We start from the raw sequence: 288,358 nt of genomic DNA, 5'->3' as shown, positions 1-288,358 counted from the left end.
CAGTGCATGGGAGCACGGTGGGCACAGTTCCGCGCTAGAATGGTCACGCATGGGGAACATTTTGAGGTCAGTCATCGGCGGGAGAGATATGTTGTAGGGCCGGGACTATGGCCCCTGCTCAAACCTGAGCGTGCAGATGACCGAGGTTCCTATGTGGGCTGTCCGTGGTGTGGGATTTCTCGGATGAGCTCGAGGGGGCCTTGGTACTCGGAAGGCTTTAGTCTGTGTTGGTGGGGTCACGCTTGGCGGCCATTTTGGGACCAGGCGTCCTACCATAGTTGCTGCTCCGGAGCAGATTCAGAACGGGAATCCTTCTAGATGTATGACCAGCAGACCTCATCCAGGCATGGGGGTTCAATCGGACTGTGGTCTCGTCTGGTGGTTTCTCGAGCCGATCCTGGAGCGTTTGCGGTCGGGTTGTCTGGTTCTTCTGGCGGAGCGGTGTAGGAAGAGGAATTCTATCCGGCACTGCAGTTTGTTTCAAGGACGCCTTCTCATCGCATATTCATCAGTTTTCTTCGCATCGGAAAGCGGTCAGTAGCCTTTGGAGGTCAATGCTGGGCGAATTTGGTTTCGGGCGGGGGGATTCCGCTGGACAATCAGTACTGAAGGGAACCCGATGGCTGTCTTGGGATCCAGAGGCCCCACAATAGCAATGACCACTCTCTCGAATGGGGTACTTACAACAGGAAAGGGCTGTAGGGGGGCCTTAATCTTCCCCCCACTCTTCCAACTTGCCTGGCAAGTCTCACACATCCTGCAGGGAGCATCTGAGCTCCTGCGCATTTGGGGCCAATAGAAGTGGGTGACCAGCCTCTCAAAGGTCTTGGTCTGCCCCAGATGTCCGGCCAATGGCACATCATGAGCCAACCCCATTAGGAAGGTCCAGAAGCGCTGGGGTACCACCAGCACATGGGCTGACCCAGGCTCAGCAACCTTAGGCTTGCTGTACAGGAGGTCATTCATCTAAAAGATCCAATGTGACACTGTCTGATCATCTGCAGCCTGGGCGGTGGCCTGTCGCCTCACCCCCTCATGAGAAGGGCAGGTTCTTTGTTGCTCGCAAAACTCCTCCCCGGAGGACCCACTTCCTGCTGCCAATGGGTCAGCTCTGGTAGGTCCCCCAGTTCAGCCACCTGTTCCCCTGTGGGTTCCAGGACATCCCCCTCAGGGTCTGCTCCCTCTGGGACCGTGGGAACTGTGGGGGCTGGTTTCCCACGCCCCCTACCCCTTCTCTTTAAGGCCGGGGTCTGGGCCATGACTTCAGGCTCCAGGCTCTCCTGAGCACCCTTCTGAGCTGTCATGGACCGAGTGGTCGGACACGCCCACTAAGGCAGGCCCTCTCCACCGTAGCCCACAGGGAGTTCTCTAGATCATTGCCCAACAGACAGTCTACAGGCATGGCGGACACCAACCTGGAGCTGACAGCAGTCACACTAGCTCCGGTGTCCATGAGAGCCTCCACCCTATGGCCATTGATTGTCACCCACTGCCGGTACCTTTGAGTGTTATTAGGCAGTGTGGGGTTAGGGACCTTCTCAAAGTCTCTTAATGAGACAAGGGTTACCTCTACTGTATCCCACCCACCCTGGACCTCCATCTCCCCCCCCCCAGGGCTGCACTGGCAATCTGGCGGAATGGTGCACAGGGTGGTGCACAAGGGGATGCATTGGGGTCCCTCTGAGAACACTAGGGATCATAATACCGGTGGCCCACTTGACCACACTTGAAACAAGTTAGTGGCCCCTTCTGAACAGGCCTACCTGTCGGGAACACTGGCTTCTTCTCCGGGGCAGGCTGGGACACCACTGCTTAGTTCACTTGGGGATTACTCTGGCGCCCTCTCTGGAACTCCCTCGGCTTACCCTTGTCCCCCCACTTCTCTGCTGGCGACCCTGCCCACCACTTGCAAAGTCTCTCACAAAACCTTTGCGGACCTGGTTGCTCACCCAGCGGTCCGCCTCCTCAGCAAGCTTCTTAGGGTTAGTGAGCTTATTATCAATCAGGTGCTGGCATAGCTCTGGAAAACAGTTACTAGAAAAATGCTCCCAAGCCAACAAGCCATACAATTGCTCAAAAGTTTCCACTTTGCTACCTTTTACCCAGCGGTCGATTGCTATGCCGAAATAAGACACATATTCAACCCATGTGGTACCCTCCAACTTCTTACAGGTTCTAAACCTCTGCATTGTCATTTCTGGGGTCAAACCGTAACGGGTCATCAAAGCTTCCTTCACATGGGCACACGCCATGCTGCTCTCCTCAGGCAGGTCCAGCAGGGTATCCCTACTCTTCAGAGGTGTGGGTTCGAATCCCACCGCCGCCACCAATGTTAGAAATGGGGGTCTCTAGGTGGCAATGGCTGGCACCAATGTCCAAATAGGGACCCTTCCTCCCAAGTCAGGACCAGGGGGCTACCCTCTTTGACAACCCCTGCTCAACCCTGTGGTAACGTAGCATGAGCAGTTAGGTCAATCTCAGAGGCAGTGTGTGAAGCATTTATGACTATGCATAATAAGGCAGTAACGACACCACAAAAGGACACTAATCAGGTAGGTATAGAAAAATAATATCATAATCGGAAGTTTAACTCAAGACTCTCAACGCATTTTAACAAATTACAATGCACGTAAACCAATGGGGACTCAACAAGGCAATAACATATTCACCAGAACGTTACACTGACTGAGCTCAAGGCCGGGGTCTATGGGACCCAGTGAGCACCAGATACCTGCCGGTGAAAGGGGACACAGCACGCAGCTTCTTGAAGAAGCAGAGACGGTGACAGGCGGACTCCCAGCTACCACAAGTCTTGGCTGCAGGAGCCCGCAGCGTGCACCCACAATGATTTGGGCACTCGGGGACAGGTGGGCTCTCAGCGGCAGCAGCACGCGGCTGCGACGGCCTGGGCTGGTGGTGGTGATGGCTCTTGTCTTGCAACTCCGTGGTGGGCTCACAGCAGCAGTAGCTCTCTGTTAGCTGCGACGGCTCACGCAACGATAGCAACAATCCTTGATACTGGTGAACAAGATTCGGGCACTCAGCGGCTCTCTCTTAGCTGCCGCGGCCCACAGGTCAAATCACAATGATGCAAAGCTGGCAAAGTGCGGGCACTTAGCGGCAGCAGCTCTCTCTTAGCTCCGGTGACCCACAGGACAAATCACGATGATGCAAAGTTGACAAAGGTGCGGTCACTCAGCGGCAGCAGCTCTCTCTTAGCTGTGGCGGCCCACAGGACAAATCACGATGATGCAAAGTTGACAAAGGTGCGGGCACTCAGCGACAGCAGCTCTCTCTTAGCTGTGGCGGCCGCGGGACAAATGGCAATCTCGACCAGGCTGGCTCAATGGTGGGCACTCAGCGGCTACAGCTCTCTCTTAGCTGCAGCGGCTCACGCAGGTTCAGTGAAGGTTATAAAGGTTCAAATTGAGGCAGGCTCTCTGCGGCGGCAGCTCTCTCTTAGCTGCAGCGGCCCACACAGATTCAGCAAGGGTTTCGAAGGATCAAATTCCGGCGGGCTCTCAGTGGCGGTAGCTCTCCCTTAGCTGCAGCCGCCCACACAGATTCAGCAAGGGTTTTCAGTCCGCACGCCCCACAGTAGAACTAGAGTCTCCGGTTCACTCGACGGAGGCCTCTCCTGCAAGTAGCAGAATTCCGACGGTTAATGGGGTGAAGTATAATGTCCCTGAGACTTCAGCAGGAGGCGCTCTAAATTCAGGCCCTCGGGTAGTTTCTTCCGCAAGCTTGGTGAAAGTTTCAAAGTCCTTTTCTCTGTTCACTCGGACAGAGTTTCATCTTGACATCCAGAAGGAACACACATGGACAAAGTTCCGGTGCAGCGTTTTATACCTAAAAAGTCTGTGGGCCAGATGTAGGAGGCCAAATACCGGCGGGTAACGGCCAATTTCGGCCGTTACCGACTGGTATTTGGAGTTTCAGATGTAGGGGACCTTAAATTTACCGATTCTGTAAATTACCGAATCGGTAAATTTACCGAATCCCAGTTTTGTGATGTAGGTGGCACTGAAAACAGTGCCACAGGCCCTTCAGAATTCGTTATTTTTCAGGTTTTAAAGTCTTTATTTCGATATCAAAATCATAAAAGACAATATTTAAACACATTTCATTATAATTACATTGTTCCTTTAAAAACAGCAACACCATTATCTTAAAAAGTTATTAAACATGCAGAAATACAAGACAAACCTGACTATAGCATATTAAGATTTGTAAGACAGACAAAAGATACAGGAAACATACCTCATACTATATACAATTTTTCAGAATTTAGTTAGGGGTGGTATGGGTAAGCCTTTATGAAAGAATTAAGAGGCCCTAATAAGTTGTCTGCTTCTTGCCCTAATGGCCCAGGCCCACCCTAGGAATTTGGCTATACTCACCACAATCATCTCTGAGGTATTGGTTTTTAAAACCTGAATAGCCTCCGAGGACCTTCTGAAAGGGAAGTGCTGGAACAAGGGTTTTAGCCATTTTGTACGGGGCTCAGAGTAGACCGGGCAGGCGAACAGGAAATGACCCTCAGTTTCTTTATAACTTGTGCAACGACAACAAAATTCAGTTACTCCATTAGCCCATTTTTTTGTAAAGGAATTCAAAGGCAATGATCCTACCCGAAACTGATGGTAAAGTTTCTTGTCCAGCGGTTTGGTAATGATGTCCCAGTAGGTCTCACGGGAGGGGTCCAACTTAATAGTCAGGAACCTTCCCGTGAGACCAACAGAGCTGGAGGCCGTTATTAACAATAAACGGACCGAGGCCCAGTAAAATGCCTTGAAATCCTGTTTGGATGGAAAAGCGTTGGTGCTTGGGGAAGTCCACAGATGTTCTAGTCCCATTTCAATCAGGATGGTTTTTACGCTTTTTAACCAGGGGATTCTCCCAGATCCCCCAATTCACCTAACTTCGGCCAATTCCCTAGCAAAAAGGGTAAGGTCAGGGGATGTCCATAAGCGCCTCCAGAAGGCCACCAGTCTAAATCTAGCCATCTCATTGATAGGGTTGCAACCCATGTCCAAACATAGGGGTATAGAAGGTGATGATTGGGGTAACCCAATCAAGCCCCTTAGGAACTTACACTGGGTTCTGAATAGGCTGGAGAGATCAGTATAACCCCAGAGATCAGCACCATATAAAATTGCGGTGTTGATCTTGGTGTCATAGATTTTTAGCGCTGGGGAAACCCGTTTAGTAATTGATCTCCTTTGCTCACTCAGAAGGCAACCAGTGAGTCGGGCAAGTTTGAGCTGTTGGGCGCCAACCTGATCTTTCCAACCCAAGCGACGGTCCAAGGTGACCCCCAAGTACGTCATGGTTTCAACTTGTTCCAAGTTGACTCCACTCAAACTTACGGAGCTCCGGACAAGATGCCTCCTGTTAAGAACCATAAACTTGGTTTTACCAACGTTTACCTTAAGGTCATTGATGGCACAGAACTCCTCAAAGCGGTCCAGCGCCCGCTGCAGACCGCTGCGTGTTTTTGAGAGGAGCAGAGTGTCGTCGGCAAAGATAAGCATTGGAAACCTCGACCCTGCCAACAAAGGGGCGTCAGTGGGAGTGTCTGCACAAAATTTGACCACTTGATCGATGAATAGTAGGAAGAGTGTTGGGGCCAGGACAGATTTTGATACTTGTCCCTGGCCTCCCCACCTCACCCTAGCGTAATTATCCTCGTGCATTTTAACTATCAGATCAAGAAGTTCCCTTGGTAGACCCAAGTCCCTCAGGACGCACCACAGTTTAACCCTCGGCACGAGATCGAAAGCGGACTTCAGATCAATAAATGCGGCAAAGATGGTACCACCGCCGAGCAAAACCACCTTCCAGTAGATCAGACAGAATCTGAACACCTGATCGATGGTGCTCGTTCCAGATCTGAAGCCTGCTTGCATGGGAGATAGAATATCCTCTAGTTCAATCCAGCCTTGAACTCTGCTCAAAACCATGCGTGCAATAATTTTTTGGAGGGAGTCGATAAGGCTAATCGGGCGATAGTTGCCCGGATTAGACCTATCGCCTTTTTTGTGGATAGGGAGTATCTCCGCGCCCTTCCACGACCTAGGAATCCTTGCCCCATTAGCTATTGCATTAGCGATCTTTGTTATATAGGGCACCCAAAGAGCGGGGTTGGCTTTAAACAGGTCAACAGGGATTAAGTCCATACCTGGTGCTTTTCCCCGCTGAGACAGGCCAAGTGCTAGCTCTACCTCGGTTTCTGTGAATATGAGTTGCTCCCCTCGAATGGGTGGCAGAGGTACCTCATCCAATTTAAAGGGAGGTTCAGATGTTTCAGCACAGAATTGGGCCGAATAATGGGTCTCCCAAACTTCAGGGGATACGTGGTTCGTAGGGGTGCGTGAATCAGGATCCCTTCCCCATTTCACTAGATTCCAGAACTTAAGCTGGTTATTTGAGGTGGAGGCGTCCAGAAGATCGGACCAATACATATCCTCCCACTCCCGTTTGGCTTCCCACTGAGCTTTCTTATATTGCTCCCTAGCTGCCTTAACCGCACACATATTCCGGGACTTAACCTCTTTAACAAGATGTCAGTGGGCCTCCCTGCACTTTTTGTTATACCATTTCTGGCGGAATGCATTATGTTTAACAATACCCTTCTGACCTGGTAGAGAGAGAAGAAATTTGAGCTCATTAAAACAGCGCTCATGAAGGTCAATAACAGTGTTTACAGATCCGCCCCCCTGCAATTCCTCGCGCATAATTTCGCTAGACGTGTTAGAAACCACGATCTCAACGCTCTCCTGGAGGGTCTCATCCCCCACTAGCCTAGACCATTTTAACCTTCTACGATCATTGGTCAGAAGAACATCCCCTGTCCGGGTGATATCGGATTCTTTTAGTCTCTTCATACCTGGCAACCTTATTTTAAGTGCGAGGGGATTATGGTCGCTTTCTGGGCGAGGTACAACTTCCATATCTACCAGCTGCGGCCAGTATTCCAACTTCAACAAGAAATAATCAATCCTGCTTTTCCTCATACCGTTATCAAAGGTGTAGTTAGCATCCAAATCCGATCTTGACCGACCATTTATTGCCCTGAGCCCCCGGGTAAGACACAGAGCCATCAAGTTCAACGCGGCCTCAGTAGCTTTAACAGTTTTATTTAACAGTAAATCTGGGATATTCCAGGCTGCATCTTCTGCAGAGCCCCAGCTGTCTCCGGCTACATAGAGCGGCTCAAAGGTGCAGTTAAAATCGCCTGCCAGGAGGATAAAGTCTTCTCTGGCCTGTCCTGCGAGAAGGTGGTCCAATACATCCAACACAGCAGGGCAGCGGCCCCCTGGGAGCCCTCGTGCATATACATTAATAATAATCATGTCCCGATGGCCCTCTTTGCTCAGTTTTATTGCCAGGAGGTCCGGGTTGTCTACAAGTATCTCAGATGGGTGGTATCCTGATGACTGTTTCACCCAAGTCAGCAGACCCCCGGAGGCACGCCCTTTGGCACCCTTTATAGCTGGTTTGAAATATTTACAAAACCTACTCTATGGACTGGGTCGGGTGCCCAAGTTTCCTGTAGCAGGATGATATCAAAACTGTCCACAAACTCCAACCAATCTTCTGATTTCATGCTTCCCCTGACCCCTGCAACATTCCAGGACAGTATGTTAAGTGTATCCAATGAGGGAACTACCGGAGGCATCATTCGTACTGGCGCAGCAGGGGACAGTACTATACCTCCCCTTGGCCCAGCTGTGTTACAGGAAGCCACCTTTGGCGGACTCACTAGAGCTCTGAGAGGTATTACCTCTGATGAACCTGCCTCTACAGCTCTGGTCCCAATAAAGCCAATTACAGATTTTGAAACAAGTTGTGGGCCTTCCAAGGGTGTATCAATAACAACATGTGTTTCAAGTGGATTAGAGATGGAAAGCCTAATTGCAGGTCTTGGAACAGGACCTGCTACTTCAATGGAAACAACATTTTGTGCACAAACTTCTAGAGGGCTAGGGACAGGAAGCACAGGGATGGGGATGGATTCAGGATTGTGAGCTAGTACATTAGCCCTCCGAAGTCAATCGACCTCGTCGAGACAACCAAACCTATTCGAAGTGGGGACCCCTTCCCACCAGCCATTTTGACCCTGCCAACCTTCCCTTCGTCCACCCCACGTAGTATTATGGACTGTGGGCCAATTCCCTCCTAGGTTTGTGTGTGGTCGTGGGGGGTAAAAGAAGGTAAGTGGCTTAACAGTAATACCAGAGTTATCACCACATACATCCCATGAACATAGATGGTGAGCTGTCTTTGGATCTGCAAAGGAAATAACAATGCAATCACCCGGGATAGACTTGGATGAAGGGCCTACCCAAGGAACCCTGCGAACCATTAGGATGTTACTTCTAAGATTGTTCGGTAGTTGTCTATTTACATTGAGCCAATGAATGGCCTTGTTCTTTAGTGAACATTGATCCTCTTGGGACCATGGCTCCAGAACAGGCACACCTGCCAGCACTACTACATAAGACCTGGCTTCTGGTGGTAAGTCTATGTAGCCTCCACGAAAATTATGTCTATTTCCATTTCTAAATCCCTTGGAGTAAGTGCGTGGATTCACACTCTTATTTGTTTGTTGGACACTAGCCTGAAAGCCCATTTTTGTAGGTGCTTTATCTTGTAAAGGGCAGGGGATTGGGGCAATAGGAAGGGGGTTAATGGCTAAAGGGTTACAGTCCTTAGTGCGAGGTTTTGGTATGGGTTTGGGATTAGGCAAGGGTGGGGCCGATATAAGTGCAGCTGGGGCCTGTGGGATGCTCTCGACACCCAGTAGGGTATTTGCCTCCATCTGCTTTAGGCCAAGACTAGCTAGAGTGACAATTGTCTTGTCCATTTCTAATAGATTATTTTCAATTCGTGAGAGTCGGAGTTCCAGGGGGGATAGAAGCCTCTTCAATGTGTCCCATACAATTTTGAGAAAATCTTCATCACCCCCCTGTAACTTGCCAGACTCACCTAGCAGTACCTCAGGGACTCCCTCAACAAGATTCGGGAGTGATTCCCCCGTTTTTGTATCTAGGTCTATACTATCTAAACTGATACCAGTGTCCACACCAGTAGGGCAAGTATTGGCCAGCTGGACACTAGTGCCTGCTCTATTTAAAGCCAGGAGACGACGATTATTAAAGAAATGTGCCCTCGCAATTTTGGCCTTTTTCCGAGCATAAGCTGATCTGGCAAGACGTTTTCTTATATGTGCAGCATCACTTTTATTAACACTAGCTGGCTGCTTTAACATGTCAAATTGTTTGGAGATACCTAAATTTGAACTTTGGGTTTTTAACATTAAAGTCTGGGTGGGCTTAGGAGATAACGACAAAGGAATAGATTGTAACTCCGGTAGAGGGATTGGTGAGGGGTGATGGATGTCCGCCTGTACTATCAGAGGCCGGGGGCCTGACAGGCGTTCAGGAGTTTTAGCCGAGGCAATATTGCCTAAAGATGATTTTTTAGAAAATGCTAAATCCTGAGATAGTCTTCGCGCTGCCTCTAGCTCCAATGGCACTCTATGTTGCATTTTAGTGATTTCATTGTCAATGGCTATGTTGGTCTTGACAATGAAATCATCGAGTGTCCCATTAGATTTAAGCCCTCCCTTAGCAGTTTTGCTACGAGTACCCCATGAGCACATGTTAAATATAAAACAAATGAGAAATAGTTAAAACCTGTACATGTGATCACAATTTAGTCAAGAGGGGTGGCCCAGTCCAGCCCTTTCCGTCCTCGAACGGCCTCAAACGGCCCGCTCTTTGCCCGGTCTTCGCCCGTGCTGCGTCCCGCACTGCGGGTGAATGGGTCTTAGATGTAGTGGGCGTTATGGGCGGTGGCCGGGCCAACAGGGAGAGCGGACCGGAAGCTCTCACTCGGTCACGCAGGGACTCCTGGGTAATGGAGTCCCTGCAACGCTCGCAGCCCCGCTGCAGCCCTCAGCCCAATTCCAGCGCTCCTCGGCTCCCTGCAAGGTCCAGTGTCCAGCCCCACTCACAGTCCAGCGATGCGCGGCGAGGTACGTGGGCAGGTCAAGGAATATGCGCAGAGAGATGCGATGTGCCTCCAAGTAAAAGCTCCCGCCAGGTGCGTTCAAATGTCGTCCCACAGTAACAACAGGGGCAGGGGTTTTTAAAAGGCCTCATAGTGGGCGGTGGGCGGGCCAACAGGGAGAGCGGACCGGAAGCTCTCACTCGGTCACGCAGGGACTCCTGGGTAATGGAGTCCCTGCAACGCTCGCAACCCCGCTGCAGCCCTCAGCCCAATTCCAGCGCTCCTCGGCTCCCTGCAAGGTCCAGTGTCCAGCCCCACTCACAGTCCAGCGATGCAGCACCCGCGGAGCGGGTGCGGCGAGGTCCGTGGGCAGGTCAAGGAATATGCGCAGAGAGATGCGATGTGCCTCCAAGTAAAAGCTCCCGCCAGGTGCGTTCAAATGTCGTCCCACAGTAACAACAGGGGCAGGGGTTTTTAAAAGGCCTCCTAGTGGGCGGTGGGCGGGCCAACAGGGAGAGCGGACCGGAAGCTCTCACTCGGTCATGCAGGGACTCCTGGGTAATGGAGTCCCTGCAACGCTCGCAGCCCCGCTGCAGCCCTCAGCCCAATTCCAGCGCTCCTCGGCTCCCTGCAAGGTCCAGTGTCCAGCCCCACTCACAGTCCGGCGATGCGGCACCCGCGGAGCGGGTGCGGCGAGGTCCGTGGGCAGGTCAAGGAATATGCGCAGAGAGATGCGATGTGCCTCCAAGTAAAAGCTCCCGCCAGGTGCGTTCAAATGTCATGGTAAATAACGAATTCCTGTGTACATGCACATTTGTGCATGTACACCTGTGCCAAGTGGCACACATACATGCCCTAAGGGCATGTATGTGTGTCACATGATACACAAGCCAGAATCAGGGGTGCAACAGCGTGTCAAAGTGACACCCTGTCACCCTTGCAAAATCGGTAATTTTACCGAATCGGTATTTACCGATTCGGTAATTGCCATTGATTCCTATGGGCCTCAAGGCCCATAGGAATCAATGGCAATTACCGAATCGGTAAATACCGATTCGGTAATTACCGAATCATACAGATTCGGTAAAAATTGCCGATTTTTTACCTACATCTGATTTACCGAATCTAGAATACCGAATCGGTAAAATTCGGTATTCTAGAGTCGGTAAATCAGATTTACCTACATCGGGCCCCAAGTTCTTTAATGTCACAAATCACTTGATCCAGTCAGAACCAGTTCGGTGGGGTCGAGGAGCACTTGGTTTACGAGGCGACATCCTGCCCTTTCAGAATGAGAGGGTCTGCTATCAGACGCCATGTGGGAGGTAGCATCATTCACCTTGCCGGGCAAGGCCTTGCTCAGATCAAAAATATCCCGTCCCCATGCTCTGAATACCGATCTCTCTCTCCAGCCAGGTATGACCCAGCTGGCCCTGCTGCTCCAAAACCAGACGGCCAATATACATACTAGCAAAGCCTACAGGAAAGCTTAGGCAAGAAAATACCGCATTTTCAGAAGAGGCATTTTTGAACATTGGATATATAAACGGCTCTTACTAAAAGGTGTATCTCAATGTCCTGAGCATAAATATATCAAACTCGAAGTTCCTATCAGGTTCCTGGGGTCAAATAGGATTATAGAAGGTAGTCTTCAACCTGCCCATTCTAACCAATGAGAACGGGTAGCTTCTTAATAGAAACAGTGAAATAGAGGGTAACTTGCTATTAGAACATGCTACACAGAACAATGAAATGGAGAAGAACTTGCTACTAGAACATGCTACACAGAACTATGCATTCAGGCTATCCTAATCCATACAGTCATCCTTACACAGGGAGCATTCGCGCTGTGGCACTGATTAGCAGTGGCACGGCGCCCAGTGCATCTAAATCCAGCCAACATAAAATATAGGAAGAGAATAGAGGGAGGTAGACCCGTGCCAATGATGCCAAGTCTAACACAGGAACTTGTTGGTTGGTGATTATGTCAAAATCAAATTACCTTTTCATGTCAAAAAAGGTAATTCAAAATTTTCTTTAGAGTTGTGTTAAAGGTAAAACCTCTGCCAAACTTAACAATGGGTCTTGGTGGAGTCTTAATAGGCTGGCTAAGGATCAGAAACATGTTTTGGATAAAGTTAATCCTCAAAACTTGCATCTTGGATGTTCCTCCCAATTTTTCTCTTTTTTAGGTGGTTTGGCAAATTTTCCCTCATCCACCAATGAGGTTCATTATAAGCAAGATATCATACCTGGGAAACAAGTAATCCCTGAGACTGTCGATTCTTATGTGGATGATTTTGTTTCTTTGGATTTAGAAAGTTCTGTTGGGGATTCCAATGATGTGGCTCAAAAAACAAAAGAGATGGTCTCTTTGAAGGATGTTTCTATCCCTGAATGTCCTAGAAGGGAAATTACTTTACCGCAAGAGTTTAGTGATTTTGTTATGTTTTAAAGTTGTCTGGCTCGACTGCTTTATTGCTTAATGCCCTTCAAACCTTGAAGGTTCTAGTCATAATGATAGTGTAGAAAAGATGTTATTTTCAAGGCACCTTCTCGTTGGTTTCAGAAGGGAACCACTTCGGGTTTGTAAAATACCCCTCACACACTGAAAGCTAATTCAGTGTTATGCTTCATTATTGGGGTCTTCCCGTCTCTCTACGGGGCGGGGCGGGCGGCGACCTACGTATTGAGAAATTGTATTTAGAGGAGGACGATTCTACCATTATCCCTCTTCACTCCCCCTTTGTTTCTTGAGTAGGCTGCTTTATTATCTACAGCAGCATATTGTCTGTCTTTGTTTACTCTTTCTTTTCCAATTTATCAGAGGTGTTCTACTTTTGCTGTTATTTTTGGTTCATTAGAGGGAGGAGGTGTGTAGTGTTCCTTCCATCTCTTGGCGCGAGATGGATTCTTTTCCACCTCGTGCTAAGGCATGCTCTTGGGAACGAACGTTTGTTCCGTTTTAATTTGTAAAGGCATTTGCTGTTCCTGCCTGCCTTTGTTGGGACGTGTGGTTGCTGGGGACCCGCAATTTCGATTAAACCAGTTCATGTTCACTTTACCTGTGTGGCTTGATCATTTCATTATGCAACAACTTTTCCATCTCCATTGTATGCTTCTGTAAGGACCTATGTTGGTAGCATATTGTAACTGCAGCTTTCTCTCTTCATTGTACTTGTCTGTGAGAATGTATTTTGGTAGTATTGTTCATCTTCAGCTTTCAAGCACCCTTGTATACTCCCCAGAGGAAAACTGTTTGCAGTACAGTGCAACAAGCTTTCTGTCTCAATTGTACAATCTTGTGAGGACATCTGTGGCTTGTAGGCTGTATAGTGATACTTCAGCGTATTAGCACTTGTCAGCGACTGTGGAAAACTTTGAGTTAGGTGCTGTATGCTTTTACTTAAGATGGCAACTTTGCCAGTGCGCACTCATGCCTTTGTTTTGTATGGTGCAAGTATGGTTTCACATTTACATAGAATAAATATGGATGATTCATAATGTATTCTTCTTTAGCCTTTGTATGAATAGGGTAACAAGGCCAGAATTATTTTCTTTTTGTTCTGGTACTGCTATTCCAGCATATAGTTATTATTAAAAGATTGCAAATAACAGAATGCAGGATAAAGATGAACTGGGCGGACCTTAATGTGCTCAACAAGGAAAAACTGACACACTCAGAAATTACCAACATCCACTGTTTAGCGCTAATCTAGTTCTCTTTCCCCCCACATTATAATTTTATTTGAGCATACCTGTCTTCCCTTTATTACAAATTCAGCCCTCCATTTTCTGTGAGGGCTTCAGTTGGTAGTATAGTGCAACTGCAACTTTCCATCTCCATTATATTTTTCTGTCGGGACATCTTATAACTATACAGTGCAACTTCAGCTTTGAAGCAATTATATTCTCTGCTGAGGACATCTGTTGACTTTATAATGCAACTGCAGTTTTCCTGGCCCTAACCTAGTTGGACCTCAGGGTAAAAGGATGACCAGCTTTTTACATCTCTAGGTTGTGCAGAGACTCATACCTCCTAGTCTGCAGATGACAAAATCAAATTTAAAAAATCCTGCTGCAGTGCAAAACAAAAGCATTTGAATATACAGTCCATGAATGAGATAAGTAATTAAATGTGTGATGACAGAGGCTGCTTTTCAGATTGAAAATGGTTCTTTATGCATTCTACAAAAAGGAAAAGGACACAGCTAAACTAACAGAAAGACATGAGGATAATATATGAATGTGTAGAGATCTAAGATGTGTTTAATAATGTTTTAAGTCAATAGCGGAAGCTGGGTGAATTGAAGTTCCCTTCTATATGCTTGGAGTATGTATTGAATAAAATATGTTTGCCAAAATTGTCCAAGCAACTTTACATGCCAAACTCAATACTGATGCAAGCACCATCACCTGAAGCCTAAAAACATGCATACATTCTCATTCGTCATTAAATTCATAATGCATTCAACATTGCCAAATAAAAGACACAGTTGAGGCCAGACCTATTGGCTTTACCTATGTTTTTTTTTCTTTGTGCATAGTATACTGAATGCCAATGACTTTGTGTAAGAAATTGGATCATTTGTTGAAGGGGATCAGTGTTGACTTTAAAGAATAATCACAATTCTAGTCAGGATTAAGCATGGGCGGATTTTGCGAATTGGCAATTTCGAACTTGCGTATTTACGGATTCGCAATTTGCAGATTTTTTTTTTGTGTTCGCAAGGATTTCTGCCAGTTCGCGAGGGTTCTGTACCAGTTCGCAATTGCGAACTTACTTGTCGGCTCGCAACGGCCGCGACTATGTTGTTTCTACATCTGGTTCATCATCACAGGTTCACAGCACCCTCTGTTTCACCACTGCCACCCTCTGGTACACCCATGCCACCCTCAGGTACATCACTGCCACCCTCTGGTTGGTTTATCACTGTAGATTATGGGGGTGAAAAAAACCAAGCACACCTGCCCTGTTTCAACTGACATGAATTAATTTGGGGTTGATTAATGTGTTACTGAATTTAAACTTCCAGTCTGGCTGGCACCTGCTTCCTTATCTGTAATTTGCTTTCTGTTGCAGTGCACTTTTTTTTCACAGGACCTTTGTGGCCTATAGTTGCAAGTAGGCAACTGAACTCTGAAGGGGCCCCTCAGGAAGCACTACAGGGAATGGTTACTAATGATAAGATTGAACTTTTGCACCTGCTGAGTGCTTTCAGTTTGGTCTGTAATTGCTTTCTGTTGCAGTGTAATTTTTTTAACAGGACCTTTGTTGTATACTTGTAGCTATTCTCTGAGCCTGCTGTGAGGGTCAGAGCAGGGTCATAGAATAGTTGCAAGTAGGCAAATGACCTCTGAAGGGGCCCCTCAGGAAGCACTACAGGGAATGGTTACTAATGATAAGATGGACAGGAACAGGAAGTTGGAGACTGTGGGGCACTTCCTTCCTCCCACCCCCAACCCCCAAAATGGACTCCTTGCAAAGAAAAAGTGCAGGCAAATGTCAACCTGAGGAGTTATTCTGATAAAAATCATAATTTTCAAGGTTTATGCTGCCTGCTGGTGGATTTCTTGTGCGAAATTGCAAATTTTGCAATCTCGCAATTGCGAGATTGTCGCTGCCCGCCGCATCTACGTGTTCGCAAGTGTTTACTCCCGCAAAATTGTATAGTATTCTAGTTGGCAAGTGCGACCAAGAAAAAATCCGCTTCGCACGGATTTTACGAATTTTCGGCAAGTTCGCAAGAGTTCGCGGATTGCGAATTTACCGAAAATCCGCAAAATCCGCGAGCGGAACGGATTTTACGCCCATGCTTAGTCAGGATTAACCATGCGTATCTGGTTGCACTGTATCGGGACAAAGCCACAAGTTCAGGCTGACCATGATGGAGTACGGGCCAATTACAGGACCAGGTTCTTCCCACTAGAAGTTTTGCCTTCTGATTTCGATGCAAGGGCTATATGATGCGACTCTGCGGGGCTCTGCTTTGCTTTGCATTGTTTGTTCTGAAGAGAGGGAGGGCTGGGTGCAGTCCCCAAGCTACTCTCTGAAGTGCACTCAGAGCAGAGCCACAGCTCCTCCCCAGCCATCCTGTCAGGAAGCCCCTCCCCACACGTAGGCCCTTTGTTCACTGTCTGGGATAAATACCCACCTCACCACAGCAGAGCCATTAATAGTCAGGTGACCCTAGACACTGGCAGAAAGGCACATTTGGCTTAGGCAGGAAATGGCTACTTTCTAAAAGTGCATATGGAATATTGTGTTGCACTCTAGTATTAAATAGATAATATTCAAGTGTAAACAAAAGTAAACTAATTTGCTAAGTTTCATGTGTACTCTGTGGGGGACTTCACCCACGTCCCCGTTCCAAAATAGAAGAAGTACCTAGAACAATTACTCCAGACACAGTGTGCACTACTGTTTCCGAAACTGGGGACAAACAATAATTATAACATACATCAATATGCCCAAATCAATGGTAGTATCTCGACCACTCATAAATATAATTGTCCATACACAAAAAATCATATGTAGTTTAACAAACGTAGACATAGTCTTTGGTCAAGTCGCTTTAATTTCAAGGATGTGATCCTTATCAAATGGTTTCCATCAATCATCTAGTCTTGTCAGTCTTCATAGACTAGCTGTAGAGTGTGTCCCAATGCATTTCTGGCTTTCACAAATGCCCTTCGTCAGGGATATCTCTAAACTGAAACATATATGGAGTCCTGATTACTATAGGAAATTCAACTTTGAGTTGTTGACAAAGTGACTAAACAACCTCATTACAAGATGACCATACTTAGCCGAGCCATAGAAATGGAATGGATTACTGATATGACAAAATGGCTTCTGTACATTGAACACCCTAGACGGTCATCGTTGTACATGCTACCCAAGATCTATATGATTTTGACCGACCCCCCGTTCAGACCCATTGTCTCCGGGTGTGGGTAGATTCATGAACCATTGGGGCATGACTTAGACTTCTTTCTTCAGCCATTGGTGCAAGCAAGTGCATCATATTTACAAGACACAACTCATTTATTGAAATTACTCACAAATGTTCATCTCACAAACACACAATCTGTATGGTTATGTACAACAGACATGGTAGCCCTTTCCAAGTCCATCCCACATACGGGAGGTTTAGAGGCAATTGAATGGTCGCTCCTCAAAGAAGGTGAAATGCAAGCCAACAAGATATTTTTACTTGAATTACTCGACTTCTGTCTTTATCACAATTATTTCTCATGGAAACAGAGATATTATCTTCAAGTCACCAGAACTTCCATTCAGTGGGTGGCACAATGAGTGCTTCAGCTCATTTGTAACATTTAATTTACAGGCCCTGGATAAACATACTATCATATACTAGGGACCTATAAGTAAATTAATGTGCAGATTAGGTGCATGCCGATCTAATCATGTTTAGAGGAAAGAGCACAAGCACGTTACCACTGATTAGCAGGAGTATAGTGCACAAAGTCCCATGGCCAACAAATATGGACTCAGCAAAAATAGGTTAGTGAAGGCAAAATTCTGGGGGGATGCCAAACAAGAGATAGTAATTTCCACAACGTTGGGTTATTATTAATTGGACTTTCGGGAGGATATAGTCCAGTGGCTATGATGCAGACAACAGAACTAAAGGTTTAAATTGTAAATTGGTGAAATTGTGTCAGCCTTTGTCAATCACCATGTGCTCATATGTCTCGTCACTTTCCAGTGTGGCATATGCAGTGAAATTCCATAGCGTAAATTTACACACAACCTGAATGTTTCTTGCTCTCTCGAAATAGCACTCTGGACTCTCAACTTCGTAAGTTAAGCGTTTCTTACTGGAACATCTTCATAAACATAATATCTCTGCTATGTGAACTCACTAGTGGGTGTTTAAGAAAGCAGCTCTCTATGCCACCCACTGTATTGGGCTTTAACACCTTGCCTGCTAAGGCAATTCCCGCTGGGCGCTGACCTCCTATGAATCCCATAATTCATGACAAAGCCAGCTCGTCAAGTGCAGGTAACGCCCATGATGAGCTGGCTTTGTCATCAGCGCTAAAGGGGTTAAGAAACAACAAAAGTTGCCAATACCTGCAATTCTCCTTTTTCACCTCAAGGAAAAAAGTGAAGGATGGGGAGAGATGGAGGTGTATAGTAAGGGAGAGGAAAGGGCAAGAGAGAGCACAGCGTAAGAGATGTGACAGGAAAGAGAGTGATAAGGATAATGTTGGAAGAGAGAATGAAGAATAGACAGAGTGGACAGCGATATAGGTAATATTCAAGAAGAGGCCGAAAGAAGGAGCAGAAAACAGACAGCAAAAGAGTAAATTGGATCAAAAATAAATGTTCAAATGAGGACGAGGTTTAAAAAAAATGTGGTTGTTTAACAAAAGAGGAGCCTGGAGTGTGCATGTAGCACTTGTTATTTCTTTGCGGCACTTAAGGCATGTGGTGTGTATCCCAGTAAACTGCTCATAGCCTCGATGATATGGCTACTTACATGATCTATACCACACCAGAAGTTGTTATGTAAGCATGACTCCAATGGACAGACCACCATTATAGGGGACAGGATAGATGTCTGAGAGGGACAAAGCACTCTGACAGGAGCAAGGCAGATTGAGTGAAAACATGGTCCATGGAGGAAGGTGGCAATGTAAAATTCAACGGTCACTAGCCTCTCTCTAGTCTGTGCTCAGAATCTTGATCTCGGCCGGTTGGAAGGATGTTACAGCCCCCTCTTTTCAGATGTGGATCTCCAGATTTTTGGGTATCTATAATATTGAGTCTTGCCTCTATGAACTTAAAGGTGCTAAAAAACGAGAGATGGGAAGACGATCATCGGCCCCGGTTAAAAAATGGCTGGAGGACAGAATAAGAACTTGAAATGTACTGTATTGTTATATTTATTGATAGATCTTCTGCATCCTTTTTATCCCCACGTCAAATAATGTTTTTAGCTGTTTATATTCGAGTGATCATGTAATTGTATCAGATGTTCATATACCTTGCTTGTGATTAATTATGTTTTTTGTCAATGCACCATGAACTCCAATTAAAAAATATATTAAAAAAAAAAGCCTCTATCTAGTCTGGAGTGTTTCTGTGATAAAGATAGAAGCCACGTCATTGTTGGGCCTAAGGTATGTAGGGTCAGAAGTACAAACATTAGGAATATTGATTTTTCTTATTGGGAATGTAGGCCTGTGCATTAGGTCAACACAACTTTCCAATATATAGACTGATTCTACTCATATCATCAGTAATTGTTAGATTGGCTAGCTAACAGTACCACATCTAAACCCCAAAACATTCATGAGTCATAGATGTTGTTGGTAAACTTGAGCATGACCACTCTGACTGCATGTCAAAGGTGTCACCAGGAAGATATACCGGAATACATTTTCAAATATTTATTGAAAAGATCTAATTCTTGTAAATAAAACATGAACTACAATTATTAAGCTGCTAAAATACATCTTTGTTATAAGTATTATTAGAATGGTGTAAAACACAAATAATTCAACCATGTTAAATGTTCTGAATGCTACTCACTCCTATCTATCACGAATACCTCTACACTAGTGAGAGCATATTAGGAGTACCCTTCTGTCGAACCTGTTGGAATGATCTAACCCCATACCTTGGTATAATGTCTCAGGAAGCCGGCCTAAGTGCCTGAACCAATGCACCCTGTCTGAGTGTGCAGGCCTGCACACATCTCTTGCATGGGTATCATCCTTCTCAGGAGGAAGGTCGGGGCTTTCAGAGCTGCATCTAAGTCACAGCTCACAGAAGCTTCCATGATGACTTCGGTATGAAGTGCCTGTCACTGAATTTAGCATAGATGCTGTTTAAATATTAAAGCACTAACCTTCTAGAACTGTGCCGTAGTCATAGCGCAACATCTTTATTAGTCTGGAGAGACAAAACTAAAACAAGGGCATTGCGTTCTAATAAGCGTGACCTGGAACTAATTGTGCAGACTACAAACCAACAATATCTACCAGGAATAACTATTTGTGTGGCATTTCCTCGTATTAGGGAAAGACATGTTCAAATCATCATCAGAAAAAAATGCTAAGCTAAAAAGAAAAGCTAAAATGGAGAGTAAAAGAAGTCCCTACAACACCCTCTCCTTTGTCAGATGAGATGACTGTATAAAAATAAGCAATAGCAGTGAATACATGTAAACATCCTTGCATTTCATATAAACATTTTAACAGCATATGACGACGCAAAAAAGCCATAAAAAATGCCAAATTAAAAAACCACACAAATCAATGAAAAATTAAAAAAACAATTAAAAAATAAACAATAAGCCAATTAAAGAGTGTAGGAGGCATCAGAATCGAAGGAAGGAAGGAAGGAATCTCCAATATGTCCACCACATCAATTTCCAGAGTGTCATCGGGGCCCAGGAAGCAATCAAACAACACATCAATCGAGGCCTGAAGAGCAATATCCAAGTGACCACCAGCCTATTCAGCAGAACCCAAAGGCAACAGTGCCAGGAGTGCGGCCTCAGAAGAGGACCCAGAAGGAGCATCTGGCATAGGCAAAACATGGTTCATATTAGGCATTTTGCAGCAAAAGAAGCAGCACCACAGGACAATACAGCTGGGGCAACCACAAAGGGCACACAAGCAGATCCATATTGAGAGACTGCGACAACTGCGTAGCATGGCAAAAGTCAAGTTCACACTTAAAGGGCACCACAGGCAGTGGAACACAGGCTGCATTCTCTGAAAACCCATGGACAGAGACCGGTTCTTGTTCAGTTCCGATAACGTGTTGCACTTCCATTACCTTTAGGCCTTGTTGTGGGACATCCATTGTGGTGCAACAAAAATAGAACCAATATAGCAACAAGAAGGAATAACACAATCGGAAAGCCTCCAAAAACACTTGAAAATAACTAATGTAAAAATGACGGGATGGCTCCAAGTGCTGTCTGAAATGTAGAAACAAATCAAGACCCAATCACTTTAAAAAAGTGTGCCACTCCAGCAGTGTTAGAAGCATTGAAAATAAGGTGTACCAGCTCACCAAAATGCTGTGAAATTTGAGCTATAAATAGTATTTGAACCACAGGTGAGGAATGTGCTACTTGGAGACAAAAGGTTTTCAGGCAGATGTAAGAGCCCCATCTTTTTGAAAATAATAAAGCTTTCTGTGTGCTTAATAGTCAATTTGAGCAACACTGACCTTTGGCCACAAAGTAACGTCCCCGGTAGTATGTGTGGGAGGATAAAAGAGATTCCTACAGCACCTGGTTTAATCCTGCAGCAACTCTGATCAGTCAAAATCAAGTAACCCTCATTAGAAAGTAATGAAAATTCATATTTTATTAATGGTAAGTGTTGTTTCTTTACAGACAAAGGAGTGACCCACAGACGTTCCTCATGTAAACTAACAAAATCCTCTTTGTTCTTGTGCATGCATCTGTATTGAAAAAGGAGAAACCAAGCTTTGTGTAAAAAATGTGCAACTATCTCCTCAAAAGACATTATGTGAACTGAAACGTTGAAATGGGAAGCAAAATGAAAATGTGAATTTGCCAGATGGCAGATGGGGTCTCAGTACGTGAAAAAGGCAGCTTTTCTAAATGTTCAATATTAACCATAGTGTAGGTTCCTTCTTTTTTTGCCTTTATTTTTTGCATGCGTATCGAATTATAATGCAGAAATAATTCAGCTGCATTCAAATAATTCCATGGCACACGATTTGATTTTAAACTGTCCAACTTAATTGCAAAATCAATCTTAACTGACTCTGGCCATGTTGAAACATAGACATGTCATTCTGTATGATTTTAAATGCTGATGAAACAACATTATTCAATTAATAAATACGTGTTGAGAATGTGGTCATACCATTATCGACAACTGACAAAGCTTTTTCCAAATTTTCCTAATAAATATTTTGTAACCGTTCAGCAGATACTTGCTGAGACATCTTCCAAATCTAATTATAAGTGGCATATATAAAATGTTTAGAACAAGAAGCTCTAGGACCCCCCAAAAAGAACCAGTAAATCTGTATTATCTGAAAGGAGGGATTAGTGGTCTTTAACTACTAACAAGGTGAAATGCTCTAACCATTACTGACACAACCTCCAAAAGCTAATGGTAGTAAATACCCACGAGTTTTGTGATTGAATATACCAGCCTGTTTGCCTTAAAACCTGCGGAAGAAGTTTATGTACCATTCTGTGCCATTTCATTAAGCTGTTGTTCCATGAAATTAAATACCTGTTGCAAGTTATCAAATTTTACCATAGAGGGAATGCTTGGTGTATTTAAATGCTTGGTGTTGCCCAAGCCAAAACATGTAGTCTGTTAGACTGTTTTGTTTAAAAAATATCATTTGTCGAGGGATCAGACATGCCCTAAATAAAGCATCAGTGCCCTAGACCTGCCAGTGTTGTGTTCCCCATGCAGTTTGAAGCTCAATATTGTCCTTCCAATACTCATGAGCCTTTAGGGCTATTTGTGAAATGAACAAATCAGAATAAATCAATTTGGTTTGTGTGAGCATATTTTTTTGGAAGGCGAAACCTTATAATAATATGAAACCAAGTTTATAGGAATATGTCCAGAGAAATAAGAGAACTTCTTTAAATATGTTTTAGAACAGGTTGTGTTGTCAGGCAGTGTTTTAACTGTGTAAAATTAAAAATCGCATGCAGAGTACTAGCTCTGTGTAAAAAGTGATGAGCATAATTTCTGTTAGCAAACATGGTCAAATGCTGTGTAGAATTCTAATTCACATAGCATATTAGTAACAGTCATAACATCCCATTCATCAGAGATGGAACCTGGGGTAACCTCATCCAAAGCAACTTTAAACACATACAGAATTTTCCTTAAGACCCAATATGTCATAGGGGACTTTATCCCAAACGATACCATCATGGACAGGAAATGCAGTAATGTTCACAAGGGACAAGTCTCTTCGGACCTTATGTAAAGAAAATGGGGTGGGGTGCAATCACCTCAGCTACCAGTTCGGAGAAGAGCAATCTGGGAGATAGTGTCAATTCAACAGCAGAGAGAAAACTGTAACAAATCCAATCCAGGGTAAGACAAAAATTAATGAAAGAAAAAGCCAACAGCAGGACCAAGGAGGAACCGGGTAAGTTTGTTTCAGCCACAGGAACAGTGCACACGCACCACACAAGGAGGTATGTGAAGAGTCTGAAGACAAATCATCAATGTTGACAAAATAACCAGACGCAGTCTGAGTAAAAACAGAGACCTCATCAGGGACAGGAGAGCAAGTAGGTACCTCCAAAGGCGTTTGATAATATCTAATTTCTTTGAAGGAGTAGCAGTGGAAAATAGCAAATTCATGTTAGAAACACATCTTGTGTTTTTATCATGACTGGTATGAGTGAAAGTTCAGCATCTGAAGAACTCACCCGGGGTGTAGAAAGATCAGGACTACTTATTGCATGTAGAGGGATTTCATTTCATGCAGGCTAGGAAGAGGTGACAAGGAAGTACCCAGAACCCCCTGTGGCCCACTATGGAGAACTGGCCACATGGTGTAACTTGATCAAATCAATGGAGACTTGTTGTTTCTATTTGCAACTAGCAAGTGGTGGCAGAATCACAGTTTGAGTACCTTGGATGACAAAGACGGGCACCAGTACACGGTAGGATGGGCAAAACTCTTTTTTTCTGCAATCTTCTCTCGGACTAGATCCTCAACTTTAGGAATCCAGCCAGAAACCGCTGGTTGCTCCTTTACTTCGTCAGTGGCAAAACATTTAGAATGTAAATTGTAAATTTGAGTGCTCATTTTGTATGTTTTGTAGTTCCTGCAAGACAGTGAAACCTTCTAGGCACATTATTTAAGGCTCTCTGTACACCATACAGGTGATGAATCTAACTTCAACCTGTACCTGATATTCAAGCTGTAAAGGACTGCTTTAAGTCACAGTTCTTCTGTTCCACTACTGAATTCCCCTCTGGATGATAGGGCCAGAATAATGCACAGCAACGACCAGTGCGCCATAGTATCCTGGTTTGCCTTAGAGGCGTAATCCAGTCCCTGGCCTAAGTGGAAGGTTGCCACTGCATATGTACCGATAAAGACTTGCAAATCTTCAATAACAGTTTGACCGTCAACCGATCGCTGTGCCCACACCCATAGCACAATCAAGAAGAAGAATCAACAGCCACTAATATATATGTAAAGGCCCCATACATATGGAGTGGTCTGTAATGATCTAAATAGACACATTGCAATGGCTTATTTGAAACTAAATGTGGTGTCCGCGGTGGATGTGCAACAGTGGAACTTTTAATTGTTAACAAATGTTGCAGCAAAGAACAAATTCCTTTGTCTGTTTATAAAGACCCTGCTACCAGTAGTGTTTCTGTAATAAACTAACTGTGGCCGCCACACCAGCATGGGCAGACACAATCCCTGCAGCCATTATTAACTCTAACCTGCTGTACCAGTTGGGTATCACTCAATCTTCCACCTGGGGAATGCTGACAAAGGGAATATTTTGAGAACTCAATTGATAGGAGTTTTTTGATGAATAGCCTTTAGGTAAGGGCTAGCGGAAGCAGTGACTGCAGCCATGAAGTCATCAACTATCCTTGTATGTGAATGAGTAATCGCAGCTATAAATACAGTCTTAACCCCTTCGCTACTAGGCCTTTTCCCCTCCAGTGCTAAGCCTTTTTTGGCGATTTGGGGTAGTGCGCGCTTAGGCCCCTGTAACTTTTTGACCACATAAGGTATCCACGCCAAATTTGCGTCCTTTTCTTCCAAGATCATGTGGATTCTAAAGGTTCCCAGGGTTTGTGGATTCCCTTGGAGGGGTCCCAGAAATTAAGCAAAATCAGTGAGAATTTAGTTTTTCTCAGAAAAATGGGAAAAACGGGCTGCAAATGAAAGCCTCTGGGTTTTTCCCTGCAAATGTTATCAAAAAAGGGGTTGTGGGGCTGGAATCTCCATTTTCTCAGCTTTTAGGGAATGACAGTCTTTTGTCAGAAAACCAACATTTTTCACACAGTTTTGGCATTTTTCTGGGACATAGCCTATTTTTGCTATTTTTAGAGCTTTCAACCTCCTTCCAGTTAATGGTAGAAATTAGTTTGAAAGCAATAATGGATCCTGGAAAGCTATACATTTTCGAAAAGTAGACAAAATTCTGAATTCAGAAAGGGGTCATTTGTCTAAATCTATGAAGGTTTCTTTATAGAAACTAACAGTTAAATATTGGAATAATTGAAAATTAGTTGAAAAAAACAGCCTTTTGTCTCACCGTTTTCACCTATAACTTCTTGTAATTTTGACAGCTCTTTGAAAGCAATATACCGTTACATCCTTTCGACCTTGCTGGTTGTGGGGATATATAGGACTTGTAGTTTCACCAAGAACCAGACGAACCCAGAGCCAAAGACTGAGCAGCAACTTGCAATGGTATTTTATTATTTACTGGGTATAAAGCACTTATTCTTGGAAAATTTATACATGGAAAAATCGGTATGAAAGACACCTATGTATTTCTGAATTGGGTACAAATTATAGAGTTTAGAAACAGTATATATTTGCACATTTTCAAAATTGGGAATACTCATACTAGCATGAGAATTAATGGTCATTTTTCAAAAAGATTTTTTTTTTACACAATTTCTTTCATTGGGAAGGGAGAAATGCATGAAAACTCAATAGGTAATAACAGTTGATTTACAAATCTGAATTACCCTAAGTCTCCCGATAAAAACGGTACCTCACTTGTGTGGGTCGGCCTTGTGCCTGCGACAAGAAACGGCGCAAAATGCAACGTGGTCACACCTCAATTTTGCAGTTAAAAATTGACCCTTTTATGGAAAAGTGCCTAGCTGCAGTTTTTGCACCCTAGCTCTGCCGGCACCTAGGGAAACCTAGCAAACCTATACAATGTTTTCCTACCCAGAATTCCTTGTAAACCTAAAATGTAGGTAAAAAATTCACTTTTCCAAACTTTTTTGCGTGGGATCTCTGTGCCGGCACAAATGTCCTACCACCCAGCGTTCCCCTTGTTCTCCCGAGTAAAATGATACCTCACTTGTGTGGGTGGGCCAAAGCAGAACAGGCCAAACATTTATTTTTAAGAAATTGTAGCATTCAGGATTGACAAATTAAGCACAGAGAATCCAACTGTTTTGGGGTCATCCTAGTCTCAGGCCTTTGGCCCACCCACACAAGTGAGGTATCATTTTACTCGGGAGACCAAGGGGAACGCTGGGTGGTAGGACATTTGTGCCGGCACGGAGATCCCATGCAAAAAAGTTTGGAAAAGTGGTTTTGTTAGCTAAATTTTAGGTTTGCAAGGAATTCTGGGTAGGAAAACATTGGGGGACCCATGCATGCCATACCTCCTTGGACTCCCCCAGGTGTCTAGTTTTCAGAACTGTTTGGGTTTGGTAGTTTCACAAGTTTGCCGCCGAGCCCCGGGCAAAAAACTGAGGTGCCCCCCCAAAAAAGAAGGTAATTTTGCTATAGGTTATTTTAAATTCACCACCGTACGATTTGGGCCTTTTCCTGTTGCAGCCACTATGCCTACCCACGCAAGTGAGGTACCATTTTTTTCGGGAGACCTGGGGGAACGCGGGTGGATGGAAATTTGTTGATCCATGCAGATTTCAGAACTCTCCACCACAGAAATGTGAGGAAAATGCGTTTTTTTGGTCAATTTTTTAGCTTTGCAAGGGATTCTGGGGTAACAGAACCTGGTGGGAGGCAGTTGAGTCACCCCATCCTGAATTCTCCTGGGTGTCTAGTTTTAAAAAATGTATAGCTTTGCTAGGTTTCTCTAGGTGCCGGCAGAGCTAGAATTCAAAAACGAAAGGTAGACCCTTTGCCACAAAAGTGTCCATTTTCTCTGCGAAAATTCCGGTGCGTCCACGTTGCGTTTTGCGCTGTTTCCTGTTGCAGGCACTAGGCAGACCCAGGAAAGTGAGGTACCATTTTTTTCAGGCGACCTGGGGGAACGGGGGGTGGGTGAAAATTTGTGAGCCAAGTGATGCCACACTTTTAAACACAGAAATGTTAGAAAAAAATTAAGTATTTCAGCTACATTTAAAGTTTGCTAGGGATTCTGAGAAAAGGAACGTTGGAGGATCCATGCAAGCCATACCCCCTGTAAAGCCCCCGGATGTCTACTTTCCAAAAATGTGTGGGTATGCTAGGTTTCCCTAGATGGCAACCGAGGAAGGAGTGAAAAACCCATGTGACCCCCCTAGCTAAACCAATTAGTTTTGACAAAATTAGTTGTTTACTTGTGCAGCGTGACAATGTGGGCGCAATATTGCAAGGAAAATATGACGGACATTGTGAGTTTTGCAGGATATTGTGGATACAATTAATTGTTAGATTTCACCAGAGAGACATCACCATGTAGTCTAATGGGTTTTCAAGAATATCTACAATTGGCAGATTATTCGTAAGCGGAATGTACACCTTGGCACAGAGACTAAGAAAAACAAGATCCCTACACAGCCATCTATTCCTCAAACACACACACATACTGGTTGGATTTGGCAGGAGGGCGAGTGATGATTCAGTATATTCAATTTTATTAACAAGAGACTTCACAAAAATGAAATGCACTGTCAATTACATGGACAAAAAAACTGAACCAGGGGGGGCGTGGCTGGCAGCCGAGCATGGCGGCAGCGTAACGTAGGAGCTCCGGAGAAGAGGCGACATCCATTCTAAATCCGGCACATTTATCCGTCCTGAAACGTTCCCTGACGGGGCACGCCGGGTCTGGGTCTGGGCGGTGACCAGCGGAGCGAATTGGGAGGCTGACGGACACCGGAATCAGCGGCGGCGGCACTCGGCGCAGTGAGGCCTGTGGTGCGAGACTGGCAGCGGCCTATCCTGAACCAGTGGCCCGACCGGAAGTGAGGGGTCGGCGGGGACCCTACACCAGAAACGGTCGCCAGCGGAGAAAGACTGAAACTCGTCGGAGTTAGTGGGTGCGGCGACCTGCGCAAAGCCGGCGGATCCTACACCGGTGTGAGTACTCCCGCTGAGGGAACCGGTAAGGAAGTGGACGGCTGCAGCGGAGGCAACGTGAATCCGCCGGGCGGAGGGGGAGGCGCAGCACACGCGAGAACCGGTGGGGGACTGAGGCCAGATCTGGTGACTGCAGGCAGCGGCGTACAGAGTTGGTTAACTCCGTACGCCCCATTCTTTGGATTCGGAGCCCGGGTGGAAGGTTGCGCTGAGGCTCGCGGCGCACAACGGTAACCGGGAGCGCTTTTGGGGCAAGACACGTCCGGGTGGCGGCAACCCGTCCCTGCGCCTGCCTCTGGAAGCGCCGGAATTAGACCCCCACACGACACCCGAAGAACTACACGGACCGTCCCCCCCCCCCTGCGGTGCAGAATATAGATCACGCGGACCCCGCGCAGCAGCCGAGAAGGTCACTGAGGCCAGTGGTGGGGCAAGCGGGAGGGGAGGCCTGGACTTGGCGTGCTGCCTGACCATCAGCGGGCGCCGGTGCACCCCCCCCCCATACGCGAGGGCGAACTGTTAGTAAAGTGGACACCTATGTCCTCGTCAACCCACTCCACCTGTGGCCTGCTACGAATCCTGTAACGGAGGTCAGCAGCACATCCCGCGCTGGCGGAAGACGGTCGGCAAGAGGATCGGAGGCTCAGATCGGAACGCAGAAACCGCGACTCGCGGAAAACGACGATCACGGACGCAGCCATGGCTGGTAGGGGCCCTAGACAGACAGCAACGCAGGCCAGACTTGAAAAATTTGCCTACGACAAAGCTAATCCACAAACGGATTCGCGTCACTCCCCTGGAAAGGCGCAAGATGGTGACGGGACGAAGAAAGCGACATTGGAGGACGTAATGCACGCTCTGGCACAGGTTCAAACAACGGTGGGCTCTACAGCAACAGAAGTCACACTGATCAGAGCGGATCTGCAAAAAATGAACGAAAGGGTAAAGCAGGTGGAAGTGGTGACGAAATCCTTGGTGGAAGATGTCTCGGAACTACAGACGGCGATGGAGAAAATGGTGGCCGAGAACAAATCCCTCAGAGACAAGCTGGACGACCAAGAAGGACGCTCGAGGAGGAACAACGTACGAATCCTGGGGGTCCCGGAATCGGATGGTAAAGGGGCGATGGACCTCTATGTGGAAGACCTGGTTAAAACCCACCTGCAACCCAAGGGGCTCTCCCATTTCTTTTCGGTGGAAAGGGCTCACCGCCTGCCAGGCGGGACACCAAAACCGGAGGCCACTCCGCGACCGATCCTGGCACGATTGTTCAATTTTCGCGACCGGGACGTCATCCTGCAGGCGGCGAGGACGTCTCCAGCTCTCCGTATCCAGAACTCGACTGTTGCCTTTTTTCCGGACTATACGGCTGAAGTGGCGCGCCGGCGGAAAACCTTCCTGGATGTTAAAAAGACGCTGCGGGCGAAGGAGTTGCAATATTCCATGCTTTTCCCGGCGCGTCTTAGAGTGGTGGCTGAGGGCAAAGTCTGGTTTTTCGACACACAGGAGATGGCCCGGGAGTGGCTGGAGGGATGGCGACCCGCTGGCCGCCCTCGGCAAGCGAATAGACAGGAACGGAATCATCGAGACAGTGCATGCGAAGACTCCAGTGCATCCGGAAGAGCGGAGATGAACAAGTCACTGACATCAGAAAGCCGAGGAGCGGAAGGAGGAATTGAATGATGAATCAGAGGTGTCACTTACGTCATTGACTACCGAAAGACTCTGCTGGGTGGACTTGCCTGGACGTTGGACCTGGGGGGACCAGAGGGGGGCAGAGATGTCGCCTGCTCCGGAGGTTACTCCACCCCAGCGCGCAAGTACATGTTTCAGGGAAGGGCTAAGCACTCTGCTAAGTTGGGGTGGCGGGCAGTTGAATGTCCGTTATGCAGGGAGGCAGGGAGGGGGGAGTTGGGGGGGGATTGTTTACTAGTTCTCACAGTTTTATGGTTGGGGTCTACACACGTAACAGAACGCATTGATGGTCTAGGCCAGGATCGGGGGAGGTATGCCCCGGATTGCACGCCCCTTAGATGCTGTCGAAGCGCCACACTACAGTATGCAGGGCACGCGAACACACACACCTGAGGAGGTGATGCCGAAAAAGCAAGTGGTTCCACTCCGCCTCATTTCATGGAATGTGAGAGGGCTGGGGGATAAGATTAAGAGGGGGTTGGTGATGAATGCGGTTAGACGACAGGGGCCAGCTCTGGTGTTACTCCAAGAAACACACCTCACGGGAAACACAACCAAGGCACTTGATAGGAAGGGGTATAAAATGGCGGTACACTCGGAGTTTACTGCAGGTTCCATGGGCACGGGCATCTTAATAAAGAAGTCAACTTCATTCATCACACTGAGCACTAAGACAGACACGCAGGGCTGCTTCGCAGCAATCCAGGGACAGTGGGAGGGGAAGCTTATGAACGTGGTGTCTGTGTATGCTCCTCCGGCGCTACATTCAGTTACACTTCCGGCGTTGGGGGACTTCCTGTTGACCCTGCCCGAGGGAGACATTATCATCGGAGGAGACTTTAACGCAGCAATAGATCCTCCCAAGTATAGGTTCCCAATAGTCACCCCAACGGGAGGCCCCTCACGGATCCAGAGATTCATGACCGCCATGGGATTGACTGACCTCTGGCGTTATACGCACCCCGCCACAAAACAGTATACCTACCATTCCACAGTACACAATAGCTTATCGAGAATTGATTACTTCTTAGCTATGGGTACCGGTGTACAACATATAGATGCAGTGGAAATCCACCCTAGAGGAATATCGGACCACTCCCCGGTCACGCTCGCACCCACCACACAGGAGAAATCGCGTAGGAGAGTCTTCCCACTACACGCATCATATCTCAAAATCTCCAAGTTCCGCAAAACACTTCGCACTACGACATCACACTACTTTACAGAAAATACCGAGTCAGTGCAGTCATCAGTCACACTGTGGGAAGCATATAAGACGGTGCTGAGGGGGCAGGCCATTGCCTCCATAGCAGGCCATAAGAAAGATAAGCAGCGTGAGATTTCGGAGCTGGAACTAGCGCTGCGCACTGCTACAGTGGATCACGAGGCAAACCCTACACCTGAAACGGCGCTGGCCTTGCTCCTAAAGCAGCAGCTACTTAGGGAACACGTACACCAACAGACGGTGTCTCAGGTGAGGGATACGGCATACAGAGTCTACGATGTCGGAGATAAGGCGGGGAAAATGCTGGCATGGCTGGACAGGAGGGGAGATAGCGCCAGGGGAATTCAACGTATTCAAAACAGCCGAGGAGAGGTGTTCACTAGTCCAGAAGAGATAGTGGAGACACTGGCAGATCACTTTGAAGGGGTATATACTCCTGACAGTACTGTGTCAGCGGAATCGGTACGAGGGGCGCTGGGCGGCATCCCCCTCCAGATGCTTTCGCCGGAAGCGGCTGAGGAGCTGGAGGCGGATCTCACAGAAGAAGAAATACAACGGGCGATCCATGACATCAAGCCGGGAAAGGCGTCTGGACCGAATGGTATTCCGATAGAGTGGTACCAGGCAGCGGCGGAGGCGCTTAGCGGTCCCCTGTTGTCCATGTACGTGGAGAGCCTTCACCAGGGCGTCCTTCCGAGTGACCAGAGGGAAGCGACCATTGTTGCAATCCCCAAGCCTGAGAAAGACCCGGGAGACTGTGCGTCGTATCGACCTATCTCTCTCCTCAATGCAGAGGTTAAAATATTAGCCAAACTCCTCGCCACTCGGCTAATGGCCTGCCTGCCGAACATTATTCACCCTGATCAGTCTGGCTTCATGCCACACAGAAACACCGCCCTCAATCTACGTAGGGTGCATAGCGTGTTGGCCAGAGCGGACAAATTGAAGGAAAAGGCGGTGATACTGGCTCTCGACGCCAAAATGGCGTTCGACATGGTAGAGTGGCAGTACTTGTTCGAAGTCCTCGCGCGCATGGGGGTTGGCCCGAAATTCGTGGCCTGGGTCCGGCTACTATATACGGAGCCAGTGGCACGGGTGGTGGCCAATGGCCACATATCCCGAGCGTTCCGGCTGGGGAGGGGTACCCGTCAAGGATGCCCCCTGTCGCCATTGCTATTTGCGATCGCGCTGGAACCACTGGCGACCCGAATACGCTCCACCCCGCTGCTGAAGGGAATCACCTGGTCGGAAGGATGGGAGGACCGCCTGTCGCTGTACGCAGACGACATGCTGGTGTACTTGACGGAACCAGAGCGGAGTGTGCCTGCTCTGCTGGCACTATGTGACGAACAGGGGTGCATATCAGGGTATACCTTAAACTGGAGCAAATCTGAAATGTATGTTCTGCACGGCCCGGATCCCATGCTGGGAGCCGACTGCCCTCTTAAACTAGCGGGATCCACTTTTCGATACCTGGGGATACACGTCACAAGAAACCCAGTGGAATTCTTTCAGAAAAACCTACTGCCGCTACTTGACCGCCTAAAACAAGACGTCAAGTTCTGGGCGGCGCTACCGCTGACACTTTTGGGCAGAGCGGCTCTCTATAAGATGGTGTCCCTGCCCCGGTTTTTGTATGTTCTGGAAAATACACCATACCCGGTGGACACGAGATACTTTGGTAAAGTATCCGCCCTGCTGGCAGGTCTCATGTGGAATAACCGACCAGCACGGATAGCGCAGGCCAAGTTGCAGAGAGGATGGTATGATGGCGGGATTGCATTGCCGAACCTGGAACTTTATTACTGGGCCGCCCAGCTAAAACCCATCAATCACTGGCTGCACGTACACAGGGAGATCCAGCCTATAGGGCGGACAGGGACCAATTGGGCGCCACTACGCTACTGGCGCCCTTATACGATCAGGGGAAGCTGCGTTCACTAGTGGGACCCACAAAACTTACCGTGTCGTTGTGGCACAGGCCACAGGCAAAACTGGGGTGGAAGGGGAAGCTCACACGACTCACCCCTCTGTGGGACACAAAGGCCCTGGGTAATCTGCGTTGCAGCAAAGGGTTTACATCATGGGACAACATAGGTCTGTCCACGGTGGGAGACCTGTGGGACAGAGACACGGTGATCCCATTCACACGGCTGCAACAGCAATACGAACTCAGGCCCACAGAGCTATACAGGTATATACAAATACGGCACGCCCTGCTATCGGCCATCCCTGGCGGCACGACCGTCCCGGAGGCGTCACCCATGGAAGACCGCCTCCTCACAGAATATATGCAGGAGAAGGCGATATCGCTTACGTATCGCAAACTCTTGAATAATTTGATAGATCCCACCCTGAAACTGAAAGCCAAATGGGAGGAGAATGTCGGAGACTTAGATGACTCAGAATGGAATGAGGCCCTGGCCTCGCCTAGAGAGGTGGGAATATCATCAAGAATCCGGCTTGTGCAATTAAAAATCCTGCATAGGGTGTACTATACGAGACATATGCTTCACACAATACACAAGATACAAAACCCGTATTGTTTGAGGGGGTGCGGGGAAGTGGGGACCCTGTTTCACACACTCTGGGACTGTGCACGTATTCAGGAGTACTGGAGGCGGGTCCTGCGCACTGTATCACAAACACTAGGGTTGTCCGTGGTACCTGACCCACGACAATGCTTACTTAACGTATGGGGGCCTAACGACCTCTCCAGACACGGTAGGCAATGGGCAGTGATAGGGATGGCTATAGCTAAACGCGACATAGCACAGAAGTGGGGAGCGCCGTCTCTCCCGACGCTGACACAATGGTGCACAAATATGGACAAGATCATGGTAACAGAAAGGTCAGTGTACACTGTTAGGGCATGCCCACGCAAATGGAACAAAATATGGACCCCATGGAATACATTTAGGGGGACATCTGTGAACCGCTAGAGGAGGAAGAGCAATTGACGTCAGATGATGAGGAGGAGGAAGACTGAAGCAACGTAGAGGGGGGAGGCGGTGGAGGTTCTAGATTGCGTACTGGTGCTGATAGGGGGGTGGGCGACGATGGAGTGATGGTTCAGCGCCGGTATCCACGGTGAGGGACTATACTAATGTAGATGAATACAGGGGCAGCAATACCGAAGGGCAAGGTAGAGTCACGCACGCACTAACCGTAAAGTACCCCACGTCGGGCTAGACATATCACGACCGTTGTAAGTAATATCACTAATCGTGTGAAATGACTCCATGTTTAAGTTGTTCTTAGTTGTTCATCATAAAAGTGGACCTGTTTGATTCTATACTCTGATGATGTAGTATCTGCAACAATATACAATAACGCCGCCGCACCTCCGGGTTGGCGGCTTTTAGGCTGTGTCAAGTCCACCCGTTGACAACACGAGAGTTATGATGGCGGCCGGCCCCAGAGGTTGTAGGCCAGAAGCTGTGTGAATATGCAGAAACAGAATAAAGGTCTTTAAAAAAAAAAAAAAAAACTGAACCAATGACTCGCAGCTCGTGAGCTGTAAAGCCACTTCAAGGCACCAACCGCTTTACAGGCCATTCACACACCTTTCATACCTGACACACAGAAGACCATTCACACCACCAGGCACAAAAGCAACACATCACAACATTTACAAAAAAAGTGACAAGGTGCGTCCTGCTTCAAAAAAAAAAAAACTACACTGACATCAAGTTTTCAAACACACACACATGCTGGTTGGAGTTGGCACGAGGGTGAGTGGTGGTTCAGTATATACCATTGTATTAGCAAGTGATTTCACAAAAAATGAAATACACTGTTAATAATGGAAAGGACAAGAAACTGAACCATTGACTCACAGCTCGTGAGCTGTAAAGCCACGACAAGGCACCAACCGCTTTACAGGCCATTCATACACCTTTCATACATGTGACACATACAAAACATTCACACCGCCAGCCGCGGACCCATCACATTACTACACTTCCACCATCAGACAACGCCAATCAAGGGCTCATCACTTTCACACGCCCACATTCCTGACACAGCAACAACACAAACTCATGGATTACATGGAGTGGCCCTCAACTAGCACTGTGTGTAGTAACCAGCATTAAGTCACTTCCCACACACCGCCAGCAAAGCACCAGTCCACACACACCACCAGCCAAGCACCAGACCACACACCCCGCCAGTCAAGCACCAGACAACGCACACCGCCAGCCAAGTACCAATCCACACACACACAGCCAGAAAGCACTAGTCCACAGACACCGCCAGACAAGCACCAGTCCAGGCACACCACCAGCCAAGCACCAGACCACACACCCCGCCAGTCAAGCACCAGACAACGCACACCGCCAGCCAAGTACCAATCCACACACACACCGCCAGAAAGCACCAGTCCACAGACACCGCCAGCCAAGCACCAGTCCAGGCACACCACCAGCCAAGCACCAATCCAAACACAACACCAGGCAAGCGCAAGAGCACGCACACCGCCAACCAAACACCAGACCATGCACACTGCCAGGCAAGCACCAGTCCGCACACACCGCCAGGACAGCACCACTCAACACACACAGCCAGCCAAGCACCAGTCCAGGCACACCACCAGCCAAGCACCAATCCAAACACACCAACAGGCAAGCGCAAGACCATGCACACCACCAACCAAACACCAGACGACACACACCGCCAGCCAAACACCAGTCCACACACAGCACCAGGCAAGCGCCACACCACACACACCGCCAGCCAAGCTCCAGCCCAGGCACACCACCAGCCAAGCACCAATCCCAACACACCACCAGGCAAGCGCAAGACCACGCACGCCACCAAACAAACAACAGACCACGCACACCGCCAGCCAAGCACCAGTCCACAGACACCGCTAGACAAGCACCAGTCCACAGACACCGCCAGCCAAGCGCCAAACCATGCACACCGTCAGACAATGGACACTACATGCAAACCAAGATCAAACTTTAGTTTTTTTTCAAAAAAAATAAAAAAAATAAACAAATTGCAAATTGATACAAATCTACTAACACAACAACTAAATCTAAAAACACTACACAAATTCCAACTTTGAAAATGAACAATAAGTTTGAAAGATTAAAGAACAACCAGTTCACTTTAACACACATGGATGCTCCCAAAAATTATTTTGCGTGTGGTACAATCTAAAACAAGCAGGTACACACAGGCCAGGGTTTGAAGGGCAGTCGAGGCAGTACATACGAACCTCCTTCCTCAAACCTCTTCGCCAACAGATTCTACATCTCCGACTGGGAAAGTCTTTTGAGGTTGTAGGAGGAATTTGATCAGGAAAGTGGCGATCTTTCAATCTGGCAACATCCTCCACCACTCCAACTCTAGTAACACTTGCCTGTTCCACTAAAACAAGGCTGCCTATTACAGACTCCTGAAACTTTACAAAAGTCATCTTTGACTGAGGACAAGATTGCTGGAACACAACAAAAGCATTAAAGGTTGCCAAGTGGAAAAGATGGATAGCCAACTTCTTGTACCAAATGTAAGCCTTACGAAGAGCAGCATACGGTTCCAACCTCTGATCTACTCTGTCAACACCACCCATGTGCCTATTATAGTCCATTATGCACACAGGTTTGCGCGCTTCTGCAACCTGAACCCAAACAGTCACCGGTTCAGTGCTTTCATCATGTATGGAAGTCAACATGTAGACATCTCTCCTGTCTGAAAACTTCACAGCTAGAAGCTCCTCACAACGCAATGCACTGCACTGTCCCCGAGCAAGCTTTTGACAAACAAGTTCTTTTGGGAAACCTTTACGGTTTGAGCGGATTGTGCCACAAGCAACAGTGTCCACTTTGGCCAATTCCCTAAACAACCGCACACCAGTGTAGAAGTTATCTACATATAAATGATGGCTTTGTTAAACAATCCACGACCAAGTTCCCACACAATTTTCTCAGTCACTCCAAAAGTCGACGGACAACCAGGGGGGTTAATCCCGGATTCCTTACCAGTGTACACCCTGAAATTAGAGACATATCCAGTCCGACTGTCACACAGCATATAAAGCTTAATTCCATAGCGTGCCCTCTTACTAGGAATGTATTGCCGAAATACCAAGCGGCCCTTGAACAACAGCAAAGACTCATCCACTGCAATTTCTTTCCCAGGATAAAAGATCTCGAGAAATCGATCAACAAAATGATCAATGACAGGCCGAATCTTGAAAAGACGGTCACAATCAGGGTGATCTCGTGCCAAAGCAGAACTATTGTCAACAAAATGCATCATCCGAAGCAGAAGCAAATACCTATCACGACTCATGACTGCCGGAAATATAGCTGTTGCCATCAAGGGACTAGTAGACCAATATGAAGCCATTGATGGTTTCCTAAGCAAGCCCATCAAAAAAGTTAAACCCAAAAACTTTTTCATCTCCTCCAAATTGGTGGGAGTCCACCGGGTAGCTCTAGCGTGGGGCTTAAGGCTGGCACTGTTCACCCTCAAAAAAAATTCAGGATACAAATTAGTCTGCTCTACAATCTCAGACAAAAACACATCATCCATAAACAACTTGAAAAAATCAATTGGCAAAAAGTTTTCAGTGTTCACCCTACACCCTGGAACACCAGTAAATTCGGGCAATGCCGGCTGCACCATGCCTGGTGCAACCCAGAGGTCAGAACTTTCAACGTCAAGTCTTGCAGCCGCAGGCTGCCGATCAGCTGCCTCTTGTCTCACTACACCAACTGGAAGTCTAGCAGCCCCAGGCTGCAGCCCAGATGCCTCTTGCCGCACTATTGGCACATCAATGTCCTCCGCAACCACAGGCACTTCATCCACACCAAAAGTAGCTTCATCAGCACTCAGAGTATCTTCATCATCAGATGAAGCCATGTGCAGAGAAAACTCACTACCTGAATCTTCACCTCCCACCTCTGGCTCAGAATCAGAGTCAGTCTCTGGACCATGGTCAGAGGAAGAATCAAAAAGCATTCCAACAACTTGCTGAGCAGTAATCCGGCGGCTAGCCATTATCCTTACAAATAAAGGAGTCTGCACAAACAACTCAACTACCCCAACACTGGGCAAAGTAAGTAAAAAAATGTAAGCCTTTATCACAAATATCTATATATTGAAAAAATATACAATTCGCATACAAGAGACAGCTACACTCACCAGTACCTACTCTGCAAAGACACAGCAAATAGGCAACGATATCCCACTAGAAAGAAGAAAACAAAAACTTGCATCTACAGAAATACACATCAAGAACAAATGCAAAACATGTTTTACAATCACAAAAAACAGAAACTAAACATGCTTGTATTATTACACACTTTGCAAAAAAACCAATTACATTACAATTGAACAAAAAAAGGTCTCTTACCAAACACATGCAACTACACAAACAGCAGAATAACAGAACCAACAGTAACGGAAACCGCACACTGCAACAATCTAAAGAGAAAATAAAACAATACACATTAGAAGAAACAAAAATAACACACATTACAACAGGCTATGTCACAGGGTATGTCACAAATAGGGTGTCTGTAATCATGGGGGGCAGAATATAAATCATTATAAACGTGGGCCCCCTGAAAGTGACCCTACGGAGGGTAGAGAGGCCAAATAAAGACACTAATCTGCCCCCAGAATGGGGCAGAACATATTTTTGAAAACAAATGGGCCCAAGGAAGCGACCCTTGCCCAAGGGGTCGTTTCCTTTATAAAAAAAGAACAGTCCCTGGTGTCTAGTGGGCTTTTCTACCCCCCCATGGTCCAGATTAGGCCCAAAAAACGGCCGAGAAAAGTCTAAAAAAAGTGTTGGCCCCTAGGAAACCACCCTTACCCGAGGGATTGCTTCCTTCCTTTTCTGCCCCCCCGGGTCCAGATTCGGCCCAAAAAACGCCAGATCTGCCCTCAGGGTGGGCAGAAAAGTCTAAAAAAAATTGTGGGCCCCTAGGAAGTGACCCTTACCCAAGGGGTCGCTTCCTTTATAAATTAAATACAATCTCTGGTGTCTAGTGGGCTTTTCTGCCCCCCCCCTGGGTGCAGATCGGCCAAAAAAACGGCCGATCTGTCCCCAGGGGGGTGCAGAAAAGTCTAAAAAAATGTGTGGGCCCCTAGGAAGCAACCCTTACCCAAGGGGTCGCTTCCTTTAAAAATTAAATACAATCCCTGGTGTCTAGTGGGCTTTTCTCCCCCCCCCCCCATCGGTGCAGATCGGCCAAAAATCGACCGATCTGCCCCAGGGGGGGCAGAAAAGTCTGTAAAAATGTATGCCACCCAAAGGAAGCGACCCTTGCCCAAGGGGTCGCTTCCTACACACAATTTAGGTCACAAAAACAATCCCTGGTGTCTAGTGAGGCATTCCTGAGCACGATCGCGACGCTGTGCGCGATCGTGCACCAGGAATGCCCTGCATTAGGACATCAGGGGAGAGGAAACACTGTTTCCTCCCCCCCGATGCCTCAAGGCAACGAGAAACGGGCCCCCCACCCCACCAGAGCAACAAAACTCACTCTTCCCGCTGGACGTGCTGGAAACAAATGGCTTCCAGCGCGTCCAGCGCTTCCTGATGACGTCGGCGCGCGCTGTGCGCGCTGACGTCACCAGGAAGCGTGGGGGGGCCAGGGGGTGGCAGCGGAAAGTCTTCCGCTGCCACCCTGCTAAAAAGAGGAAAATCGATGCCCCAGGGGGGGAGCGCCAGCGCTCCCCCCGAGGGCTGTGCTGATGACGGAGCGGTTCCGTCATCAGCACAGCCCAACCGACGCTGATGACGGAACCGCTCCGTCATCAGCGTCGAAGGGGTTAACAGCCGCCTTGGCAGCTTCTTCAGCCAACGAAGTCCCTGCAACCAACCAACATGTTGATGACTCAATGCATGTATCACATGAGCCCGTGGCAAAGCATCTTTCAGTGCCACCACCTTCCCTCAAAAAACGTACGCTTGATAGTGTTACCTTTAGAATCTCTGAATCCATTTAAGCACCAATAAGGTTAATTATCATTAAAGGAATAGATGCAGTAATAGGAATCACACACTATAAATGTAGAGAATTCTGAATCTGTATTCTGAAAAGCTAGAACCAAAGCTTTCAATTCAACCAGGTGAGGGGTACAGTCACCCAAAGTTTCTGTATAGGTTTTTGTGCCTGAAATGCACATGCAACTGAGTATTTGTACTTTGTAGCAGCCACAGGCTGGTCTGAGCCATTAGGGTAGATTATGAAAGCAAACTCATCTAGAGGCACAATTTCACTAGACATGGGGTATTCTGGTTCATACTGGGGATATTGCTGTGTCCTCAACGTAGGGTCAAAAACAAAATCTACATCAGTAGCTGTTAAAGAAGTGGCCCACTAAATCCATCTTGTATATAAGGCTTTCATATTAGGAACTCTGGCCTTGCTGACAGCCTCTAAGGCCGGAACTGGAGACACCACAAAAATGGGCTATGCCTATGTACTTTCCTTTAGCACAGCAGTATGAACAGCAGTCAAAATTTGTTTAGTGGAAGCAAAACGCATTTCCGCATTGGAGTATAAATGTGATTTATAAGCAATCAGCACTGTTTCCCCTTCATTGAATAAAACATATGTGTAACCAGTGGAACCTGCAATTATGCAGATAATTAAATTAGTAGTGATAACAACAATATGTAAGTGTTAGATGCAAGGAGGTCTGACTGAAAATTTCTGCGAAATCTAGTGTATTCAGTTGTTCAATGTTTATTAGAAAAGTCAGGACAAATTAAATCGTTCAAAGGCTTAACTGTTGTGCATATTCTGGTAAATATGTTCTACCAAAATGTAAAAAGCACAAAAGCGATTGAAGCTTTTTAAGGTATTTGGTGGTTATAAAAGAGGATATTTCTTTAAGAAAGTGGTGCTAGTCGTTTGCCTTCATTTGATAATTCATATCCTGAAAACAGGACACTGAGAAAGGCGATTTTAGATTTTGGAAAATGTAATTTGTAGATGTGGTCAGTGGATCCTAGAATAATATGGCCCACTCTGACCAAATGTACGTTTAAATCATCATCTGTGATGTAAATGTCATCAAGATAAGACAATGCTTCTCAGTTAATTTCTTTTCAAATTGACGTCACTCAGGCAGCAAACAGACCTGGACTGTTCTTATACCCCTGTGGCGGGTGACAGAACCGCCAGTGTGCAGCTAACGCTGAGAACGCTGTTAAATTGTGCCTTTCAATTACTATATTTTGACAAAAAATGCCACTGGAAATGTCCAATGTATTTTTGTATTTTTTACGCACTATGGACCAGATGTAGGTAAATCTCATTTACCGATTCATAAATACTGAATTTTACCGATTCGGTATTTATGAATCTGTAAATGAGATGTAGGTAAAAATTCGGTATTTTTTACCGAATCAGTATTTGCTATTGAATCCTATGGGCCTTGAAGCCCATAGGATTCAATAGCAAATACCGATTCGGTATTTACCGAATCGGTAAAAATACCGAATTGCTAAGGGGGACAGGGTGTCACTTTGACACGCTGTTGCACCCCTGTAACTGGCTTTTGCGCCATGTGGCACACAGACATGCCCTTGGGGCATGTCTGTGTGCCACATGGCACAGGTGTACATGCACAGATGTGCATGTACACAAGAATTCGTAATTTACCATGCAATTGTATTGCATGGTAAATACCGAATTCTTAAGGCCCTGTAGCACTGTTAGAAGTGCTACCTACATCTTGAAATACATATTCGGTAATTTTACCGAATGGTAATTTTACCGAATCGGTAAACTTTACAGAACCTTCTCCCAGTATCCCAGAATGCATAGCAGGTCCAACTTACTTTCAGTTCTTTTTTCCGGCTCCTCCAAGCAGGACCCTGGAGCATTGAGCTCTCCCTTTTCAAGGGTTTTGTTGGTGTTTTTTCACTAATTTCGATTTTGTGTACTTTTAAAGTACTTTGGTGACTTTCTTCTTGGGTTTCTGCTCTCTTTGGCAGTCCATAATGCCTGCATTATTTGATAAATGCCCAGAGTGCTCCAGGAAGAAGGCCAAGTCAGACCCCCATGAGGTGTGTATCCTCTGCCTTCCCTCTTCCCACATCCCAGAGGAGTGTGTGATCTGTAGAGGCTTCTCTGGCAGGACCCTGAAGGACAGGAGAAAAATCAGACTTCAGGGGCTTGAAGAAAGAAGACTGAAGGCTCAAGGTGGGTCTGGAAGGGCTTCTGTTGCCCATGCTGAGGCCTCTGGGGGGCTCCCCAGGGGCAGGAAGTCCAGCAAACGTCCAAGGTCTCCGTCTGGTTCAGTTGCTATGACCACGACGTCGAGAGGAAGGTCCACGGCCAGTTCCCGGTCTCCCCAGGGCTCTGGGTCGAGAAAACGTCGCCCGTCGACGTCGAGGGACGTTTACAGGCCGCCGTCGAACCCGGTGTCGATCTCCTCATCGTCGCCGTCGAGTGGACGGCATCGGAGGGCCCGGCGTCGGCGCTCGCCGTCGAGGCGACACCGTCGTTCGCCGTCGAAGACACGGACATCGTCGTCGTCGAGGTGATCCTCGTCGTCGAGGTCGCCGTCGAGACGGAGGAGGTCTCCGGCGCCAAAGAAGTCGACGTCGAGGCGATCGAAGAGGTCGACGTCGAGGCGATCGAAGAGGTCGACGTCGAGGCGGTCGAAGACATCGACGTCGAGGCGATCGAAGAGGTCGTCGTCGAGGCGGTCGAGGTCGCCGTCGAGGCGTCATCGCCCGTCGTCGAGATTCAGAGGTTCGTCCATCTAGTCGGGGTCGACGTCGAGGCGGAGAAGCCGGTCGACGCCGAGGAGTGTGAAACGGTCGACGCCGAAGGGCCGCTCGCCGTCAAAAGAACCACGATCGACGTCTGAGCACCGATCGTCCACGTCAGGAGGTCGTAAAGACAGGCCCAGGACTGTGGGGGGCTCCCTAATCTACCCTAATGGTCTCACACCCAGAAACTATTGAAGAATCTGGTTAATTATTGTGACCTCTTTTGCTCTGTCGAGAAGAGTTCTCGCCCACATCTTGGCATATTTAGTGTAAATCCCTGCCACTATCTTCTTTTTAAATTGTGCTTTTTGTTGTGGAATTTTCTCTTCCTTTTCATGATGATATCAGAGGAGCGCTATGAGTCCATTTTTGGTTTACACACTCCTGCTGTCTGTGATCGCCTCGTCCCTTCTCTCTGAATGATGTTGTCTGCAAGGAACGAGCAGGATGTGTATCAGAATACTGTTACCTATAACGCTGTTTAATTGTATCACAGCAATGTAAATTGTAACATTTTTTGGAAGACTCCAGTTGCGTAGATCCAGTCCGTGTTTTAGTTTTAGCTCTGTCTTTATTTTTATCCCAGCGCTTTTTAGAAGACTCAGGTGTCTATTTGGCAGTATCGTCATCAGCCTTTAAGTTGTGGCTTATTGGGCCTGGTTCCCAAGCTATCACGACCTATTGATGTATAGGTTGCATACATTATTTTTGGCAACTTGCGTTCCTGATCTACAGCGGGAATTAAAGTGAGCCTTTGGCATATCACCAAAGAAGCTGCTTCCCCTTTGATATTAACTAAAATAATTGAGAACAAAGTGGCAATGGGGCCAATGATTTCAATCCCCAAACCCCAGGCATGGGCTGCTCCATGTTTAGCCTGAATCTGTTTAAGGGCTTCAGGTAAACTGCAATTGAAGGAGTGCCATGAGTAGTGGTTTAAATGGCAGCAAATACAGTACTCCATGTATTATACTCCTCAAAACGAGGAACCATACCTAGTGGAAGACACATAGTGAGGATTCTAATTGTCTAAATTTATTCTGGGGTCCAGTATGGGGAAACACAGCCTCAAGCCGATTTTTTTTTTGTGCCATCCAAATGGAATTTCATCATGTTTGGTAGGGATTTTACTCTTAATGGTATTAATGGTAACTGGACTAATTGAAGGCACAGCTGCAGAACTTTATCAGCTTGAAGAGCCCTTGCTGGGGCAAGAGGAACGTGCTACTTAGAGACCAAAAGGTTTTCAGGCAGATGTAAGAGCCCCATCTTTTTGAAATAATAAAGCTTTCTGTGTGCTTAATAGTCAATTTGAGCAACTTGGACCTTTGGCCACAAAGTAACGTCCCCGGTAGTATGTGTGGGAGGATAAAAGAGATTCCTACAGCACCTGGTTTAATACTGCAGCAACTCTGATCAGTCAAAATCAAGTAACCCTCATTAGAAAGTAATAAAAATTCATATTTTATTAATGGTAAGTGTTGTTTCTTTACAGACAAAGGAGTGACCCACAGAAGTTCCTCATGTAGACTAACAAAATCCTCTTTGTTCTTGTGCATGCATCTGTATTGAAAAAGGAGAAACCAAGCTTTGTGTAAAAAAATTGCAACTATCTCCTCAAAAGACATTATGTGAACTGAAACGTTGAAATGGGAAGCAAAATGAAACTGTGAATTTGCCAGATGGCAGATGGGGTCTGACTACATGAAAAAGTCAGCTTTTCTAAATGTTCAATATTAACCATTGTGTAGGTTCCTTCTTTTTTAGCCTTTATTTCTTGCATGCGTATCAAATTATAAGGCAGAAATAATTCAGCTGCATTCAAATAACTCCATGGCACCCGATTTGATTTTAAAACCTGCAATGTCCAACTTAATTGCAAAATCAATCTTAACTGACTCTGGCCATGTTGAAACATAGACATGTCATTCTGTATGATTGTAAATGCTGATGAAACAACATTATTCAGTTAATAAATACGTGTTGACAATGTGGTCATACCATTATCGACAACTGACAAAGCTTTTTCCAAATAAATATTTTTTAACCGTTCAGCAGATACTTGCTGAGACATCTTCCAAATCTCATTATAAGTGGCATATATAAAATGTTTAGAACAAGAAGCTCTAGGACCCCCCAAAAAGAACCAGTAAATCTGTATTATCTGAAAGGAGGGATTAGTGGTCTTTAACTACTAACAAGGTGGAATGCTCTAACAATTGCTGACACAACCTCCAAAAGCTATTGGTAGTAAATATCCACGAGTTTTGTGATTGAATATACCCGCCTGCTTGCCTTAAAACCTGTGGAAGAAGTTTATGTACCATTCTGTGCCTTTTCATTAAGCTGTTGTTCCATGAAATTAAATAACTGTTGCAAGTTATCAAATTTTACCATAGAGGGAATGCTTGGTGTATTTAAATGCTTGGTGTTGCCCAAGCCAAAACAGTTAGTCTGTTAGACTGTTTTGTTTAAAAATATCATTTGGCGAGGGTTCAGACATGCCCTAAATAAAGCATCAGTGCCCTAGACCTGCCAGTGTTGTGTTACCCACGCAGTTTTAAGCTCAATATTGTCCTTCCAATACTCACGAGCCTTTAGGGCTATTTGTGAAATGAACAAATCAGAATAAATCAATTTTGTTTGTGTGAGCATATTTTTTTTTGGTGTGGAAGGCGAAATCTTATAATAATATGAAACCAAGTTTATAGGAACATGGCCAGAGAAATAAGAGAACTTCTTAAATATGTTTTAGAACAGGTTGTGTTGTCAGGCAGTGTTTTAACTGTGTAAAATTAAAAAACGCATGCAGAGTACTAGCGCTGTGTAAAAAGTGATGAGCATAATTTTTGGTAGCAAACATGGTCAAATGCTGTGTACAATTCCAATTCACATAGCATATTAGTAACAGTCATAACATCCCATTCATCAGAGATGGAACCTGGGGTAACCTCATCCAAAGCAACTTTAAACACATACAGAATTTTCTGTAAGACCCAATATGTCATAGGGGACTTTATCCCAAATGATACCATCATGGACAGGAAATGCAGTAATGTTCACAAGGGACAAGTCTCTTCGGACCTTATGTTAAGAAAATGGGGTGCAAGCACCTCAGCTACCTGTTCGGAGAAGAGCAATCTGGTAGATAGTGTCAATTCAACAGCAGAGAGAAAACTGTAACAAATCCAATCCAGGGAAAGTCAAAAATTAATGAAAGAAAAAGCCAACAGCAGGACCAAGGAGGAATCGGGTAAGTTTGCTTCAGCCTAGTCCTAACCAGTTCTGGTCAGTCCTGGAGTACTCTGTTTACATGACTCCTTCTTTCCTTTCACATAGCATAGCAGGGCAGAGACATCAGACAAACCACAAGAGGTGGAGCCAGCATTGTGGAGGGAAGGCACAGTCCTATTCAGGTCCCAGGTGCAACTCCTCCCTTCCATCTAGATGCAGATCTCTCTATTCACCACTGGTCTGACTCACCCTGTCTCCTGCCTGGAATCCCCCAGCCCCAGCCCCTGTCACTCAAACTCCAGACAAGGAAAACACAACCTAGCAGAGGCAGGCTTGGATAGTTACACACGAAATTGCCCTTGGGCCTACCATAGGGGTGCCTGACTTGAAGAAAAGGGAAGGTTTATGGACTGGCAAGTGGGTGCATGTGCCCAGTCAACATGGCAGTACCAGACTGCACACAGGCTCTGCAATGGTAGACCTGAGACAGACTTTTACAGACTGCTTCTGTGGGTGGCACAATCAGTGCTGCAAGCCCTCTAGCAACATTTGGTTTACAAGCCCTGTGCACACTCAGTGCACTGTACTAGGGTCTGACCAGTAAACCAAATCAGCCTATCATGGAATCACTAATCCATACATTAATTTACAATAGGGAGCACTTGCACTGTGGCACTGGACAGCAGTGGCACAATGTCCATAGCATCTAACACCAGCAAACACACACGAGGCAACAGTAAAAATGGAAGGGAGACCCACACCAAGGTGCCAAGTCTAACATGGTCAAATATTTTCAATCTTCTCACATTAACAGTACCCACTGAGGATCTTCCAAAATAGAGATAAATTGGTTCACCAGTTCAGCTTAGAATTAAAACAGTGTTCCAGTTATTTGTTAGAAGACACCTGTTCAAATGGTTGTATAAATTGCTGAGACCAATGTTTTAGTTTTGTCCACATTGATGCTCAGATTGTTCTTTCTACAATAATCTACCAAAACTAAGATCTTTCTTTGCAGACCAACTGATGTGTAATATAACAAAATTAGATAGTCAGCATATATTAAGCATGCAACGTAGTAATTGCCATTTTTAGGTGAAAAAGAATGTTTGGTTTTAATTGCTTCTGGAAAATCTGCTAAAAATAGACTGAGGAAAATAGGGGCAAGAATGCATTTTCAATAAGGAAATTTCTGGTCAATGTGTTCTCCCCTTTTAACTTTACCTGCTCCTAATTATGGGAATATAACTGCTGGATAATATACAACAGACCAGCAGGTATGTTCAAGGACCGAAGTTTACTCCCAAGATGGCAAATGTCAACCGCGTCAAAAGAGGAACAAATGTACACAAACATCAACAAAGTCTACCACTAGACTCTATTGCTGTTTTCACAACGATAGGAAACATAGTATAATAGGACCAAACAATGGCCAATCATCCCTCCACTTTCAGCCATATCTATTCTCCAAATGAATGATGCAAAATTAATACTGGTAACAATTTAGGTTAGGACATGGATTGGAACTAACTGACGGGGAAGTCTGTAAGCCTTGGTCTCTTTATTTGCAATGCTTATGGGTCAAATTCCATTCAAAAGACAAATTTGTTGGGAGCTAGTGAGAATACTTTTGGCTCCTTACTACTCCAAGATACCTGGCGTATGGTGAACCCCCTCATTCGAGGCAACACTGGGTTTCGTAAAGGTGTAGTTACCAAACAACAGCGGCAGCCATCTTGGTGCCTAATAACTCTGGTTGATGTTACTATAGGCAAAAAGGGGGTTCTAGGGGGTAGTCATCAACACTGACTGTTCATGGATATCTGCCATTTTGGGGGAATTTGTTTGAGGATAACTGAAGGATCAGTTTATTTAATGTATCAACACATACATTTCTCCATCAGTAAACTATTTCGAAATGGAATTAAATAACTTGGACCATGATCTGGAAAAATGAAGATCAATCTACTCATTTTAAATTGTTATGTTTGGAGGAGATTTAAAGTTAAAGCTACCCCTCATAAAGCTAGACAATGTCTTTTCGAACATGCTTATTCTTAATTAAATTTCTGAATCTACTACTCAATCGTATTGTGGGGAAAGGGCATAATACTTAATGTCTACCCTGAGCCTTGATTAACTCAAAGGGTTGTTTATTGGATAACATTAACCTACAAGACCTACCTTCCAGCTTGCCCATTGCCCTCTTCCTATTCATTATATACTCATGGCAATAAATATTTTTAAAATGGCAAACTTTTAAGAGTAATAGATTCACGAAATACTGATCATGATGCATTAGAAACTTGGTTTAAAGAAATCTACGTAAAATATTCTCAGGCTTTTGTTAGAAGTAAACTATGTATATTGGAGGAGGATTTGCCCAAACAAGTCCAATCTTGAGTCTTTTAAGAGCACCAAGTTTTAAAATGGGCAAAGTCGATATCAGTGTGATCCGGATATTTTGTGATAAGCAGATGTTGTTTCTTGACTTTTAGTGCTTTAAAAATAATATTTCTCGGCCAGACAAATGTGTGTTGCCACCTCTTCTCAGTGTTTCTGAGGCGTGCATTGGGAGGCGCCCGTTTTCAATTTTGCCTACTTCCCTTCAGCCTCTAGTCCTCTCCCGTCCTCTCTTCATGGAGGTCCTGTCTCCTCTCCTGGATCTACTTCCTATGGAGGGGTATTCCTTCATCATTCTTGGTTGACCTCTTGCTACATGCAGGTGACGGGTCTCTTTTTCGGGGCAGCCTTGGTGGTTCTGCCGGGGCGCAGCTTTTTGGTGTACTGGGAGTTTCTTCTTTGTCCCCCTCTCGAGTCATAGTGTTCATCGGGGCTCATTTCCGGTCTCTGGTCGGCCTGGTTACTTGTCCATCCAGCGCCTAGTCTCTCTTAAGTCGCTGGTTCTGGCCTTGATGTCTCTGGGGGCTGTGGCTGTGGGTGCGGGGGCTTTTGACTTCTGTGATGTTTCTGGTTCCCTGGGCTCATTTTCACCTTCTTCTTCTGGCCAGCTGGATCCTGTGGTTTTGGTCTACGGGGTCTTGGAGTCTTTTGTCTCCACTGCCTGTGCATGTTCTGTTCCGTGTGGGGCTCCCCTGGTGGCTCTGCCGGCGTTTTCTTCTGGCAGAGATTTCCTTGGCTCCCCCGGCTCCGCTTGTTGTGTCTTCTGCTGCCAGCCGGTCCGGGTCGGTGCTGGTACGGGGGGGGCTGGTCCCTGCTGGACTCCGGCGGCTTCAAACTAGTGGGAAGTGGTGCCAGTTTGGCTGGCCCTGGTTCACTTTCAGGTCTCTCTGCGGGGCAGTTGGGTGTTGGTTCATACTGACATTCTGGTGGCGAAGTCCTAAGTCTACCATCAAGGAGGGACCTGGTCCAGGTCCTTGACTTTGACTGCCAGCGACATCTTCCTGTGGGTTCAAGTCTGGGTGCTGGGTCTGTCCGCTCTTAACATTCAGGGGTGGATGATGTGTGGGTGGCTCAGTTAGGCAGGGGCGTTCCATCGTCACAGGACTTCTCCCACCTTCCCAGTTTGTTTGACCGATTGGTAGGTCGTTGGGGCCTTCCTCTGGTGATGGACCTGTTTGCGGACCCGGTCAGTGCCACCCTAGGCCTGTTTTGTTCTCTGGGCCGGTGTCCTGGGGCTCTGGGGGTCGACGGCCTGGCCTCTCCTTGGCCTTGGGGTCTTCTGTATGCCTTCCCTCCCTTTCCTCTGCTCCGGCACTCCGCTGATCGGGTTGTGTTGCGACCGAGAGTGGGTCCTTCTGATTGTTCCGTCCCCTTTGGTGTTTCCAGCCCTTCCCCCCTGCTCCGTGCAGGGGTTACACCTGTCGACCTGGCGGTTGTGCGGCAGCGCTTAACTGTGTTAGGGTTCCTGTCCATTTGGCTGTTACTTTACGGGCTTCCCTTAGGTCCTCTGCTCTGATGTCCTCTGCTGGGTATTTGGCAGGCCTTTGCGGCCTGGTGTGCTGCTACAGAAATGGATCCCACAGTTGCTGCCCTCTTTTTGATGATGCAGTTCCTTCAGGATGGGGCTCATCTGGCGTTGTCGGTGGCTTCTCTGCGGGTGCAGTGGGCGGCTCTTCAGGCTTTTTGGAGCTCCTGGTGTGATTGAGGGATGACAGGGGTCTGATGCCTTCTTTTTTTTCAGGGTCTGTTGAATTTGTTTCCTCGCCCTGTCAAGTCCTTTCCTTCGTGGAATTTGTTGCTGGTTTTGGATGTCTTGTCCGGTACTCCCTTTGAACCCCTTGGGGGTTGAGACTCTTGTCGTTTTGGGACTTGTTTTTTGGTGACCGTCACCTAAGCGTGTCGCTTGGGTGTGTTTGGGGCTTTGTCTTGTAAATATCATTTCTGCAAGATCTTTTTGGATCGGTGGTTTTGGTGCCGGTGCCGTCCTTTGTCCCTAAGGTCTATTCAGCGTTTCATCTCAGTCAGGTGGTGATTTTGCCTGCATTTTTTCCTGCTCGTTTGCACTGTCTGGATATGCAGCGGGCTTTGCTGTGGTACCTGCAGGTTGTGGAGACCTTCCTGAAGTGGGGCTCTTTGTTTGTTGACTTTGGTCCTGCTAAAAAGGGTGTTGAGGCTTCCACTGCTACGCTAGGTCGTTGGATTTGGTCCCCGGTCTTGATGGCTTCCCAACTTCGAGGGGTGGATCCTCCTGTGGGGGTTCAGAGGCGTTCTACTCGCAGTATGGCAGCTACGGTTTCTGAGTTGCAGGCTACCTCTGTGGTGGAGGTCTGTAGGGCTGTGACCTGGTCTTCTCCCTCTTCGTTTTTCTGTTGCTTTCAGATTGCTAGTCTGGGAAGTTTGGATACTGTTCTGGGCCACAGGGTCTTGTCCTCTATGAGGGGCCAGGGATATTGATCTGCTGGGTTTGGGGTAGTAATAGTAGTAGGACTACGAGTAATGCCATTATCAATAGTAATGCATCCATTAATATTGATATTGGCATTACTCCTTGTCCAACTGCCTCGCCTCCCTTCAAGGACCCTCCCTCCCTCCCGGTGCGGTACATCTGAGTGCTATCTTGGCTTGTTTATGTACAGTTGGAGGTGGCGACCGGCAGAGTTTTTAGGGGTTGAAGGTGGAACTAGAGAGAGGCGGGCCTCACTTGTAATGAAGGAAGGCGAGGGAGTAGGACTAGGAGTAATGCCATTATCAATAGTGATGGACACATTATTGTTCAGCAGGCATATAGAGCAGATATCTATATCCTTGCAGTCGCACTCAGCTCTGGGTACCAGGAGCACCATTGTAGACCTGTGCACTTCTGGTACAGACCATTCTGGTTACCCATTTTAACATGCCTCTTAATGTATGTACCTACTAAATGAATTGAATGTAGTTTTGTAGAGTATGCTGTTACTCGTAAATGACATCCTGGTGCTAAGAATTTTCAACCGGAAGGGGTACAAGACTGGCTATGGAAACCGCTACTGATAGAGTTATAATTTTATCTTCAATAAGGTATATAAGTAAAAATACTGTCTGAGATCAGAAGGGAGAGAGCTCCAGTTTTTGTATGCTAGATAAAAGAAGGAGCGACTGCCCAAGTTGCAGCAAATGATGTGTGGAATGAAGCCAGATTAAGATTTGCAGAATGTAGTGAGCACATTCAGTGGTAGGCATACTTTTGTGTGGATGTGGAAGGGGCCAGTGTCAAACAGAGTCTGAGTGTCAAGCAGAAATATTTGAATATGTACTTATTTCCTAAGGGGAGCTTGTGGCGCATTTTAAAGTAAAGATACACAGAGAGCTGGGGAGATGTGAGGTAAGACATCTGTACTACCTCGAGATAGCAGGTATCCAGTAAGTCCAATTTAGTGTGTATTGCCATTATCCAGGTGAGAACCGATTATAGTCTTAACCACAGTCTTAAGGGTAAAGTCAGGAAACGCAGGTAGTCATAACTTGGAAGATTTGCTTGGCAAAGGTCAGAATTTGATCGATTTGAAAGTGAAGGCTTTTTGCTGTGTCTACAGGAACTGGTGGAGGTCCAAGATGTATCTTATGCCCACCAGGCAGTGGACCAGATGGATAAGTGTTTACCATGCTATGATTGATTGATTGAACATCATCGCGCTTCTCCCTATTTAGCAGTTAAGTTCCATCCTGTTACTGATGACAATTAGTAAGCATGGGCGGATTTTGCGGATTGGCAATCCGCGAATTTGCGTATTTACGGATTCGCAATCCGCGAAGATCCGCGAACTCTAGCGGATTTGCGGATTTTTCCGTTTTTTGTGTTGGCGCGTGTTCGCGCCGATTTTGGGACAAGTTCGCAATTGCGAACTTACTTTTCGGCTTGCAACGGCCGCGACTATGTTGTTTCTACGTCTGGTTTATCATCACAGGTTCACAGCACCCTCTGTTTCACCACTGCCACCCTCTGGGACACCCATGCCACCCTCTAGTACATCCTCACTGGCACCTATTAGGTTTATTTATCACTGTAGATTATGGTGGTTGAAAAAAGCAAGCACACCTGCCCTTCTTCAACTGCCATCAATTAATTTGTGTTTCATTAATGTGTCAGTAATTTTGAAAGTTCCAGTCTGGCTGGCACCTGCTTCCTTCCTTATCTGTAATTTGCTTTTTGTTGCAGTGAAATTTTTTTTTCACAGGACCTTTATGGTGCTATTCTATGAGCCTGCTGTTTGGGTCATAGCAGGGTCATAGAATAGTTGCAAACTCTGGAGGGGCCCATCAGGAAGCACTACCTTGAATGTTACTAATGTTAAGTTTGAACTTTTGCACCTGCTCATTGCTTTCAGTTTAGCTAAAATCGTTTTTTCTGCAATTTCGCGCGTTTTTTGGGGCGCGAATCCGTGCGAGATCGATTTCGGAAGCCGCGAATACGTGCGAATACAAAATTGTTTTTGTTGCGACGTGTATGTTCGCGTGATCTTGCGCGTGTTCGCGAGGCGCTTCTAGCTATACGTTTGCCAAGTTACCCTATCGGTCGTACACGGGCGCGGCCATCTTGTTGGCGTGACGTAATTCCGTTTCCGCCCGCTATGTGTAATCTCGCAAAGTGTGCTGCTCGCTAGTACAATTTCGCGCGTACTCGCAAGGAAAATCTCGCGCGAACTTACCCACGCGGTCGTGAACGGGCGCGGCCATCTTGTTTCTCATTCATTGCTATGGTTCTGGGCATGCTTTCTCTATCCTCTCTCAATCTCTGCCATCCTTTGCTTGTTTGAAGTTTTTTTGATCTAATTTTACTTATTATCTAACCCTCTATTTTTCTAGCTCTATATTTTTGTGTTTTCTGCAGCTTTTAGTTACTTTTAAACTACTTTTTTAAACTCTTTTCTTTTCTTCTTCACTATTCTATTTCTTCTTTATGATTTAAGTTTATTTCTGCCCAGACCATGGTAAAGGGAGCCGGGAAGCACCCTGAGAAGGGGAAGGGTCCCGCACCCCGTGCCCGGCTCCCGTGCGGGCGTTTAAGGGGGGAGCAAGTGGTCCCGAGGGAGATCTTCAGCGCGGAGGAAGTGGCGGCACTGATCTTCCACGTCCAGCGCCGCCTCCCCAAGACGATCCTGGGAGGCGGCAAGATTGCGACCGGCTATGGCATCCGGGAGCGCCGCCAGCGGTGGGAGAAGGTGTGCCGGGCCATGTACAAGATCTCTGGGGTCCGGCGCACATATAACCAGGCCACCCACCGCTGGACCGATGTCATGGACCGGGAGCGGGACTTGCTGGACGCGCTCGGCGTAGAGGTCCCCGGGCTTGGTGAGTAGTAGTAGTAGTACATTTACTACTCTGTTTTATCCTGCTCTGTTATTTGCAAATCTTTGTTCTTTACCAAGAGCAATAATGCTGCCGATTACATTGAGGTAAATTATATTTCAAAATCTTCTATGCATTTCATTTTCAGGTGCACTGCTCTCCTTCTCAGTAGCCTTGCTTGCTACTATGCTTCTTTGTTTTGTATGTTGTGTTCAGAAGCATTTCATTGGCCTGAGAAATTATGTATGAGTGTACTGTAAAGAAAAGAACTGCGTAATGCTAGACAGTAAGGGTCATATTTTCAATTACCGGCGCATCCCTGCAAAGTAGCAGGGATGCGGCAGTAATTGTGTGCCATGCCACCACCACCCATTGGCCCAAAACGTCACAGAAGCCTTACGCATCTGTGCCGTAAAGGCAGCGCATTGCTGGAGTTGCGTGCCAACGATGGCGCAGCTCCAGCAATGCTCTGGGGTACCCTATCTCCCCAATGCTGCATCAAGCCGTACGTCGGCTTCAAGCGCGCAGGGTTTGAGTCATGCATCATTGTCCTAAAAGTGACTGATTGACATCTTGTAGATTTCCCTCAGCCACTTTTAGGATTCGTTCCTGCGCAGGTACGCCCTCCCTTGCGCCGGAACGCCCCCTGATGGCGCAGGGCTTTACAACGTGATGCATCGCCCATATGCCCATATGTGTTTTTTTTTTTAATATATACGCCGCACCAACACCATGGCGAGTCTTTTGTTCTGCCGCTGCGTCAGAAAAGGCACGCAACAATGGAGGAAAATCAGCCGCAACTTCCGCAAGGGACTTATAAATCAGCCCCAACAGACTGAAGTCCAGTCCTTCCTTTAGACAGTCACATGGCTATCAGAAGAAATAGTGGCGGTGGTGGCGGGTGGATTGATAGTTTGAGTATTCACTGATCTGCAAGCAGGATGGACTTTGTCTGTCACGTGTTGCGCACTGCTGCCTGCAGTGCCAGGCCTAGGCAAACCTCTTTAGTAGTCTGTTTTTTGAGTTACATAGGAACTTTCTAAGTCAACGTTCCGCAAATCAGGCAATACGAATAACGTAGTATACCACATGAGATAGATCCCGTGGAATAGTTGTCTATCTATTTGCTATTTTTCCAAAATATGTTGTTATTGTTCTTTTCAAATGTTTGATTTGGTTGAAAAATCTCATCCATGTTTTCTGGTTTTTCTTTCTTTCATGTTGTACATCAGCTCCCCCCAAGGGCAAGAGGACACAGGAGGAGGGTGCTGAGGATGCAGGCCAGGATCGGGCAGGCGAGGGCTCCTTTGCTGGCCCCAGTAAGTTTACATTTTAATAAACAGTACCTATTTTTTCCTAGCGTTCCTCATTCGATTTTTTCTAAATCGTCTTTGATCTTCTTGTAGACTGGATATAAATTCTTATCCTGCCTCGAATATGACTCCCTGTGGTATTACTAGACTATTCTTATTAGTCTGTCTGTGTAGCTAACTAAGATTGGACATTTGGCAATTCCATTGGACTCCCATTATATTCAGCAATACCTCTATGCACTGTCTCCTTACTGACTAGATAGTGTGGCAGAGTCATTCAGCTCCCGAAGTCACCGATTATAGATCCCCAATGATCTCTAGATTATCGTACGCAGGACAAGAGAGTAGTACGGAGTCACAGCACAGTCAAGAAGTGTCAGAGGCACTCATGCTTGCAAAAATTCCAAAACCTTTAGCTCATCCACTCTAGTCTAGAGGAACAAAAACCACAGAGTCTATTTAAGTGTAAAAGCTTTATTAAAAGTAAACACATTTATTAAAATCTACTTTGTCATAAAACTATTTAACTGTAAACGGAAAAGTGGTTAGTGCTGACGATTAATTGGACACATTTCTTGTGGTCGAGCGGAACTCTCACCTAGTTTGAACTTGATCCTGGTTGTGTTCTTAGGACTCAGGAGTCAAGCTTCTGTCTGTTAGGAGAAAAAGTGGTGCGTGTTAAAAATCAAAAGCAAGCATTCATCAGTTGTGCATAAAAGTGCAGCAAGACAACAGCCTTCCCTGGAAAATGGGACATTTTTACTATGGAGTAGACAGTCACAAATTATTACATTGTATTCTGTTTTTTTAACATTTCTCCTAGACCAAATATTATATAGTAGTGAGTGGTGTATTCTAACATTCTTAAATGTACTTTGTAGGTGTAACATCTGGTGACGGGGCCAGCGCGGAGGTGGCTGTGTTGGACTTGGACTCGGAGGCCTCTGGGGAGGAGGCGGCGGTAGAAGAGCTGGTGGCCGTTCCTGTGGGGGATCAAACGGTGGTGGCGGAAACAGGTACGCTATATATTCCTTACTTATTGAGATTGAAGACTGCATAGTGTGCTTTCTTCACGGGTGTATTACAATTACAAATCAACCAGGTAGTAGCCTCCTCAAAATGTACTTCGACTTAGCTGTGAAGTTTTTGGTGAGAAGAATCCCAATAAGTTCTTAGACGAACGTGATGGATGGGATGAACGAAAAGCGAAAGAAGGGTGTAAGTAAGTGGGACGCAAACTTGTATGATGGCTGGCAAAGAAGAACGATATGTGTTTGCTTGGACCCAGAGGTGGCTGGGAAGGAAAGAATATGGTATGGTGCATGGCTGGGTCAATGATGAAGCAAGGATGGGTGGAAGGACAGCAGCCTGGGTGGGTGAAACAGAAACTGTATGTGTGCGTATACTTTGACTGAATGGATGCCTGGAGCATGGTATTCTCTGACTCTTACATAGCACATGTGTATCTAGAGAGAGTAGATGGTCGCCAGGTGAAGTAAGTGTTACCTTGAAGAGCATGTACCACCGCACCCGCACGTCCGTCCCAGTGCAGGGAAGGCAAGGAAAAGAAATTGTAAATGTGTCCAATACTACCATGAATAGTAGCAGTACTTTGTATTGCGTTTGCATTCACAGCATATATCTGGTTATTACGGTGGACACTCCGTACCTCTCTTAATAACTTTAGTTTACTTGTAGTACGTCATTCATGTGTGGGTGTATCACTGTTCACTCAATATTAAGCAAAGCACCTAAAGTCATCTCATCTGTCATTAAATACGTCCCATGTGAAGTGATAGATAATCAAATTAGTTAGCTTCTTCAGTTTCCTTTTCTAGTACTCATTTGCACTGTAGGGTGAAAGGTAAATTAATTAAGCAGTAGCCCTTGTAACAGAGTATTCTCAGTGCCACCCGTAATAGAAAAGTAATAGCTTCACCACCTGCATGTACTGGACCGGTACAGTAACGCAAGTCTGTCTCCATCATCATGGTGTGCAACTTTTTTTCTCGGGTGCAACTTCACTGTGCTGTGTCCATGTCATTCTGCCGGCTTGCATAAGATAACGTACCCATTTCCCTAAACAAGAGAGAAGAAGAAGAATAAGACTGGTGTACTGTCATAGTCGACTGTAATGGAAGTCCATAGTGGTCGTAGAATTAGTTCATTAAACTACCACTACTGTTAGAGCAAGGATGCAGAAGTGGGAGGTTACATAGATACTGTCCTCAATAGTTATGTACTGTGCTTTCAATTTGCTACTTGTACTCTGTGACCCAACTTTCGGCTCAATCACTTTGTGTTATTAATAAGGAGCATTGGTTACAGACTATGTCTTTCTTTCTTCATATAGTTGCTCCTTCCAAATCAACAACAAGGAGGGAGCAGGCTAGATTGGCCCGGCAACGGAGGCTGGAGGCCACAGTCGCCGAGTATCGGCGGCTGGTGGCCCTGGAGGAGGAGGAGGACACGCAGTCGAGCGGGGCAACATCTTCGACTGTGACCACTGCATCCTCATCCGTGACTAAGCCAGCGGGACCGAGCCGGGCTAAGAAAGCCGACCGCCACCGCCAAGCAACCGAAATACCAGCTGCCCCCCACAGGAGCTGCAAGGAACGTCAACGCCGCCTACGAGTCCGCATGTCCAACCTGGAGCAGGAGGTCCTGAGGTATAAGAACTTGGTTAAGGGCCTCCGCTCCGAGCTTGCCACCCTCCGCAAGGAGTATGATGCCCATGCCGCATCATGCACCAGCACCAGCACCCTCCAGTAGTGGAGTGTCCCTTGCCCTTTTTTTATAGACTTTTGGGGGTGGGATTTGGGAGTTGGGATCGTTTTGGGACGTTTTAGAGACAATCGTTGGGGTTAGGGTGGGTGAGGGAGATTATTTTGTTAGGGCTAAATAAATATATTTTTCAACTTTATCTGACCATACCTGTTTTTTACTGCTTTTCAGTCTGGTGGGTGGGGGGCGGGGGTGTAACAGTAACTTTGTTTTCCTGAACAGTCGTAGGACTTTAGTAGTACAACCGTCAATCTCTTGTCTACTCCGAAATAATACTCCATTATACTACCTCCCACCAAACGCTTATCTTACCTGTAATTTGTGTTAGAAATTAGGGCTAGGCCCAGGGCTGGCTCCAGGTGAAATGGGGATTAACGTTGTCAATCCTGGGCGGGTGACATTTCCTCATTGCGGTGGTACTAGTGGTGTGACACAGTGGCAGTTGCATGCCTATGGAAAAAAAGAAAACGAAACCTTGTTTGTCCTCCTTACTGTAGCATTACAACGGTTACGGTACGATCGAGAAAATAGCAGGTGACAGTACACTAGAACAGTGCCATAATGTAGCCTAACAAATGGTAAAGTATTTGCTTGCAAGTATAACTAGTACTTGCGTTGAATTTATTTGACATTGGCTACTACTACTAGAAGATATAGTACTGAAGCTGAGTAAGTCTAGAAGATATCCTCGTATTCCTTCACCAGCCTGTTGCTGCTATCACCTTATCCTCCCCAGCAAGTGTGTGGAATTATTGATGTCATTTTAGTCAGACATCAAGCAAAACAACACAGCCCGGGGGAAGAGGGTTAGGGTTTGTAAAATGGATGGGAATGGGGGTTTCTTTTTGGGTAGGTTTTGTTGAGAGAAGAAAAAAAAAGCAGAGCATGGACAAACAATAATTGAAGATACAGAGTTTACAGACAATCTTTGGTTACAAACTAAAGGTAAGCACATGCAGTCACACTCATAGAATAAAAGACAACAATGGATACTGTATCTGTATTGCGTATGTTGTTGGAGTTGTCCTGTTGAAATTGGTAAGTAAGTTGCATGCAGCAAACAATTCCTCTTATTGGCGGCACTCCTCCATTCCAGCTGACGCTTCGTCCATCAATGTGGTGGTGACCACTGACAGAAGAGACACCCTGTCCACTGCCTGCCTGGCGGATGTTGACTGAAACCCGGCCTGTAATTATTGAACGGAAAACAGGAAGTGCTATTACAATACCACTGATAAATAAATAAAAGGTATGTACGCTGTGTGGTTCAAAAAGTGACACTTTGATTTCCCTAATAGACAGTACAATATTTTTGAAATTGCGTGCTCTGTCTGAGTCACCTTTTTAAGGATCAATAAGTATGGCCAAAATATTATAGCGGATCTTTCCCCTCAAGGTGGGTGTACTACTGTGTTTTAGAACAAAATTTGACCTTCCCAGCAATGCTCCCACCAAGACCCTTACTAAAGCCAGTCGCAAAAATGTAGAAGAACCCAATCATATCTCCAAAAACGATGCCTAGCAGAAAAATGGTTACAAAACGTACTTTGAAAGTAACAGTAGGCCCAAATACAGACCGTGGATTGTATTCAAACCACTTGCCTGCAAGCAAAAGTATCCATAGCCAGCATCGCTCCAACAGTGCTCTACAACAACAGAACCGCGTTGCAATAGAACCCCCCTAAACACATGCAATCCTGCTGCTAGGGCTAACCCTAACGAACCCTAACTTACAAAAAGTGCCAAAACTGGTGTTTCCTTATGGATTTTGTCCAACAAACTTCTAGCCGGTATTAGACCTTCCCAGGAATGCCCCAGGCAAGACCCGCCAACCCACCCGCAAAAAAACACCCGACACAACACCACCAAACAGCGAAAAAGCTACATATCATACTTACAATGTCTCTCGGCCTTCGGTCCAAACGCGGCGCTGTGCAGCTAGGTCGTCATCATCATCAATCATCATAACTCCTGTTTTCCACCACGGATTTCCTGAAAAGCAAATGCAATCAAGATTAGACTGTCGCAGCAGTGCTTCGACAGAGACCCCGGCCGCAACCCACCCACGAACAGCAGGAAGCCCCCCAAAACGCTACATTGAGCAAGATGTCTGAAGAAATGGCAAAAAAAAGGCTTTTCCTTAAGGATTTTGTCCAAAACACTTCTATCCGGCATTAGACCTTCCCAGGAATGCCCCAGCCAAGACCCGCCAACCCACCCGCAAAAAAACACGCGACAACACCCCCAAACAGCGAAAAAGCTAAATCTCATACTTACAATATCTCTCGGCCTTCGGTCCAAAGTAACGCGCTGTGCAGCTAGGTCATCATCAATCATCATAACTCCTGTTTTCCACCACGGATTTCCTGAAAAGCAAATGCAATCAAGATTAGACTGTCGCAGCAGTGCTTCGACAGAGACCCCGGCCGCAACCCACCCACGAACAGCAGGAAGCCCCCCAAAACGCTACATTGAGCAAGATGTCTGAAGAAATGGCAAAAAAAAGGCTGTTCCTTATGGATTTTGTCCAAAACACTTGTATCCGGTATTAGACCTTCCCAGGAATGCCCCAGGCAAGACCCGCCAACCCACCCGCAAAAAAACACCCGACACAACACCCCCAAACAGCGAAAAAGCTAAATCTCATACTTACAATGTCTCTCGGCCTTCGGTCCAAATGCGGCGCTGTGCAGCTAGGTCGTCATCATCATCAATCATCATAACTCCTGTTTTCCACCACGGATGTCCTGAAAAGCAAATGCAATCAAGATTAGACTGTCGCAGCAGTGCTTCGACAGAGACCCCGGCCGCAACCCACCCACGAACAGCAGGAAGCCCCCCAAAACGCTACATTGAGCAAGATGTCTGAAGAAATGGCAAAAAAAAGGCTGTTCCTTATGGATTTTGTCCAAAACACTTCTATCCGGTATTAGACCTTCCCAGGAATGCCCCAGGCAAGACCCGCCGGCGCCAACCCACCCGCAAAAAAACACCCGACAACACCCCCAAACAGCGAAAAAGCTAAATCTCATACTTACAATATCTCTCGGCCTTCGTTCCAAATGCGGCGCTGTTCAGCTAGGTCATCATCATCAATCATCATAACTCCTGTTTTCCTCCACGGATTTCCTGAAAAGCAAATGCAATCAAGATTAGACTGTCGCAGCAGTGCTTCGACAGACACCAAAAATTACACACAAACCCCCGGAACCCCGCCAAAGAGCACCTCAAAGGCAAGCAAGTCAGCAAAAACGGCAAGAAATTTCCACCTCATATTTGGTCCAAAACACTTTTGTCCATTATTAGAGCTTCACAGCAATGGGCCCAAAACCGTCAACTCACCCGCAAAGAAGTACAACACCCCCACAAGTGCTGAGTCTTTCTTCATTGTGCGTAATCCAGCACTCTGCTTGGAGGGAAATCGCAGTCTGGAGGAGGAGGATAGAGGAGCATGTTCTTCAGAACTTGTGAACCTGAGGAATGTAGACTGCGGCACCTTCAAATCAATAAGCAAACAAGTGAAGACAGTTCTGATGATGGTCTTGTTTTTGGGATTAGGTGATTAAAGTTTGAATTAAATTAACTGTGCAAAACAAAGAAAGAGAGACACAAAGCACACAGGAATAAAAGTGAATAAGGACGAAAAAGAAAGTTCTTGATTGATTGTCTCATTTTCAGGGCTCGGTGTCAGGGAATAAGAACAAGATTTCGTCATCATACTCTGCGAATTCAGGCTGGATGAGGTCAGTGGCACCGAACAGAGAAAAAATCCCCTCATCTACGTTGCTGTCCTCCTCGTCTTCATGCGGCGTGCTTTCTCGTACTTTGTAATCTGGTGGTATGAGGTGCTGATTCATCTTGATCATTGTCAGCCGCTCCACATTTTTGGGCGAGAGGCGGCTCCGTTTGGGAGTTACAATGCCACCAGCAGCACTGAAAACACGTTCAGAAGACACACTTGCGAGTGGGCAAGACAAATAGTTTATAGCCAGGTTGAAGAGCTGTGGCCACAATTGTTTTTTGCCATGCCAATACTGCAATGGCTCATCATTAAGGAAGACCTCTGTTGAGTCATTCAGATAGTCCTGCACCTTCGACTCAAGGTCATCAACTGTTCCTCCACTTTGCTTACTTTTTGCTGTGCCTGTGACATTTTTTCGAGAACCATACCCCATCAAACTTAGCCAATCCTCCTCCCCAGCCACTGTTAGTGTTGTCATTGTGTGTGGTGCAGATGATCCAGTTGCCGGTGTCTTTAATAGCTGAGAGGTCACTTGTGCCCCAGCCACAGGTGCAGAAGTGGATTCTTGTGACTGCGGATGGCCTGCTGATGCTGATGCTGATGTACTGGCTTCTCCTTCAATAACCTGCCGTTCTTTTTCAAACCTCTTGGCTGACCAGGCTAACCAATGTTTGTACTTTTGAACATCTGCATCAGCGAAAGGAAAGAATGCGTTGTCTGCCAGCGCCTTTTTGTAGCGTGGATCCAGAATAGTAGCACAAATGTAATGCTGATCTGAGTTGATGTTTTGAAGACGTTCATCACCACGTAGGCGATGTAATAATTTCTCAGACAAAATGAAATGTTTTTTTTTTTTCATCTTTTGCAAACTCAGAAGAAACCGCCATCAGTTGGTGCTCCAGTATGCACAACAATGGGATAGCTTTTCCCAAATTACAGTCCTCCTGGCTGACTGCACGCGTGAAGAACTCAAAAGGACGAAGCATGTCTGTCAGGCTTTTAACTATGTCCCATTGCGCCTTACTCATCCGCAGGTCCTCCTTCTGAGATGTAGCCTCTGTCAAGAAATAGTGATCGAGTACCGTATACTGCTCATGCAGACGCTCAAGCATGTAGAAGGTTGAGTTCCAACGTGTTGCCACCTCCTGGATGAGTGCTTTCACTGGCATTCCACGTTGAAGTAGCAGTCTCCGCAGATGCTTCCGGGCCTTAAAAGAATGGCTGAAATGGTTGCACATTTTGCGGCAGGTGGCCATTACCTCGAACGCTGGACTCTCTTTATCACTCAAGAATTTTTGAACTACCAGGTTGATACAGTGCGCCAAACACGGCACTCTAACATGGCCTTAACTACATTGGCGCCATTATCCGTGGAAACATAACCAATCTTGCGTTTTAGGGGGGATAGCATTGTCAAGACCTTTTTGTCAAACTCTTCCAAAAGGTTTTCTGCTGTGTGACTTTTCTCCAAGCCAAACATGGCTAGTGTTGCATGTTTCCGAGCAGCTTTGAAAACTTGGTCCGGGTCAACACCTGCGTTTAGCTTTGCTATAACACCTGAAAAAGAGACCCAGTGTGCAGTGATGCACATGTAATCATCGCCTGGGCCACTGGTCCACATGTCTGTTGTCAGATGTATTGTGTGAACAGCACTCTTCTGCAAAGCTGCCCCAATCGCCTGCAGCACATCTTCATGTAGTGCTGGAACCGCAACTCTGGCAAAATAGAACCGGCTCGGAACCTTCCATTTAGGGCAGAGCGTTGCAACTAATTCAAGAAAACCTACCGCTTCTACAAAAGAAAAAGGTAGAAGGTCCACAGCTAGCATTTTAGCCAGCTTAGTGTTATACAGACGCGTCAGTGGGTGGTTGCGTTCATATGGCACGTCTGAAGTAAGCATTGTTCTAATGTTGGCCTGGACCAAGCATTTACGGGCTGATAATGACTTCGTTGACCCAATTTTGCTCGCTGGTGAACTTTTGTGCGTTGGTGTCTCACTCGCTCCAACACTCTTAGTGTGCCTCACATTGGGTGTGCTGCTGACAGGGGTACTGGGTGTAAGGGAAGTGTTTGACACGTCTTCTTCCTGCTCGTCAACATCAGATGAAACATCAACGTTTCCTTGATTTTGGCCTTTCTTGATCGCAGCTAGGTGCGCAAACCATTTGACAGCGTGCTTTCTCTCAAGATGACCACTCTGGCCGCCGGTACCATAGTTGGTACCTGACTTACCACGACTAACTGCAAGCTTACAAAGGGTACAAATGGCAAACTTTGGATTTTTGGGACAAACAGTAAAGAAGTCCCAAACTGGGGACTTGAAGTGTCTGTGGGACCTGGAGGAGGCGGCGATACTGGTGGTGGTGGTCATGAAGCTAATGCCAGATGAAGTGGAGGATCTGGATTGCCCAACTTTTGTACGTTTTCCACTTTCACCGCCACTAATTAAGGTCGAGGTTGACGCAGGTCTCTTCTTGCCAGAAAGAAATATGGAAGCGGGACGAGTTGGTGTACTACTTAACTCCAATGATTGTGGTGTTTCCACTGCCTCCTCATCGACAACATCATCATCATCATCATCACGCGCAGCAGCTCTTCGGGCTAGGGTCAAAATGTCTGTTTGCTGCATGCCCGCTGGGGCTGCAGTGACCTTTATGATGACTGGGTCGTCGTTGGCAGAGTCTTCATCAGCAGCAGTATCCGCCACTTCTTGTTGAGCCTCATCACACTCCATAAGTCTGAGACTTTGGACGAGCTTCCTTTTACGCTTAAGTACCTTTGTTGGATCATGGTGTGCCTCACTCTCAGACGGCTGTGGTGCTGGTTCCCAAGTTTGATCCGTATCATCAGAAGGAGGTGTGCTTGAAGAGGATGTAGACACCACCCTTGATCTCTTCCTTGCTAGGGTTGTGGAAGACAATGAAGGATCAGCAGGAGGAGTGGCTTCCTCAAATGATACCTCGCCTTGATTGTCGATTTCCTGATGTGCCCCTACTTCGGGAGGAACAACTATTGTGGGCACTTGTGACCCTCCATGCACCTCTGCTTGCGCATCTCCTTGCGCTGCCTCTCCTTCCACATGTACTTGGGCTTGTACTTGCACATGTGATTGTTGTTGCGGCTGTGGTTGTTTAACACTCGTCAGATGAGCTACAACAACCTGTGTTGATTGAGGGACATTGCTGCTGCTTTCTTGCGATGAGCCAACATCACTGGTCGATGGTGATTGAAGAACTATACTGGCTGCCTCTGCAGCACTCAAGGGCTTGGACTTAAGTTGGCGTGGTGGTGGTGGTGGCACTGAGCCCAATGGAGCGGGGGGGGGTGCTGCCAGCTTGGTCCCCAGCAGATCCCGCTGCTGCTGCTGCAGGCATACTTTTTTTTTTACTCCCAAAAAAAGGGGCGGGCGGCACACCAGTCTCCTTGGTAACTTGCTTCTTCTGCTCCTTACTGGCACCTTTCTTGCTAGAGGAGCTACGGGTTACTTTTTTTGGGGCCATCCTCTTCAGAGCAGGTCAGCAGGCAGCAGTTGCACGAGTTGCAGAGGGTTCTGTGTCCAGACGTGACGTCGCGTGACGTTATGCTGCACACACCGCTGCAGGACTTCTTCCTGGCACTGGTGGTTCTCTTGAGTCTTCTTGTGCACCTAAAAGCAATGGAAGACAGAGGAACATCAGTTCAGTTATACACCCCAAAAATTCGACAAAACACAGAAAAATGAGCACAATCCCATGCCATCCTTGATGTTTACATTGAAGACACCCCACAGAAAGACTACGGACATGCAAGTATGCAACACTCACTACCCCTGGGCATAATGGATGAAAAGTAGGCAAAATAAGTGCAGGCCTCAGACACTGCCTCTCCTCAAAATGGCCCCTTACACCCCAGGCACATGTTGCCTGTACCAGCCAGCACTCAAGATGGCCACCACCACCACCCACATGGCCAGTCCACATCAACAGTACACCCCCAAAAAACAGAAAAACAGCCAGAAATCACCACAATCCAACGCCATCCATGATGTTTACATTAAAGAGAGTGAGACCACACCACAGGCACACTCAGTCCATGCACCACTCACCACCCCTGGGCAAAGGGCCCCACCAGCAGCCCCCCAAAAACGACAAAAAACAATAAAATAAGCACAATCCCAGCCCATCCATGGCCTCAATTATGTTTAAATTCAAGAAGACACCCCACAGAAAGACTAGGCCCATGCAACACTCACCACCCCTGGGCAAAGGGCCCCACCAGCAGGCCCAAAAAAACGACAAAAAACAATAAAATCAGCACAATCCCAGCCCATCCATGGCCTCAATGGTGTTTAAATTCAAGAAGACACCCCTCAGAAACACTAGGCCCATGCAACACTCACTACCCCTGGGCATAATGGATGAAAAGTAGGCAAAATAAGTGCAGGCCTCAGACACTGCCTCTCCTCAAAATGGCCCCTTACACCCCAGGCACATGTTGCCTGTACCAGCCAGCACTCAAGATGGCCACCACCACCACCCACATGGCCAGTCCACATCAACAGTACACCCCCAAAAAACAGAAAAACAGCCAGAAATCACCACAATCCAACGCCATCCATGATGTTTACATTAAAGAGAGTGAGACCACACCACAGGCACACTCAGTCCATGCACCACCCACCACCCCTGGGCAAAAGGCCACACCAGCAGCCCCCCAAAAACGACAAAAAACAATAAAATAAGCCCAATCCCAGCCCATCCATGGCCTCAATTATGTTTAAATTCAAGAAGACACCCCACAGAAAGACTAGGCCCATGCAACACTCACCACCCCTGGGCAAAGGGCCCCACCAGCAGGCCCAAAAAAACGACAACAAACAATAAAATCAGCACAATCCCAGCCCATCCATGGCCTCAATGGTGTTTAAATTCAAGAAGACACCCCTCAGAAACACTAGGCCCATGCAACACTCACTACCCCTGGGCATAATGGATGAAAAGTAGGCAAAATAAGTGCAGGCCTCAGACACTGCCTCTCCTCAAAATGGCCCCTTACACCCCAAGCACATGTTGCCTGTAGCAGCCAGCACTCAAAATGGCCACCACCACCACCCACATGGCCAGTCCACATCAACAGTACACCCCCAAAAAACAGAAAAACAGCCAGGAATCACCACAATCCAATGCCATCCATGATGTTTACATTAAAGAGAGTGAGACCACACCACAGGCACACTCAGTCCATGCACCACCCACCACCCCTGGGCAAAAGGCCACACCAGCAGCCCCCCAAAAACGACAAAAAACAATAAAATAAGCCCAATCCCAGCCCATCCATGGCCTCAATTATGTTTAAATTCAAGAATACACCCCACAGAAAGACTAGGCCCATGCAACACTCACCACCCCTGGGCAAAGGGCCCCACCAGCAGGCCCAAAAAACGACAAAAAACAATAAAATCAGCACAATCCCAGCCCATCCATGGCCTCAATGGTGTTTAAATTCAAGAAGACACCCCTCAGAAACACTAGGCCCATGCAACACTCACTACCCCTGGGCATAATGGATGAAAAGTAGGCAAAATAAGTGCAGGCCTCAGACACTGCCTCTCCTCAAAATGGCCCCTTACACCCCAGGCACATGTTGCCTGTACCAGCCAGCACTCAAGATGGCCACCACCACCACCCACATGACCAGTCCACATCAACAGTACACCCCCAAAAAACAGAAAAACAGCCAGAAATCACCACAATCCAATGCCATCCATGATGTTTACATTAAAGAGAGTGAGACCACACCACAGGCACACTCAGTCCATGCACCACCACCCCTGGGCAAAAGGCCACACCAGCAGCCCCCCAAAAACGACAAAAAACAATAAAATAAGCACAATCCCAGCCCATCCATGGCCTCTATTATGTTTAAATTCAAGAAGACACCCCACAGAAAGACTAGGCCCATGCAACACTCACCACCCCTGGGCAAAGGGCCCCACCAGCAGGCCCAAAAAAACGACAAAAAACAATAAAATCAGCACAATCCCAGCCCATCCATGGCCTCAATGGTGTTTAAATTCAAGAAGACACCCCTCAAAAACACACTAGGCCCATGCAACACTCACTACCCCTGGGCATAATGGATGAAAAGTAGGCAAAATAAGTGCAGGCCTCAGACACTGCCTCTCCTCAAAATGGCCCCTTACACCCCAAGCACATGTTGCCTGTAGCAGCCAGCACTCAAGATGGCCACCACCACCACCCACATGGCCAGTCCACATCAACAGTACACCCCCAAAAAACAGAAAAACAGCCAGAAATCACCACAATCCAATGCCATCCATGATGTTTACATTAAAGAGAGTGAGACCACACCACAGGCACACTCAGTCCATGCACCACCCACCACCCCTGGGCAAAAGGCCACACCAGCAGCCCCCCAAAAACGACAAAAAACAATAAAATAAGCACAATCCCAGCCCATCCATGGCCGCAATTATGTTTAAATTTAAGAAGACACCCCACAGAAAGACTAGGCCCATGCAACACTCACCACCCCTGGGCAAAGGGCCCCACCAGCAGTCCCAAAAAAAAGACAAAAATCAGCACAATCCCAGCCCATCCATGGCCTACATGGTGTTTAAATTCAACAAAACAGTTGTATCATGCACCCCTAACCAACCCTGGTCCTACTGGATACTGTGGCTACCCACAATATAATTTATTTAATGTTCTGAAAAAGTTCCAAAATTTTACTTGCAGCAACTGTAATGCCCCAAACAAACTTACTTGTGAAAGTTGATTTCTAATCCAAAAGTGATCCAAAGACAGTCAAAAAGGCCTCAAATCCAAATATCCAGCAGCACCCACAAAAAGTAATCCTTCCAGCTCCAGATCCAAATGAAAGTGACCAGGAGATGGACAAAGCACTGGGAGGAGCCTGCTGGACAGGAACAGGAAGTTGGAGACTGTGGGGCACTTCCTTCCTCCCCCCCCCAAAATGGACTCCTTGCAAAAAAAAAAGGCCATGCAAATGTCAACCTGAGGAGTGATTCTGATAAAAATCATAATTTTCTGAAGGTTTATCCTGTTTGCTGGTGATTTTCTTGTGCGAAATTGCAAAATCTCTATTTCGCAAGTGCGAGATTGTTCCTTTCCGCCGCAACTACGTGTTCGCAATTGCGAACTCTCGCGAGGTGTGCTGTGCAAGGTGGCAAGCCGCGAGTACGTATTCGCGGGCGACAAACTCCCTCGGGAACACGCAGCAAGATCTAAAATGGCGCGTCACTCGCAAAGAAAAACAACTCGGCAAACGCTAAAATGACGGAAAGTGAACGCCGTGCACCACGCCGCGCGCCGCAACCAAGCAAAAAATCCGCCGCGAGCGGATTCACGGATTTTCGACAAATTTGCCGAAAATCCGAAAAATCCGCGAGCGGAGCGGATTTTACGCCCATGCTTAACAATTAGTCACATAATCATTCTTCAATCAATCAATGAGGGGTTATGAAGCGCGCTACTCACCCGTGAGGGTATCAAGGCGCTGAGGGGGGCGTTTGCATATTCGTTAGCCGAAGAGCCAGGTCTTAAGGGCCTTCCTGAAGGTGTTCAGGGAGGGGGCAAGTCTGATGTCTACTGGGAGCTTGTTCCAGGTTTTGGCCGCAGTGTGAGAGAAGGATCTTCCTCCTGCTCTGGCTCTGTGGATGCTTGGGATTTCGGCCAGTGGGAGGTTGGAAGATCAGAGGTTTCTTTTAGGTACGTGGAAGTTGATTCTGTCGTTGAGGTATTTGGGTCCGGTGTTGTGTAAGCATATGTAGGCGTGGGTGATAATTTTGAAGGTGACCCTTTTCTCCACAAGGAGGCAGTGGAGTCTTCGTAGGTGCTGGCTGATGTGTTCCTGCCGGGGACGCCGAGGACGAGTCTGGCAGCGGTGTTCTGTATCATCTGGAGTTTTCAGAGTAGGGACTTGTTTATGCTGGCATAGAGAGCGTTTCCATAGTCTAGTCTGCTGGTGATGAGTGCATGGGTGACTGTCTTCCTTGACTCCGGGGGGATCCGTTTGAAGGTCTTGTGGAGGATGCGGAGGGTGTTGAAGCAGCTGGAGGTGACGGCGTTGACCTGTTGGTTCATGGTGAGGTATGAGTCGAGTATGATGCTGAGGTTTTTGGGTTGGTCCGAGGGGGTCGGTGGGCTTCTGAGGGCGGTCGGCCACCAGAATAGTGGGTGAGACTGAGTCAAATGATGCACACAGACTCAGTGAGGCCTAGATGACAGAACTTCCTTAGTCTAGGCTACACCTAAGATCTTCTGTGATGATAAGTAGGGCAGACTCCGTGGCAGACTCCGTGTTATGTTGTAGGTGGAACCAGACTGAGACTGATCTAGTGAGTAGTTGGACTCAAGGTAAGTAGAGGGTTTACATGCTTGTCCAGGGTTTCAGAAGTAGCAGTAGAGAGAAATAAGGTGGGAATTGCTTAGATGGAAGTGTCTACCACTAATGCATATTTCCAGATATCCAGAACTATAGCAGATTTCAATGAGAGTTTCAGATGTCCAAAAGAAAAAGAGGGATCGTATCACTACTAAGCAAGAAGAGATGAGGTGGACATGGGCCAAGTGGAAAGTGGGGCTTGATACCAGCCAGAAATGAGGAGATGCCGTTGTAAGAGGGGACAATTCTGCTAAAATGGAGTTGCCTGCAGAAGGCTTGGATTCCAAATTAAACGTGTCAGTGCAGAATGTGATGAGAAAGTCAGTTTATATTTCAGAGATTTTGCCATAAAAGAACTTGGAAAGAATATCATTATTGTGGATAGGTAATACCATTCCTCACAGTAGAGTAGTGGGGTAAGAAATTGGTATTAGAAAAAACAATAACTGGGAGAGCTACTAGATAATTCAATAGACTTGGCATAGAAAGGGATCTGTGTCTTGCAAATAATGCCAATGATAGTCTTTGATGGCTATTCAGGAAGTATTTTTGGATTGAGCATCCTAGATTTTTCACCGGATTCTCTCTAAGGATTTACAATGTTGCCTGGCCTTGTACAGGTTGCATGTATATTATGGAGGGGATAGGGTATTACATTGAGAGTGACAGACTTTCTACAGAGCTACTGTTGGACTTGGTCCTTTTTGCAGGGTCATCCCTGAACTTTTTGCCTTCCTCCTATATTTTTTCTGAGCTATTGTTGGCTATTTTATGACTCTGGGCACTTTACCACTGCTGATCAGTGCTAAAGTGCATATGCTCTCCCTATTGTAAATTGATGTATGGATTAGTGATTCCATGATTGGATGTTTGGTTTACTTGTCAGACCCTAGTACAGTGCACTGAATGTGCCCAGGGCGTGTAATCCAAATGCTGCTGGTGGGCCTGCAGCACTGGTTGTGCCACCCACAGAAGCAGCCTTGTAAAATGAGTCTAAGGTCTGCCATTGCAGAGCCTGCGTGCAGTCTGGTACTATCATGCTGACTGGGCAAGTACAACCACTTGCCAGGCTCTAAACCTTCCCTTTTATTCAAATCTGTCACCCCTATGGTAGGCCCAAGGGCAGGGCGCATTGTAAGTATAAGGTAGGACAAGCCCTAGTGTGTGTGGCATGTCCTCGTAGTGAATTACAGCCATTTTCGTTTTTCACTATTGTAAGGCTACCTGTTCTCCATAGGCCAGAATGGGCTGTTAGAATTATTACATTTTATAATCCTAACTGACTCAGAGAACATGGTAGAAATTCGAGTTTAGTATGCCTGGATAAAATACATCTTTTAGTGAAATTGGATTTAACATTCTGGTGTCGATTCCGATCCGGTAAAATCCCCGTCCGTACGATTCGTATCCGGAGCCGTTTCCGTACGACTCGTACGGACGCCGTACGACCGGACTATTCCGATCCCGATCGGCCGACCCGGACGCGATTCGTACGGTACACGTCGATTCGTACGAAAAAGCGCACGATCACCTACACACCGTACGGCGCGTACCCCCCATGATCGCAGGGGTACGCGCCGTACCCCTGTGATCATGCGGGGTACGTGCCGTACACCCAGCGTACATGGGGTACGTGCCGTACACCCACCGTACATGGGGTACGGTGCGTACCCCATGTACGCTGGGTGTACGGCACGTACCCCGCATGATCACAGGGGTACGGCGCGTACCCCTGCGATCATGGGGGGTACGTGCCGTACCCGGGGGGCGGCGTTCCGTACCTGTTTCGGCGCGAACTCTGCGTTTACGACTGTTTTCGGCTCCCGTAGGAAAAGGGTCGTACGGTGCGTACCCGACACGAATCGTACTTGCTGGGTCGTAAAAACCAGCCGCGAACAGTAGTGATGTTGTGTACAGCGGGTTCCGAGTGAGACTCGTACGGAGATTTGAGTCGTACGGAGTCCTGTACGACTCGTACGGAGTTCGGCTCCTGGTACGGATCGCACTTCGTCGTACGTACGGGACGTTTACGGGTACGATTCGTACGGGGAAAAAACGCTCCGTACGACGATTCGGAGTGCATTTTACCGGATCGGAATCGACCCCTCTGTGTTTGAAAATACCACTTTTAGAAAGTAGGTATTTTCTTACCTAATCTTTCAAGCCTGCCTCTGCTAGGTTGTGTATTCCTTGTCTGGAGTTTGAGTGACAGGGCTGGGGGATTCCACGAGACAGAGTGGCTCCGCCCAGTGGTGAATAGAGAGATCTGCATCTAGATGGGAGGGAGGAGTTGCACCTGGGACCTGAATAGGACTGTGCCTGCCCCCCACAGTGCTGGCTCCACCCCTTGTGGTGCGTCTGATGTCTCTGCCCTGCACTGTGAAAGAAAAGAAGGAATCATGTAAACAAAGTGCTCCAGGGCTGTGCTTTACCTCTACAAAGCTGGCTCCACCTCCTGTGGGGTGTCTGATGTTTCTGCCCTGCACTGTGAACGGAAAGAAGGAGTCATGTAAACAGAGTGCTCCAGAACTGGTTTGGACTGGGCAAAGGCCCCTCTGCCCTCAGAGGACAAAGGATTTTGGGGTATAAATATTGGGACCCTGATCCCAAGAAATTAGATCACTTTGGACTACAAGAAGAAACCTTTACTGAGGAGAGGAACCTGAAGAAACTGAGGAGAGACTATTCCCAAGCTGAAGTGCTGCTTGGGGGATTGGCCTGCAGTGGTTGCCTTACTGCCAAAGGAAGGAAAAAGGAACTTTGTGTACTTTGCTTTCAACTTGTGAAGGATCTCCAAGGCTTGGAAAAGAGCTTGCCTCCTGCTGAAGTCTCAGGGACAACAGACTTCAACCCCCAGCTCCCCAGAGTTCTTTGGAAGTACCTGCTGCTGTTTTGGGCCTTCTGAGGGACTGCGTGTCGCAAGGAGCAGGAAGCGCGACTCAACAAGAAGACGCGTGTTGCTGTCGCTGGGCCTGCCATCGCAACTCCGAAGGAGGATGTCGCCGCTGGAACTGTCGCACTGCACTGCATCGGAGAGAAGCGAGCGGCAACGAAGAGGAAGCATGTCGCCGTCACTACTGCTGCCGTCACAACTCCGAAGGAGGGTGTCGCCGCTGTAGTTGTCGCACTGCACCACATCAGGAGAAGAATCTCGCAATGAGGTCGGAGCGTGTCGCCGTCGCTGTGCCTGCCGTCGCAACTCTGAAGGAGTGTGTCGCCGCTGGAACTGTTGCATTGCACCGCATCGACCAAGAGTACCTCACATTCCCGAGAAGCGCGCCGCCATCGGAGCAGCTGCCGTCGCATCTTGAATGTCGTCACTGTAGCTGTCGCATCGAGCGGAAGCTTCACGCATCGTGGGAGAAGAGCGTCACCGCTGGAGCTGCTGCCGTCGCATCTCGGATGTCGCCGCTGTAGTCCACGCATCGAACTGAGAACCTGTCGCATCCCCGAGAAGCATGCCGCATCTGGAAGATCTTCACGTCTTTATTTCTTTGCACCTGAACTTTGCCGCATTCCCATCGCTGCGACATTGCTTGTCATGGAAGCGCAACGCAACTTAAGGTACACGGACGCAGAGTGTCGCATCTAAGAACTGAACTGAACTAAGCTTAAATCTACCATCTTAAAGTAATCATAGTGCGTATTTTTGTTGTTTACGGTCTTGTGGTAACTCTATATAAAGTATACTTATTATTTATATAAAACCTGTGTGCTGTCCATTTGTAGTGTTGTCACTGGGCTACTGTATGTGATCACAACTGCTTAACTTACAACGCCTCTGAAGTAAAGCCCTTTTGCTTGTGCCAAGCTACCGAGGGGGTGAGCAGGGGTTATTTTAGGAGTGTAATCCCCTTATCCTGACTAGAGGAGAGGGTCCCTATTTGTCACAAGTACCTACCTGTGCCAACTAGAGACCCCCCAAATCTAACAGTTACCATGTCAAGGACAAAGGTAATGAAGTTGGCAACTCCTATTGAAAAACTGTTGGAGTGAGAGGGAATCGAGTGGCAGTCATCCAAAGGGCTTTGTTAAGATTTTGGACATCAGTTTTGGATTTGACCAGTATAGCCCACAATGCCTAGCATGTTAATGTGGATGAATTCAGGGTGGATATGAAGATTGAGAAAGGTACTGCAAAGTATTCTAACTAGGTGGGCGGAAGGGGGTGGAAACAGAGAGAGATTTCAGGTTAGAAAAGATTGATGAGCCTGATGTGTAGTAGAGAATACCAATTGAAGTAGTCCTAGTGTTGGAGCCCAATAATTAGATGTGATGAGTCACTGAAGGATTTATTTCCGAGGTGGAAGTTTTAATCGCCAAGAATGGTGAAACTGGAGTATTTGAGAATGCTTGGGACCATCCAGTCCATAAGGTTTGTTACTAAAGTAGTTCTTGGGCCCAGCGGACCTTAGATCAAAACACCAGAGAAGGAGAAGATGGAACTATATTTAGATAAGAAGAGCCTGCATTCTCCTTCTAAATGCTAAATTGAGTTCAATAAGGGTGCATGGGATATCCAAGCAGTGGGCATTCACAAATCCGCCCTTTGATCTTTGGGGTTGGTCGTCGAATAATGGAGTTGTGCTTGGGAATCGCAGTCGCAATATCAGAACTGCCAATTTTTTTAGCCATGTTTCAATCGGAAACAACGCATCCAACTGGTAGAAGAGCATGGCGATGAAGATATCTAGCTAATGCTTAGGAAGTGATTGTGTATTTTTTAGAAAGCATTTCACTATAGTATTCTTGGTAATGTTGGGAACCTTTACACTATAAAAATCAACATTAGTTCGGGGAGGCAGGCCTGGATTAAATGGACTGACAAGGGTTTTAGTGCTAGGTGTGGTCCAGATGTGAACAAGTGTGACCTTGCCTTTGGCACCCCATCAGAAAGCTCAAAACACAGACACAGCAGCATCTATAAAATAAGCAGTAATCCAAGAGGCAGCTTGGCTGTCAAGAAAACTAGAGTACTAACCTTGTCTGCGACTAACACTTTAGGGAAACTAATCGGCAAAGTAAATTACCAGATTGGAGCCTGGTCTCCCGAGTCCACTGGTAAGCCCCTTGCTACTGGTTGATGATGGAAAAAGAAAAAGATTAGAGGAAGTAAGGGGAAATAAAAATAAGAAAGGCAATTAAAGATTTATATATTACAACTGGGACGCAATGAGGGTGATGTGACCCTCACATCACCAGAGGATGGGACAGCGTGAGAGTGAGAGAAGCCAGCACCCTCAAAGAATTGCTCCACTTCTAAGTTATCAGTTCTTCATTAATAGTTAGGGTCCCAGCATTCTTCTTTTCTTTTTCTGTCAGAGAGATGGTTATCTCCACAAGTAATGGATGGGACAAAGACTGGAGTGACCTGGGAGTAATAGTTCACACTTCACCTTGACTCAACCCAAAGCAACATTGTCCACTCAAATGATTGGGTGTGCTTTATTTAGGTTCCCTTTATTTTAAACAACACAAGTCATTTACAAGCACGCGTTAGCATATATTTAGTAGGCCACTAACCCTTTTAAATATTTTGTTTCGGTGGGCCCACTATCTTTCTGTTATGGGGATCTTGAAAAGGCAGTATTTGTGAAGCTTCTTGACGTTCTCTTGAAGTGTTATCTAACCCCATTCACTTTTCCCTCTCAAAAATTAACTTAGCTGTTGTCCCTCATAAAACACAGCTTCGCACACCTACAGATATCCATTTGCGAGACGGCCATCTATCTTCGTCAGGGCACTCCTTCTTAGGTGATCTCATACACCTAGGGGCAGATTTATGTTAACTGGCGCATCCCCAGGGATGCGCCAGTTAATGTGCGCCACAGTGCGCCACAGCTCCGCCACTCATGGTGCGCCGCATTTACAATGCGGCGCACCATGGGGCAAAAACGGCACAGATGCGTGACGCATCTGTGCCGTTAAGGTGGCGCATTGCTGGAGTTGCGTCGCAAGCGCGACGCAGCTCCAGCAAGGCTCGGGGGTGCCCCATCTTAACAATGCTGCGTCAAGACCTACGCCTGCTTCAAGCAGGCGCAGGCTTTTGACGCAGCATTGGCCTGAAAGTGACTGAGTGAAATCTTATAGATTTCACTCAGCCACTTTTGCGAGGCGCACCTGCCCCGGAACGCCCACCCTGCGCCGGAACACCCACAAGCTGCGCAGGGCTTTACAACGTGACGCATCTGCCTAGATGCGTCACGTTGTAAATCGTTCGTAGGGATGTGCCACGTTTACGCCGCCTTGCGTGACGCAACAGCGGCGTAAACGTGGCGCAAGGGCCTCATAAATCTGCCCCCTAGTGTCCCAATGAAACCGTTGCAATAATCCACCAATGAAATCGCTTCAATATTCCAGAGCAGTTTCAATCAACCAACGGCTGATCTATGGGGGCTGACCTTATCGGATTGTCATTTACAACAGACAGTGGCTGAAAGGGGTTAACCTTTTACCCCCTCTACATATGCCCTGCATAAGCACTAGGAGACAATTAAGAGTGACTGTTCGAATGAAAAGAGTAACAAATATTGGCAAAGAAAATTATTCAGGCGGTGGCAAGCTGGTGCGATTGTTATGTATTTTCTTATTTCAAGTATATCCCATGAAAATAAACAAACTAAAAATGGAAAACATGTTGCTGTCTTATGCTTTCATTAGCATTTAAAATTCAAAAATAAGCTGACCATTGCATATCATTTTAATTCAACAGTAAGAATGCTTTGTAACAACCTGGTGAACTCAGATCAGGTATTGAAACCCTTTTGATTGTTAATGTGCATTGCAGGAAAGTATTTGCTGCAAAGAAAAGGCATTACTGGCTTTCCAGTTTCTGCAAAGATATTGTTCAAACACAAAGGGATGACAAAAAAAGTTTAAAGGGATAAGTAATGAAACGAAAAAGCATTGGCAAAGTAAAGCGTTGGAAGAAAAGCCCTGGCATCAAAATGCTTTTCATTTTTAGAAGGATGTGCACATGTGATCAAGAAAAATGCTGTCAATCAAAGAGCTAGTGAGCTAATGCCTGAAGGAGACTGACCCATGGCTCATGCTTTATTCCATGGTGGGTGGAAGCAAAATATGATTGAAAATTGAAATTTCGAATTGATGGAAAGAGCTGACCCAAAGCCCCATTATGTATGTATATATGCATGTATTTTTACTTATCACTTTACTTACATTACATGAGGCTGGTGAGACAGCTAAAGCTAGACCTAAAATATGGTTCGCCATTTTTGCAACAGTTTGTAACCATGCAAAATAATGTAAATTAATTGAATGCCTCACCAAACCCACTATTCTCCTGCTCTACTGCTGGGTTACCGCTGTCAACCTTGACCCAGCGGTCCATCCACCACAGAACTGAAGGGTTTCAGCTGCAGTCATCCAGTCTATTGAGAGGGGAATGACCATCACATATTTTCCCTTCCATGGTAAGTGGACCCCAAGTGAAGGGAAAAAGCTCCTTGTATGTGGGGGCCATTTACTGTTTGTTCAGAAAAAACAAACTCTTGCTATGAGAGATTGGGAGCGGGAGCTTTCAGCGTGACATGCACAGAGCAGCAAGCTTCACTGCTATGAATATTGAGTCACTGTGACAGCATCTCTCTTTTTAGAAGAGAGATCCCCACAAGGCAGGGGAATCTCAAAATATGGCTGGCAACCACTGACAAAGGCAGCAGAGAACATCCCTCCGCTGAACTTCTGGATGGCTAGATGCTCAACCAGAGGTAAATTAGGCCATTTAACATTTCACAGAACATAAAACTGGGTCAGTTTCATGCCACAGTTCCTATCAGCCACAGCCTTTAACTTGGTTTGAAATTCAGCCGATGTTAAATATATGCAGTTTCAACTGACCCCCAAAAATGCTGGCCTTGTCTTGTCCCTAAAATGTGTTTTCAAAATATGTGCCAGAATATGTAATACTCCCCTCTCCATCGAGTTGGAAAATTTAAATTTCTATTGGTACACTTTTAAAATGAACTTGTTATATTTATTGAGTAATTGAATAAGTAGAAATCTAACTGGTACTGTTTTATGAATTCCTGTAAGTACTCCTTGCTCAAATTTTTAAGGTAGTCTTTCGTGATTTTTTCATTGGTTAGCGCTTCACCAGGATATTGCTGGGCACTGGAGAAGTATAGATTTTTGGGAGCCCTGATGATCTTCAGGACATTGCTGGCATCTTCATGCAGAGTGCTCAGCTTTCCTATTACATCATACTGAATGTTGCAAGGGTCACACAGTTTATTCATTTGTCGCCAATGGGAGTCAGATTCCTCTGGATCCTCTTGCAATACATAGTGAACAAATTCCAGAAATGTGACATGTGTTGTATGTGTTCTAGATATTCTGAAGTGTTTTCTAATTTTACGTGCAACATAGCCTGAATAGTAGTGATTCAAATGTGAGTGGAGAAACTTATTCCTGTAAGCTGAGACAAGTCTCTCTAGAGGATCCCTTGTAAATATCACTTTTGTGTAGCTGTTAAGATACTTCATCCATTGGTCTTGAGGGTAGCTGGTTAATGTTCTCACAGGTGATCTAGAATGAACAGCTTCATGGTCAATCTCTTCAGGCTCCCGGCTTAGATTCATATGAAGGAGGATAAGGATCCGCTTCCAGTTAGAACAACCAGCTTTCGGCACTTCACAATAAATGATTTTATGGCTGTGCTCCACATATAATTGCTTTGCTACATTTGTAAAATCCTTAGTTGATCTAGTAAGGTTGTACTTCAAGCAAATGTTGTTTAAAGTGGTTTTTCGATCGAGTTGAATCGCTGACCAGTTTTTTGCTGCATCTGCAAGAGATGATGTTAAGAAAATAAACAAATTGCAATTACATAGTTTAATAAATTCTAAAACAAACAAAATAGTTTTTATTTGTTTCATTCAGATAAATGATAGTGGCCTTTATCCAAAAAGCTAACACTTTATAACAAGAGGTGGTGTTCAAGGTAATAGACTACATAGATGGACAGGCGAGTAGTGAATTTTCCTTCCATCCAAATTACATAATGCTGCAATTTGGGACCAAGATGGCAGTCATTCATTTTCACTTGTAGTCCTTGAAGGTGTTGAGAGTAGGTGCCTTACCAAAGTAGAGAGGCAAGAAGTTGAACAGTTTAGATGCGGCTCTGGAGGAAGGCTAATTCAGGGTCTTGTATTTCATTGATCTCTAGAATTCTAAGTTTATACACATGTTGCTTCTGGAAAAGCAGGTACTTCCTGGTTTCCTAAACTTTGTACCAGGCATTTTGGTGTTTGGTGTGGAATGCCTTGCATGTGATTAATGCAAGTTTGTGATAAAGGGGATATTTAAGGAGGATGTTGCTTCCAGTGTTAGGCAGCTGAGCGTTTAAGCACTGCAGTGAGGTGATACTTATGGCTGGTGCCTTCGACTTCTAAGGGAATAACATGAATTGTTTCCTTTAGCAGTGCAAACCTTGATCTCAGGCGACCAATTAGGAAATTGCTACTATAATCATTTCTGCTTTGTGATAGGGATTGTATTGCTTGCTTTGAGGCTTAATTGTGAAAATAAGATTTTGTTTTTCTTAGCATCCCTAGTTGATGATCTGTAAATGTGTCTATATTTTCAAAGTGTTCTTCAAGGTGGAGACTATAATAAATGATGAATTCCAGAGAATTAGGCTCTTTTACGAATATAGGTGTAATGAATGGAGTGTTGAACATAAACCAGCTTTGTTCAGGTAAATATCAAGAGAAGGAGATATCGATAACAACTTTATTTTAGAAATACCAATCCTGTTTTGTAACATAGATAGCATAGGTGTCTTCTGCAGAAATGCACAAAATCTATGTTAAGACATTACTATCCCTTTTTGAAAAAGAATTACCTTGTTCCTACAGATAATTGCAAGTCTGTCTTCGTTCACCACGAGTGATGCCGCACAGTGTAATGAACTCTCCCCCCCCACCCCGGACCAAGAGAGGAGGGTATTTGTTTGGCCCCTTGATACATTGTTATTTCTGGGCTTGCATCTAAGGATGGAAGTATTTAAATGAATGCACAACGTTAGTAAAAATGTGAATTGAGCATAGGAAATTCACATACACGTGGTACAGGACTCTTACACACTTGGGGTCACACCAAACATTTCCCATTCCCTTATCTCTAGGCATAGTCTCAGGTGCTGTCATGTTCAGAGGAAAGGGGGTCCCTTTCTCACTATAGTGGGAATCCGAGATCTCAATCCTTGTAGGAGGATACTCAGCTTCCGGGGCACTAGCGCCAGACGCTGCAAATCCCGTTGTAGATGTGTATATTACCCATCCTGGTGACACATTTATTTTAAGTGATCTAATTGGGTGCCTAGTTTCTACTGCCTTACGTGTAAGTTAGTAGGAATATTAATATTTCACACTGCTTCTTGATTACACCCATTAGAACAATATTCACTCAAATGAATGGGTGTACTCTTTTTTAATTTACAACTGACCATGCGGTGTATGCCTTGAAATGTCTGTGTGATAAATACTACATTGATCGTACTATCCATAAGGCGTAGAAACGGATTCTGGAACATCTCTGTGCCATTAAAAACAACGACAAACAGTATCCGATAGCACAACATTTTAAGGCTGCCCATAATCAAAACAGTAATCATCTCTCGTTCTGTGTATTTGACACAGTGTCAATTCGGGAGCGGGGGGTGACAGTGTCGTAGAACTCAGACGGTTAGAGTCCAGGCTGGATACAGTACCACATTATGACACCTTCAGGCCACAATGTGGACGAGGAGCTGTCGGTTCATTTAGGGTAGTTTAATAACTCATTTATAAATGCAAATTATTTATCTGCCCGATATTTGCTCACTGAGGGCCAGATGTAGGTAGCCCAATACCTGTCGGTAACGGCCGAAAATAATGAATTTCGTCCGGTATTGGGCAATTGAGATGTAGGACACCAAATACCAATCGGTAACTTACCGATTTGGAATTTACCGAATCAGAATTTACCGATTCGGAATTTACCGAACTGGTAAATGAGAAATGGCAAATAATGACAATCGAGTTGTAGGTAACTTCTAAAATACCGAATTTCATGAAATTCGGTATTTACCATGGATTGAAAGCAGGTGGTAACCAGGTGCAGGCTATAAAAAAGGCCCCAAAATGCAACAGTGTGACCAGAATGGCGGCATTCTACGTGATAGGAAGGCGGCTACGGCTACAGGCAGCAGGAGAGAGGGTCTGGAGACTGGAGGAGCAAGTCTACAGACAGCGGATAACGCTCTTCCAACTCACTGAGGCAAGGATCTTGCAAAGGTACAGGCTACACCCCCAAACCATCCCGGACTTAATCAGGGATCTGCACCCACTCCTGGAGCACCCAACACCAAGGACGCACGCCATCACACCCCATATGCAGGTGCTCTGTAGCCTACACCTGCTTGAATCTGTGAGTTACCAGGGGGTGATTGCTGCGGTAGGTGGGGTGTCTCAGAGCTGCCTATCCCGTTTCTTCCTGAAGTTCCTAGAGGCCATGAAGCAGAGAATGCATCATTACATGAGCTTCCTTGACACACATGCAGAACTGCTAAAGACCAAGACTGACTTCTATCAACTGGCACAGTTCTTACACGTTATCGACTGTATTGATGGCACCCACATCCCAATCTGCCCACCTGCTGCCACAGAGTACATTTACAGAAACAGTAAGTCAACCCACTCTATCAATGTGCAGGTAATCTGTGATGCTAACAACATCATCACAGACATTGTGGCCAAATTCCCGTGAAGCACCCACGACTCCTACATCTTTCAGAACAGTGGGATCTACACACGCCTGACAGCGGGGGAATTCGGAGAAGGATACCTGCTAGGTAAAACACTGTGACATACCCTGATAGATATTGCAGATGTATGTGTTGTTGCGTATGTGATCAATGGCTCTATCATTTTCAAACAGGTGACAGCGCATATGCCGTCTGCTTGTTCATCCAAACACCCTACCTGAACCCATCAACTCCAAGCCAGAGACGATACAACGTGGCAAACAAATCCACTAGGAACGTTGTGGAGCGCACCTTTGGGCTGTTGAAAAGCAGGTTCCGCTGCCTCCACAAAAGTGGAGGCGCTCGGCAGTACTCACCACTCATCTGCTGTAAGATCATTGCAACATGCGCAATGTTGCACAACCTTGCTACAAAGAAGGGCACAGAGGTGGAATTGTGCGATTATCAGGAGCATGATGATGAACATGCATGGCCTGACCCCACGTAGCAGGAGTAGCGCCAGCAACAGATGGCAGACAGAGACGGACAGAGATCACGCACAACTATTTTTGAGTAAGTAAAGAGACACAGGCAGGTGGAGTATGTACCCAACGTAGTTTAATTATTGGCACTACGCAGGTATTCAAAGGCACATATGTGCAACACAAATGGTATCCATTAATAATGTTAGTCGTGGCTCACTTCCCCATTAAAGGTCATGGAGTGTGGGCAGCATTACTCATTTTCAGCCACGCCTAACCAGTGCCAGATGAAATTGGCTGGCTGTCCTCACTAGGTGTGTGGGCAGATGTAGCACCATGGAGCCTGCTGCTCCTCCGTGTCTTAGCAACAGGGGGGCTTGTCATGCTGCTCCTACTGGTGCTTTCCTCGCTCTCAGGTACATCCAGAGCAGCAGTATGTGCTGACTGAGCATTAAGCAGCACCTCTACAGCACTCGTCACCCTTGCAAGGCCCCTGGACACCTCATTGCTGCTGTGTGCTAGTCCTTCTTGCATGTTGACACATCGCCTGCACAGAAGGGAAGTTGCTATGGCCTGGCGGTTAACAGCCTTAGCGTGTCGCTGTGATTCCTGCCTATCCTTCCTCCTTGGAGTTCTGTCCTGATCCAGTTTTGTGCACAAGTGAAGCACGGATTGAGACATGTCCCACATCCCTGCAGCCATCTCCCTCATACCTGATGCCATCTCTTTGTTCTCATCCACCAATGCACTGATGCCCTTCCCTATGTTTTCCATGTTTGCATTCAGGTGCCTCATCTGCCATTGCACAGACTGGATGGCCTGCCCCTGCATACTTTGTATCTTCACCATGCTACATTCCAGCCCACAGAAGACACTGGGACCCTCCACATGTTGTGCAGCACTGCTGTCTCGGGGCTTGCAGCGTCTGGTTCCTGTGCGGGCACCCTCTGCGCTGGACTGCTGTATGGCAGTGCTTCCTTCCCCAGCCAAGGTTGGTGTCTCATCCCCGTCCATGTCACGTGCTGATGTCTCCATTTGGACTAGTGGGACAACTACATGCCTCTTGCTCTTTTGAGCTGCAAGTGTTGTTTCAGACAGTGACGAAGGCAGTTCAGGTGAGGACACTAGCAGAGGGGATCCAGAACGCTCTGGGGAGGCCTGCAGCTGTGGAGACATTTCAAGGTCTTAAGAGGCTGGCTGTGTTGTTGGTGCACCAGTGTCCACTGTGTCATTCCCTGCACTTGTGCCTGCCTTCCTTCTCCCTGGTACGCCTGCATGATGTCTCGCCTGTGGACATAAAAGCGTACATTAGCTCTGTGCTCCTGCAGCCCTGCTTATACAATTAAATTCTTATCACTGAAACACTGTAGCTATTGCCTCAGCTTGCTTATCACTGATGTGTGTTGCATAACTTGTTGCTTGGTGTGCTGTATGACATGGTAGGTGTTTCAATGACTACATCTCCCATAATGCATTGCTGGTGTATGTTGCTACCTCTACTGGAGTGGGGTTAACACTGCCGCATATGGGAAAGGGAAGGTGATGGGGTGGGGGTGATTGCTGTGCATGCTTCTTACCTTTTCTGGTGGCAGCTCTGGCTGAGCTGTCTGCATCTCCCAGTCCACAGACGCTCTCTGGTTCTATGGTCGACTCCACCAGCTCTTCCAGCTCAGTCAGGGCAGGTGCACGGTACCTCCCTCCTCCAGTACGGTTAGCCTCTTTGTGGAGCTCTGCAATTTTTTTCTTAGTTAAGCTCTGGAGGTCGTACCACCTCTTTTTCAGATCATCTATCTCCCGTGGAGTCACTCCTACAGCATTCACCTTAGACTGTATTTCCAGCCAAAACTTTCTTTTGGCAGATTCTGCCACCGTCAGGGACTGCTTCCCAAACAATTTCTGGTGTTCTTTCACCACCTCCTTCACGAGGACCTGCAGCTCCATGGTGCTGAATTTTATTTATTTCTTCCTCTCTGGAACTTCCTTTTCACTGGTGTTTGCCATTCTTCTCTTTCAGATGCAAAAATAGTTTTTCTGTGGCTCAGGGACTCAGCTCTGCTCTCACAGCCTCTCCAGAAGCTTCTAATTGCTTCCACCTGCCTGGGTGTAGCCACTTCCTGGTTGGGAGGGGGGTAGTTGCACCTGATTGGCTGACTCCTTAGTTTTTCTTTTTTTTCAATAGCCGATTCGGGATTTACCGATTCGGTATTTACCGAATCGTTATTTACCGAATCAGTAATTCCCATTCATTCCTATGGGCCTCCAGCCCATTGGAATAAATGGGAATTACTGATTCAGTAAATACCGATTCGGTAAATACCGAATCGGTAAATACAGAATGACTGATACCGAATTTTACCGATTTGATAAAAATTAATACATTTTTACCTACATCCCATTTTCCGATTCTAAAATACCGAATCGGTAAAATTTGGTATTTTAGAATCGGTAAATCTGGATTACCTACATCCGGCCCTGATGTTTTAAATGTACCATGACAATAATAGAAACCAGTTTTTAACCTCACTGTTGAGCTTAAAGGTTAAATATGTGGTGTTTATGCACTTTGTAATTTTGTATTAATCAGACTTTTTCTATTTTTCAGATTAAACAACATGTATAATGATGAGTGGAAGGCAAGAGAGCTAAAACATCTAAATGCAAAACAATGATGTTTTCTCAAGAGTGGGTGTGTGATATTACACTTTTGAATAATGAAGGCACTTAAGGACATTTAGCATCCTGGAAAGCCGATTTGGGCTGGATTTCGGAACATGTGGACACATATTAGATTATTAGGCCCACTGGGGCATGATTGTTTTGACCTGGGTATTCGCTGGTAGGAATACTATGACAAGTAATAGTGCGCCAATTGGGGCGCTATTGGTTCCATTTCTATTTGGATATTTGCCCACGAAGGCATGATTCAAAATAGTTTTTGTGCCCACTGGGGCACAATTGGTTCTGATTTATTTAGATTTTGGCCCACTGGGGCAATATAGTTGTGATAACAGGCAATACTCAGGGTACGTGATTGAATGTGGATCAGCAACATAGTAACTAAGCCCTTAGCGGAATAAGCAAACACATTCACAAAGAAATGGAGTGTCTGTTGTTCATGTCACATAAGAACCAATAAAGTGTGTTCAAAACTTTATTTAATTCAACACTCACAGCGACAGCACTGCTATCATTATTTTATGTTGCATTAGAAATCACAAACAAACGTGCCAGTAGAGACCCACACGCCGCCGTAGTTCAATCAATGCTAAAAGAATGATCTATGTGAATTGAAATCGTGTTTGTTAGGAGACGAACTTTTAACCTAACATTGAGTTTGAAAGTCTGTTCTCACTGTTTATGTGAGCAAGGAGCGTGGGCTCCGAAACACGTAGAGTGTTGTGCCACCTTTTGGAATAAACAAAATTCTTCGCTAAGTCTTTTGGTCCGCGGTCTTTGCTGTTGGGAGAACTATGTGCAGCATGTTTTAATGATTTGACAGGAACAGCCATCCCGCTGTGTGACCGCCGTCATCAAGAAGGCTCTCTTATGTTGATAATGCTATACATATGTATATTTAAAAAATACTTACCTTTATTTGCCGATTTTCTATTCCACAATATTGTTTTTTGTTATATTTTCATAGTTTACATGCAGAGTATGTAAATTGGATGTTTTTGTTGACAACATTTTTTAATAGATTTTCCTATGTGACAATATTTTTGTAGAAGATATTTTTGTGCTCTATTGGCCTGATTACGCATTTGGCAGTGCGGGAGCAGACCGCTATGCCGGCAGCCTGCTCCAGCACCACCAAACCCATGGTCGGGACACCCGCCATATTATGGGGTCGATTAGGATCGCGGACGGACTTGAGTCCGTCCGCGACCCCTGAGGAGGAGGGAACGTCCGCATGGGCTGCGGCGTTCCCTCCGATCAAATTAGGATGTGACCGCCAGGGTGGCGGTCAAATCCTCCATCTCTAACATTGCGGCGGGTGCAGCTTCAAGCTGCATCCGCCGCAATGTAAAAAATCCATGCACAGCATTTGCGTGCACAAAGCGGCAGGCACCGCGCGGTGCCTGCTGTATTGTGCACGCAAATGCAGCGGGGTACCATAGGTACCCCCCATGTGCACCCCCCACCCCACCTTCACCCAGGGGGCCCGCAACGGGCCCCCGAAGTGAAGGTCCGTATGCTTTTCCACGGCGGTAAAGTCGCCGCGGAAAAGCATATATTTTCAGACATCCTAATATGCCTGGCGGTGTCTGATAGACACCGCCAGACATGTTAGTGCTTTTCCGCCGCGGTCGCCTTCCAACCGCGGCGGAAAAGCGGCGGACAGATTATCAGACCCACCAGCCATCCTAATTTGGCGGTGGGTCTTTGGAGTCTCCGCCGCGGTTTTTCCGCATCCTCCAGGCCGGCGGACACTTCCGCCGGCCCGGAGGATGCGGAAAAACCGCCATCCTAATCGGCCCCTTTGTGTGTTAGCTCTAGAGTCAAGTGATGGCAGTAAAATAACACCAAAAAGTACTTTTACTTGAGATCTGGGGCCAGACCACACCCATACTGTACCCCTGCTATGTGTTGCTTATGTCCTCATGTATAACATCACGCATGATATGTTAAATGACATCACTGCTGGCCTCTCAAATGACTTAATTGATGACATAACCCATTTAGGTCAGTAAACCATAACTGGCGAATTTCTGTTTTTTAATTTTTTTAAATGTTAGTTTTTGTATTATTACGTCATTTAAGTATAACATCACTTTAACCTTTGCTATTTTTCAGTGTTTTTTTTTTTTAAACAATTTTATTTGGCTTTTTGTAGCATTATCACAATACATTTAGAAATTGACATCAATTACTTAATCATTTACATTGGAGTGTGTTCACTGCTCATATTGATAGTGTACAGTCTCATTCAATAACACATTTTCTGGTCAACAAAGGCTCGCTAAGACAGTTCGTAACGTATTATATAACATTGTATATCACTGGTCTGAGAGTTATTCGTATATTTGTTCTTTAAATCATCCAAGCATTATGTATATTCCTCACGGTTTTTCCATTGTTACTCAGCGTGTCCTTCTCACATACCCAATGTATTCCCATCCTCATTCTACGGACTTGTGTCTGGGTTTGGCAGGTCTTGTGGGGGTTCGCATATGTTACCGCGGTATATATTCCATTTCTCCCATATCCGGGACCACTTTTTCGGGCATCCCCTATTCACATATACTGCCTTCTCCGCTACCATTGCTGCGTCCATATCATTCCCCCACTGTGTCCCTGAGGGCGTGGAGGTAGCTCCCCATGTCCTAGCTATGTTTCGTTTTGCTAAGGTCATACCTTTTCAGTGCTTTTTGAAGGAAGTTCCACAGTATGAGGGGGCACTTACTGTTGTGTCTTTTAATAGATGTTTTTGTTTTGTAAAGCACTGGTTTGTGCATGGAGCTACTTGTTAGCATTGTTTAGGAATAAAAGGTAGTTCTTAGATGATGCTAACCCTTATCCAACTGTGAGGATTCATGATTATAGAGGAACTAAAACCAAATGCTGGTTACTGAATTACAGGCTTAAACCCTGTTCTTTTACATTGTATGGGGTCCTGCCACTGCAAGACATGCAAGGGGTATTTTTAGGCGCTTCTAGGAGACTAGGAAAGCATCTTTTTACTTCAACACCGCTAGACTAGGATGATCCCTCGAGCCGAGGCACAGTGTGTTCATGCCTCACGTGCAGTGTTCCCTTTAGAGTGCAAGCCTGGGAAGCCACGCACATTGTCATTAATTGCCATGCTGGGGGTCCTCCAGAACGCGCTTTACAAAGGGTCATTCTGCTGATCAGCAGGAGAGCTCTTTATCTGGGCTAATTAAGTTGTGAAAGCTCATCTGAAAGTGAAATGATACGGGTGGCAGAAAAATAAAAAACAACACAGGACAGGTGTGGATGCCATCTCTTTAGTTAAAGTACAGCATAATGGATGGTATTTGACATTGGGGGGCAATTTACTGTGGGAAGCTGCAGTTGTGGCATTTGTCTGTTGTGCTACAGATAAGACTATAATTGAATGAGCATAAACACGTTACAAAGAGTGACATGTTTTCTTTTTCAGCATAGTCTAGTTTCTGTGTCCAAAATTTGCAGTTTACAAACATTCCTTTAATTTTAACTCTAGAGTCAAGTGATGGCAGTAAAACAACACCAAAAAGTACTTTTACTTGAGATCTGGGGCCAGATGAGCGAAGCTCTGGTCACAATTTGCAACCAGTATTTTTGCTCCCCACTAATAGGTTGGTTCACAAATTACCAAATTGTAGTGGGTAGCAATTCGACCTACCTCATGTATACCAATAAGGTAGGTTGCAAAATGGGATCCAGTATGATTCGCCGCCATCACAGGGACGATTGTCTTCCAGGCACCAGGACTGTCAGTGCTTTTAAATAAAGCAATCATTTTTTGAATTCAACCTATTTTAATTCATTAAAGGAATATGGGAAGCGTTTTAAAAAAAAAAGAAAAATGTCAGTTACATTTTTTTAAGATTTGGGATGGGACCATTCCACACACTCAAAAAAGGATTTTTTCAACATCCTCAAAGGGGAAAACGTTACCATGACATTTGTGTAGTCTGGACTGGATTTTGGTCGCATAAAACATTAATGCATCCCAGTCCAAATCAGTTTTTGGAAGGTGTGCCCTAAACACACCTCTTACAAATGCCAATTAGGTATTTAGTCGCAAACCAAATTGTGATTCGGTAAGGTGTTAACGTATTGCAATTTGAGTTTGTTACATTCCAAACAGCATTTTTTAAGGTTGCACACTGTCCAATATTGGAAATCAGATCTTCTGCGAACACAAAATGCCTTTGTATATCTGGCCCTTGTTCTTGTTAGAAATCCATAATAATATTATAAAGAGAGAGCCCAAACCTTTGAGGCGGGTAATCTCAGTAACCACAGCACCAATCACAACACCCAATACAGCGTTGGAAAGGGCAGTTGCAGCAGAAGGACATAGGCTATGCAGACGGCCACCATATATGTTTAAAAGGTAAAAGAACCGTGCCAACAAAGTAGTCCCTTGTGGGCGTGTCTGTGTTGTGCTGTGGGCGTGGGCTGGGGGGCATGACTAACGCTGGGGGCGTGTAGTACGGCCATCACATTGTGGGCTGGGGGCGTGACAAACGCTGGGGGCGTGTGTCCGCCCTTCATGCCATGTGAGTCGTACATACAAGCGCCAATTACATTGCTGCGCAGCATCAAGGGGCACGCTGGGGGCGTGACATGCTGGGTGCGTGAGAAACGCTGGGGGCGTGTGTCCGGCCTTCATGCCATGTGAACGCAATTGCGCCGCATCAAGGGGCACACTGGGGGCGGGAGAAACGCTGGGGGGTTGTGCTACGTTCCGCCCTTCATGCCATGTGGGTTGTACATTAATCCGAAGATCGTCTGCTGTGGCGTGACAAACGCGTTCAGCTGGAGGCCTGGTAAGTAACGCTACTGCAGCCTCTCCTGCGTGCTGTTACTGAACTCACTCATTCAACGAAATTACTGCAGCCTCTCCTACTCGCTGTCACTCAACCCTCTCATTAAATGGATTTACCCGCGGCTGATAACTCTCTCATTCAACGACATTACACGCGCCTGCTAACATCAACCAGGGCTGTAGCTGGGCTCAGGTGGCAGATCACTACACCAATTACACGCGCCTGCTAACATCAACCAGGGCTGCAGCTGGGCATTCTCCGTCCCTATTCTAATGAAACAAAAAATGTTGTGCACCGCGAGATTTTAAAATAAATGGCCTTTTCCAAATACACACATTACACACATTCTATTTCATACCTGGACAACGTCGGGACGGGCTGCTAGTTTCTAGATAAAATGACCACTATTTTCAAATCCTGTAGATCCCATTAATATGCTGAAAGTTGGATTTTTATGTAACAATGCTGGGCAGTCTAGGTTTTTATGATACTGGAACACATGGGTTAATGCATTTGAGCTAACACACCTGTTTTATATAGCGCAAACCTGGCCCAAAGGCCTTGGAGCACTTTCCATGAGCACAAGAAAATGCTACCCTTTTTAGGTTTTGCCTAAGACAGCACGTGCTCTGTTGCATATGAGATCTTTAGTTTAATATACAGTGGGCTTGGAGGCTGGCCAATATTTATAATTGTAGGAGGAGTGACTGTCTATTAGGAACCATGTGCACAAGACCCCTGTACTGGTGGGGTTCCAAAGGAGTAGAATGGAAGAGAGTGATCTGCATGACCCAGATATCAGTGGTAGTGGACTCTCTAGGTGGGAACAACTGGAACCGCTGCTTGACCTGCACCATTATCAACAGAATGTAATTTCAGCTGACCATGCTGCTGTGCTGCTTGACCTGTGCCGTTGTGTTTTAGAAGAGTGTAACCCACCCACTACTCTCAAGTAGTGGGGCTTGTGAGAAGCCTTACTACCCCTGAAGTTGGCCTGTGCATGGCTACAATAAAATTGGCTGTGGGGGGCCACTGTGACTGCAGATCATTTGCACACCAGCTCTTGTATTGCGCCGATGTCTGCCCCAACCAATGCTCCTACTCACGAGACCACCACTTGACAGCCACAAATTTGCTTAAGACTAGACTTAAGTGTGGGTGCCCTGAAATTGCAAAAGTGGAAAGGCTGTGCGCTGATGAAGAAGGACTGTTTTAGAAGAGTGCCTGCAAGGGATTTTGTTTCAACAGATAAATCTCAAGTGACAGACTCTCTATATCCTGCTTATATGTCTGTCTCAATTTAATTGATATTTGTATTTAATCGTTTGCAGGTTATTTGTGCAAATAACTATGACATGTAAAATATATCAACAAATGGAGAAGAAGGCAACACGGGAACCTTATAATATTCACAGAATTTTTATATAAATGCAGTAAAAATAATTCAAAGGGTACATATATCATAAACAGTGCTTCTGACAAAATGAACAAGAAAAATATCGAGATCGATTAAACAGGATCATTTACAACAGTTCACAAACCACAAAGGATCGAGTTGTACCATAAAGAACTGTGAAGGGGTCACAGCGCTAAAAGAATTTTCACTGTTCTGAAGATGGTCTGACGGAATAATAACATACAAGACGGAAACGTCGACGACTATACCCATTTCCCCATTATTGTTTATCATACAAGTGATCTTTATTTAAGAAAAATAAGTGTCATTTGTTGTTTACATGTATTTGGTTTGGGTAGATGCAAAATGAGATATAGGAACAAGTTATATTTTCCTTGTTTATTTTGTCAGAAGCACTGTTTATGATATATGTACCCTTTGAATTATTTTTACTGCATTTATATAAAAATTCTGTGAATATCATAAGGTTCCCGTGTTGCCTTCTTCTCCATTTGTTGATATATTTTACATGTCATAGTTATTTGCACAAATAACCTGCAAACGATTGAATACAAATATCAATTAAATTGAGACAGACATATAAGCAGAATATAGAGAGTCTGTCACTTGAGATTTATCTGTTGAAACAAAATCCCTTGCAGGCACTCTTCTAAAACAACACTATCTGCCCAAGCCCGCAAGGGTATATGGGGTAACCTACCCTTCTTATTATAGATGAAGAAGGACAGCTGCCTGATCACTGGAAGCACCACAGAACAGCCTCCCTCAGTGAGGTCAGACTTTTTGAACAGTGAGAATCTGAGTGCACTGTTGTATAAAATGAGTTAATATGCACCCCCTGAGCCTAAATCACGCTATCATGGTTATTCCTGAATGGGAACCATATAGACCAGAAGGGCAAAGACCAAGAGCCGACCTTGCGAAAGAAGAGCAGCCAGCCCTAGTGCCCAGTTTTCTAGATTACATGTTGCCATGTTGAGTGTGTAGTATTTTGTTTTGGTGTACATTAAAGTGCTTTTTGTCTTAAAGTTAAACCACTCAGTTGACTAAATCAATTATTGTGCTGCTGTCTGATTTTTGGGTCCTGAGCTAAAGCACCCCCTCGCACAATTTCCTTAGAAGTCTGTAACTTCTCGCCATCACATTTAGTGAGAGTCAAGTGGTGAGGGGGTTGTCCCTGGCCTAGTCTGAAGACCCATAGTAGGATGAAAGCTGGGACATCAGAGGTAAACAACCTCAACCTCTGCTGTTGAGGCCCAGTAGCACCTACTTGGCTTGTTGCCCGGCCGAGTGGAACCTGGCAACTCTCCACTGAGCAGGTTTATTTGCATGGTATTGAAGGCTTGCTTCCAAACTAATCACACAAGTCTGAATTTAATCTCAAGATTTTCCAATGTTTATGTAACAGTTTGACATCCTGTCTGATGCTGACTAATCAGCCATTTATCTCTATTGTGTGTCGCAGCTTTTATAATTGCGAAGGAAACTTTTTATTTTAAATATGTTCTTGCTACAAAGTGTTGCCCCAGAAGTTTACTTTCCTTTTCAAAATCTTAAATTCTCTGAATTCTTTTTCACTCTCAGTATTTGCTCATAATGGATACTGTGTATACGTTTTTTCGAGATGAACACTTCTTCCATCTAAGACTGGGTTAGTGAGGGGTGTGACTTGACTTGATGGCTGCTCACTAGGGAGGCTCCGTGGCGGCTTGGCAGGAGCAGCGGCTTTTCCTGCACATCTCCGCCCCTTTGCCGCTTCTAAATGGAATCCTCAGTGAGATAAAAGACCCTGGATGCTCTTTTTCTTATTTCCGCATTGCTGGTGAGCATATTTGCCCTTCAGCGGTGGCGAGAGCGTTTCCCTCATGGGACTCGCACCCATCATTTTGTTTTCTTCCATAACGGCACACATTTTGTAAATGACTGAAACGGTAGCGTTTATGACCTGTTTTCAACACCTGAATATATTTTAGGGCCTAATATTCCTTCTACTAATGGTCAATATGTATAAATCTATGGAGGACAATGGAACATGAAAAATATATTTTTAATAATAGACTTTCCACTCAGTCAGTCTTGCATTGACTTAAATGCTCACAGAGCTGCTGTGTATGATGTAAGATGGACCTTTTACCACAGTAAATCTCTGGTTTTGTTTTAACAAGAAGCTGAAACTAGAATTAACCGTTTGAAAAGGAGCAATTTGCTGCACACAATGCGCTTTTCCCCACATGGTTTTTGACGCTTGCCATTATGTTTCATTCGGACCTCATGTCAAGCAGGAATGGACTATAATTAAGTTGATTTAAGATTCTTGTCTAGTTTATTGATCTTAATCCCTTTCTTTCCAGGGGAGTTCTTGTTGTTATTGTTGCATGCTGTCTTGCTATTTCCAGTGTTTCCAACTCTCACTCAGCATTTTATGGTGTGAACAAAATTTTCTTGTCGTGTTACTGGTTTTTCATTGCCATTCACATCTTTGGCAGACCTTAATCCTTATTCTGTTCTTTCAACGAATATGGAGAACTCTATAAGTACTTCATCACTTTCCAATAAGGAAACATTGGTAGCTTCATCTAATATTCCACTCCCCACCAATAAGCTTACTCCTAAATTGACCACTTCATCTATATTATCTTCTGGAAAACGCATAAAAAACAACTTGAACATTTATGGTCTGGTACAAGGTTTGGAAGGTTCGGATGCCATTTAATTTTTCAAATCTTTCCTTCCACAAGTTTTTGGTATACCTAATTCCTCTGTTTTAAACATTCAAAGAGCGCATCGTCTGGGCCGTATTCCAACAATGGCAGCCTCTTCAGCCAAACCTCAAGGAGTTGTTATATACTTCCTGGATTACACAGATTTATTGAAGATCTTGCAAGCAGCTAAACTCAAATGCCGTATTTCATGGCAAGGCTCTTCTTTGCACAGAGAAAGAAACAGCAGATCGAAGAAAGACATTCCTAGAAATGAGGCCGGCACTTCGGTCTCTTCCATCTTTGTCTTTTCAAAGTGACATGCAAAAGTAGAACTACAAATTATTAAAATCCTGCTTTACTGCAGTGGTTCTTGCAGAGAAGAAGATATGGATGTGTCCAGACATGCTACTGTTTACTCTTGTGCTGTTATTTGGTCTAAAATGCTCTGTTGTTCAGATTATGCTGTTTTTGTTTCCGTCTAGTTACGTTTCCTGGATTCCCCTATGTTATACTTACCTGTTATGTTTGTCTCTTTTCTTAGGTGCAGTATTCCCTTCATACATATTTTTGTTATTCCTGGTCTGCTCGGATGGGGAAACATAATTTACAACGCACGCGTTATAACACGTGTCATTAAAACAGATTTTTTTACATCGTATAATCCATTACAACGCACTCCACAAAGTAACGCCCCAGCAGAGTTAGAATAGTAAATGCGTTGTAATGGATTATGCGTTGTAACGACATGCGTTGTAACAACATGCATTGTAATGGATTTTGCAATGTAAAAAATGTGTTGTAATGACACGCGTTGTAATGTGTCATATTCGCTTGGATGATGTCCTCCCTCCCCGGTCTGACCTGAGTTGCCTGGTTAGTTGTGCCATTTTCCCATATCGTTTTACCACCCTCATCTTGTTCATGTCTTTTGTAGTCGGTTATTATATTTTTGAAATCCATGGTTTATGTTGTTTGTTTGTTGTATTTGTTTCTTCTGCTTTTCTCCACTCTACATGTCTATTTCAGACATCTTTCTTCCTTTACTAACTATTTTTCCTTTTACGTTTTCTCTCTTTACACTTTCTCCTCCTTCCCTGCTTATACCCTTGTCTCTTACTTTCTCCTTTTTCATAACCACTAATTTCCTCCTCTATGCTATTCATCTTTGCTGGTCTGGTTTTGCAAATTGTTTGTTGAACATTATTATGTATATCATATTGTTAAGTTTTAGTTGTTTTAGTTATTGTTACATAAACTTTATGTCTCATTGATTAATGTAGATGGCTTTAAAAGTTGTTTCATGGAGTGTTAAGGGTTTAGGTCTCCTATAAAGTGTCAACAGGCATTCTCTCATTTATCTAATTTAAAGTGTGAAATAGCTTTATTACAGGAAATTCATGTGTTAGAAAAAGAAATCCCTAAACATAAACGACAATGAGCTGGTCATGTTTTTGCCTCTCCGGGTACAGGTAATCATTATGGTGTAGCCATTTTATGTCATAAATTACTTACAAATTCTCTCTCAAGATACCGATGTTGTGGGTAGATATGTTTCTGTTTCACTGTTATCGAATAATATCCCTTTGACACTTTTTAATCTGTGTGCACCTACTGCCCCAGATATTGGTTTTTGGCCTACAATATTATCTAAATCAATGTATTTTCATAATGAATACCTGTTAGTTGTGGGGATTGTAATTTTGTTATGGACCCTGGTATTGACTGCAATTCTCAATCCAAATTCATTTTCTCTCCCATGCACTCTCAATTCACATCCACTATTCAACAAAGATTTCTAGGGGATGCTTGGCGATTATGCAATCCTACACTTCAAGAATACTCTTTCTTCTCTCCAGTACACTCTTCCCAATCTCGCTTAGATTATTAATTCACTTCAAAAGCGCTCACACAAGATATCACTCATTCAGATATTGGTTCTACATTAATATACGAACATGCCCCTGTTACCTTAGATTTAGACCTTCTTCCTCCTATTCAGGGATTAGGCAAATGGAGATTCAACAACTTCCTCCTCTTAGTCTCCAAGTTTACCCAACAATTTGAATCCTTTGTCACTACTTTTTTTTCTTGAGGATGAAACTCCACACATGTCTCCACAGATTATCTGGGATGCCTTCAAACAGCCTCTAGAGATTTTATTATTTCCTTTGTGTCCCAATGAAAGAAATCTTCTTTACTTATTTTGCAATCACTTACGGCATGTGTTAAACAATTAGAACATTCCTTTTTCCAAACAAACTCTAAAACCTGCTCGGATGAGCTAGTCAGATCCAAATTCAAATTCAACAAAATAACTACTGAAAATGAGAACTCATTTTTGCTCAAATCCTCAGCCAAATATTATGGGGGTCAAAACAAAGCGGGGAAACCTTTAGCCAATTATCTTATAAAGTTAAAAAAAAACTCACCAAGATTAGGTCTATCCTTTCTTCTAACAGTCACATAGTTTACAGGAATGAGGATATTCTATCAGAATTCACTTCATTTTTTCAAATCTCTTTACACTCCTGAGTCCTCGGTATCTCAGGATGATATACTTCAATACTTATCCTCAATTAATCCTCCTTCCTCTTCCGATCTAGATTTTTCAGTGTTAGAGGATGATGTCCGAGAATTAGATATCCTTTCTGCTATTCGCTCCATTAAACGCGATAAAGCTCCGGACCTGATGGTTTGACGATTGAATTCTATTCTTATTTTTATTGAACTCTTATTCCTAATTTACATCAATTATCTCACTTTTTTATTTCTTCCAAAAAGTCCAGTGGCTCTTTTTAAGAAGCTTTGATATGCCTTCTCCCCAAGGAAGGTAAATATCATACTCTCTGTAAAAATAAAAGATCCATTTCTTTAATTAATTTGGACTATAACATTTTTGCAAAAATTCTAGCTTTACGCTTAAAGGGATTTTTACCCCTATTAATTGGATGAGAACATTGTGGTTTTATTGAAGGTAAACATCTCTCAGACAACACTAGACTATTCTTTAATGTCCTTGCTAAAGCCAAATCATGTAAAGATTCCTTAGCGGCCATCTCTTTGGTTGCTGAGAAAGCTTTTGATAGAGTTGGTTGTTCATTTATTTTTTCCAGTTTGTCCTGGTTTGGTTTTGGTCACAAGTTTATAAATTATATTTCCTTACTGTACTCTTCTCCTGTTTCCTCCATTTTAGCTAACGGTCTTATCTCCTCTTCCTTTCTTTCCTTTATATTGTGAGGTAAGGCAGGGTTGTCCTCTTTCTCCTCTTCTTTTTATACTAGCTCTTGAACCCTTCTTAAGATCCATTCGAATTCTCAGATTACTGGCTTTAAATTTGGCTTCAATCAATTAAAACTCTCTGTTTATACAGATGATATTTTGCTCTTTCTATCACATCCACAAACTTCTCTGCCAGTACAGTCTTTTGCCTCTGTGTCTGGTTATAAACTAAATGGCGACAAGTGTGAAATCCTCCCATTAAACAAGTATGCTTTTCTGTGGATTACATTTCTTCTGGTATTCATTTGGCCTCGGATAAAATCAAGCACTTGGGTTTATGGTTCAAGTTTTCCATTAAAGAATCGATGTTAATAAAGTTAAGGAAACAATAGACACTATTGAAATATTCTACATCCAGGTGGAATCCCATGTTTTCATCTTGGTGGGTCCGTCTCGACACGATCAAAATGATGTTGGTACCTACAGTACTTTTTTATATTTCTAATCTTCCTGTAAAAAATTAAACAATTTACCCTATTTGATTGAAATTTCTATGGAATAATAAGAAACCTTGTATGTCTTTACACAAACTTAAAAGCCCAAAACAATTAGGTGGTGTCAATTTCCCAGCTTTTCAAACCTATCATACAGTGTTCTCTCTTAAACAAGCCTCTCTACTATTCGAAGAGGACAACAAGGATTCAACATCACTGTTAAGGACTATTATTGAAAAAAAGTTCTACAACCTTTCTCCTTCCAAGAATTTTTATCCTTTACTCATCGTCCTTTGTCTCTTTCTCTTCCCATTTTTAACAACAGCTGCAGAATTCTCCAACCTGTACTTACTAACCACCTTTCTCCTAAAGATTGCTTTTAGCAATCTTCAATATGGTGCAATAAACATCTTATAATCAATAATAGAACTACTTTTTGGAAACATTGGTATGTTAAAGGGTTTCACTGGGTACATCGACTTTAACCAAGATGATGCATGCATAACTTTTCCGGTTGCTCAAGCACTTTTTCTTTACCTACTTCATGTGCGTCTAAATATGCATCCCTAATTTCATGAATTCAGTCAACGTACAATAGCTTAGTACTCAGTAGTTCCTTGTCATCTTTGCCTCCTACTATCCTTTCTGTCTTATCTCTTTCCCCATACGCGTCTCAAATTTATAAACATTTATCCTATCCAGTTACACAAGATAAACCAGAGGTGGAACTTTAATGGGAGACTACTCTCCAATTGTCCCTTTCTATTCCTACCTGGAATAAGGTCTGGATTAAGATTAGAAAAATTTCCAGGGCTGCTAATACTACCCAAACTTTATTTTATATTTATAACAGACTGTTATTGACTCCTGTTTCAGTACATAAAATAAATCCTACTAACTCTCCCTCTTGCTGGTCCTGTAATACAGCCCCAGCTGATTTACAACACATGTTATTTTTTTGCCCCCATGTTCATAATTTCTGGAAACAAGTTTGTGGACAAATCAATGATATCATTCATACACAAATCCCCTTCACTTTTGTTGATATATTTTTAAGTAGTGTGTCTTCTGATTGGGAATCACACTCAAAAACTTTCATATTATAGACCTACTCCTTGAAGTTGCTTTCCAACAAATCACTTGGGCATGGAAGAGCGCAGCCACTATCTCTTATCAAGCTTGGTGGTATGGGATTTGTTATAACCACTGGCCAGATAGAGCGTATGTTCACCCCATTTCCCTTGCTATAAAATGAGAGTACCTATGCTCACCTATTACTCATTTTCTAGATGTGTCCGCAAATATAGCACAAATCCATAATCTCCCAGTTGAAGAAGTGCCTAAACCTCCATGATTTCATTTTAGTTGTTTATTCATCTATTGTTTACATTTATATTATGTATTTTTTGCACATCTTCCGTTTAATATGCAATTCAGTAGTTGTTAATAGTTATATAAGCGGTTATGTTTAACATTAATATCTCATACGTGTTATTATCCTCCCTCTTCCCTTCCCCTCTTTTTCTCTTCCCCTGCCCTTCCCATATTACCTTAACAGATTATACAGTTAGGATTGTATTTCCTATTTCTGTATTTATTGATCTGTTTTATATGATATCAATACATTTCCTTTTCAACTAAAAGACTGAGATAGTGGCAGTTTTCTTCCTGGACAACATTATATTTGCCTGATTAATCAGTGTTAAGATATCAATATCCCCCAAAAATCCAGGTGTGACTATTCTACTTTCCAAGTAAATGTTAGAATAAAAGAAATGCTGTTGTGAATATATCAATAGTCTTCCAACTCAGGCAAATTACTGCCATCTTTCTTAAACAGATAGTCTATGTACTGTTTCCATACATTTGCTTGGGAGTGCCACCAAACCTCTGGTCTATTGCTCCAGACAGCAAACCACTTCTAATAAACCATCAGCAGATTTGCATATATGAGTGCCAGAAATGGGCACATGCCTACTGCTCCTTTTAGAAAATAAAAAACCTCACTAAAAAGTTGAATATTTATTATGCAGACTTATTGCGCCATCTTGTAATTTTTTGTAATGAGGCTGATCTACCTTGAGAAAACTTGTCATAACTCTCACGTCATCTACATGTCTGATATTTGAATTGAGGGAAGAGATGTATAATGTGACCAAAAATAGTCTACATAGAATGGCCAGTCATGGAACCTGCTCGAAGCAACTTTGGAATATTTCGCTTTTGACAGCAAACTTGTGTCAAATTCGTAAAGACAATGATTCAATATTATCTATGTTTCTCACAATTGGACTTCAATACGGATTTACAAGAGGCTTATGGACTCCAGGTAAAGTAAGCCTCTAATGTTAGCTGAAATCCATTATTAGGCATGACTGGAAATTTACCTTTCAAGAATAAGCCTTCTTGCGGAAAGATGTCTCATTTCAATGATTTGTTTAGTAGGATTTCCAATCTTAACATAATGCTATTTATAGAAATTGTAGGCTATTTCCTACTGCACGTATCATGATGTACCTGCCTTTCTGCCTCTCTGATATATTTCTGAATACTTCAAATAATAATATTACCAGCATTATACCTAGGTTTTTGACTACTTCAGATTCTCTACTTAGCCCTTGATGGCTTGGGAATTGCGATGTTGTAATATCCTAATACTTAAACAACCTCCTACTTGTTCTAAGCAGGTAACTTTATCAGTATTTAGTATATATATATATATATATATTGCATCACAAAAGAGACGGCACAACCGGATACTTTGCTGAAGCCTTTTAATTAGCGCTTCACCCCACCGACGCGTTTCAGCCACAGGCGGAGGAAGGGGAAGAAGACCATACCAAAGCGGAGGGAGGGGAAAAGTAACACAAAACCAAAAAACTCCCTCGTCAGCACCCGAAAAACCCGCAGGTCCAAACAACATAAGAAGACAATATCCCCTCCGCAACAGGAAATAACCAACCTGATCGTCAACCTCTCGAATTACCAGCTAACTGAAAAAGAAAAAATTGTACTGAACAAAGGCTTGTCATTCTGCCCGGACTCACATTTTGACTACACTCAAGTAAGAATAGACTTGTATAAATTCGTCAGGAAACTGAAATTGGCTAAAATACATGCCAACAAGTCAATCGACCATAGTGTTATGTGCACAAGAGACACTAGTGAAGAGGGTGAGACATTCACTACTATTGAACAACTACCTGATCTAAGACGAACTTTTGAAACTCTTTTTGATCATGATGGCACAACTATGTCAGACACACAAATACTAGAACAAACGGACATCAGAACAAACGAAAAACCTGATACAGGACTAAAAAGAAAGTCCCGATACTATCCAATCCTGTCACCTGGCAACAAGATTGATCTCTTCTCAGATGCAATGAATGAGGAATTGGATAAATTGATGAAAGTAAGAAATAATACAAGGGAAAACCTGACAACAGAAGAGCGCAAAGCAATCAAAACTCTCATGTCATTATCCATGAAAAAAATTACAATAAAACCCGCAGACAAAGGGGGAAATATTGTAATAATGGAAACAACTGATTATATCAATGAAGCTATGAGACAGTTGAATATGGAACAGAACTATTCTAAATTGAAAAACAACCCGAGTACAAGAATGATAAATTAATTGAAAGAAAATCTGAATGATTGGCATGCGAAAGGATTGCTAAATGACGATGAGGCAGAATTCCTAAACACCGATTTTCCAACTACACCTTGTATATATTTCCTGCCCAAAATACATAAGACTCTAATAAACCCGCCAGGCAGACCAATTGTCTCCTCATGCAGCTCCTTCTATGAAAATGTCTCAAAATATGTAGATACATTTCTTGCACCGATTGCTCAAAGCATTCCCTCCTACATTAAGGACACAGGGGATTTTCTGAGGACCCTCATGGATGTAACTTGGAACCCGGAATATCTATTAGTCACGATAGATGTAGTATCGTTATACACATCTATAAGACATGACATAGGAATAGAAGCTTGCCAATATTTCTTAAGACAACGCAGCATTACGACATTGGACCATACAAAGATGCTTTTAAAAATGATCAACATATGCTTGACAAACAATGTCTTTTTCTTCAATAAAGAACTCTATAAACAGGAATGCGGAACTGCCATGGGGATTTCATTTTCCCCAAATTATGCAAATATCACCATGGGCTGGTGGGAAAAGACAATTGCATGGAACATCAACAACCAATCAGACCTGGATCGAATAATTCTATGGGTACGCTACATAGACGATTTATTTATAATCTGGAATGGGTCAGACATACAATTCCAAGAGTATTTCTCCAGACCAAATAACAATGATATTGGAGTGCAATATACATGTTCCACGAGCAAAAAACAAATTGACTTTTTGGACACCAAGATCTATATTTTGGAAGGGAAAATTGAATCTACTCTCTTTCGGAAAAAGACATCCACCAATAGTGTGCTTCATGGCACCACCCTAAAGCCCTGCTAAACAGCATACCGTATGGAGAATTCATAAGACTAAAGAGAAACTGTTCAAAAACAGATGATGCTGAAATTAAAATTGGAGAAAGTAAGGCTAGATTTGCATCCTGAGGATACGAAGACCGTGTTCTAAAGAATTGCAAAAAGAAGGCAGACAAAAAGACAAGAGCAAAAATCCTAATGGAAAAACCTAAAACAACTAAGGAGAATGACCCTCCAAGATTTGTAACTACATACAGTAAAGAGAGTGGCAACATCTCAAATAAAATGAAAAAATACTGGCATCTGATATCAGGAGACCCTGACATAGGAGAACTCGCAAGCAACCCTCAATAACATATAGAAAGAACATCTCTATCCAAGATCTCCTTGTGAAAAGCCACTTTCAAACTAAACCACAAACTAATTGGCTGATAGACCAACGAAAAGGATTCCAAGCGTGCACAACTTGTAAAGCATGAAAGATCGGAAAAAGCATGAAGAGCATTGAAGAACCGGACAGCAAAAAAATGCAAATCGAACAACAAATTACCTGTACCTCGAGGAATGTAGTATATGTAATTGAATGCAGACGTGGTGTCAAATACATAGGCAGCACAACGTGCATGCTGAAAAAGAGAATCCTTGAGCATATCCGTGCAGTGCAGAACAAGAACATGCTGTATGCAACTGCCAAACACATAAGTGCCTGTCAGAACTGAGACTGGAGAGCAATGAAATTCTATGGTTTGAAAATGCTGTCAAAAATGGAAAGAGGAGGTGACACTGTCCGCAAACTACGGCAAATAGAGTCCCGCCTTATTATCCGACTTCGAACCAAAATCCCGAGCGGCATGAACTTTGGAGAAGACCTTCACATACATCTAGAGTGAATGTACACATAACCTGCAGAAGCTTAATTAAAAGGGGTACTAAACCCGATACCAATACAAAATGTAATATGGCACTAATCCTGTACTAATTAACAAACTAAAAACTTTGCCCATGTGGATGAACATGTGACGCAATGTACTAGACAATGCAAATGTAAAAATCACACCAGTCTTTCTTTTTACGTAATTTTAAATCAATTTTTGTTCCAAACTACGTATCCCATAATGCCACCTAGGGCTAATATGGGCTAGTATTTAAATGGAAATGGTAGAAGGACTTACTGACCGTGACCAAAGCCGTGTGTGGCTGAAACGCGTCGGTGGGGTGAAGCGCTAATTAAAAGGCTTCAGCAAAGTATCCGGTTGTGCCGCATCTTTTGTGATGCAAAATTAATATTGGGTCAGGATCCGACCCCTGGGCTGAGCACACACTGTCGAGCGCACTCGTTAACTGCAGGATCACATTGTGGAGAAATATATATATATATATATATATATATATATATATATATATATATATATATATTACCTACTGGCGGTCGTTAGGTAGTTATAGTTAGGAGGAAGACTTAAACTACAATGACCATCATGCTTAGTGAGGCTCAGCGCGAGCCGACGCCCGCTGAGAGAGGTGGGACCAAGTATAAAACGATTGCTGATGCTAAATGCAGGTGAATGACTTTTTGCCTCTGAGGAAATGCTTTTGTTAGCATGAAACGCGTCAGGCAGCTATGGATTAATTTTGGTGTTTGTTTCATCGACTTTGCTGCAACTTCACAGATTAAACAGGATTTGTACTTCCCTACCTGTGTGGCTCTCCTTAATGGGAAAAAACTTTGTTGGTATATATATATATATATATATATATATATATATATATATATATATATATATATATATATATTACCTACTGGCGGTCACCAGTAGGTAGTTATAGATAGGATTAATTTCCATAGGGAAATCGCAACATTCTATTGGGAATAACTTTGGCGCCGGTTGAGGAATCTGCCTGATGTTTTCCTCAACTTTGCCTCGCGGCTCTCCGCTCCTTCCCTGAAAGTTTGGGGGGGATTCGTCAAGCGGGGTCTGAGATAAAAGGAGGGTCCCAAAACGTGTTTTCCCCATGTTAATTTCCATAGGGCGGTCGAACTCACTTTCAGCTCGAACGGCTGAATGGATTTTCACCAAACTTGGCAAAATTGTAGGGACTGGTAGCCCGATGTGCCTTTGCTATGTCTCAAGATATGTGCTCCAGAGGATTTTGAGGAATTTGAGTTTAAAAAATGTATATATCTGTAAGCGCGCCCCAGTACGCGTACCGGGGAGCGCACCGGGCGCGCTACGCGACTTGAGCACGGAAAGCTGATTGGCTCTCGGGTGTCTGTAAACATTCGAAACAGTCCGCAGTGGCCGCCATCTTGTGTCTCGGTAGGATCGAGACACAAGAGGTGGCAAAAAACAAAGGGGGAAATGACCAAAAGGGGGCAGGGTACACCCCCCATGACCCCCTAGGTTTGATGTGGGGGCCATAAAAGGGTCCCGCGGGGCAAAAAACCCTTTTTTTTTTTCGATTTTGGTGGGGGGAGCGCCCGGTACGCGTACCGGGAAGCGTACCGGTACGCGTACCCTGCAGAAAAAAGATTGACAGAGATTTTTTAAACTATAGGTTTATTTTTATAAATTAAAGGTAGTTCTAAAAAGAACTGTTTTTTTATTCTTTTTGTTGTTTTAAATGTTTTTATTGTTTTTTGGAACATTTTTTATTTTTTGGGCTTTTCTGAAGTTTTATATTTTTTTTGTATTTTTTAAGGGGAGAAACAAAAAATAGGGAATTCTAAAGGGCTCAACAGGAGCAAAAAAAAAGGCGGAAAAAATCAATGTTTCTTTGGGCACTTGTGGTTATCCCAAGCAAGGTTAATAAGTGTGATGCTTTGCTCTCCATAGCATATTGTTTTGCCACAAAAAATACAAACCATTTTAAAAGTGGAAAACTTTGTTTGTATGGTGGAGCATATCTCCCTAACTTCCGGTCCCAATGGGGTTGGAACATTAGTTTGGGAGGTGCTGGCAAAAGATTGGACAGGGTTTCTGGCCAGTTCCCTGACCTCTGTCCTAGCATAGTTATTTGGATGCCTGCGTAGCATATGCCTGATCATGGTGTGGTTGCCAAAGGAGTACTTTTTGTTGGGATTCCCCCTTGACAGCTCCTGATGACATATTAAGCAGGTTGCCTTAGGCGCATTTACTTTTTTCTTGTCATTGGGGATTGAAAAAAACTGCCAGATGATGTGCTCTTTAGGTTTGTAGGTAATATTGTCCTCTCGGACGAATCTCCTCTCCTCCTCCTCCTCATCCTCCTCCTCTTCTTGATCTCCACCACTGTGAAGTTGTGGTGGTCCTTGTGGTGGTGGTGGTGGTGGTGGACCAGAAGCTCCAGCAGCTGCAGCTAATGAAGCCATTTTCTACTGAAATAACTGCAGGTTTTCCTCTCTCAAAGCACAAGGGTAGACTGAGGAAAAAAGGTGGGGTCTTTTATCATTTGGAAAAGAAAACTGTTCTGAACCAATGAAAAGTGTTATTTTTAGGTCACATGACCTGGCCTTACATCATTAGGAAACCAAAAGTGAAATGAACCAATAAAAAGTTTTATTTTCAGGTCACATGACCCGACGCGCCTGGGGGCACGTAGCGTAAGCGCGTCAGGACATTGCGCGATCGTATGCGCTCGCTTGCTTCCGGGTGCGTTTACGCAGTGCGTCATATGACGCATCACGCGGTTACGCGAACCGTCACAATGTTGTTTTTGTTCGCGAGAATAGCGCTAATGGGACGCTCACCGGTACGCACCCCGGGGCGTGCCAATGCACTGCGCTTACCCGTGCGTTCACCGGTACGCGCCCCGGGAGCGCTCCGGGGCCAAAAAAAAAATAAATAAATTGGGGGGGGACTTTTTATACTTATAGAGATTTGCTATTAAAAAACCATTGAAATTCACTGAAAAAAACATAGGTTTCACACCAGTTATAGTTAGGAATTAGCATTTAAAAAACCTATTAAATTCACTGAAAAAACCATAGGTTTCACACCAGTTATAGTTAGCTGGAAATTTTACTCGCATAAAACCATTGAAATTCCCACGTTATAGTTAGTTGGACTCACTATAACTTGCGCGTGCAGTGCACTGCTGATGACGTCACATAATACATCACTCATGACATGGTCAGTGACATCACTCATGACATCACTGTAGCATTAATTTCAAGGTCAGACATATACAGTTAAGAACAGCACTGCACAGATTGTAATGACAACCACATGGAACTTGGTGCAACAAACGTGAATAAAAAGTGCAAGTGGCGACGCAAGTGAAAGGAAAAGAGCGGTGTTGGCGCACTGTGCATAAGGTGCAAACTATTTACAGTGAGTGGCTTAACGGCGCATGTGACATTGTGATATCACAGTGGGCACAGTTGATTTGATTTGAATCTAGAGCCACGGAAAGGAAGTGCGCCTATTGGTCAGGCTCTTAGGTCGACGGCGTTTCGATCCGGAGCATTTCGGATCATCATCAGGACTGGTTGTCTGAATGAGGGAGTGCTTAGAGGATCCTCGATGAGGGGGACCTTGTAACCAACAATTGGAGGGTGACTTAAGGCAGCTTGCGAAGTCTCAGTATGGGTAGAGTTTGGACTGCTGGGAGGAGCTGGCTGGAAATCTCAGCGTTCTCACCGGCCGTAGGGATCAGGCGTGCTACGTGTGCACTGATTTAATCAGCGCGTCTCGGCGGTCACGGATAGACTGCTTCTATCCGTGACCGCCGAGACGCGCTGATTAAATAAGTGCACACGCAGCACGGCTGATCCCTACGGCCGGCGAAGAAAGCTGAGTTCCCCAACAGGTGCGAACCATACACGGCTGGTCCCTACTATATATATATATATATTACCTACTGGCAATAGCCAGTAGGTATATATAGTTAGGACCTAGCTACCATAGGAAATCCGCAACATTCTATTGGGAATAACTTTGGCGCCGGTTGAGGAATTTGCGTGTAATTTTCGAATTTCCAAAACGTGTTTTCCCCATGTTAATTTCTATAGGACGTTCTGACAAGGCTACAGCCCGAACCGCTGAACGGAATTACACCAAACTTGGCAAAATTGTAGGGACTGTTACGCAGAAGTGCCTTTGCTATATTTGGTGAAAATTGCTCCAGTGGTTTTTATGAAAATTAACTTCAAAAGCACATATATATCTGGGCGGAGCCTAACCACACATCTCATCGTGAGATCTGATTGGCTGTCAGCACTTCATCCAAGAAGTGTTGGCAGCCATCTTGGGACCAATATACATGATAGCACCTCATTAAAAAGCATTGTAGTTAATAGAGGGTTTTAGGACTTTAGTTAAATTATAAATCATTTGTTGATGGTACCATACTCATTTTAGGAATTGTGGTGTGTTCTAAGGTGATTTTACAATGTGAAAAAGCCTTCTGCTGGGATATCATGAATCATGTTTGAAAGAAAACTATTATCTCATGCTTTTCCCACAGTGGTTTGGAAGGGGATCTATAAGCTAAACTGAAAGCATATTTTCTGTAAATTCACATTATCTTTCTCAGTCATGTGAGAATGAAGTCTGACATTCTCAGTAAAACATGTACATCCACCAAACAAGGACAGAGACTGTCAGTTGATTCCTTTGTGTTCTACTGCAGAGTGTTCTAAAGAACAACTAGAGCGCTAACAGTCCTACTTATTACAAAGGTATGGCACACCTGAAGCCATCTTCAGGGACTTCATCTCCTCACGGACTGAGTGGTCGCTCCCTGTGTCCCTGGCTGACACCTGGTATCGTAGCGCTGCTCTGCTTAAGAATCACTTTTAAACCTGCATTTGTTTTCGCCTGCTGTGTGCCTTGTTTAGCGCTTTGTCTAATTAGCGCTCTAGCTATTCAATTTTGCTGTTTCCTAACATAGTTTGCGCGTTTGCCAATAGCGCTCCTCTCTGCTCCTCCCCCCGCCTCCATTTTGTTTGTTTGTTGTCGTCCTCGTGTGCCCGACCCGCCTCCCAGCTGAGCCGCCCTCGCCCCTCCCCCTCCACTATCCATATATGACAGTTCTTCCCGCGCGCAGCGTTCACGCGCAGCGACCGCGCCCAATCCGCGCCGAAGGTGCGCCAAAGGTAAGCCCGTCTACGCCCGTCCGCGCCTGGACCACGCCCAGCGCCAGACCCCCTGCCCCTCGCGCTGCCCAGCCCTCCCGCATCACCTACGATGCCGCCACCCTCCTAGCCCTTAACCCCGGCCGCGCCCCCAACTGCGTCCAAGCCGCTCCTGGACACACCCATGGTCCTTTCTCTTGCTACTCCTGCAAATTCATCGGCACCGACAACATCTCCGCTACAACCACACCACAGATTCCCGACCCCAACCACCTACAATGCATCCTGCTCAACACCCGATCGGTCCATAGGCATGCCATTGACCTCTGGAATCTACTAGACACCATCTCTCCAGACATCGCCTTCCTTACAGAAACATGGATGAACGCTTCCTCCGCCCCAGACATCACCATTGCCATCCCTGAAGACTATAAGATCACACACAAGGACCGTACCAGCCACACAGGAGGAGGAATCGCTATCGTCCATAAAAAAATCAATCCACATCTCAACCAGCTCTGACGTCAACCTCGCCAACTCTGAACACCTTCACTTCCAGATCCACATCGACCCCAAGACCACACTCAGAGGCACCCTCCTTTACAGACCACCAGGACCCCGCGCAAAGTTCAGTGAAGACATCACGGACTTCATCACTCCACACGCGCTCCCCTCCAAAGATTACATCCTTCTGGGAGACCTCAACTTTCACCTTGAAAATAACAACGACCGCAACACCACCACCCTCTTGGACAACCTCGCCAACCTCGGACTTAAACAACTGGTCACTTCCCCCACCCACATAGCAGGTCACACACTCGACCCCATCTTCACCTCCAGCAATCATGTCTCCTTCAGCCACACCACGGATCTCCTCTGGACTGACCACAGCTGCGTTCACTTCACCTACAACAAGCCGAAACCCACCAACCACCTCCAACCAACTCTGCAAAGAAACTGGAACAAAATCACCATCGACCAGATCTCCTCATCACTCCTTCTAAACACCCCAGCCCACTCTTCTAACCCAGACCAAGCCGCCGCCAACTTCACCCTATGGTTATCCAACACCGCCGACATCCTAGCACCACTGAAAAAACGTCAACGCAAACCTAGCAGCAAGAAGGCCTCATGGTTCAACGATGATCTTAAGAAGTCCAAGAAACTCTGCCGCTCCCTTGAAAAGGCCTGGAAAAAAGACCCAACCACTAGCACCAAGGACGCCTTCAAAAACGCCACCCGCACACACCACCAACTAATCCGAAAGGCCAAGAAAACAGCATTCAAGGATCGACTAGACAACAACGCCCACAACAGCAAGGAACTTTTCAACATCGTCAAGGAATTCACCAACCCCTCGGCCAACTCCAACGACATCACCCCGTCTCAAGCCCTCTGCGACTCCCTAGCTCTATTCTTCCACAACAAAATTGCGGACATCCACAACAGCTTCGACAACCAACCCGGAGACCAACCCACCCAACCTCATGCTGAACATTCCCCCCCCTCGAACACTCTTAACGACTGGAACCCAATCTCCACTGAGGACACCATCCGCCTGATGAACTCTATCCACTCAGGATCCCCCACAGACCCATGTCCTCACCACATCTTCAACAAAGCAGACTCCGTCATAGCACCGCACCTCCGAGACGTCATCAACTGCTCCTTCAACTCCGCCACCTTCCCGGAAAGCTGGAAACACGCTGAACTCACCGCCCTTCTGAAAAAACCCACAGCGGACCCCACCGAACTCAAAAACTACCGCCCCATATCGCTCCTTCCTTTCCCAGCCAAAGTCATCGAGAAAGCTGTCAACAACCAACTCGCCGCTTTCCTCGAAGCCAACAAATCCCTCGACTCCTCACAATCTGGCTTCCGAGCAAAACACAGCACTGAGACCGCCCTCATCGCAGCAACAGACGACATTCGAACCCTACTGGACAATGGAGACACAGTCGCCCTCATCCTCCTCGACCTCTCTGCAGCCTTCGACACAGTCTGCCACAGCACCCTTTTACAACGCCTCAGAAACATCGGAATACAAGGAAAAGCACTCGAATGGATCACCTCGTTCCTCACCGGAAGAACCCAGAGAGTCCGCCTTCCACCATTCAAGTCCGAAGCCACTGAAGTCATCTGTGGCGTACCACAAGGATCCTCACTCAGTCCCACCCTCTTCAACGTATACATGAGCCCCCTCGCGGCCATCGCTCGCCAACACAACCTCAACATCATCTCCTACGCGGATGACACTCAACTGATCCTTTCTCTCACCAATGACCCCAGCACCGCCAAAACAAACCTACACGAAGGAATGAAAGAAGTTGCCGAATGGATGAAACAAAGCCGTCTGAAACTGAACTCAGATAAAACAGAAGTCCTCATCTTAGGTACATCCCCCTCTGCATGGGACGACTCTTGGTGGCCGGAAGCCCTTGGAAAAGCACCCACCCCGACAGACCACGCACGGAACCTAGGCGTTATCCTGGACTCTTCTCTCTCAATGAACAGACAAGTCAACGCCGTATCCTCATCCTGCTTCAACATTCTTCGCATGCTCAAAAAAACATTTCGCTGGATCCCCACCGAAACCAGAAAAACAGTCACCCATGCTCTGGTCACGAGCCGACTGGACTACGGAAACACCCTCTACGCAGGTACTACCGCTAAACTCCAGAAGAAACTCCAACGAATCCAAAACGCCTCAGCCAGGATCATATTAGACATCCCGCGTAACGAACACATCTCTGGCCACCTGAAAGACCTCCACTGGCTACCCGTCAATAAGAGGATCACTTTCCGACTGTTAACCCACGCACACAAATCACTCTACAACATCGGACCAGAATGCCTCAACTCACGACTGTCCTTCTACACCCCCTCCCGCCAACTACGTTCTTCCAGCCAAGCCCTCGCCACTGTACCCCGCATCAACAAGACCACCATGGGAGGCAGATCCTTCTCATACCTGGCAGCTAAAACATGGAACTCACTCCCCACCTACCTTCGCCTTACCCAGAACCACCTAGCATTTAGAAAGCAACTTAAAACGTGGATATTTGACAAGTAATCCTCCTCCCCTCCCTAAGCGCCTTGAGACCCTCTGGGTATGTAGTGCGCTATATAAATTCTCTGACTTGACTTGACTTGACATCTTGATTGGAATAAAGTGGTAACTCTTAAAACATTTAATTTAAAAAGGAACAAAATGAGGGGGTATATTTTGCCATAGAAAGTATGATTAGTGCTGCAGAAAGAACAATTAGGGCACATTTTGAGTGACTTCCCAAATCCTCTTCTATTTCATTAAAAAATTCTGACATGCAGTCTCCCAAGATGGCCACTACAGACAAAAGAGCCCAAATGTAGCCCAAATATCACCCAGATGTAGCCCAACTATAGCCCAATGACAGAATGTCCCAGAGTGTTCTAAAGAACAACTAGAGCGCTAACAGTCTTACTTGGAATGAAGTGGTAAGTCTGAAAACATTTAATTTAAAAAGGCACAAAATGAGGGGGTTCATTTTGCCATAGAAATAGAAAGTATGATTTGCAGCAGACTTCCCTGGTGAGCAGTAGCTTTACTACAGTTATCTAATGAGCAACTAGAGTGCTAACATTCAGAATTTATGGCAAATGTGTGACACATCTGAATGCCTTCTTGATGGAACCAAAGTAAACAAGCATTGAAAATGCAATAGATCTCGCCCTCGTTTAAGTTAAAGCCATTCTGTTTGTAATGAGGTGGCTTTTTAGCTTTGCTTTTATTAGTGTTTTTAAAACTTTCATGTAAATAACATGCATATGTAGGCATATATGTATATGTATGCATGCATTTATATTTGTATTTATATAGATATGCAGATTATATATGTTTATATATGTATGTATATATATATATATATATACATACACATAAATGCATATGCATATATATATATGCATATATATATGTGTATATGTGTGCGTGTAGAGAGAGGTAGAGAGGTAGAGGTGTAGAGGTAGAGAGGTAGAGGTAGAGAGGTAGAGGTAGAGAGGTAGAGATTAGTAGATAAAGAAGTAGAGAGAGGTAGAGAGGTAGAGAGAAGAGAGTGAGTAATAGAGTAGAGAGTGAGTAGTAGAGAGTAGTAGAGACCAGTAGAGAGAGTAGCCAAGAGTGAGTAGTAGAGAGTAGTAGAGTGAATAGTAGAGTGAGTAGTAGAGAGTAGTAGAGAGTGAGTAGTAGAGAGTGAGTAGTAGAGAGTAAGTAGTAGAGTGAGTAGTAGAGAGCAGTAGAGAGTGAGTAGTAGAGAGTAGTAAAGAGTGAGTAGTAGAGAGTAGTAGAGAGTGAGTAGCAGAGAGAGAGAATAGTAGAGAGTAGTAGAGAGTGAGTAGTAGAGTGAGTAGTAGAGAGAGAGTAGTAGAGAGTGAGTAGTAGAGAGTAGTAGAGAGTGAGTAGTAGAGAGTGAGTAATAGAGAGTAGTAGAGAGATTAGTAGAGAGTGAGTAGTAGAGAGTAGTAGAAAGTGAGAAGTAGAGAGTGAGTAGTAGAGAGTAGTAGATAGTGAGTAGTAAAGAGTGAGTAGTAGAGAGAGTAGTAGAGAGTGAATAGTAGAGAGTAGAGAGTAGTAGAGAGTGAGTAGTAGAGAGTAGTAGATAGTGAGTAGTAGGGAGTGAATAGTAGAGAGAGAGTAGTAGAGAGTAGTAGAGTAGTAGAGAATGAGTAGTAGAGAGTGAGTATTAGAGAGTAGTGGAGTAGTAGAGAGTAAGTAGTAGAGAGTAGTGGAGAATATTCCAAAGTTTGGCACAGCACCACTTGCACAATAAGTCCAATCAAATCATATCACTTAGAGTCCCTATTGAAGCGCTGAATCTTGGTGTATATTCAAATGCTTTTATTTTCCTTAAGTTTATGTACCACAGCCAGCTGACGCGTTTCGTTCTGTACAACAGAACTTCTTCAGGGCGTTCTTATTTCCTTCAAGTTATGTCGGTATCCTGTTGTCATATAACTAGATATTTCTTCCAAATGTTAGACGAGACGTAAGTACATTCTTATTCAAAGTGACTAGGTATCAATTTTACCCACACAATTCGGGCAGACTTGAGTAATTTATAGCATCCTCAAAGTCAGTCTTTCAAAAATTCCAAAGTATAGGACATGATAATCCAAATCCAAATGTTTCTCAAGAAAAGTAATTTTCAATCGTTCGGAATTTCGGCGTTTGGGCAGATATGACCCAGGGACCCCCAGTATGCAAGGGGTATTAGTCCCCCCTCTGCAAACGCGCCAGTAGCCTGCGTTGCAGAGAGGTGTAAAAAGAGGCATAGCCTCATTACACCTCTGTGCAATGCAGCCCCCTGGCGCATACTGGAGGTTCCAGGTGGGCTAGTTGGCCCCCAGGGACCCCCAGTATGCAAGGGGAAATAGTTCCCCCTCTTCAAACATGCACGGGGGCTGCGTTGCAGAGAGGTGTAAAAAAGGGTGTGGCCTCATTACACCTCTCTGCAATGCAGCCCCCTGGTGCATACTGGAGGCTCCTGGTGGGCTTGTTGGCCCCCAGGGACGCCCAGTATGTAAGGGGAATTAGTTCCCCCTCTGCAAGCGCGCCAGGGGGCTGCGTTGCAGAGAGGTGTAACAAGGGGCATAGTCTCATTACACCTCTGCAATGCAGCCCCCTGGCGCATACTGGAGGTTCAAGGTGGGCTAGTTGGCCCCCAGGGGCCCCCAGTATGCAAGGGGAATTAATTCCCCCTCTTCAAACATGCACGGGGGCTGCGTTGCAGAGAGGTGTAAAAAGGGGCGAAGCTTCATTACACCTCTCTGCAATGCAGTCCCCTGGCGCATACTGGAGATTCCTGGTGGGCTTTCAGGTCTTACATAGTTATGAATTAGCATTAAAAAAAACTTTGAAATTCACTGAAAAAAACATAGGTTTCAGGCCTTATATAGTTAGGAATTAGCATTTAAAAAACCTTGCAAATTCACTGAAAAAACCATAGGTTTCAGGCCTTATATAGTTAGGAATTAGCATTTAAAAAACCTTTGAAATTCACTGAAAAAACCATAGGTTTCAGGCCTTATATAGTTAGGAATTAGCATTTAAAAAACCTTTAAAATTCACCCAAAAAACAATACGTTTTAGGGGTGTTATAGTTAGCTGGACATTTCACTCATACAAAACCATTGAAATTGCTCCTATATAGTTAGTTGTACTAACTATATTTCGCGCACCCGCAATCCACTGCTGATGATGTCACATATTACATCATTCATGACATGGTCAGTGACATCACTGATGACATCTCAAATGACATCACTGATGACATCACTGATGACATCATCCAGTGAATGTGGTTTGCTTCGTTATTTAAATATGCATTATATATATACCAATTTGCATTGAAGAATGAGTGGATATATAAAAATAAATATTTGGATGGAGGATTTAGTGGCAGTGTAATTGACTGTTTACTTGACCAATTTATAGTGTCTCACTAAATATAGTGGATAGTGACTAAACTGTTTGAATATCTGTATCACTTTGTCAGTTGTTGTGTATACCTGTGTAAAGGCCTGAAACCTATGTTTTTTCCAGTGAATATATATATATATATATATGATTGCCACACACTCGTGATAATAATTTTTCAGCCTCATGAAAAAGCGGCGTGGTGCCACGAAACGCGTCGAGGAGTATGCTGAAGACGAGCTGTTTAAGAATAAACCAAAGCGATGTAACTGAAAACTGAGTCGTCCTTGTAATTGCTGGGAGTGCGAGAGACATTCTGCCTTGGCGGAAAACGGATTCATTTATTAGCAGCAGGGCCCTGCTGCACTTGTAAACGCACCGCCACAGAGCGCATGGAAGCCCCCACCTGGGCCATTACACTTAGATCATATATATTTATATATATATATATATATATCTCACAACTCTTCTCCGCTTGGAAAGAATAGCCGCACTCCCAACGGTGATAATTAAGGTTTGTTTAATCAATGGCGCTAACAATCCTGACACGTTTCAAAGCTCCTGCTTCTTTCTCAAAGGAGCGCCCAGGCATCATCTGAAACAATCCAGCTTCCACAGACACCTCCATGGACGAAGGCACGGACACGAGGTAGTAAAGATGAGCCAAATATTTATTGCTCAGGTCCACCCTCAACCCCTGAGGTAAGTAAGACGCGTTTCGGATTTCAAGAATATATATATTCACTGAAAAAAACCTAGGTTTCATGCAAGTAATAGTTAGGAATTATCATTTAAAAAACCTTAGAAATTCACTGAAAAAAACATGTGTTCAGGGGTGTTATAGTTAGCTGGAAATTTCACTCATACAAAACCTCCGTTATAGTTAGTTGTACTAACTCTAACAGTAATTCTTGCGCCCACAATCCACTGTTGATGATTTCACATATTACATCATTCATGACATGGTCAGTGACATCACTGATGACATCACTGATGACATCTCAAATGACATCACTGATGACATCATCCAGTGAATGTGGTTTGGTTCGATATTTAAAAATGTATTATATATATATATAGCAATCTGCATTGAAGAATGAGTGGATGTATACGTGTCTGGATGGAGGATTTAGTAGCAGTGTGATTGACTGTTTACTTGACTGCCCAAAGATGTGTCAATAGTAGATTCAGTAGGTATATGACATTAAGACTACATGTTATAATAGTTGTTTGGGTGAGTGAATATGTTTATGGGTGTGCTGATGAGCAAATATATATCTCAATAGTACATGTCCAACAAACTAGAATAATTAAAGGCAGTGTATGTGACATTTGTTGTATAAAAATAAGTATACATAAGACTCAGTGATTGCATGAGTGACTGTATGGATAACTGTATATTTGTAATAGTGATTTTATAACACTCTAAGTATGAGTTACTGTCTATATGAATACATGAAGTGGTGTTTGTATAAGTGTGTAGCTGAGTAAATGTAAATATGATAAATTATTTGCATAAGTGAGTAGGATGACTGCATAAGTAAATAGGATGAGTGCTGATGTGTAATGTGAATATAGGTGTATAAGTATATTTGATAGTGTTCTATTGATTATTGACAGCATGTATGAGTGAATCTATAGGTAATTGATTAGATGTGTGTAGATCTAGGAATCACTGAGTGGGTTTTTAGATACTTGTATTGGTGTGTAAATGGATTCAAATATGGTACTCTGTTTTTTACAGTGAGTGATGAAAGGTTATACTAGTGTATGATGAGGTGTATCTGATGGTCATGTGAATGATGTCAACAGTGATGTAATTTGAGATGTCATCAGTGATGTCACTGACCATGTCATGAATGATGTGATATGTGACATCATCACCAGTGGATTGCCGGCGCGAGAGTTACAGTTAGTACAACTACCTATAACGGAGGAATTTGTATGGTTTTGTATGAGTGAAATGTCCAGCTAACTATAACACCCCTGAAACCTATGGTTTTTTCAGTGAATTTCTAAGGTTTTTTAAATGATAATTCCCAACTATAACTTGTCTGAAACCTATGGTTTTTTCAGTGAATTTCAAAGGTTTTTTAAATGATAGTTCCTAATTATAATGTTCATTACGCATATCTGTTTTTTCTATCTTTTTTAATTATCATCCCATTCTCAACCTAGTAAAAACTGCAAATATTACCACTCTTCAATTGATTCCTTCCGACAACAAAATCGCTACAAACCAGAACCACAACTAACGTTAATAATATACAAACTAGGTGTTCCCGTAGAAAGAAAAACACCACTTCCCCATACTTCCAACAACAAGGTAAATCTGCAATGCTTCCTAAAAAACAGGCGATAGTTCAATTTATTACCACTAACAAATTAACATCAATTAACTAGTGTAATGACGTCGACTATGTACTGTGTGAATTACATCCAACTCACACCCATATTTAAAGACGAATATGTGATAGAAGTACTAAATATGCACTTCCAACACACAACAAAATCACAACACCCAGCGCCACCACCACTACAAGCACCCCTCCTGACCCCTCCCCCTCTACTACCTCAAAGGCAGCACAAAACAGGACAACGGTCCTTCCCAAAATAATATATCTACTCAACAGCACACTAGCTGAATGTTCAGAGATGTGGCAACCAACTATGTATAAGGGAGGAAACACGCACATCAACAATAATTTACACAAGACTACTGATGAAATGCTATACAAAACTCACTATAGAAACCAAAAACTTTTCCGTGTGTAGATATACTATTGATACGTGTAGTGTACTGCACAGTGAACGCAACCATATAATCTCAGACACTGGGGAATATCTCGGTCATGTAGCTGTGTTGTCTCCCCCCCCTTGAAACAGAAGCGGAGTGGGCTGGTCCAACGTACGCAACTCCAGCGTAAGAGTATAAATAATTAGGCTATGCCTTGGGTGTGGTTCATTTGTGCAAAGACAAAAGACTCTGCCACAACGAAGGTCCTCACCCTGCCACATGGCTGACGCCATGACCACGTGCCTCCTCGATACTGGCGCCACAGCACCGCAGACGTGTATCTGTATCGACTACTGCCTTCGATCTACACTGCCGACAGCAGGGTTCACAACTTGAATTCAGCTTTGGATCTACACTACGGACAGCATTACATTTAGCCTTGTTTTATGTTTTATGTAAGGCAGAGACAATTGTACTATATGTCTTCAGATTTTGTTAAAGGATGTGACAAATGCATTCCTCGATGTCTGTCCTGACTACTGCCTTCGATCTACACTGCGGACAGCAGGGTTCACAACTTGAATTCAGTTTTGAATCTACACTACAGACAGCATTGAATTTAGCCTTGATTTATGTAAGGCAGAGACAACTGTAATGTATGTGTTCAGATTTTCTTAAAGGATGTGACAAAAAGCATTCCTTGATGTTTGTGTCAACTACTGTCTTCGATCTACACTGCGGACAGCAGGATTCACAACTTGAATTCAGCTTTGCACATACACTACCAACAGTAGGAAATTCAGCCTTGATTTATTTAATGCAGAGAACATTGTACTGTATATGTTCAGATTTTCTTAAAGGATGTGACAAAAAGCATTCCTTGATGTTTGTGTCCACTACTGCCTTCGATCTACACTGCAGACAGCAGGGTTCACAACTTGAATTCAGCTTTGCATCTACACTACGGACAAGAGGGAATTCAGCCATGATTTCTTTAATGCAGAGACAATTGTACTGTAAGTGTTCAGATTTCGTTAAAATAAGTGACAAAAATCATTTGTCGATATGTATGCTGACTACTGCCTTCGATCTACAGTTCGGACAGCAGGGTTCGCAACTTGAATTCAGCTTTGGATCTACACTACGGATAGCATGAAATTCAGCCTTGATTTATTTAAGGCAGAGACAATTGTACTCTAAGTCCTCAGATTTTGTTAAAGGATGCGACAAAAAAGTAAGTAAGAAAGAGACGTTGTACCAGTGCGACCCGCCCAAACCACGAATCATCACAGAGTGCGTACACGCTGAGTTCTTTAGGTACCACTAACTCACTGTACCACAATTCATCTCCTCGTGGCCTTAGTAAGACAGACTTCCCTAGGCAAAAAACATTGCTCCCAGTGCAGCCTGCCCGGACCACGCGTCATCGCAGGTTATGTACACGTTCAGTGCCAAAGGTACTACTAACTCAGTGACCCATAATTCATCACCATATGGCCGTATTCAGGCAGAATTCAACAGACAAAAGACATTGGTCCTAATGCGGTCCCCCTGGACCACGCATTATCGCAGGGTAAGTACAAGCTCAGCGGCAAAGATACTAACTCAGTGCACCATAAGTCATCACAAAAAAGAGTGAACAGTTTTATGTCAGTAATGAGGTATACTATCACTTTTAAATAGAATTGATGCAGAATTCAATTGACAAAAGACATTACTTCAATTACTGTGTCTTCCCCCATCACACATCATCGCAGGGTATGTACACGCTAAACGCTAAAGGTACTACCAACTCAGTGCACCATAAATCATCGCCATGTGACCTTATTAAGCTAGAATTCACAAGACAAAAAACATTGCTATCAGTACAGCCTGCCCGGACCACAAATCATTGCAGGCTCCACAGAACCTTGTTGTTACAGGTGCCACTAACTCAGTGCACAACTTATCATCGCTGGCTGCACACACGCTAAATTACTAATACTGTGCAGCTCTACTCAACGCCACGTGGCCGTGTGCTCTTACTAACCGCTGCCTCCTGCCTACACTGCGGTCATCAGAGCTCACAATTAAATAGACTCTTGATTTATTATTTGCAGAGTAGAGTACCAAAATAAGTATAATATCTATAAAACCTACACAATATTCCTTTAGTATGCTTCCTTCAAGAACTTCTTTTATATCAGTTATAGATTTAGTTGAATAATAAAATTCATGCTGCAGGTGCAAAGGCACACCCAATGGCAGTCTACACTGCGGACAGCACAGGTCACAATTTGAACTATAATGTCCCTGAAACATACATATTTCGACAATGTATTCCATACATGTTTCATCTTTTATTTCAATCGTGATTACAGATGATGCAGTCCAGTAGGCAACAGACAATGCTTCCAGTGCAGCCTGCTCGGACCAAGCATCATCGCAGGGTGCGCACACGCTGAGCATCAGACGTACCACTAACTCAGTGCACCATAAATAATCGCCACGTGGCCTTCTTAAGGCAAAATTCAGTAGTCAAAAGACAATATTACCAGTGCGGTCTCCCTGGACCACGCATCATCGCAGGCTCCACACAAACTGACCCTACCTTAGTGCACCACAACTCATGAACCCTTTACGATAGAATCTTCTGTGTATTATTTCACATATAGTGCTCCTACCTTTGTACAGCAGGAGTCATAAACCGTTTATGATGGAATATCTGTGAATGATATCATGATTACTATTCTACTTGTTACCAACAGCAACGTAATAAAATGGAGTCGAGCAGCGCATGTGCCCGTACCCACTTCAACTATCTATCTGTGAGTGTGTATTCATTATGTTTTTAAAATGCTGCTCCTGGGCCCTACCAAATTATATTGTGCTGTAAACAGTGTAGGCAACCATCTTACCTCCGGCAGTAACAAAAACTTAGATTTTATAACTTTCTCTCGCTCATTCTACAAATACGAATGTAGAAACTGGATCATTACAATACTGCAAGCAAAGTGTATATTAAATTTATAAGTGTGTGCTATTGCTCGAGTTTTTTAATTTCTTTTTAGCATATTTATATAGCGTGAACCCCGACCCAAAGCTATGTCAGCAATTTACATGAGCACCGTATTTAAAGTACATTTTCAGGCACGCATAGATTACGTTGTTTTTCTACAATAACAGGATGTGGACACGACTCCGAGGCTCGAACACTGATTTCCAGCACCAAGTTCGACAGTACACCCGAATGACCACATATGTATATATATTAGCTGCCCTTCATGTGCCAAAAACTGCAACCTAAAGCTCTCATAGCCCTGTATTACTACAGCTACAATACTCCACTGAATGTACAACAAACATTTAAATTCGCAGAAATGCGTCATGTCCACCATCTTTTATGTGTGCAACTTTGGATGAATGGAGGATCAGTAATTCCCCGTACCTTCCATGTTGGCCATGTTGTGGGACTTTACAGACATAATGACACATTTACATGTAAGACCCGGTTGACGGCAGCACTACAACACAGACACCCAAATCAGTTGATTTCTCATATAGCTCACAACGGCACCACGCCCATAGCTCCGGAGTCATCGTTCACAGCCTCGCGCAGCACTGGCATACGTCAGGCCAGCCCACTCCATTTACACTTCCAGGAAAATACAACAACGCTACATGGCCCAGATTTCCATTGTAGTGATTTCTTAGTTGCAGGTCTAGTTGTCAGAACGGCACAAACACACACACTCCCTCATGGCTGGTATACACCCACACCACACCCATCCAACACAGGCGTCACAACACACGTGACCCTACCAATAAAAAAGACGGGGCGCACGCGCTCTACGTCATTTTAAAGTTGCTCCCATCGCAAGCGCTGTGATGGCCCATCCTGGTGGTTCGAACCCCTCATGTAGGCCCGAACTACCGAACAGGGGGGCCCACTACCACGTGCATGGCCTCTTTGGTCACTGAGTTAGTGATACTGCAAGGACTGAGCGGGGGAGGTACCTGCGATGATGATGGGTACACAAATATGTCCTTACCCATAGCGATATCAAGACTCAGCACCAAATGTGAGACTTCTTGGTGGCAGAGCGGGACTGCATGATGTAGAACATGCCCTGTCTGCGACAAGGTGAGCAGTGAGGCCTGGGTGCGCAGCGGATGGAGTCGATGGGGTACAGCAGACTGGATACAAAAAGGCGGCATATCGATTTAGGCGTACGCAGTCCTATATACCTTATCTTACTGCATTTGTATTTTTTTTCCTATAGCAGGAAAGTTTTTGTAGTCGGTCAAATGTCCGTCGCCCGTGATGATTGAAACCACGTGTATCACTGCGCACCGATTGGTTTCTATAACCGGATGGAAAACATTACTACTCTACTACTTGTTCATAAATCGAAGCCCCTTAAACAAGTTGGAGCCGTACAAATAGTTGTATTTTTAATGCGGGAGAGAAGGTGTGTGAAAGGGCGATGTTATTCTACTCCACATTAAGATAGTGGCAATTACCAATCATAACATCTTTCTTTTACTATCTTTTAGATGTGGAGCTTCAGGGTGCAGTATGTCCCGACAGGTGGTGGAAGACACACCGGTGACAGAAAGGTGAGCTGCGAATATTCTTTTCAGTCACTTTCTCACTTCCTCTCTCCTTTGATGAACAAATGACGCACAAGCTTATCTTCCTTTTCAGCTAACAGGTTGTGTTTCACAAATTGGCGTCCCCCCAACACCTCCAAAGCTCAACGTTTAAGGATTCTGCGATGAAGCGTGGCCATCGTAACAGCTCGTAGGAAGGTTGCTTCGACAAGTGGTGGACCCTCTTTGAAACACGCCTATGGCACAAGGTGAGCAGAGAAGCTTGTTTCCGAAGCAGCGAGAAGTCACCTGTGGTGGAGAAAGTGGATAGTGTGCAGCAGCTTCAGTGCACAGGAATATACAATCACCTCCGAGCAGTGGGAGTGGATAGATTACAACAGTCTGAGTGCGCAGGAAAGGTCACTCACCTCCGGACACTAGGAGTCAATGGGGTGCAGAAGTCTAGGTACGCAGTAATGAGAACTAACCGCAATGCAGTGGGAGTGCATGGGGTATAGCACCCTGGGCGGAAAAGAGCGCACAGATACCTCCTTGCAGTGGGAGTTGATGTAATTAAGTAGCCTGGGTGTGCAAATGCGCAACGCAGAAATATATATGTGCAGTTGTATGTACTCTGCAAATACTCATTTTATACTATCTTTCAGATCACTAAACTCGAGGGTGCACTATGAACCGGCTTGTGTTTGGACACACACTGGAGGCAAAATGGTGAGCTATGAAGATTTTCTCCAGTACCTCTCCTGCTCCATCTATTACTTTCTCTCTCTCACACTTTCAATGTATTTCTTTCTCTCTCTCTCTCTCTCTTTCTCTCTCTCTCTCTCTCTCTCACACTGTTTCTCTTTTCAAGTTTTGAACGCTGCTGTCCACACTGCAGATAAATAAATCAAGGATGAATTTAACACTGTCTGCATTATAGATCTAAACCAGAATCCAAGTTGTAACCTCTGCTAGATACAGTGTTTGCAAAAGGTAAGCAGAGCGGCTTATATACACAATGCCTTCAATTAAACGTGGTGCAAACAAACAATATTATCCTGCATAATGACGTGATCTCTCACCTCATTCTGTCTCATCTCTGAATCATTTTAAAGACATGCTGGACCATACAGTAGATCTGAGCCAGCAGGAACTTCCCTACAAACACCTCCTCAGCGCGGACCTACAAGAGGGGTGGGATATATAAAGCACACTGCACATGTGCGAATAAGCAATCTTGCCAAGTGTTATGTTAATTTGTGATCTTTGACTTCATTCAGGCACATCTCTGTCTCATTTTAAATACCATCTATACCATAAGATAGGCCTAAGCCTACAAGCAGTGCTGCCCTGCAAACTCCTGTTGAGGGTGATTCCACGGGAGGGGTGTGGTGCACTACCCTGAGAATGCATGTGAAAAAAACGATTTTGCCTTTCGTAATGATGTAATCTCGCACCTCATTCAATCACATTGATCTAACTTTAAGGACTTATGTTTCATTTTTGTTTTGCAGGTTACTTACGTTACTACCACTGCAGTCCATCTCACGTTTTGTTCATTCTACTGTGTTATTAAAGTTACGCTTTTATTTATTTATGTTTCAATAAAAGTTCATTTAAAAAAAAAACTGAGTGTATGTCTTCTTTTTCTGACAACATTTGACTATTATTCCGTGTGATACCGAGGCTAAGTCTTTATCAGCTCTTTACCAGAGACTGTAGCTGCGATTAACGGGTCCTATACATTTTTTTACATTGCAGCACACCAGCTGTTTGGATTAGCAACATTGTGTGCTCAATTAAGTGTTCCATGAACTGTTACCATCGTAACAGGCAGTAAGCAGTTTGGGAGTAGGGTTCAAAGGTGCTGGCTGTACAGAAGCTGTTATATTTACCCAGGATCCTCTACATGACAGAGGGAAAAGCAAACTGAGACGACAGAAAACTGTGTACATTAAGAGCAAAAGAAGTACACAACTCTTCGAATCAACCTCAAGAGAGGGCTCGAGCCATAACGACTGGTGTTATAAAACCCCATGTACAATTTGCCTACTCTGTACTCAACAATGGACAATTCTTTATCGATCCCAATCAGACACTGCTGCTTCACGATTCACAGTGTGCACGTCACTAAATACTTTGTGGCTATTTAAATGGAAGACAGGATTGTCGACATTCCAAAACTTAGGGTCATATTTACAAGGACGGCATTAAAATTATCGCCGCTTTAGCAGCAGCAAACTGCCGCTAAAACGGCGATAATAGACTTAAAAATCCTTTGTTGTCTTACCGGAAGATTTTTTCTCCACTGCTGTTTGCTATGACAGGGTGGGAGCCGAGGCTCCCACCATGCCATAGCAAACTTGGTTTGCATTTTGAAAGAGAAAACACGAAAACCTGCTCTCTCTTTTAAAATGCAAAGCAGAGTGCTTTTCCCCACAGGGACCTGCATATTAGCAGGTCCCCCTGTGAAAAAGTAATGTCGGCTTCCGAAGGACGCAGGGAGCTGGATGGGACCGTAGGGACATTGGGGCTCCACCCACAGTCCCCAATGTTGTATATATGCCCATGGGATGGGATCCGGAGGAAGAATAAAAATTAGTAGTAGGTGATAATTTTTTTTAACGGTAAACATAGGAGTCTGTATTGGGCAAATTTATAAGGACAACGTTAAAATGTTCTGGTGTAAACCTGGGTTTCTATTGGAATTCTCAGGAATTCTCAAAAGCCTATTATTAAGCCTATTATTGCCGCTTTAGCAGCACTTTTCTAACGCTAAAGCGACAATGATTTTAAAGCTGTCCTTGTAAATATGCTCCCAATATCGCGGGAAATACAGCAAAAATTCATGTTCACAAGTGAAAACCTTGTTAATATAAGACTGTGGACTTAACATATCAATTCACATCGCATATTAAACATGCTTAAGTCTACTTCAGAAGAGATGTTACGATCCAGCATAAACCGCAATTAGCGAGAGTTTTGCTATCGGTCCTCAAATCCAGGGCCTCCTTGTAAATACAACGCTGTTGTCCTACCTCCCTCTTCCATGTTATATTGTCATAGGAACACCTACCTTGCCTCTGTGAACACATACATTGCAACTTATTGGAGATGCAAGGCGACCCGCTAGCAACAGGCTGCTAACATGCGGTATTGCATCTTAGCGTCGCCTAGTAAAAAGGGCGATATAATTTTTAACACATTTTATTTTTAAATGCCGTGAAATAGTCCTTGTCAATATGCCCTTAAGTTTTCTATGACAGAGCGGGAACCTCGACTCCTGCCCTGCCATAGCAAACAGGTTCACTTTTTAACATTTAATCACACCCAGCGCTACAGTTCTGGGTAGTCAACTATTTTATTTTAGTCTTTTTGTCTTTTTTTTATAGAAAAGATTTTTTCATAGAATTGTTAAATGTCATCAAAAGAACAATTGTCAAACAATAAAGAATACATTCAGAAAAATGTGCAATATATACAAGTGTTCAATATGTACAAAATCAATACTGTGAATTTGAAAAACACCAAAAACACATTAATACAATGCCTAAAAGTAATTTTTAACTAGGCACCAGTCCTTCATATTCTGTACAAAAAAGACAGGCGGACAACGCAGTTTATAGGTACTGCCTGCCTGTCTTATTGACCCAGAAACTAGATGAATACTTCTATTTTAAATGTGAACATAATACTGACACCAAATCCCCCTATGATTATTGTTTACAGTATTGGCTTCCTCCAGTCTGTGTCCTGAGGAGAACCCATAACCAAACTGGGGTTCAAAACGTGTTGACTCTGAGCCTGAAAAAAGAAGAAGGGTGCAGCTAGGGTTATCAAATAGCATCACATTTTTCCATCCCTAGGTGTGCAACCCCAGAAGTATTCATCTAGTTTCCGGCTCAATAAGACAGGCAGGCAGTACCTATGAACTGCGTTGTCCGCCTGTCTTTTTTGTACAGAATATGAAGGACTGGTGCCTAGTTAAAAATTACTTTTAGGCATTGTATTAATGTGTTTTTGGTGTTTTTCAAATTCACAGTATTGATTTTGTACATATTGAACACTTGTATATATTGCACATTTTTCTGAATGTATTCTTTATTGTTTGACAATTGTTCTTTTGATGACATATAACAATTCTATGAAAAAAGCTTTTCTATAAAAAAAAGACAAAAAGACTAAAATAAAATAGTTGACTACCCAGAACTATAGGGCTGGGTGTGATTAAATGATAAAAAGTGAACCTGTCTGGCTATCGGTTCTGTTTAGTATATTGGAGTGGTCCAAGCCAGTCAGAGACAGGACCCAAACCTTCTTATCGCCCTGCCATAGCAAACAGCAGTGTCCCGGGGGTGGTGTTCCCCTGGGCACTCGACTGCTCCAGAACGGGAGCCACGCGGCCCCCCTCCCAGAACATAAAAAGACCCAGAGGGTGGTAATCCCCGGGGCTTAGATGGACCTTTGAGCCCCCCCACCCATTTTTTTAAAAGCCCCGGAGAGTAGCACTCCCCGGGGCTGGAGGAGACCGTAATTTCACCCCGGGCTTTGGTCAACCCAGGAGCTAGTTTTTATACAAGCACAGGAGCCAATGCTTTGTTTTTATTTTTTTAACGGCGGATCCATGCAGATTGCGCACATTTCTCCATTTTTTCAACAACAAAAAAATATTTTTTTGCGCCCTGGGGGTCCTTGTAGGACCCCTAAGCATGTCTAGAGGGTCGAGATATTTCTACCCTGCCCCCTTTTTATGTTTTGAACACTTGTTCCACTAATTTCATGACCCTCGCTTCTACTGAGGCACAAAATGGCTGCCAACACTTCCTGGTTTCGAATGTTGACAACCACTTGACAGCCAATTAGCATTCAGCACGTGATCGGGACGGTGCGCTGAGGGTGCGCTCAGGATGCGCAGATCCAACACAGCCCTAGATATATATGTACTTTTATTGGTGATTTTCTCAGGAACTACTGAACGCATTTACACCATTTAAGCAAAAGGCATGAGTGTGAACCAAGGACTACCTCTTTGCCAAATTTGGTGTAATTCCGTTCAGCAGTCCTATGGAAAATTGCATGGGGAAAACACGTTTTGGGACCCCCCTTTTTTCCTGGCCCCCACTACACGAATCACCCCGAGACTTTCAGGATAGGAGTGGACAGGAGCAACCCACTAGTTTTGAAAATTTCGCGAAGATTCGTCAACCGGCGCCAAAGTTATCCTAAATAGAATGTTGTGGATTTCCTATGGAAAATAGGTCCTAACTATAACTACCTACTGGCGACTGCCAGTAGGTAATATATATATATATATATATATATATATATATATATATATTTCCTGAAATGCGTCTGTCATTTTTGAACTCTGGGTGTAGGCTCTGGATCAGGGGACTTCCAGCAAGATGAAATAAAGAGATGAGCATATTTAACAAACTCCTGTGATGGCTTCATTCAAATGGGTTTCCTGTTGTGTGATGATTTTAAGACGGCCTGCCCGGGTCGTGAATGAAGCCCGCCGCTGTGGCGGATCGGTGCAGACACCATCCGGTGTTTGCACAAGGACGGGAGACAAGCTGATGCCTTGCAGGGGGTGTCAGCCTGACGCTCGATTTCCATCTACAAAGCAAGGAGGGCACCCTACCAGCGTCACACATCAACCCACTGCTCCTTCCCTGAAAGTTTGGGGGGGATTCGTCAAGCGGGGGCCGATATAAAAGGGGAGTCCCAAAACGTGTTTTCCCCATGTTAATTTCCAAAGGGCTGTTGGACTCACTTTTAGCCCGAACGGCTAAATGGATTCCTACCAAACTTGGCAAAATTGTAGGGATTGGTAGCCCGATGTGCCTTTGCTATGTCTCAAGATATGTGCTCCAGTGGATTTTGAGTAATTTAGATTAAAAAAATATATATATCTATAAGCGCGCCCCGGTACGCGCACCGGGGCGCGTACCAGTGCGCTATGCGAGTTCGCGCGCGGAAAGCTGATTGGCTCTCAGGTGTCAGTCAACATTCCAAACAGTCCGGAGCGGCCGCCATCTTGTGTCTCAGTAGGATCGAGACACAAGAGGTGGCAAAAGCAAAGGTGGAAATGATCAAAAGGGGGCAGGGTAGACCCCCCCTGACCCCCTAGGTTTCATGTGGGGGCCATAAAAGGGCCCCGCGGGGCAAAACATTTTTTTTTTTTTTTTTTTTTTCGCGGGGGGAGCGCCCGGTACGCGCACCGGGGAGCGTACCGGGGAGCGTACCATGGGGAAAAAAGAATGACAGTTTTTTAAAAATGTAGCATTTTTTTATAAATTGGAGGTAGTTCTAAAAAGAACTGTTTTTTTATTCTTTTTGTTGTTTTATATATATATATATATATATATTTTTTTTTTACTTTTTTTGGCTTTTATGAACAGTTTTATATTTTTTTTGTATTTTTTATGGGGACAAACAAAAAACAGGGAATTGTAAATGGCTCAACTGGAGCAAAAAAAACAGGAAAAAATTAAGTTTTTTTGGGGCACTTGTGGTTGTCACCAGCACGGTTTATACGTTTAATGCTTTGCACTCCATAGCTAATTGTCCCTCCACAAAATATGCAAACAATTTTAAATTCGGAAAACTTGGGTTGAATGCTTGGGATCATCTCCCTTGCCTCTGGACCCGATGGAGTGGGATGTTTACTTTGGGAGGTGCTGGGAGATGATTGGGGAAGGTTTCTGGCCAGTTCCCTGACCTCTGCCCTAGCATAGTTGTTAGGGTGCCGGCGTTGCATGTGGCGAATCATGGTGTTGTTGCCAAAAGAGTATTTTTTGTTAGGGTTCCCCCTTGAAAGTTGAGTGCCACAGATTAAACAAGTCACCTTTGGCGCATTGACTTTCTTTTGGTCCTTTGGGATGGAAAAAAACTCCCAGATAATGTGCTCCTTTGGCTTATATGGGATAGTTTGTTCAGGCAGGAAAGTCCTCCTCTCCTCCTCCTCCTCCTCCTCCTCCTCTTCTTCATCTCCACCACTGTGGTGTTGAGGTGGTCCTTGTGGTGGTGGTGGTGGTGGTGGTGGTGGTGGTTGGGATGCTCCTGCTGCTGCTGCTACTGAAGCCATTTTTAGTCCAAAAAGATACAGAGAGGTCTTTCAACAGGTCTTCTTCACTCAAAGTACAAAGTGAGAATGAGGAAAATAGGTGGGGCTTTCATTATTTGGAAAACAAAACTGTCCTGAACCAATGAAAAGTGTTATTTTCAGGTCACATGACTCGGGCCTTCATCATTTGGAAACTAAAACTGTTCTGAACCAATGAAAAGTGTTATTTTCAGGTCACATGACCCGACGCGCTTACGCTACGCGACCCGGGGCGCTTACGTAGCTCGTTCGTATACGCGTGGGTGCTTCCGGGCGCGCTCACGCCATGTGTATCACGCGTACGCGGCTACGCGATACGTTACGATGATGTTTTCGTTCGCGGCAATAGCGCTAACGGGACGCTCCCCGGTACGCGCTCCGGGAGCGCACCGGGAGAAAAAAAAATAAAAAAATGAAGAATATACATATAAAAAATAGTATTACATAAATATACAGTATAGGATTCATTAAAACAAATATTATATTTGATAGCAAAAGAAATTTGCTATTAAAAAACCTATGAAATTCACTGAAAAAACCATAGGTTTCACACCAGTTATAGTTAGGAATTAGCATTTAAAAAACCTATGAAATTCACTGAAAAAACCATAGGTTTCACACCAGTTATAGTTAGGAATTAGTATTTAAAAACCTATGAAATTCACTGAAAAAACCATAGGTTTCACACCAGTTATAGTTACGAATTAGCATTTAAAAAACCTATTAAATTCACTGAAAAAACCATAGGTTTCACACCAGTTATAGTCAGCTGGAAATTTTACTCGCATAAAACCATTGAAATTCCCATGTTATAGTTAGTTGGACTCACTATAACTTGCGCGTGCAATGCACTGCTGATGACGTCACATATTACATCACTCATGACATGGTCAGGGACATCACTCATGACATCACTGATGACAACATCTTTGTGACAGAGTGACAGACCTGCTTTCACTGAAATGTAACCCTTGAAACACATATTAAAAAAATGGAGATAGCCATACCAGTTACAACAACCAATTCAATTATTCCACAATCTATATACTCATGCACTCATTCACTAACAGTTCAATAAACTCACTCATACATGTACTCACTCATCATATGTAGTGATACACCTATACATCCTGTTATACACCGTCAGTCACCCAAAAGTTACTCACACACATACTCACACATAGAAATAAACTATTGAACATCCATTTATTTGCATATACAGCTATACACACACTACCACTTTACTTCTAAATAAACTTACACATACTTACTCTCTTGAAAAATCACTTATAGAAACACATATTAATTTAAACAGGAACTCTTACAATCCCTCACTCTCACATATACTCACTTATATACATCAATATTCACATATACTACATTAAAACATATTTAGTTACTGATAGAGACACGAGTGAGACAGTCATTCACTCACTAACACACACATATACACACTCATCCACCCATACAGTCCTGAACATATGCTGTCTTCAAAACACATACAAAGAGAGAGTCAGTCATTCATGCATCTATGTGCTAAGTAATACCCCCACCAAACCATACAAACACTCATACTGATACTAAGAAAAACATCTAATAACCCATATACATACACATGTAGGTACTCTCCAAAGCATGCAGCCACTTATACACAAATTGAAACACTAATGCATATATTTAAATATTTGAACATTACTCTCTAATATATGTATTCACTAAGATACACTTAATAAACCAGTTAACCAATCAATTTTTTTTATAAAAAAACATCCATGTAAACACTTATTTAAACATGTATTCTTCCATCAACTTTTACATTTTCATATATAACACATATTTATTTTTTAAAAAGACACACATTCACTGGATGGTGTCATCAGTGATGTCATGAGTGATGTCACTGACCATGTCATGAGTGATGTAATATGTGACGTCATCAGCAGTGCATTGCACGCGCAAGTTATAGTGAGTCCAACTAACTATAACGTGGGAATTTCAATGGTTTTATGCGAGTAAAATTTCCAGCTGACTATAACTGGTGTGAAACCTATGGTTTTTTCAGTGAATTTAATAGGTTTTTTAAATGCTAATTCGTAACTATAACTGGTGTGAAACCTATGGTTTTTTCAGTGAATTTCATAGGTTTTTTAAATGCTAATTCCTAACTATAACTGGTGTGAAACCTATGGTTTTTTCAGTGAATTTCATAGGTTTTTTAAATGCTAATTCCTAACTATAACTGGTGTGAAACCTATGGTTTTTTCAGTGAATATATATATATATATATATATATATATATATATATATATATTCACTGAAAAAACCATAGGTTTCACACCAGTTATAGTTAGCTGGAAATTTTACTGACATAAAACCATTGAAATTCCCACGTTATAGTTAGTTGGACTCACTATAACTTGCGCGTGCAATGCACTGCTGATGACGTCACATATTACATCACTCATGACATGGTCAGTGACATCACTCATGACATCACTGATGACACCATCCAGTGAATGTGTGTCTTTCTGAAAAATAAATATGTTTTATATATGTATATGTAAAGGTCGATGGAAGAATAAATGTTTAAATAAGTGTCTAAATGGATGTTTTTTTTATAAAAAATTGATTGGTTAACTGGCTTATTAAGTGTATCTTAGTGAATACATATATTAGCGAGTAATGATTAAATATTTAAATATATGTATCAGTGTTTCACTTTGTGTATAAGTGGCTGCATGGGTTGGTGAGTAGCTACATGTGTGTGTATATGGGTTATTAGATGTTTTTTTTAGTATCAGTATGAGTGTCTGTATGGTTTGGTCGGGGTATTACTTAGCACATAGATGCATCAATGACTGACTCACTGTTTGTATGTGTTTTGAAGACAGCATATGTGCAGGACTGTATGGGTGGATGAGTGTGTATATGTGTGTGTTAGTGAATGAATGACTGTCCCACTAGTGTCTTTATCAGTAACTACATATGTTTTAATCTAGTATATGTGAGTATTGATGTATATAAGTGAGTATATATGAGAGTGAGAGATTGTAAGAGTTCCTGTTTAAATAAGTATGTTTTTCTATAAGTGATTGTTTAAAAGATTAAGTATGTGTAAGTTTCCTTAGAAGTAAGGTGGTAGTGTGGGTATGTGTATATAGATGGTGGAATTAATTAATTGGTTGTTGTAACTGGTATGGGTATCTCCATTTGTTTGAAAATTTTAGTTTCTATTTTTGAATATGTGTTTCAAGGGTTATATTACACTGAAAGGAGGTCTGTCACTCTGTCACAAGGATGGTGTCATCAGTGATGTCATGAGTGATGTCACTGACCATGTCATGAGTGATGTAATATGTGAGGTCATCAGCAGTGCATTGCAGGCGCACAAGTTATAGTGAGTCCAACTAACTATAACGTGGGAAGTTCAATGGTTTTATGTCAGTAAAATTTCCAGCTAACTATAACTGGTGTGAAACCTATGGTTTTTTCAGTGAATTTAATAGGTTTTTTAAATGCTAATTCCTAACTATATCTGGTGTGAAACCTATGGTTTTTTCAGTGAATTTCAAAGGTTTTTTAATAGCAAATTTCTATAGCTATGAAATTTAATATTTTTTATAATGAATCCTATATTGTATATTTATGTAATACTATTTTTTGTATGTATATTGTTCATGTTTATGTATTTATTTTTTTGCCCTGGAGCACTCCCGGTGCACGTACCGGTGAGCGTACCGGTAAGCGCAGTCTTGCGGCGCGCCCCTGTGCGCGTACCGGTGAGCGCCCCGTTAGCGCTATTGCCGCAAACGAAAACATCATCGTGACGTATCGCGTAGCAGCGAGATGCGTCTTATGACGCACAGCGTAAGCGCACCCGGAAGCGCCCGAGCGCATATGATCGTGCTACGTAAGCGCCCCCGGACGCGCACCCGGGCGTGCCCCGGGGCGCGTAGCGTAAGCGCCTCGGGTCATGTGACCTGAAAATAACACTTTTCATTGGTTCAGAGCATTGTTTTTTTTCCAAATGATGAAAGCCCCCACCATTTTTCCAAATTTGGTGGAATTCCATTGAGCCATTTGGGCTGTAGCCCTGTCTAAATATCCTGCGGTAAATTACATGACAAAAACATATATGAAAGTGTTAGAATTTACAACCAATTAAAATGTTACTTTCGTTTTGTATTTTTATGTGCTGACATTTGATTGGTTATGTACATGAATATATATGAAAAATGAGAGGGAAACACGGCCATTTTGACTAGTACTACCTGAGGTACATTTATAAAGGATTTTCTCTCAAAACTTCAACTGCTTTCTGAAAGGTAAGTTGTTAATTTGTAAGGGGAACTATGTTGTGCACTTTAAGTTAATTTGGAAAAACGTTTTCTGTTAGTTATTTACTGTCCCTCTGTAATAGTTATAGATTGAGATAGGCTTCTCTGTTATAGTTATGGATTGAGTTAGGCTTCTCTGGTATAATTATGAATTTACTTAGGCTTCATCACATGCACTTTTTTATATTTCTACTTCCTGCCTGATACCATAGACTGCCCAAAGATAACTTCACTGTTAAAAACTCAGAAGTACCTCTCTGAACTTAAACCCAACAGTGCCCTAACTCTACTGATATAGTTATTTTTTATGCAATTTACAGCAAGAAAATGGAAGGTAAAGAAGAGACCATTAATATTTCTTTTGAAATTACGGATGAGGACATTCTTGAAGAAGATTTCCTTGACTTGGATTTCATGGATGAGTCTCTGGACCAAGAATTAATTGACTGTTTAGAAACAATTGAATCATGCAATCAAAATTTTGAGGAGATTCCAGATGATCAGATGTTGGAAGTTGTATTAAATTATGAAAATTCTGAACAATAAATTTATATTTAATAATTAAAAATTGTTTGAGATATTATTCATTTTTATATGTAATTCATGAAGTAGTACCAAAATGATTATAATATAAAGTGAGACTTACAGTATACTGTGCAACTTTTTTGTGTTACATAGTAAGTTTGCTCATAGTTTCTTCCTTTCTCCCACTATATTATCTCCAATGTGTATTTGACATCTCTTTTTCATCTCCTGCCTCCTTTCTCTCACTGTCTGTCTCTAATGCACCATATCACCGCCAATTTTGTGTAGATTCAGAAGAGAGTAAAATGTAATACTTGAAAACATCATAAGGGAGCAGGGTAGACTACCCATGATCCCCTAGGCCTTCTCAGGGAGTGCTTAAAGGATCTGTTTCTGCTTTCCTGACAGACTATGGTATGGTTTCCATTTACCACAATAACTTCTGTAACAACATGCAAGATATCTACAGAGGAGACGCTGTACATTGAATTTAAGACTCTGCATTGGTACCTACATGTTGGTACTTAAATCACCCACACAACACAACAACTCTATTCAGAGCTACCCTACCTCTAAGCACTTTAAATTATTATTTCACTGTTTCACTGGGTTTTCCCCATGGTACGCTCCCCGGTACGCTCCCCGGTGCGCGTACCGGGCGCTCCCCTGCGAAAATTGAAAAAAAAAACAAAAACTGTTGCCCCGCGGCGCCCTTTTATAGCCCCCACATCAAACCTAGGGGGTCAGGGGGGTCTACCCTGCCCCCTTTTGGTCATTTCCCCCTTTGTTTTTGCCACCTCTTGTGTCTCGATCCTACCGAGACACAAGATGGCGGCCGCTCCGGACTGTTTGGAATGTTGACAGACACCCGAGAGCCAATCAGCTTTCCACTCGCGAACTCGCGTAGCGCGCTGGAGCGCGCCCCGGTGCGCGTACCGGGGATCGCATGTAGATATATATATTTTTTCTAACCTAAATTACTCAAAATCCACTGGAGCACATATCTTGAGACATAGCAAAGGCACATCGGGCTACCAGTCCCTACAATTTTGCCAAGTTTGGTGGAAATCCATTCAGCCGTTCGGGCTAAAAGTGAGTCCAACCGCCCTATGGAAATTAACATGGGGAAAACACGTTTTGGGATCCCCCTTTTATCTCGGCCCCCGCTTAACGGATCCCCCCCAAACTTTCAGGGAAGGAGCGGAGCGGAGCTGGCCATTTTCTTGGAGAAATTCAGCCAATTCCGTCGATCAATGCTAAAGTTATTCCCAATAGAATGTTGCGGATTTCCTATGGAAACTAGGTCCTAACTATAGCTACCTACTGGCGACCGCCAGTAGGTAATATATATATATATATATATATATGTATATATATATATATATATATATATATATATATATATATATATATATATATATATATATATATATATATACTTGGTTCACTTTGCTTGCTGCTGTTCTGTGTGTACGCCAGTGATCAAGGGCTGCCACGCCCGAAACGCGTCTGGCACAACGATTGGTGTTTTTAGCGCTGGTGAAAGGCTGCTGCAATCCTCAAATAAATGGTTCAAGCTCGCCGTGTTTGTGGCTTCTTCTTCTTGGGCAACCTTGTTTTCTTCATGTTAGCGGCCTGCCTACGCCGCGAAGAAGCCCCACTGCCTACCAAGCGGGTCCGTGGTGCCATGAACATTAAGACACTAACGGTACGACGAGTCTAATTTGAGGATGTAATATTGGGAGAGTCGCTTTCTGGCTTACTTCAAACACCCCACTTGGGTAAGAATTGTCAGCGCAGCGGCGCCCACTGGGGTTTGGATTTAAAAAGTGAACTACGATAACCATGGTGCAATCTTGGAAACGCCCACTGGGGTCTGATACTTAACATGGGGACTTGGTTCACTTTGCTTGCTGCTGTTCTGTGTGTACGCCAGTGATCAAGGGCTGCCACGCCCGAAACGCGTCTGGCACAACGATTGGTGTTTTTAGCGCTGGTGAAAGGCTGCTGCAATCCTCAAATAAATGGTTCAAGCTCGCCGTGTTTGTGGCTTCTTCTTCTTGGGCAACCTTGTTTTCTTCATGTTAGCGGCCTGCCTACGCCGCGAAGAAGCCCCACTGCCTACCAAGCGGGTCCGTGGTGCCATGAACATTAAGACACTAACGGTACGACGAGTCTAATTTGAGGATGTAATATTGGCAGAGTCGCTTTCTGGCTTACTTCAAACACCCCACTTGGGTAAGAATTGTCAGCGCAGCGGCGCCCACTGGGGTTTGGATTTAAAAAGTGAACTACGATAACCATGGTGCTATCTTGGAAACGCCCACTGGGGTCTGATACTTAACATGGGGACTTGGTTCACTTTGCTTGCTGCTGTTCTGTGTGTACGCCAGTGATCAAGGGCTGCCACGCCCGAAACGCGTCTGGCACAACGATTGGTGTTTTTAGCGCTGGTGAAAGGCTGCTGCAATCCTCAAATAAATGGTTCAAGCTCGCCGTGTTTGTGGCTTCTTCTTCTTGGGCAACCTTGTTTTCTTCATGTTAGCGGCCTGCCTACGCCGCGAAGAAGCCCCACTGCCTACCAAGCGGGTCCGTGGTGCCATGAACATTAAGACACTAACGGTACGACGAGTCTAATTTGAGGATGTAATATTGGCAGAGTCGCTTTCTGGCTTACTTCAAACACCCCACTTGGATAAGAATTGTCAGCGCAGCGGCGCCCACTGGGGTTTGGATTTAAAAAGTGAACTACGATAACCATGGTGCAATCTTGGAAACGCCCACTGGGGTCTGATACTTAACATGGGGACTTGGTTCACTTTGCTTGCTGCTGTTCTGTGTGTACGCCAGTGATCAAGGGCTGTCACGCCCGAAACGCGTCTGGCACAACGATTGGTGTTTTTAGCGCTGGTGAAAGGCTGCTGCAATCCTCAAATAAATGGTTCAAGCTCGCCGTGTTTGTGGCTTCTTCTTCTTGGGCAACCTTGTTTTCTTCATGTTAGCGGCCTGCCTACGCCGCGAAGAAGCCCCACTGCCTACCAAGCGGGTCCGTGGTGCCATGAACATTAAGACACTAACGGTACGTCGAGTCTAATTTGAGGATGTAATATTGGCAGAGTCGCTTTCTGGCTTACTTCAAACACCCCACTTGGGTAAGAATTGTCAGCGCAGCGGCGCCCACTGGGGTTTGGATTTAAAAAGTGAACTACGATAACCATGGTGCAATCTTGGAAACGCCCACTGGGGTCTGATACTTAACATGGGGACTTGGTTCACTTTGCTTGCTGCTGTTCTGTGTGTACGCCAGTGATCAAGGGCTGCCACGCCCGAAACGCGTCTGGCACAACGATTGGTGTTTTTAGCGCTGGTGAAAGGCTGCTGCAATCCTCAAATAAATGGTTCAAGCTCGCCGTGTTTGTGGCTTCTTCTTCTTGGGCAACCTTGTTTTCTTCATGTTAGCGGCCTGCCTACGCCGCGAAGAAGCCCCACTGCCTACCAAGCGGGTCCGTGGTGCCATGAACATTAAGACACTAACGGTACGACGAGTCTAATTTGAGGATGTAATATTGGCAGAGTCGCTTTCTGGCTTACTTCAAACACCCCACTTGGGTAAGAATTGTCAGCGCAGCGGCGCCCACTGGGGTTTGGATTTAAAAAGTGAACTACGATAACCATGGTGCAATCTTGGAAACGCCCACTGGGGTCTGATACTTAACATGGGGACTTGGTTCACTTTGCTTGCTGCTGTTCTGTGTGTACGCCAGTGATCAAGGGCTGCCACGCCCGAAACGCGTCTGGCACAACGATTGGTGTTTTTAGCGCTGGTGAAAGGCTGCTGCAATCCTCAAATAAATGGTTCAAGCTCGCCGTGTTTGTGGCTTCTTCTTCTTGGGCAACCTTGTTTTCTTCATGTTAGCGGCCTGCCTACGCCGCGAAGAAGCCCCACTGCCTACCAAGCGGGTCCGTGGTGCCATGAACATTAAGACACTAACGGTACGACGAGTCTAATTTGAGGATGTAATATTGGCAGAGTCGCTTTCTGGCTTACTTCAAACACCCCACTTGGGTAAGAATTGTCAGCGCAGCGGCGCCCACTGGGGTTTGGATTTAAAAAGTGAACTACGATAACCATGGTGCAATCTTGGAAACGCCCACTGGGGTCTGATACTTAACATGGGGACTTGGTTCACTTTGCTTGCTGCTGTTCTGTGTGTACGCCAGTGATCAAGGGCTGCCACGCCCGAAACGCGTCTGGCACAACGATTGGTGTTTTTAGCGCTGGTGAAAGGCTGCTGCAATCCTCAAATAAATGGTTCAAGCTCGCCGTGTTTGTGGCTTCTTCTTCTTGGGCAACCTTGTTTTCTTCATATATACATATATATATATATATATATATATATATATATATATATATATATATATATATATATATATATATAAATATCATTTTATAATAGGTTTTTATTAAGTTGATATCAAGAAAAGTAAAACATAAGTAAACATGGTATTACAGTGCAGTGTTAAGGAAAAACAAACAAAAATTACATAGTCACATGTCCATGTACATACATATCTAGACCTGTACAATATTAAATACAAAGTCTGTACTGTAGTAGATCAGGCATGTGATCAAGGCACACCGGTGCCAAAACGCGTAATGGCCGGCAGAGTTTGGAACCAATAAAGAAGATTCTGTGCACTGAACTGTGGTCCGTGCTCCATTTTGTGGTATTGCAAAAGCCGTTTGGCAGTGAAGTGTTCGGGATATATATATATATATATATATATATATATATATATATATATATATATATATATATATATAATTTTTAATAGGTTTTTATTAAGTTTACTTTCAGAAATAAGTAAACAAGGCATTACAGTGCAGTGTTAAGCAAAAACAAACAAAAATTACATAGTCACATGTCCATGTACATACATATCTAGACCTGTACAATATTAAATACAAAGTCTGTACTGTAGTAGATCAGGCACGGCATCCAGTTATATACACAGCAATCTCTACAATGGAACATTTATCCCAGATATCCCAGATATGTCCCTATTTACTTTGGTTCCAATGGATGTAATCTGCCCCTGTGTAGAGGCATGGTTAAATTGCTCCCAAGTTATGTAAAAGATACCGGGGATTTTCTTACAAAAATCAGACATGTGGATTGGTCGGATGATCTATGTCTAATGACCTTAGACATAGAATCCTTGTACACTAGTATCCACCATACACAAGGTTTAGCGGCAGTTAAACATTTCTTGGCCACAAGACCCATTGAAATGTATGCGCACAACAAAGTGATTGTAGAGCTTATCGAGTGGTGCCTACACAACAATTTTTTCCTGTTTAATAACATCTTATAACAAACAGAGGAGGGGAGTTGCTATGGGGGCCTGCTTTTCTCCCAGCTATGCGTGTTTACACGTAGGCTGGTGGGAGGAGCAGGTCCTCAGACAGGAATACAGGCAAGCCATAGATCAACACATGATGTTGTATCTCCGATACATCGACGATGTTTTCATCATCTGGCGCCGTACTACAGCATCCGCACAATGTTTCGTCGATAGCATCAATAAAAATAACCTTAACCTGACTTCCCACATCCATACTTCCGAAATAGAATTTTTGGATGTAAAGTTAAGGATTGTCAACAACTCCCTACAGAGCACCCTATACAGGAAAAGCACGGCTGGCAATATTACTTTGCATGCGAACAGTTCCCATCCTAAACACCTCATCGCTAGCATACCGTACGGAGAGGTCCTAAGACTCAAACGTATTTGCAGCGATGAAGATGACTTTAGGAAGTGTGTTGACAACATGCGCACAAGACTCATGGTAAGAGGCTATAGCAATGAAATCATCAATACAGCCATTACTAGAGCAGAAGATCGACCTAGAAGTAGTCTGTTCAAAGATAATTCGGTCCAATCCACTGCTGAAAATACCAACTGTGACAATCCCAGACTGATCATGACCTATTCACATCAGGAGAGAAAAATCAGGTCTATTATCCAAAAACATTGGCCAATTGTCCTCACTGACAGTATTTTAGGTGAGAGGCTATCTATCCCCCCTGCTGTAACCTTTAGAAAGGGAAGATCTATGGGCAATGATCTGGATAAAAGTTCACCAGAAACCAGAAAACCGACAATATGGCTTCAACCCATGAGGGGGTTCAAAATTTTTTCCACGTGTCGGGCTTGCAAATTTGGCTGCAACAAATCCACATATGTGACCCCTTTTAACACATCCCCTGTGTCCATCAAGGGGAATTTTAATTGCAAAACGGACTTTGCTGTCTACATCCTGACATGCACCTGTGGCTTAAATTATGTGGGAAGCACAAAGCAACAGGTGCATGTCAGGATCCTGCAACATCTGAGGGCCATTCTTCATAATGATGCCTCCTACCCAGTGGCTAGGCATTTTGCTAAATGCCACAACAAAGACATCAATTGTCTCTCTTACTTTGTTATCGCTGCGGTTCCCAAATCTAAACGCGGCGGAAACAGAGAGAGAAAGCTCAGACAGCTAGAGACAAAGTTTATATTGGAACTAGACAGCAAGTGGCCTAGGGGTCTCAACAACTCGGAGGATATGTACACATACCTATAGAAAATCTTTGTGTCTACAAGTTCAGCACAATATGTAGCTACCATTGCATTGAACCTTCAGCCCAGCCACAAATCTTTTCATTTTCTCTGCCAGGTCAACTCCTATGACTCTCTCATGTCCTCAAAAATAGTCTACATTTACTGTTTATAAAACATAACATATAATATATGACTTCATTCCAGATGTATATATACACTGACAAAATTTTGATTGTAATAATGGATCTTATGAAATTATATGTTTATGTATATATATAGAAATGTATGTCTATAGAATTTTAATTGACCAGTTTGGTTATCATTAATTTGCACGTCAAACACAATTTTTATTAATTTCCTTTTGCACCATTATCACTAAAAGCACTTTATGTAGGAATTTGTTGAAAAATTAGTCATTGGTCATGGTTTAACAGTATTCACATGTTTTTCTCATTTTAATACATGATCACAGGATTCAATTCTGATATGGTACATGTTAGTTGGTCTAAGCAAACATCTCTTTAAGGCTGTGTATAAAATGACCCATAGCGGGCAACAATTTCATCAATGGATTTAACCTGTTATTTTCAATCTGATGTCATATACATCGGATAGCCTTACAATTGTGAGTTAAAAAACCACTATACCATAGAATTGTTTAAACATGCATTTAAGCAGTTAGTACAATGAGAATTTTACTTAAAGTTTTTTGTATATTACCTTAAGAAAGACGTGTATCCGTGTGATAGTCTTTTTATCATGTTCATTAATCATGTGACCTACTGACCATGTGGTGTAGGGGGGTGTGTACTTTTGATGTAGAAAAAACATATAAAACTTTAACGGTCGCGATATTTGCTGAATGTGATCAAGGGCTCTTGAAGCCCGAAACGCGTCGTTGCAGGCTGGAGAAGAAACGCAAATAAAATCTGCATCTTGCCTGACTCGCTGTGGTGGTCTGAGTTCCTTCCTCGCCGCACGCCGGAAGTGGTGGGAATTGTTTGGTGCATATATATATATATATATATATATATATATATATATATATAATTCAAACAGAGTTACCCCATGTGGAAGGAACCGCACAAAGGAAATTTTTTATCCAACTTTATTCACGAAGGTTGGGTTGCATGCAGGATTCAAAAGGGCAGCATCTCTTTTACGCCAGACGCGTTTCGGGTTCTCGTGACCCTTAATCATTGGCAGCTGAAAGCGAACTGCAAAGCCAGCAGCAGAACAACTTATACTCTTGCACTTCTCCCAAGTGGGCGAGGCCCGAATTTCCTATGGCCTTATGGTGCTTGTAGTTGTCCGCAATAACACTCCAGTGAGTCTGTATGCAGTCCGCAAAGTTTATCAATAATAAAACCACAGTGGGGTGATGACAATCCCATTAGAAAACTTGCTGCATTCTCAGTCCCTCATGACGGATTTCCTTTCCCAAACCGATGAGCGCCTAGAGTGGCCTCACCACGGGAACGCCGTGTTATCAGCTGGGTTCCTTCCGCGGCCGGGGTTCGACCGCAAATATCCAATTCAAACAGAGTTACCCCATGTGGAAGGAACCGCACAAAGGAAATTTTTTATCCAACTTTATTCACGAAGGTTGCATGCAGGATTCAAAAGGGCAGCATCTCTTTTACGCCAGACGCGTTTCGGATTCTCGTGACCCTTAATCATTGGCAGCTGAAAGCGAACTGCAAAGCCAGCAGCAGAACAACTTATACTCTTGCACTTCTCCCAAGTGGGCGAGGCCCGAATTTCCTATGGCCTTATGGTGCTTGTAGTTGTCCGCAATAACACTCCAGTGAGTCTGTATGCAGTCCGCAAAGTTTATCAATAATAAAACCACAGTGGGGTGATGACAATCCCATTAGAAAACTTGCTGCATTCTCAGTCCCTCATGACGGATTTCCTTTCCCAAACCGATGAGCGCCTAGAGTGGCCTCACCACGGGAACGCCGTGTTATCAGCTGGGTTCCTTCCGCGGCCGGGGTTCGACCGCAAATATCCAATTCAAACAGAGTTACCCCATGTGGAAGGAACCGCACAAAGGAAATTTTTTATCCAACTTTATTCACGAAGGTTGCATGCAGGATTCAAAAGGGCAGCATCTCTTTTACGCCAGACGCGTTTCGGGTTCTCGTGACCCTTAATCATTGGCAGCTGAAAGCGAACTGCAAAGCCAGCAGCAGAACAACTTATACTCTTGCACTTCTCCCAAGTGGGCGAGGCCCGAATTTCCTATGGCCTTATGGTGCTTGTAGTTGTCCGCAATAACACTCCAGTGAGTCTGTATGCAGTCCGCAAAGTTTATCAATAATAAAACCACAGTGGGGTGATGACAATCCCATTAGAAAACTTGCTGCATTCTCAGTCCCTCATGACGGATTTCCTTTCCCAAACCGATGAGCGCCTAGAGTGGCCTCACCACGGGAACGCCGTGTTATCAGCTGGGTTCCTTCCGCGGCCGGGGTTCGACCGCAAATATCCAATTCAAACAGAGTTACCCCATGTGGAAGGAACCGCACAAAGGAAATTTTTTATCCAACTTTATTCACGAAGTTTGCATGCAGGATTCAAAAGGGCAGCATCTCTTTTACGCCAGACGCGTTTCGGGTTCTCGTGACCCTTAATCATTGGCAGCTGAAAGCGAACTGCAAAGCCAGCAGCAGAACAACTTATACTCTTGCACTTCTCCCAAGTGGGCGAGGCCCGAATTTCCTATGGCCTTATGGTGCTTGTAGTTGTCCGCAATAACACTCCAGTGAGTCTGTATGCAGTCCGCAAAGTTTATCAATAATAAAACCACAGTGGGGTGATGAAAATCCCATTAGAAAACTTGCTGCATTCTCAGTCCCTCATGACGGATTTCCTTTCCCAAACCGATGAGCGCCTAGAGTGGCCTCACCACGGGAACGCCGTGTTATCAGCTGGGTTCCTTCCGCGGCCGGGGTTCGACCGCAAATATCCAATTCAAACAGAGTTACCCCATGTGGAAGGAACCGCACAAAGGAAATTTTTTATCCAACTTTATTCACGAAGGTTGCATGCAGGATTCAAAAGGGCAGCATCTCTTTTACGCCAGACGCGTTTCGGGTTCTCGTGACCCTTAATCATTGGCAGCTGAAAGCGAACTGCAAAGCCAGCAGCAGAACAACTTATACTCTTGCACTTCTCCCAAGTGGGCGAGGCCCGAATTTCCTATGGCCTTATGGTGCTTGTAGTTGTCCGCAATAACACTCCAGTGAGTCTGTATGCAGTCCGCAAAGTTTATCAATAATAAAACCACAGTGGGGTGATGACAATCCCATTAGAAAACTTGCTGCATTCTCAGTCCCTCATGACGGATTTCCTTTCCCAAACCGATGAGCGCCTAGAGTGGCCTCACCACGGGAACGCCGTGTTATCAGCTGGGTTCCTTCCGCGGCCGGGGTTCGACCGCAAATATCCAATTCAAACAGAGTTACCCCATGTGGAAGGAACCGCACAAAGGAAATTTTTTATCCAACTTTATTCACGAAGGTTGCATGCAGGATTCAAAAGGGCAGCATCTCTTTTACGCCAGACGCGTTTCGGGTTCTCGTGACCCTTAATCATTGGCAGCTGAAAGCGAACTGCAAAGCCAGCAGCAGAACAACTTATACTCTTGCACTTCTCCCAAGTGGGCGAGGCCCGAATTTCCTATGGCCTTATGGTGCTTGTAGTTGTCCGCAATAACACTCCAGTGAGTCTGTATGCAGTCCGCAAAGTTTATCAATAATAAAACCACAGTGGGGTGATGACAATCCCATTAGAAAACTTGCTGCATTCTCAGTCCCTCATGACGGATTTCCTTTCCCAAACCGATGAGCGCCTAGAGTGGCCTCACCACGGGAACGCCGTGTTATCAGCTGGGTTCCTTCCGCGGCCGGGGTTCGACCGCAAATATCCAATTCAAACAGAGTTACCCTATGTGGAAGGAACCGCACAAAGGAAATTTTTTATCCAACTTTATTCACGAAGGTTGCATGCAGGATTCAAAAGGGCAGCATCTCTTTTACGCCAGACGCGTTTCGGGTTCTCGTGACCCTTAATCATTGGCAGCTGAAAGCGAACTGCAAAGCCAGCAGCAGAACAACTTATACTCTTGCACTTCTCCCAAGTGGGCGAGGCCCGAATTTCCTATGGCCTTATGGTGCTTGTAGTTGTCCGCAATAACACTCCAGTGAGTCTGTATGCAGTCCGCAAAGTTTATCAATAATAAAACCACAGTGGGGTGATGACAATCCCATTAGAAAACTTGCTGCATTCTCAGTCCCTCATGACGGATTTCCTTTCCCAAACCGATGAGCGCCTAGAGTGGCCTCACCACGGGAACGCCGTGTTATCAGCTGGGTTCCTTCCGCGGCCGGGGTTCGACCGCAAATATCCAATTCAAACAGAGTTACCCCATGTGGAAGGAACCGCACAAAGGAAATTTTTTATCCAACTTTATTCACGAAGGTTGCATGCAGGATTCAAAAGGGCAGCATCTCTTTTACGCCAGACGCGTTTCGGGTTCTCGTGACCCTTAATCATTGGCAGCTGAAAGCGAACTGCAAAGCCAGCAGCAGAACAACTTATACTCTTGCACTTCTCCCAAGTGGGCGAGGCCCGAATTTCCTATGGCCTTATGGTGCTTGTAGTTGTCCGCAATAACACTCCAGTGAGTCTGTATGCAGTCCGCAAAGTTTATCAATAATAAAACCACAGTGGGGTGATGACAATCCCATTAGAAAACTTGCTGCATTCTCAGTCCCTCATGACGGATTTCCTTTCCCAAACCGATGAGCGCCTAGAGTGGCCTCACCACGGGAACGCCGTGTTATCAGCTGGGTTCCTTCCGCGGCCGGGGTTCGACCGCAAATATCCAATTCAAACAGAGTTACCCCATGTGGAAGGAACCGCACAAAGGAAATTTTTTATCCAACTTTATTCACGAAGGTTGCATGCAGGATTCAAAAGGGCAGCATCTCTTTTACGCCAGACGCGTTTCGGGTTCTCGTGACCCTTAATTTCCTTTAATTTCCCGTGGTGAGGCCACTCTAGGCGCTCATCGGTTTGGGAAAGGAAATCCGTCATGAGGGACTGAGAATGCAGCAAGTTTTCTAATGGGATTGTCATCACCCCACTGTGGTTTTATTATTGATAAACTTTGCGGACTGCATACAGACTCACTGGAGTGTTATTGCGGACAACTACAAGCACCATAAGGCCATAGGAAATTCGGGCCTCGCCCACTTGGGAGAAGTGCAAGAGTATAAGTTGTTCTGCTGCTGGCTTTGCAGTTCGCTTTCAGCTGCCAATGATTAAGGGTCACGAGAACCCGAAACGCGTCTGGCGTAAAAGAGATGCTGCCCTTTTGAATCCTGCGTGCAACCTTCGTGAATAAAGTTGGATAAAAAATTTCCTTTGTGCGGTTCCTTCCACATGGGGTAACTCTGTTTGAATTGGATATTTGCGGTCGAACCCCGGCCGCGGAAGGAACCCAGCTGATAACACGGCGTTCCCGTGGTGAGGCCACTCTAGGCGCTCATCGGTTTGGGAAAGGAAATCCGTCATGAGGGACTGAGAATGCAGCAAGTTTTCTAATGGGATTGTCATCACCCCACTGTGGTTTTATTATTGATAAACTTTGCGGACTGCATACAGACTCACTGGAGTGTTATTGCGGACAACTACAAGCACCATAAGGCCATAGGAAATTCGGGCCTCGCCCACTTGGGAGAAGTGCAAGAGTATAAGTTGTTCTGCTGCTGGCTTTGCAGTTCGCCTTCAGCTGCCAATGATTAAAGGTCACGAGAACCCGAAACGCGTCTGGCGTAAAAGAGATGCTGCCCTTTTGAATCCTGCATGCAACCTTCGTGAATAAAGTTGGATAAAAAATTTCCTTTGTGCGGTTCCTTCCACATGGGGTAACTCTGTTTGAATTGGATATTTGCGGTCGAACCCCGGCCGCGGAAGGAACCCAGCTGATAACACGGCGTTCCCGTGGTGAGGCCACTCTAGGCGCTCATCGGTTTGGGAAAGGAAATCCGTCATGAGGGACTGAGAATGCAGCAAGTTTTCTAATGGGATTGTCATCACCCCACTGTGGTTTTATTATTGATAAACTTTGCGGACTGCATACAGACTCACTGGAGTGTTATTGCGGACAACTACAAGCACCATAAGGCCATAGGAAATTCGGGCCTCGCCCACTTGGGAGAAGTGCAAGAGTATAAGTTGTTCTGCTGCTGGCTTTGCAGTTCGCTTTCAGCTGCCAATGATTAAGGGTCACGAGAACCCGAAACGCGTCTGGCGTAAAAGAGATGCTGCCCTTTTGAATCCTGCATGCAACCTTCGTGAATAAAGTTGGATAAAAAATTTCCTTTGTGCGGTTCCTTCCACATGGGGTAACTCTGTTTGAATTGGATATTTGCTGTCGAACCCCGGCCGCGGAAGGAACCCAGCTGATAACACGGCGTTCCCGTGGTGAGGCCACTCTAGGCGCTCATCGGTTTGGGAAAGGAAATCCGTCATGAGGGACTGAGAATGCAGCAAGTTTTCTAATGGGATTGTCATCACCCCACTGTGGTTTTATTATTGATAAACTTTGCGGACTGCATACAGACTCACTGGAGTGTTATTGCGGACAACTACAAGCACCATAAGGCCATAGGAAATTCGGACCTCGCCCACTTGGGAGAAGTGCAAGAGTATAAGTTGTTCTGCTGCTGGCTTTGCAGTTCGCTTTCAGCTGCCAATGATTAAGGGTCACGAGAACCCGAAACGCGTCTGGCGTAAAAGAGATGCTGCCCTTTTGAATCCTGCATGCAACCTTCGTGAATAAAGTTGGATAAAAAAATTCCTTTGTGCGGTTCCTTCCACATGGGGTAACTCTGTTTGAATTGGATATTTGCGGTCGAACCCCGGCCGCGGAAGGAACCCAGCTGATAACACGGCGTTCCCGTGGTGAGGCCACTCTAGGCGCTCATCGGTTTGGGAAAGGAAATCCGTCATGAGGGACTGAGAATGCAGCAAGTTTTCTAATGGGATTGTCATCACCCCACTGTGGTTTTATTATTGATAAACTTTGCGGACTGCATACAGACTCACTGGAGTGTTATTGCGGACAACTACAAGCACCATAAGGCCATAGGAAATTCGGGCCTCGCCCACTTGGGAGAAGTGCAAGAGTATAAGTTGTTCTGCTGCTGGCTTTGCAGTTCGCTTTCAGCTGCCAATGATTAAGGGTCACGAGAACCCGAAACGCGTCTGGCGTAAAAGAGATGCTGCCCTTTTGAATCCTGCATGCAACCTTCGTGAATAAAGTTGGATAAAAAATGTCCTTTGTGCGGTTCCTTCCACATGGGGTAACTCTGTTTGAATTGGTATATATATATATATATATATATATATATATATATATATATATATATATATATATATATATATATATATATATATATATATATATATATATATATATAATTTTTAATAGGTTTTTATTAAGTTTACTTTCAGAAAAGAAAAACATAAGTAAACAAGGCATTACAGTGCAGTGTTAAGCAAAAACAAACAAAAATTACATAGTCACATGTCCATGTACATACATATCTAGACCTGTACAATATTAAATACAAAGTCTGTACTGTAGTAGATCAGGCACGGCATCCAGTTATATACACAGCAATCTCTACAATGGAACATTTATCCCAGATATGTCCCTATTTACTTTGGTTCCAATGGATGTAATCTGCCCCTGTGTAGAGGCATCATTGCCATCCTGCGTTGTTAGGAGGTAGGATTGGAATGGCTGCCAAATATCTACAGGCCTAGCAGCAGGTGGCTGCATTTGTGCATCAGTGTCACTAGTGGTATTGCAATATGTCATACTGTGAAGCCATGCATCCAGTGTGGGGGCATACTTACAAGCCCATTTGATAGCCACTTTGCGTTTCGCGATGAGTGCTATTGCAACAAATCGAAGCTTGGATTTGGGGAGATCTTGCATGTACCCCAGCAGTGCCATCAGCGGCGAGGATGTAACCTCCATTTTAACCATATGAGAGATTTCTCCAAAGACCGATCTCCAATAGTACTCTATCTTGATACAGGTCCATGTCATATGGGCAAAATCGGCCTCAGGGGAGTGGCACCTCGGACATTCGTGTGAATGCAAGGGTTCCACACGATGCAGTTTGTTAGGTGTCATGTATGCCCTCCACACAAATTTTACATGCAGCATCTTGTGCCGGTGATTAGGGGAGACCTGGCGTATTTTCGTAGAGCACCGACCCCACTGCGCATCTGTAATTGGGTAACCAAGGTCGCGTTCCCAAGCTGTCCGCACACCTGTATCATGGCAAGGAAGCATTGCCACTGCTGCCTTATATGTCCGAGCCATCAAATGACTCCCATGCCCATCCTTAATTACCCCTGTCAGGATTGGAAGTTCAGGGTGTCCCAAAGGGTAACTATACATACTGGCATGCAATGCCCTCTGCACCCTCTGCAAGACAAAGTGATCCATTATAGTGGCGTCTCAGAAACGGGGATCCTCCATGCGTGAGAAAATATGTCCGCCGGGGAACAAGTTGCCAATGTGTTCTTTACTAAGGTCTCCTGCAAAATGGGAACCCAGCCATCCCCCGCGAGTGGCAGCGCAGATGAGTATAATATACGGGATCCCGTTACCAGCAGTAACTTATGCCATGCCCAGCTGGTCTTGGACAGTGTCTGAATGTCATGCGGGATTTGCGGAACCCAACTGGCAGTAGGGTGTTGAGTGGTGCCGGAAGCACCAGACCGTCCTCTAGTCTATGATATGGGATCCTGACATCTGCATGATACCAGTGTCGGGCAAAGATCGCGCTCGCTACCAGATGGTAAATCTGAAAGTTCGGTATCCCAAACCCACCCTTTTCATACGGCAGCATAGGGTATCTCAATCAATGCAGGGTTGCTTAACACCCCACGCAAGTTGTATCAGTAATGTATGTATGTCCGTGGATAAACTGTTATATAATAGTATAGGAATGTTTAGGAAGAGATATAGAAACGATGGAAGGACCACCATTTTAATTATAGCTATTCTACCTGCCATTGACTGGGGCAGTTTCAACCAACGTTCTATATTGCGTTCCAGTTTCTCAATCTCTGGCCATAATTCAGCTGGAGAATACAATCCTTTTCTCTGTGGATGTAGACTCCAAGGTACCTCACAGAGTTGTCACACCAAACTAATGGGTAGTCCACCGTTCTATCGCAGGTCGCCTCCGTCAACTGAAAAACCTCCAACTTCTCGCAGTCGGTACACAAGCCCGACATGGTACCATATCTCGTCACTTCCGGAGAAGAGGTGTTAAATTATCGTCCGGGTGCTCTATATATAATATAATATCATCGACACACAGTGTAAGTAATAGGGGACCAGTGTTAAATTGCAACCCCGATGACTATGCCTTTCTAGTAGATACTCCGTCCATCACCACCCCCTTTTGTACCGCTTTGGCCGCCTAAGTGTGGCAGGGTATGCTCAGACGTGAGTCCCTTGCTCACTTTGCCACTGGATTCAAGCAATCCGGGCTGAAGACGGCTGCAATGCCAGAAACCGGTCCTCGGAAGCTTGTTTCCGGTCCAGGGAAGGCATGGCTTGGCAGTTCGGGCTGGACTGTTCCCATGAGGCACAGGGTCAGACTGATTTGCATATAGCCATGTCTGAACTGGGGTAGCAGAGTGGGCTAAAGAACGGTGATGGATCAAACCCAGATCTTTTGACTGGGTGTGAGTGTTGATTGGTTCAGATGCTCCGTCCATCACCACCCCCTTTTGTACCGCTTTGGCCGCCTAAGTATGGCAGGGTATGCTCAGATGTGAGTCCCTTGCTCACTTTGCCACTGGATTTAAGCAAGCCGGGCTGAAGACGGCTGCAATGCCAGAAACCGGTCCTCAGAAGCTTGTTTCCGGTCCAGGGAAGGCATGGCTTGGAAGTTCGGGCTGGACTGTTCCCATGAGGCACAGGGTCAGACTGATTTGCATATAGCCATGTCTGAACTGGGGTAGCAGAGTGGGCTAAAGAACGGTGATGGATCAAACCCAGATCTTTTGACTGGGTGTGAGTGTTTGATTGGTTCAGATGCTCCGTCCATCACCACCCACTTTTGTACCGCTTTGGCCACCTAGGTGTGGCAGGGTATGCTCAGACGTGAGTCCCTTGCTCACTTTGCCACTGGATTCAAGCAAGCCGAGCTGAAGACGGCTGCAATGCCAGAAACCGGTCCTCGGAAACTTGTTTCCGGTCCAGGGAAGGCATGGCTTGGAAGTTTGGCTGGACTGTTCCCATGAGGCACAGGGTCAGACTGATTTGCATATAGCCATGTCTGAACTGGGGTAGCAGAGTGGGCTAAAGAACGGTGATGGATCAAACCCAGATCTTTTGACTGGGTGTGAGTGTTTGATTGGTTCAGATGCTCCGTCCATCACCACCCCCTTTTGTACCGCTTTGGCCGACTAAGTGTGGCAGGGTATGCTCAGACGTGAGTCCCTTGCTCACTTTGCCACTGGATTCAAGCAAGCCGGGCTGAAGACGGCTGCAATGCCAGAAACCGGTCCTCGGAAGGTTGTTTCCGGTCCAGGGAAGGCACGGCTTGGGAGTTCGGGCTGGACTGTTCCCATGAGGCACAGGGTCAGACTGATTTGCATATAGCCATGTCTGAACTGGGGTAGCAGAGTGGGCTAAAGAACGGTGATGGATCAAACCCATATCTTTTGACTGGGTGTGAGTGTTTGATTGGTTCAGATGCTCCGTCCATCACCACCCCTTTTTGTACCACTTTGGCCGCCTAAGTGTGGCAGGGTATGCTCAGACGAGAGTCCCTTGCTCACTTTGCCACTGGATTCAAGCAAGCGGGGCTGAACACTGCTGCAATGCCAGAAACCGGTCCTCGGAAGCTTGTTTCCGGTCCAGGGAAGGCATGGCTTGGCAGTTCGGGCTGGACTGTTCCCATGAGGCACAGGGTCAGACTGATTTGCATATAGCCATGTCTGAACTGGGGTAGCAGAGTGGGCTAAAGAACGGTGATGGATCAAACCCAGATCTTTTGACTGAGTGTGAGTGTTTGATTGGTTCAGATGCTCCGTCCATCACCACCCCCTTTTGTACCGCTAACCCTTTCTAGTAGATACAGCACCAATGGATCAAGGGGCACAACAAATAACAGGGGAGAAAGTGGGCACTTCTCCCGTGTTCCAAGAGTGAGTTGAAACACGTTAGTCAAAGTGCCATTGAGTCGAATACATGCTGTGGGCAACGGGTACAATAACCTGACAACCGCCAAGAACTGTTCTGGCACCCCCAGTCATCCCATTGTAGCATATAAAAAAGGCCCCTCAAGCGAGTCAAAAGCTTTCTCCGCATCGAGGAGGATGGCGGCTGCCAGAACTGTTGGCAATATTCTGTGCAGAGTGGCAAATACCGTACGAAGATTAAGAGCAGTTGACTTGTGAGGAATAAAACCTGATTGTGCTGGAGAGATCAATTTCTCCACAATTAATGCAAGCCTTGTTGCCAAGATTTTAGCTAGGACCTTATTGTCGAAGTTTAAGAGAGAAAGTGGTGGGTATGAGCTACAATTCCGCATATCCTTCCCAGGATTTGGAAGCAAGATTATAACCGCTTCTCTCAAAGTGGTACCCCTGCCTCAACTGCCTCCTGAAACATGTCTATAAGATGGGGTGTATTGAGAGTCTTATACTTTTTGTAAAAGCAGCCCGTAGACCCGTCAAGTCCTGGTGCTTTAGAACCGCCCAGAGCACTGATAGTCTTAGTTACTTCATTCTCTGAAAAAGGCTCGGCCAGAAACTCCTGATGCGCCTTTTCCATCCAGACCAGTGAGACCTCATCAAGGTAGTCACTGTTGTCTGCGGGGAGTCGGTAACTCTTGAGGTGTATAATGCTGTATGATACTTAAGTACCTCTTCTGGGATCCCAACATTACCCATTATCGGCTCATCATTATGTCCTGTTAGTTCGGCTATATAGGTCGGCCTGCAGGACTGTTGCAGCAGTCTAGCTAATGTTCCACCGCGCCTCTCACCCTTCCCATACCACCTAACTACTGCATATTTCCCTTGGATGTGTGCCTCGTGTTCTACTGCTTCCCGAAATTCAGTCATCAACGATTGCGCGTCGTAGCATATCGGGGGGACCGATGGTGTTTATTTCTATGTGGTCTAGTTCAGTCAGCTGAGACGTATCTGTGCCAACGTTTGTCGCAAATCCCTGAGTACCCCAGTACTTTTTGAGATACACACCCCCTTGTATATGCCTTAAAGGCTTCCCATAAAGTAGCCTTGGATTCCACTGATCCTACATTTATTGCAAAGTACTCGGTGATAACTTCCCCCAATTCAGTTGCAAAAACAGCATCTCTCAGGGCCATATCAGGAAATCTCCATGGACGCTCTACCCACATGCTCTAGGGACCTTCAGTTTTACCAACACGGAAGAATGATTGGATAATGTGGGTGGCAGTTGGATAACTATTATCCATATTCTTAATCCAGCAGACAAGCACCAGTAATCGAAAGTGTCCAGGTGTTGTGGGGTGCAGAGTAATGTGTTTACCCCTCACGATCTCTACAGTGTTACCTCCATGCGTCCACTAGCCCAAAGTTTTCTATAGTGTCCAACACCACCCGCCTTGCCCTGGGTTTTGTGGCTATCGAGCATGCTGTGCTATCACGCTCCGGAGCAAGTAATAAATTAAACTCCCCCCCCACGTATATGTGGTCTGCCGCCATGAGCTCTATGTGGGTATGAATAGAGTCGAAGAAGTCGGGGTCATCAACATTTGGTGCATACACATTAACGAACAAGGCAGAGTGTTCAAGCAGACATCCCTTCACCAATAAATAACTCCCCCTGCATCCCGAAAGACCTTCACCTCCTGGAACTGCACCCGCCTATGTATCAACACTGCAACACCCCAGCATATGAACCATACCCTGCAAAATATTTATGTGCCCCCCAGCTTGAAGCCACGATGTCCTGGCATTTGTTGCCAAATAAGTCTCTTGAAAAAAGGCAATGTCCACCTGATGGCATTGCATGTAGTTGGTCACTTGTTTACATTTACGGGCATTATTGAGGCCTCTGACATTCCAGGACATCATTACCACTTTGGCCTCCGCCATTACCTTGTTAACCATGATCTATATGTAACATTTCCAACTTACTGGCACCTGGACCATTATTGCTGCACTGCAAATTACGACTGTAATAAAACCATACTACTGACTTTTGCCAACAAACCCAGTACCCCCCCTCCCACCACCCATCCCCCATACCTAACTCTAGGGGGAAATCCTCACCCCTTATAACTGTGTTTGAATAGAAACTAAAAAGCATTATACTGTAAACCTGCACAAACTTAAACAAGTGCATCCGCACTTGAGGGGTGGCAACACCCCACCACTTCCCCTTAATCTTGGCACCAAGTGCCTGCATATGTGTATCTTATATGTCCCAGCCCGTGCTCCAGCTTGCCACTAGCACAGACACACGTCAATGCAGTTTAAGTGTCATATAAAATGCATCATCACCGGCCCACTGCTCTTGCAGGCTGCCGGAAACTAGAGAAGAAATGGCAGAGTGCACAAACTCCAGACAGCCACGCAGCACACAAGGACACCATCCGCAACCACCTCATCAGGACGGCCAAGAGGACCTCCTTCAAAGACCGCCTCGACAACAACGCACACAATAGCAAGGAGCTCTTCAACATCGTGAAGGAACTCTCCAACCCCAGCTCCAACACCAACGACGTCCCGCCGTCGCAAGCCCTGCGCGACTCCCTCGCCACCGTCTTCCACCGCAAGATAGCAGAAATCCACGATAGATTCAACACCCCGGCATACTTTCTGCGTGTTTCCTGTACCATGGCAGTGAAATCCGGGTACATGGATATGGTCGAACCCTGCCATATAAGTTGGCCCTTCTCATGCGCCATCCATAGGGCTGTATCCCTGTCTCTAAAGTTCAATAACCGGGCTATGATCAGTCTTGGCCGGCAATGTGCACACTCAACTACAAATGTAGTAGTAAAATACTCACCACCAAAAAGATCTGTGAGAAGTGTTTCCATCAAACGGTCCAGCCACCCTGTATTGGTAGATTCGGGTGCCCCCATAATTCAAATGTTATTTCGGCGCCCACGTGCTTCTAAATCCTCATTCTTAATAGCTACGGCTTTAAGGAGATTCTCTATTCTTGCATACTTTTTGGTGTTCTGGGCAGCGCCATCTTCCAGGCCAGAGATTCTGCCCTCTTCCATGGTCAGACGCCCTTCCTGTTGATCCAGCCTGGCCCCCATAGATTCCAACCTCTTGTTCAGGGCATCAAAGCGGTTGTCCCATGCCCTGAAGCCCACTCTCAGGGCCAACAACAAATTGTCAGACCCAGTTGCCTCAGTTGTGGGAGTCACTCCGCCCTCAGCCATGCTGATCTGTTGCGCCTCAGCACTGGTGCCAGCCACTTTAAATGACAGGGTGCTTTGCTTAGGGTCCTTACGCCCCATACCCCAAGCGTATGAATTGCGATGGTCTAGGTCGCGAGGACAGCCCCTTTACATTCGACTACAAGGCGGTGTTAGGCGAGCCCCCATTGTGAGACGGGTTTGCTCCACTGTGTGGTTCTGCACAGGCTCGCCGTCCACCCACTTCACCAATGCCCCACTGCGGTGGGATCAATCTGGCATAATTACAGCACCAGGTGTCCGCACCGTTGGGATTGCCACCTGCATGCCCTTGATGTGATTCAATCTAAGCGGGCCCTGCCACCAGCACGGTGAATGCACAAAGCTGGGGGGAGCAACCATCCGCTCTGTCCCCGTAGCACTCAGACCCCTCCGGCAATCTACACCAGGCCACAGGGATCCACCGTAATGCTGTGCGGGGCGTGCCCGATTGGCCCATGCGCCTGCATCACTGCCGCTCATGCACCACCGCAGTGTGGCTCACCACAGCCCGGATGGGCCCTGCTGCTATCTTCAGCCAGTAAAGAGGGGGGGCACATCTAATGGAGGGCCGCGGCACGGGGTAGCAGCATGTGTGGGTACAACAGCTCCCGGCTGGGCAGCCGGTCCCCAGGCTCCCTGCAGCCCCTGACACTGCGGGGCCTCCGGGGAGCGTTTGTGTCCCGTTATCAGAGTCTTGGCAGTTCCTTTCCCCCAGCGCAATCACTCACCTCAAATGCTGCTGCACGTTCTGGCTTGCAGCAGTCGCAGGCTTCACTTGAGGCTACAGGCTGCACCACGCCCAGCCTCAGTAGTTCGGCGCAGATTCGCGCCACGACCTTCAATCTGGCAAAACTCCATGTCGGCAGGCACACCACCTCCTCCTATATCTCCTGCAGCATTTTTAGGTCGAGGACTGCGTCGCACTGCGTAGCAGTGTGGGCGGAGACCGAGATTTAATGTTTCTTAGAGGGGGCTTGGAACCCGCCCCTCTTCTCCAAATCTGGCCAGCCATTGGAGAAGAGGGGCATCACTCCCTTTAAGCCCCGTCTTTTTAGGATTCGGAGGCGTGTTTTTGCGTTCTTTCTATCTGTGACGTCATCCGTCACTCAGCAAAAAACACGCCCCCGATTCCGAAAATTTCGGAGCTTTGCGGCAGCCATTTTTTGTTGTTGTTGTTGTTGTCAGGAACAGCCCTGGCTGCCACTCCAGGTAAGTTTTGATGTCCGGTTTCTTACGGCCCCTTCCTGCTCCAGCGGCGATGATGGATTCAACCCAGATCTGTGACTGGGGCTGAGTGTCTGAAAAGTTTCAGCACTCCGTCCATCATCTCCTTGTATTTGCTTCCTCCAGGTCTGAAGGCAGCGCTCTAGCATGCAACCCACTGAGAAAAATGCCGGAGTGCCCAGTGCGACCTTAAGAGACCCACAGCTTCCCTTCATCTTGTCTCCTCACTCTGCCCCTTCTGATTCTAATACAGAATTACCGCTGAAATTAAATTAATTATATGAGAGTAAGACGTATTCTTCGGTTCAGAAATGTGCGGTAAAGATGCCAACGAGATTATTCTCTTTCCTCAAAAGTTAATCCCCCCCTCAAAAAAAAAAAATCACCGCAGCGCTCTGGGCTTACAGCAGGCCATGCCTGCAACGGTATGTCGGCTCACACCATATGCCTGTGGAATACAATCAAGCGCCCAAAGCGCTGCTTGGAAAGCTGTTAAAAAAAACAAAAAACAAAACGGCGTAAAAAACAAATAAAAAGAATCTCTTCTTCTCCGTCAACGGTTTGTAAACCGTTACAGAAACACAGATGCCTTTTCGGGGCGCCGCCCCCATGCTCCCCTGGCGCACAGGCCTGCCTGTCAGAGGGCTCTGAGCATCACCCACACTCAGCCGCCTCCAGCCCTGGGAGCGGCAGGGGATGATAAATGACCTGCCGGGCTTTGAAGAGCCATGGCAGTTCGGATGGGTCTGCAGTGCTGACAGAGAGATACACACTGCAGAGTAACCAATAATGAGAGCATTAAGCATTGCTGCCCCGTGACAGGCTGACAGAGCAGGCCGGCCTCGCATCAATCATCTCCCCACACATAACCTTGACAATCAGCCCCTCCTCTGGCAGCAGCACTCACAGTCACCCCAGCTCCTTTCTCCGCCGAACCCCCCCCGCTGCCTCCCCGCCCTGTCCTGCATTCAGCTTGTCTGATGTGATCTTGTATCTGCTCGGTAGGCCCAGGGGGAATTACAAAACAGGAACGGAAACATAACAACTTCAAGACTTTCTCCCCGTCTGTGCCCTCATGCCCGCTGTCTGTGCCCTCTGTCCCCCGTCTGTGCCCTCTGCCCCCTGTCTGTGCCCTCTGCTTCCTGTCTGTGCCCTCATGCTTCCTGTCTGTGCCTTCATGCCTCCTGTCTGTGCCCTCATGCCTCCTGTCTGTGCCCTCATGTTTCCTGTCTGTGCCCTCATGCCTCCTGTCTGTGCCCTCATGCCTCCTGCCTGTGCCCTCATGCCTCCTGTCTGTGCCCTCATGCCTCCAGTCTGTGCCGCCATGCCTCCTGTTTGGGCGCTCATGCCTCCTGTCTGTGCCCTCAATGCTCTTGTTGACTTCATTCCTCCAGTCTTTGCCCTCATGCCTCCTGTCTCTTCCCTCATCCTTGAAGCCTCATGTGTGGGCACTCAAGCCTGATGTTACTGCTGTCACTCATTGTCTATGCCGTCTATGAATCTTCTGTCTGCTCCCTCCTGCACCCCCCTCGTGTTTTAGTCCATGAGCTCCCTGACTGTTCCTCCTCCCTCGTCCTGACCTTGTGTTAACCAGCCCCCCCATGTGTGTCACCTGCCCCCCCACCCACCATGTGTGCATCTAGTGTCTCCTGTCTGCATGTCTCGGTACCAGGGTGCATTGGGACACATGGCACTGCTGCAGCAGGGAGCGGCGCCGCTGCACGTCTTAGGCGGACCTTGGCCCCCGAGCGGAGTGTGTGTGTGGGTAGAGCCTGGTACCAGCCAGGACAGCCATGGTCTCCCTTTAATGGTGCCGCTCCCAGTTGCCAATAATGCCCTCTCCGCATCTTCCTGGGGTCTGAGGTGGCGGCAGTGACTGCCCGCGCAGCTCCGAGATGACAATGACATCAGCGCTGTGCCAGCCCCTCCCGGGCTCCCAGATGCTCCCCTCCCATGTCTCTTCCACCACACTTGCTGCCTTTACCAATGTTTCAGCAGTCACCTTTGTTTGGGAACATTTTTGGATTTTGATTCTTTCGGTTTGGGCCTCCCACGTTCTATTTTATCTGTGGTATAAGTTTATGTTCATTTGTCCTGACCTTTGACCTATGTTTTTACCCTTTAGGCTCCGACCTTTAAATTTGACTTTGAACTTGTGCTTCTAACCAACCAATGCCATTTGCTTTCTGTTATCTGGTTCTGATTTGTGACAGGCGTCTGCGTTGTCCTAGTCGCGACCGCTGTGTGTGTGTGTGTGTGGATCTGTGTGTGTGTGGGGCTCTGTGTGTGTGTGGGGGGCTCTCTGTGTGTGTGGGGCTCTCTGTGTGTGTGGGGGGGGCTCTGTGTGTGTGTGTGTGGGGGGGGGGGGGCTCTGTGTGTGTGTGGGGGGCTCTGTGTGTGTGTGGGGGCTCTGTGTGTTTGTTGGGCTCTGTGTGTGTGTGAGGCTCGGTGTGTGTGTGGGGCTCGCTGTGTGTGTGTGGCTCACTGTGTGTGGCTCGCTGTGTGTGTGTGGCTCGCTGTGTGTGTGGCTCGCTGTGTGTGTGGCTCGCTGTGTGTGTGTGGCTCGCTGTGTGTGTGTGGCTCGCTGTGTGTGTGTGGCTCGCTGTGTGTGTGTGGCTCACTGTGTGTGTGGGGCTCTGGCTGTGTGTGGGGCTCTGGGTGTGTGTGGGGCTCTGTGTGTGTGTGTGGGGCTCTGTGTGTGTGGGGGGATCTGTGTGTGTGGGGGGGGCTCTGTGTGTGTGTATGGGGCTCTGTGTGTGTGGGGCTCTGTGTGTGTGTGTGTGGGGCTCTGTGTGTGTGGGGCTCTGTGTGTGTGTGGGGGGGCTCTGTGTGTATGTGTGTGGGGCTCTGTGTGTGTGTGGGGCTCGCTGTGTGTGTGTGTGTGGGGGGCTCTGTGTGTGTGTGTGTGGCTCTGTGTGTGTGTGTGGCTCTGTGTCCGCGAATACTCTCTACTACTCTCTATTGCTCACCTATTGCCATTGTAAATGACAATGGGCCAGATGTAGGTGGACATTTACCGACCGGTAACGGCCGATTTCGGCCGTTACCGACCGGTAAATGGGTTTTTGGTATGTAGGGGGCTACATTTACCGAATCGGTAAATTAACCGATTCAGTAATTTCGGGATGTAGGTGGGACTCTTCAGAGTCCCTAAGGGCTTACAGATTCTGTATTTTACCACCCAATCCAATTGGGTGGTAAAATACCGAATCCAGGTGTGCATGTACATGTGTGCATGCACCCTATGCCATGTGACAGACAGACATGCCCTTAGGGCATGTCTGTCTGCCACATGGCACACATGCCAGTATTTGGGGTGCTAGAGGGTGTCAAAGTGACACCCCCTGCACCCTTGCTGGAATCGGTATTTACCGAATTGGTAAATACCGATTCGGTAATGCCCATTGATTCCTATGGGCTTCAATGCCCATAGGAATCAATGGGCATTACCGAATCGGTATTTACCGATTCGGTAAATACCGATTGTTACAGAATCGGTAATTCAATTACCGATTCTACCTACATCTCCCCCTTCTATATTACCGATTCATAAATACCGAATCGGTAAAATTCGGTATTTATGAATCGGTAATATAGAATTACCTACATCTGGCCCAATACCATTTATTTATGTTTAAAAAAAAAAAATAATAAATAAAATGTCATGAGCAATGCCAATAGCTCTACCATTAATAATGCCGAGACCATTGCATTGTAAATGCTTGTTCAAAACTACATCGCCGCCACAGCCGCCAGGACAAGCGGTTCGCAGGGAGTCAGAGGCTGAGCTACAAGCCTCGTGACAATTGCGGTCAGCGGCTTGGCGATGCATAACCATATTGAGTATATTTAGTTAGCTGGTGACAGTAGAGCGACGTAAGGTTGCAGATTCTTGAATTGCATTTAGATTTTTGGTCAAATGAAACGTATTAATATTAATTTTTTTGTAAACGTAACTAAGGGCCCAATGTAGGTAAATTAGATTTACCGATTCATAAATACCGATTTTTACCGATTCGGTATTCATGAATCGGTAAATCTAATGTAGGTAATTTTCGGTAAAAAATACCAAATCGGTAGGATTCGGTATTTACCGATTCTGTAATTACAGAATCGGTATTTGTCATTGATTCCTATGGGCCTTGAAGCCCATAGGATTCAATGGCAAATACCGATTCGGTAATTACAGAATCGGTAAAATTACCGAATTGCCAAGGGGGACAGGGTGTCACTTTGACACCCTGTTGCACCCCTGTTTGTGGCTTGTGTGCCATGTGGCACACATTCATGCCCTAAGGGCAGCGATGTGCATGTACACAGGTATTCGTTATGTACCATGCAATAGTATTACATGATAAATAATGAATCGGTAAGGGCCTGTGGCACTGTTTTCAGTGCCACCTACATATTGATTTACTGATTCGGTAAATTTACAGAATCAGTATTTTACCGAATCGGTAACTTTACTGATTCGGTAAATATATCTATTCTGTAAATTTTAAGGCCCCTACATCTCCATTTGCAAATACCGGTCGGTAACGGCCGAAATCGGCCGTTAGCGACCAGTATTTGCCGAACTACATCTGGCCATAAATCTTTTAGTGACGTTTGGAGAATGTCAGTCCCTATTACAGAACCTCACACTGTGATTTATTTAAATTTCTGTCAGAAATAATAATATGGAGACAATTCACTGCACTCCAAGTGGCAAATCTGTGTTCTCTTTTCCTGTTGAATTGTTTTTGATTTTTCCCTTGAGCGCTTTCACGCTCACCGGGTTTTCCTCGTCCCTTTTCCCTGCCACATTTGAAACTAAAAGTACTTTAGTTACACTATAGAGTCTGCATTTCTTTTAAAAACATTGATATTTTTTTTAAACAAGAGTTTCATTTATGTCAAAATCTGATACTCATCACACGATCCTGGTGTTTTCTCTGCCTGCTGTTTGAGTTGTGTCACAAATGTTTGATTCACATAGAAAACAGTCCTGTTGTGCATCAGAAATATAAATCATGTCTCTTGAATATAATGGTCATAGTAACTTTCTTGAATGCCTTTGTTTTGTCAGAAAAAAAGTATGCCTGATTTGTAATTAAGTTAACATCCACATCATCTCATGTTGTTATGGCAATATAATAACCTCCAGCAAGATGTACTAAGATTGGGTTAGGAAAAACACTGCAAAATGCACAATGACTTTTTGTGAATCAATTTAGATTTTGAAACTGATCTATGTACTCATAAATTAGTTCACAAAATAATTAATAAGATAGGGTTGTAGAAAGACCTGCTTAATCAATATGAATTAGGCTGTTGGCAATTTGCAACCCTCTGATATTAGAATTGATAAGAATGGTGTCCTGTAAGGGACCCAGGTGATTGTATTTTTAGCAGCCAAAGTTCACAACTTTATAAAACAAAAGTGTTCAATTTTTTGAAAACTTCAGGGGAAGCAGGCAGTACCACTATCTATTCCCCCCCCAGGCTGCAATTCTGATTCGCAAAAGGGGAAGGGGTCCAAAGGGGCCATCGTCTTCCCGTTTGAGAACCAGATACCAACCTGACTTGGGTGTCTATAACTGATCAATGGTGCACAGCCAGACTTCCAGTCATAAACCATTTATGCATATCATACTGACTGGCAATTTGGAAGGAAAACCCCTTTCTTGCTCCTTCCAAATTACAGTTCAGCATGGGTTGTGAACCCCATTTTGTGATTCAGAAAATCGTTTCAGAATTGAAAAATTAGGTTAGTACATAAAAAAGAGGGATTTTGTAGTCGCAAACCCTGTGAATTTACAAATTACAGGCTTTAAGATGGCACAATGAATATGGCCCCTCATTCGGTAATGCACTACTTATTTATGATCATAAATTCTGAATTCTCGCTGGGTTTTAATTAGCAATGGTCGGAATATTTAAATCAAGTAGAATATTGGTTGTTTCTACAACGGATTCCTCCAATAGCTCTTGTACCCTACCCTTAACTGTTGCATCTGTGTTAATTAGCTCCTGCTAGGATGGATTTTGCTCTATGGAAGACCTCATGTTATTAATTATTCACAAATGTATGGCAAGAAGTAGTACAAAAGAGAGCAGGACAAGGGTCATCCCTCAGCCATTAGTTGCATGTATTTTTCATGGTTTGCCTTTGCTTGATGTCCTGTTAATTAAGGCCATGAGATTTCAAGGATGGTTACAAATTCCCATTTGTTTCTCATTGGGCTTTGATGATAGGGCATGAAGTAACCAATCAGACGGTAGATGAGACCTTTAGCTTATACCTGAGACCCATTGTGTGTTCGTTGCTGACATGACAACATTTTAATTTCTGATGATAATTGCATTTTTATTTAGGAAATCGTCCATTTTAGAAGCTTTACGTTGTCTTAAAGACAAATGGCATTCACTAATTACCCTGGCACGTTGATTTGTTTCCTGATAGCCTTCTGCTGGATTTGTGTCTTGTTTGTTCCCACCGTATGTGAGCACATTATTAGCTGGAAGCGAGTTCACTCTATTGATTCATGATATCCACAATGTTGTATATTGAGAAACTAAAAGAATAATCCCGACATACAGTCCTCTACGTGTGAGTGAGCAAGGCAATTACAAGAACCTTGGGGAACAATGAGTTAATGAAATGCCCATGATAAAGGGGGAAGAGTGCCAAGAGGAGCTTATGACACCACAATATTTGGCAATCGGTTTGCTGTTTGCCTCACCCATTTTAAATAATTGCACTGCACAGATTGCACCTAGAAGAGATGCTGCACAGTGGGTTGTGGCAATACCCCAAGGTTCTAAAAAGTCCTGCCTGGAAAATGGGGGTTCTTGCATATTATATGGAACAATTGAGTAATTGAGTACTTTTGGGATGGAGTTTAGATGTCCAGTTTGCCTATGTGGGATAGTGTATGGACCCAAACACATCATTCTGAAATTGGTAGAACAAGGACCAAGGACTTTTGGTCTCAGTTCAACGTAAGCCCAAAACTTAAGTTTTACTGAGACAAAAGTCTAACTTTACTACTTGTAAATGCCCTTTGTGAATATCGAAAGTCGTAAAGTTAGACTTTCATCTCAGTTTACCTTTGTGAATCAGGCCCCATGTTTGTGGCGAATCATTCAGAATCCCCTTTTACGATTGACTCACACTTGTTTTGTCTAACATGTTTCTAGAAATATTTCTCAACCAAAATCAGTATGCTGTATCATGTGATTCAGAAGGTTTGCAAACCAGCCCTCCATAACACACTGTGCTAACTTAACTCTTGAAAGACATCTATGCACACATAGCTGACATACCCAATATAACTACTGATATGACCTGATAATTTCTGAACATATGACGTTACAATGCAAACAATTACAACACATGCTTTTACAACGCAGTTTTTACATCGCATGATTTTACAACGCATGCCATTACAACGCATGTTTTAAAAGTACCATTACAACGCATTCCATTACAACACATACCATTACAACGCAAAATACTTTTAGGGCTGCAGTAAGTTTTGGATAGTGTAGGGGTAAAAATTACTATTGCCACTCCAGTGAGTGCAACAGTAGGGTAAGTGTTGGGTAGCGTAGAGGTAAAAATTACTATTCCCACTCCAGTGAGTGCAACAGTAGTGAAAGTGTTGGATAGTGTAGGGGTAAAAATTCCTATTCCCATCTACCCCTAAAATGAAAAATCTCCATTACTTACCTTATAATGCTTTGTAATGGCATGCGTTGTAATGGCTTGCGTTGTAGTGACATGCGTTGTAATGGCATGCGTTGTAATGGCATGTGTTGTAATGGCATGCGATATAATGGCAGTTGTGTTGTAACAGTTGTCTTGTACAAGCAGTGCGATGTAATGACTGCGTTGTAATATATGTTTCCCATAATTCCTATGGCTGAATTGCGGCTCTGTAACTGGGAAACCTGAGTTTAGATTCAACACCCACCACCTAACAAACAAAGGCATGTTTGCGTTTTGAGTGTCAGGTTAAACATTTTAGTAGTGTTAGGTACTGGAGAATAAAATGATACATGTGTTTGCTACCAAAACGCTAAGCTGAGAATCCATGTTTTTTTCAAGTAGAAGCTTGTAAATGACATTTTAGTTTGAACCCTGTTTTTATTAACTCCTGTAATTACAGATTTTCACACCTCCACTCAACAAATCAACAGACACTTATCAAAGCAATCTCTGATCAAGTCACCCATCACTGTAACACTGTCCCAGTTGAATAATGTTCACTGGGAGAAGCCTACTTCCGGTGAAATGTCTTTCCTGTGACTGAGAAAGTGAGCAAAATCTCAGGGACAAAGACTGATGCAAATGCTTGGAATAAAACCATCAAAGTCAATGGAGACCTGACTTTTTTCTGTGGATCTGACAGAATGTAAAAAAACACATATTTGTACCTCTTATACATGGAGCTTTTGTGATGGTTTGGTGTTCTTTCAGAGCCCCAAACACTTTTAATCTCTAGAGGACTGTAATAATGTGTCAAGCTTACCAGATGAAGATGGACTCCCAGATCCAACATTTTCCTGGTTTGCCCTTCTCAGGTCTTTTGGCAGCAAAGTTGGATAGGACTGGGGTGCTGCAAAAAAGAAGCATCCAATTGTCTCAACTTGCTCTTTTGCTCTTAGGCCCTATCTGAATCCTTGTCTTGCCTCTGGATTTGCTCTCTCTATAAATGTTGAGACTTGCCACCTCTAGTAACATTTAAATAGTTTCAAAAATTAGGAAAAGACTTCAATTCATAAAATATAAGTCAACGTGACAGACTGATAGAGTTACGATGGGAAACACATTATATACAAGAAATATACGCCGCCCAAAAATTTGCAAAAGTAGGTTTTCATAATGATGTGTTTTCTAACTACACTGAGTTACGCCTAGATGATCTGGTTTTCCAGGTCAGTGACCATCCAAAAGAACAATATGTGCATCAAGTTGAACCATTGGACAGAGGTCGCCAGAGTTTTAGAACTCTATGCATTTAATGTTGAACCCGTTTTACATTGCTGAATATTATAAGTTCACAGTGCTCATTCACTCAGATTTAGTGATCATGGTCCCAACTGATAAGAAATGGTAGAAAATGGAGACATAAATTTGGCAAAATCACAAGGAATGAGCACCAAACTGACTAGAATACTGCATACTATGCCTCATTGTTGCCCAAAATACTAAACTGGGCATAACATCTCATAGCCAATGGGAGCTGTTAGAAATGGGATCACTAGTTGGCAGTGGTTTGTACCCTTTCCTAGTCAGGGTAAGGGAGTCACACAGCTAAAATAATCCCTGCTCACCTCCTTGGTATATCACACAGCAGTCAGGCTTATCTGAGAGGCAATGCGTAAAATATTGGTGTACGCACACACACACACACATTAACACAGTGAAAACACTACAAAAGGAATGCACTCCAGTTTAGAATAATTGCAAATATGTATCTGAATAAAACAACACCAAAACGACAAACATCCAACATACACAAGTCAAGATATCACGTTTAAAATGTTGAATACAACTGTAGTTCTTTAAAATCAATGGGTGCGCTTGACTAGGCCAAAGTACCTTAGATACGTTAAAAAGAGAGGCGCTGGGGAGGCGAAGTGTTGGATTAGCCAGTGTTGCGTCGGTTACTTACTAGTGCTGGGGAGGTGATGCGTTGGTTCTGTACTGCCAGGCAGAAGAGGTGAGGCATCGGTTCCCTACTGCCACAGGGGAGGTGAGGTGTCTTTCTCAGCATGATGGGTTGGTTCCTTAGTGCAGTGCAGTGTTGATGACAAAAGCGGCGCTCAGGAATGGTGCGCCAATGATGCATCGAAGTCAAGTCACGCGGTGTCGGTTTCAGGTGATCGAACCAGGCGCTGCATTGGAGTCAGAGGATCAGTAACAGAAAGCTGTGGCCTGCGTTGTAAGCCATGATTGGTGCATTGAGTGAGAACCACGCTCTGTTGCAGGCACCAGCAGTGCGTTGAGTTTTGCAATGAAGCGCCAATTCTGGATGACGTAGTGAACTAGAACTCACTTCAAAGGGCCCAGGAACTGGATTTGGCACCACTTGGCAAGACAGGACTCTCAGCAAGATTGCCCAGGTGCTAGTAGGTGAGACTTCCTAACAAGAGGCAAGCCAACTCAAGCGCTTGGAGAACCTCAGAAAGCAGGATGTGGAAATCAAAGCGCAGTCCTTTCACTTTCAGGACAGGAGCAGTCCATCCTGACAGCATCCAGCTCTTCTTCCTGGCAGAATGTCCTCAATTCAGACGTCTTCTGAGTTTAGGGTCGCAGAGGTCCAGTATTTACTCCTATTTTTGCCTTTGAAGTAGGCAAACTTCAAAGAAAAGTCTTTATAGTGCACAAGACCCTGCCTTTCCATGCCCTGGCTCCAGACAGATTACAGTGGGGCGGAGACTGCTTTGTGTAAGGACAGGCACGACCCTATTCAGGTGACAGTGACTCCTCCCACTACTCTAGCTCAGACACACCCATTAGCTGGGTGATGGGTCATCAGAATATGAAGGGCACACCTCAGCTCCTGTTGTGTGATTGTCCATAGTGAACGCACAAACAGCCCAACTGTCATCCTGACCCAAATATTTATTCTACAGACAGGCAGAGGCACATTACGTTTAAGCAAAAAAATGCCCACTTTCTAAAAGTTGCATTTTTAAACTTACCATTCAAAAACCAACTTCACCAAAAGATTTTTAAATTGTGAGTCCAGAGACCCCAAACTCCAAATCTCTATCTACTCCCAATGGGAAATTGTACTTAAAGGGTATTCCATGGCAATCCCCATGTTAACCCATGACAGGGCTAGGCCTTGCAATAGTTAAAAACACAATTAGCAGTATTTCATTATTAGGACATGTAAAACACACCAGTACATGTCCTACCTTTTCAATACAATGCACCATGCGCATGGGGCTGCCTGGGGCCACCTGGGGCCAACCTTAAGGGTGACTTACATGTAGTAAAAAGGAAGATTTGGGCCTGGCAAGTGGGTGCACATGCCAGTTCAAATTGGCAGTTTGAAACTGCACTCACAGACATTGCAATGGTAGGTCTGATCCATCTTTAAAGGGCTATTGAGTGGGTGGCACAATCAGCGCTGCAGGCCCACCAGGAGCATTTGATTTACTGACCCTGGGCACCCCTCGTGCACTATACTAGGGACTTACTGGCAAATCAAATATACCAACCATGGAAAAACCAATTACCATCATGGTTTAAACAGAAAGTACTTTCACTTCAGCCAGTGATGGCCGGTTCACGTAAGGTCAGTGAGGTGGGGGGTGAAGGGAGGAGGGGAGTCAACTGACAATGACGAGGGAAAAAAAGAAAACAACTTACTTTGCGCTCGTTGCAACTTCGACTTGCCAATGCGGCAAGCGCAAGGTAAGTGGTTTTCTTTTTTTACATTTTATTTTACCTGCACCGGCCGTCACTGACTTTAGCACTGATAAGCAGTGGTAAAGTGCCCAGAGTCCTAACACCGGCAAAAACGAAATTCAGGCCTGAGTCAAAACCCGGAGGTCAGAGCAAAACCACAGGGGAACCACTCCAAGACCTGGCAGGTCTAACAGAAGCAAAACAAACGTATGCCTTGGAGCTTTTCTAACTCATTTAGCTCCATTTAATAAATTACTACTTAATTGATTAACTTAACATTAACAGGTAGTGAGAGTTTTTAATGAGCTTTAATAGAGCACAACAACAAATATTCACAACATAGGATTTCGATAAAATACGCTATTCTGAACATATTTGTAAACATTTTTTTCAACTTGCCTGTATTTTGTAGCTGGTGAGGTCCACCGAAGATATACAAAAGGCCATAGAGTGTTAAACACAGGAGCATAAAAACTGTGATTTTATCAAGCAGATTCTTTATTAGTAGAGCCATCTTCAGAGAACTGGAATTATTGTAGCCTGCTCTTCCATCTGCACATCTGTTTCTGAGAAAATGAAGTAGAAAGAAAACCATGATTAGAATTTCAAAGTTTTTTTTTTTTAAGTTCCTTTGATGCAAGTGAATATATAAGACTTATAGGGCCTTATTTACTGTTAGGATGCCTGCCTAAGGCGCAGAAGGGAAACATGCTGTTTTGGCCCCTGATGTCAGCTCTATGGAGGGGAGAAAGAGGGCCCCCTGAACCTCCCAGAAACCCTTTGCAGCAGACGGGTTGCTGCCTGCACTTTGAAACACGGAGAGGCTTTGAAACAGCCGCTTTGTATTTCACTTGAATGCGCTCCCTTTAGTGCAGCACTAGTTTATGCTGCCCTGGGTGGCTGTGCATTGGCTATAATTCGGTCCACTTCCCTGGATGCGCACATTGCAACTATTTAAAGGTGAACCGTAGTGCCAACAGGGAAAGTGCTGAATATGTGATACAGCCCTTGGTGCATCCACCACATGTAATTTAAGCTGAGGAGCCAGGTTTAGGCATAGTAGGAGCCCCTCTCATTTATAGTGTATATCCGGCTGTACTATAAAATACTCTGCACAGTAGGAATTGGGTCCTGATGGAAATGTGACATGACTTATCCAGGAATCCACATGGAGCACTACGACTGGCAGAGCTTTCCATGTGAATATGTGGGATTTTCCTTGAATTTCAGAGGGCAGACACTGTGGGTAAGGGGTACCCTTAAAATCTTACACCCCAAAATATTCCTCAATATCACGCCCATTGGTGGGTAGATCAGGGACTATATGAAACTTCAATTTCATGAGGCAATGTGTACCAAGATAAGAAGCAAACCAGTGTATCAAAAATAAATTTAAATAAGCAACAACACACTCAATAAGCGAGCTCCAGGAGGAAATTAGAACATTTCCAAGAATTTATTACAAAGATTTGTAAGGTACAATAGAGATGGTTTAGAGTGCAGATGCATGAATTATTGCAATGAAGCTCTCAGTAATAGTGTACTCCAGAATGTATGGTAAAATATTCTAAGAACCAAATGAGCAGCAAAGTCAGTAAGAAATCATACAGCATGCCTAGTAGCATCGCACAGTCATCTGGCTCACCCCAGAGACCATGAGTTTATATAGGAAAGTGCAGATTAATCATGGTGTGAGCAAAATCTTACAATTTGAGCAAATCAGAACATTGAATTATAGAGCATCATACAGCCTAACCACCCTAGCACAATCCCACTAAATGAATATTGATTTAGCCCAATCAGTGCTAATGTCACCTGCAGATGTCAGTACAAACTAGTTACAAAACAACAGTGAGCCATTGTGAATGAATGGAATACTGCAGGCAGGCAAAATAACCTTGCACAAAAGATACATTACCGAGGCATGCTAGAGAGAACAGTGTGTTTCAGAAATAAACAAATATGACTTGCTTGAATAGGTGCAACAGAAATGATTGAACAATGAATAGGACTTGATGAGACATCCATTTTGAACAAGTTGGCCTTGGGGGGTCTAACTGAGGCCTAGTCAGCATAAGGCAAGAAAATCCACTTTAACAGGTCACATCAAAATTGTTTCAAAAGCAATAGCATAATAGAAGTATATACATGTACATTTAATTGCAGATTACAATTCTGCATGTTGCACAATTCTATTACTACACAAGAAAGTCTACAACACTCACATGTAGGTGCTCTGCTGCTGTCACAGAGGAGACCCAAACTGCCCATCAACGCTTCTCAAGACTGTGACATCCCGGAGATAGCTACCACAGCAACGCCCATGTCCACTGGGGACTGCAAGTCCCATAATTACCTGAGCCTGATTCACCTGTGGCTTATTTGGTCAGTGCTACTTCTGGTGCGCTGCAGTCATGTACGACAGGAGCAGTGTCTGTTGATCTGTCATCCTCACTGGGGTCAAGACCCTTTCTGCTGCCCTGCTGCTGTAACAGAGGAGACCCAAACTGCCCATCAACACTTCTGGAGACTGTGACATCCCGAGGATGGCTTCCGCGGGAGCACCCATGGCTTGGCTTTATTACTCCCTGGGTGAGTTGCATTGACTTTCTGAGCAGGAATTTTACCACCGGCTGGGCATATTACTCCAGGGACTTTTTGACATAGTTTGTGCATGCCTTATTTTTCTTTTTACAGGATTTATTTCCTTTTTAGGTCTCGGCCTGCGTAGGCTGCGCTTGCGCAGTCTTGTTGGGCGAGAAATTATGTCTTAGAGTAGGGAGGTCAACGAGCCAGCTCTTCTCCATTGGCTGGCTTCCTAAACGGCGGCCAGCTATTGGAGAAGAGCTCTGTCTATCTCTTTAAGCCCCGTCCGTTTCGGATTGAGGGGCATGTTTTTTGCTGTTTTCTCTATGTGACGTCATCCTTCACTCAACAAAAAACACGCCCCCAGTCTAAAAAGGATAATCACATATCCGCAGCTGCTGCCACCATTTTGCTAGTTCTCTTTCGCCACGTCTGATTTTCATTCCTTCCTACCATTTCTTGTTACTTTTGAGGCTTTCCCTGGCTGGCTTCCCCCGAGAACGAGCACAAACTGATCCCGCTCCCCAGGAAGCCGATTCTCGCAGAAGCGCGGCAGCCCCAGCTGAGCCGCGATGCAGCCTCCCCCCACAATCATCCCAGCGTTCTTGGCCCGTCGTTTCTGCCCTGCCGCGCTAAACCAGAGTAGTGCCGCCGCAACAACTAGAGTATCCTCGCTTTTCCAGACCCCCGATTTTCCGCACTCTCTCAGCATATTGAAAGGCACAGGTATGTGAAAGAGACCTGCCTCCGTCGTCCCCGAGGAGAGCTCACGACCGGAGCTAACTAACGGCTGCCAAGTTCACCCGTTCACCATTCAGCTCCTTTACACTTGTCCCGCCATTGCAATTTCCAAGCGGTGCTATCTGCACTTTTTCTTCCTAAAACACATGAATTCCTCAGCGAGTCCTTGCCAGTCATTGCAAAATCAGTTCACAGGACATGGAGGCGCAACAGCAAGTGGTAGCCTTCTGCTGAATCTTATTGCAGTACTATCTGTAAGCTGAACATTCACCCCCTGTCCGAAGAACAGATGACTAAGCTCTGCAGCCTCAGCTCTCGAAAGGGCTTCAGTCCACGAGTGAGCATTGCACAGGGCCAGAGAATCTAATGACAGTGGCACCAGCCAGATTACTGAGAACTGGCTATGTTCTCTAGCACTGGCGTTTGAATCCACATTCTCCTCACAGTGGAACCGCTGGTGTATATTGACAGAGCATAATTAACTTCAAGTTAATAGAGCAGCCTGGCTACCTCACTCCGGCCTTCCCAGCTCCAGCTGATTAACCCAGAGTGAGGTATTTACCACGTGTGGTAAATACCTCCTGTTCTGAATTATCAAATGGAGCATGGATTGTAATGTGCAGAATCTTTTTTACCACAGAATTTCACGTTTTGCCACTTTTCTCGGTCTTGCTTCACCGGAAAAAATTTGGCAAGCGTGACCTCGTGCAATCTGAGGCCGTCATTATGAGATCCCAGTTCTTGGTGCGATATTTATTGCTTCTGATCAAATCTGACGTGGCTGAGTTGGAATTTCAGTTACGATAAATACATATTGCTAGTTTTTGGGTAATAACTTGGACTTTGGAGCTTACTGCACCAAAATCTGCATGCTCCAGTAAATACAGAGCTTTTTCCTCCAATATACATCTGGAGTGTTGACCTGCTGATATTTATAATAAAACTCACAATTTTGATGTGCTCAACCGCAGTTACCACACATATCACAATAGGCCATGCCTCATGTTACTTGTAAGGAGTGCCCAATAGTGACTGGATTTGATGGAGACTGCAAATGGTATTTCTCTGATTTGGTAAGATGACGTGTCTGAAAAGAACATATTCCTCTGATGAGAGAAAAACTGAAGGAATAGGGTGTTTGAATTGGTGCAATCTAGGTGGGGTAGGGGGCTGAAAAAAAATGTTGGGTGAAAGGGGTAGATGAAGAGAGGTTGGACTCGAGGAACCCAGGAACCAGTGCAAAGAAGATCAGAAAATATCAGGCATAAGGGACTCCATGTGCTATATAAAAAGGTTATCTCATACGTTGAGAGACAGAAGAGTATTGTGGTGTGTTAAAGTAGCAGAAGCATAGGGCCCAGAAGCCGGCAGATAAATGTGGTTTCTATGTTTTGTGAAAGAGGACATGTGTGATGTAAGCAGGACCATTCACATTGTAAATAATGCTTTGGATCATGGCAACAAAATAAATACTATTGCATTGCATTATGGGATCGTCTGTAGTAGTTTTTCAAATTAGACCTTATAATTCATTTACAAGTCCAGCCTTTAGTATGCCAACATTCTTTTCCCCTATTGTTCAAGGTGAAAAAAATGAAAAACACTGTCAGTCAAAACAAGTTAGGAGCAAAAAAGTTTTTTTTGCTCTGTGTTCACAGTAAAATTCAATTTGCACTTTTGCTGTCTGACACTTTGGGCCTGATTCGCAAATGTAAACCTACACTTTTGTGTAAATTAACATTGTTTTTTTGGTACTCACAAACTAAAAGTTAATAGTAAGTCTATGGCTTTGTAGACTCTGCAGTTTGTCAATATCAAATAAACTGTGTGAAGCAGGCCCTTTGTTTTAATCTCATAAATGTTACCATAGTGGATTCTAGCCTAAATGATATTTCTATTAGTCATTTTTAGGTGTGTGTGTGTGTGTGTGGCTCTGTGTGTGTGGCTCTGTGTGTGTGTGTGTGTGGCTCTATGTGTGTGTGTGTGTGTGTGGCTCTGTGTGTGTGTGGCTCTCTGTGTGTGTGTGGCTCTGTGTGTGTGTGTGTGTGGCTCTGTGTCCGCTAAAACTCTCTACTACTCACCTATTGCCATTGTAAATGACAATACCATTTATTTATGTTTTAAAAAAACATAAAATGAAAGAAATGCCATTTGCAATGCCAATAGCTCTAACTTTAATAAAGCCGAGACCATTGCATTGTAAATGCTTGTTGGACTTACCACCTTGCTGTAATACTGGGTGGGGGGAGCGGAGGCTTAAAATCTCATGTATATGCAGCCCCTTTTTTATTTCCTTCCTTTTTCTCTTTAGAAACTTCTGTTTCCTAGTTGTGTACCGTGTCCTGTCACAGGCTTTTTTGTTTTTCACATGTTTATTTTCTGTGACTCTAATTTAGTGCTCACTTTACTCAGGTCCTCTTCTGGCCTGTGGTCCATGGGCCTATTGTTTTCATTAATATCAGGATAAGGAACACAAGGGACAAGCATCCCAGGCAAGTGCTTCTATCCTTGATTTCTTTCCAATGCAGTGGGGGCATTATCTGAGGTCATGTCCAACAAAGAAGAACAACTGATACAATCTCAGCAGGCCTCGAGGGGAGGGGGCACTCCTTACCTAGATCACACTGATCACATTTCCAAGAACAACGGTGGCCCTCCCTTGGCTCAGCTGCAGTCCCTAGACATCTCCTCCCCCAGCCACTCAAGTGCCGTACACCATGATCTGCTGAGCTCCCCTTCCCATACCCCAGCAGAGCCTCTGACCTACACAAAAGATCCCAGTACAGTTGTACATAGAAGGGTGGGGTGAACTGGAGCCAAATCTAAAGTCATCAATGGGCCACAGAAGCTCGATCAAAATCAGGCTATCAACAGAATGGAAAAGGGGCAAACCCAAAAGGATGGAGGGAACTTTTCTCTATCCACTATATCTACACATATGAAAGGCATGATCCTAGGGGACCTAGACGCCCTTGGTCAGAGGGTTCTTGAGTTAAAAGCCAAGGCAACTTGGAAAGGTGATTGAGGACATCTCCACACAGTTGATCTCCCCAGCACAGGAACGCATATCTTTGTCCACCTCTTCCGCGCCTTCTTCTATTCCCCCGCAGTACCCAGCACTATGGACCGTGCACAATCTTTCCTTACCACAATGGAGGTGGGACAAAGCCAGGAACCCAGTATAGTTTTGACCTCTTCTAAGATGTTTTCATCCTTCCTGCCTTCTCCAGCCCCTTGTTTATACAAATAATCACCAGGGCCCAAGGTCAACATTTATTGCGCTGCCCAGCCAAATCCCCTTGGTCCCTGGTTTTCAGAGCAAGTATACCCATCCAGTAGAAGGACCGACTGAGGGATTCACAGGTAAAGAAGTGGTTATTCAGATTCCCCCAGCTTGTACCCCTTATGTGGTTGTTCTTACTAATGTGCCTCCTCTTAAAAATATGGAATCTGAATCATACAGTCAACTTAAAAATACAGTGGTAGGTTGCTTGTCAAAAAGTCTTTACAACATAAACAGTCAGTGCTTACATGATGAAATCATCATGGTCAGGAAAACTGGCTGGATGGGGACATTACTAAATCTTGTGGAGAGGGATTGCTTTTTTATGAACTACGTCAATTCTTTCAGAGCGGGTGCTATTCTAAGGGAAGTCATGTTTATGCTTGCCGCCCCCATTGCTATCTCTTTCCTCCCTTTGTTTTTTTTTTATAAGGTCAAGATAGGTGAGGTTGGGTTCCAGAGGTAGATTTTACCTTATCCATTGACGCCATTTGCCCCTTGTTCGTCCTGTTTGCAGCTTCCCCTGTGCCATTTCACAATCGTACAGAGGCATTGAGTGTGTTAAATGCCCTAGACTAACTAGCCACAGGTGGCACTATTACATCTTTATTCAATGACTCCACGCACCTAGAGCAGTTAATAATTTTGAGCTGGGACATAGCTGGTGCCCAGGGTAAAATTAGGGACCCCGATTTGTGGTGACAATATATACAAGGTTTCAAAGGTGATATCTCAAGGAAAGCGACCGTTGTGGAATTTGGTCATACAGTATAGGCAGCAACTATATTCAATGATAAGTGCTGCATGAGTGGTTCGCTTCCATCAATCGTGTCAACGGCCTTTTTATCCACTTGAAATGTTGGGTCTCTTCAGGACCTATGATATTAGGGACATCTGACTTCAAAAATCGCTTTACTCATGTGCGTGATGTGCCAACCATGTGTTAAAGGGAGAGGGAAGTTACTCACAGTAAACCTATCCAGGTTCACTAGTGATGGCGAGTGAGCGATTGTTTTTTGAACACGAGTCAATTGTAGGTCTGTGTTGTTCATGGAAACATATCAATCAGTTGGGATAGAGCGCGCCAGGGGTACGGCACTGCTCTCGTGTGTAGCCAAGGAAAATGCCTTGTGCAAGTGCACGGATCGCGTTCTCAGCAGTGCGTCTCGGTCAGTCGACACGACTGATGGAATCGAACCACTCATGCAGCACTTATCATTGAATATAGTTGCTGTATATACTGTATGACCAAATTCCACAACGGTCGCTTTCCTTGAGATATCACCTTTGCAACCTTGTATATATTGTCACCACATGTCACTCAACTGTTTGGTTCATATAAACACTTGGGACACCCCGCACTGTAAGAAACTAGTTTTTATATAATATGTATGATATGTCTTTATGATTAATACAAACCTTATATGTTATATTTCTGGCTCTCTCTCTTTGACATCCCCTCAACCCTTACAAAATATTGCGATTTCGCTTTTTGTGACTAATGCATTCGATAGTATTACTCCACTGGAACCACTTTTTTTTCCTCAGAATATCAGGCACATGTAAAGCACACTGCTCAAGAAGACACATTAAACAATCTGGTCTCTCAATTTAACTTAGTTAATTTTCTTTCTAAACATGACTTGGAACAGCTAACAGCCATACCCACATTTAAAGATCATTGTGCCGGCTCCATTATTGATTACATTTCTGTCTCAATAGGGTTATTCCCTTATTTGTTGAGTTTTGCACCAGTCTGAAACCCTCATAGTGACCATAACCCCCTCTCTACCATTTTGTCCTTGAGGGAAAAAAACAGACTTACTGACTTTTACACAGCCCTCACTAAGCCTAATAATCAGGGCTGCAGGATCAAATGGGGGAACATCATTCCAGAGGAATTTAATACTCTCATGGGCCTATTATGCCAGGCTGACTTCGACATTTTGGAGGATGCCCTTAGACCCCCAAATTCGTATTGCCTTTGAGCGTATCGGAAGATATATTAGCAATGCCTTGCCAAACCGTGCAGATGGTTCGATACCCATTGTGTCAGAGCAAAAAGGGAGTTAGTGGCAACCCGAAAATGTATACCTTAGGACAGGACTGCCATTAAACATGCTAGAGCAGTTTTCAGAATTGTCTTGAAAACCGGAACCTGGAGTTTTAAGAAGGATTTGTGGGATCATCAGGTGTCTGCAAGCTCTCTGAATGATAGTTCCAAATTTTGGGCCATTCTGAACCAACGCCTTCTTCAAATATGTCCAGCTGTCGTATCAGGCATCGGTGGTCCTTGCCCAGGCTTGGGTTACTCACGTCTGAGGCCTTTCTTTACAACCTGACGGAGATAGAGCCTCTACCCCCTACCTACTCCCTCTTCTCCGACTGTTCTGTTCACTGGCAAGTTGGAGGAGGTGAGAAATGCTATCCACTCCTTGCCATTAGGTAAGGCCTGGGGGCAAATAGGGTCCCGGGAGACCTTCTGAAATCACTGGTGGATTTGTGGGCTCTGATTATTACTCACCATGTTAATGCTACTATTAGAAGTCCACTTCTGGCTGCATGAAAGAGCTCTGTCATTGTTTCAATATTCAAAAGAGGAGACAGTCAGTCAATCCACTTTATTCGATTAATTAAAATCATAAAAGTACAAAAAACAAACAACAGACAGACAATAATACAAACTATTGAGCATAATGTTTAAAATACATAGACAATATTACAGTTCATTTGGGCACAATATTTGTGAGCAGTATCAAAAAATAAAAACATCTTTTCTAAGTTGCCAAGATTTTTTTTTTTAAATTACAACAATCCTTAAAATCTTAATTAGGGTGTAATCAACCTCAGATTCCTTTTTTTCTTTAGCCTCGCAGCAGCTACAAGAAAAGATGCAATATTAAAAATATCACCTGGGTTACACAATGACTGTAAAAAAACTAGTGCTGGTCTAACCTGAGAAAACCCCCTTCCTTTCAGGATAGGAACTAGAAATCGTGTGCGGATATTGGAGTAGAAGTCACAGAACATCATAAAATGTAAAGTATCCTGGGATGAGAAATTATCCCATTGGCAAGGTTCTGCATCGTCAGGGTTACACCATCCCTGGTAATCCCCCTATGTGAAGTGAATCAAATTAAAGCGAAGCCTAGTTAGGAGCCAGCGATGGTAAGGCTTGTTTACCATCGACAGGTAAGGTTCCATATTAATGGTTGTTCTTAACAAGGAAGGAGCCCTAACTACAGGCTTACATAGCTCCTGCTCTTCTCGCCCCAGCATCAAAAAATTCTTAAAATTCAATTTTACCCACGCCACATCCTCCTTCCAGATCTTATCAGGGTCCTCATAAAGTTCTAGCCGTCCTATTTTGACTAACATATTTTTAACGTAGGACAGTCACCTAATTTTAAAAGATCTATCTAACTTCATGCAGTCCCGTTAAATCATATGATTCAGGGTTAAATCAAGGTTCAGCCAAGTTTGGAGCCAACAAAGCAACTGAGCTGTACTCATAATATCAGTAACGTAGCCTAGCCCTAATTCCTGATGTATGGCATACAATGGTGTGGATTGTGGTACAGACAGAAGACTCCTTAAAATTTTATTTTCAACTATCTGAATCCCAGCCTGATCTTTGTAACCCCATATAGAGGATCCATAGGCCGCAATGGCCAAACACTTTGCTCTATAAACCTTCAGAATAGCCTCTAGTGGTCCAGCCCCCAAACGCTGTGCAAACCTTAAAAGAGATAGAGAGGATCGTGTGACTGCATTCTTTTTAACTTTTTGTTGCAAATCCCAAGAAGGCCCATCATCAAAAAGGACCCCCAGATAAGTAAAAGAGGACACAGAGGAAACTTCCGCTCCATTACAATAGAAATATTTAGTTTAGTATGGGCGAGATTTGCGAATTCGCGGTCCGCAAATTCGTGCGAAATGGCAAAAACAAATCCGCGAGTTCGCGAATTTTCGAGCGAACTCGTGGATTTTTGTGCCATTTGCACAAATATGTGACCACGTGTGCCTGTAACTTTGCCAGCGCACCAAAAGGCGCCGAGGTCCCTTGAGTGAGCTGGCCATTATAGTGGGGACGGGCGGGAAGACGGTTCATACCGCTAGTGTGTGGTGGACGGGGCCAAACGGGCGGGGCTTCTATGCGAGTTCACATGCATCTTGTTTATAAAGGGTCAGAGACCGAGCAGAGCAGCAGATGAGGAGAAAGCAGCCTCCTGGTCACAGGAGCTACACGGGGATGGCGCTTGGGAAACTCGTGGATGCAACAATATGTTTGGCACAGGATCCCAGAATCCTTCAGATGTCCAAGATAGCTCTGCTGCGCTTGTTGGTACAAAGACATTGTGATCCTGCGCATTGGGTTCAGGCGCATGCCGCTGCTGCTGCTGGACAATGTCCCATCTCATACTAAACTGCCCCGTACAGGCATATGCTGGCGCTGGGTAGTAGGGTGCAGTGGCATGCGGGTGCTCCACGCCTGGTACATGCGCATACCGGTGCCAGGGGGACATGTGTTTATTGGTGCTGTGTAGCAAGTTATGACTTTACATTTTGACTGCACATAAGGTGGTACCCCTACACGGATCAGGAGCATGCAGGCACCAGACTTCATGGTGCAAGAGCATAATGGTGCTGTGCGGTACGGGTATATATGTACTGAGGGCAGGGGGGCATTTAGCACATTGTGTGCTCACACCCAGAGGGCTCCCAGGAAATTTAGCACAAATGATTTTCACACTGAGAGGGCTCCGGGGCATTCAGCAGCACGGGGGCTCACACCCACTGGGCCCCGGGGCAGTTCAGTAGCGCGCGGGCTCACAACCCCTGGGCAGTTCAGCAGCATAGGGGCTCACACCCACAGGGCTCCCGGGCAGTTTAGCAGCGCCACCCTCTGGTTCATCACTGCCACCCTCTGGTTTATCACTGCTACCCTCTAGTTCACCACTGCCACCCTCTGGTTCATCACTTCCACCCTCTGGTTCACCACTGCCACCCTCTGGTTCACCACTGTCACCCTCTGGTTCATCACTGTCACCCTCTGGTTCATCACTGCCACCCTCTGGTTCATCACAGCACCCTCTGGTTCACCACTGTCACCCTCTGGTTCATCACTGCCACCCTCTGGTTCATCACAGCACCCTCTGGTTCACCACTGCCACCCTCTGGTTCATCACTGCCACCCTCTGGTTCATCAATGTCACCCTCTGGTTCATCACTGCCACCCTCTGGTTCACCACTGCCACCCTCTGGTTCATCTCTGCCACCCTCTGGTTCATCACTGTCACCCTCTGGTTCATCACTGCCACCCTCTGGTTCACCACTGCCACCCTCTGGTTCATCACTGTCACCCTCTGGTTCATCACTGCCACCCTCTGGTTCACCACTGCCACCCTCTGGTTCACCACTGCCACCCTCTGGTTCATCACAGCACCCTCTTGTTCACCACTGCCACCCTCTAGTTCACCCCTGCCACCCTCTGGTTCACCCCTGCCACCCTCTGGTTCATCACTGCCACCCTCTGGTTCATCAATGCCACCCTCTGGTTCACCACTGCCACCCTCTGGTTCATCACAGCACCCTCTGGTTCACCACTGCCTCCCTCTGGTTCACCCCTGCCACCATCTGGTTCATCACTGCCACCCTCTGGTTCATCACTGCCACCCTTTTGTTCATAACTGCCACCCTCTGGTTCACCACTGCCACCCTCTGGTTCATCACTGTCACCCTCTGGTTCATCACTGCCACCCTCTGGTTCACCACTGCCACCCTCTGGTTTACCACTGCCACCCTCTGGTTCATCACAGCACCCTCTGGTTCACCACTGCCACCCTCTGGTTCACCCCTGCCACCCTCTGGTTCATCACTGCCACCCTCTGGTTCATCACTGCCACCCTCTGGTTCACCACTGCCACCCTTTGGTTCATCACAGCACCCTCTGGTTCACCACTGCCACCCTCTGGTTCACCCCTGCCACCATCTGGTTCATCACTGCCACCCTCTGGTTCATCACTGCCACCCTCTGGTTCACCCCTGCCACCCTCTGGCTCATCACTGCCACCCCCTGGTTCACCACTGCCATCCTCTGGTTCTTCACTGTCACCCTCTGGTTCACCACTGCCACCCTCTGGTTCACCACTGCCACCCTCTGGTTCACCACTGCCACCCTCTGGTTCATCACTGTCACCCTCTTGTTCATCACTGCCACCCTCTGGTTCACCACTGCGACCCTCTGGTTCATCACTGTCACCCTCTGGTTCATCACTGCCCCCCTCTGGTTCATCACGGCACCCTCTGGTTCATCACTGTCACCCTCTGGTTCATCACTGCCACCCTCTGGTTCACCACTGCCACCCTCTGGTTCATCAATGCCACCCTCTGGTTCACCACTGCCACCCTCTGGTTCATCACAGCACCCTCTGGTTCACCACTGCCTCCCTCTGGTTCACCCCTGCCACCATCTGGTTCATCACTGCCACCCTCTGGTTCATCACTGCCACCCTTTCGTTCATCACTGCCACCCTCTGGTTCACCACTGCCACCCTCTGGTTCATCACTGTCACCCTCTGGTTCATCACTGCCACCCTCTGGTTCACCACTGCCACCCTCTGGTTTACCACTGCCACCCTCTGGTTCATCACAGCACCCTCTGGTTCACCACTGCCACCCTCTGGTTCACCCCTGCCACCCTCTGGTTCATCACTGCCACCCTCTGGTTCATCACTGCCACCCTCTGGTTCACCACTGCCACCCTTTGGTTCATCACAGCACCCTCTGGTTCACCACTGCCACCCTCTGGTTCACCCCTGCCACCATCTGGTTCATCACTGCCACCCTCTGGTTCATCACTGCCACCCTCTGGTTCACCCCTGCCACCCTCTGGCTCATCACTGCCACCCCCTGGTTCACCACTGCCATCCTCTGGTTCTTCACTGTCACCCTCTGGTTCACCACTGCCACCCTCTGGTTCACCACTGCCACCCTCTGGTTCACCACTGCCACCCTCTGGTTCATCACTGTCACCCTCTTGTTCATCACTGCCACCCTCTGGTTCACCACTGCGACCCTCTGGTTCATCACTGTCACCCTCTGGTTCATCACTGCCCCCCTCTGGTTCATCACGGCACCCTCTGGTTCATCACTGTCACCCTCTGGTTCATCACTGCCACCCTCTGGTTCACCACTGCCACCCTCTGGTTTACCACTGCCACCCTATTGTTCATCACAGCACCCTCTGGTTCACCACTGCCACCCTCTGGTTCACCACCGCCACCCTCTGGTTCACCCCTGCCACCATCTGGTCCATCACAGCACCCTCTGGTTCACCACTGTCACCCTCTGGTTCACCACTGCCACCCTCTGGTTCATCACTGTCACCCTCTGCTTCACCACTGCCACCCTCTGGTTCATCAATGCCACCCTCTGGTTCACCACTGCCACCCTCTGGTTCATCACTGTCACCCTCTGGGGTATAATATTACTTGTGGGTCTAGCCCGAGGTCTTTTTCCCTACTCCCTTGGGGTACTCGTTATTAACTGAGCAAATTCACTAGAGATGTTCCCTTCCTCACCCACCTAGCCACCCAAAGCTACCAACCCACAGCAGGTTATGTGCCTACCCCACTGATTCTGCTAGAAAATGAAGGCCTAGAATTGGATATTGAGGGAATAGGGGGAGGAGATTTTGGGATTACAGGGTTACACAGTGCATTCGTTGGGATGTCAGTCGGTCGACCAATTTTTATCATAGAATCTTCAATAGTACGAAGATTAGGCACAACAAACAATTCAAAATTAATCAATCTTTCTTCAGTTCATGATGACCTAATAGGGATAGGGGGGAAAAGATGACGCAATTAAAGCCCCCATTTTGACCCATAAAACCTCAGAAACTTCGGGGGAAACACCCAATGGTTCAGAGTTCAAAACACCATGGATAGATGTAGCAGGGTTATCTGTTATCAATGGGGATGTCATAGTCACTGTCCCGCCATTCTTATTTGTCCTCTGCAGTTTTGCACTTTTCTGCCTTTGCGGCCCCCCCTCTTCCTCTTTATTGGTGGCTCCGGAATTGGAACCATATTTTCCTTGATTTGAGTGTTAGATTTGGGCACAGACCTAGTAGCAATGCGTGGTAAAGTGCCTCCAAATTAACCTTCTCGGACCAAATCGCCAGGAGGGGGGCTAATTGGAACCTCCGCTATTGCAGAGAAATCCAGCAGGACAAGAGTGGTCTTACTAGCACCTCCAACTAAACCATAAGAGTCTTACCTGAGGCCAAACAACGATCCGGTGTACGAGCAGATGGCAGACCGCCCAGGGAAGATCGTTTCGTTTGCAAAATATTCAAGGATAGACAGTGCTCAGTCAATGCGATTTCATGGGCCAAGACAGAACTGGCCCTGATTAAGAATTGGTCCAAAGACCCTGCCACGCTTCCCCCAGATGGTGCAGTTCTGCTCTTTCCCTCACGGGTATTCATTTCAAGCTAGCTAGGGTGTCAACAGAAAGCCCAAGATGTTAGTATCCCAGGGAATCAGCAAAAGGCAAAATCAGACTAACCTGGGGAACCGCTATGCTCAGAGGGGAGCCCAGCTCGGCCTCATCCGGTCTCTAATGGGATCAAATGGGCCCGCCCTTGGCCCAGGCTTCGCCGGGGCGTGCCCGCGCACATCCCGCGGTGCGGGAGCCCTGGCCGTGCTTTAAGCGCCTCCTGGCGCCGGCGGTGACGTGCCGGCTCGGTCGCGGTGCAGCGCGGGTTCTGTAGTCCCCTCACCCGTGCTGTTTCAAAAGTGGAGATGCGGGTCCCCTCAAGTGCAGGCAAACAAGATTGGGCTCCCGTGGTGCGGGAGCCCTGGCCGCGCTTTAAGCGCCTCCTGGTGGCAGCAGTGACGTGGTGGCTCGGTCGCGGTGCAGCGCAGACTCTGTAGTTCTCTCACCCGTGCTTTTTCAAAGGTGGAGATGCGGGTCCCCTCAAGTGCAGGCAAACAAGATTAGGTGGAGGACAGAATAAATTCGACCTGTTATAGACCCATCTCTTTAATTGATCTGAACGTCAAGATAATTGGGAGGGTAATTTTCGAGAAACTCACTATGTGGGCGGGTGAGAGGTCTATTCTATCTGACGTCCAATATGGGTTTAGGCCTGGCAGAGGTACTGTTGAACAGAACCTGAACCTCCATCTTCTGATCTTCAAATACACTCAGGTGAAGGGGGCACAATTCACATGGCTTTCATGAACCTCAGCTCAACCTTTGACAAAGTCAACAGGGAGAAACTCCGGTCTGAGCTAGGGTCCATGGGGGAGGACCAAGCCTTAGTAGCTTTCATGAGAGACCTCCACAATGGCTTAATGGGGTGGACAGATACGGTCTCAATAGCGAGTGTACTCAGCTGTTCTAACGTAAAAGGGGTGTTCAGAAGGGGTGTATCCTTGCTCCCTTTTATTCATAATCTATATTAAACAGCTGGAGAAAATTGTAATTAATATCGAGATAGACTTCCCTATGGTTGGCCGAAGATCAATTCCAGACATTCACTACGTGGATGATGCAGTATTCACCGCCCACACAGCCAAGAGCCTGCAATATCTTTTAGACTCTTACCATTTTTATGAATAATCTGGACCTTTCAACAATTTTAAAAAAATCAGTTTTTGTGGTAGCCAGCCCCAAAAAAATGCCAAACCCTATAACCTTTATGCACAGGCAAGGTTTTATCCAGGGTGGGTGATTTTATTTGCCTGGCTCTTTTTTTAAATTCTGGCCTCAGCTGGACCCTGTTAATCAAGAAAAATTGAAACATACTGCAAAGAGCCTGTCATATGGATGTGCTTTGCCTTCACACTGTGTTAAGTTAGCATGAGCTTATTAGGAGTTTAAACGCCATTTTACCTTTCTGCTGCTTCTGCACACGGCACATAATTGTTACGTTAGCTTTGAGCCTAGTATAATGTTTTGCTTCACAGGAGAATAATATGTTATTGCTCTGATAGCAGCTTTGCTTGGTGAGCTGTGTCTGTACAGTGAGTGCTTAAACCTTCAAGGATATCTCAACACAGTAGTTGTTATGAGGTCTGATCTTCGCACGTTCCTAGACATAACATACATGCAGCTGCGTCCAAATTCTGGCTTTAGGCGCGTTTTATATGCTTTGCACAGAGCATACACACACACTTGATGGTGCTTCGCAAGCAGAGAGCAGGTGGAAGATGATGTGATCCCTTACCACTAGGATCTGAGGTATGCGTCCGCCCTGCTAAAACCCAAAGAGACCGTCTTAGATATAATATAATATACTAGCTAGGGAGGGTGAGAATTAGGTGTTGTTTAACCTTCTTCGCTTTAGCATTTTAACATGCTTTCACCTTTTGTATTCTATGGACTAGTAACTATGCTGATTACTTTGTTCCTTATAATATGTTTGCTTGTATTAGCTAAGAAACTGCGTTTGAGAACCTCGGTGATCGCAACCGTTCCAGACACAGTCATTCCCATTATTACACATGTCTGTAATACTATACTGACATCTGGAATTTACCCTGACTCACTAAAAAACACGCTGATTAAACCCCTGCTGAAAAAGCCTGGTCTAGATAAAGGTGAATTAAAAAACTATCGCCCTATCGCGAGTCTCCCTTTTCTAGCAAAAGTCACCGAAAAGGCCATGAACCACCAACTCTCAGAATTCATTGAGAGTCATAACCTGCTGGATGATACACAGTTTGGTTTCCGTAAACACCATGGAACGGAAACCGCTCTCATTAAGGCAGCGGATGACATAAGAGTCATCCGTGATCAGGGAGGAACAGCACTGCTCGTCCTTCTGGATCTCTCAGCGGCCTTCGACACGGTCGACCACAAGATCTTGGTCGACCGTGTCGAAAGGATGGGTATTCAGCTTACAGCTAAGGATCTCCTTGCCTCCTTCCTGGCCAACAGAACCCAGGCCGTCACCATGGGTCCTTTTCAATCAGCGGATCTGTCGTTGCCGTGTGGGGTTCCCCAAGGCTCATCCCTCAGTCCGACACTATTTAATATCTATGTGTCGGACCTTGCTAGTGTCATCAAAGCACACGGGATGGGCCTCACCTCATACGCTGACGACACCCAGCTGGTCTTGGCCATAAAGAGCGATGGACAGGAGGTGGCAGAAAGATTCCAAAGGGGGATGTTTGCTATCGGTGAGTGGATGGCAAGAAATTGCCTGAAGCTCAATTCCGATAAAACTGAGGTGGTGATCTTTGGCAACCTTTTGCCAGCCTGGTCGGCAGCTTGGTGGCCATCGGCTCTTGGTGTCCCTCCTACCCCCACTGCTAAGGTCAGAAACCTAGGAGTCACTTTTGATGACAAGCTCAGTTTCATGGCCCATGCAAATAAGGTGGCAGCTAACGCCCATTTTAAGCTCAAAATAATAAAAAAGATTATCCCTTATTTACCAGATTCAGCAGCCAAGACGTTAGTGACCTCTCTGGTCCTGACATCGTTGGATTACTGCAACGGTCTATTGCTCAATGCACAAAGCAGAGTCACGAAAAAACTTCAGACTGTGCAGAATGCAGCGGCACGCGTGCTATCCAAGAAACCCAAGTTTGCCCCCATCTCGGACACCTTGAAAGATTACCACTGGCTATCCATCCAAAATAGGGCTAAATTCAAAGCACTATGCATAGTCTATAAGACCCTGCAGGATCAAGGCCGTGCTTTCTCAAAAAGCTATTAATTCCCTACAACCCGTCGAGAACACTCCGCTCCTCCTCGCTTAACCAACTGGTGGTTCAACGAAGCAGAACAGTCTCATGGGGTGACCGCCGCTTTTCTATCGCAGCCCCCAAAATCTGGAACGCCTTACCGAACCACATTAAAATAAGCTCCACACTTCTCCAGTTCAGAAGGAAACTGAAGACGTGGCTTTTTAACCAGTAAACCCAGTCACCAACTTTCTGATCAGGGATAGACAGCATTGCATATCAGCGCCGAGACGCCTACGGGTAATTGCATGCGCTCTACAAATGCCATTAAATAAATAAATAAATAAACACTGCATTAGAAAATAAACAATTCAAATGTGCACGCATCCTCATTTACTCCTTGTTCTGGATTGAAATGATTGTATAACAAAAGAGTGTTCATGTGTTCCACGTTACCTGAGGTGTACTAAGTCCATGTTCTGGTTTGTCTAAACATTGGGAGTATGTAATAACCAATGAGACACTGTAGCTAGTCTGGTAGGGGATGTTGGGTACTAAGGTGAGTTTTGGCACACCCTAACTTACTGAGGTTCCAAGTCTCTATGCAGAGTTCTGTAGGAGAACGGAATCCCTGTGACATGGCGCCCAATCGTTGGTGGTCTTATTACATGACACTTGAGTAGTGCAACATTCAGTCCTTAACACCTTCACTATTGTTTCCAGTTAACGGTGGTGTCGGACAAACCTACCTATATTTACATAGGTCTTTTCAAGCTTGAATCTTTCTAAACGGTTTCCTTGAATTACTACCCAGTTGTGCTACAAAGTTTACTTTGTACCTCTTTCTTTCTGTGTCACTATGGCCGCCGTGAACATTCCGCAACATAGTCGCATTGCGGTGCGCAATCAATTGCAGACCTATAATGTTCCCGTGGATGGCATGGCCGTGATTATGGTGGTGAGTGCAGAGGTGGCTTACCCTTACGAAATATTTTACTCGTGGGTGACCTTCCCAGCTGAGAACGCAAATTCTGGTGTGTTCGAAACGTACACTGCCTCGGCTGTGCCACTGGAATATACTCCGTATAGGGCACAGGAAGTTCCTATTGATGCTTGGCAGCACCGCGTTTGGTTTGATGGCGCCCTACCCCACTCTTTGACAGCTCTGAGGTTAGGTCCTTTGCCCATTCCCGGCGCAAATTGGCCTGTTTTGGCTGGATTTACACCTCATCCTCAACACGGGGCATGTACCGTGGTTGAGTTAAGATGACTTCATGTAGTCGCAATTAGCGTGATTAGGTCGTTAGTGCAATACATAACCCGCAATCTCCCGGGCGGGGCTCCAGGAGGAGCGGCGCTTCCTGCTGGACAGGGCGGCATGAAGCTCAGTCCCTTAATGGTCAACGCTGTGATATGCAAGCGCCCCCAGGATAGGGATGATTTTCCTTTCAGGCTTGCCGAAAAGTTTGACCAGCTGGAAGCTGTATTTCCTAACACGACTCCTGGTGAGAATCCCAGGATTCTGACAATTAGCATGCCGAAAGACTTGACCCGAGAAATTGGTGACTGTGAGACATGGGGTAGAACATTTGCGACAGTCTATGTGAGGTGTTACGGCACTCCATCTATAACTGTTTTGCCAACGGTCCTTAAGTGTGTTCAGGATGAGCACGGACCTGAGGCTGCTGTTGAATTGGGTATGCGCCTGTGTGGCTCCTTTGATGTGGTTTACGATCTCATACTTGCTAATGTCAAGGGGGATGCGGTGAACTTTCAGGTAGCCAATGCTTTGCAGGCGATTCCCGACGTCGAGAAACCCCGACAGTTGGCAAGGATTATTGTGGCGGCTTATAAAACCGGGGGCTGCAATAGTAAGGGTCTCAAGCCTTTTTCTACTAAAGAGAAAAAACAACCCCAAGGGCTGAAGTCAGAAACTGACAAACAGCCCAAGACCAAAAAACAAAATTGGCTGAAAAAAACAAAAACAGGGAAAACAACAACAGAGACAGGAGTCTCGTCCTGCATCTCCATTGCCTGCGCCCCCAGATTGTGTTTATGACTTGCGCGATCGCGCGACGATAAAATCACCTGATCGATTTCAGTTTTCTGACTAACGCTCTCCTCGTTCTTTTCAGGACTCATCGGCCTCATCGACCGGTGATGAAGGAGGCGGCAGGGGTCGGTGTGGCCTGCAGGGACGCGACCAGCCCCGCCCGAAAGACGGTAAAGGCAAGCAGGACGATTCTACACCGAAGAGACCCCAGTTTCAATAGAAGAAAGTCGCTGCTTTATCAGCGAGATATGCCACAGATAGTGAGAACGCAACTTCGGAATCAGACATGGGCTCTGACTTTGCTGGACCGCGTGGCGGAGATCACCATAGTGCGAGAGGCCCTGTGTCCACTACTGAAGGTGACAGCGACTGACCATTATGTTGTTGTGGAAACAGCTGACACTAGAATTGCTCTCCCTGACAGACTTTATGAAATAGTCTTATTAATTGAAGGTGACATACAGCGTACCATAAAAGGGCTATTTTGGGAAAATCTTACAACTACCTATGACATTTTGTTAGCGGAGGCTGACTGGCCCCCACCTTTTGTTCTCGCAGCTCCAAGAGGGGAGGAAGAAATCCTCGCTAGTTTTGCGCACACGGTCTCGAAGGAGCATGCGCTGAATTTTGCAGAAGAGTGGGCTAGAGCCCTTGCGCCGGCTCTGTACCGTACACACTTTGGTTGGGATAAATTTTCCCCACACCACGAAATACCTTTGCGGTCGGAGCCACAGCCTCAACCTCAATATCCTATTAGACGTGAAGCTAAGACTTCCGTTGTGTAAATCCTTGAACAATTGAAATATCAAGGTGTGATTGAAACATGTGTGTCACCAATGAATAACCCTCTTTTTACTGTGACCAAGCCTGACGGTTCATATCGTTTGGTATTGGATTACCGGCATTTAAACTCGCATTGCCGTACCAGTGCAGTACAGAATACTCACGGCTCTGCCTTGGTGGATAGTCTTGTGCGTAAGCGGTTTAAAACCACGCTTGACATATCCAACGGTTTTTATGCCCACCATTTGGATGGTCTAAGTTCCCAATGGACCAGTTTTACATGCGGCGGCGTCCAAAAACAGTTCAAACGTTTACCGATGGGCTATAAGAATAGTCCTGGTGTGTTTGCTGCCCGCATTGTCTCTCTCTTGGAGAGAATCGACCCTGATGCATGCTCGTATGTGGATGACATTTATCTCACAGACGACGAACTTTGGGAGCATCTGTGTCGAGTTGACCGCATAATTTGTAGCTTTGCGGACTTCGGTTACAAAATTAACTTTGCAAAGTCGCACATTGCAGAGTACACAGTTTTGTTCCTGGAGTATGAGCTCAACAATGAAGGTCGAGGATTAGCTCCTCACTACTTGGAGAAATGCGCACAACTGCGCGCTCCAACAACTCTGAAAAAATTACAGTCTTTGCTGGGATTTTTGAATTTCAGGAGGACATACATTCCTGAATATGCCCAGCCTATCAAGCCTTTGTATGCTTTGATACAACCTACTTTTACCAAATCATGCTGGCTGCCGGAGCACTCAGCTATTCTGCAATCTTTGCCGGCTTATCTGCTCGCTTCTAAATACTTACTGACTCGTGATAACCACACCAACCTGGTGATAAGAATCGTCCCTGGGGCGGTGGGTTTCACTTACCTTACTTTTAATGAAGGAGACACAGTACCTATTGCCTACAAGTCACACTTGTACACTTGTACACGTCGGCTGAAATGCGATTTTCCACTGTGGAGAAAGTTTTGACGGCTGTACAGATGGCGATTCTTAAGGAACGTGCTCTGTCACAGGGAAAACGCATGTAGGTTGTTACCCCGTGTCCTGCTTTGGAGGCAGTTATGAAAGCCAGTGTACCTAATTCTAAAGCTTTTCACCCTCGGTGGATACAATGGGCAGCATCATTGACATCTCCGGATGTCACATTTATTTTGATGCCTCCTTGCGGTCGCAAGAGTTTTTGCAATATGAATTCGTTCATCCTGCACCTTTGGCTATGAGGCTTTTGGAGGATTTCCATTGCATCATATACACTGATGGTTCGGCGCAGGTTGCGCATGGTTCTAAACACGCCTACGTGTCCGCATGCGCCATTCTGGTAGGTGCCATGGTGAACGATGAGTTCAAGTCCAGAGTCGTGCACACGCAGACTCTAGGGGACTGCACTGCACAATTAGCAGAGCTTTGTGCTCTGATGCTTGCATTGGAGTACGCTGATCCTAGTGTGACGACTCTTATTGTAAGTGATTCTTACTACTTTGTCCAGTCTTACAATGAGAACTTGTTCTTTTGGATTCAGAATGATTTTCGTGATTCCAAGGGTAGCACAATAAAACATAAAATGATCTGGGTCCGAGTGGCTGAGCTTAAAGAGCAGTTGCCACTCGTATTTGTAATTAATACTCTTGGTCATCAGCGCGTTGGAGTCCACGCTGTTGGCAACTCGCTTGCTGATGAGGCAGCGAAATCAGCAGCATCGACATATTTAGTTGCCGCAGTTACATGGTCTAAAAGTAAGATTGATGATGATATCTTGGCAGCTGTTGCTGCGACTGAGAAGGGAAGTAAATATCCTAAGGGGTTCCCTTCGAAGTACTCATACCACTTAAGTCCCGATAAGGTTCCTTATGTGAAAATACCTGACGTTGGGTAGAGATTGATTCCCAACTCGGAACACAGAAATACATTGATCACAGCAGCCCATGAAGGTGTTGCATCTGCGCATGCGGGCGTTTCTGCCACTGTGTCCCAATTACAACAGTGTTTTTGGTGGCGGGGACTGTACAAACAGACGCGCGATTATGTCCTTCAATGTGACATTTGCCAGCAGATTAAGCCTTCAACTGCTGCGCGTCCGCCCCAAACACAGTTGTTCATTTCTAATAAACCACTGGGTTGTGTTTATTTGGATCACTGCGGTCCTTGTTCTTCTGATACTGCATATAAGTACGTCTTAGTCGCAGTTGATTCATGCACACGCTTTGTATGGGTGTGGCCTCACCGCAGCGCTGATTCACGGACTGTCATAAGGGATTTGCGTGTCTTTGTAGGGATTTTTGCCTGTGGTACATTCCATTCGGATCAGGGTCATGCTTTCGCCTCTAAGGCGTATAAGGATGCCATGGCTATGTTGGGGGTCCAAGTCAAGTTTTCGTCTCCATACAGGCCTGAGGGCAACAGTGTAGTTGAACGAATGAACCGTGACTTAAAGCAATCATTGACAGCTCGGGTTATAGGCACTGGCAGGAACTGGCAGGCCCATCTCAATGGCGTGCAGCGTGCTCTTAATAATCTCCCTAGAAGGTCTCTGGGTGGGTGAAACCCATACAAAATGCTCTTTGGTATCAAGATGTATGTACCGGACCTTGACGGTCTAGACTCGGTGGCTGTTGCTGCCTCCTTTGACGTAGATGAACATTGCAATATCTTACAGACTCTAAAAAAGACAAGAGACAGTCTTGCAAAGGAACATTTGCCCTCCACTTCGGATGATGCGTTGCAGATCCCGGTAGTTGGCTGGCTACCGCAAGTCAGAGAATTGGTTTGGGAGAAGATCAAAAACAAGAAAGAATTTTATCCCTCTTACCGAGCTCCAGTTCCTGTGCTTGGTGTGAAGGGCACAAGAACAGTCATTTTACCACCACTTCCAGGTCGTAAGGAAAACAGGTATTTCTCCATTGACAATGTCAAGATACACAGAGTGGCCGATTCTTCTTAGTATGACACCAGCAGTCTCCTGTCCTTCGATGGTGAGAAATTATGTATTGGCCACTGCTTCTAATCCTGAGCCGGAGGTGGCCATCGATATGCCTGCAATTTCTAGTCCTTAATTGAGTACATTGCCCGGTACTCAACTTGATGAAACCGACTACTCTTACCCAACTGACTTATCGATGCCTGATTTGCAAACTCGTTTGGCCACAGAATCCAGATTTTCATTCGACACAGTTTCACACATATCAGGGAAGCCCTCACGGATTGCAGTCTATACAAGATTATTTAGAAAACATTTTTTGATTCCCCCTTGGACATATATTTGGCTGGTGCTTTTTTCGATTTACCTTTTTATGTCAATTGGTTTTGTGTTTTATTTTTTCCGGATCGTCAATGGACACTATGTCGAAGAGAGAACATGCATTCGACATCTAAATGGAACATTGGCACCCCATTCCTCATCACATACTGCACACAGATTGAAGAGAGGCTTGGCTTTTGTTAACATCACTGCTTGGCCTGTCCTGGATGGGATAGTATGGGATGCGGTTAAATTTCACATCCATGGCCTCACTGAGGTTATAAATGTCCCTAATGTGCTTAGAGTTAACATGGGGGATGTAGTTAAACAAAACATATGTTCTGATGATTGGGATGTTCAGGCCGTAGAGGCGTTGTTTTCTGATTTGAAATATTATGCTGCTTTTGATGCTGAAGATTTGTATTTAGAATCTGCTAATTATGGTGATTTATTTTGTTTCCAACATTTTGGCAACCACTATCTACATAAAACTAATTCCAGGAGAAGCACTGTGAATTATACACAATGGGAACATTGTCCGGCTCCTGTACAAGGCAGTTCAAGTACCTTTTTGAAAAAGTACACTTATTTTACTGATTTTAATCAGTCCAATCCTACATCATTTTATTTTAAAATAACAGAAAAATCCATGTCCAAGGTTAGACTTACCGATACTAAGTTATTGTACTCGAAGTCCTTTCTAGACCAGCTAGCTGTTGGAGGCTACGAGTTGTGGAAGGAAACAGTTGACCTTAAATCTGTTTGGGGTTCTAAAAGTTGGCAGGAGCAAGGCACTGAGGCTTTGCACCGTGCATGTCTCATCCCGAATCATATGTTGTTTTTGAATTCTACCATTTCACAGACAACATGCTGTGGATTGGCTACTTCTAAAAAATTAAATACTCCTTTCCCCGATTTGGAAGAATATTCAGGTTGGGGTGATACTACAAAATTTTCGATCAGGGAGTTGCAAACTCTAATGCTAAATTCGTCCTTTAACATATCCAGTTTGAACCTCAAAGGTTGGCTGCTGTGGCACAGAAGTGCTGACTCGTGCCAACATCGATTTCTGGGTTTAGCTGATGGCTTTACACAGGTCAGGGTCGATCCCTGTTTTGAGAATGACCATTCTGTCACTACTAATTCAGCAGGCAACAGGATGCTTGAATATTATGGTGCGCTGCCGCTCACCACCTTAAGTGCAGTTTATGGATTATCTTTTCGATTTTCCTATTTTACATGTGTCCAGCCTGTCTTTCATTGCCTGAGCTGCGATTTCGACTGGGCCCTGGATTTGTGTCTCTGCAATGTGGTGTCTCCTGAAGTGGATTATAACCAGCTCATGAGTCCCTTAGTAGCTCATGAATTGCTTTGTTCTGATGGAGGGATTATGGCCTTTGCAGCGATGCATGGAATGCTGGGTCGTTGGAATATATTCGCAGCGGCGCAAGATTTCTTGGCACACAGCTTCATTGAGAACCCACCGATTTGCCCTCTGATGGTGCTAGAGGCTCCGGTAATTGAAGAGCATGTGTGTTCTTTCCCACTATTGAATTGGATGGCTGAATTCTTTTCGGATGAGAACAGTGACTTCCTTTTGGAAGCTGTTGCTGCTTATTTTGCATATTCAATGCTAGATTAAGGTCTGTCGATGCCATGGTTGACATTAAACATTTTTCGTTTTTTTCCGGGAGCTATGGAAAACTTTTTGAGCCCCAGACCTATTGACTTTGATTTAAGTGAACACTAAATTGTCATGATGGTGAGATTTTGGTGTTTTGGGTGACAAAAATATGTTTTTCTCACTTACTCAAATTTGAACTGACTATTGTTATTGAACTCTGCATTTCAAATATGTGCCCCTTATCTTATCTTATCTTATCAGTGCTCTGATCAAGGGAGGGTGTCATATGGATGTGCTTTGCCTTCACACTATGTTAAGTTAGCATGAGCTTATTAGGAGTTTAAATGCCATTTTACCTTTCTGCCGCATCTGCACACGACACATAATTGTTACGTTAGCTTTGAGCCTAGTATAATGTTATGCTTCACACAAGAATAATATGTTATTGCTCTGATAGCAGCTTTGCTTGGTGAGCTGTGTCTGTACAGTGAGTGCTGAAACCTTCAAGGATATCTCAACACAATAGTTGTTATGAGGTCTGATCTTCGCACGTTCCTAGACATAACATACATGCAGCTGCGGCCAAATTCTGGCACGTTTTATATTGCTTTGCACAGAGCATACACACACACTTGATGGTGCTTCGCATGCAGAGAGCAGGTGGAAGATGATGTGATCCCTTACCACTAGGATCTGAGGTATGGGCCCGCCCTGCTAAAACCCAAAGAGACCTTCTTAGATATAATATAATATACTAGCTAGGGAGGGTGAGAATTAGGTGTTGTTTAACCTTCTTCACTTTAGCATTTTAACATGCTTTCACCTTTTGTATTCTATGGACTACCAACTATGCTGATTACTTTGTTCCTTATAATATGTTTGCTTGTATTAGCTAAGATACTGCGTTTGAGAACACTGCATTAGAAAATAAACATTTCAAATGTGCACGCGTCCTCATTTACTCCTTGTTCTGGATTGAAACGATTGTATAACGAAAGAGTGTTCATGTGTTCCACGTTACCTGAGGTGTACTAAGTCCATGTTCTGGTTTGTCTAAACATTGGGAGTTTGTAATAACCATTGAGACACTGAAGCTAGTCTGGTAGGGGATTTTGGGTACTAAGGTGAGTTTTGGCACACCCTAACTTACTGAGGTTCCAAGTCTCTATGCACAGTTCTGTAGGAGAACGGAATCCCTGCGACAAGCCATTTAAGGTGTGCACGATTTTGCCAGAAAAAGTGGTCACAGACCTCCTAAACTTGTCTTAGATGTCTACAAGGCTAAGTGCATCTTGATTGCCACTTTTGAGTGTGAAAGCTGGGTCCATGCTAAAATTGATTCCACCGAGGTATTCGAAAACAGGTTCTTAAGAAATCTTCTAGGCATAAGCCAGGGCACCCCTGCCGAAATTGCCCATGAGGAACATCGTTTGAATTGTATTTCTGACTTTATTTGCATTCAGCCATTGCCTTTATGGTGCTCTGTTTGGTATAAAGCGGAACTCCACCTAAATAGACTCATCCTCCAGGATTGTCTGACTCAAGATAAATCCACCCAGATCCCATGGATTTTATACATCAAGAAATCTTTTTTTCGAACTGGGTTGACCAGAACTTTTTCTCGATCCTTTTGGTATTAAAAAAAAAGGAGTTAATCTGGGTGAAGCAGGTCTTTGCCCAGAGAGTGGCTGCTGAAAGGGAGAAATCTGCCTTAGCAAAACAGTAATTTCAAGCCTACTTTCTGGAGAAATCAGCCACTGAAATGGAGTCCTACCTTCTTCTGGATATGTCCAATTAACATCGGCATCTGTTAACATTCCTGAAACTGAATATCTTTTACCAATTGTCATTTCCAAAGGGTGTTTGGCTTTCACAATCTACTTTGCCCCCTTGTCCCTGTGACTAAGCCTCCATTTGTAACTCCATGCATATAGTTTTACTTTGCCCAAAGTTCTCTGCCCTGCGACATAAATTTCTAAGACCCATACTAGCCACGCAGGGATTTACGCAAATTAGGCCGGCCGATTTATACTTACAGCTTCTGACCACTCCTAAATTGAGCTTTTTTGTTTCCCATTTTCTATCTGCGGTCTTATGTACATCTCGCTAGTACTGTACTCACTTTCAGGATTTTATGTCAATTTTTAGTACTTGTAAATATTCAGGGTTTTAAAGGGATTGTTGTCTGGACATATTTTATGCTTTGTTTTGGCAGCGTATTATCTTAAGCTTGTTTTTTTTTTAAATGTACAATTTTTTATTGTACATTTGTATGATTTTCTTTGAAAATTGAATGAAAGTTTATTGAATTGAATTGAAGTCGCAATTCAAGAAAATGCCACTTTTAGCATGTTAGCCTTTTCTTGTCTTAACCATTTTGCACCTCTGTCAGTTTCCTGGTTCAAATGACTGTGAATGGCTCTGCTGGTGGTCCTGGTGTATTCGTCCTAGATAGAAACACAAAAGGGGACCAAGTGTGGGTATGATGCTGGGGCGGAGCTGTTCCCTTGTCCACTTTGAAGAACTTTGCTGCGTACATACACAAAAAATATCTGGCACCACACCTGCCCTGTCTTTTGTCACCCCAGAATTCTTGGACCCTTTACATGGGAAGGGTAGAACTGTCCAGAATCAGGTATGGGGCTAGTAAGGAGAATCCCCAGATGTCAAAAGCTAACACCAGGTATAAGAAAGTGACACAAAAGTGGACTAAGTGTGGGTAGGATGCAAGGGGCAGAGATGTTCCCTGTCCCACTTCGAAGGGCTTTGCCACACAGGAAGACAGCAGACAAGACAGGAGCTGCTGCTGTTTATTTTAAATGAAGCCATAATTGGGCCAAGAGGACTACAGTTGAACAATGGTGATAATAACCCTATCCCCACATTGAGTGAATCCCGGCTGGGGTCTGGGATGTCATGTTACATAACTAATGGATACCGTTTTGGATACTCCATATGAGTCTTTCTTTGAATACATTTAAGGCTGCCCTTTGGTCTGTTTTAGTCCTGAAGAAGACCCGCCATGATATATAGTGAATAACACTTGATCACAGGGTCGAAACGTCAAGGACATTACGCTATGTCCCATTTCAGCTATCCTTGGAGTATGCAAAGAAAATATAAGGATACACTGAACAAAACCTTTTTGGGACATTTTGATTATTTGTGGTTCCAAGGTCTCATGTTTGTGTATGTAATCACCGGGAGATTTGTGATTTCCACTATGTATATGTTAATGTGATGTGTTGGTCTTTATGTTCTCTGGACAGCCGTTGAAAAGAGAAATAGGAAAAGAGATAGATATACATGTTTTGATGTATGATAATATATTTAAAACAAGTTGTTGGTTGTGTTGTGTCAGTGGTTTTTGTAAATCATTTTTCTTTAAAGATTTGTGTTTTTTGAGTAGGAGTTTCACACAAACTTGAGGGATCATTTATAGGCCCTTTCAATATTTAATGAACAACATTATTTTACAATTCCCCTTGAGGAGATTTTGTTCACCCAACTGAACTGTTTGTACTCATACCTGCATACCCAGGTTCTGAGGGACACGGGTAACCCCATCATATTTAATGGCACATACACAAACAAGCATTTGCATTGCAATATGCCTCACAATAGGACTCCAGGAAAGCAGTGAAGGATACTGTGGATTAGATGTCCAGTCCGCCATGGTCGAGCTTGAAAACGCAAAGGGCTCTAGCAGCAAGTAAGAGTCTAGAGTATATATGGATTGACCAAATGGGCATGAAAGATCAGAGAGGGATGAAGTTTTAGACATCATTTGAAGCCTCACATGCACCCGTAAAGACGGAGCGAATTGAGATTGCAAACAGCTCTGGTCCTGCCACAAGGTGGCACGAAATTACCACAACTTGAGAAAGCAAGGGCTTAGGGTCTAAACCCTCTGGTAACAAGATACAAATAAAAAAAAGCTATAAAATTGTGATTTGGTCATCCCTCATCCTGTTTCAATTTGAAAGAAGTTGCACAGTACGGTATTCACCGCTGAAAAGTTTACATCAGCACCCACTGAAGCACCGAGTTGTTCAAATTTGTTTTTCAGAAAAAATTATGCTACTGCATCTAAGGAGGCTCAATTGATTAATGCATCAGATGTAGTTATATTTTGGTAAAGCCGAAAGTCTTGTATTTAAATTGTAGATTGTCCAACTCTGCCTTCCATGTTTCCCAGATTGAGAAAAATAGTGCTATCAAGCTCTGTAATGACATGGGATATTTAGGGCGCTTTTATCAAACAATCTACCATACCAGACGCTATTTTAACAAAACATTTTATTCCTATGAAGAAAAGAAGTTGCAGAAATTGATATCAAATGTTCATACTAAAAAGAGTTCACAAGGTTTCGTTCAATAGTGGAGAGGTGTGGTGATAGTCGCGAGGTGTGGTGCAGTGGCCAGGGCAGCTGACTTTGGAGCACAGGGTTCACAGTTCGATCCCTGGCTCCATCCTCAGCTCAGCACCATGTGACTCTGGGCAATAGCTCACTCAGGGCCAGATGTAGGTATCCAAATATCGGTCGGTAACGGCCGGTATTTGGATACTGAGATGTAGGGCCACCTAAAATACAGATTCGGTAAAATTACCGATTCTGTAAAATTACTGAATCTGTATTATCAGATGTAGGTAGCACTGTAATCAGTGCTACAGGGCTTTAAGAATTTGTTATTTACCACCAACTAGAAGGTGGTAAATAATGAAAAGCCTTGAAAAAGCATTTTTTTGGCTTTTCAAACGCTGCCATGTTGCAGACATACATGCCCTTAGGGCATGTATGTCTGCAACATGTGCACCCATACACGATTGAGGGATGGAACAGGGTATCAAAGTGACACCCTGCCACCCTTCAATGTTTCCCCCAATTACCGAATTGGTATTTACAGATTCGGTAATTGACATTCATTCCTATGGGCCTCCAGGCCCATAGGAATGAATGTCAATTACCGAATCGGTAAATACCGATTCGGTAATTACCGAATCTTACCGATTCGGTAATTTAAAAAGAGAAATTACCTACATCCCATTTACCTACTCGGTATGATTCGGTATTTAAGAGTAGGTAAATTGAGATTACCTACATCTGGCCCTCAATTTCCATAAAGGCCCCCAGCGCCTTGGAGCCCGTAAGGGTGAGTAGTTTGCGCTTTACAAATACAGATTTTTTTCGTTCGCAGATGCAGTTTTCCCAGGTTTATAACATAGCACACAGAGTACCAGACTAATGTCTGTGTTTAATGCTTGCCGACAACGGTGGCCTCAGTTCACATGCTCAAATCCTAGCCATACCGAATTGGCTGTACATCCTTCCGAGGTCAGTTAGTTGAGTAATTAGAGCCACTATAGAAAAGTGATGATGTACTGCTGTTTAGGCCGGCCTCCGCATCTTATGTGTTAGTAGAGCAGCATTTGTTGATGTTTACACAACACACAGGATCTGGATAAGTGTGCATTGTGGAATACGTTGTGCCTGGCCTTGTAGAAGCAGAGCCCAGGCCTGCAGGCATCCTTCACATATTGCTGCAATTACTTGCCACCAGAGACATATCATGGCTGAGAATCTGCTGCGAAGGAGGGGGCGAATTGCTCACAACGGAAACAGGTGGCCAGAGATGTTCAGTAAAAAGCAGTGCAAGGAAACTCCCATTGAAAACAATCAGGCGGCGGAAGGATGGCAGCAATGGCGGGAAGGAAGGGGTGCAACCGTGGAGTCAACAGGTAGCCAGAGATAGCCAACTAAAAGGATGATTCCATGATGTCCCATGGGAGGGAACCAAGCACCTAAAGATGGGCACTATTAACCAATCAGAGTTTAGGAATTGTTAAAGGCATGCCAACCAACCAACCAAAAGTGCTGGGCGTGTTGAATGTCCCTAGACTTGAATACAACATGCCTCGCAGAGCAGCGCATATAAAAAACAATAGGGATTTGCCCAAATAATCCCACTAGGACCTGGGCTCCACGTATAAGAGACAGAAAAACTGGTAATCTGTGAGAACAAATAGTTACAAAACTATGCCAGTAAACATATTAATTGATCAATGGTCCGGTATACAAGAATACACAATGTCATTTATTTTTACTTTAATTATAAAGAAAACCAAAACTGCTAGTAAGAGGAGAGTATAGGAGTGTGCCTACATGTAAAAATGACATAAGAAATACTGACATCACAATGAAACGCATATCATTCTATACATGACACAAAAATGTTTTCGTTTTCACAGAAGACCAAAACAAAGGAACACATATACTAACTGTCCCTCACATTAATGATTATCATCTCTCTTCCAAGTATTTTATACCGGCATATGGCTGCGATTTAAATTTGTCATGCGCAGTCCATATTAGAGGTAATCCATTATGGTAGCACACATGAGGGAACATCCAGGCCTGAGGAGTTTTGCTGTGTGTCCCTCGTAGTAAAAATAAATGTACATTTTTAATCGGGCTCCTCCATTGATAGAAGTCAACGCATTTCGGCCCATGTAGTTAGGACTCTTCAGGACATAGGAAGACGAGAAACCTGTAAATTAATGTATATACAAACTTTACTTACAAATACAGTGTTTCTCTATCCGCGTGATGTAGACTATACTGAGTCTGAGTGGTAGACCCAGTGTGAACACCTCACCTCCAGGTATATAATCAAAGTCTGTCACAGCAGACAACCAAGTGTCAACTAACATTATGCGTGAGAGTCAAAAGCTTCCTATGTTACTGTGCAATCACTGGCATGTGGCTGGCCATAATAAACCCATTACTAATCTCCTCTCATCCCGTGTGAAATATGGCGACGACATGCCCAGCTAAATCATTGCATTACATGCATAGGTGTAATGAAAAAAAGCGTGCTCAAACAATACAAAAGTACTCACATGGAATCACGGAGATAGGTATATTGTACTAAGTATGTTCCAGAGTTGGTCGCACACAATGAGGACAAACACAGTCCATCACATGCCTAGCGGTACCGTTGTGGAAGACCGCTACAGTCAGTTGCCTACGTGTAATACAAATTGCATATCGCAGAGGGAGAGAAACTTCCCCTCAAGTGCTGCCCAGGCTCAACATAAAAATATCTGACACCAGACCTGCGCTGCCTTTTGTCACCCCAGACTTCTTGGAGTCTTCACAGGGGAAGGGAAGAACTTTCCAGATCCAGGTGTGGGGGTAATATGGTGAATCCCCATATGTCATAAACTAGCACCAGGTATAAATATTGAACTTCCAGAGCCTCTTACCATTACGGACTTGTGGACATTATAGAAGAAGGATGGCCCTGCCACCAGAGAACTACTCTTCTGCTACCAGAGGACCACCTTGCTGCTTGAGGATTGCCTTGTTCTCTGGGAACACTGGATTTCCTACCTTCAACCCAGGTTAACCTGAGTGCCCCCAAGGGTGAGTTGGCTGACCTCCTGTTTTAGCTACAGGGACAGACCAAGCTCCAGAGGCCTCCCTCCAACTGCCTACCTGACCTGCTGCAACCAGACCTGCAACTAAACTTGCCTGAGCCCTGCTGGATTCTGCTGGAATGAGTTCCTGATCCCCAAGAGGTGACTCCACCAGTCCCTGGCCCTTGGATGGCTACTCCTGTGACGAAAGGTGAACTCCTGAAGTAGTGGGCTCTTTGCGACTGCAAACAGGCCAGTTTGTGTCAAGACTCTGACTCCTGTGATGACCGCCAACACAAAGCCCTGGTGAACCCAAATATTTGTGCTACAGTGACTGCCAGCAATCATTGGCAATGCGAGACCTGCCCTTCACGCTACAGTAATGACAGTCACGGTGACGGCGAAGAAGAACTTCCAGCAATCACCCTTCGTGATGCCTGGCCAACTCTTCCCAGTACCGCAACAACGGCCTGCACCGCCTGGCATGCTCTTTGTGCTCAGCAAAGACTACCCACAACACTTTCCCTGCTCCATGCCGACCCTGCTCCTCATGGCCTCCTTCATTGTCATAAACTCTTCATGCCGAACTTTGAGACAGTAACTTTCTCAGCTGGACTAACCAGGTCCCCGTATCCAACCCACGATCCATCACAGTTGGCCGAAACTTGTGACTTTCCCCCGGTCTAGCATGATGACCACGAATGGCGCTTTGTGCTTTTAGTGCGTTATTTACCTAAAACTTTGCAACTGAACATCTCTGGTTCTACTGATTTAATTTTTTATTGAAATGTACTTAATGTTTCTGAATTGGTTTGGAATGTTTCTTGTGTTATGTTTTTGCTTCATTACTGTTTGTGTGCTGCATAAATACTTTACACATTGCCTCTAAGTTAATCTTGACTGCTAAGAGGGTCCAGCACAGGTTAATTTAGTGACTTTTGTGGTACACTCTGACAAGGATAGTGGCTGTTGGCTGAGTGGGGCATCCAATCCCTGAAACCAATAACCCAGTTTCTTACAAATATCATCTGACGAAGGCGGCACTTGCAGTAAGATGAGAAAACTGAACCTCCAAGCAAGAGACTGTATAGTAAGAAAAGGAAAAGACAAAGTTTGAAGCATCACACTCTACAAAGAGCAGCGGGAGATGTTCAGGCAGTGTGTTGAGAAGAAGCTTCTGTAGTGGAATTAAAGAACCAAGAGTGCCTGCCTAAAAATATCTGGTTCAACATCCTCCCCTTTAGCGGTATAAGACCACTATTTAATGTAACTAAAGCGGAGGATGTGCTGTAGGTAGAGACACTTTTCTACACACCAAGGTTGTGCGTTAACTCTGGTAGAGACTGTAGTGTATCATCCATTCAGTTGTGGTTGTCGTCTACCAGAATGTCTGTCAGAGTTTACTCTGTAAAAGACGGTCATTGAAATGGTGTCCGGCTTCCATGGAAAGCTATGCATGCTGTTGCTAGCTTCTTTGTAATCCCCCAGTGTATTAGGGAGACCAGATCTGGGAGCATTGACAATTTACCCTTATTTTCAAGATGTATTCAAAATCCCCAGAATTGATGGCAGACATTCCACCAGCAGTGATTGACATTGGGAGAGTGTTTCTCTCGACTGCCCTGATGGAACACTCTTGAGATGGCCACTCCTGCTAATGTGACTGTGGTAATTCCCTCAAACTGCTTGATATAATGTTCAGCTGTCCAACTCTAAAGACTCACGATAAGGCTTAAAATAATATCACCAGGGGAGAGGGGTTGGCCTAACAGCTAAGACGCTCGACCTCGGACCTGGGGATCTGGGGTCGAGTCTCGGTAACGACGCCAAAAACCTCCTGTGATTCTGGGCAAATCACTTAATCTCCCCTGCCTAAACAAATGAAAGTGTCCCCTCATGTAACGTAACTGGTGCTATGTAAAGAGCTCTGATACCTGATTCGGTTCGGGTCTAGTTCGCGCTATATAAAACTCTGCAACCAAAAAAAACAGTCAAACTTTACTTTTAATGGAGAGAAGTCCTTTAGAGCCACCTGCCTGATTACTTTAACTGATGCCCAAGTCCAAAATCCAAAGACAATGGTCCTGATTTTTATTTTGGTGGCTTGAGTAGTGTCCATTGGCCTGGCAGAGGACTTTATGTCCACCAGGCCGACAGTACTCTGCCGGCTAGATTTATAAATGACCGCATACCAGGTGGTAATTTATAAAGGTACTAGCAGGCACTGCCTTCACAGCGTTTTCTGTCAATGCATTTTACTATTTGCTGCTGGACTCCATCGGAAGGATGCAACCCTGCAGCAAACTGTATTCTTTTTTCTTTAAAAAAATAAATAAATCCCAAAACGGGGTTTCCTATTTGAAAAGAAAAAAGTAATGCTCCCCTCGCCATGGGAGGCTTCTCCCAAGGTAAGGGGAGAATTATAATGGTTTTACTGATCCTTACCGCAAGGTTTTACCTGGCAGTAAGGAACAGTAAAATATTACTGCATGTCTGCCCATCTAACTTGTAGCCTTTTCTCTAATGGCCCTTACTTCCCAGAGTCTTCAGAGGGGATTAAGCCTGGTGGAGAAAGAGTAGTCATCATCATGATTAGCCCTAAGGTCCGCTTACATGTAAGTGCAGTAGGCAGGCCACTGCATTGGCGGACACTAGTATGGAGTATCCTCTCCGCCAATATATAACTCAGGCCCAATGTGTTATAGGAACCCAGTTAATAGTCAAAGATCATAACAGAATATTAAGAACAAGATGCTCTTAAGGTAAGAGGCTTGAAGAGTAATTTCCTCCGAGTCACTGTACTAATTGTGATCTATTAGCATTAACTTTATGGGTCCCTCCATAGGCTGTGTTTGCCAAATATCATAGCTGTAACATGGCCAGATTATTGCACTGCACTGATTTATCAAGTATGCTCAAAGCAAAGAGTTTTTTCATGATGACGCTCAGTATTGACTCCTCAAAAATGATAATGAGGTGGATTTTAGGATTCTGGCTCATTGCAAACATACAGAAATGATAGACTGCTTTGGCACATGGAGAGAGCAGGCAGCAGACAACAGGACTGCTATCTGCCATGCATGGTTCTCACATAGTGGGAGCTCCTCAATATAGACAACTTCTACTTTGTGAACAATTACTGATCGTCCTTGGCTTGATATCGTACACCTTGTACTAGTGGAAATCTTTAAATATTTAATCCTTATTAAGTTAAGTAATTTGAGTACCCTCTTGAAAACTATGTGAATAAGGTGGGTTTCAAGATTTTCACAAGGATGTAAAACAGGCATCACCATTCAAGAAATCATCCTGCCTACCGGTTTTTTTTTAATTATCAATTGAATAGTCTGGAAAAAAGATGCCTACAAAACCATTTGATTGGAGCTCCTTTTCTAAAGAATTTAGCCATTCTGAATCACTGGTTCTTTTTTTTGTATTTTTAAATCTTACTGTCCAATGCTGGAAATTCAAATTGGTTCACTCATTCAGACTGATTCACGTGGTTCACAAATTAGTTCATTGGTTTTGGAGAAAGCTTTTAATTCAAAGGGACATATTCTCAAACAACAATTGCTTCTTCACTAAGGCTGTAAATGTGCTTCTAGATACCGAACCAGATTTTCAAAAGTATGCTTGCTCAGCATGGCAGCCTGCATGCCCTCTAAGATTGTGACCTTATGCAAAGCAATTCTTATTCCCATCGTTTTATAGTATTTATATGTCTTAAAACACAATTCCCATGACGTTTGGCCAGGGCAGTAACCATCTACAAACCAGACGGGCTCAGGGGGTGGTCATGAGTAATATAGCATGAAACATTAACATCAGATTAGAACAGGGGTCTCCAAATGTTAGCTTGGGGGCTACTGGTAGCTTACCAGTACCCTAGGCTTGGTTACCTGGAATGCAGCACAGTATGTAATTCAGAGGGTGTAGCCACACTGAAGAAGACAGCCCTCCACATCTCCCGATCTTTAAAGTGGCAGTCAGCCAAACTAATGTCAAGGTCACAGGCATACACACAAAAGCACACTGTTACACACTTCAGAACTTGCAACATGACTGTATCGCCTCTTAATTTAGCAATGTCACATGGTGAGTTGTCACTATTCAAGCCCTACTCTTATCAATCATACAGTGTGTGTGTTAAAAAGCTAAATGTTCTTGAAGTGTTATTATTCAACATAAAAAGGACATATTTGATGGAAAAGTGTGTACTTGAGGAAGTGATTTGAAAACAATTGAAAGTCCAAAGCATTTTTAAAGCTGCTTTGTCAGTGACAATCCACAGTGTGTATGGCGGATTTATAGGTATTCGTATTTCTTTTATGCCAGCTGGCATTTTTGATATGCTGTCATTTGTTTATTCATGAGGAGGCATATTGATAAAGCATTTCCCAACATTCGAATCTGGTATTCCCATCTTATTTGCAGGGGTTGTCGGTGTTCTGTCACCATATCAAGTTTTCAATATCGTCCTACCAAAATATTATATCCAGAATATTGGCAATTACATTATCATGAAGGTAAGTGCATACACATATCATTTTATTTAAATTCTTCATTCCATATCTTTTTATCTTGAAGATATATTAATATTTATATTTAGAAAAATGCCTCTCTTTGCATGATCAGCCACATTTTTTTGACTGGTGCTGCTAGTTTTTTGACTCTGTGAACTGGGACTCTGCTAACCAGAAACAAATGCATGAGCTCTAACCCCTAAAACATTTAAAATGTGTCTATACTCCAAATTGGCAAATTGAACTTACTTGAAGTTCCTCATATAGTGTACAAAGTGTACCCATGGCCTGTAGGTTAAATGTCACTAATGGACTGCAGCACCCATTGTGCCCCCAACGCCCCCACAGTGACACTGCAAACATACCTGCATAGCTAACATTGTAGCATAGCTGTACAGTTTTAAAACTAAAAAATATGCCTTTCAAAAAAACTATTTCTGACACACCTAAACCTTCTTTTAAATCTTAATAAAGCAACACTAGGTAGATCTTACTGCCTATAAGGCAGGGATCATTGTATTAAAAAGTAGGGCATGCAAATGTTTCATGGTAAACATGTCCTTACAGTGAAAGGGCCTCCCAAAAGCAATTATCACTGTAGCAGGACTGGCTGTTCCAAAGGAAAGCATTGGGATATCATATTCAATGCTATCTGCTAGGAAACACCTACAAATGTAATTCTTAGAATTTGTAAAATATTTTTAATAAGCCCAATAGACCACGGAAGAGGGATTTGCAATAACTATATCCATTACCTTAAGGCTGTTGAGGCACATTTACATAAGCTCTGACTGTCGCCTGGCAGTAGAATAGTCCCCTTGATAAGGTGTGAAAACTGGTCCCTGGGTAGGACTAAGGCCTTGGGTGTGGGGAGGTGTTTCTGTTCCTCTGGCAGGACGACCATCTGGACTGTGCCCAGGAACTTGATTAACTTGAAAGAGGCCTATCCTGTCATAGAAAAATGTTAGCTGACACCAGGACAGGGCCCTTTTTTGTTTTCCCAGTCAGACAGGCACCAATCCCAGTGTGAGAGTAGCTGCGCCCAGAACTGGTCTGAAATTATCACAGAGGAGGGGTTGCTCATTTTCCTGGCCACACCTCTGGGGTGGGCACATAGGCTATGCATAAAGGGAGAACGTTTTCCACAACTTTGATTTGGGCAGAGAAGGGCACTGCACAGTTGTTGCAGAAGGGCACACAGGAACTGCTGTAAACGTGGGTAGGGTTACCCTGGGAATTTCTACCAGGATTCACCCTCACCCACAGGATAGTAGCAGGCATAATTGTGGCACCTCTGGACACCTTCTGCAGGATACTACTGGACCCATGGAAGGCAGACGAATGACTGCACTTGCTGTTGAGACCTGTGAGGAGACTTGAATGGCTTGACCTGCTCCTGCTTATAGCAAGCTGCAATATCCCTCTTTCCCTGAAGAACCAGCTGACTAGTTCCATCTGAGGCTGCCCTGAACCCTCCTGGTGGCTTCTGTTGGAGTGAGTCTTGACCCCCAAGTTCTGTTCGTGAGGTCCTGTGTCCCTTGGCTGTGTCAAAGTGTAATCCTTCTAACATCCTGAGAAACCTGGGACTTAGTAACGTTTTTGCTCCATAGACCTCCAGAGAACTGGGGCAAACATTCCAAGTCAATCCGACAGAGGTGCCTTGCCACTAGGCCAAAGATTCCTGCTCAGAGCTTTTCTGCAGCTGCAAATCTATTTTAGCGGAGAGGGTATACAGCCTTGTGGAGTCCAGTTTAGCTACTGCTTTCAGCCTTGCCCCCCTGAATTTCTCCTGCTCTGAATTTTCCTGCCAAAAGTCAAAAGCTTCCCTGGGACCACTCCTGATGACTTTCCGGCCTTGTGGAGTCCTTCTCAAGCACACCCTGATACCTTGCCCACTGAGGATTTTTTCCTCATGCAGTGGTAGTTGGATGACTGTCAGCCATTTTATTGAACATCTTGCCCTTCTCAATCATGCAGACTGACATACTGCAATACTAACCATGCATAATCCTAATAAAATTCTCTGGCTTCCCACTGCCTCTTTTTGCTAAGTGATGTGCTTCTTTTTCTGGGACTGTGTAAGTGTCAACAACAGGTCTACCCAGTGAAATTCAAAGGATGTTTTGTCTCTGAAACTACCAATTGCTCCAACCCCCTGTAGTACCTGGATGTAATGAGCATAGAGGAAACTTCTCTATGAATGGAGCAAGCCATAGAAAGGCCTTTTCAAAGACAGATGTCCTACTTAGCAGCTTCCAATGTCTTACCTTCTGTCAGACACCGCCAGGCATATTAGGATGTCGGCGGTCCTATGCCTTTCCACAGCGGCATTTCCGCCGTGGAAAGGTATACAGTCCTTTCTTTGGGGGCCCCTTGTGGGCCCCCAGGGGTGATGGGGGGGTGGGGGGTGCACATGTGGGGTACCTATGGTACCCCCCTACATTTGCATGCACGAAGCGGCAGGCACCGCGCGGTGCCTGCCGCCTTGTGCATGCAAATGCACTGCTTTCATTTTTAACATTGCGGCGGGTGCTGCTTCAGCACCCGCTGCAATGGTAAAAATACTGGATGTGACCGCCAGGGTGGCGGTCACACCCTAATTTGCACGGAGGGACCGCCGCTGCCCCTGCGGATGGTCCCTCCACCTCTGGGGTGGCGGACGAACACAGGTAAATCCGCCATCCTAATAGGGCCCATAGTCTGTCTCCGCCCACTACTTTTCTGGGTATGCCTTAGAAGGACCCCAGAACTGTCAAATTATGCGGCTGTTCTGGATGAATTAATTGCACTCAACTCAGGCAATAAGATTAAGTGGCTGAGTAACCTTAGACAGCTGGTTCTAAATCTAGGTTTGAATGAAATATGGGCCAGCCAAACGCCACCTCCCAAGCAAGTAATGAAGAAACTATATTGGGACTGGGTACAGGAGGAGGACATGTGTAGAGGCAAAGGGGGTATACTTACAGAGCAGTTCTTAGAGTTTAAACCTGTAAGGAAACTCGAACCGTTCCTTGACTTTATCCAAAAACCCCTGGACAGAGCACTCTATTTAAAATTAAGGTTTGGGACCCTCCCGGTGAATGAAACTACTGCAGGGTGGAAAAAGCTAAGTTCTCCTGTAACATCTTGCCCAGAGTGTGCAGCTCCTAAGGAGTCTGTGGCTCATTTCCTTTTTGCTTGTCCAGCATATAGGGGAGCAAGAAAGACATGGTTAAAACCAATATGCAAAGAGATGGGCCTTAGGTGTCATAAGATGGCCATGCGGGTTCTCACTACTGATACATCCTCCCTAGTTATGGTATGTGGGGTAGCAAAATATTTGGGCAGTGCCTGGCAGACACGCATGCGAAGGATAAAGCAAATCACCCCATAGATGTTTTAAATTGATTTATGGTATGCTGCTTTTAAACGATTATGTACTTCTGTTTTTATTGTATATACTTATTTTAAAGCAAATATTTTTGTATTTATTAATTACCGTTGCACACAAGTATGGATTGGTGGCTCTTTTATTCTGTAAAAGGATGTGTACACTTTTATGATAACATTTTATCGAATAAAGTACATAAACTTGCACCTGAATACCACTATTTTGATTTATTTCTTTTATAGCGCTATAGTGCCATTGCAGGGTGTCATAGCACTTTATATTAGATGTAAACCTTATGCATTGACAATACATCCTATGTGTTTAAATCAATGTACAGTATGTGATACATGAGACAGTGATGGCTACAAGGTGTAGGAGCCACATGTCCTTCATAGCTCATTGTGCTACATTAGAAGGATTACAATTTATGAACTGCAAGTAACAAAAGGATCTCTGTGTTAAAAACAGCGATTCACTTACCCATTTACATAAAATAAAAATCTGCCAGCTGCGTGTTACATAATGTGCTTGTTAGGAGACATTAACCCTCTATGCTCAAAACTGGGACTAGACGAAATACAGCTGTCTCCAGCAATTACGTTAACCTCCAGAGTTATTGTTAGACATGTTCTTCTTAGAGGAAATTACCCTAAAACTTTCCACTTTTTTCTCCTAGTCTTTGCCAACTCTCTCTGCATAACCTTAGGAAACTGGGCACCTTCCCCCTGTATGGAAGAGGGAAGGTGTGTGCACCCGCCTCCACTGCATTGGGTTGGGGGGGTGTAGTTGATGGGGTTTTTGTGCTGTACCTCTGTGCGTCCAGTAAACAGGTACACCACATACCCGGGCGGGTACAGCACTGAGTGTGTTACCAAGCAGATAGCGTCACCCTATATCGAGTTTGCCATGGCAAGCCTGTGGGGGCGCTATAGTGCCCCTGACTCGGTTGGCATCACTTACGCATTGGCCAACCCTGAGTGGGTCATCTCGTATCATGAGGGCACCCCCAGAGAAGCCTTGACGGGCACCGTGGGGGTGGTAGGCTGAAGGGTGGGTGGGAACATATGGATGTTTCCTGCCCAGGTAGTGAGGAACCCCTGAAATGGGGCTTACCCTGCCTTAGAGTTTGGCTCTCCCCATGGATACTCCTGGGGCGTTGCAGGTTCTCTGGAGTGGCCCCCGGGCCCTGCACACATCCTTGCTGCCAAGGCCGTAGGAAAGTGGGTGTGCCTCCCTACACAGAATAGAAAGAGGCACTGACGTGCTGTTCTGGAACAGGGGTTAGTCTGCTAACACAGACCAGGGTGTGCGCACCAGCCCTGATCCTGTTTCGGATAGGTGGTCTGCCTGCCATGGCAGGCTGGGATGTGACTTGGCACCTATGACACATTGGATAGGGACCCCAGACTGCCATCGCGGGCTGTTGAGCGTATACCTGCATCTCCGGTGTTCTAACCTTTGGTCAGGCCTGTGTCTGTGCGCTTGCATCCAGAGTGCTAGCGGCAAGGTGTCCAGTTTGCCATCACTGTCCGGAAGTGTGCAATTGCGTCCAGAAGCCGTTCCACCCCTGTCTGGCTGGTCTGAGCAGGGTGGTGTGAGCCCCCTGGTACCAAAGGTGCTAGGGCCTGGGTAAGTCATGTGCCTGGCCTTTCCTTGCTGTGTGAAAGTGCGCGTGCACTTCCTAACCATTTTGAGAAGTGGCACTGATTCCGGGCTCTGAAACCAGGGCCGATCTTTCATTGTAGACTGGTGAGTGCACACTGGCTTGATCGTGAGTAAACTCATGAGCAGATTGCCATTGTAGGCTGCTGTGAGATCGCACCCGCACCTCCGTGGCCCATCATTGCTCGTGTACCTACTGATGCAGGCTAGTGCATGTTCACTGACACACTTATTAGTTAAACCCGTGTTCAGTCTGCTCTGCAGACTCAGGCAGATGCACTGGCACTGCTGTTGCTGGGAACTATGTGTCCCTCCTGCCATCACAGGTCCAGGTGAGCAATAGCGCACATGCACCCAGGTAGTGCGGAATACCTATGGGTTTTTTCTCTACCTACGTGGCCTGCTTTTCCCATAGGTTAACATGGAGAAGTGGTTGACATAACTTCACACTGCATTAGTGGAGCAGCCTCATGATGTTTCATATCAATGGATTCGCAGTGCCGAACCCTTTCTATAGGTAAAGTGGGTTTTGGCACAATTCACTTAGAAATGCCACTTATAGAATATGGACATTCTGTGCTCCAAGAGTCTTGGGGACTGTGGTGTCTCTCTTCAGTGGACACCAGGGGTCAGGGTAGCACATCTGTACATCTGTACATTCACCAGTGGACAGCCATAAAACATGGGCATCCCACGGGAATGACAGACCTCTGCCATTTGAGGGCCAAATGGGATAGATTGACGATAGAAGATAGAAGTTGTGACACTTAGCCTCTAGGGGCTGAATCATGGTACCACTAAAGATTAAGATGTGCATTCTAAGGTCCCATGCCAGACAGGCCTACAATTTAGGGGAGACATCTGTGGTTCAAAGGGAAAACCCCTTAAGCCAATCCAACTTCAAAGACACACGGCCCAATAACTATGAGTGCCATCCTTCAGCAAAGGGTGAGATACACCCTTTGTGAATTACGTGGTGCACATTGTTAGAGGACTCGGTTGTGCACATGGGGGATAACTGTCTGAATAGAGGCTGGCTTTGGCCGAGCACCTGCTGAAGTGTGGAACCCTAAAGTGTGCTCTCCAAGGCCCGACCGCGGGACTTCTGTTTTCTCAGGGATCCCTGGGACATCAAAGATGTCCCCGAGGGACCTACACTATCTACCTGTGACATCTGGGGAGCTGTACCCTCACAACTGCCCACCTTGGCTACTAAATCCAAACTGGTAGCGTGGTGTGAGTGTGGACCTAAGACTTGTGTCTGGAGACCGGATTGCCTAATGTGGAGCCCCAGAAATCTTGCCTACATCTAAGGCATGTTTTTCCCATACTGCAGGGAACTCAACACTCATAAGTGTCTAGTGGTGGTGAGTGAATTCACCAGTTGCAGGACCCCGCATGACTCGTTTAATCTATTGTGCAGTATTTCTCTCATGCAACACGCCAACTGCATGCTCATTGTCCGATTCACAGGGTGCCACCCTGGGAGGTGGGGGTGTACCCGGAGTAGTGCCTCATATTACCTCAAGTGGCTCTGCTGAACGTGTGCCTGTTTGTTTGTGACCAGACGGCTATGGTGCAACCTGTATCATCGTGCACAGGACACTGTGCCTCTTTTCCAGGGAGGTATGGAATTCCAACTCTTCGATGTGTGTGACCGGACTTGCCTGGTGCAACCCAACTCGACGTGCGCCTCTCATTGAGCCTCCTTTCCAGGGAGGTAAGGAATTTGCAACTCATCCTGTTTGAAATCTCAAATGCCTGGTGCAACTCATCCCTACGCAAACCAGACACGGTGCTCAGATTGCCTGGATCATTGTGTACCGATCGGGGCGCCTCATCCTATCAAGAGGCTCCCCTGTGTTACTCCCCATTAATTGTTTTTTTTAAAACATTTTATTAAGAATAGACTTGCAATAGATACATTTACAGCATAGCATATCAATCAATAAATCAATCATTTGTAGAGCGCACTACTCACCCGTGAGGGTCTCCAGGCGCTGAGGGCGGGTGCAGCTACTGCTCGAACAGCCAGGTCTTGAGAAGTCTCCTGAAGGTCAGCAGGTCCTGGGTCTGTCGCAGCTGTGTGGGGAGGGTGTTCCATGTCTTGGCGGCGAGGCATGAGAAGGATCGGCCGCCGGTGAAGTCCTGAGGATGTGTGGGACGGTGGCGAGGTTGGAGGAGCGAAGCTGGCAGTTCGTGATGTAGAGAATGAGACATTTGCTGAGGTATGCTGGTCAGGCGTTGTGGAGTGCTTTGGGCATGGGTGAGAAGCTTGAAGGTGATCCTCTTGTTGACTGGGAGCCAGTGCAGGTCTTTCAGGTGGGCAGTGATGTGGGTGTGGTGGGGTATGTCAAGGATGAGGCATGTGGAGGCGTTCTGTGTGTGTTGGAGTCTCTTTTAGAGTTTGGCTATGGTTTCTGCGTAGAGGGCGTTTCCGTAGTCCAGTCTGCTGCTGACGAGGGCCTGTGTTACCGTCCTTCTGGTTCCGGTGGGGATCCATCTGTAGATCCTGCGGAGCATGCGGAGGGTGTTGATTCAGGAGGAGGAGATGTGGTTCTGAAAATCTGGACCCTGTTGTCATTCCGATATCGAGGTCCAATACCCGTGTCACAAAATATCAACGTACCATGACGAATTTGGTGTCAGCGAACCGATAATGATTAGGGCATCATTCCCATGCATTTGCGTCATAATCGAGGGTCGCCAACACCCCCAAATCGTAGTTTCCGTCCTCACCCCTTAGACTCCATTTTGTGAACGGCATCCATCTTACGTCTTGCCCTCATGATAAGTCAATTAAAGGTCGAGCTTGATCTAAAAGGACACGTCCTCCTTCCCTGACTTCCCCCTGACCTGTCCCAACTGACTCCATCGCCTTTAGCCAAACCTGTCTGGGCAGCCCCTCGCCCAGTGGCCAAATGCGATAGCATCGATACATAACATTCCTCACACCATTCACTACATACAAACCATGCTTTCTACAAACACACACCTGTCCTGTTCCCTGTTTATGGCCAGTTTTATGACTAGGAGGTGCCTTCCTTTATTGGGGTTTCATCGATATCTGATGGGAGTTCCGGGCTTGGCTAAGTAATCTATCACGCATTGGACATCTAAAATACGGGCTTGCCTACATGACTTCGCTCTTTTGTATTATTGTAGAAATATGTGTATAGCCATATCATAAACTCAAGAATTCTTGCTTGCAGCTATTATTTCTGTATATAAGGAGAAGGCTGGTTCTGTAAAAACGAACAGTCTCCTGAGAACACATGACCCGTGTTTGTCGTGCTTCTAGGACACCTGTTACTTGGTAGCTATCAATAAAACTCGATCCCTGACTCGACTAGAAGACTCCGTGTTTCTGTGGTCCGGAACAGGGAGAACTCAGAGGTCTTCGGGTGTTATCCCCTGGCACCAAACGGGTTCCTAAAAACCCGTTACCTCAGTTGGCGCCCAACTCGGGGCAGTATCAAGCGGCGACGGTCCAAGCCAGATGTTCGTGAGGAGCTTCGTGTGAAAATTCCGGAGGACGGCCAGCCACTTCAGCGACCCCTGTATGTCGACGTGGTTCCGAAGGTCTTTGCTGCGAGGTTCCCCGCGTCCCGACGGCTACGAAGGACTGCTGCCCTGACTATCGCCTTGTTTTGGACCCAGTGATCCTTGGTAGAGCGAAACGATAGACGAGTCTTCTAGCGACGTCACCGATCTTCTAATACTTCAGTTAAGTATAAGCGGAGCGTCTCCCAGTCCTTAGTTTGTCCTTAGTTTTTGGTATCCTTGAGATACGCCTTGATTTGGTACTTGCAAGCCCCAAAGCCGAAGGACTTGTGTATTCACGAGAAATATCGTAACAGATAATCCTTTGAAGTTTGAAGCTAGACTAGTGAGCAAAGATGCCTGGTTTTAGCAGACTTGGAAACTTGTTTTGTCTTGGTTTTAGTAAGGACTCCCGATTAGAGGATTCCTGTCCGGTTCCTCCGATTGGAACTCCAACATATGAGCTCTACGTAAAGCACGGCGTAGGCCCTATCACATATAATGAAGTGTGGATAAAATACACCCGCAAGGATGGTGTTTTAAAATGGCCCCAATATGGTAGTTTCGACTCAGAAATATTAGATAACTTAGAGGTCAAATTATTTAAGAGAAAAGCCCGGCCGGCGATGTTTGACTCTTTTCACTTATGGCGCAAAGAAGCCAAACAGAAAGAAATAAAGTTAGCGAAAAAGAATAAAAGAGGTATGTCGATGGTGCAAGCTGCCGTTGCATACAGGGATAACGAGGAAGAGCAAGAAAGCGAACAAATACTTAGGAGCAAGAAACTAGCAGTAGATAAATGCTACCCGATGTTACCAAATAAGGGACAAGGTCAAGAGGAAAGATCCGAGAAAGATCCATTGATGTCCCACTTATTAAGCTCACCTCCACCGTATGCGTTAGACGCTACTACAACGCCAAAGCGTTTTTCTATACCACGCCCCGGCGCACGAAACACAGCTTTTGCACACACGCCAGCTACTGTTCAGCTGGTTCCTACTTCTCCGGCGCAGCCTTCTCAAGGGCCGCCATCTATGCTACCTACTCCATCTACTTCTACGACTTTGCCTACAGCTCCAGCTATTGTCTATGATACAGCGTCTGCTACTACTTCAATCTCCTCTACTATTGCCTCTACTTCTTCTTTGCCTCAGCCTATTTTTTCCAATGCACTTGCTCCTCCGCAAGTTTCTCCTTCTATTAGACAAAGAGTGACAGGTACCGTCACTGGTCTGCTTTCACCTTTCTTCGGGTCGCCTAAGACGACCCCTAAAACAGAAAATAGACAGCTACGTAGTCAACTGCCTGATTACGAGGAAAGAAAAGTGCTAAATGAACTAGCCCGTAAATGGATTACGGATACTGTTAGATATGATGTTCAGTCTGTTATGGAAGTTTTCCGTCAATGGAATGCACCCACTCAGAGATACGTATTCGAAGAAATGTGTGTATATCTGGGCGAAGATTTGGAAACAAATGATCCCACATATACAATGAACGAACTATGGCGTACACGCTTTAAGTTCCACGAAGGCATGATTACAGGCAGAGATGTTGAGAAAGCGATAGAGTTATTACTCTCTTATAGGAGTAAAGGAAACGTCTCTATATCATTGTACGAAGACGACGTATCAGATAGGAAAAGAGCGAGACAATACCCCATGAGAGAGGTTCCTCCGGTTTGGAGGGAAGGCGATGCAAATGTAGTACAGCAAATTCTGCCTCATTTCCAGCGTGTATGGGTACATGTCCCCTGGAAAAGATCCGAAGTCTTAGCGCTCAAGCAGACATTGCCTGATCCTCGTAAAAACCCGACTGGGTATTATAAGGAATTATCGCAAACTGCAAGCTCATGTATAATGAATTTAGCGGACATAGACATGCTGTTTGGGAACGTTGTCCCACATCCTCTATGGAGCAAAATACGTCATACGAACCATGCCCAAGAACTAGGTGACTCATGGGCGAACATTGCCGCTATAGATGCTAGACAAATTGGTGGTTCTAAACCTGAGCCGTTAATAGCTGAACTTCCCGGTAGAATTATTGCATACATGAAAACAATAATGCCTGAAGTACGCGTGAACTGGGACAAGCTATCTGCATGCAAGCAGAAGAAAGATGAGAATGTGTCTGACTTTTTCACAAGATTCGAGGAGACTTTCACCGATCATAGTGGTCAAGATATGGCTACCGAGGGTGGCCAAAGATTGTTTGTAGACAAGTTCGTACATAATTTAATTCCTGAACTATGTAATAAATTGAAAGATTCAGAGAGTGCTTGGGCTGTCTCTACGTCAGCTCAAATTTTAGCTACAGCCCAGTACTATGAAAATAGGCGCAAAGACGAGCTAGATAAAGTAGACAGAAAGACAAAAGATTTAAAAACTAAAGTTCTTCTCCAGCAAGCTTATCTGCCTCGTACGGCTAGTCAGCCCAGTTATCAACCGCAACATCAGTATTCGAGAAACGCGCAAGGAAACGAGTTTTCCCACCAGCGTATTGCTTATGGCCCGAATCAATGTGCATATTGCAAGGAAGAGGGTTACTTTAAAAGTAATTGTCCGGCTCTTGCGCGACGTTTGAGCGGTGCTTCGGGTGTAAGGGGAAGAGGTGTTCAACATGCCCCTAGAGGTAGGGGCCGTGGAAATTCCACGCAGAATACAACTTCTTTTACGCCTCAGAATTCGATGAACAGCTTCGACCAACAGAATAATGCGTCAACCAGGTCAGCTCAGTACTATGCTGACGACTATTACACCGAACATGAATACGAGGGTAACGATTGCTAGGACAGCCATGGACAAAGAGAGGGAGTTGTTTCAGTTCCAGTAGATCAGAATGGACCTTATGTCGAGGTAATAGCCTCAGGAGTGTCAGAGCCATTTCTGCTGGATACTGGTGCTACAAAAAGTTCTATCATGCACTCGAAACTTCCTGGCGCACCTTTGTCTGGCGAAATGAATGCCTCAGTAGGTTTCTCTGGCGCCCCTGTTAGAAACCCGATCTCCAGTCCTGTATCTCTTTCTATTGGCCCATGCGAATTAGAGGCACCCCTCATTCTTACAACAGGTTGTGGTGAAAATTTGTTAGGTTTGGATTTGCTAAAAAGGTTATATGCAACTTTGTACTGTTCACCATTGGGAGTACAACTTACTTTAGGTAAGAAAGTCGTTTCTCCAATGTATGTGTCGAAAGAAAATATTGCAACTGAATTATCGAGTCTTCCTGATGTACTCTGGGCTAATGGTCCTAATGATGTAGGGCGTTTGGAGATAGCACCGTATGTCATAACGTTGAAAGCCAACATTAGGTTGCCACGTATTCCCCAATACAAAATATCTAGCGAATGTGAAAAGGCGTTATTGACGATTGTTTATGACCTGATTGATAAAGACGTCATCGAAGAAACAACAGGAAATGTTTGTAACAGTCCAGTTTTGCCCGTCTTAAAACGTACCGATCTTTCACAACCCCCTGTGTATAGGTTCGTGATCGACCTCAGAGAAGTGAACAAGATAGTTATCCCACAGTTTCCAGTTGTCCCCGACATTACTGCTTTATTGACGATGGTTCCAGCTTCAGCAAATTGGTTCTCGGTGATTGACCTGAAGAACGCTTTCTTCAGTATCCCGATTGCTGAGGAGAGTAGAGATATTTTCGGATTTAATTTAGGAGGACGAAGTTTCCGCTTCAAGTGCGCTCCTCAAGGCTACTGCGAAAGCCCATCAATATTTAGTCAGGCCCTGAAAACACAACTAGACACGATTGTTCTACCAAATGGTTCAACTCTGATTCAGTATGTAGACGATCTACTGATCGCGGCAGACACTGAAGAGATTTGCAAGAAAGCTACGTTATCATTATTGCATCACTTATGTGACATGAAGCACAAAGTGTCTCTTTCCAAACTACAATTTTGCCGACAAGAAGTAACCTACTTAGGTCACATCTTGTCGAAGGAGGGAAGGAGACTGACACCAGAAAGAATACAGGCAATCGCAGAACTAAGTGCCCCAAGGACACAGAGAGAGGTTCGAGCCTTCTTGGGCATTACATCATACTGTAGACAATGGATACCGAATTTCTCACTACTAGCTAAACCCTTGCTGGCACTACTCTGCAAAGACACGCCAAATCCTATGCCTTGGTCTGAAGATTGCCAGACGAGTTTTCACAAGTTACGTGATGCATTATGTTCGGCTCATGTGTTGGGAAACCCCAACTATAGTAAGCCTTTTACATTATATGTCCACGAGAAGGAAGGTTGTGCAATATCAGTTTTAACACAACATTTTGGGGACAGACAGCGCCCATGCGCGTATTTTTCGGCAACTCTAGACCCTGTGGCTAAAGCCCTACCAAGTTGTCTGAGGGCTACCGCCGCAGCAGCTGTCTGCATCCGACAGTCCGCTGGATTAGTCATGAATAATACTCTGATCGTTATGGTTCCGCATGCAGTAGACATTTTACTAAACAGGATGAAGACACAACACCTTACTGGCGCTCGACTATCCAGTTACGAACTTACGTTGCTAGCAAGTCACATCCACATAAAGAGGTGCGATACACTGAATCCCGCAACGTTATTACCCATTCCGACAGGAACAGACGAGATTGATAAACATGACTGCTGCTTTAGGACAGAAGAAGAGACAAAAGGGAGAGTAGACTTACAGGACACTCCCCTTCCTGAATGCAATGATACTTTATAGGTTGATGGTTCATGTTTCAAGCTGCCGAATGGTGATACGACTGCAGCATATGCCGTAACGACATTACACACCATTATAGAAACTGCGCGCATTTCCCATAATTCTGCACAAGCTGCAGAGCTAATTGCGCTTACCAGAGCATGTGTGTTAGCAAAAGGAAAACGAGTGAATGTGTACACTGACAGCCAATATGCCTTTGGTGTGGCTCACAGTTTTGGGAGATTGTGGCGTGAACGTGGGTTTCTTACGTCACATGGTGCAAAGATACAACATGGTCAGCTAGTTAATGAGCTCCTCCAGTCACTGACCTTGCCACTACAAGTTGCCATTATAAAATGTAGTGCACACAAAAAGATTCAGGATGATGTTGGCCGCGGGAATGCATTTGCAGACGAGGTTGCGAAAGAGACTGCAAGGAACACAATGAGTCGGATGTATGTTGTAGGTCCCGCTAGATGGATTACTGATGTAGGAATGTGTGAGGACACCATTGAAAGCGTGAAATCTATACAAGCCGAGGCAACTGAGAAAGAGGTGAATGAATGGAGAGAAAGTAAGGGTAGATTAGATACGAATGGTTGTTGGGTCGAATTGTCAGAACACCAGCGATGGTTATTGCCTAACGCCTATGTACTTGCAGTAGTAACCATGGCTCACGGATTTGCACACATCAGTTCGAGAGGAATCTGTAAAGTATTGGCCCCAGTATGGCAAAATAGCAACATCCCGAAATATGCAGAAAATGTGGTCAGAAACTGTATGGTGTGTTTGAAGTACAATCCCGGTAGGGGAACCCCAACTCCAGCTGGTCATTTTGCGCCTCCAACGTATCCGTTCGAGGTTTTGCAGCTCGATTTCATTCACATGGAGAGATGCAACAATCTGAAGTATGTGCTCGTTGTTGTTTGCGCTTTCTCCAGGTGGGTGGAAGCGTACCCCCTTAAAGACAATACTGCCTTGTCAACCGCCAAAGCCCTTGTCAAAGAGTTCTCCCCGAGGTTTGGCATGCCTAGAATTGTCTGGAGTGATAATGGAAGTGAATTCGTAGGACGCGTGATGAAGAGAGTGTGTGAATGTTTAGGCATACAGCAAAAATTCCACTCTGCGAATCACCCCCAATCAGCTGGATTGGTAGAGTGCTACAACGGCACTTTAAAGCTCAAATTAGCCAAGATCCAAGCCAGTACAGGTCTTAAATGGCCCGACGCCTTGCCCCTAGCACTCTTGTCAACTAGGATGACCGCCCATTCCAGATTAGGACTTAGCCCTCACGAAATAGTGTTTGGCCGCCCAGCCAACGTCTGGGGCGTGCCAAGACCAAAGAAACTTAGCGAAATAGAGCACCCCGTACTGCTTGACTATTTGTGCGAATTGACAACTAAATTGCGTGTTTTACACCAACAGGTACACAGTTCCTCTCCACCAGCCTCTGACGATCCAGGTCACTCCATCACACCCGGAACGTGGGTGTTGGTGCGGAACTTCCAGCGCACCAACAACGGACAGCCGAGGTGGACCGGACCTTACCTGGTACTTCTTTCCACGAGGTCAGCGGTTCGGGTGGACGGCAAAAAGAACTGGGTGCACGGGACCCATTGCAAACGGGTCCCTCTGCCCCTTCCATACGACCGGTGGGTCAACGAAGGAATTGCCGACTCCGAGACAGAATCCATACCTCGCTTCATCCCTTTCAGCGATGCACGTTTAAAAGAAACTGGTACCGAAAAGGAGAGTGATTGTATTTTACAAGGATTTGTGCCACCGTCTATGCAGTTGGACACTACCGAACCTGAGACATTGTTTGAAGACCACACCATACCTGGGAAACGACGATACAACCTTAGGTCTAGACAAAGAGACTAATAAAACTAATGTGAATTTTCCCTTCCCCCAAGAACTATTTTTGATTTTTCAGCTCTCTCGTCCCAGGAAACTTGCTCATTTTTGATTTTCGAACCGCCATCCAGTTCTGCTGCTAGGGTCGCGGTTGAAGTCTGGGGAGTGCAACTGGGAAGTTTTAGGTCCACGGTTCTGGTTGGTCCACGGGAGTTACCCCGGACTGAGCAGAGCGCGCTCCCTGGCAGAATCAATCTACCGCCGCGGGCAGCAACTAGAGGATGGAGTTTCCTAGGGTAGAGAGACCTATCAGACTCACGAACTTTGAAAAACAGTTATGCACGATACTGTCCAAAAGAAGATTCCTGATAATATGTGTTTTAATGTTATGTAGCATAGTTGTGTTTTTTACTGGTTATACTCTATTTGTGCTTAAAGTTACGTTTTCGAATGACACCCAGCCACAGCCTCCTCCTACTATTTCTCCACACTACTTTCACCCTCTACCTGAACACGAGTCTGCCCGAAGACTCGAATTTGTAAAAAACTCATTTATTCAACTCCTACACCAACACCAGTCCATCATGAACACATCGAACTGTTGGATATGTGGACTCATGCCACACACGACGGATAAAGGTATCCCATACTTTATCCTGCCTTTCAGTTATTATGGTTCTCTGTGGGCTTTCCAGACCATGTTCCTATTCGCCCTAGAACCATACCCGACACGTTCTACTGAAAGTGATTCCAGTAACAAGTTACTAATAGCAGGGATAAGAAATATGAGTAGAGAGTTCGACACCTATCTTACGATTCCCAAAGATGAACTCACTCCGTACACTCGTTGGAACGTAACCAAATATGGGGTTTACCTGAGTAAGAGCCAGACAGCAAAGAAATCCCGCCCAGTTTGGATAGTACCCAACCGAGGTCACTTATGTTTACAGGGTATCGGTAGGGATCCCAAAGCTCAATTAGGAAAGAGTATATGCGCGGAAACATATGTGTTCGCTTCCCGAACTTCCCCTATATTACTAGCAGCCAAAGGCACGTACTTCGTCTGCCATGACCAAGCTTACACCTGGTTGCCCCCTGACTTCTCAGGTACATGCTTTATCGCATTTCTGCTGCCTCCCACCTACACGGCCAGAGCAGATTACCATCGGACAAGGACAGCTAGAGGTGTCGTGAGTAAAGACGACACCGCGGGTCAGGAATTCACTGACTTCGCAAAGGGTTTTCTGCCATTTTGGGGGCCTATGGTAAACAGCAGGAATATTCGCCAGTTATCGAGGATAGTTGAATCCGCCGTGACTACAACGGCCGGAGCCCTTGGAAATTTGACGACCGAACTTCAGTTGGATCGACTTATGACCCTTCAGAACCGAGTTGCCCTAGATATCATACTCACCGATCGTGGTGGTGTGTGTAGAGTGATCCAATCCAGTTGTTGCATTTTCATCCCTGATAATGCACCGACAGTATACCAAGCCATCTCTAAACTACACGAAATATCTGATTCCCTCCACGTGGAAAAAGGAGATTGGTCCTTACTAGGGTGGTTCTAGGAACTGATCGCTACATGGGGATGGAAAACACTGATCTTCATTGGGATGATCTTAGCACTTCTGTTTATGTTCTACCTGTGTATACAGTGCGCTCCTGCACTATGTGGCCTCTGTGCTACTTCATGTGTACGGAAGCCTGTGTCAAGAGACGAACTGAGCAACAGAATGATGTTACAGCAGCATCTCCACGAATTCCTTCATACGGATTTGGATTCAGATTAATATGATTTATTGCCTTTCATAAGGGCAAAAGGAGGGTCTGTGGTTCTGAAAATCTGGACCCTGTTGTCATTCCGATATCGAGGTCCAATACCCGTGTCACAAAATATCAACGTACCATGACGAATTTGGTGTCAGCGAACCGATAATGATTAGGGCATCATTCCCATGCATTTGCGTCATAATCGAGGGTCGCCAACACCCCCAAATTGTAGTTTCCGTCCCAACCCCTTAGACTCCATTTTGTGAACGGCATCCATCTTACGTCTTGCCCTCATGATAAGTCAATTAAAGGTCGAGCTTGATCTAAAAGGACACGTCCTCCTTCCCTGACTTCCCCCTGACCTGTCCCAACTGACTCCATCGCCTTTAGCCAAACCTGTCTGGGCAGCCCCTCGCCCAGTGGCCAAATGCGATAGCATCGATACATAACATTCCTCAAACCATTCACTACATACAAACCATGCTTTCTACAAACACACACCTGTCCTGTTCCCTGTTTATGGCCAGTTTTATGACTAGGAGGTGCCTTCCTTTATTGGGGTTTCATCGATATCTGATGGGAGTTCCGGGCTTGGCTAAGTAATCTATCACGCATTGGACATCTAAAATACGGGCTTGCCTACATGACTTCGCTCTTTTGTATTATTGTAGAAATATGTGTATAGCCATATCATAAACTCAAGAATTCTTGCTTGCAGCTATTATTTCTGTATATAAGCAGAAGGCTGGCTCTGTAAAAACGAACAGTCTCCTGAGAACACATGACCCGTGTTTGTCGTGCTTCTAGGACACCTGTTACTTGGTAGCTATCAATAAAACTCGATCCCTGACTCGACTAGAAGACTCCGTGTTTCTGTGGTCCGGAACAGGGAGAACTCAGAGGTCTTCGGGTGTTATCCCCTGGCACCAAACGGGTTCCTAAAAACCCGTTACCTCAGAGACTGCGTTGACTTTCTGGGTCATTGAGAGCGATGAGTCCAGGATGAACCCCAGGTCACGTGCGTGGTCGGTGGGTGTGGGTGCTGCTCCCAGGGCGGCTGGCCAAAAAGTGTCGTCCCAGGCGGAGGGGGTGGATCCAAGGATGAGGACCTATGTCTTGCCCGAGTTAAGCTTCAGGCGGCTGGTCTGCATCCAGCTGGTGACGGCCTTCATTCCTTTGTGGAGGTTGGTTTTGGTGGTGGCGGGGTTTTTGGTGAGTGAGAGGATAAGTTGAGTGTCTTCGGCGTAGGAGACGATGTTGAGGTTGTGCGAGCAGACGATGTTGGTGAGCAGTGCTATGTAGACGTTGAAAAAGGAGGGGGCTAGGGATAATCCTTGGGGCACGCCGCAGATGATCTTGGTGGCTTTAGAACGGAATGGGGGAGGTGGACCCTCTCGGTTCTGTCGGTGAGGAAGGAGGTGGTCCAGTCCAGGGCTTTGTCATGTATTCCTGCGTCATGTAGGTGAGTAAGATGTGGTGGCAGACGGTGTCGAAGGTGGCCGAGAGGTCCAGGAGGATGAGGGATGCGGTTTCGCCGTTGTCCAGTAGGGTACTGATGTCGTCTGTGGCAGCTATGAGGGCGGTTTCAGTGCTGTGATTGCTGCGGAATCCGGATTGGGATGGGTCCAGGATGTTGTTCTCCTTGAGGAAGTGGGTCAGTTGCTTGTTGATGATCTTTTCGATGACTTTCGCCGGGAACGGGAGCAGGGAGATGGACCAGAAGTTCTTGAGGTCCTTTGGGTCAACTGAGGGTTTCTTGAGTAGGGTGTTGACCTCGGCGTGCTGCCAGCTTTCCTGGAAGGTGGTGGACTCGAAGGGGCTGTTGATGATCTTCCAGGGTTGGGGTGCAATGATGCGTTTTGCTTTGTTGAAGATGTGGTGAGGGCAGCGGTCGGATGGTGAGCCAGAGTGGATGGTGTTCATGGTCTTGATGGTGTCCTCATCGTTGACGTGGGTCTAGGAGAGCAGGCGGTTGGTCAGGCTGGGGGGGCGGTGTGTCTGCAGTGTCAGCGGCAGTAGGGAGGGTCTGGGTGTTGAAGCTGCCGTGGATGTCTGCAATCTTGCTGTGAAAGAACGTGGCTAGGGAGTCGCATAGGTCTTGCTCCGGTGGGATGTCATTGGAGCTGGGGTTGGAGAGTTCCTTCTTTGCTGTTGTGTGTGTTGTTGTCAATGCGTTCCTTGAAGGAGGTCCTCTTGGTGGTTTGGATGAGTTGGTGGTGCTTGCGGCTGGCGTTCTTTAGGGCTGCGTGGTTGTCCGGTGTCTGTTCCTGGCGCCACTTTTCCTCGAGTCTTCAACAAGTCTGCTTGGATTCCTGGAGGTCGGTGGTGAACCAGCTGGCCTTTCTGTCGGTGCGTCTGTTTGAGGGTTTTTTGATCAGGGTGAGAGTGTTGGCGCAGTTGTCGATCCATTGCCTGAGGTTGCTGGTGGCTGTGTCAGTGGTGTCTATTGGTGGGTCTCGGGCGAGGGCGGTGATGAGCTGGTCTACATTGACCTTGTTCCAGCTAAGCTAGGGGATGCGTTGTGGGTGGTGGTGTGTGGTGGGTTTCTTGAAGATGAAGTGGACGCAGCGGTGGTTAGTGGAGGTCGGTGGTGTGGCTGAAGGTGACGTGGTTGCTGGCGGAGAGAATAGGGTCAAGCGTGTGTCCAGCGGTGTGGGTGGGGGTCGTGAGGAGCTGTTTGAGTCCGACGTTGGTGAGGTTATCGAGCAGAGCAACGAAGTTGCTGTCATCGGCGTTCTCGAGGTGGAAATTCAGGTCTCCGAGGAGGTTGTAGTCTGTGGACGCAGGAGCGTGCGTGCTGACAATGTCGGCGTTGGCATCGATGAACTGTGGCCGGGGTCTGGGGGGGTCTGTAGACGAGTGTTCCTCTGAGGGTGGTGTTGGGGTTGGTGTGGATCTGGAAGTGCAGGTGTTTGGCGGTGCTGGAGGTGTCTGTTGTGCAAGTCGAGACTCTGAGGGTCTTCCTGTAGACAATGGCGATTCCTCCTCCTGGTCTGTTGGTGTGGTCCCTTCTAGTGATCTTGTATCCATCAGGGATGGCGATGGCAATGTCGGGTGCCGAGGAGGGGTTCATTCAGGTCTCTGTTAGGAATGCGACGTCCGCGGAGGCTCAGTCGAGTAGGTCACAGAGTTCGATGGTGTGCTTGTGGACGGAGCGGGTGTTGAGAAATATGCATCTGAGGTGGTTTGGTTTAGCTCTGACAGGTGAGGTGGGATGTGAGGGTATTCGGCAGCTGGTGAAGCTGCAGCTATGGCAGGTGAAGGGTCCCTGGGTGAATATTGAGCTGGCCTGGAAAAAGATTGATGATCGGTCAGTGTTTAGTCCGTGGAGGAAGTCGACGACGTAGCGTCGTCGAATGTCTGCTCAGTTACCCCGGACTGAGCAGAGCGCGCTCCCTGGCAGAATCAATCTACCGCCGCGGGCAGCAACTAGAGGATGGAGTTTCCTAGGGTAGAGAGACCTATCAGACTCACGAACTTTGAAAAACAGTTATGCACGATACTGTCCAAAAGAAGATTCCTGATAATATGTGTTTTAATGTTATGTAGCATAGTTGTGTTTTTTACTGGTTATACTCTATTCGTGCTTAAAGTTACGTTTTCGAATGACACCCAGCCACAGCCTCCTCCTACTATTTCTCCACACTACTTTCACCCTCTACCTGAACACGAGTCTGCCCGAAGACTCGAATTTGTAAAAAACTCATTTATTCAACTCCTACACCAACACCAGTCCATCATGAACACATCGAACTGTTGGATATGTGGACTCATGCCACACACGACGGATAAAGGTATCCCATACTTTATCCTGCCTTTCAGTTATTATGGTTCTCTGTGGGCTTTCCAGACCATGTTCCTATTCGCCCTAGAACCATACCCGACACGTTCTACTGAAAGTGATTCCAGTAACAAGTTACTAATAGCAGGGATAAGAAATATGAGTAGAGAGTTCGACACCTATCTTACGATTCCCAAAGATGAACTCACTCCGTACACTCGTTGGAACGTAACCAAATATGGGGTTTACCTGAGTAAGAGCCAGACAGCAAAGAAATCCCGCCCAGTTTGGATAGTACCCAACCGAGGTCACTTATGTTTACAGGGTATCGGTAGGGATCCCAAAGCTCAATTAGGAAAGAGTATATGCGCGGAAACATATGTGTTCGCTTCCCGAACTTCCCCTATATTACTAGCAGCCAAAGGCACGTACTTCGTCTGCCATGACCAAGCTTACACCTGGTTGCCCCCTGACTTCTCAGGTACATGCTTTATCGCATTTCTGCTGCCTCCCACCTACACGGCCAGAGCAGATTACCATCGGACAAGGACAGCTAGAGGTGTCGTGAGTAAAGACGACACCGCGGGTCAGGAATTCACTGACTTCGCAAAGGGTTTTCTGCCATTTTGGGGGCCTATGGTAAACAGCAGGAATATTCGCCAGTTATCGAGGATAGTTGAATCCGCCGTGACTACAACGGCCGGAGCCCTTGGAAATTTGACGACCGAACTTCAGTCGGATCGACTTATGACCCTTCAGAACCGAGTTGCCCTAGATATCATACTCACCGATCGTGGTGGTGTGTGTAGAGTGATCCAATCCAGTTGTTGCATTTTCATCCCTGATAATGCACCGACAGTATACCAAGCCATCTCTAAACTACACGAAATATCTGATCCCTCCACGTGGAAAAAGGAGATTGGTCCTTACTAGGGTGGTTCTAGGAACTGATCGCTACATGGGGATGGAAAACACTGATCTTCATTGGGATGATCTTAGCACTTCTGTTTATGTTCTGCCTGTGTATACAGTGCGCTCCTGCACTATGTGGCCTCTGTGCTACTTCATGTGTACGGAAGCCTGTGTCAAGAGACGAACTGAGCAACAGAATGATGTTACAGCAGCATCTCCACGAATTCCTTCATACGGATTTGGACTCAGATTAATATGATTTATTGCCTTTCATAAGGGCAAAAGGAGGGTCTGTGGTTCTGAAAATCTGGACCCTGTTGTCATTCCGATATCGAGGTCCAATACCCGTGTCACAAAATATCAACGTACCATGACGAATTTGGTGTCAGCGAACCGATAATGATTAGGGCATCATTCCCATGCATTTGCGTCATAATCGAGGGTCGCCAACACCCCCAAATCGTAGTTTCCGTCCCAACCCCTTAGACTCCATTTTGTGAACGGCATCCATCTTACGTTTTGCCCTCATGATAAGTCAATTAAAGGTCGAGCTTGATCTAAAAGGACACGTCCTCCTTCCCTGACTTCCCCCTGACCTGTCCCAACTGACTCCATCGCCTTTAGCCAAACCTGTCTGGGCAGCCCCTCGCCCAGTGGCCAAATGCGATAGCATCGATACATAACATTCCTCAAACCATTCACTACATACAAACCATGCTTTCTACAAACACACACCTGTCCTGTTCCCTGTTTATGGCCAGTTTTATGACTAGGAGGTGCCTTCCTTTATTGGGGTTTCATCGATATCTGATGGGAGTTCCGGGCTTGGCTAAGTAATCTATCACGCATTGGACATCTAAAATACGGGCTTGCCTACATGACTTCGCTCTTTTGTATTATTGTAGAAATATGTGTATAGCCATATCATAAACTCAAGAATTCTTGCTTGCAGCTATTATTTCTGTATATAAGCAGAAGGCTGGTTCTGTAAAAACGAACAGTCTCCTGAGAACACATGACCCGTGTTTGTCGTGCTTCTAGGACACCTGTTACTTGGTAGCTATCAATAAAACTCGATCCCTGACTCGACTAGAAGACTCCGTGTTTCTGTGGTCCGGAACAGGGAGAACTCAGAGGTCTTCGGGTGTTATCCCCTGGCACCAAACGGGTTCCTAAAAACCCGTTACCTCAGAGACGGCGTTGACTTTCTGGGTCATTGAGAGCGATGAGTCCAGGATGAACCCCAGGTCACGTGCGTGGTCGGTGGGTGTGGGTGCTGCTCCCAGGGCGGCTGGCCAAAAAGTGTCGTCCCAGGCGGAGGGGGTGGATCCAAGGATGAGGACCTATGTCTTGCCCGAGTTAAGCTTCAGGCGGCTGGTCTGCATCCAGCTGGCGACGGCCTTCATTCCTTTGTGGAGGTTGGTTTTGGTGGTGGCGGGGTTTTTGGTGAGTGAGAGGATAAGTTGAGTGTCTTCGGCGTAGGAGACGATGTTGAGGTTGTGCGAGCAGACGATGTTGGTGAGCAGTGCTATGTAGACGTTGAAAAAGGAGGGGGCTAGGGATAATCCTTGGGGCACGCCGCAGATGATCTTGGTGGCTTTAGAACAGAATGGGGGAGGTGGACCCTCTCGGTTCTGTCGGTGAGGAAGGAGGTGGTCCAGTCCAGGGCTTTGTCATGTATTCCTGCGTCATGTAGGTGAGTAAGATGTGGTGGCAGACGGTGTCGAAGGTGGCCGAGAGGTCCAGGAGGATGAGGGATGCGGTTTCGCCGTTGTCCAGTAGGGTACTGATGTCGTCTGTGGCAGCTATGAGGGCGGTTTCAGTGCTGTGATTGCTGCGGAATCCGGATTGGGATGGGTCCAGGATGTTGTTCTCCTTGAGGAAGTGGGTCAGTTGCTTGTTGACGATCTTTTCGATGACTTTCGCCGGGAACGGGAGCAGGGAGATGGACCAGAAGTTCTTGAGGTCCTTTGGATCAACTGAGGGTTTCTTGAGTAGGGTGTTGACCTCGGCGTGCTGCCAGCTTTCCTGGAAGGTGGTGGACTCGAAGGGGCTGTTGATGATCTTCCAGGGTTGGGGTGCAATGATGCGTTTTGCTTTGTTGAAGATGTGGTGAGGGCAGCGGTCGGATGGTGAGCCAGAGTGGATGGTGTTCATGGTCTTGATGGTGTCGTCATCGTTGACGTGGGTCTAGGAGAGCAGGCGGTTGGTCAGGCTGGGGGGGCGGTGTGTCTGCAGTGTCAGCGGCAGTAGGGAGGGTCTGGGTGTTGAAGCTGCCGTGGATGTCTGCAATCTTGCTGTGAAAGAACGTGGCTAGGGAGTCGCATAGGTCTTGCTCCGGTGGGATGTCATTGGAGCTGGGGTTGGAGAGTTCCTTCTTTGCTGTTGTGTGTGTTGTTGTCAATGCGTTCCTTGAAGGAGGTCCTCTTGGTGGTTTGGATGAGTTGGTGGTGCTTGCGGCTGGCGTTCTTTAGGGCTGCGTGGTTGTCCGGTGTCTGTTCCTGGCGCCACTTTTCCTCAAGTCTTCGACAAGTCTGCTTGGATTCCTGGAGGTCGGTGGTGAACCAGCTGGCCTTTCTGTTGGTGCGTCTGTTTGAGGGTTTTTTGATCAGGGTGAGAGTGTTGGCGCAGTTGTCGATCCATTGCCTGAGGTTGCTGGTGGCTGTGTCAGTGGTGTCTATTGGTGGGTCTCGGGCGAGGGCGGTGATGAGCTGGTCTACATTGACCTTGTTCCAGCTAAGCTAGGGGATGCGTTGTGGGTGGTGGTGTGTGGTGGGTTTCTTGAAGATGAAGTGGACGCAGCGGTGGTTAGTGGAGGTCGGTGGTGTGGCTGAAGGTGACGTGGTTGCTGGCGGAGAGAATAGGGTCAAGCGTGTGTCCAGCGGTGTGGGTGGGGGTCGTGAGGAGCTGTTTGAGTCCGACGTTGGTGAGGTTATCGAGCAGAGCAACGAAGTTGCTGTCATCGGCGTTCTCGAGGTGGAAATTCAGGTCTCCGAGGAGGTTGTAGTCTGTGGACGCAGGAGCGTGCGTGCTGACAATGTCGGCGTTGGCATCGATGAACTGTGGCCGGGGTCTGGGGGGGTCTGTAGACGAGTGTTCCTCTGAGGGTGGTGTTGGGGTTGGTGTGGATCTGGAAGTGCAGGTGTTTGGCGGTGCTGGAGGTGTCTGTTGTGCAAGTCGAGACTCTGAGGGTCTTCCTGTAGACAATGGCGATTCCTCCTCCTGGTCTGTTGGTGTGGTCCCTTCTAGTGATCTTGTATCCATCAGGGATGGCGATGGCAATGTCGGGTGCCGAGGAGGGGTTCATTCAGGTCTCTGTTAGGAATGCGACGTCCGCGGAGGCTCAGTCGAGTAGGTCACAGAGTTCGATGGTGTGCTTGTGGACGGAGCGGGTGTTGAGAAATATGCATCTGAGGTGGTTTGGTTTAGCTCTGACAGGTGAGGTGGGATGTGAGGGTATTCGGCAGCTGGTGAAGCTGCAGCTATGGCAGGTGAAGGGTCCCTGGGTGAATATTGAGCTGGCCTGGAAAAAGATTGATGATCGGTCAGTGTTTAGTCCGTGGAGGAAGTCGACGACGTAGCGTCGTCGAATGTCGTGGCTCTCGTGAGGACCAGGGGGTCTGGCGCTGGGCGTGGTCCAGGCACGAACGGGCACAGACAGGCTTGCCTTAGGTCACCATTTAAGCAGGGGAGGTGGGTGAGATGTGCGGCTGGGAGGGGGAGCGGGGGGGTTGTGGCGGGAAAAAATAACGCAGTAACAGCGTTATGTGCTACGGGGGAATTCAGGGAAAGTAAGCCAAGAATAGAAAAAACAGCACGGGACCCAGCAGGGAGAGGTCTCGAACCCTGCCTGTGTGGGACCGTAAGCTGAGCTCAGTCGGGTGGAGCTGCGGGGGAAGAGCTGATCACTGACCGAGGGTCAGGGGTCTAGCTCGTGCTTCCCGCCGCAGTCACCATTTAAGTAGGGGAGGGGGAGGGACGTGCGGCTGGGAGGCGGGAGCGGGGTGGGTTGTGGCGGGAAAAAATAACGCAGTAGCAGAGTTATGTGCTATGGGGGAATGCAGGGAAAGCAAGCCAAGAATAGAAAAAAAAGTACGGGACCCAGCAGGGAGAGGTCTCGAACCCTGCCTGTGTGGGACCATAAGCTGAGCGCAGTCAGGCAGAGCTGCGGGGGAAGAGCTGATAACTAGCCGAGGGTCAGGGGTCTAGCTCACGCTGCCCGCCGCGGTCGCCATTTAAGTAGGGGAGGGACGTCAGGCTGGGAGGAAGGAGTGGGGCGGGTTGTGGCGTGAAAAAATAACGCAGTAGCAGCATTATGTGCTACGGGGGAATGCAGGGAAAGCATGCCAAGAATAGAAAAAAACGTGTGGGACTAGCTGATTCCTGTTGTACCGCATAGTGGTGCGTAGTGAGTGTGTGTGAGGGGAGGGATCATTTGTGTGAACCACCTGTGATTCACAACACTGGCTGTCAGCGCCACCTTATACATTGATTGTTGCCAAAAGCACAGTACCTTTTCACATTGGGTGTTTTCTCACATGGCTTCGGCTGCTAAACAGTGTTCTATTTTTGTGTATGTACCTAATTGTGATATTATGCACCTCATAAGGGTGCTCTCTCTCTATTGGTGGAGGCGTTAGATTAGAATTGTCCACACTGTGCATACTATTGATATAAAAATATGAGTGGCCCTGGTACTGGTAGAAATATTTCTGAATGTGTTTAATGCCCAAAAGTATATGATGGTCATGTTATAATGATTGAATATGTGTGTTGACTATAAATGTTTTTACATACGTCCTGTATTATGTCTCTTTCGTGGCTGCTGTGCCTTTGCATAACACATTGTCTGTGTAGTGAGCCTGACTGCTCAGTGCCAAGCAACCCAAGGGTGAGCGCAAGTTATATAACAAGTGTAGTCACCTGCCCTTGATGGAAGCAGTAGTTCTGCCTGGCTGGGGGCTTTGATTCAACCAACCAGACACTGCCAGTTCCAAAAGTTATCTTACCGTTATTATTATTCCCTGAGATTTAGTTGGAACACAAAGATCGCTACAACAGATATTTAAAAATTCAGACTTTACAACCAATTAAGATCAACAGATTTACTGTCAGGTTTCTCTTTGTTGCCAATATCTTTGTGACTGGGTTTTAAAAAATAAATGTATAAATGTATAAGCTGAGACCCAGACTTTTTTGTCAAAACCTCGATGTAAAATCTAATTTGTTAAATATTGTAATGCTCTCAAATGTACTCATGATAGACCTGCCAAATATATGTGTGAGATCTTAAGATCTGATGCCACTTCTTGTGAGGTCATGGGTTGTGATACCACTTCCTGTGATGCCACTTGCAATGTTTGCGCCATGATGTCACGCACCATGATGTCACTTGCTTATTGCATAACTTTTAGTACTTGTGCTCTGGTATAAATAGGTTTTGAAAAATCAGCTGGCAGGCAGAGGCCATCTAGGGATGTGATTCAGGCTTGAACCAAGCAGAATTGTGTATGCCCATTTTGCCTATCAGCTGCAAATGTAAGTTCTGATAGCACTTCCCCATCAAACGTTACACAGATTTACAGTTTTATTATTTTTGTCCAGTGGACAAATATCCTACTATCTAAGTAGCTATGAACCATATGTAATTTAAAATCAGATAATATAGTTCAGGAACAGGAAGGAACATTATTTTCTTTACCCCTGCTTCCTGTAATTTTACTCTGAGCAAATGTGGAGTGTTTAGTATGCCAAAATATTGATCACAAAAATGTTGTGCTATGAAAATATGCTTGCCAGAATAAGGACTACCAAATAACTGTGAAGGTATGTGCGTATAGGTAAGTATTGATTTACTATTGTGGACCACATATCTATGTACTTTGAACTGATATATATATATAATATATATATATATATATATTACCTACTGGCGGTCGCCAGTAGGTATATATAGTTAGGATTTTTTCTCTATGGGATTTTTGAAAATTCTATGTCTAATAACTTTGGCGTTTGTGGACGGAATTGGCTGAAAGTTTCAGGAAAATGGAACATTTTGTTTCTGAGCAGCCCCTGAAAATTTGGGGGGGTTTCGTCAAGGGGGGGCCGAGAAAAAAGGGGGGTCCCAAAACGTGTTTTTAACATTGAGTTTTCCATAGGGCGGTTGGCCTCACTTTTAGCCCGAACAGCTGAATGGATTTGCACGAAACTTGGCAAAATTGTAGGGACTGGTAGCCCGATGTGCCTTTGCTAGGTCTCAATATATGTGCTCCAGTGGATTTTGAGAAATTAACGTTCAAAAAAAGATATATATCTGTAACAGCGGACCAGGCAGCGCTCCAGTTCGCGTACTTTTCGCGTTACGGAGCTTTGTGAAGCGAAGCTGATTGGTTCTCCGGCGTCTGTAAACATTCCAAACAGTCCGTAGCGGCCGCCATCTTGTCTCTCGGTAGGATCGAGAGACAAGAGGAGGCCAAAGCGAAGGGGCAAATGACCATAAGGGGGCATAGTAGATCCTCCCTGACCCTCTAGGTTTGATGTGGAGGTTTTAAAAGGGCCCCGCGGGGCAAAAAAAATTAAAATAATAATAATCGAACGGCTGAATGGATTTGCACGAAACTTGGCAAAATTGTAGGGACTGGTAGCCCGATGTGCCTTTGCTAGGTCTCAATATATGTGCTCCAGTGGATTTTGAGAAATTAACGTTCAAAAAAAGATATATATCTGTAACAGCGCTCCGCTTCGCGTACTTTTCACGTAACGGAGCTTTGCGAAGCTGATTGGTTCTCCGGCGTCTGTAAACATTGCAAACAGTCCGTAGCGGCCGCAATCTTGTCTCTCTGTAGGATCGAGAGACAACAGGAGGCCAAAGCGAAGGGGCAAATGACCATAAGGGGGCATAGTAGATCCTCCCTGACCTCTTAGGTTTGATGTACCATTTTGCCAAGTTTGGTGTAATTCCGTTCAGCCATTCAGGCTGTAGACGTATCTAAATGTCCTATGGAAAATTGCATGGGGAAAACACATTTGAAAGTGTTGAAATTTAGAACCAATTAAAATGTTACTTTAGTTTTGTATTTGTGTGTGATGAAAGTTAATTGGTTATGTATATATCTAAAATGAGAGGAAACCACAGCCATTTTGTGATACTACTGTCTGAGGTACATTTGTGAGGAATTTTTGGTGCTCAATTTCTGGTGTTTGGTTTACACAGTACTAACACTTCTCCTACTTTTAAAAAGGTGAGTTGTTAATTTGTAAGGGGAACTATGTTGTACACTTTAAGATAATTTGAAAAATGTTTTCTGTTATTTATTTACAGTCCTTCTGTTATACTAAATACTTGATAAAGTTAGTTTTATATTATGTATTACTAAAAACGATAAATGAAAGTGATTATTTTTTTCTGCAATTTACAGCAAGCAATTTCAAAATAAAATGGCTCACAATGAAGAGACCGTGGCAATTTCTTTTGAATTATCCACTACATTTATTGAAATTGACAGCACCAATAATGAAATATTCTCACAAGGAGGAGATGACTTGAATGATTTTTTTGATCAATCTCTTGATTGCGAATTTATCGAATGTTTGGAGACCATAGAGTTACAAGAATCATCATTGCAGACTTTTCATGAGGAGATTCCAGATGAGATGATTGAAGAGGAAATTCCTGATGAGGACATGTTACTAGTTCTTTCAAATTTTGAAAATTCAGAAGAATAAATTTATATTTAGAAATACAAAAATTGTTTGAGACATTATTCATTTTTATTTTTAATTTATGAGGTTGTAGCGAAGTGATTGTAGTATAAAATGAGACTTATAGTATAGAGTGGAACATTTTTATGTTACATGGTAAGTTTACTCATATTTACTTCCCTTCTTCCACTATATTATCTCCAATGTGTATTTGACATCTCTTCTTCATCTCCGGCCTCCTTTCTCTCACTGTCTGTCTCTGATGCATCTTATCGCTGCCATTTTGTGTAATTACAGAAGAGAGTAAAATAAAATAGTTCGGAACGTGAAAAGGGGGCAAAGTAGAGTATCCCTCACCCCCTAGGCCTTCTCAGGCGGTCCCAAAAGGATCAGTTTCTGCTTTCCTGAGAGATTATGGTATGAGTTCCATATACCACAATAACTTGCATTACAACATGCAAGATATCTATCTCCTATTACCAACTTTTGGAGATATTCGCGCTAAGCGCGAATATCTCCAAAAACTAACACCTGCCCTGAGCAGTTCTTAGCCATGTTATCCAATGGGAGGTGGATAACATGGCTAAGAGCATTAGCTCGGTAATGCATGAATATCGCTGACTTTTTAGCGATAATCATGCATTGCGGCCGTTTTTTATCGCATTTGCGATAAACCTTGATAATAGCAAGGTTTATCTTCGATAATTTCTGACGATGCTTAGCGGTAAAAAAATTCGTTGCTAAGCATCGTTAGCGATAAATATCGCTTAAATTTGGCAATATGTACCAACGTTTGTTAACGTTCGATTCGAAGGAAATGAGGAAGTGTTGAAAAACATTGTCTGCGCCATCTTGCCTTTTTTGAAATGCCACACTTTTGTTGTGCACGGCAGCCATTTTAGATGCCTTGACCAGACCCACTCTCTGCACGCTGTCGATTCGTAGCATGGCTCCCCACCCTCGCAAGCATCTTCCCCAGGCACTGCTCACCCCCGCTCTCTGTCTTATGCATGGGCAATAAACCTTCCCCCATCTGCGCTGCTCTTCCCTGAGAATCACACTCTGTGCCCGCCCGACACCTCCCTTTCGCCCTATTCACTACCGCACCCTCTGACACTCCTCTTCTTCTGTGTCCGATTGTCCAGGCCGGTCCTAGGCTATCAGCTAGCCCTGCAGATGTAGTTTATGGCCCCAGCTGTAAAGAATCACCCCTCTTCAAAGGAGTTATAGTAGATCAAGGCCCACACCCGATGAGATCCGTCACACCACACATGTTCATACTATCTGAAAACCATCCTGTATTGTGATTGGGGAGGGGACTGAGCCTGAAGCGGAAGATTCCAGGGATGACTCTTTGTACATCAAAGTTTTTACAATTATGTGTCACATTAAAAATATATAGCACTCCAACAAAGTAGTAGGAATATAAAACTTTAATAACTTATAAATATATACAACAAAACAAAAACAGTAAAAACATTTAAACAATGAAGAGACCGTGGAAATTTCTTTTGAATTATCCACTACATTTAATGAAATTGACAGCACCAATAATGAAATATTCTCACAAGGAGGAGATGACTTGAATGATTTTTTTGATCAATCTCTTGATGGCGAATTTATCGAATGTTTGGAGACCATAGAGTTACAAGAATCATCATTGCAGACTTTTCATGAGGAGATTCCTGATGAGATGATTGAAGAGGAAATTCCTGATGAGGACATGTTACTAGTTCTTTCAAATTATGAAAATTCAGAAGATGTTGCCTGGGGGTGGGTCGTCAGTAGCAGTCTGTTGTGCGAATAGTTCCAAGGCAGCAGAACGCGCTGAAATCTAGATGGCACGAAGGTGATGTCTAGTAAGTTGCCGCCCAGCAAATAACGGCGTGGGGCGCCGCGGGGGGGGGGGGAGGCAGTCCAAAGTTCCGTTAAAAGGGCAAAGGAAAGGATCGGTGGTTTGAACCATCAGTCAAAAAGGGGAGGGGGTGCAACAATTTTTCCTACCGGGTCACACTGTGCTTTCACCGGAACTGAGGTCTGCAGGATTCTAGTCATTCAAACTGAGGCTGGCGCCAGCATGGGAGCGCCGACGTCCCGCGGCTATAGTTTCGTCACTCCACGGGCGATCATGGCAGTCATTCCCCATCGGGGGTGTCTGCGGGGGTCGGGGACTCCCGCGGCTCCTCTAGAATCTTCAAGGTCGTGGAGGACTACGGTGGTGGAGTCAACCAGTGACCGGGCCATTTCTTTATGCTGGGCCCGCTCTTGCCAGGTCGACCGCCATTTTGAGAGTTCGGTAGCTACTGGCGATCGCGGGGTCAAATGAGCGGACGGGCTCCACCCTGCCGGGCGAGACGTTGCAGCATCGCCACAGTGGAAGAACCCTTTTCCGGGCGCCTGGAGCGCTGAGGGTGCAGGTGGGAAGCCTCCACCTGGGGAGGCGGGAGAGGCCTGTTCGCACCGTCTCTCCCTCCCAGTGCACCCCACGGCGTCTCGCTTGAGATTTGTTATGGCCGGACCAGGCGATGAGGACGAGAGGGGGGGGGGGGTCGGAGGCATGTGCAAGACATCCCCCCCCCAGGGTTGTTGCAGCAATTATTCAAGAAAGAAGAAATGTCCCGTCCGTCTTTGGGCCGGACCTCCGGTGGATGGCGGCCGGACGCCCTTTGCTCTGGCCCCATGAACGGGTTCCTTGGCTCATCGGCTGCAGCCGGATCCCGTCGGCCCCAGCCCCCGGCCGTTGGTGGCCGGACCGGGAGAGAGTGTGGAGGGACAACCTGCAACTCTCAAGGGCCACCGCGGCCGGACTGGGAGAGAGAGGGGAGGGTCGAGGACACGGACATCCCCCCCCCCTAAAACTCTCCAGTGTTGTCAATCCCCCTGGCCGGGTCCCGCTGGCCTCGGCCTCTCCTCCGGCTACACCCTACGTGATGATCTCCTGGGCGAGGCGTGGCAGCAGGACCCGCCTTATATGTGTTGCTTCCGGCTGGGCGTAGCCGAAAACCTGTTGCCCTTTGGAAGTTTCTAGAATGGGGTGGATGTCTGCTGACTTTTATCTTTCCCAGTTTGCCGTTATTTGGCCGTGGCAGGCGGTGGGACAGACACGTTTTGGGGCAGTGAGGGGCGATGTTTTCAGGTTTCTTATTACGGGCTTACTTCTAACGTTTCTTGTTTCTAGGACAATAATAGGTTTTATCATTACGTATTGTTATCGTTTCTTTGTTTGTTATTTAATAAAAAGTTCATCAGTGGCCTACTGATTTTCGTTTTCCTATTCTTTTCTTTCCAGGTTGTTTCATGCTAAAGTTTCTGTTAACAGGATACAGTGATCACTTCGTTAATATTGCATATGTCCTTTTCACTAGGGGTGCTCTCTTGTCGGGCCAGATGACCTATCTCTAGTAAATGGTCCGGGTGAAACAGGTGCATCAATCAGTGGGGAGTAGATAGGCATGACAGATTACAACGGGGGAGAAAGGTCCGCATTACGTACCCTTTCACTACTTGCAAAGATTTTCCTACGTTTATTTGCAAACAGGGAATACCTCCAAAAAGAACTAATTCCCAAACAGTCAATGTTCGGACAATCAATCAATCAATGAGGAATGAAATAGGTACGACGTGTTAAAGGCTTGCGTTACCTACCCTTCACTATCTGCAAAGGGAGAGAGAATATTCCTATTCTTCCTCGTTTGCAGGCAGAGAAGATCCTTAAGAGAACCAACTTCGAACAATTCAATGCTCGATTCAAACAATCAACAAGGGGTACTGTGAACACAAATGAACGCCGCTTATGTACATACACATTGCTATTTTCAACAGGTTGTTCCTAATGTTTCTATTTTAGCGAGGTCAAAAAGAGATCCCATTAGTGGCCTACTGATTTTGCTCGATTTCTTTTGTTTTTTTACACGATTTTTCGCTATCTGCAAAGACTAAACAGAGTATTGCGACTCTGTGCTTGTTTGTAAATAGAGAATGAACCAAAGAGAACAATCAATCAAATTGAGAGAGAAGCAGGCATGACGGATTACAACGGGGGCAAAGGCCTGCGTTAACTACCCTTCACTATCTGCAAAGAGAGAGTACTCCTAATAGAAATGAGGGGTGGGGGGCAGCATTCAAAGCAGATCAGTGTGCATAAACACGAAAATGTTTTTACTTACCAGGTACTTGACATTCGACAGCTTATGATATTTGCTATTAAAAAAACATTGAAATTCACTGAAAAAACCATAGGTTATAGACCATATATAGTTAGGAATTAGCATTTACAAAACCTTGAAAATTCACTGAAAAAACCATAGGTTATAGACCATATATAGTTAGGAATTAGCATTTACAAAACCTTGAAAATTCACTGAAAAAACCATAGGTTATAGACCATATATCGTTAGGAATTAGCATTTAAAAAACCTTATTTTACTCACACAAAACCATTGAAATTCCATATATAGTTAGTTGCACTAACTATATATCGCGCACCCGCAATCCACTGCTGATGATGTCACATATTACATCATTCATGACATGGTCAGTGACATCACTGATGACATCACTGATGACATCTCAAATGACATCACTGATGACATCACTGATGACATCTCATTTGACATCAATGACCACATCACTGATGATATCATTCATGTGACAATACAATGCATCTCCTCACATTTTAATATAACCTTTGTTACACCCAGTGTTAAATACAGAGTATAATTTTTGAAACCATTCACACACCAATACTAGTTACTACATACGCACTCACTGATTCCTACGTCTACACACACATTCACTTATTCACCCATACAATCATTCATACATACAATCACTCATCTTTACAACACTATCATATGCACTCATACACCTATACAGATACTCACACTCTGCCACTCATCCATGGAGTTACTCACACACCTAGTCAGTCCTGTAAAGAATCAATCACACTTCCATTTTCTTGTCTATACAGTTAAACATAGAGCACCTTACATTTTCAAACATATACTAACACATACTTACTCTCTTATACAATCATTGATACAAGTACACATTGATCTGCACAGAGTCACACACCTCCCAGCCAGCCACACACACACTCAGTCTCCCATACAAATACTTGGACAATCAATCAATAACCCATATAGTTAATCATATAGCTACTGATCAACACATGCAGCAGTTTACAGAACAACAGACATAATGATGCACAAATTAAGACAGTTTAGTCACTAACCCATGCACTCAGTGAGACACATTTAATCACTCACTCATACATTCAGTCATGCACCTACTAAATCCTTCATCCAGACACTTATACTTCCACTCATTCTTCAATATGTAAGACATATTTTAACTTTACAGAAACATACAGTCACTGGATGTTGTCATCAGTGATGTCATCAGTGATGTCATTTGAGATGTCATCAGTGATGTCATCAGTGATGTCACTGACCATGTCATGAATGATGTAATATGTGACATCATCAGCAGTGGATTGCGGGTGCGCGATATATAGTTAGTGCAACTAACTATATATGGAATTTCAATGGTTTTGTGTGAGTAAAATAAGGTTTTTTAAATGCTAATTCCTAACGATATATGGTCTATAACCTATGGTTTTTTCAGTGAATTTTCAAGGTTTTGTAAATGCTAATTCCTAACTATATATGGTCTATAACCTATGGTTTTTTCAGTGAATATATATATATATATATATATATATATATATATATATATATATATATATATATATATATATATATATATATATATATATATATATATATATATATATATTTAAAAAGGTAGATGTTAACTTCCTTCTTGGATACTCACCTTCACAATATGTTGATACATGATATTTTGGCTGCAATATTCTTGTGAGACAATATTTAAAACTCAATATTAAGGTAGTAGAGCAAGTTGGAGGTCCTGGATATTAACTAATGTCTTACCATAATGCCCATTAATGCACTTTAGAAATAAAACAAACACCTCAGCCAAAAACAGCTCCTGTGATTACAAGTATGTAGAAGCCTACAGCCACCACAGAAGTCAAATACCAAATGTACAGAGCAAAAACATGGGGAGTGAATGGAAGAAATATAGCTTTTCACAATGACCAACAGATACGCCTAAACATACAGGCCATCATAAGTGTTAGACCTGGCATTCTTGGCGGGGTTTCCCCAGACTTTTTGCCTTCTTACCTCTTGTTATGCTGACTTTCATTTTTGCTGGCTTTAGCATTCTGGCACTTTACCACTGCTAACCAGTGCTAAAGTGCATATGCTCTGTACTCAACCCATGGTAACATTGGCTTATCCACAATTGGCATATTTAATTTACTTATATTTCCCTAGTAAAGTGCAATATATGTGCTCTGGGCCTGTAAATTAAATGCTGCTAATAGGCTAACGGTGATGGATCAAGCCCTGATCTTTGGACTGGGTAAGAGTGGTCTGCTTAATTCAGACACTCTGTTCATCACCACCCCCTTTTCTGAATCGCTAATAGGCTTGCAGCACTGATTGTGCCACCCACTTCAGTAGTTCTTTAAACATGCCTCAGGCCTGCCACTGCAGAGCCTGTGGCTGCAGTGTTAAACTGCCATTTAGACCTGGCAAGTTAACCTACTTGCCTGGATCAAACCTTCCCTTTTATTACATATAACACACCCCTAAGGTAGGCCCTAGGCAGCCCTACGGGCAAGGTGCAGTGTTTTAAAAGATAGGACATGTACTTTTGAATTTTACATGCCCTGGTAGTGAAAAATGGCTACATTCATTTTTGCTGCTGCTAGTCCCATCTCCCCCATAGATAAAAATGGGGGTTACCTTAGATCATCTTTTCAGTGTAATTTTCAATGTGGGAAAAGATAGAGATTGGAAGTTTGCTGTCTCTGGACTCACAATTTCAAATCATAACTTGTGATGAAGTCGGATTTTAAATTGTAAGTCTGAAAATGCCACTTGAACTATTCTATGGTGACAGCTGGGCTCTGTACATGCCATCTAGAAAGTCACGCAGAAAGGGAGCTAGGGTATGACATTTGCATCCTGATGGCCCATCACCAGGCTGTTGGACCTTCCTGGGTAGATTGGGAGGGAGGAGTTGGCACTTTCACCTGATAGGGCTGTGCCTGTCCCCACACAAAGAGCGGCATACCCCCCTGTAGTGAGTCAGGAGCCATGGCAGGAAAGGCACGGATCTTGTGATCTTCAAAGGCCTCTTTGAAGTCTCCCCCACTTCAAAGGCACAACTGTGTATAAGTACTGGACCCATGACACCACCAACTGTGCTGGAACCAAAGACATTCTGCCAGAAGGAAGAGCTGCTGTGCTTTAGGAGGGACTACCATTCTGCTTACTGCTTTTCTCTGTTGGTCTGCTGCCTCTTGCCTGGGAGTGAGATGGACTGGACCTATTCTCTACATCCTTCAACCCAAGTTTCTGCAAGGGCTTGCTGGATTGTCCCCAGTCTCAGAGCTATCAAAGACTTGCTTCAACTTTCCTTCAGCTGCTGGACTCTACCAACTGTGAGCCCTGCCCTGCCAAAAGTTGACAATCCAGTCCTGGGCATTGAAAGTGGGTTCTACAGCTGTTATCCTTCAAAAATAGACACAATGAAGACCCCGCACTGATCAGAACCAATGTAGTGCCCTTAACGTTGATGCAGTGCCAATACGAGGACTTCCCTGAGCAGCTTGATAGTGATGCTGGTCCGACTGCGAGGTTTGACACCGACGCAGTACCGATCCGAAGACATCTCTGTGGGACTCGACAATGACACAGCGCCTACATCATAAGGGGTTCGATAACGAGCTGGGGCCTGACTGCGAGGCTCAGTAACAGAGCATTGACCTGACTGCGTGATTCGAGTCTTCGACGCCGCGCATGCTCCATCCAAGAAACTTTTTTAATGGGCCCTGCATTGGTCCTGTAGTCAGCTTGCCCTTAATCGTGGATAGCCTGAAACTTTGGATTTAGTCTTGTCTATCCCAACATCAAGTAACCCTTAAGTGTAATTGACTTTAAGGCACTATATTGAGGTTTATTAGTTTAAAATTCATATCTCGAGTTCTACTTATTGGATTTTTTCGTTTTTTGTCTTGTTTTACTTAGTTACATATTCTCTATGTATTTAAACTGGTGTGGAGTCTATTTGTGGTGTTTTCCCTGTGTTACTGTAATTAAAGTGTGCACAAATACTTTACATAATGCCACTTAAGTTAAGCCTGACTGCTGTGCGCCAAGCTACCAGAGGATCAGCACAGGTTATTTTAGGTTGTGTATCTGACTTACCCTAACTGGGATTGTGGTCCCTACTTGGACAGGGGGCAAACCTCTTTCAACGAGAGACCCAGTTTCTAACAATACCAATATGCATGTACGCACACACACCAACACACTGAAAAACGCAGATTCACACACAGTCTAGCACACGAACAGGCACCCACTTACAGACATATAGCCATTGATGCACACACAGAGGAGCAAATATACAGAAACCCATTCATTCAATGAACAACTGATGAGCCATGTTCATAGACCAACAGAGATACATTTGGATGGATAAGTGGGCAGATACATATATGGACAAAATGAAGAATGAGCAGATAGCTGAATGGAAAAGCATATAGATTGATGAATGGGTGTATGGATGGATGGATCGATCTCTGTAGGTAGGGGATGTATGTATGATGATTGTTGGGATGGTTTGATATGTGTTTCAATGGATAAATAAACATGCAGTTGGATATGTATGCTGATGTTTTAATGGATGTCACTGGATGTGCATGCAAAAAAACGAAGGTGGCAGATAAAGGCATGAGTCTCGGAAAGGATGTCTGAATTAATGTGTGACTTGATAGATGAATGTGCATGGGGTTGGAAGAGTATGTCGTGGACAAGTGTGTCTAGGTGGAGAGATGAGTATGCTGATGGATGGGAAGATATAGGGAGTGTGCGAATAGATGGATGTAGATGTGTGCAGAAGCAGGTCAATGAGAATATAGATGCATGAATATAAGATGCACGAAAGCCAATGGGTGAAAACATGAAGGTTTTGATAGATGGATTAGTTTTCAGAAGGATGGATGGACTTGTGTTGATGGGATGATGAACACAGGAAAACCATCACCTACACCCTCATCAGCAGCAGACTGGACTACGGCAACACACTCTACGCCGCCATCAACAAGAACCTCACCCGCAAACTCCAGAACGTCCAGAACGCCTCCGCCAGACTTGTCCTCAACCTACCGCTCCACTGCCACATCACCCAACACCTGCGAACACTACATTGGATCCCGGTTGAGAAGCGAACCACCTTCAAGCTTCTCACCCATGCCCACAAAGCCCAGCACAACACCGGACCTGCCTACCTGAACCACTGCCTTGGATCAAGAAACCTCACGGCCAAGGCATGGAACACCCTCCCTCTCCACCTCCGACAGACTACCACACTCTCCAAGTTCATAAAGGACCTCAAGACCTGGCTCTTCGACAAATCGACGTGAACATCTGGGAGCTGCGCCCCCACCCCCCCAGTTCCTTGAGACCCTTTTGGGTGAGTAGTTGCGCTTAATAAACCGTGATTGAAACCGTGATTGATGATGTGTGTGTGGATGGATGAACTGAAGAGAGTTACAGCCACGGCTCGTACAGGGCGTTACACCGGGCGGTGACGTCAGGCAGAGGAGGGGCAGGGTGGGGGGTTGTAAAATGCGGGATATGGACGATGTCAGGTAAGTACCGGTAAAAAAAACGAATTTCGTTACCCGCGCTGCATCGACAAATGTGATGCAGCGCGTGCAACAAAATTTGTTGTATTTTTTTTTCCGGTACTTACCTGACCGTCTATATTACTCATTTTACAACCACCCACCCTGCCCCTCCTCTGCCTGATGTCACCGCCCGGTGTAACACCCTGCACCAGCCGTGGCTGGAGAGGTAAGATAGATACATGTGTGAATGAATGAATGAGTGATGACATGCAAAAAATGAATTGCAAACAGATAAGTATGTGTATCGGCGGATAGATGAGTGATGACTGTATGTGTAAATGAGTATATTGATTTATGTGTTTGCAGAAGGACAAATTAATGTTCGTTTTCTTTTCATGAATGTTTGAGTGGTTGAACGATCAATGGTTGGATGAGTGTGCTGATGAACGGATTGGGTTACAGATCGATTGATGAGACTGGGGCTTAGCTGATATGTCAAGGTTCAGATGTGTGATTGATGGATGCAAGCATGAATGGAAAGATAAATGTGTGGGAGTGTGTAGGTGGATGAGGGTGCAGATGAATGGATAAGTTTGTAACACTCCGACTCTCAGTCTTGCATTCAAATGGTTTTCCTAACTGGGAATTGGTTTAGTCTCCTCTACTGCGCAAGTAGTAATAAAGTAATATGTTTACAGTTGCGGCCGCTTTGGAAATGTAGTGCTAGGGCAGGGGGCTGCCCAAGACTGCCGGTCAAACCATCATGCGCACTTTTATTTTTTTGGTAGAGTTTTATATAGCGCGAACTAGACACGAACCAGGTATCAGAGCGCACCAGTTACGTTACATTGGCGTCGTTACCGAGACTCGAACCCAAATCCCCAGGTCCGAGGTCGAACGCCTTAGCCGTTAGGCCAACCCCTCTCACCTTAACCCTCAACCCTCTCACTAAAGTGCACATTATACCACTCCTCCTCCCTCGCCCTGTGAAACAGCCCAACCCCGCCCTACCCTAACCTGGCTCCAGCTTCTTACAGAAAAATACAATTAAAATAACGTTAACACAACGTTATTATAAGGTTTTTTTTCTTTTACATTCAGTGGGGTGACGTTCCTATGCCTTAGCAGAGGAACAGCCGCTTTAATAAAATGTTTAACATTTTTATCACACAAATGTGGCAGAGAACAGTAGAAATGATCACATTTGAATAAGTTTAAGTCATTTTTGGGGAGTTTTATATAGCGCATGCCCGAATGAATGGTGTTGGCGGGTTGCACGCGCACCAGTTACATCGCTCAATGTCACATTCAGTTTTTGAGGCACAGGGAGGTTGAGTTAGTGAGTTGCCCAGAATCACAGGATGTTGAGCCGATGCCGAGACTCGAACCAGGCTACCAAGTTCCAAAGTTGGCAGCTTTGGTCATGAAGCCACATCCTATCCTTTATGACATGACTTGAAGACGGAGACTGATAATATCCATATTTTTGATGCTTTAAAAATAAAATGATGTTGGACCCCTGGTGGGTGTCACACCAGAGTGCGAGGGGCTTCAGCTCACTGCAGTTCACCTGTAAAAAAGCATTGCCACAGAAAAGATCCGCTGTGTCTTTCATCCATTCACTTCCATTAATCAACAAAATACTGCTTATTTTAGAGTAATAAAATACATTGACAATTTATTCTTCACAGCCCTTAATTTTAAAACTCCATTCGCCGATGAGCTGTATTTATCATCCTAGGAAAGATGAAAGACCAGCCAGATCTGCTTGATACCTCAACTCTGGTAACAGGTAGTCATCTAACGGAGCCATCCATTTGATTCTTTCTGTAGTTGCACTCACCCCATTTTAGCTACGTGCAGTCTGATGCATGCATATGAATATTTGAAAGCTACAAATAGGTATTACTCCCAGCGGTATGCGTCTAAGAAATACAATTTCTTGCAGGAAAAATGCAGTGGAAAATGGCATTGCTCAAACAACCATGAGCAATTGCAATCGGTCTCACAGAGAAGTAGGATCAATTGGCCCTGCCAATGCTAGTTTGAAAGGTTATTTAAACAAGACGCACACAGACAGTATATATTTTCACATCATTTTAAAGCTGATTGAAATATTTACCCATAGCTTCTTGAAATCCACGAGGAATTGAATTCTTCCTGAACACAGACTTCTTTTTGCTCTTAACTGAGAGAGAGAGAGAGAGAGAGAGAGAAAGAGAAAGAGAGAGAGAGAGCCAGGAGAGGGAGAGAGAGGGGGGGAGCGAGCGAGAGAGAGAGAGTGGTTAGAAAGAGAGAGAGACACAGGGGAAATTGAGAGACAGAGTTATAGAGTAATAGATTCAGAAAGGAAGGGGCGGGGGAGAGAGAGAGATGGTCCGTGCTGTAAACCTCCGCCTTCAAAACTGGAGGCGGAGGTTTTCAGCACGGACCGTCCCTCTCTCTTTCCCCCGCCCCTTCCTTTCTGAGTCTATAATATGACAAACTGACCAGACAAGCACTTTCACAACTTTTCCCCACGAAGGCAGCTTTGCTAACATGAGTGGTGTTTTTTAAAGGTCTAGCTAAGGTTTTGGGGCTGGAAACAAAGTAAAATGTTCCGTTGCTCGTCGTCAGCTCTCATGGAAGCAAGACACTGGCTGTGGGGCTGGGGAAGAATGTTTTCATGGCATTCTGTGGAAACAAAGTGGCTTCTAAGCTCGCGCACCTGCACAAAATAGACACGCACTACCTCAACCTAAAATAAGAAAAGAAGCAACAAGATCATAACACAATGTTACATTTCCATTTTTACAAATTATTATAATCACCAAATGTTTGTAGCCAGAACGAAGATAAGTGGTTCGTTGTCGCTTATATAAGGAAGTGAAAGCAATATTTAAACAGTAATCTGCTGTGTACTTTTGAGTGCGGTATAAATGGAACTCACTATTTACTCCTCTTCAAGGTCAAGTTGGTGGTTATTTTTTCATATCTCTTGCTGATGTTTAAGGATACATTGTGTTCAGCAGACTAGGTCGGTTTATCTGGAGGTTTGACCCCCTCCATCAGCCTAGAGTTTTGCAAAAGTGAAACTGGAGACACATCTGAGAACGACGGTGGGGGGTGGCGCACACTTTAGAACCTCAGACATGTAACCACGTCCCCCTGTAATGCCCCCCGTAAAAAAAATCGTTGTCCAGAGATATTCATTTTCGATTTGTGTTTTTATATCATTAGATAAGTAATTTAGCCTGGGTAGACATTGCTGATCTGGGGCGCATTTTTCTGGACGAAATTTTTAAAAATGGCAGTTGTGTTGCAGTGATGCTGTAATATTTCAGGAACCATGAGACCTATATACTTCATTTTGGTGACAAAACATCGGTTTGGGGTGGTCAAGTAGTCTTATAGAGACAGAAAATAACTCCTCAGAGCAACTATTCTGCCATTTTCCAAAATGGCAACTATAATACAGGGAGAAGAGACAGCTATAGAAATGAAAAAAAAATGTTAATCACTCCTGTTTTAGACACAATTTCATAGTTCACTTTATTTGTTTCTGTAATAGCTTGCGGTACATTTGTAGAATGTTAAACATTTAAGAAGAGCATATCGACGGACATCTTTATGTGGCACAGGTTATGCAAGTACATGTACGTATAAGTTCTATGGGTAGAGGCTTTAGAAATTTCGTAGGTTTTAGCACCCCATCAATACCTTCCCAAACAAATTCACATGGATCTTTCTCTACATATGCATGATTCAAAACATTTACATATCTTCTGATCAAATAGAATGCTCTTTTAGTGAGTCCATGCATAAAATATGACGTCGTTGAAAGGTCACTTAGCAGGACTGATCTCTTGAACTCACTGTACCGAAGACTGTCAAATGTGTGACAGTCAGAACGTGATTTCCACACACACACAAGATATTTTTCTACATCTTTAAAGTCACATTGTTCTCTCTCTGTAAATCCTTTTAGAAACTTCACATGTTCAGCAGATAAAGCTCCAAGCTTTGTTCCAATTTTCAGTAGTGACTGCTACTAAGCTACCCATCCCACTTAGGGCAAAAAGTGCTGCACAAACAAATGATGGACAAAAAGCTGAATAAATCATACATTCACCCCCAGCCAAGAGATCTGGGTTTAATCCATTGTTCTTTTGCTCACCACGCCATCCCAGTTTGGACCCAGACATATGCAAATCAGTATTGACCCTGTTCTTCATGGGAATAATCTAGCCTGAACTGCCAAGCCAGCTCCTGGCTGGACCGGAAACAAGCATCCTGGGACCGATTTCGCGGCATCACCCCATATCAGCCAGGCTAGCTTGAATCCAGTGGCACAGTGAGCACGGGACCCACGTATGGGCATACACTTCCCATTTAGGGTGACAAACGCAAAAGGAACAAACTGTGGTCGTGTAGTGAGCAAAAGAACAATATATTTAACCCAGATCTCTTGGCTGGGGGTGAATGTATGATTTATTCAGCTTTTTGTCCATCAAATGTTTGCGCAGCACTTTTTGCCCTAAGTGGGATGGGTATGCCCAGACGTGGGTCCCTTGTTCACTATACCACTGGTATTACTGGTAAAAGCCCAACCTTTTTCAGTTGGATGGTATTCTTGGAGATCAGAGCATGAATTCGAGCCCAAGGAGGAACTGTCTTTTTTTCATCCATGAGTTCTCACCGAATAAGCAATATGATAAATTAATTTGAAGCAGCTTGGCAGACCACAGCATCAGGTAGAAGAAGGACCATATCTTCAGCCATTTGAAACTTTCTAGTAGACTCTGATGTGTTGGTGGCTTGCAGTTATTTTGCACACATTGGCAAGGCTGATGGGTTAAATGTTTGCAGCTTCGTTGTTTTATACCTACAGCTGACACAGCTTGTTTTTCAGCAGCTACTTAGTTGGTACAGTCTTGAAAAACAGCATGGCATTATCATGTGTGCTGGATGTTACAGACAAAGAAGAGCATTCTTCAAAATCAAAATTATCAAGAGCAGCAATATTAAATCCTTTCCTGGTAAAGTGATTTGAAAGTAGTGTGCTGTCGGATTCACAAGATTTTACCTAATGCGCTGCTAACTAGTTCCTGCTCCATACTATGTCATAATAACTTGTTGCTTTACCAATCTTATTCATTGAAGTGGTTAGCTCCCTACTTTTGCACTTGTCATGCACAATCATCACGTGTAGCGGAGTTTTCTTTTTGCCGTGATGTAATTCATAAAACATGATTTGGAAAGAACTGTATATTTTCACTGCCTAGGCCTGTAGGTTCATGGGATAGTCTTCCACTTCTTCGCTTATATCTTCAAAGCCATCATCAATGTTGTCGGCTTCTGTTCCTAACCCAAGAACTTTAGTTTGTAACAGTTTTGCTCTGCTGATATTAAATAATGATGTAAAAATTGTTAAGCCAACATCAGGCATTCTTTGACTCCCATGATTTGCGGTGCGCTGGAGCATCACAAAATGTGTCATTAAGTGTAAATCAAAATCTTTCAGGATGTGTTTTCAAACTGGTGCCTGCTGATCTTACTGCATCCGCTGATCTTATTTTGGCGATTCAGAAAGGGGGTGGTGATGAACAGAGTGCCTGAATTCAGCAGACCACTCTTACCCAGTCCAAAGATCAGGGCATGATCCATCACCGTTTTTTAGCTCACTGCACCATCCCAGCTCAGAACTTGGCTATATGCAAATTAGTCTGTTCCTGTCCCAGTGCATGATGGGAACAGGGCAAACCAAACTACCAAGCCAATTCTTATACTGGGAAGGAAACAAGCTTCCGGGGACCGGTTTCTGCCATTTCAGGCATCGTCGGCCCGGCTTGCTTGAATCCTGATGGTGCAATGAGCAAGGGACTCACATCTGAGTATACCCTTCCACGCTTATGGTGGACAAAATGATTCAGAAAGGGGGTGGTGATGAACAGAGTGCCTGAATTAAGCAGACCACTCTTACCCAGTCCAAAGATCAGGGCTTGATCCATCACCGTTTTTTAGCTCACTGCACCATCCCAGCTCAGAACTTGGCTATATGCAAATTAGTCTGTTCCTGTCCCAGTGCATGATGGGAACAGGGCAAACCAAACTACCAAGCCAATTCTTATACTGGGAAGGAAACAAGCTTCCGGGGACCGGTTTCTGCCATTTCAGGCGTCGTCGGCCCGGCTTGCTTGAATCCTGATGGTGCAATGAGCAAGGGACTCACATCTGAGTATACCCTTCCACGCTTATGGTGGACAAAATGATTCAGAAAGGGGGTGGTGATGAACAGAGTGCCTGAATTAAGCAGACCACTCTTACCCAGTCCAAAGATCAGGGCTTGATCCATCACCGTTTTTTTGAGCTCACTGCACCATCCCAGCTCAGAACTTGGCTATATGCAAATTAGTCTGTTCCTGTCCCAGTGCATGATGGGAACAGGGCAAACCAAACTACCAAGCCAATTCTTATACTGGGAAGGAAACAAGCTTCCGGGGACCGGTTTCTGCCATTTCAGGCGTCGTCGGCCCGGCTTGCTTGAATCCTGATGGTGCAATGAGCAAGGGACTCACATCTGAGTATACCCTTCCACGCTTATGGTGGACAAAATGATTCAGAAAGGGGGTGGTGATGAACAGAGTGCCTGAATTAAGCAGACCACTCTTACCCAGTCCAAAGATCAGGGCTTGATCCATCACCGTTTTTTAGCTCACTGCACCATCCCAGCTCAGAACTTGGCTATATGCAAATTAGTCTGTTCCTGTCCCAGTGCATGATGGGAACAGGGCAAACCAAACTACCAAGCCAATTCTTATACTGGGAAGGAAACAAGCTTCCGGGGACCGGTTTCTGCCATTTCAGGCGTCGTCGGCCCGGCTTGCTTGAATCCTGATGGTGCAATGAGCAAGGGACTCACATCTGAGTATACCCTTCCACGCTTATGGTGGACAAAATGATTCAGAAAGGGGGTGGTGATGAACAGAGTGCCTGAATTAAGCAGACCACTCTTACCCAGTCCAAAGATCAGGGCTTGATCCATCACCGTTTTTTAGCTCACTGCACCATCCCAGCTCAGAACTTGGCTATATGCAAATTAGTCTGTTCCTGTCCCAGTGCATGATGGGAACAGGGCAAACCAAACTACCAAGCCAATTCTTATACTGGGAAGGAAACAAGCTTCCGGGGACCGGTTTCTGCCATTTCAGGCGTCGTCGGCCTGGCTTGCTTGAATCCTGATGGTGCAATGAGCAAGGGACTCACATCTGAGTATACCCTTCCACGCTTATGGTGGACAAAATGATTCAGAAAGGGGGTGGTGATGAACAGAGTGCCTGAATTAAGCAGACCACTCTTACCCAGTCCAAAGATCAGGGCTTGATCCATCACCGTTTTTTAGCTCACTGCACCATCCCAGCTCAGAACTTGGCTATATGCAAATTAGTCTGTTCCTGTCCCAGTGCATGATGGGAACAGGGCAAACCAAACTACCAAGCCAATTCTTATACTGGGAAGGAAACAAGCTTCCGGGGACCGGTTTCTGCCATTTCAGGCGGCGTCGGCCCGGCTTGCTTGAATCCTGATGGTGCAATGAGCAAGGGACTCACATCTGAGTATACCCTTCCACGCTTATGGTGGACAAAATGATTCAGAAAGGGGGTGGTGATGAACAGAGTGCCTGAATTAAGCAGACCACTCTTACCCAGTCCAAAGATCAGGGCTTGATCCATCACCGTTTTTTAGCTCACTGCACCATCCCAGCTCAGAACTTGGCTATATGCAAATTAGTCTGTTCCTGTCCCAGTGCATGATGGGAACAGGGCAAACCAAACTACCAAGCCAATTCTTATACTGGGAAGGAAACAAGCTTCCGGGGACCGGTTTCTGCCATTTCAGGCGTCGTCGGCCCGGCTTGCTTGAATCCTGATGGTGCAATGAGCAAGGGACTCACATCTGAGTATACCCTTCCACGCTTATGGTGGACAAAATGATTCAGAAAGGGGGTGGTGATGAACAGAGTGCCTGAATTAAGCAGACCACTCTTACCCAGTCCAAAGATCAGGGCTTGATCCATCACCGTTTTTTAGCTCACTGCACCATATCAGCTCAGAACTTGGCTATATGCAAATTAGTCTGTTCCTGTCCCAGTGCATGATGGGAACAGGGCAAACCAAACTACCAAGCCAATTCTTATACTGGGAAGGAAACAAGCTTCCGGGGACCGGTTTCTGCCATTTCAGGCATCGTCGGCCCGGCTTGCTTGAATCCTGATGGTGCAATGAGCAAGGGACTCACATCTGAGTATACCCTTCCACGCTTATGGTGGACAAAATGATTCAGAAAGGGGGTGGTGATGAACAGAGTGCCTGAATTAAGCAGACCACTCTTACCCAGTCCAAAGATCAGGGCTTAATCCATCACCGTTTTTTAGCTCACTGCACCATCCCAGCTCAGAACTTGGCTATATGCAAATTAGTCTGTTCCTGTCCCAGTGCATGATGGGAACAGGGCAAACCAAACTACCAAGCCAATTCTTATACTGGGAAGGAAACAAGCTTCCGGGGACCGGTTTCTGCCATTTCAGGCGTCGTCGGCCCGGCTTGCTTGAATCCTGATGGTGCAATGAGCAAGGGACTCACATCTGAGTATACCCTTCCATGCTTATGGTGGACAAAATGATTCAGAAAGGGGGTGGTGATGAACAGAGTGCCTGAATTAAGCAGACCACTCTTACCCAGTCCAAAGATCAGGGCTTGATCCATCACCGTTTTTTAGCTCACTGCACCATCCCAGCTCAGAACTTGGCTATATGCAAATTAGTCTGTTCCTGTCCCAGTGCATGATGGGAACAGGGCAAACCAAACTACCAAGCCAATTCTTATACTGGGAAGGAAACAAGCTTCCGGGGACCGGTTTCTGCCATTTCAGGCGTCGTCGGCCCGGCTTGCTTGAATCCTGATGGTGCAATGAGCAAGGGACTCACATCTGAGTATACCCTTCCTCGCTTATGGTGGACAAAATGATTCAGAAAGGGGGTGGTGATGAACAGAGTGCCTGAATTAAGCAGACCACTCTTACCCAGTCCAAAGATCAGTTCGTTTTTTAGCTCACTGCACCATCCCAGCTCAGAACTTGGCTATATGCAAATTAGTCTGTTCCTGTCCCAGTGCATGATGGGAACAGGGCAAACCAAACTACCAAGCCAATTCTTATACTGGGAAGGAAACAAGCTTCCGGGGACCACTCTGTTCATCACCACCCCCTTTTCTGAATCATTTTGTCCACCATAAGCGTGGAAGGGTATACTCAGACATGAGTCCCTTGCTCACTGCTCCATCAGGATTCAAGCAAGCCGGGCCGACGACGCCTGAAATGGCAGAAACCGGTCCCCAGAAGCTTGTCTCCTTTCTGGTGAAGAATTGGCTTGGTAGTTTGGTCTGCCCTGTTCCCATGATGCACTGGGCCAGGGACAGACTAATTTGCATATAGCCAGGTTCTGAGCTGGGATGGGGCAGTGAGCTAAATAACGGTGATGGATCAAGCCCTGATCTTTGGACTGGGTAAGAGTGGTCTGCTTAATTCAGACACTCTGTTCATCACCACCCCCTTTTCTGAATCATTTTGTCCACCATAAGCGTGGAAGAGTATACTCAGACATGAGTCCCTTGCTCACTGCTCCATCAGGATTCAAGCAAGCCGGGCCGACGACGCCTGAAATGGCAGAAACCGGTCCCCGGAAGCTTGTCTCCTTTCTGGTGAAGAATTGGCTTGGTAGTTTGGTCTGCCCTGTTCCCATGATGCACTGGGCCAGGGACAGACTAATTTGCATATAGCCAGGTTCTGAGCTGGGATGGGGCAGTGAGCTAAATAACGGTGATGGATCAAGCCCTGATCTTTGGACTGGGTAAGAGTGGTCTGCTTAATTCAGACACTCTGTTCATCACCACCCCCTTTTCTGAATCATTTTGTCCACCATAAGCGTGGAAGGGTATACTCAGACATGAGTCCCTTGCTCACTGCTCCATCAGGATTCAAGCAAGCCGGGCCGACGACGCCTGAAATGGCAGAAACCGGTCCCCGGAAGCTTGTCTCCTTTCTGGTGAAGAATTGGCTTGGTAGTTTGGTCTGCCCTGTTCCCATGATGCACTGGGCCAGGGACAGACTAATTTGCATATAGCCAGGTTCTGAGCTGGGATGGGGCAGTGAGCTAAATAACAGTGATGGATCAAGCCCTGATCTTTGGACTGGGTAAGAGTGGTCTGCTTAATTCAGACACTCTGTTCATCACCACCCCCTTTTCTGAATCATTTTGTCCACCATAAGCGTGGAAGGGTATACTCAGACATGAGTCCCTTGCTCACTGCTCCATCAGGATTCAAGCAAGCCGGGCCGACGACGCCTGAAATGGCAGAAACCGGTCCCCGGAAGCTTGTCTCCTTTCTGGTGAAGAATTGGCTTGGTAGTTTGGTCTGCCCTGTTCCCATGATGCACTGGGCCAGGGACAGACTAATTTGCATATAGCCAGGTTCTGAGCTGGGATGGGGCAGTGAGCTAAATAACGGTGATGGATCAAGCCCTGATCTTTGGACTGGGTAAGAGTGGTCTGCTTAATTCAGACACTCTGTTCATCACCACCCACTTTTCTGAATCATTTTGTCCACCATAAGCGTGGAAGGGTATACTCAGACATGAGTCCCTTGCTCACTGCTCCATCAGGATTCAAGCAAGCCGGGCCGACGACGCCTGAAATGGCAGAAACCGGTCCCCGGAAGCTTGTCTCCTTTCTGGTGAAGAATTGGCTTGGTAGTTTGGTCTGCCCTGTTCCCATGATGCACTGGGCCAGGGACAGACTAATTTGCATATAGCCAGGTTCTGAGCTGGGATGGGGCAGTGAGCTAAATAACGGTGATGGATCAAGCCCTGATCTTTGGACTGGGTAAGAGTGGTCTGCTTAATTCAGACACTCTGTTCATCACCACCCCCTTTTCTGAATGATCTTATTTTGGCAGCAGGAACTTCAGGAGTCAAATCAGCTGCGAACACCATAAGTGGCTCATTTTTTTTGTTAGACTGATAAAAACGAAATCTGTAATTGTACATTCTCACCAGAAAAATGTTAATTTCAATATTATGGGGCAATACAGTTTCTTCAATGTTGACCAATATTTCTCTTATCTCACTGAGTGTTAACCTGTAACCAGCACTCAAGAGCGGCTTTAAAACTTCATTTGCTTTTCAAAGAGTGCAAACTTACCTTAATGCTAATGGTTACGTTGTTGCTGGAGCTCATTGTACATTCATATTTTCAAATGTATGCACACATGCAACTCCGGTGAGCATACAAATCCGCTGCAAATACATTCACCTCACTGTTTAGATCAGCTTCTCGGCTGAAAACTTCATCTTGGAAGAAACTAGCTGTAGATAAAAACATGTTTGCACTTTGAGACTCACATACTCTATTCTTTTGTCAATCCCTTTGACCCCTGTTCTGGCTAAATCACTGATAACATATTGAAGACCCTCTACTGCCTGATTAGTTGTTGGAGGAGGGCGGGTTAGCATGTATCTCTAAGTGGATAAGCATTGGGTTTGTTTGTTATCACTTTTTCAGAAGACTCGAATTCTTGTGATTCACTGGCTTCTGCAATTTTTTGACGAATTCTTTCCTGGCCTTATTCCATTGTATATGACTTGTAGCACTTGTTGTTACAGTGATAAAATATTTGATCCTCTTCAGCCATCAGTTTCAATCTTTTGTGAACTTTGTCTTGCCATATTTCTGCAGCATCTGAAACTCTTTCTACTGCAGTTGATGTTAGCTTTTCTTTTGGATTAGTTTGACATATGACACATTTTTCTTTGTTGAAGGAGTCCCCATGTTTTGGGTTAGCAACACTCTATCATGAGGTAAAGATCCTTTGCTACCACCTGCTTCGCTCATGCTTATGAATTTGAATCAACGGAAAATCTGAAACAAAGTCAATGTTAAAATAAATTACCAATATGATGGCTAAAACACATCGTTATAGAGCCGCCATTTTGGAAAATGATAGAAGGGTTGCTCTAAGGAGTTATTTTCTGTCTCTATAAGACTACATGATCCCCAAAACCTATGCTTTGATACCTAAAGAAGTATATATGTCTCATGGTTCCTGAAATATTACATCATCACTGCAACACATCCGCCATTTTTAAAAACGTCATCCAGAAAAATGCGCCCCAGATCAGCAATGTCTATCCAAGCTAAATTACTTCTCTCATAATACAAAAACACAAATCAAAAAAGAAAGTCTCTAGACACAACAATTTTTTTGTACGGAGGTATATCAAGTGGCCAGGACTAATGAGCTGAGAAGATGAAATGTTGCTACTGTCTGTGCGCGCTGCATGCAGTGCATAAAACATGGAAACACCTCATCAATGACTGCGTTGTCTCTTGAGGGTTGCACACTTTTCCTGATATTTTGCTGTGCCTTTGTGTCTGAGCGTGGGCAAGGGGAGGATGCAGCACACTAACACTAACCACTTGGGATGAGGTGAGGCCAACCAGGGGTGTAGCTTGGTCAGTAAGACTGGCGGGTGTCAGATATTCTGACAATCATGCTTGCATATCATGTTAATTATTATATGGGAAGCAGCAAATGAGGGGGGCTTATGGGACAATGGAAAGTGAAAGGACTGTAGATTGTAAGGGATACTTAAAACCTAATGTTTTGTAAAATAACCATGTTTTAAGACCTTCCAAACAAAGGCAAGAGTGTCTGTGTGTGTTTTGTATATATGAGTAGTTAAAAACTCCCAGGTGAAATCTGACAGACACCTTAACATACCCGTCTGAAAGCTCCTGTACCCAACTATTTAAAGAATAATACATTTATCAGGGGGTTGTAGCACCCCATAGATCCCGCCGAAGCTACTCCCCTGAGGTCAACACTGGAAGTTCACATCCGAGTCAACCCATGGCGTAAGGCAAAATTATGGTGAACTTGGCAGAACATGGCGAGGGGCCACTGGATCTCCCATATCTCCCCAATTTACTATGGCTTTGGGATAAATGGGGGCCACCTGAAGGGTTGGGGGACCCTCCTGCGCTGTAGGGGGCTGTGTTATGCCCATGGAGTAAACTGTCCAGGTTTTACAGCTCTTACGGTAATATTTATGTAATCAAAATAAAATGTCAAATAAATATGGATGTTATTAGACCAATATACAATTGCACCCTGTCTAGAACCCAGCCCATCAGATCTGTGAACCATCACATAACTAGATACTTAACCAGTTACTAGAGAACCAGCAGAAAGCACACCTTAAACTTTGGAATACTTCTTATTTACACCTGACACCAATCCCGCAAGCCCAGAAAAGGAACTGTATTCTGCACAGTGTTACCAGCTGCGTCCAAGCCAAGGAGGGAAAAACTGTCCAGTCCTGGTTTTGTCTATTACAAATGTCTATTACAAATGAATATTTTGAAGTGTGCCAGTGCAACTCAAATGACAAAGACTACAGCTCCAATAAGGCACTAGCGTGTTCTTGCCAAAGCATTCTCCTGCTGACAAATAAACAAACAGCCAGCCCAGGACTGGACACTGTGGGGCTTATGTATGAGCTCTTGCGTCACTTTTAACCGCCGGTGCACCACTTTTTGTGACACACCAGCAGCATAAAAATGTGCCTTGTTGCACCATATTTACAAAGTGACGCATCTAGATAGATGCGCCACATTATACCTGCACCAGGTATAATGTATGCAGGGGGGTGTTCTGACGCAAGAAAGAGCCGTAGAAGTGACGCAGTAAAATCTATAAGATTTTACTGTGTCACTTCTAGGACGCAAATTCGTCAATATCCTACGCCTGCCTTATGGCAGGTGTAAGACTGACGCAGGCACATTTCACATGGGACTTGCCCAGGTGAAATGACCCATTGCTGAAGTTGCGTCATTTTTGTGACACACTCCAGCAATGCGTCATTTTTGTACCTACAGATACGTCAGAAATACTGATGTATCTGTAACTCCTTGTGACATGATGCATCATACAGTAAATATGACGCATCATTGGTGTCGCAAGGAGGACGCATCGCTGTTTCCTCGTAGTAATGCGTCACTTTTTATAAATGAGGCCCAGTGTGTCCCAGATGATAAGGAGTAGTAGTAACCCTAAATCTTGTTTAATGCCGGATCATTAATAAAACACAGAATGGAGTGTGCTGAATTTTTAGAGAATCAGCAAATAGATCTTGCTTTTATTGCAGAAACCTGAACGGACAACAGCTCTGGGCCAAATCTAATTTCGACTTTCCCTCTGTGTTTTGCATGCTATACATTAGACAGACCCCAAAAGAGGGGAGGAGGCCTAGCAGTTACTTATAGAGATTCTTTCCTAGCGTCTTTTAAAATGGCTCATTCAGAGGTTTGTATAGCCTTGTCTTTTAAGTTAGACTTATTTAGGCAGCAACCTTTTAATGGGATCCGACTTCATCCCCTCCTAGCCCTAGACATGCTTTTACAGCAAATACAGGTCCTTCGCTGGAAGACGGGCTTGTTGCTATCAACTTCAGTGTTCTAGGTGATTTTAGCTATCACATTGGAAACATTATAGACCCAGACACAGAAGGTCTTTTAGACATAGGGGCAGATTTACGAGCCCCTTGCAACACTTTTACGCCGCCGTTGCGTCACTTTTGTGACGCAGCGGCGGCGTAAACAATGCGCCATGTTGCAACTTATTTACAGCGTGACGCATCTAGGCAGATGCGTCACGTTGTAAAGCCCTGCGCCACATGAAACCTGCGTCAGGTTTCATGTGGGCGTTCTGTCGCAGGGTGGGCGTTCCGTCGTAGGAAAGCCCCGTAAAACTGACGCAGTGAAATCCACAAGATTTCACTGAGTCAGTTTTACGACGCTGCTGTGTCACATCCTTAAGCTTGCTTGAAGCAGGCGTAAGGAGTGACGCACCACGTTATGTATGGGTGGCCTCTGTGCATTGCCGGAGTTGCGTCGCGTTTGCGATGCGACTCCAGCAATGCGCCGACTGTACGCCACAAGATGCGTCACGCATCTGCCCTTCCTTGCACCATGGTGCGCCGCATCTGTTGTGGCGCAAGGAGGGAATTGCCTGACGCATCAGTTATGGCGCATCCCTGCTGATTTGCAGAGATGCGCCAGAACTTGTAAATATGCCCCATATTGACTAGCACCTGCCAAAAACAAGAGGTACAAGGACCCACTCATGAATCAGGGCACACATTAGATGGTATCTTTACAAACCACTCCACCCTCACATTACTAGGCTCACTTCCTCTAACATGGTCTCACCACCATTCCGTTTTATTTGACCTGACTCTTCCTTCTTGTGGGCTTGCTTCTAATTCTGCATCCAGGACACAACGTTTGTGGCTGGAATAAAGTTACACCTGACCTACTTGCGCACCAGCTCTCCATCTCACAGCACAACTTCCCTGATGAATTAAAAAACACTATTCCTCCTTATACTAGATGTCTCGATACTGCTGCTACTAAGCTAGCACCTGAAAGATGTGTATATTCGAAACTCTCCCTCCCCACAGCACCTTGGTACTCTCATGCGCTCAGGGATAAAAAAAACTATGTAAGCATCAAGAACGAATTTGGAGGAGAGACTATAGTGACCAAGAACATTTTAAATTTAAACAGTGTCTCACTGATTACAAATCGTTCTTAACTTTAGAAAAATCTAAATATTACACGGACCGGATCAATCTAGCCACAAATTATTCGAAAGAATTGTTTAAAACGGTTTCTAATCTTACCAAACTCTCTGGAAATAGTCAGGTGAATCACAGTCAGTCGCTCTGCGGCAATATGGCAAAGTTCTTTTTAAAGTAAGTTGAGGACATAATTAATGCATTTAATGAAACTAAGGAAAAAAGCGGGGGACTACCACTTTACTCGCCAAATCCGAACAGTCTACTAGCCAAACACAGGCCACCTTTTCAGAGTTTGCCGCTCTTTCAACCAGCTGAGTTCTCGGGTTAATTCAAGCAGCAAAGTCAGGGTCGCCAATGGATTCATGCCCCCCATCAGTGCTTAAGCTGGCCCCAAAGATGCTAGCTGAAAAGGTTACTATGTTTTTTAATATGATGCTTAAGTCGGGTCAATTCCCCTTAGATTGGAAGGTGGAATCCTTCCTGCCTCCAATAAAAACTAATTTAAACCCTCATGAACCCAACAATTTCCGTGCCATTTCTAGGCTTTTCCTGGCCAAGATAGTGGAAAAGGCTATGAACATTCAACTATCTGATTTTATCCGGGTAAAACAATTGCTTAATACCACGCAATATGAATTCCAGTGTGGGCACAACATGGAATCCGCTTTGATTTAATCTACTGAGGAAGCTAGACTTGCCCTGCATGCTGGTGGAAATGCTGCACAGGTATTGTTGGACCTCTCTGCAGCTTTTGACACGGTCCATCTTGTGGACCGTCTGGCTGAAATTGGGGTGCAGGGAACTGCATTAGCCTACTGCAATCCTTTCTTACAGACAGAAAGCAAGTGGTCGCTCTGAGCTTTTCTCTCTTCTCAGTGGAGGCCCACAGGGATCCGCGCTCAGCCTGATGGTTTTCAATGTCTATGTATCCTATCTTGCCATCCTGATAAGAATATTTTGCTTCTCACTCACCTCATATGCTGATGACACACAAATTGTGGTCTCTCTCTCCAACCAGGACTCCGAGACAGAAAACAGATTCTGTAACCGTCTGAAGGCGGGCAGCACTCGGATGAACAACAACTGCTTGAACCAGAGGTTATTCTGTTTGGCAATAACACTTCTTTCTGGACACCATCTTGGTGACCAGACAAATTAGGTCCTCTGTCAGTGCCAGTGAGGAAAGCCAAAAACCTGGAAGTCCTTATGGACAACAAACTCTCCTTTGGAGACCAGGTAAATGCTGTCACTGTTTCCATGTTTTTTCACCCTTCAGTTGGTCAAAACAATTCTTCGATTTCTTCCTTTTGAGGCACAAAAGACAGTGGTGACCTCACCAGTGATGTTGAAAATAGATTATTTCAACGGCTTTACCTTAACATGCAGAAGCAAAATCTAAAAATACTGCAAACGCTGCAAAATGCAGCAGCCAGCCTACTCCTTTGAATACCCAGGTTCAAATCTGTTGCAGCCGAAATTCGGAAGCTACACTGGCTTCCGAATAGTCCTCAAATGACTTTGAAAGCACTGTGTACTGACTTTAAGGCCCTACACAATATTTGCCCTCACCATCTTAGGCAGAACCTTAGATGGTATTCACCAAAGAGGACACTTTGCTCTTCCAATTCAATACCCTTAATGGTTCCCAAGTTCAAGAAAGTGAACTGGGGAGGTAAAAGTTTTATCTTGGGCACAGTAAAGGCATGGAATGCGCTGCCTGTTCATATCAGATCCTCTCCCAGTCTTCTTACCTTCTGAAAGGATCTGAAAACCTGGCTATTCAACAACTAAGGCCCAGGCAGGGATTGTGCTATTATGTCTATGAGCTAGCGCTGGGACACCTGTGAGTAGCCCTGCACTCTATAAACTCATTTATCATAACATAACATAACATTTCATAACATAACATAATATAACATAACATAACATCTGAACAATCAAGAGGGAATATCTAGTTTTTAGTTGAACATTAGCTAGGAAATATAGAGGAGATGTCATGTCCATTCAGAAGGAGGCAAAAGGTAAGGTCCTTCGGATGCTAGTGTCCGTGCCCCTCCCCCACACCCCAAGAGTGGCCATCTTTCCATAATCACTCCTCAGAACACATTTCGCCACTTTGCTAGCATAGTCACTTTGTTTTGAACGGAAATGTTAGACGATGTTTGCTGACAATTGAGTGAGGACTATAACTCCTGTAGAAGATTTTTGGGCATTCTTTCTAAATCACCCTCCTCTTAATCAAACCATTTTAAAAGATATAACTTAGCTGTAGATTGAGTCAACTAAGATTATTATTCATACTTTGTTTCAGTTCCAACCCGTTTACCACCTCCTGGAGTAAGCTTTGACTGCTCGTTATTGCAATCTTTAAGAGAGACATTTAGAAAATGAACAACTCTGGTATCCAAATGCAAATAAATAATCGTAAGGTTTGAAACACTAATGGAAAATATCATTCTCTGCTGCGCATACTGCTCAGTAACCACTTAATTCCCACTTACTGGTCCAGTGGGTACATCATAGCTCGCATTGATATCTGTTCCTGTTTACAGAACGAAATGTGCATTATCATTTAATGTGAATGAGCCTTCTCCGAAGTGCGTGGTGTTTGTATGCTTTTCCATTTCAGAAGATCAGAGAAATATAAGCCTAGATCGTAGTTTGGTATTAATAAATTGTATTAATTTGTGCACCTCCTGAGGAAGTCATGCTCAGGATATTCCTGCCTTTAGAACTTTCAAGGCCCTTTACTTCAGTCTTTCTTAGAGTTCATGAATTATTGAACAGGTCATTGTATTTGTATATTATACAAATGTCATGTCATTTCTAATGTGCGCCTCATTAATTAATATGTAGAAGTAGTAGGTGCTTTCAGATGTATCTCATTGAATGTAACCTGAGTGCTAGAATAATTATTGGTTTATGTCTTGATTCATTGCTAATGCAGCACTGTTAGAGCATTAGGAGCAAATGTGTGTGGCTTTTCTGTATAAAACCCTATAAAAGATTATGTTTTTGGCAGGGACGTAATGCAGGCCATTGCAGCCCCTGCAGCGCAGGGTGAAGCCCAGATCTTTACGGTCCCCTAACCTGTAAGAGGGGCACCATTGAGCGAATGCCAATGAATATCTGTGAAATATAGGAGTATCAGGGGCAACTCTTCACATTGTGCAGGAGGCCCCATTATTTTGTGTTACGCTGTTGGTTTTTGGGGTATGTTCCAGACTTTCTTTGCTTTCCTTTGGAGGCAGTCCTCTGGTTGAACTATACTTAGTTCTGGCTGTTTGCTCACTTTGGGAATAGACCCTATGTTGATCCTCTCACCACATTATTTGACTATGATTTACAATTGAGACGTTGGTTGCTATTGATTAACTACTTTTTGCCTTTAGTAATAATCTTAATTTTAAATATAGCCATAAGATTTAACCTGGAATCCTTTCTTGCCTAAGTTATTCGTTTTTGTTTTGGACTCAATCTTATGAAAACTCACAAGGTTTTACGAAGGCTCAGATAGTCCCAATACTATGATTTGACCCTCCTAATTATTTTACAGCCTCAACACCTGAATACCCTAATATTCAACTGTTAGTTCTCCCCACCCTTATACCTTCCCTCCCTCTCTCCCTCAACCTCGCTTAGATCCAATTTTTCCTCCAAGCAGTATTTCCCATAGGGTTGCTACCTGGAAAGTTTTTTACCAAAATGGCAGATATTTTGAAGTAGAGAATAGAAATATCAACAAAAGTTGCCAAAGTTGGTGAAAATGTAATAGAAATGTAAACATTTAATACTAACAAAACCAAATTCCTCCTAATCGCTCCACCAAGCAAGTCACCCATCATTTAGGAATGGATGAAACAACTAGAAGCCCTCAACTGCTTGCCAAAAGTTATTGATTCAGTGAGATCACTTGTAGTAACTCTCAATAAGAACCTTAACATGTAGAAGCACATCAGTGTTTCCACCAAAGGAGCGAACTTTCAAATGAGCATTTTAAATAAATTAAAACCCTTCCTCCCCCTCAATGACTTCAAGTCTGCAGTGCAAGCTCTAGTGATTCCCAGATTAGACTATTGAAGTGCAAACCTCTGTGGATTGCCTTATTCAAAATGGCTCCTCTAAGGGCCTCCCTTAACTCTGTTGCTAGACTCATCAGAGGATCAAAAAGAAACAACCACATCACCCCTGATTCGAAGTCCCTCAATTAGCTCCCTTACAAAGCAATACATCAGTTAAAAATTGCATGCATGACCCATAAAGCCCTACACTTCAATACCCCGAGATACCTCACTCAGAAGCTGGACCTTTCTGGCGGCTGCAGATCCCCAGATGCTCCAGCACCATACAGCTGAAACCAGAGAGATCCTTTAAAAAGAAAACCTACAGTGGAGTTTTCTCTCGGATGGCCCCAGAATTTAGAACTCCTTGCCCCATGAATTCAGACTGAATCGTTCAACTGCATCCTTCAAGAAAGAAGTTAAAGTACTACTTATTGACACATTCCTGCCCAAGATCCTAGCATTTCTTCTCTCCGTACCTTTCATGTCACGTCAGTTCCACTAATGCCTACTGCTTGCTGTTATTGTTTTAATTTCTATCGGTCCTGACATTGTGGTGATCCCTCCCTTATCTAGGGAGTTGCTATATCCTGTATTGTTCTTGACTATGATATTATTGGTGTCTATTTGTGTCTGCTTTCTGAACATTTGTAAAGTGCTCTGATACCTGCAAGGTTATTGTAGTGTGGTGGGTGAGGTGAGAAGACTGTGCACGGAAGTGCGTGAGTGATATTAATAGGTGCATAAGTACAAATGTGAATTATAAGTAACTTGCAGTAATATGAAAGTGGTGCGTAAACAATAATTTAAACAATAAGTATAAGTTATGAATTTGTTATGGCTGTGTAGCTTAAGGTATGTTTGGCACAAATAAAATAGAAACAAGTGCATAAGTGGTATATAAATCATACAATTAAGAGATAACCCTAACTATAGCATTTCTAATGTTTGTGGAGCTTAATTTGGGGTTATTTACCAGACCTAAATAAAACTTTCCTAACTATAACTATAACCTCTGGTACAGTATATTGTGCTACAGTGATGTGTAGTAAAGTATAATGAGATATAGTGGAGTAGAATATAGTGGAATGCCATACAATGGAGTGGCGTAAAGTCGCATAGAGTGGAGTGGCATACAGAGAACTCATATGCAACAGAGTGGCATTTATTAGAGTGGCATAGAGTGGAGTGGTGTACAGTGCAGTGGTATGCAGTGGGATAGCAACCTGTAGAGTGTGGTAAAGCGGATTGGTGTTCTGTAAATGTTGTAGAATGTATTTGTATACACTGTAGTGGCATAGATTTTAGTGCTGAACACTGGAGTATTGACTAGTTCAGGGGCCTCTATTGGAATATCATGTACTAAAATAGCATACAATGGAGTGGCCTATAGTGGAGTGTGGTACAGTGGAGTGGCATAAACTGAAATAGCGTACACTGGAGTGGGGTATACTGGAGTGCTATAGAGTGGAGTAGGGTAATGTTGAGGGGCATACCGTGGGCTTACGTAAAGTGGAGTGTGGTACAGTACAGTGTTGAAGAGTTAAATTGCGTAAAATTAAGTGGCATATATTGGAGTGCCATACACTGCAGTGATGCTGAGTTGTATACTGTGGGCTGCACTGGGGTACAATGTTATACAGTACAGTGCAATAGAGGAGTATAATCTATAGTGCGATAGAGTGGAGTACCATGGAAATTAGTAGTGTTTAGTGTAATAAAGTTGTGTTTAGTGGCATTAACTATTTAGATGTATGGTGGCATGCTATATGGAGGAGTAGTGTACAGTAAAGTGTCGTCCAACTAAAGAGGGTTAATTATCGTAACTATCGTAACATACTATGAAGTGTGGTTTAGTTGTGTGGCACAGTATGTAGTGTCATCTGTAGTAGAATGTAGTGGCACAGAGTGTAGTAGTGGAGACTGTAATAGCATACACTCCAGCAGTGTACCATCAAGTGGGCCATAGTGGAATAGCATGTAGTGGAATGGCGTACATTGGAGTTGGGTATAGTGGAATAGCATCGAGTTGTGAGCAGTACAGTTTAGTAGCACCCAATAAACTGACATACATGAAAGTGTAATATAATTTAGTGCAGAACAGTATACTACTGTAGAGTATAGTGGTGTACATTAGAATGGTGGACAATCCAGTTGGGTTGAGTCGAGTAGAGTGGAGTAACATACAATGGATTAGCGTAGAATGTAGTGGTGTATACTGTAGTGTCATTAAGTGGAGTAGCATACTGTAAAGTTTGTACAGTGGAGTGGCGGAAACTAAAGAATTAGACAGTGGAGTGGGGTAAAGTGGAGTGTGTAACATAAAAGAAATGTAGAATTAAAATGTGTCCAAAGATGGTATTTTTTTTTCGTCAAAAAGATGGTTAAATTTTTCCCATTTGCTTTATTTATTTCAATGTGTGTATTATGAAAACCGTGTTTTGGATTTGGTTAAAACTTGGCTAGATTAGATATTATGGTGTGCAGATGCTTATTCTGGGTAGGGTAGAAAGTGAGAAAGGCATTGGCAGACGAGCAGCCAATCCCGTCCTTCCTTCTAGCCACTGTATCCAATGAGAAACCATCCAGAAGTTGAAGTACCAACACTGACAAGCTGTTTCATTTCCTTAATGGCAGAAATGCGTCCTCGCTGACTGAAAGTTGAAGGAACCCCACGAGTGCAGTGTGTCTAGAACACGGGACATGGGAGCTTTGATGTTAAGGAATGGATCCACCTCCATTCTCTTATGCACCCGTCAGCAAGAGTGCAGAGTACGCCAAAGGTGGAAGGTGGGGCATAATATATACATTATATATATATATATGTATATATATATATATATGTATATATATATTCTCGCTACTTTGTAGCACCAGCCTTCCGCACACATGAGCGGTGCCTGCCACAGCAGGAGTGCTCCTGCTTGTAAATATCAGCTCCAACTGCCAACGGGTAATCGTACCCTACTCCACAGAAGACAGCACTCATGGGGGGAGTTCCAACAATGTATTTATATTTATTAACTCTGGACGCACAACAGACGCGTTTCGGCTTATCAACTTCTTAGAATTTTTTTACCCGTTAGCAGTTGGAGCTGATATATATATATGTTTACATGTAGGGTGGTGGGAGAAGCATGTCCTCAAGGGAACACTTGATGATTTTTTCCCCAATTGTATGATACATTTTTGGAGATTCATTGATGACATCTGCATAATTTGGAGAGGTTCAGTGGAATCAGCGAACGAATTTGTTGATAAGATCATTGTCAACAATCTCAATCTATGTTTCACCTCCCAGATCAGTACCCATCTTATTCAATTCCTTGATGTGGAAATTTACATTGCGGAGGGAGGGTTACATACCCGTTTGCACAGAAAAACCACAGCGGGTAACGCAATCTTGCACGCGAGTAGCTCCCATCCTAACCATCTGATTAGGAGCATCCCCTACGGGGAGTTTTTAAGGATGAGGAGGATCTGTAGTACATCAACAGATCTAGAGCGCTGTCAGAATGAGGCTTTTGAAAGATTCCGTGCTCGAGGTTATGATACTTCTCTGTTGTTAGAAGCAAAGGATAGAGCCAATCTTTTGGACAGGGAGAGTTATCTCTCCTCAATTAACACAGATGTCACATAAAGCCTAGCTGATATGGAGGATCAGACAGTGAGTAGGGACATCTGTTTGATAACTACGTTCAATGAAGAGCACAAAAAGATGAGAGGGATTTTGAAAAAGCATTGGCCACTTTTAAAAACTGATATCAGCTTAGCCCCACTTATATCAGATGAGCCTGCGGTGGTCTTTAGAAGAGCCCCGTTCATGAGGGACGTTTTGGTTAAATCCAGTCCTGAGGTGGTAATTAAACCTCAACGGATTTCCAACAAATGTGGTTTCTTCAAATGCATTTCTTGCAGAGCCTGCAAGTTTGGCGTGAATACTAGCGAGTATCTTTCTGCTTTTGGTCCCAATCCTATCAAGATCAAGGAACATTTCACCTGCCGTACTGAGTTTGCGGTTTATGTGCTCCAGTGTACCTGTGGACTCAGGTACGTTGGTAGCACAAAATTACAGGCTTTTAACCGCATTCTGCAACATCTTCGTGCAGTGGTAAATTCTGATGTCAATTACCCTGTCGCCCGGCATTTTGAACTGATCCATAATAAAAATCTCAATGATTTGAGGTATTTTGTTATTGATGCGGTGCCCAAGAACATCAGGGGGGAAACAGGGAGAAAGTCTTAAGACAACTTGAAAGCAAATACATTCTGCTTTTAGATACCAGGATCCCTAATGGATTAAACACAGGGGAAGATCTCCATTGCTTCCTATAGCCGGGTAGATTAACAATAATTTGGGACACCCACCTGCTGCGTTACTATTTTGTAGTGACCTGATTAGACAGAGGTTACTTGTATTAGAACATTGCATTGTCCAAATGGCCCGGTTAGGATGTGTAGTATTTATATGTGGTTCTGGGAAAATTTCATCTACCCTGTATTATCCCATTGGTTTCTCTAGGATAGTAAAAAAGGTTAAAAGGTTTTGACAATGCCATGACCCATGAGGTTGTTTTTGTGTAGTAACAAGGGCACTATGCCACAATGTTCTGTTTTTTGCCTTATTATGAGCATGATCGGATCTGGTTTTCAGCTGTGATAGAATTATCAGTATAACTACTTCTGTAGGTTGTTGGCATGTAACTCTTCATAAATAGAGGTTTCAGCAATCGTGCCATCACCAATGCACTCCCCTGTATATATGAATTTATAATTCGTGATTTTAGATTCACTGATTTGCACATTTGCACAAATTTAGCACTTTATAATATGAACACTTTTCCAAAGTCTTGAAACGTTTGCTAGGTTATTGACTTGCATTATAGTCAGATTATGGAGAGTGATAATATGCTTACTGTTGATAAGCAGGAGAAAGGAGGATAAAATGGCTGTATTATTATAATCAGTGCCATGGTGTAAAACGTAATGTATGGTATTTTGTACAAAAAGTTTTTTGTAATTATATCACTTTACCTGTTCCTTCTGTATATAGACCGATAGATATGTGGTTTCATGTAATATCTCCTATCATGTAGTATTCTCTTTATGTCCATGCTTTGCTGACGTTTCTTGAAATGGGATACTCACAGTATATAATGCACCTATTGGTTCTTGGGGTCATGTGATCAAGGCTGCTGTGTCGCAGCCGAAACGCGTCATGCTGGGGACAGATGAACATTAAACCACTTTTGAAATAATCAGAGCGCTGTTTTGTGGTCTGTACCTACGTTTGGGGAGTCGGTGTCCAGTGCCGACCAGTAGGAGTACTGTACAGATATATATATATATATATATATATATATATATATATATATATATATATATATATATATATATATATATATATATATATATATATATATATATATATATATGTTTATAAAGTCCGTTTTCTGCAAAGGCAGACTTTCTCGCGCACTCCCAGCTCAATAAAGAATGACCAGTATTCCGGAAAGGTTTCTGTTATTTATTCTCTTCATAACAGCTCATAACCAGCATACAGCCTCGTGAGAAAGAGGCGTGGCCTATTATCAAGCACATTATCGCCGCTTTATCGGCAGTTTCCTGTCAATAAAAGCGGCGATAATGTATCGCCTTTTATTGATAATATGCTCCTTAATTTCTATGATAGTATGTAAAGGTTTCTTTTTTTTGTGTAGGAGTTGTACTCTCTATGCATGTGCAGCGTCGTTTCGAATCCCACGTTTTCTTTTTCTTCAAGTTCAACAAGCAAACCTTTCTTTATTTCAGGTAGTAAATCTGTCACTTTCTTTTCCCGGTTCGTGTGTGTCATCCGCTGCTGTACTTTTGTACAGTATTAATAATCATATTTTTTCTATATTTATTTGAAAGGTAGTGCTGAGGCACCAAACGTTGATTATCTACTCTGTCCACTGACATTTTAGTAGTTTTTCACCGTTGTTTTTATTATATCTGTTTGTTAGACAGTCTTGAATATCTTACTATAGTATTTCAACATTATTTTTATTGTGGACCGTCATACCCCTGCCCCACAAACTAAAAGAAGTATGGAGTTTTTTTTTAATTAACTTTTATTAAACAATAAATATAAACAAAACTCAATTATAACTATATTAGAACAAGAAAAATAACTTTAACAAACAATGTTATAAACAAATTGTGAAATGGATTCCAAAAGGTGTCCAATTGGTAATCTGCAAGAGAAAAAAGAAAATTAGAGTTTCGAATTTTGTAGATGAGAGTAAATGAGCTGAAGCATTACGGCGATAAAATTACCGCCGTTTCAGCGCCAGGAAACTGCAGCTAAAGCGGCGATAATGGGCTTGATAATATGCTCTTGTGTATTCCCGTAGCAGCCCAGGTTCTGGTGTTAACCTGGGCTACTATGGGAATTCACAAGGGCATATTATCAAGCCAATTATCGCCGCTTTAGCGGCAGTTTCCTGCCGCTTAAACGGCGATAATTTTATCGCCGTTCTTGATAATATGCCCATACAAGTTTTGGTAACTCAACGGTTTTACGTGTGCAGTGTGACTTCTACATTCCAGTTCTGTTATAGTGCCGCGTTCAAGTGGTGTTTATATGGAAGTGCCTATTGCATTGCTGACGCCCGTTAAGCCGACTTATTTCTAATGCATTGCTATGAAGGCTTTGTAGATCTAGGCCTCTGTGCTTAACGTTGTATAAACCTTGCGGCTAAACATTTCAGGCAGTTGGTGTCACAACTTGTTTTCAACAATTCTTCTACACGTCCAAGCAGACAGCAGTGTCTAAGTTTAAGAGAGAAAGAGAAATGATGTCCCAGAGAGTGAGAGAGAAAAAGAGAGACAAAACAACATTAAAACTGTGTCGCAGAGTCTGGAGTTGAGATTTTTTCTTGAAAGTCAGACGTAGATTTACTAGCTCCTTGCATCACTTTACCCATGTTAAAAGTGACTCAAAAGTGTCGTAATAAGGTTGTGGATCTGTTTGTCAGACTGTTGTAACCTATCTGTAACCTATCTGTTGTCACTGCTCTGAGGTAATTATAGATTTTACAGAGAAGCTGCTGTACACTACGCACTCTGGGCTATAATATCAAGCCTGGGCGACAAAATTATCGCCACTTTATCGGAAGGAAAGTGTCGCTAAAGTGGCGATAATGGGTTTGATAATATGCTCTATGGAATTCCAATTGAAGCTCATGTTAGATGTCCTTCACATCTAACATGAGCTTCAATTGGAATTCCATAGAGTATATTATCAAACCCATTATCGCCACTTTAGCAGCACTTTGCTGCCGATAAAGTGGCAATAATTTTGTTGCCAAGGCTTGATAATATGGCCCTCTCTCCTTTCACAAATAAAGGTTACACTACAGCTTTACGAGTGCAGTGTACCTGGTACATTTCACTTGTTACAGTGCCGCATTCAACAGTGTCTATATGGAAGTGCCTATTGCGTTACTGGTGCCCGTTATGCCGACTTATTTCTAATGCATTGCTATGAAGGCTTTGTAGATCTAGGCTGCTGTGCTTAACTTGTATAAACAGTGCCGTCACCGGAGTTCACCAGTCGATTTCTGCTTCTATACGTCAAAGTATATTCAATACGTTGGAGGCAATTCCATTGCTGTTGCTCGATAGGCCGTGGTTCCTTCTGAACGATGTTTGGTGAAGGAAACAAAAGGATATTTTCATTAGTCATCGTAAACTGAGTTGTGTAACTATTATCAAAAGTGAATTTTAATGTGGGTTCTTAATATTCCGTAGTTAGACTGTTGCAGCTTCAGCAAACAAAGGAAGATCAATAACTTAATACAGGCCTGGGACGGCCTTGTGACGCAGAAAAAAAATACTATCATGAACGCACAATTAATATTAATAGAGGCCTAAATACATGGCCTAGTACAGCAATACGACACAGAAATTTATGCACGCACAATTTTTAAAATTAGAGGTGTATAGGACCTTGTGACTTATAAAGAAATATTTCAATTATGTAAGCACAATTTAAAACCATTGAGGGGTAGGAAAGCCATATGAAGGAGAAAAAAATAGCATTATGCATATACAATTTACAGTGGAGGCTGATGTTGTGACGTCTTCTCTTACCTTTGCTTCTGTCGTCTTTTGTCGTGTCTTCAAAGACTGCGGTTTCGCTGAGTCTGGGGTGTTTTCGACAGTCTGTCACCGAGCACAGGCAGGCAAAAGAGAGCGTGCTCACATCAGTGCTCGCATTATATGGGAACCGTGGGGGCTGACCAAACAAAGCCCAGGGCCGTCATTGATAGTGTTTTCGCGGTGTGCAAGAATGACGGCCCTGGGGCACATCCCATTGGGTAATGTATTGGTTTCCAGGCTTAGTGATAGCAAGCATGCTAGGTGGTGGCATGTGGGTAGTGTGGGCGGGCGTGCACCGCGCATGTGCAAGTATGAGTGTGTGCACTAACAATTAACAACAGAGAGAGATGGGGGCGGTGTTATAATGTACGCAGAGGCAGGCCCAGAATCGGATCTGCAATGAGTGAACACTTCTAATCATTCTCCTTAGCACGCCCAGCTCTGATTTGTCACTGAGAGGGTGATCGCACCATAGTTTGTACTGCTTATCATACTCAGCGTGTACCCGCGCATACGGTTCGAGTATGCTTTGACGTTACGCGTCGCATTAAATGTTCCGAGTGACGTCATGTACGGCGTTCTGTACGCGAAAGGCGGCAATGTTTCTATTTGGTTTAAAACATTTATTTATGTATTTAATGTACATACTAAGGGCAGACATTTGGGATAACTATGATTTTTTTTTAATACTTGTAACAATCCTATATTACTTTTAAAAACAATTACACAAATCGCTGTAGAACATCATGCGTACTGGTATCGAAACAGCTGCGTAAGTGCATCATAAGCGTACCCAAAGGCATGTGACTTTAAAAGTAGAGATTTGATTGGTTCATAACTTTTCCTATTGCGACTGTTGAAAGTTCCGTCCCATTATAATTATTCGACTTTGAGTTTCTAAGAAGAAGCATTTCTTCTGAGAATCTTCTCAAATAGAAGGAAGATCACAATAATAAGAGCAATGGAGTCATCTTCCAGCAGTTCTTCAGAGGGAGATTTCATTCCTGAAGAACGTCCAAAGAAGAGGAAAAATGCTCTAATTTGGAAGTTTTTTACTTTTCCAGAAGGAAAAAAGAAGGTTAATGCTCCAAAAGTAACCTGTAAAATTTGCCAAACAACTCTTTCAAGGGGCGATCCATGTAAAAAATACTCCTTTGGCACAGCAAATATGGTGCGACACGTGAAGAACTTGCACCCCAAGAACTTTGCTCGAGCTGCAAGACGGAGGTTGCACAAGAACCCACCTGCTGCTACACCAAGCACATCAACTATGGCAACAGCATTTTCAGCAAGCAGTCCACACCCACATATTGATTCTGACTTTGCTAAAGTTAAAATTCTATGCATTTATTGCGATAAACTTTTGTGTTATGGGGAACAGTCCATAGACCTGATAAAACGCAGGATGCAGGATCATTGCTGTCCTCGACATTAGTTGTTTTTTTATTTTCATTCTTTTGTTCCGCTTGGAATTTTTTGAGAAAACGCAAAAAAACTACAAAACAAAAAAACCAAAAAAAACCCAGTTATTTTTAGAACTACCTTCACTGGTCAAAGAAAGAACTATATTTCTATGTTAGTGTGTAAACGTTTGTCAGAATGAATGTGTAGTTCATAAATGAATGAATGAATATCTTACTAGTGTATGGAGAATGTGAAAGTGCAGAACTATAAGGAAGTGCTACAGCATAAATCTATAAGGTGTTTATCTGTAGTATACTGTAGTATGTCCGAAGCACTTGAATGTAACATATGTACATAAATATGTTATAAGTCTATGCTTCAATTTGCGCTACTGGTGAAACTGCCTGGGTGAATTTGTGTGTGTTAGGGGTGGATTTACAATCCCCTTGTGCCTCTTTTACACAGCCGTTGCTTCACTTTTGTGACATAGCAGTGGTGCAAAAGATGTGCCATGGTGTGTGCTACTAACAATGTGACGCATCTGGAGGGTGTATTACATTGTAAAGCGGTGCGCCGGAAGAGGATTTCTTGTGCAGAAGGGGGTGCAGCAACACTTCCTAAAAGTGACTGAGTGAAATGTATAACATTTCATTCAGTCACTTTTGAGCTTATGCTGAGTCAAAATCTTGCACATGCTTGAAGAAGGTGTAAGGATTGATACAGCATTGTGAGCATAGGGCCCCAAGAGCATTGGTGGAGCTGTGTTATACTTGCAACCGACGTCAATTTTTGATCGTGTGTATCAAAGGTTATATTACAGTGAGAGGAGGTCTGCCACAAGGATGATGTCATCAGTGATGTCATCAGGGATGTCATTTGAGATGTCATCAGTGATGTCATGAGTGATGTCACTGACCATGTCATGAGTGATGTAATATGTGACGTCCTCAGCAGTGCATTGCGGGCGCGCAAGTTATAGTTAGCTGAGCTAACTATAACAGAGGAATTTCAAAGGTTTTATATGAGAGAAATGTTCAGCTAACTATAACATGTGAAACCTATGGTTTTTTCAATGAATTTCTAAGGTTTGTTAAATGCTAATTCCTAACTATAACGTGTGTGAAACCTACGGTTTTTTCAATGAATTTGCAAGGTTTTTTAAATGTGGCGTGTTTTAAGTTGGGGGTTAAGTCCCCTTGAATCCTGAGGGTCCCTTGGGTCCAACTAGCCCACCAGGTACCTCCAGTAAGCGCCACAGAGCTGCCTTGCAGAGAGGTGTAAAAAGGGGCGTGGCCTTGGACCACCTCTCTGCGGCGCAGCTCTGTGGCGCTTACTGGCAGTATCTGGTGGGCTAGTTGGCCCCAGGGACCCTCAGGATTCAAGGGGAATTAATCCTCCAACTTAAAACCTGCCAGGGGGTGCGTTTGCACAGTGGTGAAGGGAGGGGGCGGGACTGATGTGACATGTGTGTACTTATTCAATTACTCCGCCTTTATATATATATATATATATACTTTATATATATGTGGATGTGTGTGTGTGTGTGTATATATATATATATATATATATATATATATATATATATTCACTGAAAAAACCATAGGTTATAGACCATACATAGTTAGGAATTAGCATTTAAAAAACCTTATTTTACTCACACAAAACCATTGAAATTCCATATATAGTTAGTTGCACTAACTATATATTGCGCACCCGCAATCCACTGCTGATGATGTCACATATTACATCATTCATGACATGGTCAGTGACATCACTGATGACATCACTGATGACATCTCAAATGACATCACTGATGACATCACTGATGACAACATCCAGTGACTATGTTTCTGTAAAGTTAAAATATGTCTTACATATTGAAGAATGAGTGGATGTATAAGTGTCTGGACGAAGGATTTAGTAGGTGCATGACTGAATGTATGAGTGAGTGATTAAATGTGTCTCACTGAGTGCATGGGTTAGTGACTAAACTGTCTTAATTTGTGCATCATTATGTCTGTTGTTCTGTAAACTGCTGCATGTGTTGATCAGTAGCTATATGAGTAACTATATGGGTTATTGATTGATTGCCCAAGTATTTGCATGGGAGACTGAGTGTGTGTGTGGCTGGCTGGGAGGTGTGTGACTCTGTACAGATCAATGTGTACTTGTATCAATGATTGTATAAGAGAGTAAGTATGTGTTAGTATATGGTTGAAAACGTAAGGTGCTCTATGTTTAACTGTATAGAGTAGAAAATGGAAGTGTGATTGATTCTTTACAGGACTGACTAGGTGTGTGAGTAACTCCATGGATGAGTGGCAGAGTGTGAGTGTCTGTATAGGTGTATGAGTGCATATGATAGTGTTCTAAACATGAGTGATTCTATGTATGAATGATTGTATGGGTGAATGAGTGAATGTGTGTGTAGACGTAGGAATCAGTGAGTACGTATGTAGTAACTAGTATTGGTGTGTCAATGGTTTCAAAAATTATACTCTGTTTTTAACACTGGGTGAAACAGAGGTTATATTAAAATGTGAGGAGATGCATTGTATTGTCACATGAATGATATCATCAGTGATGTGGTCATTGATGTCAAATGAGATGTCATCAGTGATGTCATCAGTGATGTCATTTGAGATGTCATCAGTGATGTCATCAGTGATGTCACTGACCATGTCATGAATGATGTAATATGTGACATCATCAGCAGTGGATTGCGGGTGCGCAATATATAGTTAGTGCAACTAACTATATATGGAATTTCAATGGTTTTGTGTGAGTAAAATAAGGTTTTTTAAATGCTAATTCCTAACTATGTATGGTCTATAACCTATGGTTTTTTCAGTGAATTTTCAAGGTTTTGTAAATGCTAATTCCTAACTATATATGGTCTATAACCTATGGTTTTTTCAGTGAATTTCAATGGTTTTTTAATAGCAAATATCATAAGCTGTCGAATGTCAAGTACGTGGTAAGTGAAAACATTTTCGTGTTTATGCACACTGATCTGCTTTGAATGGTGCCCCCCCCCCTCATTTCTATTAGGAGTACTCTCTCTTTGCAGATAGTGAAAGGTAGTTAACGCAGGCCTTTGCCCCCGTTGTAATCCGTCGTGCCTGCTTCTCTCTCCATTTGATTGATTGTTATCCAAGTATTTACTGTTTTAGAATTGGTTCTCTTTGGTTCATTCTCTATTTACAAACAAACACAGAGTCGCAATACTCTGTTTAGTCTTTGCAGATAACGAAAAATCGTGTAAAAAAAGAAAGAAAAGGAATCGAGCAAAATCAGTAGGCCACTAATGGGATCTCTTTTTGACCTCGCTAAAATAGAAACATTAGGAACAACCCCTCATGACAAATACAAAACTAGTGAGATGAACTGAACTCCACACAATGATGGCTGCAAAACAGCTCGGCTCCGCCACCCACCCCGCCCAAAATAACGATAAAGAGCGGCTGCCATGATTGGTTGCGGAATGGCCACAACGGAGCTACGAAATGGTGCTGCTCTCATGCTAACCCCAGCTTCGGTCTGAAACATCCAGAAACACTGTAGACTACCAATTCGATCAGTTCCGGTAGCGCCCCAATGTAACCCGGTAGAGAAGAACTAGCCCTCCCCTCTTTGACTGATGGTTCTTGTTGCCTGTCCTTTCTGTTGTCATTTAACAGAACTATTTAGCCTGCTGAAAGGGGTTGTGTTTCGACCGCTGGTTGGTGGAGACATTTTGACTATATTCTGGACCTGCGTTGTCGCGTAATGCGTCATATGACGCGCCGCGTTAGCGCATCCGGAAGTCATCCGGGGCGCGCAGCGCGTAACGTAAGCATAACAAGTCATGTGACTTGTTAATAAAACTTTTCATTGGTTCATTTTACTTTTCTTATTCTAATGATGAAAGCCTTGGTCATATCACCTAAAAATTACGCTTTTAATTACTTCCGAACATTATTTTCTCTTAAATATATGTTATAATGTTCCAGGCTAATGTACTTTCCCGGAAATTTTACAACTGTCCTGCAAGTAAAATATATTCTTTTTTCGAGAAAAAGGGCGTTTCTTCGTCCCATGACGGAGCCGTTGAGCAAAAGAGGGTCGACCTGCTGTCTTAGTCGCCGATACGCCTGAATATGAGATTCTTATCGATCACTTTATGTTGCAGGAATAGAAAACACAACAGCCCTTGACCATTTATCTTTACTGCGTTCCTTCGTATTATACCTTTTACCCTTCATGTAATTGGTCTGCTTTATTTCACTTGCCTTTTAATGATTCTAAAACAGTCACTATTATTAAAAACTTTACCAATGTATACACTACTACCATGTTTTCTTTTAAAAACCTTTATTGTGAAAATTTCATTATACAAATACGAGCCTATAACCACGTGGGCCTGCCACGGAGCAAACTGTAATCGTATATGATGAATAGACATTTACACTGTAGAGGAACGTAACGGGCGGGCCATTAGGTTGCAAAAACTAAGGTGTCTAACAGTTACGGAATCGGTGGACGTACATTTTATAATTAAAATACGACAGGGCCAGTTACAATAAAATTATCTAGATATACATTTGCGGGCAAGTACCATGGGTGACGTTAATTCGAATTTTCAACAGTACAGTAATCAATAACACATCAGAACTTAATATCAATAGGGATGTCGAAATATTCAATCAATTCTCGTCCCCGCCCGCCATGTGCTTCAAAACTGCATACGTATCTCGTGATTTCAAGGTTCTGCAACCAGTACACAACAAGGAGTTACGAGTCCCATTTATTCCGGCGCCATTTTGGGCGAGGACGGGCAGGTCCAGGATATAGTCAAAATGTCTCTACCAACCATCGACTATGATGATGTTCATATGCTGTATTTATTAGAGTAACACTCATCTGCCCACATGAAATTAATTTACCACAATCTAAACATGTCATTTTAATCTTTCCAAAGTTCTTCTAAATATTTGGGACCGTTTCCCTTGCCTCTGAAGCTCTCAGTGCCACTTCTTTGATGAATGTACTAGCAGGTCAGGGGTTCTCCTCCAAATCTCTCTTTTATGCAGCACTATAATTAATTGGTGCCACCTCTCCATATGACGATGCATGGTATAGTTACCACAACTATATATTTTTTCGGTTCCTCTGGAGAGTTCATCGTGGCAGATGAAGCGTGTAACATACCGGGCATTTACCTTTTTTTGCATGTACAGGAAAGGAAAAAAAAATCGAGCGTTCGAGTTCTTAGGTGTCCCAGGGCCATTTTAGTGGACCAGGCCCAAATCCAAAGAACAGCTATCTCACAGGCTAATGGGGCGACCCACGCCGAGTTTCAGCATTGTAGGATGACCACACAAGTACAGCAACTTGCTAGACATCACCTCGGTGCCATCCGGATCTCGGCGCCCCACTGCAGATGAAGTGCCTCTCAACTATGAAACCACCACGGTGACATCCGGATCTTGGCGCGTTGTGCTGCCTTCGGCCTATTCGCACATCGGTCCGCTACTGACGCCATCTCACAGGCTAATGGGGTGACCCACGCCGAGTTTCAGCATTGTAGGATGACCACACCAACTTGCTAGACATCACCTCGGTGCCATCCGAATCTTGGCATCTCAACGCCTAGTGGTATCTTCCATACAGAAAATATTGTTACGCTGCCTTTGGCCCCATTCGCACATCAGTCCGCAACTTAGACATCACCTCGATGCCATCCGGATCTTGGCATCTCAGCGCCTTGTGGTGTCAGTCAGAAAATATTGTTGCGCTGCCTTTGGCCCCATTCGCACATCAGTCCGCTACTGACACCATCTCACAGGCCAATAGGGCGCCCCACGCCGACTTTTACCATTGTACGATGGCCACACCAGTGGCACAACTTGCTAGACATCACCTCGGTGCCATCCGAATCTTGGCATCTCAACGCCTAGTGGTATCTTCCATACAGAAAATCTTGTTACGCTACCTTTGGCCCCATTCGCACATCGGTCCGCAACTTAGACATCACCTCGGTGCCATCCGGATCTTGGCATCTCAGCGCCTTGTGGTGTATTCTCTTCAGAAAATATTGTTGAGCTGCCTTTGGCCCCATTCGCACATCGGTCCGCAACTTACACATCACCTCGGTGCCATCCGGATCTTGGCATCTCAGCGCCTTGTGGTGTCTTCTACTCCGAAAATATAGTAGAAAATATTGTTGCGCTGCCTTTGGCCCCATTCACACATCAGTCCGCTACTGACACCATCTCACAGGCCAACAGGGCGCCCCACGCCGACTTTTACCATTGTACGATGGCCACACCAGTGCCACAACTTGCTAGACACCACCTCGGTGCCATCCGGATCTTGGCATCTCAGCGCCTTGTGGTGTCTTCAAATCAGAAAATATTGTTGCGCTGCCTTTGGCCCCATTCGCACATCGGTCCGCTACTGACGCCATCTCACAGGCCAACGGGGCGCCCCACGCCGACTTTCAACATTGTAGGATGGCCACAGAAGTGCGACAACTTACTAGACACCACCTCGGTGCCATCCGGATCTTGGCGCGTTGTGCTGCCTTCGACCTATTCGCACATCGGTCCGCTACTGACGCAAACTCACAGGCCAACGGGGCGCCCCACGCCGACTTTCAGCATTGTAGGATGGCCACACCAGTGCGGCAACTTACTAGACACCACCTCGGTGCCATCCGGATCTTGGCGCGTTGTGCTGCCTTCGGCCTATTCGCACATCGGTCCGCTACTGACGCAAACTCACAGGCCAACGGGGCGCCCCACGCCGACTTTCAGCATTGTTGGATGGCCACACCAGTGCGACAACTTACTAGACACCACCTCGGTGCCATCCGGATCTTGGCGCGTTGTGCTGCCTTCGGCCTATTCGCACATCGGTCCGCTACTGACGCAAACTCACAGGCCAACGGGGCGCCCCACGCCGACTTTCAGCATTGTAGGATGGCCACACCAGTGCTGCAACTTGCTGGACACCACCTCGGTGCCATCCAGATCTTGGCGCGTTGTGTTGCCTTCGGCCTATTCGCACATCGGTCCGCTACTGACGCCGCCTCACGTGCCAACGTATTTTCTCCTAATTTTACACCCTATGCCGCATAACAGGTCATGTGACTTGTTTATAAAACTTTTCATTGGTTCATTTTACTTTTGGTTTCCTAATGATGGAAGGCTTGATCATGTGACCTAAAAACAACACTTTTCATAGGATGAAAACTTTTTTTTTCCCCAAACGATGAAAGCCCCACCTTGTTTCTGGATGTTTCAGACTGAAGCTGGCGTCAGCATGAGAGCACCACCATCTCGTAGCTCAGTCGTGGTCATTCCGCGAGCAATCATGGCAGCCGCTCCCCACCAGAAGCCTGCAGGAGTCGGGGCCCCCAAAACTTTTGATGAATTCTCAAGGCGGAGGGGACGCTTTCGAGAATGAGGTCCAAGACCTAGCAGACAAGCGTCCGATTTCCAAGGTGTCCCAGGGCCATTTCAGTGGACCAGGCCCAAAAAGGAAACAGCCTGCCGCCATTTTGAGAGTCCTGTGACAGCCGCCTATCGCTGCACCGCAAGAGTGGACGCAACTCAGCTGAATTGCGGCTTTTGACACAGTGGACCAAAAGCGGACGGAATGGCAACTGAAACGGTAAAGGGGCGCCCCACTACAACAGATGACACTCCACCTGGAGAGGCCCGTTTACGCCGCCTCCCCCGGGGCGCTCCACGCCGTTATTCGGAGCAGCATTGTACGATACCAAAACCAGTGCGGCAACTTACTGGACATCACCTTGGTGCCATCGTTCTGCTGCCTTGGAACTATTCGCGCAACAGTTTGCTACTGATGACCCACCCCCCGCGACGCCCCATGCCGTTATTTGCTGGGTGGCAACTTACTAGACATCACTTTCGTGTCATCTAGATTTCAACGCGTTCTGCTGCCTTGGAACTATTCGCACAACAGTTTGCTACTGATGACCCACCCCCCGCGACGCCCCACGCCGGAAATCTGGACGTTGTGCTGCGTTGGGACTATTCGCACAGCCGACCGCTACTTCGTTGTTTTTCCCTAAAAATGTTTATATGTTATTACTATTTTTGTTTTCTTGTATATATTTATAAATTATTAAAGTTTTATAATCTTACTACTTTGTCGGAGTGCTATATATTTTTAATGTGACACATAATTGTAAAAACTTTGATGTACAAACAGTCATCCCTGGAATCTTCCGCTTCAGGCTCGGTCCCCTCCCCAATCACAATACAGGATGGTTTTCAGATAATAGCAACGCTTCTGCTGTGACGAATCTCATCGAGTGTGGGCCTTGATCTACTATAACTCCTTTGAAGAGGGGTGATTCTTTACAGCTGTGGCCATAAACTACATCTGCAGGGCTAGCTGATACCCTAGGACCAGCCTGGACAATCGGACACAGAGGAAAAGGAGTGTCAGAGGGTGCGGTAGTGAATAGGGCGAAAGGGAGGTGTCGGGCGGGCACAGGGTGTGATTCTCAGGGAACAGCAGCGCAGATGGGGGAGGTTTATTACCCATGCATAAGACAGAGAGCGGGGGTGACCACTGCCTGGGGGAGATGTTTGCGAGGGTGGGGAGCCATGCTAAGGATCGACAGCGTGCACAGAGTGGGTCTGGTCAAGGCATCTAAAATGGCTGCCGTGCACGACAAAAGTGTGGCATTTGAAAAAAGACAAGATGGCGCAGACAATGTTTTTCAACACTTCCTGATTTCCTTCGAATCGAACGTTAACAGACGTTGGGGCATATTACCAAAGTTAAGCGATATTTATCCCTAACGATGCTTAGCAACGATTTTTTTACCGTCAGAAATTATCGCAGATAAACCTTGCTATTATCAAGGTTTATCGGAAATACGATAAAAAACGACCGCAATGCATTAATATCGCTGAAAACTCAGCGATATTCATGCATTACCGAGCTAATGCTCTTAGCCATGTTATCCACCTCCCATTGGATAACATGGCTAAGAACTGCTCAGGGCAGGTGGTAGCTTTTAGAGATATTCGCCCTTATCTCGAATATTTCCAAAAGTTGATAATAGGAGATAGCGATGTTAGCGACTGTTTCCAGTCGCTAACATCTTGGCATGCCCACTTTGCATGTCATTAGTGATAAATATCACTCACATGCAAAGTGGGGCCCAAGATGGTCGCTATCTTCTACTAGCCGTCGCTAACTGGTGTTAGCAACAGCTAGGTAATACACATATAATTTTATCTCCGCGAAGCGGAGCGCTGTTACAGATATATATCTTGTTTCTGAACGTTAATTTCTCAAAATGCACTGAAGCACATATATTGAGACCTAGCAAAGGCACATCGGGCTACCAGTCCCTACAATTTTGCCAAGTTTCGTGCAAATCCATTCAGCTGTTCGATCCTACCGAGAGACAAGATGGCGGCCGCTACGGACTGTTTGGAATGTTTACAGACACCGGAGAGCCAATCAGCTTCGCTTCGCAAAGCTCCGTAACGCGAAAAGTACGCGAAGCGGTGCGCTGTTACAGATATATACCTTTTTTTGAACGTTAATTTCTCAAAATCCACTGGAGCACATATATTGAGATCTAGCAAAGGCACATCGGGCTACCAGTCCCTACAATTTTGCCAAGTTTCGTGCAAATCCATTCAGCTGTTCGATTATTATTATTTTTATTTTTTTTTGCCCCGCGGGGCCCTTTTAAAACCTCCACATCAAACCTAGGGGGTGAGCGACAATGTACTATGCCCCCTTATGGTCATTTGCCCCTTCGCTTCGGCCTCCTCTTGTCTCTCGATCCTACCGAGAGACAAGATGGCGGCCGCTACGGACTGTTTGGAATGTTGACAGACGCCGGAGAACCAATCAGCTTCGCTTCACAAAGCTCCGTTGCGCGAAAAGTCCGCGAACCAGTGCGCTGCCCGGTCCGCTGTTACAGATATATATCTTTTTTTAAACGTTAATTTCTCAAAATCCACTGGAGCACATATATTGAGACCTACAAAAGGCACATCGGGCTACCAGTCCCTACAATTTTGCCAAGTTTCGTGCAAATCCATTCAGCCGTTCGGGCTAAAAGTGAGGCCAACCGCCCTATGGAAAACTCAATGTTAAAAACACGTTTTGGGACCCCCCTTTTTTCTCGGCCCCCACTGGACGAACCCGCCCCAAATTTTCAAGGGCTGCTCAGAAACAAAATGTGCCATTTTCCTGAAAATTTCAGCCAATTCCGTCCACAAACGCCAAAGTTATTAGACATAGAATTTTCAAAAAACCCATAGAGAAAAAATCCTAACTATATATACCTACTGGCGACCGCCAGTAGGTAATATATATATATATACATATATATATATATATATATATATATATTTTCCACCAAGTTGTCCACTTCAAGAAATGCGCTCTTTTCACAGCTGGTGCGTGCGTCGAGGTCGGACCAGACCTCGTAACAATTCCTCATCAAAGGACGCCCAAACAAACACACGCACTCCACGGGCTTGGTAGATAATCACGATTTATTTCAGTGCCATTCCCCCTTCACCAACGCGTTTCACCCAGCAGGGCTTGTTCACGGTGCAAATTATCAAGAGTCCATTGTCTCTTTCTACAAAATACATTTCTTCCACATTAGCACATTATGATGCATTGTAGGATATGTAGTGTTATATGTGTTTTCCCAATTTGTGAAAAAAAGTTGAATTTCTTATTGTTTTCTTATACTTTCAATTCTACATCATACATTTATACTTATAATTCACAATGTCATTTGGGGATGAAATTCTATATTTGTTCATCAGGTGATTTTTATATTCACTATTAATGTTGAGTTTAGTCTTTAGCCTCCTCGTAATGGTCTCAGTGACCTATATATTTATTGGAGGATGAACGATCATTCTGAATTTTCGAGATCAGTGCTTTCCCATTCTCATTGCATTAGTTCTCTTTGTGAAATTTCCTGATTACTAGTTCATATTTCTTCTTTCATTTCTATCCCCTTGTTGACATTTTTATCCTTCTGATGTTGTTGATTTGATTTTCCTTTCTCTCCTTACAGATGTATATATAGCTCCTCATCCCCGTTAAGACCCAACGGGGTCTTCGTTTTGAATCTTATTATTAGTCTTGATTCCAATCTTCTAAGTTTTAATGTTCTATTTCCTCCTCGTTCGTTTATCGGAATCGTTGCTAGCCCAAAATATTTCATGTTCTCCCAAGTTTTGCCAGGGTGTGTCATCATGTGTTTTGATGTGGCGTAGGTTTGATCCTTGTTTTGTATTGCCCTGGTATGTTCTAGGATTCTTTTCTTGAGAGGGCACGTAGTACTACCTATATACCTTTTTCCACACTCACATTCTAGGCAGTATACTACATGTGTGGTATTGCATGTGATCTTCTCTTCAATTTTGAAAATTTTTCCTTGTGGATCCATGATGTTCTTGATGCTTTTTCCAATCTTACATGCCTTACACGCACTACATTTGCTGAATCCTTTCTGATGCTCTTGGAACCATTCATCCGGGCGTTTGTTGACAAAATGGCTGTTGACTAATTTGTCCGATAACGATGGAGCTTTTCTATAGGAGATTTGTGGCCATTTACCCAGTTGTTTTCCAATATCTGGATCTTTGGTTAAGATGCTCCAGTATTTTTTCAGGGATTTTTGTATCTTTGGACTCTCTTTGCTGAATGTCATGACCATTCTTATTGGTTCCTTTGTAGAGATCTCATTCTTATTGTTCTTTTTCCTTATGAGAATATCAGACCTAGTTATTGCTCTTGCTTTCATTTCTCCTTGTCTGATATCATTATATTTGTATCCTCTTTTTAGGAAGCGTGCTTTCGTGTCTTTGAATTTTAAGTTCATCTCATTTTGTTGGGAGCAGTTTCTTTTCATTCTTATAAATTCACCATAGGGAATGTTTTTCTTTATGCTTTTCGGATGAAAGCTTTTCCCATGTAAGATGCTGTTTGTCGCTGTGCTTTTGCGATGGACAGTTGTTTCAATTTTTTCTGCTTCAACATACACTTTAGTGTCCAAAAAAACAACCTCTTTTGAACTTATACTGTAGGTGAATTTTAACCCAACGTCGTTGTTGTTCAAGATATTAAAATAAGTCAAAAACTCCGCCTCTGTACCATCCCATAGGAGAAAGAGGTCGTCGATAAATCTCAGCCAAAGGGGTATCTTGGCTGAATAGCTGTCGTTTTCTTCTCTCCAAGCTATGGTCTTCTCCCACCATCCCATAACTAGATTCGCATAGCTTGGAGAGAAGGAAACTCCCATGGCAGTCCCACATTTTTGTGAAAAAACCTCCTTATTGAATAGGAAGATATTATTCCTAAGACACATTTCAATCATTTCTGTAATCATGTTATAATAATTCAGTTGAGCGATTGGTTTCTGTTTCAAAAAATATTTTATCGCCTTTAGTCCAATGTCGTGATTGATAGAGGTGTATAATGACACCACATCGATGGTTACTAGCATATAATTATGCTGCCATTGGGTGTTCATCAAGATTCGAAGGAAATCCCCCGTGTCCTTTATGTATGAGGTTAATGATGTAACCATGGGCGCTAATATACTGTCCACAAATATTGAGACATTCTGATACAGTGAGTCACAGCTGGAAATGATCGGTCTCCCAGGCGGGTTGTCTAAAGTCTTATGCACTTTCGGCAGAAAGTACATAGTTGGCATTACCGGAGTTTCATTTTGCAAAAATGTCATCTCCTGTTCTGTTAATAATCCATCTTCTTTCCATTTTTTCAGTTTCAGACTGAGGTCTATAGTTAGATCCTTTAGGGGGTTCTTCTTCAATCTCTGGTAGTTAGTCAAATTATTTAGTTGTTTCATTGCCTCTTCTATATATGCTGTTTTGTCTTGAATGACTATATTTCCCCCCTTGTCGGCAGGTTTGATCTCAATAGTCGTATTTTTCATTAGTTTTTCCAGTGCCTTTCTTTCCTGCTGGCTCAAGTTCTCCTTTGATTGGCCGTGTTTTGTATTGGAAATCTTCTCCAAATCTGAAACTACTAGTTCGTAGAATGTATCCATTCGATTTCCTGGATATAATATCGGGCAGAATTTGGATTTGTCCCTGAATTCACTTTTAGGATGTGCATCTGTCTTGATTCCCATCATTTGCAACATTTGTGTGTCTGTTATTGTGTCTCCTTCTGCCTCATTTGCTAGTTCATAAGCTGTTCGCAAACTCTCAATTTCCTGGATCACCATTTGTGGTTGATTGTCTTCTCCTGTTTGTATCGATTCTTTTTGTTGTTTACTGAAGAATTTGGCTAATTTTAATTTTCTGACGTATTTGTATAGATCTATCTTGGTTTCGATAGGGTCAAAATGTTTTTCAGGGCAAAACGTCAATCCTTTATTTAGTAAGCTTTCCTCAGCTCTGGTCAGGACATGCTTGGATAGATTTATTATCAAATACGGTTCCTTTTCAGCTTCTTCTTCTATTTCCTCACTGTCCGATTTCGTAGGGGATAGCTTCTTTTTTCTACCGAGGCTCCGTCTTGTTTTTCGTCTTTTCTTTGAGATGGTTTGTGTTCTCCACCTCTCCCTCTGTTCATCCCCCTTCCTCTTCCTCTCCCTCTCGGATTTTGTTGGTCTATATAGACCAATTGCATCTCTTCTAAAAAAGAGGGGCGTTGGCCAGTGCTTTGTTGTCCTTCTCCTTCACTGAAGTCTGTATCAGATTCACTGGCTGTTACATTTAAGGTTGATTGGCTTGGTCTTGTATTTCCCTTGATTTGTTGTTTCAATGTTTCGAAGCGTTTGGCAAATGTTAGAATGGTTCCACTCTCATAATCATGTTCATCGCGTCTGAACTTGCGTTCTTTTCGCTCCGCTACTTCATTTTCATGTCTCTCCAAATTTCTTTCCATTTCTTTTCTTAGTTTTTTCGTATTTTCTTCATCATTGATGGCAAGTATTTTTTCCTCCAATTCAGCAATTTCTTTGTGTAATTTTGTAGTGTCTATTTTTGCATGTTTCACTATTATTCGTAGCATATTTTTGGAGCATTGCATATTATTTTCGCCCCACTCTTCCAACATTTCTGGGGTAGTATCTGGGTGATTGGGTAGAGTGAAGATTCTCAGACCTCTCGGTATTCTATCGCATTCAATATACTTTTCCAGGGTGATGATTTCCCAGCTTTTTGTTATTTCTCTCTTTAGTTTTCTTTCTAATTGTACGAACAGTTGTTTGTGGCTTAGGTTTCCTGATTCATTCCCTTTTTCCCTTTCTTTGTTCCTTTGCTCTGGTTGTTTCCCTTTCTGAAACATGCGCTCTGCTCTTTCTGAGCGCTTCATGGCCCTCTCTTCCATGATTAATATTTAAGGAATATCCTCGTTGGTAATATGCTTTCAAGAAGGGTAGAATTAGTTTAAGTTGTAACGTGATGATAAGATAAACAAACAATTTATTTTTGGTTTTCCGATGCAGGGGAATATCTCATGGCTTTTTATTGTGTTATTATTTCGTTTGCAAGTCCGTGAGCTTATCGGCTTGTATAGGGAGTTTCTGTA

At 44.8% G+C, this 288,358-nt stretch overlaps 1 protein-coding gene across 2 annotated transcripts; it reads right to left on the bottom strand.

The window, feature by feature from the left end:
- Positions 1-76,506: 76,506 nt before the first annotated feature.
- Positions 76,507-246,865, bottom strand: LOC144781015 (carbohydrate sulfotransferase 9-like). 2 transcript variants are annotated; one of them, XM_078659622.1, is made up of 4 exons: positions 246,622-246,865; positions 167,918-168,084; positions 164,625-164,711; positions 76,507-78,742 (listed from the first exon to the last, which is right to left on the bottom strand). In XM_078659622.1, the coding sequence occupies exons 2-4, from the start codon at positions 168,030-168,032 to the stop codon at positions 77,913-77,915; spliced, it is 1,032 nt and encodes a 343-aa protein (XP_078515748.1). In that variant the 5' UTR covers positions 168,033-168,084; positions 246,622-246,865; the 3' UTR covers positions 76,507-77,912. The 2 variants fall into 2 exon arrangements, with proteins under 2 accessions (XP_078515748.1, XP_078515749.1); XM_078659623.1 differs by lacking the exon at positions 164,625-164,711 and having other exon boundaries at positions 246,622-246,864.
- Between the last annotated feature and the right edge of the window lie 41,493 nt (positions 246,866-288,358).

Source organism: Lissotriton helveticus, chromosome 9, assembly GCF_964261635.1.
Source record: "Lissotriton helveticus chromosome 9, aLisHel1.1, whole genome shotgun sequence".
In the NCBI taxonomy this organism is placed as follows: Eukaryota; Metazoa; Chordata; class Amphibia; order Caudata; family Salamandridae; genus Lissotriton; species Lissotriton helveticus.
The sequence above is the reverse complement of the archived record's forward strand: the minus strand, read 5'-3'. Positions and strand labels throughout refer to the sequence as shown.

Excerpts from the sequence above, each read along its gene's own strand:
- LOC144781015 (XM_078659622.1), bottom strand. The coding sequence starts at position 168,032 with ATGGCTCTACTAATAAAGAATCTGCTTGATAAAATCACAGTTTTTATG. Across the intron at positions 164,712-167,917 it reads TCACCAGCTACAAAATACAG|CACCCCAGTCCTATCCAACT; the intron begins GCAAGTTGAAAA and ends TCTTTTTTGCAG. Across the intron at positions 78,743-164,624 it reads TGGGAGTCCATCTTCATCTG|ATGCAGCAAAAAACTGGTCA; the intron begins GTAAGCTTGACA and ends CATCTCTTGCAG.